Below are 201,958 nucleotides of genomic sequence, written 5' to 3' on the forward strand. Positions count from 1 at the left end.
AGCCTAACCCTAACCCACCCTGACCCAGACCCAGAGCCTAACCCTAACACACCCTGACCCAGACCCAGAGCCTAACCCTAACCCACCCTGACCCAGACCCAGAGCCTAACCCTAACACACCCTGACCCTGACCCAGAGCCTAACCCTAACACACCCTGACCCAGACCCAGAGCCTAACCCTAACCCACCCTGACCCAGACCCAGAGCCTAACCCTAACACACCCTGACCCAGACCCAGAGCCTAACCCTAACCCACCCTGACCCAGACCCAGAGCCTAACCCTAACACACCCTGACCCTGACCCAGAGCCTAACCCTAACACACCCTGACCCAGACCCAGAGCCTAACCCTAACCCACCCTGACCCAGACCCAGAGCCTAACCCTAACACACCCTGACCCTGACCCAGAGCCTAACCCTAACCCACCCTGACCCAGACCCAGAGCCTAACCCTAACCCACCCTGACCCAGACCCAGAGCCTAACCCTAACACACCCTGACCCAGACCCAGAGCCTAACCCAAACACACCCTGACCCAGACCCAGAGCCTAACCCTAACACACCCTGACCCAGACCCAGAGCCTAACCCTAACACACCCTGACCCTGACCCAGAGCCTAACCCTAACCCACCCTGACCCAGCCCCAGAGCCTAACCCTAACACACCCTGACCCAGACCCAGAGCCTAACCCTAACCCACCCTGACCCAGACCCAGAGCCTAACCCTAACCCACCCTGACCCAGACCCAGAGCCTAACCCTAACACACCCTGACCCAGACCCAGAGCCTAACCCTAACCCACCCTGACCCAGACCCAGAGCCTAACCCTAACCCACCCTGACCCAGACCCAGAGCCTAACCCTAACACACCCTGACCCAGACCCAGAGCCTAACCCTAACACACCCTGACCCAGACCCAGAGCCTAACCCTAACCCACCCTGACCCAGACCCAGAGCCTAACCCTAACACACCCTGACCCAGACCCAGAGCCTAACCCTAACCCACCCTGACCCAGACCCAGAGCCTAACCCTAACACACCCTGACCCTGACCCAGAGCCTAACCCTAACACACCCTGACCCAGACCCAGAGCCTAACCCTAACCCACCCTGACCCAGACCCAGAGCCTAACCCTAACACACCCTGACCCAGACCCAGAGCCTAACCCTAACCCACCCTGACCCAGACCCAGAGCCTAACCCTAACACACCCTGACCCAGACCCAGAGCCTAACCCTAACACACCCTGACCCAGACCCAGAGCCTAACCCTAACCCACCCTGACCCAGACCCAGAGCCTAACCCTAACACACCCTGACCCAGACCCAGAGCCTAACCCTAACACACCCTGACCCTGACCCAGAGCCTAACCCTAACCCACCCTGACCCAGACCCAGAGCCTAACCCTAACACACCCTGACCCAGACCCAGAGCCTAACCCTAACCCACCCTGACCCAGACCCAGAGCCTAACCCTAACACACCCTGACCCTGACCCAGAGCCTAACCCTAACCCACCCTGACCCAGACCCAGAGCCTAACCCTAACACACCCTGACCCAGACCCAGAGCCTAACCCTAACCCACCCTGACCCAGACCCAGAGCCTAACCCTAACACACCCTGACCCAGACCCAGAGCCTAACCCTAACCCACCCTGACCCAGACCCAGAGCCTAACCCTAACACACCCTGACCCAGACCCAGAGCCTAACCCTAACACACCCTGACCCAGACCCAGAGCCTAACCCTAACCCACCCTGACCCAGACCCAGAGCCTAACCCTAACACACCCTGACCCTGACCCAGAGCCTAACCCTAACACACCCTGACCCTGACGCAGAGCCTAACGCTAACCCACCCTGACCCAGACCCAGAGCCTAACCCTAACACACCCTGACCCAGACCCAGAGCCTAACCCTAACCCACCCTGACCCAGACCCAGAGCCTAACCCTAACACACCCTGACCCAGACCCAGAGCCTAACCCTAACACACCCTGACCCAGACCCAGAGCCTAACCCTAACACACCCTGACCCAGACCCAGAGCCTAACCCTAACACACCCTGACCCAGACCCAGAGCCTAACCCTAACCCACCCTGACCCAGACCCAGAGCCTAACCCTAACACACCCTGACCCAGACCCAGAGCCTAACCCTAACCCACCCTGACCCAGACCCAGAGCCTAACCCTAACACACCCTGACCCGACCCAGAGCCTAACCCTAACCACCCTGACCCAGACCCAGAGCCTAACCCTAACCCACCCTGACCCAGACCCAGAGCCTAACCCTAACACACCCTGACCCAGACCCAGAGCCTAACCCTAACCCACCCTGACCCAGACCCAGAGCCTAACCCTAACCCACCCTGACCCAGACCCAGAGCCTAACCCTAACACACCCTGACCCAGACCCAGAGCCTAACCCTAACACACCCTGACCCAGACCCAGAGCCTAACCCTAACCACCCTGACCCAGACCCAGAGCCTAACCCTAACCACCCTGACCCAGACCCAGAGCCTAACCCTAACACACCCTGACCCAGACCCAGAGCCTAACCCTAACCCACCCTGACCCAGACCCAGAGCCTAACCCTAACACACCCTGACCCAGACCCAGAGCCTAACCCTAACCCACCCTGACCCAGACCCAGAGCCTAACCCTAACACACCCTGACCCTGACCCAGAGCCTAACCCTAACACACCCTGACCCTGACCCAGAGCCTAACCCTAACCCACCCTGACCCAGACCCAGAGCCTAACCCTAACACACCCTGACCCAGACCCAGAGCCTAACCCTAACCCACCCTGACCCAGACCCAGAGCCTAACCCTAACACACCCTGACCCAGACCCAGAGCCTAACCCTAACACACCCTGACCCAGACCCAGAGCCTAACCCTAACACACCCTGACCCAGACCCAGAGCCTAACCCTAACACACCCTGACCCAGACCCAGAGCCTAACCCTAACCACCCTGACCCAGACCCAGAGCCTAACCCTAACACACCCTGACCCAGACCCAGAGCCTAACCCTAACCCACCCTGACCCAGACCCAGAGCCTAACCCTAACACACCCTGACCCAGACCCAGAGCCTAACCCTAACCCACCCTGACCCAGACCCAGAGCCAACCCTAACACACCCTGACCCGACCCAGAGCCTAACCCAACACACCCTGACCCAGACCCAGAGCCTAACCCTAACACACCCTGACCCAGACCCAGAGCCTAACCCTAACACACCCTGACCCAGACCCAGAGCCTAACCCTAACCCACCCTGACCCAGACCCAGAGCCTAACCCTAACACACCCTGACCCAGACCCAGAGCCTAACCCTAACCCACCCTGACCCAGACCCAGAGCCTAACCCTAACACACCCTGACCCTGACCCAGAGCCTAACCCTAACACACCCTGACCCTGACCCAGAGCCTAACCCTAACCCACCCTGACCCAGACCCAGAGCCTAACCCTAACACACCCTGACCCAGACCCAGAGCCTAACCCTAACCCACCCTGACCCAGACCCAGAGCCTAACCCTAACACACCCTGACCCAGACCCAGAGCCTAACCCTAACACACCCTGACCCAGACCCAGAGCCTAACCCTAACCCACCCTGACCCAGACCCAGAGCCTAACCCTAACACACCCTGACCCAGACCCAGAGCCTAACCCTAACCCACCCTGACCCAGACCCAGAGCCTAACCCTAACACACCCTGACCCAGACCCAGAGCCTAACCCTAACACACCCTGACCCAGACCCAGAGCCTAACCCTAACCCACCCTGACCCAGACCCAGAGCCTAACCCTAACACACCCTGACCCAGACCCAGAGCCTAACCCTAACACACCCTGACCCTGACCCAGAGCCTAACCCTAACACACCCTGACCCAGACCCAGAGCCTAACCCTAACACACCCTGACCCAGACCCAGAGCCTAACCCTAACACACCCTGACCCAGACCCAGAGCCTAACCCTAACCCACCCTGACCCAGACCCAGAGCCTAACCCTAACACACCCTGACCCAGACCCAGAGCCTAACCCTAACCCACCCTGACCCAGACCCAGAGCCTAACCCTAACACACCCTGACCCGACCCAGAGCCTAACCCTAACACACCCTGACCCAGACCCAGAGCCTAACCCTAACCCACCCTGACCCAGACCCAGAGCCTAACCCTAACACACCCTGACCCAGACCCAGAGCCTAACCCTAACCCACCCTGACCCAGACCCAGAGCCTAACCCTAACACACCCTGACCCAGACCCAGAGCCTAACCCTAACCCACCCTGACCCTGACCCAGAGCCTAACCCTAACACACCCTGACCCTGACCCAGAGCCTAACCCTAACACACCCTGACCCAGACCCAGAGCCTAACCCTAACCCACCCTGACCCAGACCCAGAGCCTAACCCTAACACACCCTGACCCAGACCCAGAGCCTAACCCTAACACACCCTGACCCGACCCAGAGCCTAACCTAACCCAGACCCAGACCCAGAGCCTAACCCTAACACACCCTGACCCAGACCCAGAGCCTAACCCTAACACACCCTGACCCAGACCCAGAGCCTAACCCTAACACACCCTGACCCAGACCCAGACCCAGAGCCTAACCCTAACCCACCCTGACCCAGACCCAGAGCCTAACCCTAACACACCCTGACCCAGACCCAGAGCCTAACCCTAACACACCCTGACCCAGACCCAGAGCCTAACCCTAACCACCCACCCTGACCCACCCTGACCCGACCCAGAGCCTAACCCTAACCCACCCTGACCCAGACCCAGAGCCTAACCCTAACACACCCTGACCCAGACCCAGAGCCTAACCCTAACCCACCCTGACCCAGACCCAGAGCCTAACCCTAACCACACCCTGACCCAGACCCAGAGCCTAACCCTAACACACCCTGACCCAGACCCAGAGCCTAACCCTAACCCACCCTGACCCAGACCCAGAGACCCTAACACACCCTGACCCAGACCCAGAGCCTAACCCTAACCCACCCTGACCCAGACCCAGAGCCTAACCCTAACACACCCTGACCCAGACCCAGAGCCTAACCCTAACACACCCTGACCCAGACCCAGAGCCTAACCCTAACCCACCCTGACCCAGACCCAGAGCCTAACCCTAACACACCCTGACCCTGACCCAGAGCCTAACCCTAACACACCCTGACCCTGACCCAGAGCCTAACCTAACCACCCTGACCCAGACCCAGAGCCTAACCCTAACACACCCTGACCCAGACCCAGAGCCTAACCCTAACCCACCCTGACCCAGACCCAGAGCCTAACCCTAACCACCCTGACCCAGACCCAGAGCCTAACCCTAACCCACCCTGACCCAGACCCAGAGCCTAACCCTAACCCACCCTGACCCAGACCCAGAGCCTAACCCTAACACACCCTGACCCAGACCCAGAGCCTAACCCTAACACACCCTGACCCAGACCCAGAGCCTAACCCTAACACACCCTGACCCAGACCCAGAGCCTAACCCTAACCCACCCTGACCCAGACCCAGAGCCTAACCCTAACACACCCTGACCCAGACCCAGAGCCTAACCCTAACCCACCCTGACCCAGACCCAGAGCCTAACCCTAACACACCCTGACCCTGACCCAGAGACCCTGACCCAGAGCCTAACCCTAACACACCCTGACCCAGACCCAGAGCCTAACCCTAACCCACCCTGACCCAGACCCAGAGCCTAACCCTAACACACCCTGACCCAGACCCAGAGCCTAACCCTAACCCACCCTGACCCAGACCCAGAGCCTAACCCTAACACACCCTGACCCAGACCCAGAGCCTAACCCTAACACACCCTGACCCAGACCCAGAGCCTAACCCCCACCCTGACCCAGACCCAGAGCCTAACCCTAACACACCCTGACCCAGACCCAGAGCCTAACCCTAACACACCCTGACCCAGACCCAGAGCCTAACCCTAACCCACCCTGACCCAGACCCAGAGCCTAACCCTAACCACCCTGACCCAGACCCAGAGCCTAACCCTAACACACCCTGACCCAGACCCAGGCCTAACCCTAACCCACCCTGACCCAGACCCAGAGCCTAACCCTAACACACCCTGACCCAGACCCAGAGCCTAACCCTAACACACCCTGACCCAGACCCAGAGCCTAACCCTAACCCACCCTGACCCAGACCCAGAGCCTAACCCTAACACACCCTGACCCAGACCCAGAGCCTAACCCTAACACACCCTGACCCAGACCCAGAGCCTAACCCTAACACACCCTGACCCAGACCCAGAGCCTAACCCTAACCCACCCTGACCCAGACCCAGAGCCTAACCCTAACACACCCTGACCCAGACCCAGAGCCTAACCCTAACACACCCTGACCCAGACCCAGAGCCTAACCCTAACACACCCTGACCCAGACCCAGAGCCTAACCCTAACACACCCTGACCCAGACCCAGAGCCTAACCCTAACACACCCTGACCCAGACCCAGAGCCTAACCCTAACACACCCTGACCCAGACCCAGAGCCTAACCCTAACCCACCCTGACCCAGACCCAGAGCCTAACCCTAACACACCCTGACCCAGACCCAGAGCCTAACCCTAACACACCCTGACCCAGACCCAGAGCCTAACCCTAACACACCCTGACCCAGACCCAGAGCCTAACCCTAACACACCCTGACCCAGACCCAGAGCCTAACCCTAACCCACCCTGACCCAGACCCAGAGCCTAACCCTAACACACCCTGACCCAGACCCAGAGCCTAACCCTAACACACCCTGACCCAGACCCAGAGCCTAACCCTAACCCACCCTGACCCAGACCCAGAGCCTAACCCTAACACACCCTGACCCAGACCCAGAGCCTAACCCTAACCCACCCTGACCCAGACCCAGAGCCTAACCCTAACACACCCTGACCCAGACCCAGAGCCTAACCCTAACCCACCCTGACCCAGACCCAGAGCCTAACCCTAACACACCCTGACCCAGACCCAGAGCCTAACCCTAACACACCCTGACCCAGACCCAGAGCCTAACCCTAACCCACCCTGACCCAGACCCAGAGCCTAACCCTAACACACCCTGACCCAGACCCAGAGCCTAACCCTAACCACCCTACCCAGACCCAGAGCCTAACCCTAACCACCCTGACCCAGACCCAGAGCCTAACCCTAACACACCCTGACCCAGACCCAGAGCCTAACCCTAACACACCCTGACCCAGACCCAGAGCCTAACCCTAACCCACCCTGACCCAGACCCAGAGCCTAACCCTAACCCACCCTGACCCAGACCCAGAGCCTAACCCTAACACACCCTGACCCTGACCCAGAGCCTAACCCTAACACACCCTGACCCAGACCCAGAGCCTAACCCTAACACACCCTGACCCAGACCCAGAGCCTAACCCTAACCCACCCTGACCCAGACCCAGAGCCTAACCCTAACACACCCTGACCCAGACCCAGAGCCTAACCCTAACACACCCTGACCCAGACCCAGAGCCTAACCCTAACCCACCCTGACCCAGACCCAGAGCCTAACCCTAACACACCCTGACCCAGACCCAGAGCCTAACCCTAACACACCCTGACCCAGACCCAGAGCCTAACCCTAACACACCCTGACCCAGACCCAGAGCCTAACCCTAACCCACCCTGACCCAGACCCAGAGCCTAACCCTAACACACCCTGACCCAGACCCAGAGCCTAACCCTAACCACCCTGACCCAGACCCAGAGCCTAACCCTAACACACCCTGACCCAGACCCAGAGCCTAACCCTAACCCACCCTGACCCAGACCCAGAGCCTAACCCTAACACACCCTGACCCAGACCCAGAGCCTAACCCTAACCCACCCTGACCCAGACCCAGAGCCTAACCCTAACACACCCTGACCCAGACCCAGAGCCTAACCCTAACCCACCCTGACCCAGACCCAGAGCCTAACCCTAACACACCCTGACCCAGACCCAGAGCCTAACCCTAACCCACCCTGACCCAGACCCAGAGCCTAACCCTAACACACCCTGACCCGACCCAGAGCCTAACCCTAACACACCCTGACCCAGACCCAGAGCCTAACCCTAACCCACCCTGACCCAGACCCAGAGCCTAACCCTAACACACCCTGACCCAGACCCAGAGCCTAACCCTAACACACCCTGACCCAGACCCAGAGCCTAACCCTAACCCACCCTGACCCAGACCCAGAGCCTAACCCTAACACACCCTGACCCAGACCCAGAGCCTAACCCTAACCCACCCTGACCCAGACCCAGAGCCTAACCCTAACACACCCTGACCCTGACCCAGAGCCTAACCCTAACACACCCTGACCCAGACCCAGAGCCTAACCCTAACCACCCTGACCCAGACCCAGAGCCTAACCCTAACACACCCTGACCCAGACCCAGAGCCTAACCCTAACCCACCCTGACCCAGACCCAGAGCCTAACCCTAACACACCCTGACCCAGACCCAGAGCCTAACCCTAACCCACCCTGACCCAGACCCAGAGCCTAACCCCAGAGCCAACCCCCTAACCCTAACCCACCCTGACCCAGACCCAGAGCCTAACCCTAACACACCCTGACCCAGACCCAGAGCCTAACCCTAACACACCCTGACCCAGACCCAGAGCCTAACCCTAACACACCCTGACCCAGACCCAGAGCCTAACCCTAACACACCCTGACCCAGACCCAGAGCCTAACCCTAACACACCCTGACCCAGACCCAGAGCCTAACCCTAACCCACCCTGACCCAGACCCAGAGCCTAACCCTAACCCACCCTGACCCAGACCCAGAGCCTAACCCTAACACACCCTGACCCAGACCCAGAGCCTAACCCTAACCCACCCTGACCCAGACCCAGAGCCTAACCCTAACACACCCTGACCCAGACCCAGAGCCTAACCCTAACACACCCTGACCCAGACCCAGAGCCTAACCCTAACACACCCTGACCCAGACCCAGAGCCTAACCCTAACCCACCCTGACCCAGACCCAGAGCCTAACCCTAACACACCCTGACCCAGACCCAGAGCCTAACCCTAACACACCCTGACCCAGACCCAGAGCCTAACCCTAACACACCCTGACCCAGACCCAGAGCCTAACCCTAACACACCCTGACCCAGACCCAGAGCCTAACCCTAACCCACCCTGACCCAGACCCAGAGCCTAACCCTAACACACCCTGACCCAGACCCAGAGCCTAACCCCCTAACCCTAACCCACCCTGACCCAGACCCAGAGCCTAACCCCTAACCCTAACACACCCTGACCCTGACCCAGAGCCTAACCCTAACACACCCTGACCCTGACCCAGAGCCTAACCCACCCTGACCCAGACCCAGAGCCTAACCCTAACCCACCCTGACCCAGACCCAGAGCCTAACCCTAACACACCCTGACCCAGACCCAGAGCCTAACCCTAACACACCCTGACCCAGACCCAGAGCCTAACCCTAACACACCCTGACCCAGACCCAGAGCCTAACCCTAACACACCCTGACCCAGACCCAGAGCCTAACCCTAACACACCCTGACCCAGACCCAGAGCCTAACCCTAACACACCCTGACCCAGACCCAGAGCCTAACCCTAACACACCCTGACCCAGACCCAGAGCCTAACCCTAACCACCCTGACCCAGACCCAGAGCCTAACCCTAACACACCCTGACCCAGACCCAGAGCCTAACCCTAACCCACCCTGACCCAGACCCAGAGCCTAACCCTAACACACCCTGACCCGACCCAGAGCCTAGACACCCTGACCCAGACCCAGAGCCTAACCCTAACACACCCTGACCCAGACCCAGAGCCTAACCCTAACCCCTCCACCCAAGCCTAACCCTAACCACCCTGACCCAGACCCAGAGCCTAACCCTACACCCTGACCCAGACCCAGAGCCTAACCCTAACACACCCTGACCCAGACCCAGAGCCTAACCCTAACACACCCTGACCCAGACCCAGAGCCTAACCCTAACACACCCTGACCCAGACCCAGAGCCTAACCCTAACACACCCTGACCCAGACCCAGAGCCTAACCCTAACCCACCCTGACCCAGACCCAGAGCCTAACCCTAACACACCCTGACCCAGACCCAGAGCCTAACCCTAACCACCCTGACCCAGACCCAGAGCCTAACCCTAACCACCCTGACCCAGACCCAGAGCCTAACCCTAACCCACCCTGACCCAGACCCAGAGCCTAACCCTAACACACCCTGACCCAGACCCAGAGCCTAACCCTAACCCACCCTGACCCAGACCCAGAGCCTAACCCTAACCCACCCTGACCCAGACCCAGAGCCTAACCCTAACCCACCCTGACCCAGACCCAGAGCCTAACCCTAACACACCCTGACCCAGACCCAGAGCCTAACCCTAACCCACCCTGACCCAGACCCAGAGCCTAACCCTAACACACCCTGACCCAGACCCAGAGCCTAACCCTAACCCACCCTGACCCAGACCCAGAGCCTAACCCTAACACACCCTGACCCGACCCAGAGCCTAACCCTAACACACCCTGACCCAGACCCAGAGCCTAACCCTAACCCACCCTGACCCAGACCCAGAGCCTAACCCTAACACACCCTGACCCTGACCCAGAGCCTAACCCTAACACACCCTGACCCAGACCCAGAGCCTAACCCTAACCCACCCTGACCCAGACCCAGAGCCTAACCCTAACACACCCTGACCCAGACCCAGAGCCTAACCCTAACCCACCCTGACCCAGACCCAGAGCCTAACCCTAACACACCCTGACCCAGACCCAGAGCCTAACCCTAACACACCCTGACCCAGACCCAGAGCCTAACCCTAACACACCCTGACCCAGACCCAGAGCCTAACCCTAACACACCCTGACCCAGACCCAGAGCCTAACCCTAACCCACCCTGACCCAGACCCAGAGCCTAACCCTAACCCACCCTGACCCAGACCCAGAGCCTAACCCTAACACACCCTGACCCTGACCCAGAGCCTAACCCTAACCACACCCTGACCCAGACCCAGAGCCTAACCCTAACACACCCTGACCCAGACCCAGAGCCTAACCCTAACCCACCCTGACCCAGACCCAGAGCCTAACCCTAACCCACCCTGACCCAGACCCAGAGCCTAACCCTAACACACCCTGACCCTGACCCAGAGCCTAACCCTAACACACCCTGACCCAGACCCAGAGCCTAACCCTAACCCACCCTGACCCAGACCCAGAGCCTAACCCTAACACACCCTGACCCAGACCCAGAGCCTAACCCTAACACACCCTGACCCAGACCCAGAGCCTAACCCTAACCCACCCTGACCCAGACCCAGAGCCTAACCCTAACACACCCTGACCCAGACCCAGAGCCTAACCCTAACCCACCCTGACCCAGACCCAGAGCCTAACCCTAACACACCCTGACCCTGACCCAGAGCCTAACCCTAACACACCCTGACCCAGACCCAGAGCCTAACCCTAACACACCCTGACCCTGACCCAGAGCCTAACCCTAACACACCCTGACCCAGACCCAGAGCCTAACCCTAACCCACCCTGACCCAGACCCAGAGCCTAACCCTAACACACCCTGACCCAGACCCAGAGCCTAACCCTAACCCACCCTGACCCAGACCCAGAGCCTAACCCTAACACACCCTGACCCAGACCCAGAGCCTAACCCTAACACACCCTGACCCAGACCCAGAGCCTAACCCTAACCCACCCTGACCCAGACCCAGAGCCTAACCCTAACACACCCTGACCCAGACCCAGAGCCTAACCCTAACACACCCTGACCCAGACCCAGAGCCTAACCCTAACACACCCTGACCCAGACCCAGAGCCTAACCCTAACCCACCCTGACCCAGACCCAGAGCCTAACCCTAACACACCCTGACCCTGACCCAGAGCCTAACCCTAACACACCCTGACCCAGACCCAGAGCCTAACCCTAACCCACCCTGACCCAGACCCAGAGCCTAACCCTAACACACCCTGACCCTGACCCAGAGCCTAACCCTAACCCACCCTGACCCAGACCCAGAGCCTAACCCTAACCACCCTGACCCAGACCCAGAGCCTAACCCTAACCCACCCTGACCCAGACCCAGAGCCTAACCCTAACACACCCTGACCCAGACCCAGAGCCTAACCCTAACCCACCCTGACCCAGACCCAGAGCCTAACCCTAACACACCCTGACCCAGACCCAGAGCCTAACCCTAACACACCCTGACCCAGACCCAGAGCCTAACCCTAACCCACCCTGACCCAGACCCAGAGCCTAACCCTAACACACCCTGACCCAGACCCAGAGCCTAACCCTAACCACCCTGACCCAGACCCAGAGCCTAACCCTAACACACCCTGACCCAGACCCAGAGCCTAACCCTAACACACCCTGACCCAGACCCAGAGCCTAACCCTAACCCACCCTGACCCAGACCCAGAGCCTAACCCTAACACACCCTGACCCAGACCCAGAGCCTAACCCTAACACACCCTGACCCAGACCCAGAGCCTAACCCTAACCCACCCTGACCCAGACCCAGAGCCTAACCCTAACACACCCTGACCCAGACCCAGAGCCTAACCCTAACCCACCCTGACCCAGACCCAGAGCCTAACCCTAACACACCCTGACCCTGACCCAGAGCCTAACCCTAAACACCCTGACCCTGACCCAGACCCAGAGCCTAACCCTAACCCACCCTGACCCAGACCCAGAGCCTAACCCTAACACACCCTGACCCAGACCCAGAGCCTAACCCTAACCCACCCTGACCCAGACCCAGAGCCTAACCCTAACCACACCCTGACCCAGACCCAGAGCCTAACCCTAACACACCCTGACCCAGACCCAGAGCCTAACCCTAACACACCCTGACCCAGACCCAGAGCCTAACCCTAACCACCCTGACCCGACCCAGAGCCTAACCCTAACACACCCTGACCCTGACCCAGAGCCTAACCCTAACACACCCTGACCCAGACCCAGAGCCTAACCCTAACACACCCTGACCCAGACCCAGAGCCTAACCCTAACCACCCTGACCCAGACCCAGAGCCTAACCCTAACACACCCTGACCCAGACCCAGAGCCTAACCCTAACCACACCCTGACCCAGACCCAGAGCCTAACCCTACACCCACCCTGACCCAGACCCAGAGCCTAACCCTAACACACCCTGACCCAGACCCAGAGCCTAACAACCACCCTGACCCAGACCCAGAGCCTAACCCTAACCACCCTGACCCAGACCCAGAGCCTAACCCTAACACACCCTGACCCAGACCCAGAGCCTAACCCTAACCCACCCTGACCCAGACCCAGAGCCTAACCCTAACCACCCTGACCCAGACCCAGAGCCTAACCCTAACACACCCTGACCCAGACCCAGAGCCTAACCCTAACCCACCCTGACCCAGACCCAGAGCCTAACCCTAACCCACCCTGACCCAGACCCAGAGCCTAACCCTAACACACCCTGACCCAGACCCAGAGCCTAACCCTAACCCACCCTGACCCAGACCCAGAGCCTAACCCTAACACACCCTGACCCTGACCCAGAGCCTAACCCTAACACACCCTGACCCAGACCCAGAGCCTAACCCTAACACACCCTGACCCAGACCCAGAGCCTAACCCTAACACACCCTGACCCAGACCCAGAGCCTAACCCTAACACACCCTGACCCAGACCCAGAGCCTAACCCTAACCCACCCTGACCCAGACCCAGAGCCTAACCCTAACACACCCTGACCCAGACCCAGAGCCTAACCCTAACCCACCCTGACCCAGACCCAGAGCCTAACCCTAACACACCCTGACCCTGACCCAGAGCCTAACCCTAACACACCCTGACCCAGACCAGACCCTAACCCTACACCCACCCTGACCCAGACCCAGAGCCTAACCCTAACCCCCACCCTGACCCAGACCCAGAGCCTAACCCTAACACACCCTGACCCAGACCCAGAGCCTAACCCTAACACACCCTGACCCAGACCCAGAGCCTAACCCTAACCCACCCTGACCCAGACCCAGAGCCTAACCCTAACACACCCTGACCCAGACCCAGAGCCTAACCCTAACACACCCTGACCCGACCCAGAGCCTAACCCTAACCACCCTGACCCGACCCAGAGCCTAACCCTAACACACCCTGACCCAGACCCAGAGCCTAACCCTAACCCACCCTGACCCAGACCCAGAGCCTAACCCTAACACACCCTGACCCAGACCCAGAGCCTAACCCTAACCCACCCTGACCCAGACCCAGAGCCTAACCCTAACACACCCTGACCCAGACCCAGAGCCTAACCCTAACCCACCCTGACCCAGACCCAGAGCCTAACCCTAACCCACCCTGACCCAGACCCAGAGCCTAACCCTAACCCACCCTGACCCAGACCCAGAGCCTAACCCTAACACACCCTGACCCGACCCAGAGCCTAACCCTAACACACCCTGACCCAGACCCAGAGCCTAACCCTAACCACCCTGACCCAGACCCAGAGCCTAACCCTAACACACCCTGACCCAGACCCAGAGCCTAACCCTAACACACCCTGACCCAGACCCAGAGCCTAACCCTAACCCACCCTGACCCAGACCCAGAGCCTAACCCTAACACACCCTGACCCTGACCCAGAGCCTAACCCTAACACACCCTGACCCAGACCCAGAGCCTAACCCTAACCCACCCTGACCCAGACCCAGAGCCTAACCCTAACACACCCTGACCCAGACCCAGAGCCTAACCCTAACCACCCTGACCCAGACCCAGAGCCTAACCCTAACCCACCCTGACCCAGACCCAGAGCCTAACCCTAACCCACCCTGACCCAGACCCAGAGCCTAACCCTAACCCCACCCTGACCCAGACCCAGAGCCTAACCCTAACCACCCTACCCGACCCAGAGCCTAACCCTAGACCCTAACACCCACCCTGACCCAGACCCAGAGCCTAACCCTAACCCACCCTGACCCAGACCCAGAGCCTAACCCTAACACACCCTGACCCTGACCCAGAGCCTAACCCTAACACACCCTGACCCAGACCCAGAGCCTAACCCTAACCCACCCTGACCCAGACCCAGAGCCTAACCCTAACACACCCTGACCCAGACCCAGAGCCTAACCCTAACCCACCCTGACCCAGACCCAGAGCCTAACCCTAACACACCCTGACCCAGACCCAGAGCCTAACCCTAACACACCCTGACCCAGACCCAGAGCCTAACCCTAACCCACCCTGAGACCCAGAGCCTAACCCTAACCACCCTGACCCAGACCCAGAGCCTAACCCTAACCACCCTGACCCAGACCCAGAGCCTAACCCTAACCCACCCTGACCCAGACCCAGAGCCTAACCCTAACACACCCTGACCCAGACCCAGAGCCTAACCCTAACCCACCCTGACCCAGACCCAGAGCCTAACCCTAACACACCCTGACCCAGACCCAGAGCCTAACCCTAACCCACCCTGACCCAGACCCAGAGCCTAACCCTAACACACCCTGACCCTGACCCAGAGCCTAACCCTAACCCACCCTGACCCAGACCCAGAGCCTAACCCTAACACACCCTGACCCAGACCCAGAGCCTAACCCTAACCCACCCTGACCCAGACCCAGAGCCTAACCCTAACACACCCTGACCCTGACCCAGAGCCTAACCCTAACACACCCTGACCCAGACCCAGAGCCTAACCCTAACCCACCCTGACCCAGACCCAGAGCCTAACCCTAACACACCCTGACCCAGACCCAGAGCCTAACCCTAACACACCCTGACCCAGACCCAGAGCCTAACCCTAACACACCCTGACCCAGACCCAGAGCCTAACCCTAACCCACCCTGACCCAGACCCAGAGCCTAACCCTAACACACCCTGACCCAGACCCAGAGCCTAACCCTAACCCACCCTGACCCAGACCCAGAGCCTAACCCTAACACACCCTGACCCTGACCCAGAGCCTAACCCTAACCCACCCTGACCCAGACCCAGAGCCTAACCCTAACACACCCTGACCCAGACCCAGAGCCTAACCCTAACCCACCCTGACCCAGACCCAGAGCCTAACCCTAACACACCCTGACCCTGACCCAGAGCCTAACCCTAACACACCCTGACCCAGACCCAGAGCCTAACCCTAACACACCCTGACCCAGACCCAGAGCCTAACCCTAACACACCCTGACCCAGACCCAGAGCCTAACCCTAACACACCCTGACCCGACCCAGAGCCTAACCCTAACCCACCCTGACCCAGACCCAGAGCCTAACCCTAACACACCCTGACCCAGACCCAGAGCCTAACCCTAACCACCCTGACCCAGACCCAGAGCCTAACCCTAACACACCCTGACCCGACCCAGAGCCTAACCCTAACACACCCTGACCCAGACCCAGAGCCTAACCCTAACCCACCCTGACCCAGACCCAGAGCCTAACCCTAACACACCCTGACCCAGACCCAGAGCCTAACCCTAACCCACCCTGACCCAGACCCAGAGCCTAACCCTAACACACCCTGACCCAGACCCAGAGCCTAACCCTAACCCACCCTGACCCAGACCCAGAGCCTAACCCTAACACACCCTGACCCAGACCCAGAGCCTAACCCTAACCCACCCTGACCCAGACCCAGAGCCTAACCCTAACACACCCTGACCCTGACCCAGAGCCTAACCCTAACACACCCTGACCCAGACCCAGAGCCTAACCCTAACACACCCTGACCCAGACCCAGAGCCTAACCCTAACACACCCTGACCCAGACCCAGAGCCTAACCCTAACCCACCCTGACCCAGACCCAGAGCCTAACCCTAACACACCCTGACCCAGACCCAGAGCCTAACCCTAACCACACCCTGACCCAGACCCAGAGCCTAACCCTAACCCACCCTGACCCAGACCCAGAGCCTAACCCTAACACACCCTGACCCAGACCCAGAGCCTAACCCTAACCCACCCTGACCCAGACCCAGAGCCTAACCCTAACACACCCTGACCCAGACCCAGAGCCTAACCCTAACCCACCCTGACCCAGACCCAGAGCCTAACCCTAACACACCCTGACCCGACCCAGAGCCTAACCCTAACACACCCTGACCCAGACCCAGAGCCTAACCCTAACCCACCCTGACCCAGACCCAGAGCCTAACCCTAACACACCCTGACCCAGACCCAGAGCCTAACCCTAACCCTAACAGAGCCACCCTGACCCAGACCCAGAGCCAACCCTAACACACCCTGACCCAGACCCAGAGCCTAACCCTAACCACCCTGACCCAGACCCAGAGCCTAACCCTAACCACCCTACCCGACCCAGAGCCTAACCCTAACCACCCTGACCCAGACCCAGAGCCTAACCCTACCACCCTGACCCAGACCCAGAGCCTAACCCTAACACACCCTGACCCAGACCCAGAGCCTAACCCTAACCCACCCTGACCCAGACCCAGAGCCTAACCCTAACACACCCTGACCCGACCCAGAGCCTAACCCTAACACACCCTGACCCAGACCCAGAGCCTAACCCTAACCCACCCTGACCCAGACCCAGAGCCTAACCCTAACACACCCTGACCCAGACCCAGAGCCTAACCCCCACCCTGACCCAGACCCAGAGCCTAACCCTAACCACCCTGACCCAGACCCAGAGCCTAACCCTAACCACCCTGACCCAGACCCAGAGCCTAACCCCACACCCTGACCCAGACCCAGAGCCTAACCCTAACCCACCCTGACCCAGACCCAGAGCCTAACCCTAACACACCCTGACCCAGACCCAGAGCCTAACCCTAACACACCCTGACCCAGACCCAGAGCCTAACCTAACCCACCCTGACCCAGACCCAGAGCCTAACCCTAACACACCCTGACCCAGACCCAGAGCCTAACCCTAACCCACCCTGACCCAGACCCAGAGCCTAACCCTAACCCACCCTGACCCAGACCCAGAGCCTAACCCTAACACACCCTGACCCTGACCCAGAGCCTAACCCTAACACACCCTGACCCAGACCCAGAGCCTAACCCTAACCCACCCTGACCCAGACCCAGAGCCTAACCCTAACACACCCTGACCCAGACCCAGAGCCTAACCCTAACCCACCCTGACCCAGACCCAGAGCCTAACCCTAACACACCCTGACCCTGACCCAGAGCCTAACCCTAACACACCCTGACCCAGACCCAGAGCCTAACCCTAACCCACCCTGACCCAGACCCAGAGCCTAACCCTAACACACCCTGACCCTGACCCAGAGCCTAACCCTAACACACCCTGACCCTGACGCAGAGCCTAACGCTAACCCACCCTGACCCAGACCCAGAGCCTAACCCTAACACACCCTGACCCAGACCCAGAGCCTAACCCTAACCCACCCTGACCCAGACCCAGAGCCTAACCCTAACACACCCTGACCCTGACCCAGAGCCTAACCCTAACACACCCTGACCCAGACCCAGAGCCTAACCCTAACACACCCTGACCCAGACCCAGAGCCTAACCCTAACACACCCTGACCCAGACCCAGAGCCTAACCCTAACCCACCCTGACCCAGACCCAGAGCCTAACCCTAACACACCCTGACCCAGACCCAGAGCCTAACCCTAACCCACCCTGACCCAGACCCAGAGCCTAACCCTAACACACCCTGACCCTGACCCAGAGCCTAACCCTAACACACCCTGACCCAGACCCAGAGCCTAACCCTAACCCACCCTGACCCAGACCCAGAGCCTAACCCTAACACACCCTGACCCAGACCCAGAGCCTAACCCTAACACACCCTGACCCAGACCCAGAGCCTAACCCTAACACACCCTGACCCAGACCCAGAGCCTAACCCTAACCCACCCTGACCCAGACCCAGAGCCTAACCCTAACACACCCTGACCCTGACCCAGAGCCTAACCCTAACACACCCTGACCCTGACCCAGAGCCTAACCCTAACACACCCTGACCCAGACCCAGAGCCTAACCCTAACACACCCTGACCCTGACCCAGAGCCTAACCCTAACCCACCCTGACCCAGACCCAGAGCCTAACCCTAACACACCCTGACCCAGACCCAGAGCCTAACCCTAACCCACCCTGACCCAGACCCAGAGCCTAACCCTAACCCACCCTGACCCAGACCCAGAGCCTAACCCTAACACACCCTGACCCAGACCCAGAGCCTAACCCTAACCCACCCTGACCCAGACCCAGAGCCTAACCCTAACACACCCTGACCCAGACCCAGAGCCTAACCCTAACACACCCTGACCCAGACCCAGAGCCTAACCCTAACCCACCCTGACCCAGACCCAGAGCCTAACCCTAACACACCCTGACCCTGACCCAGAGCCTAACCCTAACACACCCTGACCCTGACCCAGAGCCTAACCCTAACACACCCTGACCCTGACCCAGAGCCTAACCCTAACACACCCTGACCCTGACCCAGAGCCTAACCCTAACCCACCCTGACCCAGACCCAGAGCCTAACCCTAACACACCCTGACCCAGACCCAGAGCCTAACCCTAACCCACCCTGACCCAGACCCAGAGCCTAACCCTAACCCACCCTGACCCAGACCCAGAGCCTAACCCTAACACACCCTGACCCAGACCCAGAGCCTAACCCTAACCCACCCTGACCCAGACCCAGAGCCTAACCCTAACACACCCTGACCCTGACCCAGAGCCTAACCCTAACACACCCTGACCCTGACCCAGAGCCTAACCCTAACCCACCCTGACCCAGACCCAGAGCCTAACCCTAACACACCCTGACCCTGACCCAGAGCCTAACCCTAACCCACCCTGACCCAGACCCAGAGCCTAACCCTAACACACCCTGACCCAGACCCAGAGCCTAACCCTAACCCACCCTGACCCAGACCCAGAGCCTAACCCTAACACACCCTGACCCTGACCCAGAGCCTAACCCTAACACACCCTGACCCAGACCCAGAGCCTAACCCTAACCCACCCTGACCCAGACCCAGAGCCTAACCCTAACACACCCTGACCCAGACCCAGAGCCTAACCCTAACACACCCTGACCCAGACCCAGAGCCTAACGCTAACCCACCCTGACCCAGACCCAGAGCCTAACCCTAACACACCCTGACCCAGACCCAGAGCCTAACCCTAACCCACCCTGACCCAGACCCAGAGCCTAACCCTAACCCACCCTGACCCAGACCCAGAGCCTAACCCTAACACACCCTGACCCTGACCCAGAGCCTAACCCTAACCACCCTGACCCAGACCCAGAGCCTAACCCTAACCCACCCTGACCCAGACCCAGAGCCTAACCCTAACACACCCTGACCCTGACCCAGAGCCTAACCCTAACCCACCCTGACCCAGACCCAGAGCCTAACCCTAACACACCCTGACCCAGACCCAGAGCCTAACCCTAACCCACCCTGACCCAGACCCAGAGCCTAACCCTAACACACCCTGACCCTGACCCAGAGCCTAACCCTAACACACCCTGACCCAGACCCAGAGCCTAACCCTAACCCACCCTGACCCAGACCCAGAGCCTAACCCTAACACACCCTGACCCAGACCCAGAGCCTAACCCTAACACACCCTGACCCAGACCCAGAGCCTAACCCTAACCCACCCTGACCCAGACCCAGAGCCTAACCCTAACACACCCTGACCCAGACCCAGAGCCTAACCCTAACCCACCCTGACCCAGACCCAGAGCCTAACCCTAACACACCCTGACCCAGACCCAGAGCCTAACCCTAACCCACCCTGACCCAGACCCAGAGCCTAACCCTAACCCACCCTGACCCAGACCCAGAGCCTAACCCTAACCCACCCTGACCCAGACCCAGAGCCTAACCCTAACACACCCTGACCCAGACCCAGAGCCTAACCCTAACCCACCCTGACCCAGACCCAGAGCCTAACCCTAACACACCCTGACCCAGACCCAGAGCCTAACCCTAACACACCCTGACCCAGACCCAGAGCCTAACCCTAACCCACCCTGACCCAGACCCAGAGCCTAACCCTAACACACCCTGACCCAGACCCAGAGCCTAACCCTAACACACCCTGACCCTGACCCAGAGCCTAACCCTAACCCACCCTGACCCAGACCCAGAGCCTAACCCTAACACACCCTGACCCAGACCCAGAGCCTAACCCTAACCCACCCTGACCCAGACCCAGAGCCTAACCCTAACACACCCTGACCCTGACCCAGAGCCTAACCCTAACACACCCTGACCCAGACCCAGAGCCTAACCCTAACACACCCTGACCCAGACCCAGAGCCTAACCCTAACCCACCCTGACCCAGACCCAGAGCCTAACCCTAACCCACCCTGACCCAGACCCAGAGCCTAACCCTAACCCACCCTGACCCAGACCCAGAGCCTAACCCTAACACACCCTGACCCTGACCCAGAGCCTAACCCTAACACACCCTGACCCAGACCCAGAGCCTAACCCTAACCCACCCTGACCCAGACCCAGAGCCTAACCCTAACACACCCTGACCCAGACCCAGAGCCTAACCCTAACCCACCCTGACCCAGACCCAGAGCCTAACCCTAACACACCCTGACCCTGACCCAGAGCCTAACCCTAACACACCCTGACCCAGACCCAGAGCCTAACCCTAACCCACCCTGACCCAGACCCAGAGCCTAACCCTAACACACCCTGACCCTGACCCAGAGCCTAACCCTAACACACCCTGACCCTGACCCAGAGCCTAACCCTAACCCACCCTGACCCAGACCCAGAGCCTAACCCTAACACACCCTGACCCAGACCCAGAGCCTAACCCTAACCCACCCTGACCCAGACCCAGAGCCTAACCCTAACACACCCTGACCCTGACCCAGAGCCTAACCCTAACACACCCTGACCCTGACCCAGAGCCTAACCCTAACACACCCTGACCCAGACCCAGAGCCTAACCCTAACCCACCCTGACCCAGACCCAGAGCCTAACCCTAACACACCCTGACCCAGACCCAGAGCCTAACCCTAACCCACCCTGACCCAGACCCAGAGCCTAACCCTAACACACCCTGACCCAGACCCAGAGCCTAACCCTAACCCACCCTGACCCAGACCCAGAGCCTAACCCTAACACACCCTGACCCGACCCAGAGCCTAACCCTAACACACCCTGACCCAGACCCAGAGCCTAACCCTAACCCACCCTGACCCAGACCCAGAGCCTAACCCTAACACACCCTGACCCAGACCCAGAGCCTAACCCTAACCCACCCTGACCCAGACCCAGAGCCTAACCCTAACACACCCTGACCCAGACCCAGAGCCTAACCCTAACCCACCCTGACCCAGACCCAGAGCCTAACCCTAACACACCCTGACCCTGACCCAGAGCCTAACCCTAAACACACCCTGACCCAGACCCAGAGCCTAACCCTAACCCACCCTGACCCAGACCCAGAGCCTAACCCTAACACACCCTGACCCAGACCCAGAGCCTAACCCTAACACACCCTGACCCAGACCCAGAGCCTAACCCTAACCCACCCTGACCCAGACCCAGAGCCTAACCCTAACACACCCTGACCCAGACCCAGAGCCTAACCCTAACCCACCCTGACCCAGACCCAGAGCCTAACCCTAACACACCCTGACCCTGACCCAGAGCCTAACCCTAACACACCCTGACCCAGACCCAGAGCCTAACCCTAACCCACCCTGACCCAGACCCAGAGCCTAACCCTAACCCACCCTGACCCAGACCCAGAGCCTAACCCTAACACACCCTGACCCTGACCCAGAGCCTAACCCTAACACACCCTGACCCAGACCCAGAGCCTAACCCTAACCCACCCTGACCCAGACCCAGAGCCTAACCCTAACACACCCTGACCCAGACCCAGAGCCTAACCCTAACCCACCCTGACCCAGACCCAGAGCCTAACCCTAACACACCCTGACCCAGACCCAGAGCCTAACCCTAACACACCCTGACCCAGACCCAGAGCCTAACCCTAACCCACCCTGACCCAGACCCAGAGCCTAACCCTAACACACCCTGACCCTGACCCAGAGCCTAACCCTAACACACCCTGACCCTGACCCAGAGCCTAACGCTAACCCACCCTGACCCAGACCCAGAGCCTAACCCTAACACACCCTGACCCAGACCCAGAGCCTAACCCTAACCCACCCTGACCCAGACCCAGAGCCTAACCCTAACACACCCTGACCCTGACCCAGAGCCTAACCCTAACACACCCTGACCCAGACCCAGAGCCTAACCCTAACACACCCTGACCCAGACCCAGAGCCTAACCCTAACACACCCTGACCCAGACCCAGAGCCTAACCCTAACCCACCCTGACCCAGACCCAGAGCCTAACCCTAACACACCCTGACCCAGACCCAGAGCCTAACCCTAACCCACCCTGACCCAGACCCAGAGCCTAACCCTAACACACCCTGACCCTGACCCAGAGCCTAACCCTAACACACCCTGACCCAGACCCAGAGCCTAACCCTAACCCACCCTGACCCAGACCCAGAGCCTAACCCTAACACACCCTGACCCAGACCCAGAGCCTAACCCTAACACACCCTGACCCAGACCCAGAGCCTAACCCTAACCCACCCTGACCCAGACCCAGAGCCTAACCCTAACACACCCTGACCCTGACCCAGAGCCTAACCCTAACACACCCTGACCCTGACCCAGAGCCTAACCCTAACACACCCTGACCCTGACCCAGAGCCTAACGCTAACCCACCCTGACCCAGACCCAGAGCCTAACCCTAACACACCCTGACCCAGACCCAGAGCCTAACCCTAACCCACCCTGACCCAGACCCAGAGCCTAACCCTAACCCACCCTGACCCAGACCCAGAGCCTAACCCTAACACACCCTGACCCAGACCCAGAGCCTAACCCTAACCCACCCTGACCCAGACCCAGAGCCTAACCCTAACACACCCTGACCCTGACCCAGAGCCTAACCCTGACCCTGACCCAGAGCCTAACCCTAACCCACCCTGACCCAGACCCAGAGCCTAACCCTAACACACCCTGACCCAGACCCAGAGCCTAACCCTAACCCACCCTGACCCAGACCCAGAGCCTAACCCTAACACACCCTGACCCAGACCCAGAGCCTAACCCTAACACACCCTGACCCAGACCCAGAGCCTAACCCTAACCCACCCTGACCCTGACCCAGAGCCTAACCCTAACACACCCTGACCCAGACCCAGAGCCTAACCCTAACCCACCCTGACCCAGACCCAGAGCCTAACCCTAACACACCCTGACCCAGACCCAGAGCCTAACCCTAACACACCCTGACCCAGACCCAGAGCCTAACGCTAACCCACCCTGACCCAGACCCAGAGCCTAACCCTAACACACCCTGACCCAGACCCAGAGCCTAACCCTAACCCACCCTGACCCAGACCCAGAGCCTAACCCTAACCCACCCTGACCCAGACCCAGAGCCTAACCCTAACACACCCTGACCCTGACCCAGAGCCTAACCCTAACACACCCTGACCCTGACCCAGAGCCTAACCCTAACCCACCCTGACCCAGACCCAGAGCCTAACCCTAACACACCCTGACCCAGACCCAGAGCCTAACCCTAACCCACCCTGACCCAGACCCAGAGCCTAACCCTAACACACCCTGACCCAGACCCAGAGCCTAACCCTAACCCACCCTGACCCAGACCCAGAGCCTAACCCTAACACACCCTGACCCTGACCCAGAGCCTAACCCTAACACACCCTGACCCAGACCCAGAGCCTAACCCTAACCCACCCTGACCCAGACCCAGAGCCTAACCCTAACCCACCCTGACCCAGACCCAGAGCCTAACCCTAACACACCCTGACCCAGACCCAGAGCCTAACCCTAACACACCCTGACCCAGACCCAGAGCCTAACCCTAACCCACCCTGACCCAGACCCAGAGCCTAACCCTAACACACCCTGACCCAGACCCAGAGCCTAACCCTAACCCACCCTGACCCAGACCCAGAGCCTAACCCTAACCCACCCTGACCCAGACCCAGAGCCTAACCCTAACCCACCCTGACCCAGACCCAGAGCCTAACCCTAACCCACCCTGACCCAGAGCCCACACTTGGTTGGTAGTCCAGGGTCTCTAGACAATACAGTTATGATTGTTTTTATTTTGTCAACCCCTCCCTCACTCTCTCCATCTCCCGTTATTCCCTCATCCCCCTCTCTCTCTCCGTCCCCTTCTCCCTCTCCCCAGGACACGCTACTACCATCTGGTGCCTCACTTGGCCGGCGTCCCGATGCCGGAGTCGGGCAGCGTCAGTGGGCGGCAGCCCAGGGCCACAGGTCAGACAGGCCTCGGGAACTCGGGCAACAGTTGCTATCTGAACTGCGCCCTGCAGTGCCTGAAGCACAGCGAGCCGCTGGCTGAGTACTTCCTCAGCGGGGCCTACAGTCGCCATCTGAACCGGTGCGAGAGGGGGAGGGAGAATGGGGTAAGGGGAGGCCGGGGGGGTCGTGATGAGGTGAGGGGTGCAGCACTTTCTCAGCGGGGCCTACAGTCGCCATCTGAACCAGAGAGTGAGGAGGGGAGGGGAGGGGAGGGCGAGGTTGTGGATTACGTGGTAGAGTTTGTACAGGGGTTGGAGAAAGGGGAAGGGAAGGAGAGAGGTAGTGCGAAGGGAACAGGTGAGGGGAGCGGGATGGGGGTGTGAGAATGGGTGGTGGTGAGGGGATCGGGATGGGGGGGTGAGAATGGGTGGTGGTGAGGGGATCGGGATGGGGGGTTGAGAATGGGTGGTGGTGAGGGGAGCGGGATGGGTGGGGGTGAGAATGGGTGGTGGTGAGGGGATCGGGATGGGGGGGTGAGAATGGGTGGTGGTGAGGGGATCGGGATGGGGGGTTGAGAATGGGTGGTGGTGAGGGGAGCGGGATGGGTGGGGGTGAGAATGGGTAGGGTTGAGAATGGGTGGTGGTGAAGGGTGGGGTTGAGAATGGCTGGGGTTGAGATGGGTGGTGGTGAAGGGTGGGGTTGAGAATGGGTGGGGTTGAGGGGAGCGGGATGGGGGGGTGAGAATGGGTGGGGGTGAGGGGAGCGGGATGGGGCGGTGAGAATGGGTGGTGGTGAGGGGAGCGGGATGGGTGGGGGTGAGAATGGGTGGTGGTGAGGGGAGCGGGATGGGTGGGGGTGAGAATGGGTAGGGTTGAGAATGGGTGGTGGTGAAGGGTGGGGTTGAGAATGGGTGGGGTTGAGGGGAGCGGGATGGGTGGGGGTGAGAATGGGTGGTGGTGAGGGGAGCAGGATGGGTGGGGTTGAGAATGGGTGGTGGTGAAGGGTGGGGTTGAGAATGGGTGGGGTTGAAGGGAGTGGGATGGATGGGTGTGAGAATGGGTGGTGGTGAGGGGAGCGGGATGGGTGGAGGTGAGCATAGGTGGGGTTGAGGGGAGTGGGATGGGTGGAGGTGAGAATGGGTGGGGGTGAGGGGAGCGGGATGGGTGGGGGTGAGAATGGGTGGGGGTGAGGGGAGCGGGATGGGGGGTGAGTGGGTGGTGGTGAGGGGATCGGGATGGGGGGTTGAGAATGGGTGGTGGTGAGGGGAGCAGGATGGGGAGGTGAGAATGGGTGGTGTTGAGGGGAGCGGGATGGGTGGGGGGTGAGAATGGGTAGGGTTGAGAATGGGTGGTGGTGAAGGGTGGGGTTGAGAATGGCTGGGGTTGAGATGGGTGGTGGTGAAGGGTGGGGTTGAGAATGGGTGGGGTTGAGGGGAGCGGGATGGGGGGGTGAGAATGGGTGGTGGTGAGGGGAGCGGGATGGGTGGGGGTGAGAATGGGTGGTGGTGAGGGGAGTGGGATGGGTGGAGGTGAGAATGGGTGGGGGTGAGGGGAGCGGGATGGGGCGGTGAGAATGGGTGGTGGTGAGGGGAGCGGGATGGGTGGGGGTGAGAATGGGTGGTGATGAGGGGAGCGGGATGGGTGGGGGTGAGAATGGGTAGGGTTGAGAATGGGTGGTGGTGAAGGGTGGGGTTGAGAATGGGTGGGGTTGAGGGGAGCGGGATGGGTGGGGGTGAGAATGGGTGGTGGTGAGGGGAGCAGGATGGGTGGGGTTGAGAATGGGTGGTGGTGAAGGGTGGGGTTGAGAATGGGTGGGGTTGAGGGGAGTGGGATGGGTGGGTGTGAGAATGGGTGGTGGTGAAGGGTGGGGTTGAGAATGGGTGGGGTTGAGGGGAGTGGGATGGGTGGGTGTGAGAATGGGTGGTGGTGAAGGGTGGGGTTGAGAATGGGTGGAGTTGAGGGGAGCAGGATGGGTGGGGTTGAGAATGGGTGGTGGTGAAGGGTGGGGTTGAGAATGGGTGGGGTTGAGGGGAGTGGGATGGGTGGAGGTGAGAATGGGTGGTGGTGAGGGGAGCGGGATGGGGGGTGAGTGGGTGGTGGTGAGGGGAGCGGGATGGGTGGGGGTGAGAATGGGTGGTGGTGAGGGGAGCGGGATGGGTGGGGGTGAGAATGGGTGGGGGTGAGGGGAGCGGGATGGGGGGTGAGTGGGTGGTGGTGAGGGGAGCGGGATGGGGGGTGAGTGGGTGGTGGTGAGGGGAGCGGGATGGGTGGGGGTGAGAATGGGTGGGGTTGAGGGGAGCGGGATGGGTGGAGTTGAGAATAGGTGGGGGTGAGGGGAGCGGGATGGGTGGGGTTGAGAATGGGTGGTGGTGAAGGGTGGGGTTGAGAATGGGTGGGGTTGAGGGGAGTGGGATGGGTGGAGGTGAGAATGGGTGGGGGTGAGGGGAGCGGGATGGGGGTGAGAATGGGTGGTGGTGAGGGGAGCGGGATGGGTGGTGGTGAGGGGAGCGGGATGGGTGGAGGTGAGCATAGGTGGGGTTGAGGGGAGTGGGATGGGTGGAGGTGAGAATGGGTGGGGGTGAGGGGAGCGGGATGGGTGGGGGTGAGAATGGGTGGTGGTGAGGGGAGCAGGATGGGTGGGATTGAGAATGGGTGCTGGTGAAGGGTGGGTGTGAGAATGGGTGGTGGTGAGGGGAGCGGGATGGGGGGTGAGTGGGTGGTGGTGAGGGGAGCGGGATGGGTGGGGGTGAGAATGGGTGGTGGTGAGGGGAGCGGGATGGGTGGGGTGAGAATGGGTGGGGTTGAGGGGAGCGGGATGGGTGGAGGTGAGAATGGGTGGGGATGAGGGGAGCGGGATGGGTGGGGTTGAGAATCGGTGGTGGTGAAGGGTGGGGTTGAGAATGGGTGGGGTTGAGGGGAGCAGGATGGGTGGAGGTGAGAATGGGTGGGGTTGAGGGGAGTGGGATGGGTGGAGGTGAGAATGGGTGGTGGTGAGGGGAGCAGGATGGGTGGGATTGAGAATGGGTGCTGGTGAAGGGTGGGGGTGAGAATGGGTGGTGGTGAGGGGAGCGGGATGGGTGGGGGTGAGAATGGGTGGTGGTGAGGGGAGCGGGATGGGTGGGGTGAGAATGGGTGGTGGTGAGGGGAGCGGGATGGGTGGAGGTGAGAATGGGTGGGGGTGAGGGGAGCGGTATGGGTGGGGTTGAGAATGGGTGGTGGTGAAGGGTGGGGTTGAGAATGGGTGGGGTTGAGGGGAGTGGGATGGGTGGAGGTGAGAATGGGTGGTGGTGAGGGGAGCGGGATGGGTGGTGGTGAGGGGAGCGGGATGGGTGGAGGTGAGCATAGGTGGGGTTGAGGGGAGTGGGATGGGTGGAGGTGAGAATGGGTGGGGGTGAGGGGAGCGGGATGGGTGGGGGTGAGAATGGGTGGGTGTGAGGGGAGCGGGATGGGGGGTGAGTGGGTGGTGGTGAGGGGAGCGGGATGGGTGGGGGTGAGAATGGGTGGTGGTGAGGGGAGCGGGATGGGTGGGGTGAGAATGGGTGGTGGTGAGGGGAGCGGGATGGGTGGAGGTGAGAATGGGTGGTGGTGAAGGGTGGGGTTGAGAATGGGTGGGGTTGAGGGGAGTGGGATGGGTGGAGGTGAGAATGGGTGGGGTTGAGGGGAGTGGGATGGGTGGGGGTGAGAATGGGTGGTGGTGAGGGGAGTGGGATGGGTGGGTGTGAGAATGGGTGGTGGTGAAGGGTGGGGTTGAGAATGGGTGGGGTTGAGGGGAGTGGGATGGGTGGAGGTGAGAATGGGTGGTGGTGAGGGGAGCGGGATGGGTGGAGGTGAGCATAGGTGGGGTTGAGGGGAGTGGGATGGGTGGAGGTGAGAATGGGTGGGGGTGAGGGGAGCGGGATGGGTGGGGGTGAGAATGGGTGGTGGTGAGGGGAGCGGGATGGGTGGGATTGAGAATGGGTGCTGGTGAAGGGTGGGGGTGAGAATGGGTGCTGGTGAAGGGTGGGGTTGGGAATGGGTGGGGTTGAGGGGAGTGGAATGGGTGGAGGTGAGAATGGGTGGGGGTGAGGGGAGCGGGATGGGGGTGAGAATGGGTGGTGGTGAGGGGAGCGGGATGGGTGGGTGTGAGAATGGGTGGTGGTGAGGGGAGCGGGATGGGTGGGGTTGAGAATGGGTGGTGGTGAAGGGTGGGGTTGAGAATGGGTGGAGTTGAGGGGAGCGGGATGGGTGGAGGTGAGAATGGGTGGTGGTGAGGGGAGCGGGATGGGTGGGGGTGAGAATGGGTGGTGGTGAGGGGAGCAGGATGGGTGGGGGTGAGAATGGGTGGGGTTGAGGGGAGTGGGATGGGTGGAGGTGAGAATGGGTGGGGGTGAGGGGAGCGGGATGGGTGGGGGTGAGAATGGGTGGTGGTGAGGGGAGCGGGATGGGTGGGATTGAGAATGGGTGCTGGTGAAGGGTGGGGGTGAGAATGGGTGCTGGTGAAGGGTGGGGTTGGGAATGGGTGGGGTTGAGGGGAGTGGGATGGGTGGAGGTGAGAATGGGTGGGGGTGAGGGGAGCGGGATGGGGGTGAGAATGGGTGGTGGTGAGGGGAGCGGGATGGGTGGGTGTGAGAATGGGTGGTGGTGAGGGGAGCGGGATGGGTGGGGTTGAGAATGGGTGGTGGTGAAGGGTGGGGTTGAGAATGGGTGGAGTTGAGGGGAGCGGGATGGGTGGAGGTGAGAATGGTTGGTGGTGAGGGGAGCGGGATGGGTGGGGGTGAGAATGGGTGGGGTTGAGGGGAGTGGGATGGGTGGGGGTGAGAATGGGTGGGGTTGAGGGGAGTGGGATGGGTGGGTGTGAGAATGGGTGGTGGTGAAGGGTGGGGTTGAGAATGGGTGGGGTTGAGGGGAGTGGGATGGGTGGAGGTGAGAATGGGTGGTGGTGAGGGGAGCGGGATGGGTGGGGTGATGGGAGAAGCTGGGCTGTGGACGAAGGGTGAACCAGCTCTGGGTTATCAGATTTGGGTTAGACTCAGCTCTGACCGACGTTCCCTGTGTAGAGGCCGAGGGGAGATCTCCAATGCCTTCTCGGCTTTGTTGATGGACATGTGGCTGGGGGACTACATGTATGTCTTCCCGGACGAGGTGAAGAGAGTTCTTGGGAAAGCGCACCCGTCATTCTCCGATGGGAGCCAGCAGGACGCACAGGAACTTCTGCTGTTTTTCCTCAATGTTCTGCATGCTGATCTGAAGAAGGTGAGTGACTATGGCAAACACTTTTCCTGCAGGGTTGGGGGGCATTTTACTGTGAAGAACTGTCAGCGCTGTACTTCCCTGTCAACCAGACTCTGACACTAATGCCAACCCTGCCTGTTCGTGGCCTTTTCCTCAGGAAATTTATTTCATTCATAACACTTACAACTGGGCAACTCACGTTATTCATTGTACCAGGCCACCACTCTACTTGCTTACAATGTTCATGTTATCCGCCCGTGGCTGTGATCGTTCTTCCACACAGGGATGGGGTTTACAACACCTGGGCTGCACGGGGAGAATGCATGAACAGCGCTGGTGGTTGAGATCGAACCTGGGTTGCTGGCAGTGCCCTGCCTCACCATTGATCTCTGACCAAATGCTGTGTGGGTCTGCAGCCTGTACACCTGACCTTTACAGAACGACAGTGAAATGAAAGATGTTCTGTGCTTAGTCCACAGGCGTGAGGAATGTGGAAACATCAATTGTTACGAGACTTTTCCAGGGGCAACTGAGCTACATCAAGCTCTGCCTGAATTGTTACCACAACTCCAGTCAAACAGAGAGCTTCCTGAGCCTCTCTCTGCCGATGCCTCCAGACAGAATATGTTCCATTCAGGTAAACACTCACCATTACATGATGCATTTTTGATGAACTAACACCAAATCAGATCCCTTCAGGACAGTGAAGAAGAAATTGCTAGACTGGAACCTTCTGTTTTCAAGAGGTTGCAGGGAAGAGGGAGAAAATTCCGAAGTTGCTGCAAGAGGGCATGGAGATTCCGTGAAATGGTCGGAAAGAGACTGGGAGTTGGGTAGTTCTCCGAGGGAAAGCGTTGGGGATGAGGGAATCTGAACCCAACTTGCACCAGGCTGGTTAGAACCACAATCTCTGCTCCAACTAGCAGAAGCAGGAGATATGAAACTCACCATCCATATCTGTGGAATCTATCAGCGGCAGTGTTGTGAAATGGTATCTGCTTGCTGGTACTCAGTGTGGGTTTCACCAGGAGCACTCCTGCCCGTGGCTGCAACACAGACTGAAGAACAGATTACTGGGATAGTAGACAACCAGGCCATTTCTGCAGAAACCACAGTGGTGGAGGCATTAGGGTTAGTTAGAGAACAGCATCATGGATCGGTTAAAGAAAACTTGAATTAACTAACTACACAGGGTTTCTGATGAAGCAATTAGGGAAAAGTGACTGGTGAGCTATATATGGACTTCTAAATGATACGGTCAGAACATCGTGAGGGAGCTGCCTGGTCAGTTCCTGATTGATAGTTAGAACACTGGAGCCAGCTGGAAGCAGGAACCGGGTTGTGTTTCAGACTAGATGAGATTGCAGAAATGCTCGATGTACACCACCTGTTAACAAATCTGTGATTGCTGGAAATGGCCAAAAGGGAGCTGGATGGTTTAATCACAAGCGAGTCTGCAGACGCTGGAAATCCAGAGCAACACACACGAAATACTGGAGGAACTCAGCAGGTCAGGCAGCATCCATGGAAATGAATATAAACAGTCCAGTGGATGGTTTGATAATGTGAAGCATTTTGTTTGAGGAATGGCAAAAGGCAATGTAAACCGGAGATGAGAACAGAGAGCTGTGGTGAAGGAAGCAGCCCAGAATGTTGGTCCAACCTGGCAGTAATACAGCCTCCACGGTACAGTAAGAACTGATTAGGAACCCATGTGGGCTCCACCTCTGGGAAGTCATGTCTTTTCAAATCTGGTTCTTTAGAAAAGGTGACAGCAGTAGGAAGTTAGCAGTCACAGTCAGAGGTCAGTGGAGTGTGAGCAACAGATTGGATGAGCCCAGCGCTGTACGCAACGACTGAAAGAGAGGCGAGTGAGTGAGTGTGTAAGTGAGTGTGAGAGTGTGTGTGAGTGAGAGTGAGAGACAGAGAGAGAGAGATTGTCTGTCTGTCTGTCTGATCAGGGCCCTGCTAACAACGGCTGTTAATTCCAGGATTGCTTCAGGCTGTTTTTTAAAGAAGAGGTTCTGAGCTCGAGAGACCGGCCTTACTGCTCCTTCTGCAGCCAGAAGCAGGACCAGATGGAGAGCATCCAGCTGCTGAAAGCTCCAGACATCATCATCATTCACCTGAAGCGGTGAGTGCTTCCCTCGGCCCCCGGCTGGGTGGGTCTTCCCTCGGCCCCCGGCTGGGTGGGTCTTCCCTCGGCCCCCGGCTGGGTGGGTGTCCCCTCGGCCCCCAGCTGGGTGGGTGTCCCCTCGGCCCCCAGCTGGGTGGGTGTCCCCTCACCCCCGGCTGGGTGAGTGCTCCCCTCGGCCCCCGGCTGGGTGGGTCTCCCCTCGGCCCCCGGCTGGGTGGGTCTCCCCTCGGCCCCCGGCTGGGTGAGTGCTCCCCTCGGCCCCCGGCTGGGTGGGTGTCCCCTCGGCCCCCGGCTGGGTGGGTGTTCCCTCGGCCCCCGGCTGGGTGGGTGTTCCCTCGGCCCCCGGCTGGATGGGTCTCCCCTCGGCCCCCGGCTGGATGGGTCTCCCCTCGGCCCCCAGCTGGGTGGGTGCTCCCCACGGCCCCCGGCTGGGTGGGTGCTCCCCTCGGCCCCGGGCTGGGTGGGTGTCCCCTCGGCCCCCGGCTGGGTGGGTGTCCCCTCGGCCATCGGCTGGGTGGGTCTTCCCTCGGCCCCCGGCTGGGTGGGTGCTCCCCTCGGCCCCCGGCTGGGTGGGTGTCCCCTCGGCCCCCGGCTGGGTGGGTGCTCCCCTAGGCCTCGGCCCCCGGCTGGGTGGGTGCTCCCCTTGGCCTCGGCCCCCGGCTGGGTGGGTGCTCCCCTTGGCCTCGGCCCCCGGCTGGGTGGGTGCTCCCCTCGGCCCCCGGCTGGGTGGGTGCTCCCCTCACCCCCGGTTGGGTGGGTGCTCCCTTCGGCCCCCGGCTGAGTGGGTGCTCCCCTCACCCCCGGTTGGGTGGGTGCTCCCCTCGGCCCCCGGCTGGGTGGGTGTCCCCTCTGCCCCCGGCTGGATGGGTCTCCCCTCGGGCCCGGCTCGGTGGGTGTCCCCTCGGCCCCCGGCTCGGTGGGTGCTCCCCACGGCCCCCGGCTGGGTGGGTGCTCCCCTCGGCCCCGGGCTGGGTGGGTGTCCTCTTGGCCCCCGGCTGGGTGAGTGCTCCCCTCGGCCCCCGGCTGGGTGGGTGTCCCCTCGGCCCCCGGCTGGGTGGGTGTCCCCTCGGCCCCCAGCTGGATGGGTCTCCCCTCGGCCCCCGGCTCGGTGGGTGCTCCCCACGGCCCACGGCTGGGTGGGTGCTCCCCTCGGCCCCCGGCTGGGTGGGTGTCCCCTCGGCCCCCGGCTGGATGGGTCTCCCCTCGGCCTCGGCCCCCGGCTGGATGGGTCTCCCCTCGGCCCCCGGCTCGGTGGGTGCTCCCCACGGCCCACGGCTGGGTGGGTGCTACCCTCGGCCCCCGGCTGGGTGGGTGTCCCCTCGGCCCCCGGCTGGATGGGTCTCCCCTCGGCCTCGGCCCCCGGCTGGATGGGTCTCCCCTCGGCCTCGGCCCCCGGCTGGATGGGTCTCCCCTCGGCCTCGGCCCCCGGCTGGATGGGTCTCCCCTCGGCCTCGGCCCCCGGCTGGGTGGGTGTCCCCCTCGGCCCCCGGCTGGGTGGGTGTCCCCCTCGGCCCCCGGCTGGGTGGGTGCTCCCCTCACCCCCGGTTGGGTGGGTGTCCCCCTCGGCCCCCGGCTGGGTGGGTGCTCCCCTCACCCCCGGTTGGGTGGGTGCTCCCCTCGGCCCCCGGCTGGGTGGATGTCCCCTCGGCCCCCGGCTGGGTGGATGTCCCCTCGGCCCCCGGCTGGGTGGGTGCTCCCCTCACCCCCGGTTGGGTGGGTGCTCCCCTCACCCCCGGTTGGGTGGGTGCTCCCTCGGCCCCCGGCTCGGTGGGTGTCCCCTCGGCCCCCGGCTCGGTGGTTGCTCCCCACGGCCCCCGGCTGGGTGGGTGCTCCCCTCGGCCCCGGGCTGGGTGGGTGCTCCCCTCGGCCCCCGGCTGGGTGGGTGCTCCCCTCGGCCCCCGGCTGGGTGGGTCTCCCCTAGGCCCCCGGCTGGATGGGTGTTCCCTCGGCCCCCGGCTGGATGGATCTCCCCTCGGGCCCGGCTCGGTGGGTGTCCTCTCGGCCCCCGGCTCGGTGGGTGTACCCTCGGCCCCCGGCTCGGTGGGTGCTCCCCACGGCCCCCGGCTGGGTGGGTGCTCCCCTCGGGCCCGGGCTGGGTGGGTGCTCCCCTCGGCCCCGGGCTGGGTGGGTGTCCTCTGGCCCCCGGCTGGGTGGGTGCTCCCCTCGGCCCCCGGCTGGGTGGGTGCTCCCCTCGGCCCCCGGCTGGGTGGGTGTCCCCTCACCCCCGGCTGGGTGAGTGCTCCCCTTGGCCCCCGGCTGGGTGGGTGTCCCCTCGGCCCCCGGCTGGATGGGTGTCCCCTCGGCCCCCGGCTCGGTGGGTGTCCCCTCGGCCCCCGGCTCGGTGGGTGCTCCCCACGGCCCCCGGCTGGGTGGGTGCTCCCCTCGGCCCCCGGCTGGGTGGGTGCTCCCCTCGGCCCCCGGCTGGGTGGGTGTCCCCTCGGCCCCCGGCTGGGTGGGTGTCCCCTCGGCCCCCGGCTGGATGGGTCTCCCCTCGGCCCCCGGCTTGGTGGGTGCTCCCCACGGCCCCCGGCTGGGTGGGTGCTCCCCTCGGCCCCCGGCTGGGTGGGTGTCCCCTCGGCCCCCGGCTCGGTGGGTGCTCCCCACGGCCCCCGGCTGGGTGGGTGCTCCCCTCGGCCCCGGGCTGGGTGGGTGCTCCCCTCGGCCCCCGGCTGGGTGGGTGTCCCCTCGGCCCCCGGCTGGATGGGTGTCCCCTCGGCCCCCGGCTGGGTGGGTGATCCCCACGCCCCCCGGCTGGGTGGGTGCTCCCCTCGGCCCCGGGCTGGGTGGGTGCTCCCCTCGGCCTCGGCCCCCGGCTGGGTGGGTTCTCCCCTCGGCCCCCGGCTGGGTGGGTGTCCCCCTCGGCCCCCGGCTGGGTGGGTGTCCCCCTCGGCCCCCGGCTGGGTGGGTGTCCCCCTCGGCCCCCGGCTGGGTGGGTGCTGGGTGTTCCCCTCGGCCCCCGGCTGGGTGGCCCCGGTTGGGTGGGTGCTCCCCTCTGGGAGTGCTCCCTGCCTCGGCCCCCGGCTGGGTGGATGTCCCCTCGGCCCCGCTGAGTGCTCCCCTCGGCCCCCGGCTGGGTGGGTGCTCCCTCAGCCCCCGGCTGGATGGGTGTCCCCTCGGCCCCCGGCTCGGTGGGTGTCCCCTCGGCCCCCGGCTCGGTGGGTGCTCCCCACGGCCCCCGGCTGGGTGGGTGCTCCCCTCGGCCCCCGGCTGGGTGGGTGTCCCCTCGGCCCCCGGCTGGGTGGGTGTCCCCTCGGCCCCCGGCTGGATGGGTCTCCCCTCGGCCCCCGGCTTGGTGGGTGCTCCCCACGGCCCCCGGCTGGGTGGGTGCTCCCCTCGGCCCCCGGCTGGGTGGGTGTCCCCTCGGCCCCCGGCTCGGTGGGTGCTCCCCACGGCCCCCGGCTGGGTGGGTGCTCCCCTCGGCCCCGGGCTGGGTGGGTGTCCCCTCGGCCCCCGGCTGGGTGGGTGTCCCCTCGGCCCCCGGCTGGATGGGTGTCCCCTCGGCCCCCAGCTCGGTGGGTGCTCCCCACGGCCCCCGGCTGGGTGGGTGCTCCCCTCGGCCCCGGGCTGGGTGGGTGCTCCCCTCGGCCTCGGCCCCCGGCTGGGTGGGTGCTCCCCTCGGCCCCCGGCTGGGTGGGTGTCCCCCTCGGCCCCCGGCTGGGTGGGTGTCCCCCTCGGCCCCCGGCTGGGTGGGTGTCCCCCTCGGCCCCCGGCTGGGTGGGTGCTCCCCTCGGCCCCCGGTTGGGTGGGTGCTCCCCTCGGCCCCCGGCTGGGTGAATGTCCCCTCGGCCCCCGGCTGGGTGGGTGCTCCCCTCACCCCCGGTTGGGTGGGTGCTCCCCTCGGCCCCCGGCTGGGTGAGTGCTTCCCTCGGCCTCGGCCCCCGGCTGGGTGGATGTCCCCTCGGCCCCCGGCTGGGTGAGTGCTCCCCTCGGCCCCCGGCTGGGTGGGTGCTCCCCTCAGCCCCCGGCTGGATGGGTGTCCCCTCGGCCCCCGGCTCGGTGGGTGTCCCCTCGGCCCCCGGCTCGGTGGGTGCTCCCCACGGCCCCCGGCTGGGTGGGTGCTCCCCTCGGCCCCCGGCTGGGTGGGTGTCCCCTCGGCCCCCGGCTGGGTGGGTGTCCCCTCGGCCCCCGGCTGGATGGGTCTCCCCTCGGCCCCCGGCTTGGTGGGTGCTCCCCACGGCCCCCGGCTGGGTGGGTGCTCCCCTCGGCCCCCGGCTGGGTGGGTGTCCCCTCGGCCCCCGGCTCGGTGGGTGCTCCCCACGGCCCCCGGCTGGGTGGGTGCTCCCCTCGGCCCCGGGCTGGGTGGGTGTCCCCTCCCCCCGGCTGGGTGGGTGCGCCCCTCGGCCCCCGGCTGGATGGGTGTCCCCTCGGTGGGTGCTCCCCACGGCCCCCGGCTGGGTGGGTGCTCCCCTCGGCCCCCGGCTGGGTGGGTGCTCCCCTCGGCCCCCGGCTGGGTGGGTGCTCCCCTCACCCCCAGTTGGGTGGGTGCTCCCCTCGGCCCCCGGCTGGGTGGGTCTCCCCTCACCCCCGGCTGGGTGGGTGCTCCCCACGGCCCCCGGCTGGGTGGGTGCTCCCCTCGGCCCCCGGCTGGGTGGGTGTCCCCCTCGGCCCCCGGCTGGGTGGGTGTCCCCCTCGGCCCCCGGCTGGGTGGGTGTCCCCCTCGGCCCCCGGCTGGGTGGGTGCTCCCCTCGGCCCCCGGTTGGGTGGGTGCTCCCCTCGGCCCCCGGCTGGGTGAATGTCCCCTCGGCCCCCGGCTGGGTGGGTGCTCCCCTCACCCCCGGTTGGGTGGGTGCTCCCCTCGGCCCCCGGCTGGGTGAGTGCTTCCCTCGGCCTCGGCCCCCGGCTGGGTGGATGTCCCCTCGGCCCCCGGCTGGGTGAGTGCTCCCCTCGGCCCCCGGCTGGGTGGGTGCTCCCCTCAGCCCCCGGCTGGGTGGGTCTCCCCTCGGCCCCCGGCTGGGTGGGTGCTCCCCTCGGCCCCCGGCTGGGTGGGTGTCCCCCACGGCCCCCGGCTGGGTGGGTGCTCCCCTCGGCCCCCGGCTGAGTGGGTGCTCCCCTCACCCCCGGTTGGGTGGGTGCTCCCCTCGGCCCCTGGCTGGGTGGGCCTCCCCTCATCCCCGGCTGGGTGGGTCTCCCCTCGGCCCCCGGCTGGGTGGGTGCTCCCCTCGGCCCCCGGCTGGGTGGGTGCTCCCCTCGGCCCCCGGCTGGGTGGGCCTCCCCTCATCCCCGGCTGGGTGGGTCTCCCCTCGGCCCCCGGCTGGGTGGGTGCTCCCCCTCGGCCCCCGGCTGGGTGGGTCTCCCCTCGGCCCCCAGCTGGGTGGGTGCTCCCCTCGGCCCCCGGCTGGGTGGGTGCTCCCCTCGGCCCCCGGCTGGGCGGGTCTCCCCTCGGCCCCCGGTTGGGCGGGTCTCCCCTCGGCCCCCGGCTGGGTGGGTCTCCCCTCGGCCCCTGGCTGGGTGTGTGCTCCCCTCACCCCCGGTTGGGTGGGTGCTCCCCTCGGCCCCTGGCTGGGTGGGTCTCCCCTCACCCCCCGGCTGGGTGGGTCTCCCCTCGGCCCCCGGCTGGGTGGGTCTCCCCTCGGCCCCCGGCTGGGTGGGTGCTCCCCTCGGCCCCCGGCTGGGTGAGTGCTTCCCTCGGCCTCGGCCCCCGGCTGGGTGGATGTCCCCTCGGCCCCCGGCTGGGTGGGTGCTCCCCTCACCCCCGGTTGGGTGGGTGCTCCCCTTGGCCCCCGGCTGGGTGGGTGCTCCCCTCGGCCTCGGCCCCCGGCTGGGTGGGTGCTCCCCTCAGCCCCCGGCTGGGTGGGTCTCCCCTCGTCCCCCGGCTGGGTGGGTGCTCCCCTCGGCCCCCGGCTGGGTGGATGTCCCCCACGGCCCCCGGCTGGGTGGGTGCTCCCCTCGGCCCCCGGCTGAGTGGGTGCTCCCCTCACCCCCGGTTGGGTGGGTGCTCCCCTCGGCCCCTGGCTGGGTGGGTCTCCCCTCACCCCCGGCTGGGTGGGTCTCCCCTCGGCCCCCGGCTGGGTGGGTCTCCCCTTGGCCCCCGGCTGGGTGGGTGCTCCCCTCGGCCCCCGGCTGAGTGGGTGCTCCCCTCACCCCCAGTTGGGTGGGTGCTCCCCTCGGCCCCTGGCTGGGTTGTCTCCCCTCACCCCCGGCTGGGTGGGTGCTCCCCTTGGCCCCCGGCTGGGCGGGTGTCCCCTTGGCCCCCGGCTGGGTGGGTCTCCCCTCACCCCCGGTTGGGTGGGTGCTCCCCTTGGCCCCCGGCTGGGTGAGTGCTCCCCTCGGCCCCTGGCTGGGTGGGTGCTCCCCTTGGCCCCCGGCTGGGTGGGTCTCCCCTCGGCCCCCGGCTGGGTGGGTGGAGGGAACACAGGCCCTGGTGCTGGGAGACAGCCACGGTCACCCCAGTGTAACCCCTGCAAGGAGCAGCTGGAGCTTTCCTTGATACAGCTGCCTTGTAGCTCAGAGCACTGAGTCGATGTTACCACAGTCTGATAGCTCTCTGGCTGAGATGCTGTGCTCCTGTGTGTAGAAGTCACCATCAGCAGAGGGGACGTTCTGCCCCTCTGCCCACACTGCTGTTTGTCAAGCTATCACCCCACAGTTGTTCACTGGCTCTACGATTTAACCAATTTACATAATAAATCCCATTCCTCTTCACCAGGTTTGAATCAGGTGACAATGGACACAGGAAACTGAGTAGCATGGTGACCTTTCCGCTGCAAGACCTCGACCTGACCCAGTATACAACCACTCCAGCAACTCAACACCCTAAGTACCAGCTGTACGCCGTGGTGGTGAGTCTGGTCCCTTGTCAAGGGGGCCATTCGAGGGGCAAGGCAGTGACGGCTGGTCCTGTGTGTGGGGATGGGCAGTACTAATCCCCTCTCTCTTCAGGGTATGTGTGGAACCCACAATACAGATGGAAGAGAAAGATCAGGCAGGTGAAACTTTAAAAATAGTTGTACTGGAACAACAGGCCAATCAGCCCATTCATAGGAGGATGGCTGATTATTGACCTTAAAAGTACATTTCCCTGGAATCTACATACCCCTGATAGCTATCCTGTGCATTAGAAATTATTCATTCTCCTCCACAAGTATCTACAGTCCCTGAATTTCTACATACCAATGTCACAGCCACTTTCACCATCTTGTGTGTGAAGACATTTCTCTTCTCTTCATACAAGACATTGATCAGGCTTCACTCGTGCTGTGTGCAGTTCACACTGCAGAGATGATGTGGTAGTGATGGAGAATGTGGAAGAGATGCACCAGGGTATTACCTGGAATGGACAATTGTAGGAGAGTTTGGACAGGTTGGGGTTATTCTCCCTGACATGAAGGTGGTTATGGGGTGATCTCAGAAAGATTTATAACATCCTGAGGGGGAGTAAAGAGGATAGATAGTTGGAAACTTTTTCCCCAGGGAAGGAATGTCTTGAACTAGAAGGCACAGATTTAAGGTGAGGTTGCAAAAAGGATGGGTTGTCCCTTAATCCTGGGGGGACCAATATCCTGGCGGGGAGGCTTGCAAAGGCTATTGGGGAGAGTTTAAACTAGAATTGCTGGGGGGCGGGAACCGAACTGGAGTGACTGGGGAAGAGGCAGTTGGCACACAAATAGAGAAAGCTTGTAGACAGTGTGAGAGGGAGGATAGGCAGGTGATAGAGAAGGGATGCGCTCAGACCAATGGTTTAAGATGTGTCTATTTTAATTCAAGGAATATTGTGAACAAAGCGGATGAGCTTAGAGCGTGGATCAGTACTTGGAGCTATGATGTTGTGGCCATTACAGAGACTGGGATGGCTCAGGGGCAGGAATGGTTACTTCAAGTACCAGGCTTTAGATGTTTCAGAAAGGACAGGGAGGGAGGCAAATGAGGTGGGGGCGTGTCACAGCTGCAGAAAAGGAGGAAGTCATGGAGGGATTGTCTATGGGGTCTCTGTGAGTGGAGGTTAGGAACAGGAAGGGGTCAATAACTCTACTGGGTGTTTTTTGAAAAAACATAGACCACCCAATAGTAATAGGGACATCAAAGAGCAGATGGGGAGACAGATTCTAGAAAGATGTAATAATAACAGGGTTGTCAGGGTAGGTATTTTAATTTCCCAAATATTGATTGGCATGTCCCTAGAGTGAGAGATTTAGATGGGGTGGAGTTTGTTAGGTGTGTTCAAGAGGGTTTCTTGACACAATATTTAGATAAGCCTACAAGAGGAGATGCTGTACTTGATCTGGTAATGGAAAATGTACCTGGTCAGGTGTCAGGTCTCTCAGTGGGAGAGCATTTTGAAGACAGTGATCACAACTCTATCTACTTTACCATGCCACTGGAGAGGGATAGGAACAGACCAGTTAGGAAAGTGCTTAATTGGAGTCAGGGGAAATATGAGGCTATTGGACAAGAACTTGGAAGGATAAATTGGAAACAGGTGTTGTCAGGGAAATGTACAGAAGAAATGTGGCAAATGTTCAGGGGACATTTGATTGGAGTTCTGCATAGGTACGTTCCAATGAGACAGGGCAGGGATAGTAGGGTACAGGGACCATGGTGTACAAAGGCTGTTGTAACTCTAGTCAAGAAGAAAAGAAGAGCTTACGTAAGGTTAAAAAAAAACTAGGTAATGATAGAGATCTAGAAGATTATAAGACTAACAAGAAAGAGCTTAAGAATGAAATTAAGAGAGCCAGAAGGGGCAATGAGAAGGCCTTGGTGGACAGGATTAAGGAAATCCCCCGGAGGATTGGAGGATTGCGGATGTTGTTCCCTTATTCAAGAAAGGGAGTAGAGATAACCCAGGAAATTATAGACCAGTGAGTCTTACTTCAGTGGTTGGTAAACTGATGGTGAAGATCCTGAGGGGCAGGATTTATGAACATTTGGAGAGGCATAATATGATTAGGAATAGTCAGCATGGCTTTGTCAAAGGCAGGTTATGCCTTATGAGCCTGATTGAATTTTTTGAGGATGTGACTAAACACATTAATGAAGATAGAGCTGTAGATGTAGTGTATATAGATTTCAGAAAGGCATTTGATAAGGTATCCCATGCAAGGCTTATTGAGAAAGTAAGGAGGCATGGGATCCAGAACTGATTTGCCCACAGAAGGCAAAGAGTTGTTTGTAGACAGGTCATATTCTGCATGGAGGTCGATGACCAGTGATATGCCTCAGGGATCTGTTCTGGGACCCCTACTCTTTGTGATTTTTATAAATGACCTGGATGAGGAAGTGGAGGGATGGGTTAGTAAGTCTGCTGATGACGCAAAGGTTGGGGGTGTTGTGGATAGTGTGGAGGGCTGTTAGAGGTTACAGTGGGACATTGATAGGATGCAAAACTGGGCTGAGAAGTGGCAGATGGAGTTCAACCCAGATAAGTTCTGAACTTAAAGGGGGGTAACTTTGAAGGTATGAGACGTGAATTAGCTAAGATAGACTGGCAAATGACACTTAAAGGATTGACGGTGGATATGCAATGGCAAGCATTTAAAGGTTGCATGGATGAACTACAACAATTGTTCATCCCAGTTTGGCAAAAGAATAAATCAAGGAAGGTAGTGCACCCGTGGCTGACAAGAGAAATTAGGGATAGTATCAATTCCAAAGAAGAAGCATACAAATTAGCCAGAGAAAGTGGCTCACCTGAGGACTGGGAGAAATTCAGAGTTCAGCAGAGGAGGACAAAAGGCTTAATTAGGAAGGGGAAAAAAGATTATGAGAGAAAACTGGCAGGGAACATAAAAACGGACTGTAAAAGCTTTTATAGATATGTAAAAAGGAAAAGACTGGTAAAGACAAATGTAGGTCCCCTGTAGACAGAAACAGGTGAATTGATTATGGGGAGCAAGGACATGGCAGACCAATTGAATAATTACTTTGGTTCTGTCTTCACTAAGAAGGACATAAATAATCTTCCAGAAATAGTAGGGGACAGAGGGTCCAGTGAGATGGAGGAACTGAGCGAAATACATGTTAGTAGGGAAGTGGTGTTAGGTAAATTGAAGGGATTGAAGGCAGATAAATCCCCAGGGCCAGATGGTCTGCATCCTAGAGTGCTTAAGGAAGTAGCCCAAGAAATAGTGGATGCATTAGTGATAATTTTTCAAAACTCGTTAGATTCTGGACTAGTTCCTGAGGATTGGAGGGTGGCTAATGTAACCCCACTTTTTAAAAAAGGAGGGAGAGAGAAACCGGGGAATTATAGACCGGTTAGCCTAACGTCGGTGGTGGGGAAACTGCTGGAGTCAGTTATCAAGGATGTGATAACAGCACATTTGGAAAGCGGTGAAATCATTGGACAAATTCAGCATGGATTTGTGAAAGGAAAATCATGTCTGTTGAATCTCATAGAATTTTTTGAGGATGTAACTAGTAGAGTGGATAGGGGAGAACCAGTGGATGTGGTATATTTGGATTTTCAAAAGGCTTTTGACAAGGTCCCACACAGGAGATTAGTGTGCAAACTTAAAGCACACGGTATTGGGGGTAAGGTATTGATGTGGGTGGAGAATTGGTTAGCAGACAGGAAGCAAAGAGTGGGAATAAACGGGACCTTTTCAGAATGGCAGACGGTGACTAGTGGGGTACCGCAAGGCTCAGTGCTGGGACCCCAGTTGTTTACAATATATATTAATGACTTGGATGAGGGAATTGAATGCAGCATCTCCAAGTTTGCGGATGACACGAAGCTGGGTGGCAGTGTTAGCAGTGAGGAGGATGCTAAGAGGATGCAGGGTGACTTGGATAGGTTGGGTGAGTGGGCAAACTCATGGCAGATGCAATTTAATGTGGATAAATGTGAAGTTATCCACTTTGGTGGCAAAAATAGGAAAACAGATTATTATCTGAATGGTGGCCGATTAGGAAAAGGGGAGGTGCAACGAGACCTGGGTGTCATTATACACCAGTCATTGAAAGTGGGCATGCAGGTACAGCAGGCGGTGAAAAAGGCGAATGGTATGCTGGCATTTATAGCAAGAGGATTCGAGTACAGGAGCAGGGAGGTACTACTGCAGTTGTACAAGGCTTTGGTGAGACCACACCTGGAGTATTGTAAACATAGAAACATAGAAACATAGAAAATAGGTGCAGGAGTAGGCCATTCGGCCCTTCGAGCCTGCACCGCCATTTATTATGATCATGGCTGATCATCCAACTCAGAACCCAGCCTTCCCTCCATACCCCCTGACCCCTGTAGCCACAAGGGCCATATCTAACTTCCTTTTAAACATAGCTAATGAACTGGCCTCAACAGTTTGCTGTGGCAGAGAATTCCACAGATTCACCACTCTCTGTGTGAAGAAGTTTTTCCTAACCTCGGTCCTAAAAGGCTTCCCCTCTATCCTCAAACTGTGACCCCTCGTTCTAGACCTCCCCAACATCGGGAACAATCTTCCCGCATCTAGCCTGTCCAATCCCTTTAGGATCTTATACGTTTCAATCAGATCCCCCCTCAATCTTCTAAATTCCAACGAGTACAAGCCCAGTTCATCCAGTCTTTCTTCATATGAAAGACCTGCCATCCCAGGAATCAATTGTGTGTAGTTTTGGTCCCCTAATATGAGGAAAGACATCCTTGCCATAGAGGGAGTACAAAGAAGGTTCACCAGATTGATTCCTGGGATGGCAGGACTTTCATATAAAGAAAGACTGGATGAACTGGGCTTGTACTCGTTGGAATTTAGAAGACTGAGGGGGGATCTGATTGAAACGTATAAAATCCTAAAGGGATTGGACAGGCTAGATGCAGGAAGATTGTTCCCGATGTTGGGGAAGTCCAGAACGAGGGGCCACAGTTTGAGGATAGAGGGGAAGCCTTTTAGGACCGAGAATAGGAAAAACTTCTTCACACAGAGAGTGGTGAATCTGTGGAATTCTCTGCCACAGGAAACAGTTGAGGCCAGTTCATTGGCTATATTTAAGAGGGAGTTAGATATGGCCCTTGTGGCTACGGGGGTCAGGGGGTATGGAGGGAAGGCTGGGGTGGGGTTCTGAGTTGGATGATCAGCCATGATCATAATAGATGGCGGTGCAGGCTTGAAGGGCCGAATGGCCTACTCCTGCACCTATTTTCTATGTTTCGATGTTAAGTGTGAGGTGGTTCATTTTGGTAGGTCAAATATGATGACAGAATACAGTATTAATGGTAAGACTCTTGGCAGTCTGGAGGATCAGAGGGATCTTGGGGTCTGAGTCCATAGGACACTCAAAGCAGCTGCACAGGCTGACTCTGTGGTTAAGAAGGCATACAGTACATTGGCCTTCATCAACCGTGGGATTGAGTTTAGGAGCCAAGAGGGAATGTTGCAACTATAAAGGACCCTGCTCAGACCCCACTTGGAAACTATAAATGATTGAATGTTGAAAGGAATGGACAGAGTGGATGTGGCAAAGTTGTTTCCCATGATGGGGGAGTCTAGTACGAGAGGGCATGACTTGGGGATTGAAGGGTGCCCATTCAGAACAGAGATGCGAAGAAATATTTTTAGCCAGAACGTGGTGAATCTATGGAATTTGTTGCCACGGGAGGCAGTGGAGGCCAAGTCATTGGGCATATTTAGGGCAGAGATTGATAGGTATCTGTGTAGCCAGGGCATCAAAGGTTATTGTGAGAAGGTGGGGGAGTGGGACTAAATGGGAGAATGGATCAGCTCATGATAAAATGGTGGAGCAGAATCGATGGGCTGAATGGCCGACTTCTGCTCCTTTGTCTTACAGTCTTATGGAGTACTGTGCTCAGTTCTGGATGCCTCACTACAGGAAGGATGTGGAAAACATAGAAAGAGTGCAGAGGAGATTTACATGGATGTTGCCCAGATTGGGGAGCTACAGAGCTACTGCCTCATGAGAATAGGTTGAGTGAACTCAGCCTTTTCTCCTTGGAGCGACAGAGGATGAGAGGTGACCTGATAGAGGTGTATAAGATGAATAGAGGCATTGATTGTGTGGATAGTCAGAGGCTTTTTCCCAGGGCCGAAATGGCTAGCATGAGAGAGCACAGTTTCAAGGTGCTTGTAAGTGGGTACAGAGGAGATGTCAGGGCTGTTTTTTTTTACACAGAGAGTGGTGAGTGTGTGGAATGGGCTGCCAGCGACAGTGGTGGAGGCGGATATGATAGGGTCTTTTAAGAGACTCCATGTACCTATCCAGGAGCTCAGAAAAATAGAGGGCTATGGGTAACCCTAGGTAATTTCTAAGGTAAGGACATGTTTGGCACAGCTTAGTGGGCCGAAGGGCCTGTATTATGCTGTAGGGTTTCTATGTGAGAGGGATGAGTTTTTCCACGTAGATAATAGTGAATATTAGGTATGAACTGCGAGAGGAAGTGGTAGGACAGACACAATGACAACATCTAAAAGGTGTTTAAACTGGCATTCAGATAGGAAAAGTGTAGATGGATATGGTTTTCAGTTGCTCAAATTCTCTCAGCAGAACCTCCTTCTGAATCCTGCCTTTGCTATTGGTACCTTAGTGCGATGCCCCGGGTCAGCAGCATGTACTTTGGGTCAGTCTTTACACTGGTACTCATCATAGACCAGAGAAATTAGGAATTTGTGCCAACTCATCTCTCACCACTACAAGTACTTAGTGAGCCATATCACAATGCAATACGTACCTCTCGATATACACAGAACCCTCAATAACATGGTGGCAGTCATATAGCAGCCAGTGTAGCAGTTCAATCCCCGATACTGTCCGCGTGGAGTTTGTATATTCTCCCCAGGACTACATCAGCTTCCTCTAATTCCAAAAACCTACAAATTTGTAACGCTCAATAAGTTGTGGGCCTGGCATGTTGGTGCTGGAGGCTGATGAGACTTGTGGGCTGCCCCCAGCACATCCTCGGACTGTGCTGGTCATTTCACTGGACGTAACAGATAAAGCTGATTTTCATCTTTACATAGGGACATTTTTACTCAGAACTTTAAAAGTTGATATTTGTGTGTTTTCTACAGAACCACACTGGTACCTTGGAGAGTGGTCACTATACTGCCTTCTGCAAGAATCCACTGACACAGAACTGGCATGAATTCAATGATGCAAAAGTGACCAGCATTTCTGAGCAGAAAATCCAGTCACCAGCAGCCTACATACTCTTCTATAATTGTGTGAATTTCCAGTGGTCACAGTAAGGGTGTCCCTCGTCACTGTCATAACCATAACTCAGCTTTCATCCTGTACTTGTCCTAGACGGAAGCAATCATAATAAATTATGAAATCTTGGCTAACATCTGCTGTTATTTTGTTGGTTATTGTCTTAAGTGGACAATGTTTCACAAATTAAAAGAAATCCCTCAACAGTTGGAATTGCAGTATGCAATCACTTTCATGCCTGGCATTAAACAGGTTTCACAACACTCTGGACCCAATCATTTACCTGAATTTTGAAATCTTGTTAAGAACATGGTTTGCTTGGCACAATCTACTTGCCCGAGAAGGTGCATCAGATGTTTTAGTACGTTTTTCCACATGCACAGTGGTGGCAGTGGGATGTTTTACTAGTGATCATGGGTGGTGGTGGGGGCCCTGACAGGAATAAGTCAGTCTTCACTTGCACCTAAGTTACACTGCTTTTCTTTTCCTGACACATCAACCCCATCGAAGATCTGTTCTTGCTTACAGGACAATTACTGTCCTTAAGGGGCAAGACAGCTGATTTGTTAACCTTAACAGAACAACTGCAAGTAGCTGAAAGTTTATAAATTTAAGGAAGCTAGTTGGTAAGTGCTTTCTAGCTAAACCCATTGCAATGTATTCACGATGTCTCCACTACCACCTTTTGCCTTCTACCAGCGAGCCAATTTTGCATCCAATTTGTTATCTCCTCCTGTAGACTAAGTACTGAACTTTCTGGACCAGCCAACCATGCAAGACTATCAAAGGCCACGTTAAAGACCATGTAGACAAAATCATCAATCCTTTTGGTCATCCCCTCAAAAAACTGAACAACAATTCTTCGTACCTATGGTGGAATAGCAAGGTGCTTAACAAAAAGTGACAAACGATAAACAAATCCAAAGTTGAGCAAATGATCTGTTGAATCAGTGTTTAATATCGAAGAAAAATACAGAAAAGTGCTAACAAAACATAACAGATCTCCTAATGTGAAGTATTAAAATAACACAAATTATATAGGTATGTAGTACAAGGGGTGCTGCAGAAATAAATGCATGAGATGGATTGTCTTATAAGCCAATTATAAACACACAAGGCCTATTCCTAGCCGTTCCCTCAGTGATCCACAGATGTTGCCATCACACTGGAAGACAATCTTTATAGTAATAGTTTAATCATTTCAAATAGAGTTGATATTACCAGATATTTTAGTAATTCAAATGGAATATTTAGTGTTGCTGCACCAGGACACAGATCAATTAAGGACAGCAAATTGTAAACCATCGATATAGACAGTCAGCTAATCTCTTTGATGTGATTTAAGACCTTCCATAATTATGTGTTGCCTTGGGCTGAACTCCAGCATGAGATATCACTGTAGAAACAGACAAATAAGCATTCAAATTAAGTTCCTTAAAGTGCTAATGTAAATCCTCGAGCAAAATCAATTTTTAGAACGTATTGGTAATTCTAGATAGTTATGCATCACCTTGTCTTTAGATTCTAACTTCTATTTGGTGCATGCGTATTGGGATTAAATGCTTTGGACTTGCAGTCTCTTCTGAGTGTGTTGCCATCTCCTGCCACTGACATACAACATTTACAATGTGCAGTGCAAGACTCCACTGAAACAAAAACTGGAGCAACAGCAAAAAAAATCACAGGTGAAGCCAAAGTAACCAGTGCACAACCATTGTGACATCAGGGATGTAAAGAAAGCCAAGGAAGGGAGAGGTGCTCCATAACAGAAAGTGATTACTGTATACTGTACTTCATACCTATTCCTGCAATAACATCCATGCTCAGTTACTTCACACACGATGGTTAATTGATTTACTTTTACATTTTCAAATAAAAGAAGCTACTCTTTGAAAAATACTAATTTTCAAGAGTACTGTGAAATTTGTACAACACTGGCAGGATATGGCTTTAATGTGACCCACTTTCTTGAGCCTCTCCCACAAGAGGAATTTGGTTTTTTAACTTTCTCCCTGATTCTTTGAGGCAGATTTGGTATCTCCTGCCAACTCTGTTCAGCTCTGCCCTCACAACCTTAAGTAATTGACAGGGAAGATTAGAGCTTGGAGGAGAAGACCAATTTGTTCTATATCCTTTGTACACATTAAACAATTGTTACGTTACTCCTTAACTTTCAAACTTCACGGGAATGCAAGGCTGGACGGTGCAAAGTCATTCAGCTCCAGTTTCATGGGGCCCCTCCCATACCGGTGCCTTGAGGGGTGAATCCAGCTCTACGGATGAGGTCTGAGTTATAACGTCACCCCTCCCTTCTAACCCTGGACCAACATTCTATCACACACTACTTTCCGTAGCCTTCCCAATTTCAACGATATCAGCCACCTTGTTGGAAAGTAGATAGCAGTAGAGGTTACGGGGGATTTCACATTTCTCCACTGCAGCTAACTTCGGCCACACTGGTACACCAGTCTGCACTAGTACCTCAGCAATTCTATAGGAACATGTCTGCACCGGTGTGGAAATGGTCTCCTAATAAAGAGAACGATCACTCATTAGCAAGTCAGACTGGTTGTTTGAATTAACAGATTAGTATATTTTATACACACAGCTTTTGCAAAAGTCTGAAAATAATCTGCAATACACTTTTGGATAAGTTCAGGTGCAGCACAGTTACATCTTCAGTTCAGCACTTGCTCTGGTTTTAGGTAGAAATATAGGCAACATTACTTCAAAAAAAAAGTATTACTTTTTTTAAAAGTATTTATAGCTTATATACACACACAGACATTTTGTGCAGTCTGCAGTTATTATGTACAGATACAGTCCCATCAGTTTATGTTTCTCCCAGTTATTTTACAGAGTACAGAAAGATTCACTATAACTGATCTAGAAAGGCCAGTACAACAGGAAGTTATTGGAGAGAATCAAACAAGTATTTCTGCCTTATGAAGCAATGAAATTCTGGCTTGTGGAACTATTGCAAAACTACAAACTCCGCTCGGGAACAGGATTTGACATTCTTGTAATCATTCTAATAGAGGTTTTAGATTCTGTTGCATAACTAAAGTTCACCTTTCTGGGATGCAAATACTGTGAGCACAATGGACAGTCAGCTAGTTATGCTGTCATTGTGGAAGTGTTTGCTTCTGCGTTGTCTCTCTAATTACATGCCCAACGCAGCCAGGTATAAGACTAACAGAGAAGTGTGAAGTGCTGAATGCTGCTATGTGGCTAAGTCAGCTACACAAAGCTCCAACGAGCTGTAGAAGAGGATGTAGGCAGCAGACGACCTCACTGAGGAAGCAGATATCTCCGAGACTTCGTGGTCATCAAATTTGAACCAGCGTTGCTTCACTGCATTCTTGCAGTAGGCTGTGTAGTGCCCTCCATCCAGTCCTCCATAATGGTTCTAATCCAAATTAAAAACATTAAACCACATCAGCAATATCTTCAGACTGTCTAATGATGTCACCATTATAGAGCAATTGATTTTCGGAATTTGATGCAGGTAATAATTGTTGACTGCAATGAGGTTTCATTTAGCCAGAAGAGGCCAAGTGTAAATTACACAGAGCTGTCGAGCTGGAAATGCCAGGGGTCTGAATCAGGCCCAAGAGTACTGCCCATTCCTTGTGTCAGAAGGGAGTGGGATGAGGGGTAGACCAACAGAGAAATAGTGTCAGTAGTCAGAATGGGAGGTGGGGAAGGGGCAAGGGGAGTTGGGAATCTCAATCAAACCTACCAAACATTGAAAGGCCTAGTTAGAGTTCATGTGGAGAGGATGTTTCCTATAGTGGAGAGTCTAGGACCAGAGGGCATAGCCACAGAATACAGCGATGTACATTTAGAACAGAGATGAGCAGAAATTTCTTTAGCCAGAGGGTGGTGAATCTGTGAAATTCATTGCCACAGGCAGCTGTAGAGGCCAAGTGTTTATGTATACTTAAAGAGAAGGTTGATAGGTTCTTGATTTGCAAGGGTACTGGGAGGAGGCAAGAGAATAGGGTTGAGAGGGATAATAAGTTTGCCATAATGGAATGGTGGAGCAGACTTGTTGGGCCAATTGGCCTAATTCTGCTCCTATGTCATGTCAGAAATATCTGGATCACTGTGCACAAGCCTCATCCACTTCTAACTTTGCTTCCACCCTGAACTCTCATTACACACTGTAATCAAACAGGAAATGCTCAAATCACTGAGGAGGTGGAGAAACAGTTCATGTTTCAGGTTGTAGACATCCTATTTGGACTAACTGGACCACTGGGTTTTCCTCTGGGGCAGTTATGGTCACTGATCCCAAGTAACCTTTTCTCTACCAAGTCCATCTATTCTCTGGACACGCTAAACCAATTCTGCTCCATCTATACCCTTAGCACTGTGGCAATCATAGTCAATATTATGGCAGTTAAAATTACCCATTACAATCCCATTATTTGGACACCTGTCTGCAATTCTCATACATATTTTATCCTGTAACTCCCACCGATTCTGGAGAGGAGAAAAACCTCTAGTATAATTCTATCAAAGTAATTGTAGGTTTATGAGAGGAGAAATATTTAAAAGGAGATCCTAGGGGCAGCTTTTTGCATATAGGGGATGGGGGGTGCAGTATATAGAAGAAGTGTCAGGGACAGGTACAATATTAATTCTTAAAAACAAAGAGCTAAGAGTCTTTCATATTAGCAAAAGATGACCATAAGACATATGAGCAAATTAGGCCATTTAGCCCATCAAGTCTGCTCAGCCATTCCATCATGGCTGATTTATTATCCGTCTCAACCCCATTCTCCTGCCTTCTCCCCATAACTTTTGACACCCTGATTAATGAAGATCCTATAACTTCTGCCTTAAATATACCCAATGGCCTGGCCTCCATAGCTTTCTGAGGCAATGAATTCCACAAACTTAGCATCCTCTGGCTAACAAAATTTTCTTCATCTCTGTTGAAAGTGGATAGATTATCCCTGCTGATGCATGACTGTGTTGCAGGATTCAGGTCAAACTGTTTACGGATGACACAGCAGTGGACGGCCTCATCAAGAGCGATGAGACTGAGTATGGAGAGGAAGTGGAGCAGCTGGTGGATTGGTGTGAGAAGCACAACCTAAGCCTGCAGTTAGAGGAGACCAAGGGAATCAATGTGGACTTCAGGAAGTTGCAGATGAAACATCTCCGTCTGTGAATACATGGCTCCTCAACAGACAGAGTTGAGCGCACCAAGTCCCTGGGAATTCACATCACAGATGACCTCACCTGGTCCCCTTATATCACCTCCCTGAACATGGCGGTACAGCAGCACCTTCATTTTCGAAGGCGGCGGCTCCCTCTCCCTCCACCCCCGCCCATCGTAACTGAACTTTACAGGAGCACCATTGAGAACGACCTGACAAGTTGCATCTTCATCTGGTATGGAAGCAGCCGAGCATCGGACTGGAAGTCCATACAAAGAACTGGCAGAACAGCTGTGAGGAACATAGGGATCTCCCTACCATCCATCAGGGACATTTATTAGGAGTGCTGTGTACGCAGGGCCCTTAGTATTATTAATCCCACCTATCCATCCAACATCCTGATTGTAGCCTTGAGGAGAGGGAAACCCGAAGTCCGTGAGCCAGTAATCATTGGAGGTGCAGAGGGTCAGTAACTTTAAATTCCTGGGTGTCACCATCTCAGAGGACCTGTCCTGGACCCATCATATAAATAATAGTGTGAAGAAAGCACAACAGCGCCTCTACTTCCTCAGGAGTCTGCGGAGGGTCGGCATGTCATCGAAAACCTTGGCAAACTTCTATAGATGTGTGGTGGAAAGTCTGCTGACTGGCCACATTATGGCCTGGTATGGGAACAACAATGCCTTGGAGTGGAAAATCCTACAAAAGGTAGTGGATTCAATCCAGTACACCACGGGCACAGTCTACCCAGCCATTGAGCACATCTACATGAGACGTTGCTGCAGAAAAGCAGCTTCCATCAACACAGATCCTCACCACTCAGGTTCTCACAGCTGCCATCAGGTAGATGGGACAGGAGCCTCAGGACTCGCACCACCAGGTTCAAGAACAGTTACTACCCCTCAACCATCAGGCTCTTGAACAAAAGGCGCCGGCTACACTCATTTGAGGGCTCTGTTATTTCACGCTTATTTATTGCCATTTATTTCTATCTGCATTTGTACAGCTTGATTACAGTGTAGTTACTGTTCTACAGATTTGCTAAGTATCTCAGGGTTGTATGTGGTGACATGTATGTACTCTGGTAACAATTTTACTTTGAACTTTGACTTTCTACCATCAGGCAGGAGACACTGCTGCATAAAAACAAGAACGGTTAGGAAGGGAGATGATCTCTTCCCTCAGGCCATTAGGCCTCTGAACTCTCTGCTGCATCGCATCCGATGTGTCACTAATTAATTGGTTCTGTACTTACCATATTTTATTTATGCAATTTACTTTGTTTATTTGTGCATTATTCAACTGGAGATTTTATCCTTACTTTCATAAATTATTGTGTGTTATATGTACAACTGCTTTACACCCTAGTTCGGAGAAACGTTTTCTCGTTTGATGGTATATAAGTATATAGTTAAATGACAAAAAACTTGACTTGACTCGACTCTATTCTAAGGCAGTACCCTCTGGTCCTAGACTGCCCCACTATAGGAAACATCCCCTTTCAAACTTCACCCTTGCTTTTATATTCTAATCCTCTTGAAATCAATGCTAACACTGCACTTGCCATCCTTACCATCGACTCTACCTGCAAGTTAACCTTTAAAGAATCCTGCACAAATTGGAAGAATGGACAAAATAAGTGACAGATGGAATAGTGTTGGGAAATGTATGCAATGCATTTTGGTAAAAGGAACAATAGTGTGGACTATTATCTAAATGGGGAGAAAATTCAAACATCAGAGGTGCAGAGGGACTTAGGAGTCCTTGTGCAAGACTCCCAGAAGGTTAATTTACAGGTTGAGTCTGTGCTAAAAGCGGCAAATGCAATGCTGGCATTTATTTCAAAGGGAAAAATATATAAAAGCAAGGAGATAATGCTGAGCCATTATAAGACACTAGTCAGGCTGCATTTGGAGTATTGTCAACAGTTTTGGGTCCCATATCTCAGAAAGGATGTGTTCTCATTGGAGAGGGCACAGAGGAGGTTCACAAGGATGATTCAGGGAATGAAGGGGTTAACATATGAGGAGCATTTGGCAGCTTTTGGCCTGTACTCACTAGAATTTAGAAGAATGCGGAGGGATCTGATTGAAACCTACGGAATATTGAAAGGACTAGAATAAGTGGACGTGGAAAGTATGTTTCCTATTGTGGGAGTGTCTAAACTAGAGGGCAAGAGGACATAGCCTCAAATTGAGGGGCGACCTTTTAGAACAGAGGTAGAGAGCAGTGAATCTGTGGAATGTTCTGCCACAGACTGAGGTGGAGGCCAAGTCTGTGGGTTTATTTAAAGCAGAAGTTGATCGTTTCCTGATTAGTCAGGGCAAAGGATATGGTGAGAAGGCAGGTGTATGGGGTTGAGTGGGATCCAGGATCAGCCATGATGGGCTGAATGGCCTAATTCTGCTCCTATGTCTTAAGGTCTACGGCACAGAGAAGATTCACAATGATATTGTCTGGACTGGATGGCTTCAGTTTGCTGGCTTGGATATGCTGTTAATGCTGAAACAAAGGATGCTGAGCAGTAACGTGATATAGAGTGATGATACAAAATTACCAGAGGCATTGATAAGGTAGACAGCCAAAACCTGTTTCCCTTGAAAAGATATCTGAAATGAGAGGGATTGCTTTACAGTCAGGAGTGATTTAAAGGGAATCTAACAGGTAAATTGTCCATACAAGGAGCTGCCAGAAGAGGTGGTGTGTCTATGCAGCCCCTCTTCCCTCAGTAAAACGACAGGCTCAGACACGCAGCAATAAATACCTACCGACACTGCATACAAATTGTATCTTTTCACGTTGTTCTTTGGACCAATCACGTAGTTTGACAACTCCAGATTCTCCAGCGGAAAGTCAACGTTGGTCTGGAGTTTCTGTTTCCATCTCCCCTCGTAAGAGAATCTGTGATTGAGAGCACAATGAGGTGAGAACCAAGCAGACTTGGAGGCAATCTCTCACCCTTTGCCCAGTTTAGAAGGAGAGTACTGGCTGAGGAAAGGAGCTGAAGGGAAAGGGAGAGATTCTGCAGAGAACAGGGATTGGTGAAGCATTACAATCCACCATTCTACAGTCGCATCGGCACGAACTCCAGCACAGTACAGTCCCACCCCATCAGCACAAACTCCTTCATGATGTCTCCGCCTCTCCACTCACCACCCACAAGTACATTTTTCAAAGTGGAAGGTAATCACGGGTACAGCTTTGACCAATTTATCCACACAGTACGACACTGAGATTCACTTTGCTTGTCCAAGGGGAGCTAATACAGAGATGCTCCTTCCAGGTGAGCCACAGCTGACAACCTATTGCAGAGCTCACCGTTTCAGATGCACCAGTAGGATAGGGGGCAGCTTCCAGATCTCCAGCTTCTTTGTGGAGTCCCGGTGTGCCTTACAGTTGCTACAATGGAACCGATTGTTGTCAGTCAGTTTCTCTTCTTTGGAAAATAATTTGAGACAATCCTTTAAAAGAAAATGGAAATTTTAATTAAATGTAAGCAACCAAATCCACAATTAGAAACACATTTTAGAATGTTGAAAATATCGTCCAATGGCCTGGAAGAATCAATATGGGTGTGACAACTTGAGGGAAGGGAACTGAATGCACACAGTCATAAATATTTATTAATTCCAGTGCTCAGGTAAAGCTCTTTGAGCCAGTATGTCCATCCATTCCAATCTCACTGACCAGCAATGCTTTGGCTATTTAAGTGGTCAAGTTAGTCCTTCATCCATGTTGTGAAAATATTTACCCCCACCACGCACTTGGGCAATACTCTTCAGATTCCAATACCTTCTGGGTGAAAAACATCTTGTCCCATCCTCTCTAAACATCTTTTAATGTACAGTGGCATGCAAACGTTTGGGCACCCCTGGTCAGAATTTCTGTTACTGTGAATAGTTAAGTGAGTAGAAGATGAACTGATCTCCAAAAGTCATAAAGTTAAAGATGAAACATTCTTTTCAACATTTTAAGCAAGATTAGTGTATTATTTTTGTTTTGTACAATTTTAGAGTGAAAAAAAGGAAAGGAGCACCATGCAAAAGTCTGGGCACCCCAAGAGATTTGAGCTCTCAGATAACGTTTACCAAGGTCTCAGACCTTAATTAGCTTGTTAGGGCTATGGCTTGTTCACAGTCATCATTAGGAAAGGCCAGGTGATGCAAATTTCAAAGCTTTATAAATACCCTGACTCCTCAAACCTTGTCCCAACAATCAGCAGCCATGGGCACCTCTAAGCAGCTGCCTAGCACTCTGAAAATTAAAATAAATGATGCCCTCAAAGCAGGAGAAGTCTATAAGAAGATAGCAAAGCGTTTTCAGGTAGCTGTTTCCTCGTTTCGTAATGTAATTAAGAAATGGCAGTTAACAGGAACGGTGGAGGTCAAGTTGAGGTCTGGAAGACCAAGAAAACTTTCCAAGATAACTGCTCGTAGGATTGCTAGAAAGGCAAATGAAAACCCTTATTTGACTGCAAAACACCTTCAGGAAGATTTAGCAGACTCTGGAGTGGTGGTGCACTGTTCTACTGTGCAGTGACACCTGCACAAATATGACCTTCATGAAAGAGTTATCAGAAGAAAACCTTTCCTGCGTCCTCACTACAAAATTCAGCGTCAGAAGTTTGCAAAGGAACATCTAAACAAGCCTGATGCATTTTGGAAACAAGTCCTGTGGACTGATGAAGTTAAAATAGAGCTTTTTGGCCGCAATGAGCAAAGGTATGTTTGAAGAAAAAAGGGTGCAGAATTTCAGGCAAAGAACGCCTCTCCAACTGTTAAGCACGGGGGTGGATCGATCATGCCTTGGGCTTGTGTTGCAGCCAGTGGCATGGGGAACATTTCACTGGTAGAGGGAAGAATGAATTCTGTTAAATACCAGCAAATTCTGGAAGCAAACATCACACCGTCTGTAAAAAAGCTGAAGATGAAAAGAGGATGGCTTCTACAACACACCTAAACACACCTCAAAATCCACAGTGGACTACCTCAAGAGGCACAAGCTGAAGGTTTTGCCGTGGCCCTCACAGTCTCCCGACCTAAACATCATCGAAAATCTGTGGATAGACCTCAAAAGAGCAGTGTATGCAAGACGGCCCAAGAATCTCACAGAACTAGAAGCCTTTTGCAAGGAAGAATGGGCAAAAATGCCCCAAACAAGAATTGAAAGACTCTTAGCTGGCTACAGAAAGTGTTTACAAGCTGTGATGCTGGCCAAAGGGAGTGTTAGTAAGTACTGACCTTTTCCTTTTTTGTTATTTTGAAACTGTAAAAGATGGAAATAAAAAAGTAACCTTGCTTAAAATATAAAGAAATGTGTCATCTTTAACCTTATGCCTTTTGGAAATCAGGTCATCTTTTACTCGCTTAGCTATTCACAGTGACAGAAATTTTGACTGGGGTGCCCGAACTTTTGCATGCCACAAATTTACAAATCCATGCCCACCAGCTCCAAACATCTTGGTTACTGGGCACAACTTCCTACTATCTACCGTATCTATGCCATTCATTTTCTAGTCCCCCAATATAGATAAGACCAGCCACACTTGGATTTCCTTGGAATTGAAACACTCCATCCTCAGCAATACCCTAGTGATTGCCCACTACAGTTTGCTTTTGCTATAGTGAGGTGGTTAGAACAATACACATGCTATGGTCCATCTTCACACAAAGTGCGGACCTTATCAATTCATTCAAATGAAATGATTGACAAAGCAACACACACAAAATGCTGGAGGAACTCAGCAGGTCAGGCAACATCTACAGAAAATTGTAAACAGTCAACATCTCAGGCCTTTGTCAGGACTCATCTGTGTGTGCGCTTTGGATTTCCAGCATTTGCAGACTTCCTTGTGTTTGAAATGGTTGACAAAATGCCTCTCCTCTACCTACATCTAAACAGTGATAACAGCAGACAATTCACCTCTAATGAACTTATCTATGGCTACTCTCCATCACAACCCCAGAGAGCAAATCAGGAGCACAATTTCTGACCAATTACAATTCCTCCCTCCAACCACAGTCCCCAAACAATCACCCTGAATAAAGCAAGTTTGGAACAGTTACAAACCATGAAGAAACATTTTCTGTAAAACTCAAGAAAGTCCATGACTACCTGCAGAGTACATTTGCTGGAAGATGGAAGAGGCAGAGATAGGTACATAAACGCCTCAAAAGTCCGGGACCGTTTGTGACAAGTCAGGCACTGAACCGTCGATTTAAACTGCCCCTGGAACAGGGCTACAATGATGGACTTGTTGAGCAGTTTGTGCTTCTTCCAGGCTACATCAGCTGCTCTTGAATCATCCAAGTTGTCATTATTTTCCTCTTTGTATCTCTTCCGTTCAGCCTAAAGAAAGCCAAAGTTAATTGTCAATATAATGAAAATAACTGGGCTGTCAGTGCAGTGGGATTTCCCTAATTAAACAAAGTCAGGCCTACATAACAATACCCTTTCATTTCAGATGCCCGGTATGCAGCTTGGAGAATCACTTGCATCAGAAATAGTAAGCTATTTAGCCTCCCAAGACTGTACAGCCATTCAGTTATAGCGTGACTGGTCCTTGGCCAGAAAAATCCACTGTTTTATACTTTAGGCCCAAAGGATATGATGCTATTCTGTAATCAGTTATACCCAATCTGTACCTCAGCTTTAGACTAATAGAATGTGATTCTGTAATGAGTTATACCCAAACTGTACCTCAGCTTTCTATGTAGAGCTCTGCTCTGTATTGAAACCTACAGATTTGCTAAATTACCTCACAAACGGTATAATTCACTAACAGACAAGGCATCTCTGCCTTGCACACACAGTGTGGTGTCACATCTTACTTCGTTTAGATCTTCATGAAGACCATCCATAAGGAAGAGGAGCAACTCCTGGGAATCCTGTTGCACGTATCCTGCAAACGTATCATTTATTTTTCCTATGCGACCCTTGAAGTCTCGCGGACTGATGCATTTGTATTGTCCTGACCACAAAGTCTTCATTATTATACCAAACTCTTCAGCCACTTCACCTTTATGGCCAAGAATGTTTGATCTACAAGAAGAAATATATATCACAATTATTTACTATACAGAGTGCCTATAAAAAAATATTCACCCCTTTGGAAGTTTTAATGTTTTATTGTTTTACAGCATTGAATCACAGTGGATTTAATTTGGCTTTTTTGACACTGATCAACAGAAGAGCTCCTTTCGTGTCAAAGTGAAAACAAATTACAATTTGGTCTAAATTTATTACAATTATTAAACACAAAATAATTGACTTGCATCATTACTCACCCCTTTCAAGTCAGTATTTGGTAGATACACCTTTGGCAGCAATTTCAGCCTTGGGTGTGTGGATAGGTCCTTATCAGCTTTGCAGATCTGGACTGCAATTTTCCCACATTCTTCCTTACAAAACTGCTCAAGCTCTTGTCAGATTGCATGAGGATCGTGCGTGAACAGCCCTTCTCAATTGGATTTGATGCTTGGACTCTGACTTGGCCACTCCAGGACATTAACTTCCAAACTAGAGAAAATCAGCAGATGCTGGACATCCATACAACACACACAAAATGCTGGAGCAGGCCAGGCAGCACCAATGTCAAAAAGTACAGTCGATGTCTTGAGTCAAGACCCTTCAGCAGGCCATTAACTTCGTTGTCTTTAAACCACTCCTGTGTAGCTTTGGCTTTATGCTTGGGGTCATTGTCTTCCTGGAAAACAAACCTTCTCCCAAGTTACAGTTCTTTTGCAGACTGCATCAGTTTTTCTTCCAGGATTTCCCTGTATTTTGCTGCATTCATTTTACCCTCTACCTTCACAAGACCTCCAGGGCCTGCTGCAGTGAAGCATCCCCACAGCACGATGCAGCCACCTCTATGCTTCTCGGTAGGGATGGCGTGTTTTTGATGATGTGTGGTGTTTGGCTTTCGCCAAACATAGCATTTAGTCTTGATGGCCTACAAACCCAATTTTAGTTTCATCTGACCATAGAAGATTCTTCCAGCTGACTTCAGTCTTCCACATGCCTTCTGGCAAACTCTAGCTGAGATTTCAAGTAAGTTTTTTCCCCCCCAATGGCTTTCTCTCTTTGCCATTCTCCTATAAATCTGCAACTGGTGAAGCACCCAGGCAACAGTTGTTGTATGCACAGTCTCTTCCATCTCAGTCACTAAAACTTGTAACGCCTCCAGAGTTGTCACAGGTCTCTTGGTGGCCTCTCTCACTAGTCCCCTTCTTACACGGTCACTCAGTTTTTGAGGACAATCTGCTCTAGACATATTTACAGCTTTCCATTTCTTGATAATTGACTTTAACTGTACTCCAAAGGATATTCAGTGACTAAGAAATTTTCTTGTATCTATCTTCTGACTTGTGCTTTTCAATAACCTTTTCGCGGAGTTGCTTGGAATGTTCTTTCGTCTTCATGGTGTAGTTTTTGCCAGATTTCTGACTGACCAGCAGATGGATCTTTCAGATACAGGTGTAATTTTACTATATTGAAACACCTTGACTGCACAAGGTGATCTCCATTTAACTAATTATGTGACTCCTAAAACCTTCTGGCTGCACCAGTGTTAATTTTGTTTGTTATATTAAAGTGAGTGAATACTTATGCAATCAATTATTTTGTGTTTTATATTTGTAATTAATTTAGATCGCTTTGTAGAGATCTGTTTTCACTTTGACACGAAGAGTCAAAAAAGCCAAATTAAATCCACTGTGATTCAATGTTATAAAACAATAAAACATGAAAACTTTCAAGGGAGGGTGAATACCTTTTATTGGCATAAAATTACCAGATTCTGGCAGGCCCTCACTTATGGAGAGGTCAAGGGGTGATTAAAATTTGGATTAGCAGGCAGATTTTCACTTCAGATAGGTGCTACGTCCTCAGTGAAATATAAAGCTGGGTTCCAAGCTGTGCACTCAAGGGAGACCACTCTGGTACTCAGGAAGCAACTGCGTCTTTGCTAGGTTCCTCACTGTGCATGAAACAGACATGGTAGACAATGCCATAGCTCCAACGGGATCCCACCACTCTTCCGCCACCTCCAACGGGATCCCACCACTAAGCACATCTTTCCCTCCCCCCCTCTCTCTGCATTCCGCAGGGATCACTCCCTACACAAGTCCCTTGTCCATTCGTCCCCCCCATCTCTCCCCACTGATCTCCCTCCCGGCACTTATCTGTGTAAGCGGAACAAGTGCTACACATGCCCTTACACTTCCTCCCTTACCACCATTCAGGGCCCCAAACAGTCCTTCCAGGTGAGGCAACACTTCACCTGTGAGTCGACTGGGGTGATATAATGCGTCCGGTGCTCCCGATGTGGCCTTTTATATTGGCGAGACCCGACACAGACTGGGAGACCGCTTTGCTGAACATCTACACTCTGTCCGCCAGAGAAAGCAGGATCTCCCAGTGGCCACACATTTTAATTCCACATCCCATTCCCATTCTGACATGTCTATCCACGGCCTCCTCTACTGTAAAGATGAAGCCACACTCAGGTTGGAGGAACAACACCTTATATTCCGTCTGGGTAGCCTCCAACCTGATGGCATGAACATTGACTTCTCTAACTTCCGCTAAGGCCCCACCTCCCCCTCGTACCCCATTTGTTACTCATTTTTATGCACACATTCTTTCTCTCACTCTCCTTTTTCTCCCTCTGTCCCTCTGAATATACCTCTTGCCCATCCTCTGGGTCCCCCCACCCCCTTGTCTTTCTTCCCGGACCTCCTGTCCCATGATCCTCTCGTATCCCCTTTTGCCTATCACCTGTCCAGCTCTTGGCTCCATCCCTCCCCCTCCTGTCTTCTCCTATCATTTTGGATCTCCCCTTCCCCCTCCAACTTTCAAATCCCTTACTCACTCTTCCTTCAGTTAGTCCTGACGAAGGGTCTCGGCCTGAAACGTCGACTGCACCTCTTCCTACAGATGCTGCTTGGTCTGCTGCGTTCACCAGCAACTTTGATGTGTGTTGCCATAGCTCCATCAACTTTGAAGAACAGATAGAAGTACTCCAGGTGTGTACTTCATTCAGCTCTACTTCATTCAAAGTTTGACGAAATTCGATTTTGTACACATTTTACAGATGTACAGTGAATGCATTTTGACTGGTTGCATCATGACCTACAGGAGGCTGCAGAGGACTGTAGACTCAAACAAAACCCTTCCTACCATCGAGGACATCTTCAAGAGGTAGCGTCCATCATTAAGGGCCTTCCTCATCCAGGACATGCCCTCTTCTTGTAACTATCACAGAGGTAGTAAAGGAGCTTGAAGACCGAAACTCAATGATTGAGGTTCAGCCCCTTTGTCTTCAGAACTCTGTACAGTCCATAAACACTTCCCACTCTTTTTTTCGCATTTTGTTTTGAAATTTATAATAATTTTATGTCTTTCTACTGTACACTGCCACAAAACAACAAATTTCATGTCATATGTCAGTGATAATTCGAAAGAGGTGACACAGGGTCAGAAGGTGTTGAATCATTGTAAATAGAGCTAAGGAACTGCAAGGGTAAAAAGACCCTGATAAGAGTTGTATACAGACCCCCAAATAGCAGTAAGAATGTGGCCTAAAAATTACAAAATGAAATAGAAAATGCATGCTAAAAGGGCGATGTTACAATAGTCATGGGGGATTTCAATTTGCAGTTAGATTGGGAAAATCAGGTTGGTGCTAGATTCCAGGAGGGGGAATTTCTGAAGTGTCTATGAGATGGCTTTTTGGAGCAGCTCATGGGTGAGCCCACCAGAAGCCATTCTGGATTGGGTGTTATGCAATGACCCAGAATTGATTATAGATCTTAAGGTAAAAGAACCATTAGGGGCAAGTGATCATAATATGATCAATTCACCCTGAAAATTGAGAAGGAAAAGCTAAAGTCAGACACATCAGTGTTACACTGGAGTAACGGAAATTACAGAGGCATGAGAGTGTTGGCCAGATTGATGAAAAGAACACTGGCAGGAAAGACGGCAGAGCAGCAATGGCTGGAATTTCTGGAAGCAATTCAGCATAGGATATACACATCTTAAAGAGGAAGAAGTATTCTAAAGACAAGATGACACAACTGTAGCGAACAAAAGAAATCAAAGCCAACATAAAAAGCCAAAAGAGGGCATCTAATTGAATAAAAATTATAGGCACTCTAGAGAATTGGGAAGCTTTTAAAAACTAACAGAAGGCAACTAAAAAAGTCATTAAGGTAAAGATGGAATATGAAAGCAAGCTAGCCAATAAGGAGGATAAAAAAAGTTTCTTCAGATACATAAAGCGTAAAAGAGAGGTGGGAGTTGATATCGGACCATTGGAAAACGATGCTGGAGAGATAGCAATGGGGGGGGGGCAATGAAATAGCGGATAAACCAAATAAGTATTTTGCAACACACATCAAAGTTGCTGGTGAACGCAGCAGGCCAGGCAGTATCTCTAGGAAGAGGTGCAGTTGACGTTTCAGGCCGAGACCCTTCGTCAGGACTAACTGAAGGAAGAGTGAGTAAGAGATTTGAAAGTTGGAGGGGGAGGGGGAGATCCAAAATGATAGGAGAAGACAGGAGGGGGAGGGATGGAGCCAAGAGCTGGACAGGTGATTGGCAAAAGGGATACGAGAGGATCATGGGACAGGAGGTCCGGGAAGAAAGACAAGCGAGGTGGGGGGGGACCCAGAGGATGGGCAAGGGATATATTCAGAGGGACAGAGGGAGAAAAAGGAGAGTGAGAGAAAGAATGTGTGTATAAAAATAAGTAACAGATGGGGTACGAGGGGAAGGTGGGGCATTAGCAGAAGTTAGAGAAGTCGATGTTCATGCCATCAGGTTGGAGGCTACTCAGACGGAATACAAGGTGTTGTTCCTCCAACCTGAGTGTGGCTTCATCTTTACAGTAGTTTTTTGCATTAGTTTTCACTGTTGGAAGACACTAGCAGTACGGAGGGAGTTCCAGGTGTCAGGGGGCATGAAGTGTGTGAAGTTACCACAACTAGAGAGAAGTTTCTTGGGAAACAAAGGTCTGAAGGTAGATAAGTCACTTGGACCAGATGGTGTACACCTGAGTTCTGAAAGAGGTGGCAGAACAGATCATGGAGGCATTTGTAATCTTTCAAGAATCACTAGATTGTGGAATGGTTCCAAAAGACTGGAAAATTGCAAATGTCACTCCACTCTTCAAGAAGGGAGATGCAGAAGAAAGGAAATTATAGGCCATTTAGTCTGAACTCAGTGGCTGGGAAGATGTTGGAGTCGATCATTAAGGATGAGGTGTCAGGGTACTTGGAGGCACATGATAAAACAGGCCATAGTCAGCATGGTTTCTTGAAGGGAAAATCTTGTGTGACAAATCTGTTAGAATTCTTTGAAGAAACATGCGGGATAGACAGCAGTGGCTGATTGGCAGGAGGCAAAGAGTGGGAATAAAGGGAGCCTTTTCTGGTTGGCTTCTGGTGACTAGTGGTGTTACACGGGGTCATTGTTGGTTCCGCTTCTTTTTACGTTATATGTTAATGATTTGGATGATGGAATTGATGGCTTTGTTGCAAAGTTCACAGATGATATGAAGATAGGTGGAGACAACTACTTGAGGAAGTAGAGAGACTACAGAAGGACTTAGATTAGGAGAACGAGCAAAAATTGGCAGATGGAATACAGTGTGGGGAAGTGTACAGTCCTGTACTTTGGTAGAAGAAATGAAAGGGTTGACTATTTTCTAAATGGAGAGAAAATACAAAAATAGGTGCAAAGGGACTTGGAAGTCCTTGTGCAAGATTCCAAGATTCCCTAAAGTCAATTTGCAGGTTGAGTCTGTGATGAGGAAAGCAAATACGATGCTAGCATTATGTTGAGACTTCATAAAGCACTCGTGAGAAGTCACTAAGTATTGTGAGCAGTTTTAGGCCCCTTATCTTAGAAAGGATGTGCTGAAACTGCAGAGGGTTCAAAGGAGATTCACAAAAATGATTCCAGGATTGAATGGCTTCTCATATGAACAGCGTTTGATGGCTCTGGGCCTGTATTCACTGGAAGTCAGAACAATGACAGGTGACAGTGACCTCATTGAAACCAATCGAATGGTAAAAGACTTTGAAAGGGTGCACATGGAGAGGATGTTTCCTGTGGTGCGAGAGTCTAAGACCAGAGGACACAGCCTCAGAATATAGGGGTGTTCTTTTGGAATGGAGATGAGGAGGAATTTCTTTAGGTAGCTGTGGAGTCCAAATCTTTATGTATAATTAAGGCAGAGGTTGATAAGTTCTTGATTGGTCAGAGCACGAAGGGATATGGAGAGAAGGCAAGAGATTGGAGCTGAAAGGAAAAGTGGATCAGCCACAGTGAAATGGCAAAGCAGATTCGATGGGCTAAAATGGCCTAGCTCTGCTCCTGTATCTTATGGTGATAATAAATCTGATTCTGTGTTAGTATTATCGCAGAGAAACAGGCCCTTCTGCCACCATACCCATATCCACCTTTTACCCATCGACACTAATCCCACTGACCCTCTCAGGCTTCTTATACTTTGCCATTCCAAATGCCTGCATAAACACAACCTTGGTACCTGACCTCACAACATCCTCTGGTGGCACATTCCACTCACAACCTCTTAAAAACTGACACCTCAAATCCCCTTTAAATCTATTTCCTCACACCTTACACCTTTTGCTTTTGTTGTCCCCACATGGGAAAAAGATTCCCACCATCTGCACCTTTTATAAATATTTACAACTACCAAGTGACTCCTCAGCCTGTCACTATCCAATCCCTCCCCATAACTAAGGCTTCCCAACTGCTGTACTCAACTTCCCACCCGATGATTACTTGGACAAAAATGTAGATGGGCTGATTAGTAAGTTTGCAAATGCAAACAACACTAAAATTGGTGAAGTTGTGGATAGCAAAGTACATCACAAGATACAGCAGAATGTAAATCAGCTGCAGAAACGGCAAGTGGAGTTTAATGCAAACGAATGTGAAATGTTGCACTTTGGAGGGCAAGAAGGTGACCTCCCAACAGTACAGCACAGTATGGGTCCTGGAGCCCACCATGTTGTACCATCATCCTGGCCCAGAAAGCATATATCCCATCCCATTTAAGTCCCAGTCACAAATCCTTCATCAGAATAACTACTTACATTAACACTCACAAATGCACCGAGTATATTTTCAGCATTTTCTGATTTTGTTTTAAATTTCAGCTGGAACCTTGATTGCTTCAGTCAAAATTAAGTCAAAGTTGAATTAATTATTCATGATATTACTGACAACAGCAGTATTGTTTTCTCCTAGCTAGCCTGAGGGTAGATGGATGACCAGCTGAACCACTGTGATTGGGGTTATGATACTCCCATAGTATTGTAATATAGGGAGACTGGGATTTCAGTGACGACAGATGAGTGATAAGCAAGGGTCTGTTAGGAAAACATTGGTCATAGTTTGGGAGGAGTACCAAAGGAGCCGTGATGATTTGTTAGAACACACTCTGCAGTACACATTGCTGGTGGAGAAATAAGGTCAATGTTTATGATAATGGCTAGGGTGTTAACCCTCTATGCACGCTAAATAAAGTCAATGTTTATGATAATGGCTAGGGTGTTAACCCTCTATGCACGCCACAAAGGACAGTGCACTACGTTGTCCTGTGTGGTTTTCAGTGCTAACCCTAGCAAAAGGTTTTGAATCAAGCCATTTCTATTCGGTTTGTTGCCAAAATCTCTTTCCAGTAATACATTAACTTTAATCACAACCAATGTGAACTGATAAAGAGTATTTATGATCCATTAATAGAAATCAAAAACCTACAGCACAATACAGGCCCTTCGACCGACAAAGCTGTACCGAACATGTCCCTACCTTAGAACTACCTAGTCTTTACCCATAGCCCTCTATTTTTCTAAGCTCCATGTAGCCATTCAGGAATCTCTGAAAAGACCCTATCATTTCCGCCTCCAGCAGCCCGTTCCACGCACTCACCACTCTCTGCGTAAAAAACTTACCCGATATCTCCTCTGTACCTACTTCCAAGCACCTTAAAACTATGCCCTCTTGTGCTAGCCATTTGACTATCCACATGATCAATGCCTCTCATTATCTTGTACACCTCTATCAGGTCACCTCTCATCTTCTGTCGCTCCAAGGAGAAAAGGCCGAGCTCACTCAACCTATTCTCATAAGGCATGCTCCCCAATCCAGGCAACATCCTTGTAAATTTCCTCTGCACCCTTTCTATGGTTTTCATGTCCTTCCTGTAGTGAGGCGACCAGAATTGAGCACAGTACTCCAAGTGCGGTTTGACCAGGGTCCTACATAGCTGCAACATTACCTCTCGGCTCTAAAACTCAATCCCACGATTAATGAAGGCCAATGCACCGTATGCCTTCTTAACCACAGAGTCAACCTGCGCAGCTGCTTTGATGTCCTATGGACTTGGACCCCAAGATTCCTCTGATCCTCCACACTGCCAAGAGTCTTACCGTTAATACTATATTCTGCCATCATATTTGACCTACTAATGTTTTGGAATTTTGCAACGCAGGGTTCCTGACCATTGAACTTGGTATGTGATCTTGTCAACAAGTGAGACATTTACCTGTTTATATCTCGCTGGTAACAATTTTTATTGAAGTACTCGGCTAACCGTGGGGTGTTGCACAAACACTGCAAGATGGAGTTCATATAGCAAGTGTTGCCCAGGTTGCGCAGCCCCGTCAGGGCTCGGCCCAGACCTCCATACACTGGGTTCAGGTTTCGAATTTGAGAAGCAGAAGGGCTTGAGATTTCTGTTTTGCTGCAAACAGAGGGTCTGAAAAGATGCAAACATCCCAGTTAATTTAGGACCAAGAATAGTACATCACCTACCTCTGTTATATCTGTGATTGGTCCAAAACACAAATTGTTGCAAACAAAAACAACAGGAATTCTGCAGATGCTGGAAATTCAAGCAACACACATCAAAGTTGCTGGTGAACGCAGCAGGCCAGGCAGCATCTATAGGAAGAGGCGCAGTCGACGTTTCAGGCCGAGACCCTTCGTCAGGACTAACTGAAGGAAGAGTGAGTAAGGGATTTGAAAGCTGGAGGGGGAGGGGGAGATGCAAAATGATAGGAGAAGACAGGAGGGGGAGGGATGGAGCCGAGAGCTGGACAGGTGATAGGCAGAAGGGGATACGAGAGGATCATGGGACAGGAGGTCCGGGAAGAAAGACGGAGGGGGGGGGGTGACCCAGAGGATGGGCAAGAGGTATATTTAGAGGGACAGAGGGAGAAAAAGGAGAGTGAGAGAAAGAATGTGTGCATAAAAAAGAGTAACAGATGGGGTACGAGGGGGAGGTGGGGCCTAGCGGAAGTTAGAGAAGTCAATGTTCATGCCATCAGGTTGGAGGCTACCCATATGGAATATAAGGTGTTGTTCCTCCAACCTGAGTGTGGCTAATCTCCCAGTGGCCACACATTTTAATTCCACATCCCATTCCCATTCTGACATGTCTATCCACGGCCTCCTCTACTGTAAAGATGAAGCCACACTCAGGTTGGAGGAACAACACCTTATATTCCGTATGGGTAGCCTCCAACCTGATGGCATGAACATTGACTTCTCTAACTTCCGCTAGGCCCCACCTCCCCCTCGTACCCCATCTGTTACTCTTTTTTATGCACACATTCTTTCTCTCACTCTCCTTTTTCTCCCTCTGTCCCTCTGAATATACCTCTTGCCCATCCTCTGGGTCACCCCCCCCTCCGTCTTTCTTCCCGGACCTCCTGTCCCATGATCCTCTCGTATCCCCTTCTGCCTATCACCTGTCCAGCTCTCGGCTCCATCCCTCCCCCTCCTGTCTTCTCCTATCATTTTGCATCTCCCCCTCCAGCTTTCAAATCCCTTACTCACTCTTCCTTCAGTTAGTCCTGACGAAGGGTCTCGGCCTGAAACGTCGACTGCGCCTCTTCCTATAGATGCTGCCTGGCCTGCTGCGTTCACCAGCAACTTTGATGTGTGTTGTTGCAAACAAAGCTTTTATTATTGATTATTGAAGAGAATCTCAACACTGCAACATGTATAATTATGACCGAACTGCAGGCGTAACATAATCAAGCATACAATGATCTTATCGATGCCTTAAGCCCAGGAGTTTGCCTAAGAAAATGCAGTGGGATAGAGGAATGGGAATATGTTTACATTGGATGTTAGATCCAGAAGGTCCATGACAAAGGTCTGGGAGCAAGTCAGAGATAAGGCACAATATAAAATGCACTAAATAAATATACTGACACACACAAAATAGTTTGGAAGATTAAAAAGTAACCTACTTTGTTTCCCGGTTGACTGTGGGCACTGGTTTGGTTGTTTTCATCTTGCTCTGCTCGTCATGAATTGCCTGAGCAATATCTGGTGAGGAGTAGGAACGTTTCAGTTTGGGAACATCAGCATCAGTTGCACTTGGTGGTTTGGCTTTGTGGGTCGGAGGAGTTGCAGGCGGTGTGATCGATGGTACCATTTCAGGTGGGTACATGTGAACAGAGTTGGTTGGTGAATGATAGTATCGATAGGTTCCAGTTACCACATCAAGAAACTGATAAAGAACACAGTCAACGTGAAAATTGTACAAAGAAGCTGAGATTTGCTCCTTATCAGAATAGCAAAGGAAAAGTTTGTAAATCTAATCTTCTAGAATATGCAGTAATATTAAATAAACTTAATAAAATGCCATGAACTGGTCACTTGTTTTATAAAGGAGTGATGTTTTACGTTATAGAAATAACTGGACTGGATAACTGAATTGGTTGCAGTTTAACATGTGTAACTCAGCTGGCCCAAACTTCCCAGTTCCAAGACTAATCTCTATACAATTAAACAATGCTACCCGTATTTCAGTTTCAAACAGGTTTAAAAGGCCCCTTGAAGATTTACACACTGAGCCCTATCTCTACTGTGTGTCACACTCCGGCTGGGTATAGACTAGCACATACCCATGTTATGCATGTACCTGAAGAAATTCAGACACACTGAGAAAATGGCAGTCAATAAGTATTGTGTAATTCACTTCTTTCTCTAAGTTATAGGGTTTTTCCACTTAATTAGGAAGAGAAGCAACTTAATGACAGGGAAGAATATCCAGCTAATTTTAAACTTCAGACAGGCCAAAAGTCGTCCACTGTACCTTCATCCATCCTTGTGGCAAACCCGGAATAGTCCGACCCATTTCTTCACTTCTTGCTCTGGTTAACACTTCCCTAGGTTCCTACATTAAAAAAATGTTATAAAGGAAAATAATCTCAACAAACTGTGCAAAGTGAACACGAAGACATCACAGAATACTGCCTTTGCTGACTGCTGTACCCATGGTTTTGAAGTGCTAGAGAAGGCCCTTGTTCCAGGGTGCAAAATGGGCGAACGGAATATAAAAACAAGCTTTGAACTGTAACTACAAATTATCAGAACTGGACGGACAATGCTCACATTGGAACTCTAATCAAAGGAATTATATTCACTGCTCAGAACCAAGAATGTGCATTCAGGGAACTGAGACCAACTAGAAACTTCAGTTTATGCATCTGCACTTACTCAACAGATGACGACAGAGTCTACAGAAGCGACACAAAGCAGCAGTGAGATCATGGACTGTATACAGGTTGCAGAGGGGAAGGTATTTTCTGTCTTGATGCAACTTTGGCTGGATAAATCCCCAGGACCTGTGAAGATGTTTCCTCAGACCTTGTGGGAAGCTAGTGCAGAAATTGCAGGGGCCCTGCAAAGATATTTAAAATATCCTTAGCCACGGGTGAGATGCCAGAGGATGAGGATAACCAATGTTTTTCCATTGCTTAAAAAAGGCTCTAAAAATAAGCTGGGAAGTTACAGGCTGGTGGGCCTGACCTCAGTAGTGGGTAAATTATTGTATGGGGCTTAATATCCAAGTACTTGGATAGATAGAGCCTGATTATGGATATCAACATGTCTTTATTTGTGGGAAGTCATGTCTAGCCAATCTTAAAAGTTTTTCCAGAAGGTCACCAGAAAAGCTAATGGAAGGAAAGGCAGTATATGTTGTCTACATGGACTTTAGCACAGCCTTTCATGGGAAACTCAGGATGTGCTAGTAAACTGGGTTCAACACTGGCTTCGTGAGAGAGTGGAATTAGACAGTTGTCTCCCTGACTGCAAAACTGAATGCTTCAAAACAAGGAAAATTATTTTCTCTCCCACAGAGTGTATGGAGAATTCTCTTTATAAACCAAGCAGAGGTCTCAGAATCATGAAACAATGCAGAGGATCTTCAGGCAGTCATGCTCATGCAGGTTCTGTCACACACTTCCACATTTACTTACAAACTTCTATTCATCAAAAACACTATGGTTAATCATCCACCAAGCAATGAGAGTTTTTCCACACATGCCTGTCTGTCTAGGTACCATATCCGATGCGGACTTTGGTGACCATGGTTTTCCATATAGGTCTATCCTTCGTTTTTTGGATGGCTTCCATTTCCTCGATATGTAGCCACCTGGCTGTGGTTTTGATGTACATAAGCCGAGGTCTTCCTCTAGGCTTTACTCCCCTCAATCTTTCCAGAGAGTATGAGTTTTTCTAGTTCATCTTTCCACATGATGTGTCCTCGGAATCTGAGTTATCTTTCTTTTATTGTTGGTATGAGTGATCGAACTGCTTGGGCTCTTCTGAGAACTTCTTCATTTGATGTGTGTGTGGTCCATGATATTTTTAACATTCTCCTGTAGAACCATAATTCAGCTGCTTCTAGTCTCTTTTCCATTGCTGGAGAAATGGTCCACATATGTGCTCTGAACAAAACTCCTCATTTTGAAAATATGTCTTTCTTTAATCTTCTCCCTCCAGAATGAACAGCCTAAACCTATTCAATTTACTCCATGTCAGAGGAAATAGATATTGTTAAGAACCAAATTCAGGAACATTTATTCCTAACATGCACTAGTCAGTGGGACACGGAAGGAACATTATGATTCCTATCAGACTAAATAGGGGTAGGTTTCACTATGAATTGCTTACATTTGTTCTATCATTCTCTTTCAACACTGTTGATTGCAGGCCCCCACTTTCCTGTCTCTTTTCACCAAGGTCTTGCTGATATGCCTGAATGCAGAAGTAGTTCAATATAAACCAATCTGTGTTGGTTACTTTCGTTAAAACATACATGTACACCGAATACTCCTTCCTGCAACCAACAAGCATGTACTACATCTCTCAGGTCTGCATCAACTTCTGAATCAGGTAGCATCAGGTTTCATCTAATTTCCCTGCACACCTTCTTCCACACTGGTTATACCTTCTGACTAAAACTGACAAATTTACCACCTTCTTCCTCACTGGTTATACCTTCTGTCCAGAACTGCCAAATTTATCACCTTCTTCCTCACTGGTTATACCTTCTGACTAAAACTGACAAATTTACCACCTTCTTCCTCACTGGTTATACCTTCTGACTAAAACTGACAAATTTACCACCTTCTTCCTCACTGGTTATACCTTCTGTCCAGAACTGCCAAATTTATCACCTTCTTCCTCACTGGTTATACCTTCTGACTAAAACTGACAAATTTACCACCTTCTTCCTCACTGGTTATACCTTCTGACTAAAACTGACAAATTTACCACCTTCTTCCTCACTGGTTATACCTTCTGTCCAGAACTGCCAAATTTATCACCTCCTTCCTCACTGGTTACACCTTCTGTCTAAAACTGACAAATTTATCACCTTCTTCCTCACTGGTTATACTTCTGTCTAAAACTGACAAATTTATCACCTTCTTCCTCACTGGTTACACCTTCTGTATAAAACTGACAAATTTATCACCTTCTTCCTCACTGGTTATACCTTCTGTCTAAAACTGACAAATTTATCACCTTTCCTTTCTAGGACATCAGAAAGCAATAGATTTCACAAAACATCACTAATTTCAATTTTTGAAATAAACGTAAGACCAATCACATGAAATTGAACAGCTCCCATCTCCTTCGCCAGGGCACAGCTCTGGATTAGGGAAATCTTTTAACTGTTTTTATAAAACTGAACTCATTTCTAACAACTCACCCACAGAAAGCAACACCACTGGCTGCAGAGGAATGGGACCAGGCCAGGAGTCCGCATAATCACGGGGCCAGTATCTGCTCCACATTGTTTTCTGTTGGTCTCTACTCTCATCTTCTTTATCAATGCCTTCAGTAAACTAACTAGCCTGGCTAGCGCTCTTTGGCTGATTGTGATCGCTGAAGATCCCTCCGAAATGCCTTATTTCATATCAACTCCATCAGATGCAATCCAATTTCTCCTCAGTATGAAACTTTGTTTCAAAAGTCCAGCAGCATCAAAACAGCTGATTATATCCACAAGTACAGTACTCCCTATTTTGAATGAGAGGTTGCTTAAAAATGGGAATTGACTGGAGGAACTTACGCAGTTCCTCTGGGTCAGCAGGAGTAGTGTGTGTGCAGAAACCAAAAATGTCAGTCACACTCTAAACAAAAGCAGGTCTTCCATGGTACAGAGTTTTCACAAGGATGTACAAAAACTGGTGCTATGACCCACTGAGTCCACACCAATCATCAATCACCATTTACACAATTAATACGCTCATCTCATTTAGAAAAAATTCACTTCACATTCCAACAGATTCCCCCAAATTCTACCATTCACCCTCACACAATGAATGGCACAGCCTCAGAATGCAGGGCTGTCCCTTTAGATCAGAGATGAGGAGAAACTTCTTTAGCCACAGTGTAATGAATCCGTGGAATTCATTGCCCAGGTAGCTGTGGAGGCCAGGTCATCAGATACAGTATACCTAAAGCATAGGTCAACAGGTTCTTGATTAGTGAGGTTGTCAATGGTTATAGGGAGAAGGCAGGAGAACAGAGTTGACAGGGATAACAAATCCGCCATGATGGGCTGAATGAGCTAGTTCTGCTCCTTTATTTTTATGGTCTTATGGAATAGGTAGTGGCCAATTAACCTACCAACTCAGATGCCTCTGGGAGGAGGGAGGAAAGCAGAGCTCTAGGAGGAATTCCAAATGGTGATAGGGAGAACACAGGCAGCACCTGAGATTAGGCACAATCCAATTCTCTGGAGCTGTGAAACAATGTCTTGATTAGCTGTGACACCATGCGGCCATTTTAATCTCTACAGTGTACTGGAGTCGGTAGATATGTTAGGCTAAGGGCAAGTGTCTTAACAGTCAAAAATTAGATGAATTAAATAAAACTGAGGAAATCACCCAGAAGACAAAATCAGTTTATAGCCAAATTCAGAAGGCCAAAGTGAAATAACAGTGCAGATGTGTAGGACAAAGGATAATTAACAAATTACAAAGGTGTAGATACAATGAAAAGGAATCCAGAATTTACAAACGTAGATGAGTTCAGCCAAACTATAAGAGCATGGCTGTAACAAATTTAAATTCTCTTTAAAAGTATAATACTGCCCCGAGCAGCACTAGTTCAGGTTTTCCCCTCATTACACGACATTTGAGTATGGATGTACCTGCTTTCCTCTGGAGCTGCTGGCTTCTGGCTCCAGTGCGGGTTGTTCTGGCACATCTTTCCTCACATTCCCTTGCTCTCTTATCTGACTTTCCGTTTTGCCTTTTTCTATTAGAGACTTCTTTACTTGCTCTGTTGATTGCTTCCTTTCTTCATCATCTTCCTGCCATTTGTCTTCCAGTTCCTGTTTCTGTTGTTCTTTGAATTCTTTGCTCTGTTTGTCTTGCTCAGCTTTTATGTTAAGCACCCTTGCTTCTTCCTCACGCTGTTCTTTTTCTTGATCCAATTGTTCCTTTTTTCGTTGCTCTTCCTGTCTTCGTTCACGCTGTTCCTTCTCTTTTTTGGCCTTTTCTCGAATCTGTGCTGCTTCAGCATGGATCTGACTTATTTCATCATCTGTTAACAGGTTTTGGGGCTCCACACATGGCTTTGTTGACCGATCGGGTACTACTGGTCCATTGTGAACAGGTAGACTTTCTGTACCAGAACTAGACCTCTCTGGCATTTTTAGTGTAGGTTTATTAGTTCGATCAACCTGTTCAAATGCAAAAAAAATAGAATTGCTGTTGTGAACCTTGCCAAAACATTTACTTAACACCACAGAAATGCTGAAAATCCAAACTACTCAACTCCTGCACTCCTAAAGAGCAAAGTATCAAACAATCAAAGTATTAATTCAAAGGTTGAGACAACACACCTGCAATTCTATACACATTTTTAACCTCAAACTGCAGAAGCACGCGAGCAGGAGTTTTATAATACCTAAATACACAGTCCTCTAACACACATACCTGAGGAATGTTTTTCACTGCAACAGTGTGTCCGCCAGTTGATGCTAGATCTTTCAAACCAGGTACACCATTAGGCACATTCATTGTTTCTATGCTGACTTCTTTTGTTGTTGCATCTGGCTCAGATAAAATTCCATTAAGTCTTCCCAATTCTTGGAAAGCCTTCCCTTCATCGAGGTCTCCAGAGGGTGGGCAAGATGGAGGGGGTTCCTCCAAGGACGGGTAACTAAAATTCACTGTGTGTAAAATGACAGACACAACACTCAGTAAAAATATAGTTATTTTGATCAATGAATCTTAGAAGGTTCAGTGATACAACCAGTTATCATTCCAAAGAAAGAACTTTGATTCTCACTGTGCTTATAGGCTGAAGTCAGCTACAACTTGCAGTTGCCCACGAAGCTTATTGCTTTGGGAAGGTAGGGGGGGAAACAAAATTGCCCACATATTTCTGATCAGTATTCACTAATTCCCCTACAGGGAAAGGCTCAAATACCTTCCACAGTACACAGAAGAGGTACCAGAGGGAAACCCATGGATCCACGTTAACACCTTTAAGCACTGATGAGGGGTGGGTGAGGAAGTGAGAACACATCTAAAACCGTCAGCCAATAGTGCATAACCACACTGTGATGAACTTTCTCTTGCTGCTTCCTTTCTGTTAGCCACAGCAGTTCCACCACACTACCTTTCCTCCTTCGGAGGAATTTATTAACTTGATGTATTTAATGCCTTATATTGTCTGAATTTTCCAATGCTTAATACCTCAGCCAGGGGCTCCCAATCTGACAGCCATGGACCCCTTGGTTAATGGTAGTGGTCTATAGCATTAAAAAAAGGTAGGGAACCCTGGCTTACAGTGTAGTGCAACTGAATGCCTGTCAGGAAATAGTCAGGTATCATCTCTTACTGTTTAACATAGCTGTTTGCCAACACATAGTGAACTGACAAAATCCCGAAAGAATTACCTTGTATTTGTAGGATAATGCCAAAGCTGAAACATTTTATACATCTCAGAAAATGTATTATCATTTGCAAGTTTTCCCACTCCACTTCAAATTGTACATATACAGTGGCATGCAAAAGTCTGGGCACCCCGGTCAAAATTTCTGTTACTGTGAATAGCTAAGCAAGTAAAAGATGACCCGATTTCCAAAAGGCATAAAGTTAAAGATGTCACATTTCTTTGATATTCAAAGCAAGATTACTTTTTTATTTCCATCTTTTACAGTTTCAAAATAACAAAAAAGGAAAAGGGCCTGAAGCAAAAGTTTGGGCACCCTGCTTGGTCAGTACTTAGTAACACCCCCTTTGGCAAGCATCACAGCTTGTAAACACTTTCTGCAGCCAGCTAATAGTCTTTCAATTCTTGTTTGGGGGATTCGCCCAATCTTCCTTGCAAAATGCTTCTAGTTCTGTGAGATTCGTGGGCCGTCTTGCATGCACTGCTCTTTTGAGGCCTATCCACAGATTTTTGATGATGTTTAGGTCGGGGGATTATGAGGGCCATGGCAAAACCTGATTTTGAGGTGTGTTTAGGATCATTACCCTGCTGTAGAATCCATCCTCTTTTCATCTTCAGCTTTTTTTTATAGATGGTGTGATGTTTGCTTCCAGAATTTGCTGGTATTTAATTGAATTCATTCTTCCCTTAACCAGTGAAATGTTCCCCGTGCCACCGGTTGCAACACAAGTCCAAAGCATGATCGATCCACCCCCATGCTTAACAGTTGGAGAGGTGTTCTTTTCATAAAATTCTGCACCCTTTTTTCTCCAAACATATCTTTGCTCATTGCAGCCAAAAAGTTCTATTTTAACTTCATCAGTCCACAGGACTTGTTTCCAAAATGCATCAGGCTTGTTTAGATGTTCCTTTGCAAACCTTTGACGCTGAATTTTGTAGTGAGGACGCGGGAAAGGTTTTCTTCTGATGACTCTTCAATGAAGGTCATATATATACAGGTGTCGCTGCACAGTAGAACAATGCACCACCACTCTAGAGTCTGCTAAATCTTCCTGAAGGTCTTTTGTAGTCAAGTGGGGGTTCTGATTTGCCTTTCTAGCAATCCTATGAGCAGTTCTCTTGGAAAGTTTTCTTGGTCTTCCAGACCTCAACTTGACCTCCACCGTTCCTGTTAACTGCCATTTCTTAATTATATTACAAACTGAGGAAATGGCTACCTGAAAAAGCTTTGGTATCTTCTTAAGCCTTCTTCTTGCTTTGTGGGCATCATTTATTTTAATTTTCAGAGTGCTAGGCAGCTGCTTAGAGGTGCCCATGGCTGCTGATTGTTGGGACAAGGTTTGAGGAGTGGGTATTTATAAAGCTTTGAAATTTGCATCACCTGGCCTTTCCTAATGATGACTGTGAACAAGCCATAGCCCTAACAAGCTAATTAAGGTCTGAGACCTGGGTAGAATTTATCTGAGAGTTCAAATCTCTTGGGGTGCCCAAACTTTTGCATGGTGCTCCTTTTTTTTTACTCTAAAATTGTACAAAACAAAAATAATACACTAATCTTGCTTAAAATGTTGAAAAGAATGTTTTATCTTTAACTTTATGACTTTGGAGATAAGTTCATCTTCTACTCACTTAACTATTCACAGTAACAGAAATTCTGACCAAGGGTGCATGCCACTGTACTTCCCATTGCAATACACACTGCAATGGACCGCTTACATCCTGCTTATTCTTTAGAACAAACTTACAAGAGGTTTTCAGCCATTGTCTGAAAGAATGCTATATAGTCGGGTTAATTGGGAAGCAGAAATACTTACAGGACACTTGAACAGTTGTAGAGGATTCTTCCTTTGGAGCAGTCACTTTGGAATTGGTGGTATACATTGGGTAGCAGAGAAGCCAGCTCTCATAGCCACCCTCCAATACCACTGGTTCATTCTGGACAATTACTTGACTATCCCACTGCACAAGAAAAAAGTAGAAAATTCAAACACTCCTGGGAAGTTAGGGCACCCAAATCTTCCATCAGAAAAAGTTCAGAGCTCAAAGGTTCACCATCAGTTATGGAGGCTCCACTGCACAGGATTGGAAAAAAGCTGCAGAGGGTTGTAAACTCTGCCAGCTCCATCATAGGCACTAGCCTCTCTACCATCAGGGAAATCTTCTAAAGGCGATGCCTCAAGAAGGCGGCAGCAATCATTAAGGACCCTCATGCACTTCAGACATTGCTACCCTCGAAGAGGTAGAAGAGCCTGAAGACACATGTTTTTGAAACAGCTTCTTCCCCTTTACCATCTTCTTGCACTATTTTTTATATTTCTCATTCCAATTTATAGCAGTATTTTTAAAGTATTGCACTATACTACTACCACAGAAAACATATTTTACAATATATATAATCAGTGATTTGGATATTCTGAGATATTCATAGCCTGTAACTTCCTATCTGTGTGTAGTTGTGCAGATATGAACCGCCACTGTTGACAGCACTAGAAACCAGGTGGAGAAGTGCCAGGGAGATAATTACACCGGATGGGCCATTCCATAACCTTACAGCAACAGTACTATAACTCAGTCACGAACGTGAACTACTTGAAAACGAGTGAAACATGAACAGCTAAAGAACTTTTCTTAGCCAGAGAATGGTGAATCTGTGGAATTCATTGCCATGTGGTTCATTTTAGTAGGTCAAATATGATGGCAAAATATAGTATTAACGGTAAGACCCTTGGCAGTGTGGAGGATCAGAGGGATCTTGGGGTCCAAGTCCATAGGACGCTCACAGCAGCTGCGCAGGTTGACTCCGTGGTTAAGAAGGCATACGGTGTATTGGCCTTCATTAATCGTGGAATAGAATTTAGTGGCCGAGAGGTAATGTTGCAGCTAAATAGGACTCTGGTCAGACCCCACTTGGAGTACTGTTCTCTGTTCTGGTCACCTCACTACAGGAAGGATGTGGAAGCCATAGAAAAGATGCAGAGGAGATTTACAAGGATGTTGCCTGGATTGGGGAGCATGCCTTATGAAAACAGGTTGAGTGAACTTGGCCTTTTCTCCTTGGAGCAACGGAGGATAAGAGGTGACCTGATAGAGGTGTATAAGATGATGAGAGGCACTGATCGTGTGGATAGTCAGAGGCTTTTTCCCAGGGCTGAAATGGCTAGCATGAGAGGGCACAGGTTTAAGGTGCTGGGGAGTAGGTACAGAGGAGATGTCAGGGGTAAGTTTTTTTACTCAGACAGTGGTGAGTGCACGGCATGGGCTGCCTGCAACAGTGGTGGAGGTGGATACGATAGGGTCTTTTAAGAGACTTTTGGATAGGTACATGGAGCTTAGAAAAATACAGGGCTATGGGTAAGCCTAGTAATTTCTAATGTAGGGACATGTTCAGCACAACTTTGTGGGCCAAAGGGCCTGTATTATGCTGTAGATTTTCTATGTTTCTATAAATGTCTGTGCAAGCCAAGTCATTGGGTATATTTAAAGTGGAGGTCCATAGGTTCTCGATTAGTAAGGTCATCAAAAGTTATGGGGAGAAGATAGGAGAATGGAATTGTGAGGGTTAATAAATCAGCCATTATTGAATGGCTGAGCATACTTGATGTGCCAAATAGCCGAATTCTGCTCATATGACATGATCTTATGGAGTTATGAACCAGTCCTACACCGCGCATATTGCAAGCAATTTCCAAACCTTGTAAAGTGCATCTTTGAGGCTTTGAAGAACGCTCCCCCTTTGCACCTGGTTGATGGAACTGAACCAATCCAACAAAACAATGTAATCAACAAACTGCCGTTTTCGCCACATCTCCTTTGATTCTTCTGGCAGTTTCAACTCTATCTGGTTAACAGTGATGCTGAGGGAAAGAATTTTTAGCAATATTAACTTGGAGAAGAGACACAGGAACAAAAAGAACTTTATGAAAGCAAGCAGTGTTCAACTGTGTTATCAAACTTTACAATAGCATTTGCTGCCTGTTCCAACTGGACTGAATTTCCTACCCTGGGTTGATAGCTTCCTCTGGCACATTTATACAGCACGACCTGGCCACATGAATGTGAGATTCCTGGTAATCCTTGGAGCTCCGAGCATCCATAATGATCACCTTAGTGTTTTCATCTTGCAACATTGCAAACAGCTTTTCTGCACTGATCGTTCCTCGAGACAAAACTGTTTCCCACACACAGAAATAAAACACAATAATTCAGTCAAATCAGTGACAACAGGAAAGCAGAAGTATGCACAAACACTGTTCTGGATGAAGGTCAAGACCAGTAACATTCAGATAGCTTGTTTTTTTGCATTTGTATCAGAAATTGTCAGATCACTTTGGAACTGTAGGTGAATCACCGATGTTTTCTACCCTGGATGGTTGTGAAGGCAGATCACTGGGGAATTTAAAGATGAATGATCAGGGAACTGAGGATAAAGGTGAACTTACATAGAAGAGGAGATGAAGCCTGTTACAGAATGTGGGACAGATTTGAGGCCTTCTATGTTCTTTATGCTCTAATTCCTTAGCCTATTCCACCAAGTTATTAGGAGCTGTTTCTCTTTCCTGAAAGATACGCTCATTAAAAAAAAATAGGGCATTTGTTTTCCCTAGACAGTTGAAGACTAGGTTGAGAATGGGATTCACTGAACTGACATGTTAACTGTCTCCTTCTTTACTGATGCTGCCTAACCCACTGAGTATTTAGCATTTTCCATTTATCATTCACATTCTCAGCATCCACAGCGTTTTGCTGCTTGGACAAATATCCCATCAGATGATTCTACCTGCTGACTGCAGAGACACCAAACCTAATCACAGAGCTCAGCATTTAATAAATAGGGTCAAGGGTCCCACTATCTGCTGTCCAGTGATTTGTGTAGGAAGCTCTTGGAGCACAAGGGTATGATTGAGCAAGAGACCTTTTTATTTTGACTTGTTTAGTATTAAGGGACATGTTAATGGAATGAAGGAGGGGTGATGGGCATTACACTGGCATAGACACTCTGGGCTGAGCAGTCTGGTGAACTCTTTTTAAGTTATGATAGAAATCTCACCGATGTGCTCTGTACTGGACTCGTTGACGTTGCTTAACACTGTGTCCCCCTAAAACAAATGAAAAGCAGCTTTACAAACTTCTGGTTAACATTCCAAATATTTATAATATGTTCCACTCCATTTTCCAATTAACAAAAAATATCCACAGTTAAGTATTCCAATATTCCTCTTCAGCAGCAGTAATATACTGCTTCCTAATGCCCAAACAATATTTTCCATTATTTCAAGACATTGAGAGCAAGGAAAGCACATGTCAATCATCCCGAACTGCATTAATGGCTTGCCTATTGATGACCAAACACACTTTCCACAGATCTGGAGTCACTTTGTCAAACTAGAGAAATATATTTCCTTCTCTTAAGGTCATTAGTGAACTAAATGGATTCTTACAGTTACTGATTTATTTAATTAACTATATTTACACTTGAGGTAATAATGTGACAGATAGGGAACGGGCTCACCAAGACACAAGTGAGAATAAATGGGTTATTTTCAGTAACTTCTGGGATCAATGCTGAGCCCTTAATGATTTAAAATCAATTTCACAACTTAGATGAAGGGACTGAGTACATGATAGCAACATTTCCTGCTGATAAGTGCATTAGCAAGTTCTGAGGAAGGCACAGAGTCCGTACAAAGGGTTAGAACTAACTATATAATGGATAGCAATCCAAGCTGACAGTGTTCCAACCCAGCACACATTAGATTCCGCCTACCTTTTACCCAAGATCCACAAATAGGACTGCACTGGTAGACCAATTGTCCACCCCACTCTTGCCCCACTAAACTACCTCCTCAACCTCAAATGTCTTGTCAACTCCAGTCCCATGTCTGGGACTCCTCATGTCCTCCGCCATTCTGACAACTTCCAATTCCTCGGTCTCTACTACTTTATCATTACCACAGACATGTTCTTACCCTGAACAACTTTTCTTTACTCGCTTCACTTCCTACAAATCAATGGTCTGGCCATGGACATTCACACAGACTGCAATAATGCCTATCTTTTGGTTGGCTGTATGGAGCAGTCCTTGATCCAAACTGTCTTTGTCACCACTTCCAAACCTTTCTCTATGACAACTGCACTGATGTTGCTTCCTGCACTGGTGTGGAACTCGCCAATTTTTATCACTTTTGCTACCAACTTCCACACTTCTCAAATTTATCTGCACCATTTCTGATAGTCTCATGTCCGCTTTCTGGATCTTTGTCTCCACCTTTACAGACAGACTACCTACTGACATTTACTATAAACCTATCAAGTCTTAGAGCTACTCAACTGCATCTTCTCCCACCACCTTCTGTAAGGGTGTCATCTCTTCCTCATTAATTTAATTCCACTGGATTTGTTCTTGAGATGAGGCTTTCTATTCTGGAACTCTGAGAGGTACTCCTTTTGGAAACCTTGCTTCTCCTCTGTGGTTGATGACACCCTGAATTCTGCAGTTTCCTTGCTTCCTCCTGACAAGATAGGGATAATACCTTTGGTCTCTTCCTTTCACCCTTACTCTGCACATTATTCTTTAACTATTTCTGCCAGCTACAATAGATCTCACCACCAGTGATGGATTCTTCTACTCCCACCATTTTCACAGCAACCACTCTTGATGACTCCGTTTGCTAATCCTTCCTCAAACTCTCGTACGTTTCCCTCAGACCACAGGAATAACACCCGTTCCATATCCCTCTTCCCTCACCTCCATTCAGGGATCTAAAAATCCCTTCCTGATGAGGCAGAGGCTCACATGCCTCCCTTTCAACTTTTACTGCATGCATTGCTCTCGATGTGGCTTCCTGTACATTGATGAGATCAAATGTAGATTATGTGACCGCTCTGATGAGCATCTGAATTCCCATATACATTTACTTTCCCACATCAATCTGTCTATCCTTGGCCTTCTCCATTGCCAGTGCCAGGTGGAATACAAGTTTTTCCTTCAAAGAACTGTATCTCATCTTCCACCTGGGTACCTACAACCCAACAGTATGAACACTGAATTTTCTAATTTCTGGTAACCTGCACCATCTGTGTGCATTTCACATCTCCCACGCAGGTTCTATCAAATCCAACAAAACTGCCCCACCCCCACTGACATCTCAGCCCAATAGCCAGTTTTCTCCACCCCACCCCTCATCACCCCCCCCTTATCAAGTTCCACTTTTCAACTCCAACCCTCTGGCTTTACCTCCACCCACCTTCCCTATACCAGGCTCCATCTAGTTCAACACACTGCCTGCCAGCTCCTGCTCTCAGCCTTCCCCAAGATAGTTAGAAAGAGATAGCTTCCCTCAACACTCTCAGCTTTAACACAAAATGTCCACTATACCCCATCTCCACAGATGCTGCCTGTCCCACTGGGTCCTATGTCCCATCTTCACAGATGCTAGATTCACACATTTAGCTGAGTCCTACCCACTGTCCTGGACATCTGCAGTCTCCCGTGTTTCCACAGAAAAGCTGAATGGGTAAGAAACTGAGATTAGTAACTTTGTAATGAGGTCAGATTACTGGGTTGGAGGGGAGCGGACTGGGTCAGTACTTATTGGAACTTAGAAGAAAAGCTAATTTTATTGAAAAATATAAAAAGATAGAAACATAGAAAACCTACAGCACAATACAGGCCCTTCGGCCCACAAAGCTGTGCCGAACATGCCCCTACCTTAGAACTACCTAGGCTTTACCCATAGCCCTCTATTTTTCTAAGCTCTGTGTAACCATCCAGGAGTCTCTTAAGAGACCCTATCGTTTCCGCCTCCACCACTGTCGTCGGCAGCCTATTCCATGCACTCACCACTCTCTGAGAGTGGGATTGTTAAGGTGGATGCAAAGAAAATGTTTTCCCCAAGAGGGCATATTCACAATAAAGGCTGTCCAATTTAAGACTGTGATGAGAAAGAATTTCTTCACTCATGAGGTGATGACTCCTTGGTAATTCTCTACTCCAACCAGCCACTGAAGTGGAGTTATTGAACATAATTAAGATGGAAAACTGCCTGGATTGGACAGAGCAGGCTGAAGGTTCGATAGGAATACACAGGAGTGCCTGGATTGGATGGAACAGGCTGAAGGGATGATAGGAGTGCCTGGATTAGACAGAGCTAGCTGAAGGTTCGACAGGAATACACAGGAATACCAATCCGGGATCAACGGGTTCGTTACAGATCTGTGATGTCGGAACTCTACAAGATGGATTTAAAACCAGCGCTGCTTTACCCTGCACGTCTAAGGATTCGTACGTTGGATGGAGCCCTCCGTTTTTTTGAATATCCATCGGATGCCCAGCGTTATCTGGATCAATTTTCACCTTCAACATCTTAATCGCAATTTTTAACTATCTCCGTTGATCGGAGGTTGTGAATTTGTCAGTCTTAATTTTTTTTGCCCTATATGGGCAGAAAAGTTTATTTTTGATTATTTAATATGGTTGCTAAACTTTCTTTTTAACTGTGTCATTTCTTTCTTTTTCCCAGGGGATTCTGGGTGGTTATTTCCTCACCGTCATTTTACGTATTTCCTTCGTGGCCTTAAATTTTGTAGTTTTTAAATCTATTTTGTTTTGTAGGTTTTCATAACTAGTTTATGTTAATAATCTCATTTTTTTTTTGTTTTGTTTACTCATGGGTCTGGGGTTTGTTGCTGTTTTTTTATATTTTCTGGCTTTTACTCTGTTATATTATGTGTTTGTTTTAATTGAGTTATCTTTTTTTTATTCTTTTACTGTTTTATAATTAGCTGATCTTTTTTATATTTACACTTTTTTTTAGGGAGCGTGTACCGGAAGTCATGGGGGTAGTTTTAGTGCTTGCTTCTTTCGGGCTGGTCTGCGTTAGATTTAGCCTTGGGGTCATGGGGTGGGAGGTGGTGGGAGGGGCTTCACGTTTTAGTTTCCTTCTTCTTGGGCTATGTACATTATTGAAGTATTGGTTGCGTTCTTCTTCCCGGTATCTCTTGTATGTTCTGTTCCCTTTCCGGGTTCGTGGGTCGAGCCTATCGTCAATCCTCCTTGTTGCGGGTTGACTTTAGGGTTTATGGAGTCTATTATTAATTTTGTCTCCTGGAATACTAATGTCTTAATCATCCTATTAAAAGGAAAAAAGTTTTTAAAGTGTTCCGGAGACTTAAAGCACAAATTTTATTTTTACAAGAGACCCATGTGCGGAGGGGGGACAGACTACGTTTTTTTAAATTCTGGAAGGGACAACAGTTTCATTCGAACTCCAATGCTAAGATTCGAGGCGTCTCTATTTTTATAGACTCCTCAGTTACTTTTATACAACATATTATTTCTGATCCGAATGGTAGATTTCTATTGGTTAGTGGTCTACTATTTAATAAAAAGATAGTTTTGGTTAATGTTTATGCTCCTAATATGGACTGTCCGGAATTTTATAAATCATTATTCAATCAGTTCCCGAATTTGAATGAGTTTTCATTGATCTGGGGCGGAGATCTTAATACCTGTTTGTCTCCAGCGTTGGACCGTTCGGCTCCTCTACGGACCTTACCTAATAAACCTGCAACTTTGATTAATTCATTCCTTTCTGAGTCTGGGTCGACGGACATTTGGCGTTTTTTGCATCCTCAGGAAAAAGATTTTTCTTTTTTTTCCACATGTTCACCATTCCTATTCAAGAATTGATTATTTCTTTATTGATTCTCGTCTTATTTCTTCAGTGATTAAATGTGATTATGACTCTATAACCATTTCGGATCATGCTCCACTTAAGCTTTCTATTAAAATTCTGGCCAATATACAAAATAATAGACAATGGCGTTTTAATTCACTGTTACTTCAGGACTCGGACTTTGTTAACTTTATGAATGAACAGATTGATCTTTTTTTTACAATTAACTATACAGAGGATATTTCTGTGAACATTCTTTGGGATACTTTTAAAGCTTATATTCGTGGTCAGATTATCTCGTATTCTGCTGCTTTGAGGAAGAAGCTGAAGCAGGAGGAGTTGGTAACTGTGGACAAGATTAAGGAAATTGATAAGAAATATGTTATAGCTCCTTCTGAGGAGTTATATAAACAAAGAACTGAACTTCAAATGGAACACAGTTTATTACTTTCGTCCTCGATTGTAAACCAATTAAAGAAAACAAGAAGTGAATTTTATGTACACAGTGACAAAATTGGCAAACTGTTGGCTAATCAACTGAAGTCTAATTATGCTAAATCTCAAATTAATCAGATTTATAACCAAAATGACCGACTGATACTTGATCATGTGGGGATTAATCAAACCTGCTGTGATTTTTATTCTTCCTTATATCAATCAGAGTCTCCTCGAGATTCTAAATATATGAATGATTTTTTAGATAATCTAGACTTCCCTGAAATTTCACAGGATATGTCTTCTATGTTAGATACTCCCATTACCACGGATGAGATTAAGAATGTTATTTTCTCTATGAATTTGGGGAAAGCTCCTGGCCCTGATGGGTTTACCGTAGAATTTTATAAATATTTCGCACCTTCATTAATCCCTTGGTTCTGTAGGGTTTTTGAGGCTTCATTAAAACTTGGTAAACTTCCCGAATCTTTCAATAGAGCGTCAATCTCTTTAATATTAAAGAAGGATAAAGATCCTGCTCAATGTGCATCTTATAGACCAATATCTTTATTAAATGTTGATTCTAAAGTTTTTTCTAAGTTATTAGCAAATAGATTAGAAAAAGTACTTCCTTCTATTATTTCGGAAGACCAAACGGGTTTTATTAAAGGGCGTTACTCTTTTTATAATATTTGCACACTGTTAAATATTGTTTATACTCCCTCACAAAATGTTTCTGAGTGTGTTATCTCTTTAGATGCTGAGAAAGCTTTTGATAGAGTAGAATGGTCTTATTTATTTAAAGTGCTTGAAACGTTTAATTTTAGCTCGAAATTTATATCCTGGATTAAACTGTTATATCATTCTCCTGTGGCCTCGGTCCGTACTAACTCTTTAAGTTCACCTTTTTTCCCTCTTTTTCGAGGTACTCGACAAGGTTGTCCTCTTAGTCCTTTATTATTTGATATTGCATTAGAACCTCTTGCAATTGCCATTCAAGAATCTCCAAATATTACTGGGTTAACTCGGGGCTTAAAGTCCCATAAAATATCACTCTATGCTGATGACTTACTTTTATATATTTCTAATCCCCAAAAATCCATCCCGACTGTTTTAGAGCTATTAGCACAATTTGGTCTTTTTTCAGGTTATAAATTAAATCTTAGTAAGAGTGAACTTTTCCCGATTAATAAACAACTTCCCTTATATCATAACTTTCCATTTAAATTGATTAATAATTATTTTTCATATCTTGGGATTAAAATTAGTTGTAAATATAAAGATTTATTTAAGATTAACTTTTTACCATTAATTGACCATATTATTCAACTTTCATCTAAATGGTTTCCTTTATATTTAACTTTGATTGGTCATATTAATGCAGTTAAGATTTTTTTTTGCCAAAATTTTTATATATATTTCAGGCATTACCAATCTTTGTTCCAAAATCTTTTTTTGATAAAGTTGACTCCAAAATTTCTTCATTTATTTGGCAAAATAAAAACCCGAGACTGGGTAAAATACATTTACAGAAAGCTAAGAGAGATGGAGGCTTAGCATTACCTAACTTTAGATTTTATTGTTGGGCAATTAATATTCGACATATGAAATTTTGGTTACTTGACCAGGATATACTATCCATTCCTAAATGGGTAGCATTGGAATTACAATCTGTTCAGGGTTATACACTTGGCTCTATTTTAGGTTCCTCTCTTCCTTTTGATTTGAAACGCCTTAAACAGGTGTCTAACCCGATAGTTAAATATACCTTACGTATTTGGTTTCAATTCAGAAAATTTTTTGATCTTAATCAATTTGGGTTAGCGATTCCTATTTTAGGTAACATATTTTTTCCTCCCTCTTTTACGGATCGCGCTTTTCAAATTTGGAAGACTAAGGGTATTTCACGGTTTTTGGATTTATTTTTAGATGGTTCCCTTATGTCTTTTGAACAATTATCTAATAAATATAATTTATCAAGAATACATTTTTTTAGATATCTACAAGTTAGAAATTTCCTAAGTACTATACTTTCTTCCTTTCCAATGCTTCCTCCTACATACATTTTAGATACTATAATTAACCTTAATCCATGTCAGGAAGGTGCATCGGCTATGATTTATAATATTATTATGAAACTTAGGAAAGCTCCATTTGATAAGATTAGGGTAGATTGGGAACAGGAATTGGGGTTTATCATTTCCGTGGATGACTGGGGGCAGATTTTACAATTAGTCAATACTTCCTCTATCTGTGCTAAACAGTCCCTAATTCAATTTAAAGTTGTTCATAGAGCACATATGTCCAAAGATAAATTAGCTCGCTTTTATTCTCATATTAATCCTTTTTGTGATAGATGTCCGGGGCAGATAGCCTCTTTAACTCATATGTTTTGGTCTTGCCCTACTCTGGAAACTTTTTGGAGAGACATTTTTAATATTATCTCCAAGGTATTGAATATAGATATCTCTCCTCACCCTATTACTGCTATCTTTGGACTACCTAAAATTTCCAGTAATCTTTCTCCTTCAGCCCGTAGAATGATTGCATTTCTTACTTTAATGGCAAAAAGATGTATCTTACAACATTGGAAAGAGCTTAATGCTCCAACTACCTTTTTTTGGTTTTCTCAGACGATATTATGCTTGAATTTGGAGAAAATTAGAAGCAATCTTTATGACTCCTCATTTAAATTTGAACAGACCTGGAGATCTTTCATTCAATATTTTCATTTAATGTAATATATACCCTTCTTGTTTTTTTTTACTGTTTTTAATGGAGGTCGGGATTGAGGACGTGATTTTAAGTTTTTTAACTCTGTTTGGTTTCAAGTTAGCCCATTGCTTTGCTTTGCTTTTAGTTAGTTGCACGGTGGGTTTTTTTTTTGGGCTTTTTTTTCCCTTTTCTCTATTGATATATATATAAAAATTAGTATACTATTATGTTACCTTGGTACGTTATCTTTAAATTACATTGTTTGTATCATTTTTTTTGTATTAATATCTTCTGTAATTTTATTATATTCTAACCGTGTACTAGTGCCTATATGGCTTACCTTTTTGTATACTTATTCAATAAAAAGATTTAAAAAGAAAAAGGAATACACAGGAATGCCTGGGTTGGATGGAGCCAGCTGAGGGTTCGACAGGAATACACAGGAATGCCTGGATTGGATGGAGCAGGCTGAAGGTTTGACAGGAATACACAGGAATGCCTGGATTGGATGGAGCAGGCTCAAGGTTTGACAGGAATACACAGGAATGCCTGGATTGGATGGAGCAGGCTCAAGGTTTGACAGGAATACACAGGACAGAGCCAGCTGAAGAGATGACAGGAACACACAGGAATGCCTGGATTGGATGGAGCAGGCTGAAGGTTCGACAGGAATAAATAGGAATGCCTGGATTGGACAGAGCCGGCTGAAGAGATGACAGGAATACTCCTATTTATCATTATCCTTTAAAGATCTTTGTAATAAGTTCATTTCTATTTGGGTTGTTTCAAACCTTTAGGTTTCCTTTCTTCATGCTAACCTGGCCTGAAGGACCCTTGTCTGCAGCTGTCCAGCTGTTATCCTGTCCCTTGCTTTTTGCTCCTTCTTGCTCTTTGCTTTTCTCTTCTTGCAATCTATCATTCTCTTCAAGCTTCTTACGTACTTCAGCTTCCTCGTATCTAACAGGTAAAATACATTGCGGAATTACTTTTAAAGACAATTAACCAAGCAACATACACCAAGTGGCCTCTTCATTACGTACATCTACTTGTTAATGCAAATATTTAATCAACTAATCATGTGGCAGACACTCAATGTAGAAAAGCATGCAGACACTGTCAAGAGGTTTAGTTGTTCAGAATGGGGAAGAAATGTGATTAAGTGACTTTGGCCATGGAATGATTGTTGGTGCCAGACAGGGTGGTTAGAGTATCTCAGAAACTGCTGATTTTCCTGGGATTTTCACACACAACAGTCCCTAGAGTTTACAAAGAATGATTCAAAACACCAAAAACATACAGTGAGCGACCCCTCTGTGGGTGAAGATACCTTGTTAATGAGGTCACATGAGAATGGCCAGACTGGATCAAGCTGACAGTAACTCAACTAAATACACATTACAACAACAGTTTGCAGAACGCATCTCTGAATGCATATCATGTTGAACCTTGAAGTGGATGGGTTACAGCAGTGTAAGACCACACCGGGTTTTACTGCTGTGCCTAGTAAAGTAGCCACAGAGCGTACACTCACTGCTGTTTCTCTACGCAGGGAGGTGTCGTATGTGATGCTATTGAGCCCTTGTCCAATGCAACACCTGATAGATGGAAACATTAGGACTGTGCAGCTTAATACTTGAGAACTCCAGGAACAAGCTGGCCTGCTGCGTAGGCCTCCGCAGGTCCAAGGTGGAAAATGACTATGGATGAGTAACAGTGAACAGTATATTCCAACTGAATTCCTGCTGGGAGATACAGTCATCATTTAGATTTTGGGAATAAAACACGCAGATATTAGTACTACAGCTTATGGCGATATGACAGAGGATATAAACTGACAAGTGTAATAAAGAAAAATAAAAAAGAAACAAAACCAAAGGTTAACAATGGAGAAAGAAATGCAAACTGAAATTTACACCAAAAGGGGGTTTGGAACAAGCAATGTAGTCAATGGCTGTGAAAAAATACAAACACCAATATAAACTGACTGGCAGTAGGTTAAAAGCTGCATTGCCAGGCTCATTGAGACAAATAAAGCACTCTTGTCATTTCCGACATCCTCATTATTGTATATGATTAAGCTGATCAAAGCCACAACAGACCTTAACTTCAGGCTTTCAGAAAGTCTTTCTGCCTCTTCTATGGCCTTCCTGAAGCTTGTAGGGCCAAGTAAAGAAGTATAGTAGTCCTGAAAGAACAACAAAATGCTGGTTTACTTTCTCTGTAGCTCAGCACTCTAACATCTTCAGCAAGAACGACCACACGCAGGCCAGGACAAAAAACTGAGACAATTAAATACCCACAAGCCTATCAGAATCTGCAGGTGAAAGGCTAATCACACTCCCAATGTGATCTTGCATTGGGACAAACCAGGTCAGATGGCAAAGACCTTTGATAAAGAGTTGTAAAAGTAGTTAATACCAAGAAACTACAGAAAGGTCTGCTACTCCGTAGTTTATCCTTTGTTGTGTAAAACACTTCTGTTACAGGTCTGATTAAACTTGTTCACGTTTAGTATTAACTTTCACTGAAAATGGTGTACACACCTGATGAAAATCCATGCACTGAACTAATTAGCTCTTCATCAGCAAGCAGTTCAAACTTAATGAGGATGTGAGCAACAAGACATTTGATTTCTGCTTCACTCCTTTGATGCTGGAAAACCGCAACTCCAGAAAGTTCTGCACACAACGTTATTTTGAGACAGCTCCCGACATTTGCCTCACGTTACACAAACACAATAGTTACTGCCATGATTCCCACCCTGTGAGGCTCAGACATGCGGTATTCTGGATAAAATTTGGAATATTTTAAACTAACTTATTCTTTTATTCTTTATTGTGCAATTAATAACCATGAAATGGCAGTGGGGGAACAGGTGAGAGAAGATATCACTTCACTTTGAGCCGGTGCTTGGGTGCTGGTGTGTACTCAGTTGCCTTTCAGATATTGGAAGGAGCCTGTCTATTCTCTTTATTTGCACAGCGTTTTGTCTATAGAAATCAACAGAAGGCAAGAAATAGAAACAAATGGAAATATTTCTAAAATCAAGAAACAGAAATATCAAAAAACAAGGATAAGAATTTCAAACTTGAAGAATAAATGCCTAAACTTATTGTGTTAAAACAAATCAGTTTTCCTTCTCCTTTCATCAAGTGTTGCATCAGGTCACCAAGTTACCTTTAGAACAAAAATCAGCAGTGGAACAAAAGGTCTCAGTATCGATTAAAATAAAAATACTCAAAGGAGCAGTCTCCAATAATCAGTGCAGATGAGTGCTAATGCTTGTGTTGAAAAATATGTAAACAGTTCAGTCTAGATCTATGAGTCTAGAATTAGGGGGCAGATTCAGAACAAGGGGTAGTCTGTTTAAAACTGAAGTGAGAAGAAATTCCTTCACTCAAATATTGAGGGATCTTTGGAATTCTTTACCCTAGAGGGGTGCTGAGGACTAGTCATTGACCATGTTCAAAATGGAGGCTAATTGCTTTTAGGATATTAAAGGATATGGGAGCACTGTTCTGGTACAGGGCGTCTGCTGAAGACATCAACTCCACAGATACTGCTTGACTGACTGAGTCCCACCAGTAACTCCTTGTGGCAAGTGATATGAGTATCACAGTAAAATCTTACTGAATTATGGTGCTAGCTTGAGGGGCATACACCCGCTTCTATTTCTTGCCTTCTGATGATCTCTATAAAGAAATCACAAAATCCTGTGCAGCTAAAGAGAATAGACAGGCTCCTTCCATTATATGAAAGACAACCCAGTATGCACTAGCACCAAGCACAGGCTGAATGTGAAGTGATATCTTTTCCTGATAAAGATTGGGAATGAAGCCAATTGATGAAGACATCTACCTCAGTTCAAGGAATTCAGTGAGTTAACTATAAGTAACCTTAAGTTAAGAATTAGGCCATTTGGTCCATCGAATCTGTTCTGCTATTCCATCGTGGCTGATTTACTGCCCTTTGAACTCTATTCTCCTCCTCTCTCTGAGAACCTTTTGACGCCCTGACTAATAAAAAACCTATCAACCTCTGCTTTAAATATACCTAATGACTTATCCTCCATAGCCGTCTGTGGCAATGAATTCCATAGATTCATCATTCTCTGACTAAAGAAATTCCTCATCTCTGTCCTAAAGGGATGTCCTTGCATTCTGAGGCTGTGCCAAGAATTCCCCACTATAGAGAGTATCCTTTCCACGTGAGGCTACAAATCTATAAAAGAAAATAAAATGGAATTTTTCATTTAAGAGAAGGAAAATGAAGGAAAAATGGAAACAAATGAAATCAAAGAAAAAAATGGATGTGAAAGGATTTAGGAGTGGATTAGGACAATTTGTTTTATGGGAAGGATGTAATAGAGAAATGGAGGTCATTCAAAGGTGAAATTTTGAGGGTACAGAATCTTTCTGTTCCTGTTAGGTGGGAAGGAAAGGTTAAGAGTTTGAGAGAGCCATGGTTTTCAACAGATATTGGAAACCTGGTTCAGAAAAAGAGAGAGATCTACAATAAATATAGGCAGCTTGGAGTAAATGAGGTGCTCGAGGAATATATAGAATGTAAAAAGAATCTTAAGGAGGAATTAGAAAAGCTAAAAGAAGATAATGAGGTTGCTTTGGCAAGTAAGGTGAAAATAAATCCAAAGGATTTCTACAGTTATATTAATAGCAAAAGGATAGTGAGGGATAAAATTGGTCCCTTAGAGAATCAGAGTGGACAGCTATGTGCGGAGCCAAAAGAGATGGGGGAGATTCTGAACAATTTCTGTTCTTCAGTATTCACTAAGGAGAAGGATATTGAATTGTGTAAGTTAAGGGAAACAAGTAGGGTAGTTATGGAAACTATGATGATTAAAGAAGAGGAAGTACTGGTGCTTATAAGGAGTATAAAAGTGGACAAGTCTCTGAGTCCTAGGACCTTGAGGGAAGTTAGTGTGGAAATAGCAGGGGTTCTGACAGAAATATTTCAAATGTCATTAGAAGTGAGGATGGAGCTGGAGGATTGGTGTATTGCTCATGTTGCTCCATTGTCTAAAAAGAGTTCTAAGAGTAAACCTGGCAATTATCAGCCTTGTGAGTTTGACGTCAGTGGTGGGTAAATTGATGGAAAGTATTCTTAGAGATGGTATATATAATTATCTAGATAGACAGGGTCTGATTAGGAACAGTCAACATGGATTTGTGCGTGGAAAGTCATGTTTGACAAATCTTATTGAATTTTTGAAGAGGTTACTAGGCAAGTTTGATGAGCCTCTGGCTAGGATCTTCATGATTGCTGAGCCTCTGGCTAGGATCTTTATGTCCTCATTGTCCACAGGAATGGTACCGGAGGATTGGAGGGAGGTGAATGTTGTCCCCTTGTTCAAAAAAGGTAGTAGGGATAGTCCGGGTAATTATAGACCAGTGAGTCTCAAGTCTGTGGTGGGAAAGCTGTTGGAAAAAAATTCTTAGAGATAGGATCTCTGGGCATTTAGTGAATCATGGTCTGATCAGGGACAGTCAGCATGGCTTTGTGAAGGGCAGATCATGTCTAACAAGCCTGATAGAGTTCTTTGAGGAGGTGACCAGGCATATCGATGAGGGTAGTGCAGTGGATGTGATCTATACGGATTTTAGTAAGGCATTTGACAAGGTTCCACACGGTAGGCTTATTCAGAAAGTCAGAAGGCATAGGATCCAGGAAAGTTTGGCCAGGTGGATTCAGAATTGGCTTGCCTGCAGAAGGCAGAGGGTGGTGGTGGAGGGAGTACATTCAGATTGGAGGATTGTGACTAGTGGTGTCCCACAAGGATCTGTTCTGGGACCTCTACTTTTCGTGATTTTTATTAACGATCTGGATGTGGGGGTAGAAGGGTGGTTTGGTAAGTTTGCAGACGACACAAAGGTTGGTGGTGTTGTAGATAGTGTAGAGGATTGTCAAAGGTTGCAGAGAGACATTGATAGGATGCAGAAGTGGGCTGAGAAGTGGCAGATGGAGTTCAACCCGGAGAGGTGTGAGGTGGTACACTTTGGAAGGACAAACTCCAAGACAGAGTACAAAGTAAATGGCAGGATACTTGGTAGTGTGGAGGAGCAGAGGGATCTGGGGGTACATGTCCACAGATCCCTGAAAGTTGCCTCACAGGTGGATAGGGTAGTTAAGAAAGCTTATGGGGTGTTGGCTTTCATAAGTCAAGGGATAGAGTTTAAGAGTCACGATGTAATGATGCAGCTCTATAAAACTCTGGTTAGGCCACACTTGGAGTACTGTGTCCAGTTCTGGTCGCCTCACTATAGGAAGGATGTGGAAGCATTGGAAAGGGTACAGAGGAGATTTACCAGGATGCTGTCTGGTTTAGAGAGTATGCATTATGATCAGAGATTAAGGGAGCTAGGGCTTTATTCTTTGGAGAGAAGGAGGATGAGAGGAGACATGATAGAGGTGTACAAGATAATAAGAGGAATAGATAGAGTGGATAGCCAGCGCCTCTTCCCCAGGGCACCACTGCTCAATACAAGAGGTCATGGCTTTAAGGTAAGGGGTGGGAAGTTCAAGGGGGATATTAGAGGAAGGTTTTTTACTCAGAGAGTGGTTGGTGCGTGGAATGCACTGCCTGAGTCAGTGGTGGAGGCAGATACACTAGTGAAGTTTAAGAGACTACTAGACAGGTATATGGAGGAATTTAAGGTGGGGGCTTATGTGGGAGGCAGGGTTTGAGGGTCGGCACAACATTGTGGGCCGAAGGGCCTGTACTGTGCTGTACTATTCTATGTTCTAAAGTTGACAAGGGAAAGCGGTGAATGTTGTCTATATGGACTTCAGTAAGGCCTTTGACAAGGTTCCACACGGAAGGTTAGTTAGGAAGGTTCAATTATTAGGTATTAATATTGAAGTAGTAAAATGGATTCAGCAGCAGCTGGATGGGAGACGCCAGAGAGTAGTGGTGGATAAGTGTTTGTCAGATTGGAGGCCGGTGACTAGTGGTGTGCCTCAAGGATCTGTACTGGGTCCAATGTTGTTTGTCATATATATTAATGATCTGGATGATGGGGTGGTAAATTGGATTAGTAAGTACGCAGATAGTAAGTACTAAGATAGGTGGAGTTGTGGATAATGAAGTAGGTTTTCAAAGCTTGCAGAGAGATTTATGCCAGTTAGAAGAGTGGGCTGAAAGATGGTAGATGGAGTTTAATGCTGATAAATGTGAGGTGCTACATTTTGGTAGGACTAATCAAAATAGGACATACATGGTAAATGGTAGGGCATTGAAGAATGCAGTAGAACAGAGTGATCTAAAATAATGGTGCATAGTTCCCTGAAGGTGGAATCTCATGTGGATAGGGTGGCGAAGAAAGCTTTTGGTATGCTGGCCTTTATAAATCAGAGCATTGAGTATAGGAGTTGGGATGTAATGCTGAAATTCTACAAGGCATTGGTAAGGCCAAAATTGAAGTATTGTGTACAGTTCTGGTCACCAAATTATAGGAAAGATGTCAACAAAATTGAGAGAGTACAGTGAAGATTTACTAGAATGTTGCCTGGGTTTCATCTCCTAAGTTACAGAGAAAGGTTGAACAAGTTGGGTCTTCATTCTTTGGAGCGTAGAAGGCTGAGGAGGGACTTGATAGAAGTATTTAAAATTATGAGGGGGATAGATAGAGTTGACGTGGATAGGCTTTTTCCACTTAGAGTGGGGGAGATTCAAACAAGAGGACATGAGTTGAGAGTTAAAAGGCAAAAGTTTAGGGGTAACATGAGGGGGAACTTCTTTACTCAGAGAGTGGTAGCTGTGTGGAATGAGCTTCTAGCAGAAGTGGTTGAGGCAGGTTCGATGTTGTCATTTAAAGTTAAATTGGATAGATATATGGACAGGAAAGGAATGGAGGGTTATGGGCTGAGTGCAGTTCGGAGGGACTAGGTGAGAGTAAGAGTTCGGCACGGACTAGAAGGGCCGAGATGGCCTGTTTCCGTGCTGTAATTGTTACATGGTTATATGAATTGTTAGCTTGGCTTAGCTCTAGTACTTTAATGCCAAAGGTGGTGCTTTCTGGATAACATGTTGATCTAGGGAATGCTGTGGAATCTCAGTACTCAAAAAGACCAGATTGCACAATGTTGAAGGCAGCTGAGGAAATCCCTCTAATGTCATGACTGATATTTATCCTCTAAACAACAGTTTATTTTTATAGAGGAGTGTTCTAAGCAGAAATTAACTGTCAGATTTTCCAAATGCTGAGTGCACTTCAATAAAACATTTTGAGACATCCCATGAGTGGCAAACATCCTCTGAATATTGCCAATATAGCTGAACAGTATTGCACAAACAGAACAGCCAGGTACCTGCTGATGTTTAAAATCATTCCTCTTCCGAATTAGATCATATACAGCTAGGTACTTCATGTAAAGAACATAGGCTCTTTCTTCGTCTCTGTCCAACCTGCTTTCTTCTGCAGCCTTGAAAATTTTACAGGCACTCACAACAATGCTGGAAAACAAAGGAATGGTGATTTAGAAAGGCAATATTTTTGCAGTCTGTAGGACGTGAATGAATAATCTAAACACTTCTTCCTTCTCTACTTGTTGTTGACGCAATATTTTTACTTGAATAACGGAAACTGTCTAATACACTATAGTGTACTGAAAAGATTCAGCCCAATACTGTTTATAAATAAAGATTTTGCTTTGATTTTGAACTTGATTTTCTCAGCCATCCATGACAGGAACATAGATGATTTGCAGCTAGACAGTAACAGTTTTGATTCTGATGTTGGGTAACTGACTATACACAGCTTGCACAATCTCTCTGTAAAAATCAAACAAGTGATTTTTACAAACTGAATGCCAACAGCTACCAGCAGGAATAATGGGGTAAATGAGCTCCATTAACTTGAAACTTGATAGGGAGAAAGTAAAGTCTGATGTAGCAGTACCTCGAATTACAGTGATATGGGCCGCCGGCAATGGTGGTAGAGGCGGATACGATAGGGTCTTTTAAGAGACTTTTGGACAGGTACATGGAGCTTAGAAAAATAGAGAGCTATGGGTAACCCTAGTAATTTCTAAGGTAGGGACATGTTCAGCACAACTTTGTGGGCCAAAGGGCCTGTATTGTGCTGTAGGTTTTCTATGTTTCTATGAGAGAGGAGTCTGTCAAAGTAAATTGGAAGATGCTGGCAGGTATGACAGCAAAGCAGGAAGATAGAGGATTGGGAAGCTTTTAAAAACCTACAGAGAGCAACTAAAAGAGTCATTAGGCAGGAAAAGATGAAATATAAAAGCAAGCTAGCAAAACAATATTGAAGGGGATAGTACAAGGTTTTCTGAGTATGTAAAAAAATAAGAGAGATGAGAGTGGATACAGAACCGCTAGAAAATGAGGCCAGAGAAATAATAATGGGGGACAAGGAGATGGCAGATTAACTAAATATTTTGCATCTGTCTTCACTATGGAAGACACGAGCAGTGTGCCAGATGTTGAGGTGTGTGAGGGAAGAGAAGTGAGTGCAGTTACTATTACAGGGGAGGTGGTGCTCAAATAGCTGTGTGACGCAAGGGGACACAAGTCACCCAGACCAGATGAACTGCACCCTAGGGTTCTGAAAGAGGTAGTGGTAGAAATTGTGGAAACATTAGTAATGATCTTTCAAAAACTATTGGACTCTGGCAATGTACCAGAGGACAGGAAAATTGCAAATGTCACTTCACTCTTTAAGAAGGGAGGGTGGAAAAAGAGGAGAGCGGTAGTGATAGGGGATTCGATAGTTAAAGGTGCAGATAGGAGGTTCTGTGGTCGTGACAGAGAATCCAGGATGGTTTGTTGCCTCCCGGGTGCCAGGGTCAAGGATGTCTCTGATCGATTGCATGACATTCTAAAGTGGGAGGGTGACCAGCCAAATGTTGTGGTGCACATCGGTACCAATGACATAGCAAGGAAGAGTGAGGAGGTCCTGGAGAGTGAGTATAGAGAGCTTGGTAGGAAATTGAAAAGCAGGACCTCAAAGGTGGTAATCTCAGGATTGCTACCTGTGCTAGGTGCCAGTGAGGGTAGGAATAGGATGCTCTGGAGGATGAACAAGTGGCTGTAGGGGGCAGGGTTTCAGATTTCAGGATCATTGGGACCTCTTCTAGGGCAGGTGGGACCTGTACAAGAGAGACGGGTTACACTTGAACTACAGGGGGACCAATATCCTTTCAGGGAGGTTTGTTAGTGCTATTGGGGAGGCTTTAAACTAGATTTGCAGGGGGATGGGAACCAGAGTGCCACAGCTGACAGTGTGGCTGGGGTGAAAATAAATGATGTTAAAAGTTCAAGCAAATCAGCTGATAGAAAGGTTATAAGTGGTGGTAAAAATCTTCTCAGGTGTATATATTTCAATGCTAGGAGTATTGCGGGGAAGGCGGATGAGTTGAGGGTGTGGATTGACATGTGGAAATATGACGTTATAGCAATTAGTGAAACTTGGCTACAGGAGGGACAGGACTGGCAGCTTAATATTCCAGGGTTCCGATGTTTCAGGTGTGATCAAGGCAGAGGAATGAAAGGTGGGGGAGTAGCATTGCTTGTTAGGGAAAATATTACAGCAGTGCTCAGGCAGGACAGATTAGAGGGCTTGTCTACTGAGTCCTTATGGGTGGAGCTGAGAAACAGGAAAGGTATGGCCACATTAGTGGGATTGTATTACAGACCACCCAATAGTCAATGAGACTTGGAAGAGCAAATCTGCAGAGAGATAGCAGGCAACTGCAGGAAACATAAAGTTGTGGTGGTAGGGGATTTTAATTTTCCATACATTGATTGGGACTCCCATACTGTTAGGGGTCCAGATGGTTTAGAGTTTGTAAAATGTGTTCAGGAAAGTTTTCTCAATCAATATATAGAGCTATCAACTAGAGGGGATGCAATATTGGATCTCCTGTTAGGAAACGAGTTAGGACAAGTGATAGAAGTCTGTGTAGGGCAGCACTTTGGTTCCAGTGATCATAACGTCATTAGTTTCAATTTGATCATGGACAAGGATAGATCTGGTCCTAGGGTTGAGGTTCTGAACTGGAAGAAGGCCAAATTTGAAGAAATGAGAAAGGATCTAAAAAGCGTGGATTGGGACAGGTTGCTCTCTGGCAAAGATGTGATTGGTAGGTGGGAGCCTTCAAAGGGGAAATTTTGAGAGTGCAGAGTTTGTATGTTCATGGCAGGATTAAAGGCAAATTGAATAGGAATAAGGAACCTTGGTTCTCAAGGGATATTGCAACTCTGATAAAGAAGAAGAGGGAGTTGTATGAAATGTATTGGAAACAGGGAGTAAATCAGGTGCTTGAGGAGTATAAGAAGTGCAAGGAAATACTTAAGAAAGTAATCAGGAGGGCTAAAAGACATGAGGTTGCTTTGGCAGTCAAAGTGAAGGATAATCCAAAGAGCTTTTACAGGTATATTAAGAGCAAAAGGATTGTAAGAGATAAAATTGGTCCTCTTGAAGATCAGAGTGGTCGGCTATGTGCGGAACCAAAGGAAATGGGGGAGACCTTAAATAGGTTTTTTGCGTCTGTATTTACTAAGGAAACTGGCATGAAATCTATGGAATTGAGGGAATCAAGTAGTGAGATCATGGAAACTGTACAGATTGAAAAGGAGGAGGTGCTTGCTGTCTTGAGGAAAATTAAAGTGGATAAATCCCCGGGACCTGACAGAGTGTTCCCTCGGACCTTGAAGGAGACTAGTGTTGAAATTGCAGGGGCCCTGGCTGAAATATTTAAAATGTCGCTGTCTACGGGTGAGGTGCCGGAGGATTGGAGAGTGGCTCATGTTGTTCCGTTGTTTAAAAAAGGATCGAAAAGTAATCCGGGAAATTATAGGCCGGTGAGTTTAACGTCGGTAGTAGGTAAGTTATTGGAGGGAGTACTAAGAGACAGAATCTACAAGCATTTGGATAGACAGGGACTTATTAGGGAGAGTCAACATGGCTTTTTGCGTGGTAGGTCATGTTTGACCAATCTATTGGAGTTTTTCGAGGAGGTTACCAGGAAAGTGGATGAAGGGAAGGCAGTGGATATTGTCTACATGGATTTCAGTAAGGCCTTTGACAAGGTCCCGCATGGGAGGTTAGTTAGGAAAATTCAGTCGCTAGGTATACATGGAGAGGTGGTAAATGGATTAGACATTGGCTCAATGGAAGAAGCCAAAGAGTGGTGGTAGAGAATTGTTTCTCTGAGTGGAGGCCTGTGACTAATGGTATGCCACAGGGATCAGTGCTGGGTCCATTGTTATTTGTCATCTATATCAATGATCTGGATGATAATGTGGTAAATTGGATCAGCAAATTTGCTGATGATACAAAGATTGGAGGTGTAGTAGACAGTGAGGAAGGTTTTCAGAGCCTGCAGAGGGACTTGGACCAGCTGGAAAAATGGGCTGAAAAGTGGCAGATGGAGTTTAATACAGACAAGTGTGAGGTATTGCACGTTGGAAGGACAAACCAAGGTAGAACATACAGGGTTAATGGTAAGGCACTGAGGAGCGCAGTAGAACAGAGGGATATGGGAATACAGATACAAAATTCCCTAAAAGTGGCGTCACAGGTGGATAGGGTCGTAAAGCGAGCTTTTGGTACATCGGCCTTTATTAATCAAAGTATTGAGTATAAGAGCGGGAATGTTATGATGAGGTTGTATAAGGCATTGGTGAGGCCGAATCTGGAGTATTGTGTTCAGTTTTGGTCACCAAATTACAGGAAGGATATAAATAAGGTTGAAAGAGTGCAGAGAAGGTTTACAAGGATGTTGCCAGGACTTGAGAAACTCAGTTACAGAGAAAGGTTGAATAGGTTAGGACTTTATTCCCTGGAGCGTAGAAGAATGAGGGGAGATTTGATAGAGGTATATAAAATTATGATGGGTATAGATAGAGTGAATGCAAGCAGGCTTTTCCCACTGAGGCAAGGGGAGAAAAAAACCAGAGGACATGGGTTTAGGGTGAGGGGGGACAAGTTTAAAGGGAACATTAGGGGGGGCTTCTTCACACAGAGAGTGGTGGGAGTATGGAATGAGCTGCCAGATGAGGTGGTAAATGCAGGTTCTTTTTTAACATTTAAGAATAAATTGGACAGATACATGGATGGGAGGTGTATGGAGGGATATGGTCCGTGTGCAGGTCAGTGGGACTAGGCAGAAAATGGTTCGGCACAGCCAAGAAGGGCCAAAAGGCCTGTTTCTGTGCTGTAGTTTCTATGGTTATGGAAGGGAGAAAAAGATCAGCCATGATTGAATGGTGGAGTAGACTCGATGAGCCAAATGGCCTAATTCTGTTCCTATGTCTTAAGGTCTTAACTTGAACAATACTTCCATATATCTCCTGTGATTGACTTTGGTTAGCTGACTTTGGTCACTGCCAGTCTTAGTCTTATTAAATTCCTTCCAAAAGCTTGTATTCCTTGTTTCAACAAGAACAGTGCATTTGGGACACACTTTAAAAAAGTGCACTCTTTGACTCCTGGTAAGGGTACTTGAGATGAAGTGTTGAATAACAGAAGAGATGATAACATTTGCGTTTACACTTACACTCTTATAATAACCCATGCAAGATGGACATACAACACAAAGTTAAATCAGGCCATGATCTGACAACACCAGCTTGCATACTTCATTCTTTCAGGGAAGGCATCACAAAACCAATGCATCATAGAAGGCCATTCTATCATCCTTACTTATCATACTACAAGCCCAACAATAGGACTGACCATTGCATATCCTCTAAAATAACAAGTAAACCTCTCTGCTTAAAGAACAATTAGGATTGTCCAGCTCAGAGTAACACACACACAATTCTGGAGGAACTCAATGCTGGAAATAATAAGTACTTTACTGATCCCGAGTGGGAAATACTTTCATTACATCAGTGATATTTAAAAACACACTTAGCAGTGTGCAGACTTAACTAATTATAAAGTACTGAATAGTAATATACACAATAATTTACCAACGTGCAATAATAATGTACAAAGTAATAAAAACAGCGACTATTGTACTATGATGTGTGTTCTCCTGTCACACAGAGATGAACTGTTGTACATGCTTTTTGCATTTTGTAGGAAAGATTTTCTGTAATGATCCTTGTGACAGTGGGGCTGAATGAGTCTGTTGGAAATGGTGCTCAGCTGCTTATTCAGTAGGTCGTGGACAGGATGTATCAGATGGTCCATAATGGATAACTGTTTGTTTTGTTTAGTGACCTCCTCTCCACCACTAACTCAAGAGTTCAGGGGCGGATCCAGCCTTTTTGATCAGTTTATTTGGTCTTTTTGCATCACCAGCACCGATGCTGCTCCCCCAACATAAAGCTGCAAAGACGACTGCACTCACTACAACAGACTGGTAAAAAATCTCCAGCATCCTGCTGCACACATTCAAGGACCTTAGCTTCCTTAGAAAATAGAGTCTGCTCATCCCTTTCTTGTAAACAGTCTTGGTGTTGGTTTTCCAGTCGTCTGTTATCGAGGTGAACACCCAAGTATTTGTACTCCTCCACCTCTGCAACTTCTTCTGCCAGAATGTCTACAAGACTCATCATAGTCCTCTTCCTCCTGAACCACTCCACAAACCCGTCCACCAGTCCTCTGTACTCTGACTCCTGCCCATCTCTGATACACCCAACCACCGCAGTCATTAGAGAACTTCTGCAAGTGACAAGCTCAGATCAGGACAGGACAGTCCCTTGTGGAGCCGCAGTGCTACTCACTACCATCACAGACAGAGAACTAACCTGCCGTACAGACTGTCAGGTAGTCAGTAATCCAGGAGATAGTGGATTTGTCTATGCCTATCCTCTGCAGCTTCTCGCTCAGGAACAGTGGCTGGAGAAATCAAAAAATGTGATTTTCACAATGCCACCAGCATCATCCAGGAGCGAGTGAGCTCTTTGCAACAGGTAGATGATGCCATTATCCACTCCCACAGGCAAACTGTAGAGGGTCCAAAGAAGATCTCACCTGCAGTCCAAGGCGAGTCAGGACCAGCCTCTCCAGCACTTTCATCACATGAGATGCGAGGGCAACTGGTCTGTAGTCATTAAGTTCAGATGTTCTTGGATACAGGAGCCAAGTAGGAAGTCTTACATAGCACTGGTATCTTTTCCTGACTCAGACTCAGATTGTAAAGGTGCTGCAAAATACTAGACAGCTGCCTCACACAGGCCTTCAGTACCGTGGGGCTGATCTGGTATTTATCCGGTCCAACAGCCTTGCCTTGATGTAGTCTCTCCAGCTGTCTCTTAACCTGACCTGCAGTCAGTCAGGCGGGGGAGGGTGGTCATCCCCATGGAGGCAGGAGACTCCAAAGTTGGGGGGAATTTGGAACACAAGCATTTAGAGGGGAGGGAGGGGTGAAGGGAAAAAGGCTTCAGGATCAGGGAGGGTGTGGGGTTTGGGCAAGTAAGGAGGGGGACAGCAAGAGGTGAACCTGTCGAAAAACAAGTTCAATTCATTAGCCCTATAGATAGATATACTTTATTGATCCTGAGGGAAATTGGGTTTCGTTACAGCCGCACCAACCGAGAATAGAGCATAAATATAGCAATACAAAAACCACAAACAATCAAACAACAAAATGCAATCTATGCCAGATGGAAAATAAGTCCAAGACCAGTCTATTGGCTCAGGGCGTCTGACCCTCCACGGGAGGAGCTGCACGTTCGATGGCCACAGGCAGGAGCGACCTCCCGTGCCGCCCAGTGTTGCATCTCGGTGGAATGTGGCCGAAGTCCAACAGTAAAAAGTTCAATATCTGGTCTACAAACACGTTCCTCGATCGTAGTATGACCCAGATTGCACCATCTGTTGTTAATCAGAACAGTAAGCACCCAACTCCTTTACGCTTACCGCTCTCAGTGCACTTCCGATCAGCCAGAACGGTCTGGAAGCCGTCCATGTGTTCCAGTGAAACACATAACACTGCACTCCAGTATCCAGGCCACCCTGATCTTCTTTTCCATAAACCTGAAGCCAGTGATCTGTTTCATGGCCAGCCATACATCCCTTATGCTACTCTGCCGGAGCCTGTACTCCAGCTTCCTCTTGTAGGATTCTTTGCACTCCTTCAGCTTTACCCACAGTTCACTCTGTACTCGCCTCAGAACTTGTCTATCTCCAGACCTGATTTTTCATATTCAATAGTCACTGGTGATCCAGGGCTTGTTGCTGGGGAAGCAGCATACAGTCCTGGTTGGTAAGATGGTGTTCTCACAGAGTTTGATACAATCTGGGATACAATCAGTCATTTTGTTAATGTCCTCCCTGTGTGGCTCATATTAACACATCCCAGTCCGTCTAACCTCTCAAAGCATTCTTGCAGAGCCTTATTAACATCCTGAGTACACCTCCTTACAATGAATAAACAGTCGGCGTTTCAGACTGAGACAATTCTTCAGTAAAATACTGCCCAATTCATTACAAAAAATCAGTAAAATTATTCACATAAAATTTGAGGTTCAATTAAAATATAGCCTGTGGGACAATTACTGAAGCAACCCATTCATTCAGCCCCCACCACATTTTGAAAGCAGTAGGAACCCGATCCTAATGCTCCCAGTTATGTACATAGCCATCTAACAAATCAAGTTGATGTCGAAGCTTCAGTTAGTTTTCCTCTACCTCACAGCAGCAATGCTAAAGCGCGCTTACTTTTTGGTGCTTTTCTTTTCCAGTTTCACTTCTGCTTTCTTATTGAGATCAGCCAAACACGTAGACAGATACAGTTTCTTCACATCACTTGAAACTGCAGGCATTTTGAAAAGCCTCTGATTCTCAGCTGTTTGGAGCAGAAATGATCCTTTCGATATTTACTTTCAAAAGCAGCTGGATTATGTACATTCTTTGTCTGCAGAAAATCAGAAAGAAAATATTTTAGAAGTTTAAGAGCTAATGCCTTTGACAATTTAAACAGGCAATCAACGTCAAATAATTTTTTTTAATGCATGTTAAAATATTTAAATATCTCACACAATGAGCAAAAGCCACATTTCCAGGACTGCGTTAAACCACAAGTAAAATTTGGCCAAAAGGCAGATGTGTGCAACGTCATTCAGATTGGAACAAACCAGCATAACAATTCCAGTTTCATTCTTACTTGTAAAGTATTTCCCCTGTTGGGCACTGAAAACTTTAATATCTCCCACAAAGAATCAATCTTTTCATCTATTATTTGAAAGGTGCAGTGTCCTGGGTTAAGAGAGGACAATTATCCTGATATTACAACCCTGCCATGGTTATTGAAAATACACTCCTTCCCTCAGATTTCACAGGATATGTCTTCTTTATTAGATACTTCCATTACAATGGATGAGATTAAGAATGTTATTTTTTCTATGAATCTGGGGAAAGCTCCTGGCCCTGATGGGTTTACCGTTGAATTTTATAAATGTTTTGCTTCTTTATTGATTCCTTGGCTCTATAAGGTTTTTGAGGCTTCTTTGAAACTTGGTAAACTTCCGGAATCTTTTAATAGAGCATCAATTTCTTTAATACTAAAGAAGGATAAAGACCCTGCTCAATGTGCATCTTATAGACCAATATCTTTATTAAATGTTGATTCTAAAGTTTTTTCTAAGTTATTAGCAAATAGACTAGAAAAAGTACTTCCTTCTATTATTTCGGAAGACCAAACGGGTTTTATTAAAGGTCGTTACTCTTTTTATAATATTCGTACATTGTTAAATATCGTTTATACTCCCTCACAAAATGTTCCTGAGTGTGTTATTTCTTTAGATGCCGAGAAAGCTTTTGATAGAGTAGAATGGCCTTATTTATTTAAGGTGCTTGAAATGTTTAATTTTAGCTTGAAATTTATATCCTGGATTAAACTGTTATATCACTCCCCTGTAGCCTCGGTTCGTACTAACTCCTTAAACTCACCTTTTTTTCCTCTCTTTCGTGGTACTCGACAAGGCTGTCCTCTTAGTCCCCTATTATTTGATATTGCATTAGAACCTCTTGCAATTGCTATTCGAGAATCTTCAAATATTACTGGGATAACTCGGGGATTAAAGTCCCATAAATTATCACTCTATGCTGATGATTTACTTTTATATATTTCTAATCCTGAGAGATCCATTCCTGCTGTTTTAGAGTTATTAGCACAATTTGGTCTTTTCTCAGGTTATAAATTAAATCTTAGTAAGAGTGAACTTTTTCCGATTAATAAACATCTTCCCTTATATTATAAATTTCCATTTAAATTGATTAATAATTACTTTTCATATCTTGGGATTAAAATTACTTGTAAACATAAAGATTTATTTAAGACTAACTTTTTACCATTAATAGACCATATTACTCAACTTTCATCTAAATGGTTTCCCTTATATTTAACTTTGATTGGTCGTATTAATGCAGTTAAGATGTTTTTTTTGCCAAAATTTTTATATGTGTTTCAGGCATTACCAATTTTCGTTCCTAAATCTTTTTTTGATAAAGTTGACTCTAAAATTTCTTCATTTATTTGGCAGAATAAGAATCCGAGACTGGGTAAAATACATTTACAGAAAGCTAAGAGAGATGGAGGTTTAGCATTACCTAACTTTAGATTTTATTATTGGGCTATTAATATTCGACATATGAAATTTTGGTTACTTGACCGGGACATACTATCTATTCCTAAATGGGTAGCATTGGAATTACAATCTGTTCAGGGTTATACACTTGGTTCTATTTTAGGTTCCTCTCTTCCTTTTGATTCGAAACGCCTTAAGCAGGTCTCTAACCCGATAGTTAAATATGCTTTGCGCATTTGGTTTCAATTCAGAAAATTTTTTGATCTTAATCAATTCGGGTTAGCGATTCCTATTTTAGGTAACATATTTTTTCCTCCCTCTTTTACGGATCGCGCTTTTCAAACTTGGAAGACTAAGGGTATTTTACGGTTTTTGGATTTATTTTTAGATGGTTCCCTTATGTCTTTTGAACAATTATCTAATAAATATAACTTATCAAGAATACATTTTTTTAGATATTTACAAGTTAGAAATTTCCTAAGTACTATACTTTCTTCCTTTCCAATGCTTCCTCCTATATATATTTTAGATTCGATAATTAACCTTAATCCATGTCAGAAAGGTGCATCGGCTATGATTTATAATATTATTATGAAACTTAGGAAAGCTCCATTTGATAAGATTAGGGTAGATTGGGAACAGGAATTGGGGCTTACCATTTCTGTGGATGATTGGGGGCAGATTTTACAATTAGTTAATACTTCCTCTATTTGTGCTAAACATTCCCTAATTCAATTTAAAGTGGTTCATAGAGCACATATGTCCAAAGATAAGTTAGCGCGTTTTTACTCGCATATTAATCCTTTCTGTGATAGATGTTCGGGGCAGATAGCCTCTTTAACTCATATGTTTTGGTCTTGCCCTACTTTGGAAACTTTTTGGAGAGATATTTTCAATATTATTTCTAAGGTATTAAATATAGATATCTCTCCTCACCCTATTACTGCTATCTTTGGACTACCTAAAATTTCTAGTAATCTTTCCCCTTCAGCCCGTAGAATGATTGCATTTCTTACTTTAATGGCGAAAAGATGTATTTTACAACATTGGAAAGAGCTTAATGCTCCAACTACCTTTTTTTGGTTTTCTCAGACGATTTTATGTTTGAATCTGGAGAAAATTAGAAGTAACCTTTATGATTCTTCATTTAAATTTGAACAGATTTGGGGACCTTTTATTCGATATTTTCATTTAATGTAATATTTACCCTTCTTGTTTTTTCTTCACTGTTTTAATGGAGGTCGGGATTGAGGACGTGATTTTAAGTTTAACTCTGTTTGGTTTCAAGTTAGCCCATTGCTTTGCTTTGCTTTTAGTTAGTTGCACGGTGGGTTTTTTTTTGGGGTTTTTTTTTTCTTTTTTTTCCATTGATATATATAAAATCTAGTATACTATTATGTTATCTTGGTTTCTTATGCTTAAATTACATTGTTTGTAGTATTTTCTTTTTGGTATTGTTATCTTTTGGAATTTTATTATACTTTAACATTGTATTAATGTTTATATGGCTTACCTTTTTTGTATACTTACTCAATAAAAAGATTTAAAAAGAAAAAAGAAAGAAAATACACTCATCAATGTGTAGGTAGGACAGGGGTTCCCAACCTGGAGTCCGCAGCCCCTTCGATTATGGGTAGGGGGTCTATGGCATAGAAAAGCTTGGGAATCCCTGATGTGGGGGGAAAAGAGCATAACCGAGAAGCAGGGTAGCATGCCTCAAATGATTTGATAGTACTTGCAGTCATTTAAAGGAGAGCAAACAGTAAACAATTAACTGATCATGACTTTTTCCACAAACTTGTCCAATATCAGACAGCCTGTTTTTGTAGGAAACACGGAACCCATGACTTCGGTTTAAGCATTCCCTCAATTTAATCCTTTCAATCCCATGTTCCTTACTTACTTATTCCAGGTACAGAACAGATTGTACAGTCTCATACACTGGCATCAAACTTATTATAGTAACAGGAGGAAACCAGAACTTTTATTTAAACCTATCTGACATATCCAACCTTGTGAAAGCTCCGCCGGGGCAGACTCGGCACTTCTGCTGCCAATGAGCAGTAAGGCAGGCCTTGGGCCTGTGTTCAGCAGCTGCCCGACGCCAGATTTCCGAGGGGAGTTAGGCATCAAAATCTGGGGGATGGGGAGGGCAGGTCGAGGGGGAAGAAGTCGCAGAATCAGGGTACGGGGAGCAGAGACGGCCCGGACACAAGGCCCCGCGCCCGGAATCCAGGTACGAACCTCTCGGAACCCAAGCCCAGTGGACAGGCACAGTACCGAGGCTGAGGGCCGGCCGCTGTCGCTGCCACTGCCCACAGACACTCAGGTACCGACACGGTGGGGCTGCACTGTCCGGCCCCCGCACTCTGGCGCTTCCGCTCCGCTCTGGTTCCGCGGCCGCAGAATTCCCCCAGTGCGCCTGCGCGGCCCCCCCTTCCGGCAGGAACATCCGGTCAGTCGCCAGTCAACAATATGGCTATTACCATTCTCAGGAGACATTGCACCGGGTGGGCTTCTTATCACTGCGACGTAGGAGTCTGAGCAATAATATAAACATTCTGGCGTCTCCCCCCTTTTCCATTCCTTAGGAAAGTTTTCGGTACGAAACGTCTTCGACTGTTGATTTATTTGCATGGACGCTACCTAACCAGCTGAGTTTCTTCAGCATTGTACGTGTGCTGCTTTGGATTTCCAGCATCTGCAGAATTTATTGAACAAATAATATAAATCTTTTTCCAACGGGGAGGGTTCAAAGATAAGAACCTTTGAACATAGGTTTAAAGTGAGAAGTAGGAGTGCTTGAGGTATTGCACGATACTGTCTCCAAATAATAACAGTCCATCACCACACTTTTCAAATCAGAGCTGGGGACTTCATCCAGGCTTATTTGAAGAAATTCCTACCCAATGACCATCAGCACATAACCTGCAGCACCAGAGACCCCAATATATTTGATAAGAAATGCGTACCATTCCATGTCCAGACTGCATTTCAGTAAATCTGATCACTTGGTTGTCCTTCCCATACCTGCATACAGGCAGTGGCTAAAGAGTAAGGCTGAAGAGACTATGACAACAAAGAGGTGGTTGTGGGAGGCAGAGGAGTGGCTACCAGATTCCTTCCAGTCAGTGGACTGGGCTGTGTTCAAGCTCTCATCTGTGGATCTGAATGAATACATAATTGTCAGACTTTATAAGTAGATGAGTATATCCTCACAAAGTCATTCAGTCTTCCCCAACCAGAAGCCCTGGTTGAACCATGAGATCTTCAATCTGCTGAGGGTCAGATCAGAGTCATTTAAGTCAGGTGACCAAGGAAGTTATAAGAGATCAAGGTATAACCTCCAGAAAGCCATCTCACATGCAAAGTGGCAAATCCAGACTAAACTTGAATCAACAAAGATGCTCAACAGCTGTGGCTGGGTTTGAATGCTATCATCTCTTATAAAGTAAAATCATGCAACATTGATGACAACAGGGCTTTGCTTCCAGATGTGCTCAATACCTCCTATGCTCACTTAGACTGTAAAAACATGGAAGAACAATCACAAACTCCCATGATGATCCTGTGATTTCAGTCTGAAGCCGACGTGTGAGCAGCCTTCATACAGGTAAATCCATGAAAAGCAACTGGACCAGGTGGGGTACTTGGCCAAGTACTGAAGACCTGTGCTGATCAATTGACAGGAATGTTTACTGAGATCTTTAACCTCTCACTTTGGCAGTCTGAGGTACCCAGCTGTTTCAACCAGGCTTTAATTATACTGATTTCCAAGAAGAACATGGTAACCCACCGCAATGACTACGTCCATTAGCACTTATATCCACAGTGATGAAGTGTTTGAGAGGTTGATGATGAAACATATCAACTCCTCCCAAGAAGTGACTAGGATATGTTCCAATTTGCCTGTCAGTGCAACAGGCCTAAAGCAGTTGCAATTTCATTGGTTCTTCACTCAACCTTAGTGCATCTGGACAGCAAAGATGCATACATCAAGATGTACTTTATCGACTGCAACTCAGCATTCAATGCCATCATCCCCTCAAAACTCTAATCAATAGGCTTCAAGACCTCGGCCTCACAACCTCCTTGTGTAATTGGATCCTCAATTTCCTCACTTGCAGACCCCAGTCAGTTCAGATTGGCAACAACATCTCCCACACAATCTTCATCAACACAGGCTCACCACAAGGCTGTGTGCTTAGCCCCCTGCTCTATTCGTTTTACACTTATGACTGTGTGACCAAGCACAGTTCCAATGCCATTTTCAAGTTTGTTGATGACGCCGTTGTTGTAGGCTGAATTATAGGTGGTGATGAATCATCATATGGGAGGGAGATTGAAAAAGTAGAGCAGGAATTCTTTGAGGAAATAACAGGCAGAATAGATAAACATGAGTCAGTGGATGTTGTTTATTTGGATTTTCAGAAGGCCTCTGACAAGGTGCCACAAATGAGACTGCCTAACAAAATATAGTATTATGGGAAAGGTACTAGAATGGATAGAAGATTGGCTAACTGGTGGAAAGCAAAGAGTTGGAATAAAGAGGGCCTTATCTGGTTGGCTGCTGGTGACTGGTGGGGTACTGCAGGGGTGCTTGGGACTGCTTTTTTCCCCCCATGTTTTATGTCAATGATTTGGATAAAAGGATTGATCGCTTTGTGGCCAAGTATGCAGACGATAGGTGGAAAGACAGATCGTGTTGAGGAAGTAGGGTGACTGCAAGAGCACTTAAGACAGACAAGGTGAATGGGTGAAGAAGTGGCAGATGATATATAATGTACGGAAGTGTGTGGTCATGCACTTTGGCAGAAGGAATAAAGATGTGGGAGAAAGAATAACGGGTGGGGTATGAAGGGGAGGTGGGGCATTAACAAAAGTTACAGAAGTCAATGTCCCACCTCCCCTTCATACCCCATCCGTTATATATATATATTTTTTCTCTCTCCTTTTTCTCCCTCTGTCCCTCTCACTATACTCCTTGCCCATCCTCTGGGCTTCCCCCTCCCCCTTTCGTTCTCCCTAGGCCTCCCGTCCCATGATCCTCTCATATCCCTTTTGCCAATCAACTTTCCAGCTCTTAGCTCCATCCCTCCCCTTCCTGTCTTCTCCTATCATTTTGGATCTCCCCCTCCCCCTCTCATTTCTCTTACTATCTCTTCTTTCAGTTAGTCCTGACGAAGGGTCTAGGCCCGAAACGTCGACTGTACCTATTCCTACAGATACTGCCTGGCCTGCTGCTTTCTGAAAGTCCAGGTACACTACATCCACTGGCCCTCCCTTGTCCATTTTCATAGTTACATCCTCAAAAAATTGCAGAAGATTAGTCAAGCATAATTTCCCCTTTGTAAATCAACATTGACTCGTTCCGATCCTGTTACTGCTATCCAAATGTGCCGCTATTTCATCCTTTATAATTGACTCCAGCATCTTCCCCACCACTAATGTCAGGCTAACTGGTCTATAATTCCCTGTTTTCTCTCTCCCTCCTTTCTTAAAAAGTGGGATAACATCAGCTATCCTCCAATCCACTGGAACTGATCCTGAATCTACAGAACATTGGAAAATAATTACCAATGCGTCCATGATTTCTAGAGCCACCTACTTAATTACCCTGGGGTGCAGACCATCAGGCCCTGGGGATTTATCAGCCTTCAGTCCCATCAGTCTATCCAACACCATTTTCTGCCTAATGTGAATCTCCTTCAGTTCCTCCATTACCCTAGGTCCTCTGGCCACTATTACATCTGGGAGATTGTTTGTGTTTTCCCTAGTGAAGACAGATCCAAAGTACCTGTTCAACTCGTCTGCCATTTCCTTGTTCCCCATAATAAATTCACCCGTTTCTGTCTTCAAGGGCCCAACTTTGGTCTTAACTAATTTTTTCCTCTTCACATACCTAAAGAAGCTTTTACTATCCTCCTTTATATTCTTGGCTAGCTTATCTTTGTACCTCATCTTTTCTCCCCGTATTGCCTTTTTAGTTATCTTCTGTTGCTCTTTAAAAGTTTCCCAATCCTCTGGTTTCCCACTCATCTTTGCTATGTTATACTTCTCTTTTATTTTTATACTGTCCTTGACTTCCCTTGTCAGCCACGGTCGCCCCTTACTCCCCTTAGAATCTTTCTTCCTCTTTGGAATGAACTGATCCTGCACCTTCTGTATTATTCCCAGAAATACCTGCCATTGTTGTTCCACTGTCATCCCTGCTAGGGTATCTTTCCAGTCAACTTTGGACAGCTCCTCCCTCATGGGTCCATAGTCCCCTTTGTTCAACTGTAATACTGACATTTCCGATTTTCTCTTCTCCCTCTCAAATTGTAGATTAAAACTAGTCATATTATGGCCACTACCTCCTAAAGGCTCCTTTATCTCGAGTTCCCTTATCAAATCCGGTTCATTACAGAACACTAAATCCAGAATTGCCTTCTCCCTGGTAGGCTTTAGTACAAGCTGCTCTAAGAATCCATCTCGGAGGCACGCCACAAACTCCCTTTCTTGGGGTCCAGTACCAACCTGGTTTTCCCAGTCTACCTGCATATTGAAATCCCCCATAACAACTGTAGCATTACCTTTGCGACATGCCAATTTTAACTCTTGATTCAACTTGCACCCTATATCCAGGCTACTGTTTGGGGGCCTGTAGATAACTGCCATTAGAGTCTTTTTGCCCTTACAATTTCTCAGTTCTATCCATACTGACTCTACATCTCCTGATTCTATGTCACTCCTCACAAGGGACTGAATTTCATTCCTTACCAACAGAGCCACTCCACCCCCTCTGCCCACCTGTCTGTCCTTTCGATAGGACGTATACCTTGAATATTCATTTCCCAACCCTATCGTTTCCACCTCCACCACCACCGCCGCCGGCAGCCCATTCCACATGCTCACCACTCTCTGCGTAAAAAACTTACCCCTGACATATGTGAACCCAACAGCAGAAAAAGCTCAAAAGGGAAAACATTAATTAAATGGTTTAATGGTTATAAACTTCAGTCTATAACCATTAGGGTCTACTGTCCTTGTACAACAAAGCCACTGAAAGCAAGCGTGCAGTTGCAGCAACCAGTTTAGAGGGCTATTAGCTTGATGGTCTTCATTGCAAGAGGATTTAACTCCAGGGGCAATTATATAGTCATAGTGAATCTATACGCAGTTTTGATCTCTGTAACAAAACAAAAAGGGGTGGCCGACTCCTACTCCTATATTCTAGTATGACAGCTCCCTCGGCTGGTGGAATTGTGTGAAAGGAGATTGGACAATCTCAACCTAGACTTCAAAAGGGCAGCAACCATGTGGAGTCAAGAAGAGCAGGGTGAGTGGCCTCAGTGGCCATTGCCCGGAAGCACTCTTAAGTCCTTCGAGAGGTTGGTTATGAATACAGTTAACTCCTGCCCCAGCAAGGACGTGAGCTTCCTGTCACAACAGGTCTACAGCAGACACAATCTCACTGGCTCTCCGCTCTCATTTGCTACACCAAGTGATCCGCAAGACATACTTCAGGCTGTTTATTGATTACAACTTGACATTCAATGCCATTATTCACTCAGTATTAATAACCAAGCTTCAAAACCTGGGCCTCTGTACTTCTCTCTGTAACTGGACCCTCGACTTCCTTATCTGGCCACAGTCAGTGCAGATCAGTAATAACATCTCCTATGCACTGATCAACACAGACACCTCGAGAATGTGTGCTTAGCCCCCTGTTTACACCCTCTACACTCATGACTATTTGGCAAAGCAAACTCAAATATCTATAAATTCACAGATGACAGCACTGCCGTTTGCAGAAACTCAGATATTGACAAGGAGGCTTCTAGGAGTGAGATAGATCAGCTGGCTGAGTGGCTTTGCAATAACAACCCCGCACGCAGCATCAGCAAGATGAAGGAACTGATAATGCACTGATGCGAGGCATCCATTGTGAAGGACCCTCACCATCTGTGGATGCCCTCTTCTCATTACCATCGGGGAAGTGGTTATAAAAAGCCTGAAGACCCACACTCAATGATTCAGAAACAACTTCTTCCCCCTGGCCAGATGGACCATGAACACTATCTCATTATTCCTTTACTGCACTTATTTCTGTAATTTACAGATTTTTATGTCCTTCCATTGTACTGCTGCTGCAAAACATCACATTTCATGTCATATGTTAGTGATAACAAATCTGAGTCTGTTCCTCTCTAAAATTTAAAACATAAGATACAACTGAAATGGTCAGTATTTATTTATTTAGAGATACAGCACAGTAACCCACCCTGTAATCAATTAACCTACTAACCCATAAATCTTTGGAATGTGGGAAGAATAGTCATAGTCATACTTTATTGATCCCAGGGGGAAATTTGGTTAAAACCGAATGTAACTAATTCCAGCGCTTAAAAAAAGGTAAAACTCTCTCCACCAGCATGTTACAGAGGGTGCAGCTTCAACGTGTTACCGTGTGAAAAAAAATACAACAAATAACTAAGTTAAAAAGTTTAAAAGTAAGAAATTACGGAGCGGAGAATGTGGAGTACTGTACCTGGAGGAAACCCACGTGGTCAGGGGAGCACATACAAATATCTTACAGTGGCAGGATTCAACCTATGATGTAAAATGTCGAGATAACTGCAAACCTAGGAGGAAGGGAGGGAGGGGAGCTGGTGGGGGGGGGGACTTTGGGGTTCCCATGTCATTCTTTGGGGGACTTTTCTGTTTTCATGGATGTTATGTGAAGAAAAAGCATTTCAGGATGTATATTGTATACATTTCTCTGACATTAAATTGGACCTTTGAACCCTTGAAGAATGTTACCCAGGATGGGAGGCAGTCTAAAACCGAAGTTCAATTTCTTAAGATTAGCATTTAGATTTGGCATATGGAAAATTTTGTTCTCTCACACTTTGGTGACCCAGTGAAGTATTTGACCACAAAAGGATGTAAGTACCATGATGCTGAATGTGCGGTGGGAGGTTGGTATTTGAGATACAAACTCATAGAATTGAAAGGTAGTGTGCTTGAACCATCAAATGATATATTACTTCCCCTAATTTCCTGTTGCCCAGAGTGTCCTCAAACCCACCCTAAACCAATGGCCAAAGGGGGACTCAAACCCCAACTCACAGGCTCACTCTTCCCCAACACCAAACTCCGTGCCCCGGCTCATTAGCCGTACAGTCCCTCTCCCCAAGTTTGCAGCATTCTCCCCATACTCAGCCTCTCAACCCCCGCTCCCCTCCTTACTCACTGCGGGGCTTCAATCGGCGACAAGCTGGAACCTGCGGCCTACTTGTCCTCGGGTTCAGCTCAGGTATTTAATAAATTCCGAGCCGTCGGTCGCCGACAAATACGCTGTGGCTCTCCCTTCCCTGTAGTTCACCTCACTCCCCGCCCTCCCCGAAACTCCTCAGCCGGTTAATGCCGCACCATTAACTCCTATACCAAGATGGCGGCGCCAGCTGGGGTGCGCGGCCCGGGTCACGTGCGCCCCCTTCGCCCTCCGCGGTCCGCCTTGCGCTCGGTGGCAGCGCGGGGCCTGCGGCACGCGGCGCCCGCCAGCCCGTCTGTCTCGCTCCGTCCCCCGTCCCGCCTCCCGGTCCCCGCCGCAGCGATCTACAGCTCAAACCCCAGCCGGCGGCCGAGGTAGGTGTGAGTGGTGGCGGGGGTTAGGCGCGAACTCCCGCTCCCCGCGCGGGCGGCCTGAAGCTTTTCCAGGTCACGCCGAGGCGATGGCCGACCGGATGTGGAAGTTGATCCCTTTCTCTGCGCCTTAAACAATAATCGACTTCCCCCGGAAAGGCGCTGGGCCCCGGGCCGTCGCCCGCTTCCTGTCGTCCCGACCCGAGTGCCACGGCAACCGACCGCACACGGCCCGGCCCGCTGGGCCCCCTGTCCGGGCCTGAGGCCCGGGCTGTCGGTGGATTCTCCGTCCCGGAGCGAGGGCCGTGTCTAGACTCATGAAGCGGACCTGCGGGGGCGGGAAGGGAGTGGGGTCCGGGGCGGGGGGGGGTGCTGGGCCTGGGGGATCGGAGGGTTGAGAGGGTGCGGCGGAGGGAGAGGGACCGCGCGGAAGCCGTGGGGCTGATAGCCCCTTCTCCAGGCACGGTCGGGGGGTGGTGCTTTTGCTTGGTCAGTTCAATAGCAGGAGGATTCCAGAAGATCCATCCCTACACCCGCAGAGTTACTATATAGCCTAAAGACTGACAGAGCCAAACGCTGTGAGTGTGATAGAATCGGCATCATGCGCAGGGAATGGCGTTGCATATGTACCATATGGATAGAGTGAAGCTTTGGATATAAAACGTTGTGCTAGCCAGGTCCCAAAACCGGAATCTGAGTGGCTAATTGAATGTAAAATCAATCCGGTAGTAGGAAACAAAGGACGGCCGACTGTATTAGCCAGGGCAGGACACAGTACGTACGGGCTCTGCTGTTTCTGGCGATGAACGTTATTATCGATGGTGTTCTAAATGGTGAGAAATTGGCGGAGAAAGAAAGTTCTGCATCGTTTGGAATTCGGAGATATGTAAGATAACAAGATAGGGGAGAACATTAATGGGAGAATACTGAATAATTTAGAGGAACAAACAAACGTTGGACTCCACGCAGATATCTTTGGGGTACATTGATGCATTACAGTGTTCATGTTTGATTACGGCTGTTCTGTCCAAACTCTTGCAGGTTATGCCAGGAATGTTGTATGACCCCTGCCCTCCATTGATGGTCACCCGGTAAAGAATTGCCACTAGTTTGGTGTGAGGTGGCCACCTCTGAGGGCTGGTGTTGGGCAGGCTGGGGTGAGGCATATGGCATCCTTGTCTTTCATCAGTCGTGGCACTGGGTATAAAGATTCAGGAAGTCATGTTGCAGCTGTATAATACTTTAGTTAGGCTGCGTTATGTATAATTCTGGTCGCCACACTACAGGAAGATGTGGAAGCTTTAAAGAGGATGCTGCCTGGTTTAGAGGGTATCAGCTATCTGGAGAAATTGGACAAACTTCGATTATTTTCTCTGAAGTGTTGGATGCTGTAGGGAAATGTGTTTATAAAATTATGAGAGGGGTAGATAAAGTTTTTTATCCCCAGTGGAATTGTCAAGTGCTAGAGGTCATAGCTTTGAGGTGAGGGGGGAAATGTGAGGGGTAAGTTGTTTTTACAGTGTGATAGGTACCAGGAATGACAGAAGTGGAGATGGAAGCAGACAGGATCGAGGCATGTTGACGGGCACATGAACATCAAAATCAGGTTTAATAACACTGGCATATGTCATAAAATTTGTTTTGTGGCAGCAGTACTTTGCAATACATAATTTAAAACTATGATTTAGATTTTTAATTATCTGCTGTCTGTAAGGAGTTTGTACATTCTCTGCATGACCATGTGGGTTTCCTCTGGGTGCTTCGGTTTCCTCCCACAGTCCAAAGCGGTACCAGTTGGTAGGTTAGTTGGGGATTGCTGGGTGACACAACTTGAAGGGCCAGAAGTTTCTATCCTCCACCGTATCTCAGTAAAATAAACAATAAGGAATATATGTATATATACACGTGTGTGTGTGTGTGTGCGTGCGTGTGTGTGTGTGTGTGTGTGTATATATATATATATAAAAAGAAAATTAAATAAGTAGTGCAAAAAGGCAGGAAAATACTGAGGTTTTTTTTGTGGTGTTCGTGGATTCATTGTCCGTTCAGAAATCTGACAGCAGAGAGGAAGAAGTTGTCCCTGAAACGTTGAGTGTGTCTCTTCAGGCTCTTGTACCTCCTCCCTGATGGTAGAAATGAGAAAAGGGCATGTCCTGGATACTGGTGGTCCTTCATGATGGATGGTATGTTTGTGAGGCATTGCATTTTGATGATATTCTCGATGCTGGGGAATCTAGCATCAATGCTGAGGCTGGCTAAGTTCACAATTTTCTGCAGCTTTTTCCGATCCTGTGTAGTGGCCCCTCCCGCTCCATACCAACCAGCTTTCCATGGTACATCTAGAAATTTGTGAGTGTCTTTGGGGATGTACCACACTCCTCAAATTCCAAATGAAGTATAGCTGCTGTCATGCCACCTCTGTAATTGTATCAGTATGTTGGGTTCAGGATAGATCTTCATCGGAGATGTTGACACCCAGGAACTTGAAACTGCTCATTCTTTCCACTTCTGATCCCTCAGTGAGAACTGATGTGTTTTTCTTTCACTTCCTCTTCCTGAAGTCCACAATCAATTCCTTGGTCTCACTGACATTGAGTGCAAAGTTGTTGTTGACACCACTCAATCCGCTGAAATATATCACTGGAACATTGGAACCATGGAACGCGTGCAGGTGGATAGGAATGCTCTGCCCCAGAAAGCTGTGGAAGCCAAGTCTCTGGATGCTCTCAAAAAAGAGGTGGATAGAGCTCTTAAAGATAGCGGAATCAAAGGTTATGGGGATAAGGCAGGAACTGGATACTGATTCTGGATGATCAGCCATGATCACAGTGAATGGCGGTGCTGGCTCGAAGGGCCGAATGGCCTACTCCTGCACCTATTGTCTGTTTTCTATTGATAGGATTAGTTTCATTTGGCGTTATGTTTGACACAGACATCATGGGCTGGAGGGCCTCATCCTGCCTAGTACTGTTCTGTGTTTCAGCCCCTGGGACAACCTGTACCCTGCTCAATACTGCTGGAAGTGGGGGTGGACGATGAGGAACTGGACTACATCCCAGAGTTCTGAAAGGGGTTGCTGAAGAGATAGCAGATGCATTGGTTATAATCTTTCAAGATTCACTTGATTCTGACAAGGTTCAGGACTGGAAGATTGCAAATGTCACTCCGCTCTTTAAGAAGGGAGAAAGGCAAAAGAAAGGAAATTATCATCCAGTTAGCCTAAACTCAGTGGTTGGGAAAGTTTTGGAGTCCATTGTTAAGGATGAGGATTCATGGTACTTGTAGACTAATGATAATATAAGTCAAAGTCAGTATGTTTTTTATGAAAGGAAATCTTGCCTGACAAATCTTTTGGAGTTCTTTGAGGAAGTAATGAGCAGGGTGGACAAAGGAGAGACAGTAGATGTTGTATGCTTGGATTTTCAGAAGGCATTTGATAAGGTGCCACACATGAAACTGCTGAACAAGATAAAATCCTATGGCATTACAGGAACGGGGAGAAGGCGAGGGAGTGGGGACTATGGTGTTCCTCAGGGGTCAGTATTGGGACTGCTACTTTTCACATTGTTTGTCACTGATTTAGATAATGGAATTGATGGCTTTGTGCCAAAGTCTGTGGATGATACAGAGAGGGGTGGAGGGGTAGGTAGTGCAGAGGAGGCTGTGCGATTGCAGGAGGACTTGGAAAATAGGAAGAATGGCCAAAAAAGTGGCAGATGGAATACGTTGTATGACAATGCATTTTGGTAAAAGCAACAGAAGTGCAGCTTATCTGAACGGGGAAAAAATTCAAATATCAGAGGTGCAAAGGGACTTAGGAGTCCTCATGCAAGAGTCCCAGAAGGTTAATTTACAGGTCGAGTCTGTGGTAAAGAAGGCAAATGCAATGTTGGCATTTATTTCAAGGGGACTAGAATATAAAAGCAAGGGGATAAATCTGAGGCTTTATAATTCATTAGTCTGGCCACACTTGGAGTATTGTCAAAAGTTTTGGGCCCCATATATCAGAAAGGATGTGTTGTCATTGGAGAGAGTCCAGAGGAGGTTCATGAGAATGATTCCAGGAATGAAGGAGTTAACACGAGGAGCGATTGGCAGTTTTGGGCCTGTACTCACTGAAATTTAGAAGAATATGGGGGGGGAGAATGTTATTGAAACCTACAGAATGTTGAAAGGACGAGATAAGGTGGACGTGGGAAGGATGTTTCCTGTTGTGGGGATGTCCAGAACTAGAGGGCACGGCCTCAAAGTTGAGGGGTGACTCTTTAGAACAGCGGTAAGGATGAATTTTTTTAGCCAGAGAGTACTGAATCTTTGGAATGTTCTGCCACAGACAGCTGTGGGGGGCCAAGTCCGTGGGTATACTTAAGGCTGAAGTTGATAGTTTTCTGATCAGAGGATCAAAGGATATGGCAAGAAGGCAAGGTGTATGGGGTTGAGTGGGATCTGGGATCAGCCATGATGGAATGGTGCAACACACATAAAAATTGCTGGTGAACGCAGCAGGCCAGGCAGCATCTATGGGAAGAGGTACAGTCAACGTTTCAGGCCGAGACCCTTTGTCAGGACTAACTGAAAGAAGAGATAGCAGACTTGTTGGACTGAATGGCCTAATTCTGCTCTTATGCCTTATGATCTTATGGCATGCTGGCTTTATCAATCAGGATACTGGGTACTGGAGTTGGGAAGTTATAGTGAGGCCACAACTTTATTGTGTACAGCTTTGGTCACCATTATAACAACGATGTTATGAAACTGAAGAGGGTGCAGAAACGTTTTACCAGGATGTTGTCTGGACCTGGGTCAGAGTTACAAGGAGAGATTGTGTAGAGGAGAATTTTCTTCCCATGAACTTCAGGATTGAGGAATGACTTGATAAAACACCACAAGTCATAGGAGCAGAATTAGGCCATTTGGCCCATTGAGTATGCTCCGCCATTTGAAACATAGAAACCTACAGCACAATATAGGCCTTTCAGCCCACAAACTTGTGCTGAACATGTCCCTACCTTAGAAATGACTAGGGTTACCCATAGCCCTCTATTTTTCTAAGCTCCATGTACGTATCCAAAAGTCTCTTAAAAGCCCCTATCGTATCTGCCTCCACCACCGTTGCCGGCAGCCCATTCCACGCACTCACCACTCTCTGCGTAAAACAAACTTGCCCTTAAAAAACTTAAACTGTGTGTAAAAAAAGAAATTGATCATGGCTGATCCTTTTTTCCTTTCTCAGTCCCACTCCCAGGCCTTCTCCCCCTAGCCTTTGATGCCGTGGCCAATCAAGAGCCTATCAATCTCCGCCTTAAATCTCCACAGCTATGTGTGGTGACAAATTCCACAAATTCACCACCCTCTGGCTAAAGGAATTTCTCCGCATCTCTTTTAAATGGATGCCCTTCTATTCTGAGGCTGTGCCTTCTTGTCCTAGAGTCCCTCACCGTGGGAAACATCCTTTCCACATCTACACTGTCTTAAGCCTTTAAATATTCGAAAGGTTTCAATGAAATTCCCCGTCATTCTTCTAAATTCTGGCGAGTACGGGCCCAGAGCCATCAAGCATTCCTCAAGAGATAACACCCTGGAATCATCCTTGTGAACCTCCTTTGGACCCTCTCCAATGCCAGCACATCTTTTCAAAGATGAAGAGCCCAAAATTGTTCACAATACCCAAGGTGAAGCCTCACCAGTACCTTATAAAGCCTCAGCATCACATCCCTGCTCTTGTATTCTAGACCTCTTGAAATGAATGCTAACATTGCATTTGCCTTCCTCACCTCTGACTCAGCCTGCAAGTTAATCTTTAGGATGTTCTGTACAAGAACTCCCAAGTTCTTTTGCACCTCAGATTTATAGATTTTCTCCCCATTTAGAAAATAGTCTGCACATTTATCTAGAAACATAGAAGACCTACAGCACAATACAGGCCCTTCGGCCCACAAAGCTGTGCCGAACATGTCCCTACCTTAGAACTACCTAGGCTTACCCATAGCCCTCTATTTTTCTAAGCTCCATATATTCATCCAGGAGCCTCTTAAAAGACCCTTTTGTTTCCTCCTCCACCACCACCGCTGGCAGCCCATTCCACGCACTCACCACTCTCTGCGTAAAAAAAACTTAATCCTCTGTACCTACTTCTAAGCACCTTAAAACTATGCTCACTCGTGCTAGCCGTTTCAGCCCTGTGAAAAAGCCTCTGACTATCCACACGATCAATGCCTCTCATTATCTTGTACACCTCTATTGGGTCATCTCTCATCCTCTGTCGCTGCAAGGAAAAAAGACCGAGTTCACTCAACCTATTCTCATAAGGCATGCTTCCCAATTCAGGCAACATCCTTGTAAACCCTTCTGCACCCTTTCTATGGTTTCCATGTCCTTCCTGTAGTGAGATGACCAGAACTGAGCACAGTACTCCAAGTGGGGTCTGACCAGGGTCCTATATAGTCATAGTCATACTTTATTGATCCCGGGGGAAATTGGTTTTCGTTACAGTTGCACCACAAATAATAAATAGTAATAGAACCATAAATAGTTAAATGGTAATATGTAAATTATGCCAGTAAATTATGAAATAAGTCCAGGACCTGCAACATTACCTCTCGGTTCCTGGACTCAATCCCACGATTGATGAAGGCTAATGCACTGTATGTCTTCTTAACCACAGAGTCAACTTGTGTAGCAGCTTTCAGTGTCCTATGGACTCGGACCCCAAGATCTCTCTGATCCTCCACATTGCCAAGAGTCTTGCCATTAATGCTATATTCTGCCATCGTATTTGACCTACCAAAATGAACCACCTCACACTTGTCTGGGTTGAACTCCATCTGCCAAAGTGCATGACCATTTTCCAACATTGCATTTCATTTGCCACTTTCATGTCCATTCTCCTAATCTGTCTGTCCTGCAACCTACCTGTTTCTGCAACACTATCTGCCCATCTACCAATCTTTGTATCATCTGCAAACTTGGCAACAAAGCCATCTATTCCATCATCTAACTCATTGATATACAGCATAAAAAGAAGCAGTTCCAACACCGACCCCTGCGGAACACCACTAGTCACTGGCAGCCAACCAGAAAAGGATCCGTTTATTCCCACTCACTGTCTTCTACCAATCAGTCATTGCTCTAACCATGCTAGCAACTTTCCTGTAATACCATGGACTCTTAACTTGGTCAGCAGCCTCATGTGTGGCACCTTGTGAAAGGCCCTCTAAAAGTCTAAATATACATCCACAGCATTCCCTTTATCTATCCTAGTTGTAATCTATTCAAAGAATTCCAACATGTTTGTCAGGTAAGATTTTCCCTTAAGGAAACCATGCTGACTTTGTCCTATCTTGTCCTGTGTCACCAAGTCCATCACCTCATCCTTAACAATTGACTCCAATATGTTCCCAATCACTGAGATCAGGCTAACCAGTCTGTAATTTCCTTTCTGCTGATTCCCCCTTCCTTAAAGAGCAGAGTGACGTTTGCAATTTTCCAGTCCTCCAGAATCATGCCAGAGTCCAATGATTCTTGAAAGATCATTGCTAATGCTTCCACAATCTCTACCACTATCTCTTTCAGAACCCTAGGGTGCAGTTCATCTGCTCTGGGTAGGTCTTTCAACGTTTTGAGCACCTTCTCCCTTGTAATAGTACCTGTACTGACTTCTCTTCCCTTACATCCTTCAACACCTGCACACTGCTAGTGTTTTCCACAGTGAAGACTGATGAAAAATACTCACTTAGTTCATCTGCCCTCTCCTTTTCCCTGTTGTTATTTCTCCGGCCTCATTTTCTAGTGGTGCTATGTCCACTCTCATCTCTCTTTTATTTTTTATATATGTAAAGAAGCATTTTTTTATTCACCTTGATATTGTTTGCTAGTTTGTTTTTCACCTTTTACCGCCTAATGATTTTTTTTAGTTGCTTTCAGTCTGGTTTTAAAAGCTTAGCAATCCTCTACCCACTAATTTTTGCTTTGTTTAATGCCCTCCCTTTTGCTTTTATGTTAACTTTGACTTCCTTTGTTAGCCACAATTGTACTATTTTGCCATTTGAGTATTTCTTTGTTTTTGGAATACATCTATCCTATGCTTTCCAATTGCTGCTCTGCTGTCATCTCTGCCAGCATCTCCTTCCAGTTCACTTTGGCCAACTCCTCTCTCATACCACTATAATTTCCTTTACTCCACTGAAGTACTGCTACGCCAGCCTTCTTTACTTTCTCCCTATCAAGTTTCAAGTTGAACTCAATCATATTGTGATCACTGGCTCCTAAGGGTTCCTTTACCTTAAGCTCCCTAATCTCCTCCTGTTCCGTATATAACACCAATCCAGTGTAGCTGATCCCCTAGTAGGCTCAACGACAAACTGCTCTAAAAAGCTATCTCATAGGCATTCAACAAACTCGTCTCTTTAGATCCAATACCAACCTGATTTTCCCAATTGACCTTAAAGTTGAAATTGCCAATGACTATCATAACGTTGCCTTTTTGACATGCCTTATCTATTTCCCGTTGCATTCTGTAGTCCACATCCCAGCTACTGTTTGGAGGCCTGTATATAACTGCTATCAGGTTCCTTTTTCCCTTGCAGTTTCTTAACCCATAAGGATTTAACATCTTCCAATCCTATGTCACATCTTTCCAGTGATTTGATGCCACTCTTTACCAGCAGAGCCATGCCACTTCCTCTGCCTATCTTCCTATCTCTCTGATGCAACATGTAACCTTGGACATTCAGCTCCCAACTACAACCATCCTTCAGCCACGATTCAGTGATGGCCTCAACATCATACCTGTAATAGGTTATCCACCATATTATCTTATACTCTGTGCACTGAGATACAACAGTACTGTATTTGCTACGCTTTTTGATTCTGTATCCCTAATGCACTGATACTTGCCCTGCCAGCTGCAATTTTGTCCTTACATCAAAGTTGCTGGTGAACGCAGCAGGCCAGGCAGCATCTATAGGAAGAGGCGCAGTCGACGTTTCAGGCCGAGACCCTTCGTCAGGACTAACTGAAGGAAGAGTGAGTAAGGGATTTGAAAGCTGGAGGGGGAGGGGGAGATGCAAAATGATAGGAGAAGACAGGAGGGGGAGGGATGGAGCCGAGAGCTGGACAGGTGATAGGCAGAAGGGGATACGAGAGGATCATGGGACAGGAGGTCCGGGAAGAAAGACGGGGGGGGGTGACCCAGAGGATGGGCAAGAGCTATATTCAGAGGGACAGAGGGAGAGAAAGAATGTGTGCATTAAAAAGAGTAACAGATGGGGTACGAGGGGGAGGTGGGGCCTAGCGGAAGTTAGAGAAGTCAATGTTCATGCCATCAGGTTGGAGGCTACCCAGACGGAATATAAGGTGTTGTTCCTCCAACCTGAGTGTGGCTTCATCTTTACAGTAGAGGAGGCCGTGGATAGACATGTCAGAATGGGAATGGGATGTGGAATTAAAATGTGTGGCCACTGGGAGATCCTGCTTTCTCTGGCGGACAGAGCGTAGATGTTCAGCAAAGCGGTCTCCCAGTCTGCGTCGGGTCTCACCAATATATAAAAGGCCACATCGGGAGCACCAGACGCAGTATATCACCCCAGTCGACTCACAGGTGAAGTGATGCCTCACCTGGAAGGACTGTTTGGGGCCCTGAATGGTGGTAAGGGAGGAAGTGTAAGGGCATGTGTAGCACTTGTTCCGCTTACACGGATAAGTGCCAGGAGGGAGATCAGTGGGGAGGGATGGGGGGGACGAATGGACAAGGGAGTTGTGTAGGGAGCGATCCCTGCGGAATGCAGAGAGAGGGGGGGAGGGAAAGATGTGCTTAGTGGTGGGATCCCGTTGGAGGTGGCGGAAGTTACGGAGAATAATATGTTGGACCCGGAGGCTGGTGGAGTGGTAGGTGAGGACCAGGGGAACCCTATTCCTAGTGGGGTGGTGGGAGGATGGAGTGAGAGCAGATGTACGTGAAATGGGGGAGATGCGTTTAAGAGCAGAGTTGATAGTGGAGGAAGGGAAGCCCCTTTCTTTAAAAAATGAAGACATCTCCCTCATCCTAGAATGAAAAGCCTTATCCTGAGAGCAGATGCGGCGGAGACGGAGGAATTGCGAGAAGGGGATGGCGTTTTTGCAAGAGACAGGGTGAGAAGAGTCTCTTGCAAAAACGCCATCCCCTTCTCGCAATTCCTCCGTCCCCGCCGCATCTGCTCTCAGGATGAGGCTTTTCATTCTAGGATGAGGGAGATGTCTTCATTTTTTAAAGAAAGGGGCTTCCCTTCCTCCACTATCAACTCTGCTCTTAAACGCATCTCCCCCATTTCACGTACATCTGCTCTCACTCCATCCTCCCACCACCCCACTAGGAATAGGGTTCCCCTGGTCCTCACCTACCACCCCACCAGCCTCCGGGTCCAACATATTATTCTCCGTAACTTCCGCCACCTCCAACGAGATCCCACCACTAAGCACATCTTTCCCTCCCCCCCCTCTGCATTCCGCAGGGATCGCTCCCTACACAACTCCCTTGTCCATTCGTCCCCCCCAACCCACCCCACTGATCTCCCTCCTGGCACTTATCCGTGTAAGCGGAACAAGTGCTACACATGCCCTTACACTTCCTCCCTTACCACCATTCAGGGCCCCAAACAGTCCTTCCAGGTGAGGCATCACTTCACCTGTGAGTCGACTGGGGTGATATACTGCGTCCGGTGCTCCCGATGTGGCCTTTTATATATTGGTGAGACCCGACGCAGACTGGGAGACCGCTTTGCTGAACATCTACGCTCTGTCCGCCAGAGAAAGCAGGATCTCCCAGTGGCCACACATTTTAATTCCACATCCCATTCCCATTCTGACATGTCTATCCACGGCCTCCTCTACTGTAAAGATGAAGCCACACTCAGGTTGGAGGAACAACACCTTATATTCCGTCTGGGTAGCCTCCAACCTGATGGCATGAACATTGACTTCTCTAACTTCCGCTAGGCCCCACCTCCCCCTCGTACCCCATCTGTTACTCATTTTTATGCACACATTCTTTTTCTCCCTCTGTCCCTCTGAATATACCTCTTGCCCATCCTCTGGGTCACCCCCCGCCCCCGTCTTTCTTCCCGGACCTCCTGTCCCATGATCCTCTCGTATCCCCTTTTGCCTATCACCTGTCCAGCTCTCGGCTCTATCCCTCCCCCTCATGTCTTCTCCTATCATTTTGCATCTCCCCCTCCCCCTCCAGCTTTCAAATCCCTTACTCACTCTTCCTTCAGTTAGTCCTGACGAAGGGTCTCGGCCTGAAACGTCGACTGCGCCTCTTCCTATGGATGCTGCTTGGCCTGCTGCGTTCACCAGCAACTTTGATGTGTGTTCCATAAGTGTGGGAACTGTCCCAGTGTTGGGGTGAGAGAATTTATCCCCTCTGGTTCAAGAGTCTGATGGTTGATGGGTATTAACTGTTCCTGAACCTGCTGGTATGGGCCCTGAGGTTCCTGTACCCCCTTCCCTATAGCAACAACAAGAAGAGAGCGTGGCCTGGATGGTGGGGGTCCTAGATGATGGATGCTGTTTTCCTGCGACACCATTCCTTGTAGATGTGCTCAAAGGTGAGGAGGGTTTACCTGTGATGGACTGGGCTATATCCACTACTCTATTGGTGTTTCCATACCAAGCCTTGATGCAACCAGTCAGTATACGCTCCATCGCCTATCTATAGAATATTGTAGAAGTTTCGTTAAAGAAAGTAGAGGCAATTCCATGCCTTCTGTGTGCTGGGCCCAAGAAAAATCCTCTGAAATGATAGTGCCAAGGAATTTAAAGCTGCTGATGCTCTCCATGTCTGATTCCCCATTGAGGAAGGACTGCCATATGGAACTCCGGTTTTTCCCCCCTGAAGTCAACAATCAGTTCCTTAGTCTTGTTGGCATCAAGTAAGAGATTATTGTGGCACTCAAGATTGTAGGAACGTTTCAGTAATGGGGCAACTGAAGTTATCCCCTCTGGTTCAAGAGCCTGATGGTTAAGGGGTAATAACTGTTCCTGAACCTGGTGGTGTGAATCCTGAGGCTCCTGTGCCATTTCCTGACGGCAACAGCGAGAAGAGAGCATGACCTGGGTGGTGGGGGTCCTTGATAATTGATGCTGCGTTCCTGCAACAACACTCCATGTAGATATGCTCAGCGGTGGGGAGTACTTTGCCAGTGATAAACTGGGCCTTGTAGCACACACAAAATGCTGTAGGAATGCAGTAGGCAGGCTGCATCTATGGAAAAGAGTACAGCCAACATTTTGGGCTGAGAACCCTTCAGCAGGACTTATCCACTACTTTTTGTAGGATTTTCTATTCAAGGACGTTGATGTTCCCATATCAGACCATGATGCAGCCAGTCAACATTCTCTCCACCACACATTTATAGAAGTTTGTCAAAGTTTTTGATGTCATGCACAATTTTCACGAACTCCTAAGGATGTAGAGGTGCTACAGTGCTTTCATCGTAATTACACTTAACTGCTGGATCTAGGACCGGTCCTCTGAAATGATGACACAGAGGAATTTGAAGTTGCTGTCCCTCTCCACCTCTGATCCCCTGATGAGGACTGCTCATGGACCTCTGGTTTCCTCCTCCTGAAGTTAATAATCGACTCTTTGGTCTTTGTGACATTGAGTAAGAGGTTGCTGTGGCACCACTCAGCCAGATTTTCAATCCCCCTCCTATGTGCTGATTGGTCATCACCATTGATTCAGCCAATGACAGTGGTGTCATCAGCAAACTTTATGGCATTGGAGCTGTGCTTAGCCACACAGTCATGAGATAAAGCGAGTAGAGCATGGGACTAAGCGCCAGCCTTGTGGTGCACCTGTGCCGACAGAAACTGGTGATGTTGCTGCCAATCCAAACTGACTGGGGTCTGCAAGTGAGGAAATCAAAGATCAAGTTGCTCAAGGAGATACTGAGGCCAATGTCTTGAAGCTTGTTGATTAGTTTTGAGGGGATGATGTATTGAATTAATTTTTGGGAAAAGTGAACACTGGTGAGAACTGGTTAATCATAATTTTAACTATTATAACCGGATTTATTCAAAAGTTAAGTTCTGTATAACTGATAGTTTTATTTAAACATTTTTAAAAAATAATTCTAGTTAAACCAAGATTCTTGTAATTTATGATTAAATTACAGCAACTTCTTTAAATTTAAAGGGTTTGCAGGTCTTTTTACACAGATATTTGGGGGATTTCATCAAAAGCTTGGTCAGAGGAAGGCTTTAAGGAAAGAGAGGTTTAGGAAAGGAATTCCAGAACTCAGAACTTTAGATTTAAAGCCTACACCACCAATGGATGTCCAAGATGCCAGAATTTGAAGTAATTTTGTAAGGTTGGAAATGATTACAGAGGGAGGGAGGGGAATGCAAGATGTTGCATTGTGGCTGGTGAGTGTTTTAAAACTGATGCATTTGCCAGACCAGGGTAGATTGGAGGTAAGGGAAAGTAGGGATAAACTGAACAGGACCTGTAGTGAGATAGGATTTCTGGAGTTTTGGATAAGTTTACATTTATCTAATGTGAATAATTTGTCAATGGTTGTATTGTCACCATTGAAACACCAGAAATAATGTTTTTGTCAACGTCATTTAGTAAAGGGCACTTTAAATGCAGATCACTCATGGAAACGAATGTCTTTCTGTCTGTCTAGGTACCATATCCGATGCGGACTTTGGTGACCATGGTTTTCCATATAGATCTATCCTTTGTTTTTCGGATGACTTCCATTTCCTCGATGTGTAGCCACCTGGCTGTGCTTTTGATGTACATAAGCCGAGGTCTTCCTCTAGGTTTACTCCCCTCAATCTTTCCAGAGAATGTAAAGTGTAATATTTGTGTTTTGGTGTTTGATGCTTCCAAAATAGGCAGCAACAAATCACTACTGCTGTATGGATTAATGAACAATTCAGTGAGTGTTTGTCTACATTCTGATTAGATGTCTCTTGTGGATTTGGGGAAGAAGCTTTTAGAAGCTGCCCGAGCTGGACAGGATGATGAGGTGCGAATATTGATGTCCAATGGTGCTCCTTTTACAACAGACTGGGTAAGTGAAACTATGTTACAGTTATCTCTCCTTATCAACATGGTTCCTGTTTTTCTCCTTTGACCTTAATGACCAAATACAACTAAATTAAGCCTTGGAACTGTGGGACTGCAAAAACATAGCGTGGAATATACAGAAATAAAGTAGTGACGTTGGACAGCAAAGATAAGGGGTTCATGTGCACCAAAATCATGTTGCTACTTTGAATTTAGTAAGGAAGATAGTTTATTTCACTGATTCACGTGATTCTCTGCAAGAACTTAACCAATGGCTGGAGGTAAGTGAAAATCAGGGCTTTCACCACACCCCATAAACACATTGAGCATAAAAGCATATGCAAGGGTGCAACTGATAGGACTATCGTTGTCTAAAGAATGAAAAGTAAAAAGCAAATTACAAAACAGTGGCTTATTTCCACCTGTAGGACATTTCTGTAATAATGAGGAACAAGCTGAGAAAATGGAAATATACAGATTTCTTTAGAGTAGCAGCAATTAAATGTATTAAGTTATGCAGCTCTATTCCAGATGTCAAAAAATGATATTGTACACAAGTGAGTTTTCCTGGCTTGTATTCCAAAAAGAGAATTTTTGCCAGATTTGACAACTGAAAGGAATTGTAAAATTAATTGAATTAATTGTTTATTTTTTTTTTACAAGAGTTAACATGGTCAAAAATAACTTTGTGATAGGTTATAGGACATCAAAACCATCTTGATCAGTTTTTGATAATAACTACAGCAGCAATGGAAACATTCACTCCAGGGGTAGCTTACTACTTTAGCAATGAAATTACCTCAAAATTAATTTACAAGTTAAGTTTTCTTTTGAAACAATCAAATCAAAAAAATGCTGGAAATACTCAGAATATCTGCTGAAGACACAGTTAACATTTCAGGTCATACCTTTCAATAGGAAAAGATCAATAACTCTTGAAGTATTAACTTACTTACAGCAAACCTGAGCATGTCCAGCATTTTCTCCTGTTACTTCAGATTTCCATTTTTGTCGGTATTTTTCATTTGTAATTTTTGAGGTATGCTGAAGAAAACAGCAGATTCTGGATCTAGCACTGGGCAGTAGAAGCAAGCTTCAGTATGTTAAAGGTCAAATCAGCTGGTACTGAGCAAGTCATACACAAGCTATGGCCTTTTTTTTGCTATTTAAAACTTGTAAAATACCAGATGTGCTCTGATATTTGAAATCATTGCAGGAGATAGAATATTTAAGGCAGCGCAATTCCAGTATAAAATAAAAATGGAGAATACTCAGTTTTCTGTAAGTAAGTGGAGAGAACAGAAAGGATTTGGTTCTGCTGGAGAGGAGATTCATCACAATGTTGTCTGGATTGGAGGGTTTTACTTATAGGAAGGGGTTGGATAGGTTGGGCTTGCTTTTCCTGAGCAAAGAAAGCTGAGTGGTGACTCGCTAGATGTATCTGAAATTATAAGAGCCATAGATAGGCTAGGTAGTCAGAATATTTTCCCATGTTGGATTATCAAAACCAAGAAGCTGTAAGTTTAGGGTGAGAGAAAAGAGTTTCAAAGCACATATGAGAGGAAAGAGTTTTCACACAGAGTGGTTGTGATTGTGATCTGGAGCTTGCTGGCAGAGGAAGTGATGGAATTAGATACAGTTATTATGATTAAGAGACATTTAGATTAGTTTAGCAAGACACAGGGGACACAAACAACGTGAGGAAACATGATTAGTGTAAATGGGCAAAATGTTGAGAATGGATACGTTGTCTTTGTGATGCATGATTGTAAAAAGTAAGTTAATGTTTCAGATCAAAGGAAGCCCCAATAGAGAAAGTCATTAATATGAAACATAAACTCTCCACAGAGTCTGCATACAGAATTTTTATTGATTTCAAGAATGTGCATTATTTTGCTTATAGATAATTGCCATTCTTCTGTTGATTACAGCTGGGAACATCTCCACTTCATTTAGCAGCTCAGTATGGTCACTATTCAACAGCAGAAGTGCTACTTCGGGCAGGAGTGAGTCGTGATGCAAGGACTAAAGTGGACAGGACCCCACTGCATATGGCAGCATCAGAAGGCCATGCAAACATTGTGGAGGTACTTGTGAAGGTATGGTTCGAAAAATTATAGCATACGGTGTCAGTCATTATGAGTAATTGCAGAGACTACAGCACTTAATCTTGGTTGACTATCTCGATGAAGTACTGAAGGAATACCATTATATATCTCAAATGTAATGTTGTTAATATACATTACCTGCCTCAATCATCTTCCTCTGGCAGCTCTTTCCAAATACAGACTAAACTCTGTGTGAAGAAGTCGCTTGTCAGGTTCCTGTTAAATCTCTCCCTTCTCACCCCTGATTCCCCAACGCTGGAAAAAATGACCTGTGTGTATTCACTCTATCTCTTCCCCTCATTATTTTATACACCTCTGGAATTCAATTCAATTCAAGTTTAATTGTCACTTAACCATAAATGAATACAGCCCAATGAGACAGCATTACTGGGGCTCAAGGTGCAAAGACACATTACCAACAGTGACACACAGTAAGCTCACACAAGATCACAATCACATAATAACAGTCCCAGGGCGCATCTCCCTCCCGTGATGCCGTGGGTCAACAAACCCACATAGAATATCAGTAAAAATATAATGACACAGAATATGCATAGAAACCCCCAGCCCGCCGACTATCAGCTGTTGAGTGGGCCCCGACACCTGCTAGACCAGCGGTCCCCAACCACTGGGCCGCGAGGAAATGATATGATTTGGCAATAGGAGTCAGCTGCACCTTTCCTCATTCCCTGTCACGCCCACTGTTGAACTTTAACATGCGAGGTTATCAGTGACCCAAGACGCAAATGACCCAAGACGTGCAAAGGAATGGATCCGTGACCCATTTGTGAATGTCCCCGGTGAATCACCCATGTCAGCGCGGGAAAAAGATCCAACTCCTCGAGCTTGCAAATGACGGTGGGCTGAAAAGTATGTTTGACGTAACATCTCTGCCGGCATTCTGGATCAAAGTCAAGGCTAAATATCCTGAGAGAACCATGAAAGCACTGAAAATGTTGCTTCCATCTCCAATGTATCTCTGCAATGAATGCAACGAAAACTAAATTGCGGAATAGACTGGACATAAGGAACCCCCTTCGAGTATCGCTGTCTCCCATCACCCCTCGATAGCACCGTCTTGTTGCAGGGAAACAAGTCCAGGGCTCCCACTGATTCAGCGATATTGGTGTGTTGCAATGATTTTATATGTTCATATGGGGAAAATATGTGCTGTGTGTTTAATGTCCAAACGTTACTTGAAATGTTATGATGCTATTGACTTATATAACCATATAACAATTACAGCATGGAAACAGGCTATCTCTGCCCTTCTAGTCTGTGCCAAACGCTACTCTCACCTAGTCCCACTGACCTGCGCTCAGCCCATAACCCTCCATTCCTTTCCTGTCCATATACCTATCCAATTTTTCTTTAAATGATAATATCAAACCTGCCTCTACCACTTCTACTGGAAGTTTGTTCAACACTCACTTCAAGCTCCCCTGTCCTCCCCTGATAATTGACTTATCACTATATTCATGCGAGGAAAATATGCGCTGTATGTTTAATATTAAATTCATTAGATAAACCCTTTTAGAAATGAAATTGAGTGTATTAGCCACTTATCACCTATATTCCGGTCGTGATTAACACCCCCCCCCGAACAGAATCGCCAAAAACGATTTGTAGAAAAAATATCAGCACGTACACGCATGCGCACACAGGTTCCAGCGCAAGGCTTCATGGTCATGGTAGTCTTTCTTGGGGTAAACACAACGCTTGTCCGTTGGCAACCCTACCCCCCGCCCCCACCCGGGTCGGCTAGTCTGCAAGAATATTGTCAATATTAAACTGGTCTGCAGTGCAAAAAAGGTTGGGGACCCCTGCGCTAGGCAACACTGTGGCTTTCAGGCCCAGTCCTCGCCCCGATGCCCAACTCCCGCAAGGCAAATCCGTGGCTTTGAGGACTAGTCCTTGCATATACAAGCACTTTTAGAATATTAGTAAAAACACAACCAGGTATATGTATATAGTATATATGCATAAGATCGCCCTCACTTACCTATGCCCCAGTGGATAAAGTCCTAGTAGTTTGCTCAGTTTCTTTCTAACTCAGTCCTTCGCATCCTGTCAAATATCTCATAACTCCTTCCAGCTTACAGCATCTTTCCGATGGCAGAGTAACCAAAACAGAATACAGTACACTAAATGTGGCCTCACCAACATCTGGTACAAATGCAACATAACATCTCACCTTAATGCCTTGACTAATGAAGCCTACCTCATTTCCTTCTCTACCTGTGACATAATTTTCAGGGAAACATGTACTTGTTCTCGTAGCTGCCTTTGTTAACTAATCAAAAACATTTTAGTTAGAACCATAGAACATTACAGCACAGAAGCAGGCCTATTGGTCCTTCTTGGCTGTGCCGAACCATTTTTCTGCCTAGTTCCACTGACCTGCAACTGGACCATATCCCTCCATACACCTCTCATCCATGTACCTGTCCAAGTTTTTCTTAAATGTTAAAAGTGAGCCCGCATTGACCACTTCATCTGGCAGCTCATTCCACACTCCCACCACTCTCTGTGTGAAGAATCCCCCCCCCAATGTTTTATATACCTCTATCAAGTCTCCCCTCATTTTTCTACACTCCAGGGAATAAAGTCCTAACCTATTCAACCTTTCTCTGTAACTCAGTTTCTCAAGTCCTGGCAACACCCTTGTAAACCTTCTCTTGCACTCTTTCAACAGGAATTCTGCAGATGCTGGAAATTCAAGCAACACACATAAAAGTTTGTCCTGACGAAGGGTCTCGGCCTGAAACGTCGACTGCCCCTCTTCCTAGAGATGCTGCCTGGCCTGCTGCGTTCACCAGCAACTTTTATGTGTGTTGCTGCACTCTTTCAACCTTATTAATATCCTTCCTGTAATTTGGTGACCAAAATTGTACACAATACTCCAAATTCGGCCTCACCAATGCATTCTACAACCTCACCATAACGTTCCAACTCTTATACTCAATACTTTGATTTATAAAGGCCAATGTACCAAAAGCTGTCTTTATGACCCTATCTACCTGTGATGCCACTTTTAGGGAATTTTGTATCTGTATTTCCAGATCCCTCTGATCTACTGCACTCCTCAGTGCCCTACCATTTACCTTGTATGTTCTACCTTGATTTGTCCTTCCAAAGTGCAATACCTCACACTTGTCTGTATTAAACTCCATCTGCCATTTTTCAGCCCATTTTTCCAGCTGGTCCAAGTCCCTCTGCAAGCTTTGAAAACCTTCCTCACTGTCCACTACACCTCCAATCTTTGTATCATCAACAAATTTGCTGATCCAATTTACCACATTATCATCCAGATCATTGATATAGATGACAAATAACAATGGACCCAGCACTGATCCCTGTGGCACACCACTAGTCACAGTTAATCAAAAAATGATCAGGGATAGGGAATAAATGGAGGTAGAGAGCATGGAGCATGACCAATAGCACACTGTCATGATGTACTCTTTCACCATTGGGTAATTGTGCAATCATAGAGACAAAGAATGTTTTTTCCTTCAGCGCTGATGTTCATCTTGAGGTATGCCACCTACACATTCTCTTTTCTCTTGACAGAATGGAGCCGACATAAATGCAAAGGATATGCTTAAAATGACAGCTCTTCACTGGGCCGTGGAACATGGTCACCAAGATGTGGTTGAACTCTTGATAAAATATGGAGCTGATGTTCACACGCCAAGTAAATTCTGCAAAACAGCCTTTGATATTGCAGTGGATAATGGTGATGAAGATTTAATTGTAATGCTGCAGGTAAATAATAAATGTGAGGCCACAGAATGTGAAGGGGGTAGATTATAAACACATGCTTACACTACAAAAACTACAGTAAGTTAGTGGATACATAGAGATATGGATTTGCAAAAGTTCTCCCCTGGAAGGAAATGCGGTAGTCCAACACAGTTAGTTAAACATTTCTATTAGTAGATTCCCCTTCTTCAGAAGGTGTATTCTTCTCTCTTACTTTCTGATGTAACGAATCACCTTACATGGAAATGCTTATCACACTGAATTTATGCAAAGTATTGACGGGCATAAATTTTCCCCATTGTGATTGAACATTTTGAGTAGGCTTCTTGGCTTCCCATCTGGCAATACAATGACACTATAGGATGAAAGCCTCTAAGCGATTTAAAAACTGTTTACAGGTGGATAAAGGGATGCTGATCTACTACAACAAAATGCTGATGACACCATTTTAATAGTTATTAGAACAAGATGCATCATTAACTGAATCAAATATCATTGTTTTTCTCGAGCCCATGTTGTATGTTTCCATTATGGAGTATGGTTATATAGTATACACAGTTTTAGTCCTGCTTTCACTTACTCTGGCAGCAGTAGAGTCAGAGAGTGGAGGATGTAAGTGTTCAGATACGGGGAATCTCCATGTGTTGCACTTAGTTCTGTGTGGCCATACAGAACAGCATAGATGATGGAATGTTGGTCCTTGTGAACTACCCCCACCATGATCTAACTCACATCCTGAAGAGTGTATGAAGTGGCAAGGTAGAAAACCAGAGGACAGGAAATCTTTCAGGAAGGGACTTAAAAAGTTAGTAAGCAAGGAGAAAATGGATTGAGATAAAATCAGCAAGTCATATGAAAAGAACAACAAGAACTCTAGATATACAGTAAAAGTATTCAGCCCCCCAACCCTTTGTTCACAGAAATGAGTAATGCAACCAGAAATTTAGGTCAATTTAACGGAGAATTTTTATGTGTGAATCCCATACTCCTTCTTCACAGTAGAGCCCAAAGCAAGCAGGGAAAATTGTAAAGCATGAAAAACTAAAAATTCAAAAGCTGAAATGTCAGCAGTTCAAAAGTATCCATCCCCCTTTGCTGAGTACTAAGTTGAATCATCTCTCACAGCTATTATAGCCAGTAATCTTTTTGGATAAGTCTCTGTTTGCTTTGTATAACATGATGGAGCAAGATTTGCCCATTCCTCCTTGCAAAACTGCTCAAGCTGTGCCAGGTTAGTTGGGAAGCACTGGTAGACAGCAATCTTGAAGTCTTGCCAGAGGAGTTCAATCAGGACTTTGACTGGGCCACTTAAGGACATAAATTTTCTTCATTTGAAGTCACTCCGTGGTTCCTCTGGCAGTGTGCTTTGGGTCGTCGTCCAGTTTTTCTGTCACTCCAGTTAATCCAAGAAAGGCCCGAATAGATAGTTTAGTAACAGTTTTATACACTGGTAGGTTGCTTAACTAAAGTACAAAGCTAACTTGAGAAATATCCATTTATTTGTATGTTACTGTGCAGAGGGCAATGGAGAATCAGATTAACACGAATTCGGATAGCTCTGATACCATCACAGTCCACAATGCCACGCCACAATTCATTATTGGTCCTGGAGGAGTGGTCAATTTAACTGGCTTAGTTTCAACTGGCACATCAAAGGCATCAGGTATGTTGGGTCTGTTACAAATGTTTACTTATTTCCTAGCTGCAAAATCACTCTTCTTCCTGTTTATTTTTGTTCTCTTGTGTCTGAAGGCAGATGACCTCCTGATAGAATAAGTGATAAAGAAAACTTTGGAGGAGTTTTACTGAGTAGTGGAGGTTGGGGAGAACTCTGGGTGCTGATTTCAAGCAGTGACTGTGGCATTAAATGCATTGTTCTACCCAGCTCTCTCAATGTGTCAGTGAGTTCAGCTGGGTAAACAATATGTCAACATTTACCTAATTTTCCTATGTAGTCTTTATTTATCATTGGCTTAAAATGATTTACTCCCATGAATAGAAATTGAATCTGTGATGCCAATAACATATCAGAGGGGTACAACCTAAGTTCAGGAAGTAGACATGGTTTGGTGGGGGGGAACTGTTAAATAATAAACCTGTGACAGTTATACAGACCTCCTAACAGTAATTACATAATAGAGCAGAGTACAAAGGGAAAAAAAGTTGGAAAATTGTTAAAAAGCTCTTGTATTCTATGACATGGCCAATAAATGCAAAAATCCCATATGCCTTCTTCATCACCTTATTTTCATTTTTAAACCTTTTTATTAATTATTATAGAAGATCAACAAAAAAATTAAAGTAATCAAGTCAACATGTCAATATGTACAATGATAAATTAAATTATCAAATAACTGATTAACAAAGCTAAACAATATATCAATAATAATAAGAAAAAATAAAATGTTAAAACTTTTTTTGGGAAAAAAGAAAGAAAGAAAAAAGAACCCCTACTAACTAAAACAAAAAAAAACCCTACTAACAAAAAAATGAGGGGGAAAAAAAACCCATTGGGAGCAGAACCCTGGAGCTATACACCATACAAGCTTCCATAAAAGGAAAAACATCAATCTGCCAACTCAAATCCATTTAAACAAGAATCAGAAGGGAACCATCTTAATTAACTCAAATCAAATGATAGTAGCACTTTATGCACTTCCAGCAGTCTGTGGAATTGGGTCCCAAAGTCCCTCTGTTATCAACACTCCTTAGGGTTCTACCATACACTGTGTATGTTCTACATTTGTTGCACTTGTAAGAATTCAATTCCTTTTACGATAGCTCAGCTGGTTGATCTATATCTTGCCATGGATCTAGACAACCTCCCTTGTGACCTACAATACCAATTTTCATATTATCTGGAAACTTGCTTATCATTCCTCCGTATGTTTACCTTCAAGTCATCAACGTACAGTATATCACACACAGATCCTTACGGTACATCACTGGTCATAGACTTCCAATAACAAAAGCAACCTACCACCACGACCTTCTGCCTCCCATAAAAGCCAATTTTAACATAGAACATAGAATAGTACAGCACAGTACAGGCCCTTTGGCCCACAATGTTGTGCCGACCCTCAAACCCTGCCTCCCATATAAGCCCCCAACTTAAATTCCTCCATATACCTGTCCAGTAGTCTCTTAAACTTCACTAGTGTATCTGCCTCCACCACTGACTCAGGCAATGCATTTCACGCACCAACCACTCTCAGAGTGAAAATCCTTCCTCTAATATCCCCCTTGAACTTCCCACCCCTTAGCCATGTCCTCTTGTATTGAGCAGTGGTGCCCTGGGGAAGATGCGCTGGCTATCCACTCTATCTATTCCTCTTATTATCTTGTACACCTCTATCATGTCTCCTCTCATCCTCCTTCTCTCTAAAGAGTAAAGCCCTAGCTCCCTTAATCTCTGATCATAATGCATACTCTCTAAACCAGGCAGCATCCTGGTAAATCTCCTTTGTACCCTTTCCAATGCTTCCACATCCTTCCTATAGTGAGGCGACCAGAACTGGACACAGTACTCCAAGTGTGGCCTAACCAGAGTTTTATAGAGCTGCATCATTACATCGCGACTCTTAAACTCTATCCCTCGACTTATGAAAGCTAACACCCCATAAGCTTTCTTAACTACCCTATCCACCTGTGAGATCCAAACTTAGATCCAAATTGCCAGCTTGCCCTTTATCCCATAGCCTCTAAAACATTCTGGCAATGTTTGCTAGAACAATTTGGAGAGTACAGCTTCTCTTTGGCATTTTTGTCTTGTGATTGATTAATTCAGATTTTTCCAACTGTATGAGATTCCAGATAATTTTTCCTTGCATGAATTCAACAGTGAAGTTTAAAGTCAATAGGACATCCATTCTGAGATATCTCCCACCCAGAATCCTATTTCTCGTAGGTGAGGACCAAATTGTACTTCAACTGGTCTGCTTTGATTAGCTGAATTGTCTGTCCTCCAGCACCATGAGCATATCTTCAGGTGCTAGTCAATGGTACATTGCATTTTTGGGCAATAGCTTCTGTTATGTATGTTAGTTCTGTTCCTGTATCCAGTGAGAATTAAACATGTTCATATCCTATTAGTAAATTAGCATATAAACCATCTGATTTTTGCTCTACCACTGCAGACAAGGGCTGCAGGACCCTGCCTCGTTATTTTTGCAGCTTTGACAGTGTCTCCATTACATCTGCAATTGTAGCTGTGTGATCAATGTTTTCCTTCCCTTGTGAGGTAGGGGGTTAAGCTTGCTTTTGAGGTGGTTGTTGACCTTGTGATGAAGTTGATTTCTTATGCCAACAAGATCTAGCCCATTGTCCTCTTCTACCACTGTAGGAAGCAGCGGTTTCACTCCAATTTGCATTTGTTAGCTTCACCATTTTGGCAACATCTGGTTTCAGACCATACATGAAAGTTGACATGAGAACCATATATTGTGTCTTTGATATATCTGTGTTTATTTCTGGGAATCCTGAATATCTGAGCCAAACTGTCCTATAGTTTCCTCATGTTCAGAAACATTCTCTGAAGGCTTTGTTTGCAATCAACCACTTTCTTCCAATCAATCTGATTTGGGCCTTGTCCCTCCAACCTGCCTTAATTGCTTTCCAACCAGTTGGTAAATCCTGTTTATCCTTCCCTATACTATCTTCAACTCACTGTATCAACTGCTTTATTTGCTGAGTTGTTAGTATGGCAGCTGAAATTTGAATGCTATCATATAGATGCAATCTATATATATTCTTAATTTGTTGAAGTTAAGTCCAAGTCTTCAAGCTTCCCTGGACCATTTGTCATTTTTTTCCAGATTACAAACCTCCTGTTTCCTTTTATAATCTCCATAATCAGCTATGGCTGCCAGATTAATTACCTCATTACTGTCATCATCATTTAAACCACTAGAGGTTTCTGTTGAGTCACTATCACTTTGTGGTTTCTTGGATTTTCCAGGGTGTCTGTATTTCTGGGGACTAGTCAGTGTTAGCTGCCTTTCAGCTCTTAGCTGAATGGCCTAATTCTGCTCCTATGCCTTATGGTCTTAAAGTGACATTAACACCACCCATTGGGTTGGTTGAATGGCCCATTGAAGGTCCCCCGATGCCACACAAATTCATCTTATTTTACTCTGCAACTCTGAACAGAACTCTTGACTATGGACAAACTTTGTATGTTGTCATTCTGTTCCAATAATGCAGATATCTTTTTTTTGTTGATTTTTTTTCTTTTTCATATTGCTCCTTTAGCATGTTACGTGTTTTTCCTTTTTCACCCGATTGATTTTGTAAATCAGCCTGCTTGTGTTTCAAAGCACCTATCTGTTCTTACAACTCGGTACACTTGCACCTTTGCAGCTCTGTTAAGGTTGCTAGCATCCAAGCCGTTTTTTTAGACCCTGACCCAATCTTTTCTATTAATCTTACAGCATATCGCTCCAACCTCATTTATGAACCAGTCCTCACTAGACTTGGTATCGATAGAACATGTTTCTTTACCAACAGTATCAAGTTTATGTGCATCGCTTAGATTTCACTTTACTTTTCCCTCTCAACTAGGGATTCGAGAGGCCCACAGTCTGTTTTCAAAGCTTTAGCCATTGTATTAGTTTTGATCTTAAGTACTCTTCACTTTTAGATATCAAAAATCTCACAAAACTCACAACCCATTGTCATAATAATATCGGGTTACAACCAAACAAACAGCTGTCCAATACCTTTAAATTTTTGTCGGTCTGTTGTGACTATAATTTCTTGATCTTCTGGGTTTCTGATCATTTATTCTGACCCCACACAGGTTGTACAACGACAAAAAATCCGTTATAAATAAAATACAGCCTTCACTCACTCTTAAACCCCTTTTGAACAATGTACTGAAGATACTTATGTTTATACAATTAAGGAATGGAGGAATGTCATACCTCCCAGCTGCATGCTTAAAACTTAGTCCGTTTTTTTTCTTCAAGTAATCATTCCGCGTTTGGGCGCCATTTTGCGTTGGATCTTTGTGTTCTGATCCTTGGTCCTGGAGTTAGGAATGACGAGCAGTCTTAATTCCAAGATTTCAGTTTATTTCAGAGTACGTGCAAACATGCAAATACCAAACTAACTAAGTAGCTGAGAAACAAAGCCAAGAGGCATATGGATGTGAAGTCAAAGCAATAAAGCTGGCACCTCTGCAAAATCTATCACTTTTATAGATAAGATGAGAGAAATTCCTTAGACAGAGAATGACATAGCTAACAGACTATATAATTAAAACAATTGTATCATGTGGTTAATATGCTAATACTTGGCCAATAAGAAAGGTGATACACTGTCAATTTGACTGCTATACCATTTTCTGCCAGTAAGTGGGGATGAACCACCACATACTGTGAAAAATGTGAGTTTGTTTAAAAAGTACAAATCTTTTAAAAAATATTATTTAAAATCTAGTAAGGGCAGTGAGGGTCAAGGATAATAAACATGGTGGGTCTTATGGGCTGAAGTCCAAGTTGCTGCCATCTTGGACAATGTCTCCCATCCACTACATAACGTACTGGGTGGGCACAGGAGTACATTCAGCCAGAGACTCAATCCACCGAGATGCAACACAGAGCATCATAGGAAGTCATTCCTGCCTGTGGCCATCAAACTTTACAACTCCTCCCTTGGAGGGTCAGACACCCTGAGCCAATAGGCGGGTCCTGGACTTATTTCCTGGCATAATTTACATATTACTATTATTTATGGTTTTATATTGCTATATTTATACTCTATTCTTGGTTGGGGCAACTGTAATGAAAATCAATTTCCCTCGGGATCAATAAAGTATGACTATGACTAAATGTGCTTAGTTCAATGGTTAAGGAGGGTGAACTTGGAATTACAATGTTGTTGCATTACAGAAGCCCAGTTGTATGAGGGACAATTCCTAGCTTGATTGGAATTAGAAACTCAGACAAGGCAGGATTTCTTTAGTGTATCCAAGAAGGGTTCTTAAACCGTATGTGGAGAGTCCATCTGGAGGAGAGACCTGGTTTTGGGAGGTGAGCCAAGCCGGATGACAGACCTGATGGAGAATGAACATTTAGAGTCATAGAAAAGTGCAGCACAGAAATGGGCCCTTTGGCCCATCCAATCCATGCCAAACCACCTATTCCCATCTACCTCCACTGGGACCGTAGCCCTCCGTACCCTATCCAAATTTCTCTTAAATGTTGAAATCATGCTTGCATGCACCACTTGCGCTGGCAGCTCATTCCACATTCTCATGAACCTCTGAGTGACAAGTTTCCCTTAAATTTTTTGCCATTCACCCTTAACCCTTGACCTCTGGATGTAGTCCAATCCAGGATGTCCAGTCCCTATATACTTCCATCCCCCATCAGGAAGGTCTCAAAGCTCTACGCTTCTTTTTGGATTCCAGACCTAATCAGTTCCCCTCTACCACCACTCTGCTCCGTCTAGCAGAATTAGTCCTTACTCTTAATAATTTCTCCTTTTGCTCCTCCCATTTCCTCCAAACTAAAGGTGTAGCTATGGGCACCCGTATGGGTCCTAGCTATGCCTGCCTTTTTGTTGGGTTTGTGGAACAATCTATGTTCCATGCCTATTCTGGTATCTGTCCCCCACTTTTCCTTCGCTACGTCGACGACTGCATTGGCGCTGCTTCCTGCACGCATGCAGAACTCGTTAACTTTATTAACTTTGCCTCCAACTTTCACCCTGCCCTCAAGTTTACCTGGTCCATTTCTGACACCTCCCTCCCCTTTCTAGATCTTTCTGTCTCTGTCTCTGGAGACAGCTTATCCACTGATGTCTACTATAAGCCTACTGACTCTCACAACTATCTGGACTATTCCTCTTCTCACCCTGTCTCTTGCAAAAACGCCATCCCCTTCTCGCAATTCCTCCGTCTCCGCCGCATCTGCTCTCAGGATGAGGCTTTTCATTTTAGGATGAGGGAGATGTCTTCATTTTTTAAAGAAAGGGGCTTCCCTTCCTCCACTATCAACTCTGCTCTTAAACGCATCTCCCCCATTTCACGTACATCTGCTCTCACTCCATCCTCCCACCACCCCACTAGGAATAGGGTTCCCCTGGTCCTCACCTACCACCCCACCAGCCTCCGGGTCCAACATATTATTCTCCGTAACTTCCGCCACCTCCAACGGGATCCCACCACTAAGCATATCTTTCCCTCCCCGCCTCTCTCTGCATTCTGCAGGGATCGCTCCCTACACAACTCCCTTGTCCATTCGTCCCCCCCATCCCTCCCCACTGATCTCCCTCCTGGCACTTATCCGTGTAAGCGGAACAAGTGCTACACATGCCCTTACACTTCCTCCCTTACCACCATTCAGGGCCCCAAACAGTCCTTCCAGGTGAGGCATCACTTCACCTGTGAGTCGACTGGGGTGATATACTGCGTCCGGTGCTCCCGATGTGGCCTTTTATATATTGGTGAGACCCGACGCAGACTGGGAGACCGCTTTGCTGAACATCTACGCTCTGTCCGCCAGAGAAAGCAGGATCTCCCAGTGGCCACACATTTTAATTCCACATCCCATTCCCATTCTGACATGTCTATCCACGGCCTCCTCTACTGTAAAGATGAAGCCACACTCAGGTTGGAGGAACAACACCTTATATTCCGTCTGGGTAGCCTCCAACCTGATGGCATGAACATTGACTTCTCTAACTTCCGCTAGGCCCCACCTCCCCCTCGTACCCCATCTGTTACTCTTTTTAATGCACACATTCTTTCTCTCACTCTCCTTTTTCTCCCTCTGTCCCTCTGAATATACCTCTTGCCCATCCTCTGGGTCACCCCCCCCCGTCTTTCTTCCCGGACCTCCTGTCCCATGATCCTCTCGTATCCCCTTCTGCCTATCACCTGTCCAGCTCTCGGCTCCATCCCTCCCCCTCCTGTCTTCTCCTATCATTTTGCATCTCCCCCTCCCCCTCCAGCTTTCAAATCCCTTACTCACTCTTCCTTCAGTTAGTCCTGACGAAGGGTCTCGGCCTGAAACGTCGACTGCGCCTCTTCCTATAGATGCTGCCTGGCCTGCTGCGTTCACCAGCAACTTTGATGTATGTTGCTCAGTGGAAAAAGCCTGCTTTCATTTAGCCTATCTATACTCCTCATAATTTTGTATACCTTTATCAAATCTGGCAATCTTCTATATTCTGAGGAAGAAAGTCCTCACCTATTCAATCTCTCCTTATAACTCTGGTCCTCCAGACCCAGGCAACATCCTTGTAAATTTTCTCTTTACTCTTTCTTACACAAACTCGAAGTTAAGCCTCATCAACGTCTTATATAACTTCAACATAACATCACATCTCCTGCACTCAATACTTTGATTTATGAAGGTCAATGTGCCAAAAGCTTTCTTTATGACCCTATCTACCTGTGACACTACCTTCAATGAATTATGGACATGTACTCCCTGACCTCTTTCTTCTGCTGTACTTCTCAGTGCCCTAGTTTTCACTGTGAAGGACCTATCCTGGTTGGTCCAACCAAAATGCAGCACATCGCACGAGTCTGCATTAAATGCCGTCTCACTTTTCAGCCCATTTTCCCACCTGGTCCAGATCCCTGTGCCAGCTGTGATAACCTTCCTCACTGTCCAATCTTGGTGTTATCTGCAAATTTGCTGATCCATTAACCACATTATCATCCAGATCATTGATATAGATGACAAACAACAACGGACCCAGCACTGATCTTTGCATATTCCAATGGTCACAGGCCTCCAGTCAGAGAGGCAATGATCTACTACCACTCTTTGGCTTCTCCCATGAAGACAATGTCTAATCAAATTTACTACCCCAATTTGAATGCCTTCTTGACCAACTTCCCATGCAGGACCTTGTCAAAAGCCTTGCTAAGGTCCATGTAGATGACATCCACTGCCTTGCCTTCATTGACTTTCCGGGTAACTTCCTCAAAAAACTATAAGATTGGTTAGACATGATCTACCACGTATGAACCCATGCTGACTATTCTTAACCAGTCCATGTCTTTCAATCACTTATATACATCTGGTCCCTTAAAATACCTTTCAATAACGTTCCCACCACTGCTGTCAGACTCACTGGCCTATAGTTTCCTGGTTTATATTTAAAGCCTTTCTTAAACAGCGGAACAACCTTGGCTATCCTCCAATCCTCTTGAACCTCTCTTGTCACTAAGGATAATTTTGAGAATAGTAACCACAACACAACAGAACAAGGATGGTAAGGCATGGGAACCTTGAATGAATCAAGAGGCCTGAATTTAGTCAGGAAGGAAATGGAAGCAATGGATTAAGAAGACCAAATGTGACCATGAAATATCCTTGTAAGCAGGATCAAGGAGAATTACAGGGTATTTTATACACAAAAAAAGAGGATAACTAAGGACAGGTTAGGTCCACCTAAGGATAAAGGAAGGAATTTGTCCTGGGAGTCAGAGCAAATGGCTCAGGTACTAAATGAGTACTTTGTGTCAGTATTTACTGAGGAGAAGGATTGGGAGAGAGTGAACGCAGAGTGGGACATGCTCATGTGCTGGGACATTTGGAGATTAAGGAAAAGGTAGTGCTGGCTCCTCTCAGAGCATCAAGGTAGGTAAGTCCCCAGGGCCTGATGATATATATCCCAGAATATTGAAAGAAGCAAGTGAAGAGATTGCTGGGGCTTTGACAAAGATCTTGGTGTCTTCACTAACAATAGGTGAGGTCCCAGAGGACTGGAGAGTAGAGAAGCTGTGAAGAGGATACTGAAAGATAGGATTTAAGTATATTTGGAAAGGGCATGTTTTGTGCAAGGTCGGTCATGTCTTAGAATCGATTAGTTTTTTGGGAATGGAAATGGCCAAGATGGCGCTAGTGAATCAGAATCAGGTTTATTATAGAAACATAGAAAATAGGTGCAGGAGTAGGCCATTCGGCCCTTGGAGCCTGCACCGCCATGTATTATGATCATGGCTGATCATCCAACTCAGAACCCCGCCCCAGCCTTCCCTCCATACCCCTGATCCCCGTAGCCACAAGGGCCATATCTAACTCCCTCTTAAATATAGCCAATGAACTGGCCTCAACTGTTTCCTGTGGCAGAGAATTCCACAGATTCACCACTCTCTGTGTGAAGAAGTTTTTCCTAATCTCGGTCCTAAAAGGCATCCCCTTTATCCTCAAACTGTGACCCCTTGTTCTGGACTTCCCCAACATCGGGAACAATCTTCCTGCATCTAGCCTGTCCAATCCCTTTAGGATTTTATACGTTTCAATCAGATCCCCCCTCAATCTTCTAAATTCCAACGAGTACAAGCCCAGTTCATCCAGTCTTTCTTCATATGAAAGTCCTGCCATCCCAGGAATCAATCTGGTGAACCTTCTTTGTACTCCCTCTATGGCAAAGATGTCTTTCCTCAGATTAGGGGACCAAAACTGCACACAATACTCCAGGTGTGGTCTCACCAAGGCCTTGTACAACTGCAGTAGTACCTCCCTGCTCCTGTACTCGAATCCTCTCGCTATAAATGCCAGCATACCATTCGCCTTTTTCACCGCCTGCTGTACCTGCATGCCCACTTTCAATGACTGGTGTATAATGACACCCAGGTCTCGTTGCACCTCCCCTTCTATCACTGGCATGTGACGTGAAATTTGTTAACTTAGCAGCAGTTCAATGCAATACATAATATAAAAGAAGAAAAAAAACAAAGTAACAATAATAATAAATAAGCAAGTAAATCAATTACAGTATATATATATATATATATATATATATAGAATAGATTAAAAATCATGCAAAAAACAGGAATAATATGTATTAAAAAGTGAGGTAGTGTCCAAGAGTTCAATATCCATTCAGGAATTGGATGGCAGAGGGGAAGAAGCTGTTCCTGAATCACTGTGTGTGCCTTCAGGCTTCTGTATCTCCTACCTGATGGTAACAGTGAGAAAAGGGCATGCCCTGGATGCTGGAGGTCCTTAATAATGGACGCTGCCTTTCTGAGACACCGCTCCTTGACAATGTTCTGGGTACTTTGTAGGTTAGCACCCAAGATGAAACCGACTAAATTTACAACCCTCTGCAGCTTCTTTCAGTCCTGTGCAGTAGACCCCCCCCTCCCCAATACCAGACAGTGATGCAGCCTGTCAGAACACTCTCCACGGTACATCTATAGAAGTTTTTGAGTGTGTTTGTTGACATCCAAATATGTTGGGACCAGGTTAGATCCTCAGAGATCTTTCACACCCAGGAACTTGAAACTGCTCACTCTCTCTGCTTCTGATCCCTCCTATGAGGATTGGTATGTGTTCCTTCATCTTACCCTTCTGGAAGTCTGGAAGTCACCTCTTTCATCTTACTGATGTTGAGTGCCAGGTTGTTGCTGCGACACTACTCCACTAGTTGGCATATCTTGCCCTCTCGTCACCACTTGAGATTTTATCAACAATGGTTGTATCATCAGCAAATTTATAGATGGTATTTGAGCTATGCCTAGCCACACAGTCATGTGTATATAGGGAGTAGAGCAGTGGGCTAAGTACACACCCCTGAGGTGCACCAGTGTTGATCGTCAGCGAGGAGGAAGTGTTATCACCAATCCGCACAGATTGTGGTCTTTCGGTTAGGATGTTAAGAATCCAGTTACAGAGGCCCAGGTTCTGCAACTTCTCAGTCAGGATTGTGGGAATGGTGGTATTAAATGCTGACCTATAGTCGATGAACAGCATCCTGATACAGGTGTCTGTGTTGTTCAGGTGGTCTAAGGCCATGTGACGAGCCATTGAGATTGCATCTGCCATTGACCTATTGTGGTGATAGGCAAATTGCAATGGGTCCAGATCCTTGCTGAGGCAGGAGTTCATTCTAGTCAAGACCAGCCTCTCAAAGCATTTCGTCACTGTCGATGTGAACGCTACCGGGTGATAGTCATTTAGGCAGCTCACATTATTCTTCTTAGGCACTGGTATAACTGTTGCCTTTTTGAAGCAAGTGGGAACTTCTGCCCATAGCAGTGAGAGGTTAACAATGTCCTTGAATACTCCTGACAGATGGTTGGCACAGACTTTCAGAGCCTTACCAGGTACTCCATCGGGACCTTCCGCCTTGCGAGGCTTCACTCCCTTTAAAGACAGCCTAACATCGGCCTCTGAGACGAAGGTCACAGGGTCATCAGGTGCAGCAGGGATCTTCACAACTGTAGTTATATTCTCACTTTCAAAACAGGCATAGAAGGCGTTGAGTTCACTTGGTAGTGAAGGATCGCTGCCATTCATGCTATTAGGTTTTGTTTTGTAGGAAGTAATGTCTTGCAAACCCTGCCAGTTGTTGTACATTCAATGTCTCCTCCAACCTCATTTAAAATTGTCTCTTTGCCCTTGAAGTAGCCGTCCGCAAATCATACCTGGTTTTCTGATACAGGCCTGGGTCGCCTGACTTGAATACCACAGATCTAGCCTTCAGTAGACGACATACCTCCTGGTTCATCCACGGCTTTTGGTTTGGGAATATACAGTAAGTCTTTGTAGGCACTCACTCATCCACACAGGTTTTAATGAAGTCGGTAACAACTGCAGCATACTTATCCAGGTTTGAAGATGAATCCCTGAATACAGTCCGGTCCACCAATTGAAAGCAGTCCTGTAGGTGCGCATGTGCTTCCCTTGTCCATACCTTCTTGGTCCTCACTGCTGGTGCTGCAGTCTTCAGTCTCTGCCGATACTCAGGGAGTAGAAGTACAGCCAGATGATCAGACTTCCGGAAGTGAGGGCGTGGAATAGCACAGTAGGCATTCGTGATGGTGGTGTAACAGTGGTCCAGTGTGTTGTTTCCTCTAGTATTGCAAGTGATCTGTTGATGGTAATTACTTGGTGATTTTTTTCAGACTGGCCTGGTTAAAATCTCCCAAAATGATGGTGAAGGTGTTAGGGTGCGCTGTTTTGTGCATGTTGATCCCATTGCTCAGATCATCTAAAGCCTGATTGACATTGCCCTGAGGTGGAATGTATACTGCTACCAAAACGGCCCCGGAGAACTCATAGTGATATTCTGTGGATTACATACAATATTTATAAATGTATCTCTTTTGAATAACTACCACTACAATCTGCAGCATGTAATTACCCTTTAAGCAATGTACTTTTAAATTAACTTAATGAACAACCATAAGGCACAGGAGCAGAATTAGGCCATTCAGCTCATCAAGTTTGCTCCGCCATTCCATCATGGCTGATTCCAGATCACACTCAACCCCATGCACCTGCCTTCTCACCATATCCTTTGATGCCCTGACCAATCAGGAAACAGTCAACTTTCACCTTACATATACCGACGAACTTGGCCTGCACTGCACCTCTCTCTGGCTTAAAAAAATACCTCCTTACCTCTGTTCCAAAAGGTCACCCCTCAATTTTTGAGGCTGTGCCCTCTAGTTCTGGATATCCCCACCATAGGAAACATCCTCTCCACATCCACCCTATCGGTAGGCTTCAATGAGATACCACCTCTTCTCCCTCACCCCCCCCCAACCATTCTTCCAATTTCCAGTGAATACAGGCCCAAAGCTGCCAAACGCTCCACATATGTTAACCCCTTTATTTCTGGAATCATCCTTGTGAACCTCCTCTGACTCTTTCCAATGACAATATATCCTTTATGAGATATAGGATCCAAAACTGTTGACGGTACTCCAAGTGTGGCATGACTAGTGTCTTATATAGCCTCTGCATTATCTCCTTGATTTTATGTTGTATTCCCTTCAAAATAAATGCTAACATTGCTAAATTATAGGCCAGTAAGTTTAACATCGGTAGTAGGTAAGTTATTGGAGGGAGTACTAAGAGACAGAATCTACAAGCATTTGGATAGACAGGGACTTATTAGGGAGAGTCAACATGGCTTTGTGCGTGGTAGGTCATGTTTGACCAATCTATTGGAGTTTTTCGAGGAGGTTACCAGGAAAGTGGATGAAGGGAAGGCAGTGGATATTGTTTACATGGACTTCAGTAAGGCCTTTGACAAGGTCCCGCATGGGAGGTTAGTTAGGAAAATTCAGTCTCTAAGTATACATGGAGAGGTGGTAAATTGGATTAGACATTGGTTTGATGGAAGAAGCCAAAGAGTGGTGGTAGAGAATTGCTTCTCTGAGTGGAGGCCTGTGACTAGTGGTGTGCCACAGGGATCAGTGCTGAGTCCATTGTTATTTGTCATCTATATCAATGATCTGGATGATAATGTGGTAAATTGGATCAGCAAGTTTGCTGATGATACAAAGATTGGAGGTGTAGTAGACAGTGAAGAAGGTTTTCAGAGCCTGCAGAGGGACTTGGACCAGCTGGAAAAATGGGCTGAAAAATGGCAGATGGAGTTTAATACTGACAAGTGTGAGGTATTGCACATTGGAAGGACAAACCAAGGTAGAACATACAGGGATAATGGTAAGGCACTGAGGAGTGCAGTGGAACAGAGGGATCTGGGAATACAGATACAAAATTTCCTAAAAGTGGCGTCACAGGTAGATAGGGTCGTAAAGAGAGCTTTTGGTACATTGGCCTTTATTAATCAAAAGTATTGAGTATAAGAGCGGGAATGTTATGATGAGGTTGTATAAGGCATTGGTGAGGCCGAATCTGGAGTATTGTGGAACAGAGGGATCTGGGAATACAGATACAAAATTTCCTAAAAGTGGCGTCACAGGTAGATAGGGTCGTAAAGAGAGCTTTTGGTACATTGGCCTTTATTAATCAAAAGTATTGAGTATAAGAGCGGGAATGTTATGATGAGGTTGTATAAGGCATTGGTGAGGCCGAATCTGGAGTATTGTGTTCAGTTTTGGTCACCAAATTACAGGAAGGATATAAATCAGGTTGAAAGAGTGCAGAGAAGGTTTACAAGGATGTTGCCGGGACTTGAGAAACTCAGTTACAGAGAAAGGTTGAATAGGTTAGGACTTTATTCCCTGGAGCATAGAAGAATGAGGGGAGATTTGATAGAGGTATATAAAATTATGATGGGTATAGACAGAGTGAATGCAAGCAGACTTTTTCCACTGAGGCAAGGGGAGAAAAAAACCAGAGGACATGGGTTAAGGGTGAGGGGAGAAAAGTTTAAAGGGAACATTGGGGGGGCTTCTTCACATAGAGAGTGGTGGGAGTATGGAATGAGTTGCCAGACGAGGTGGTAAATGCGGGTTCTTTTTTAACATTTAAGAATAAATTGGACAGATACATGGATGGGAGGTGTATGGAGGGATATGGTCCGTGTGCAGGTCAGTGGGACTAGGCTGAAAATGGTTCGGCACAGCCAAGAAGGGCCAAAAGGCTTGTTTCTGTGCTGTGGTTTCTATTGCGTTTGCCTTTTTTACCATAGACGCATCAGGAGTGATTGATAAGTTTGTGGCCTAAGGTAGAAGGGGATGAGTTATTAATTTCAAACTTTCTGCATAATCATTCAAAGAGTTGAACTGCATGTGTATGTGATGAGAGCTGAATAACTCATCTCCTTTTACCTTAGGCCATGAACTTATCAATCACCCCTGCTGTGGACACTTTCTGGAGGTCTAAGATCCATATACTCCACGACCGCTGGACTAAGTGTGTAAATGTAGGAGGGGACTATGTTGAAATATAAATGTGCTAGGTTTTCTAAAATTAACTCCTTCTACCTTAGGCCATGAACTTATCAATCACCCCTCGTATATAACTTCGCTTTTGACTGGAGTTCAGACAGTCTAATACAAAAGGTTAGATCCAGCACCCACTCATTCTGACTCAGATCATAAAAACAAACCAGTATACTAAACCCTATACCTGTAACCATCGCCCCAACACTTAAGCACTAGTCCTGACCAGTTCAGAGTTGTAACTTGTTAAAATAACCCTAATCCCCAACTCCAAATACAGTTCCAGACTCATAGCTGACCTGTGATGCTAACTTGTCCCTAACAATAAATCCTGACTGGTACTTCAGTTTGTAATACTAACCCTCATTGCTAATCCAAGCCCTGTCCCTAAATCTGTGCTCAATTCCTGAGAGCAGCTTGTGCTTGAGTCTACTCAGGGAAACGGTATCTTAGATTGGGTGTTGTGTAATAACCCAGATCTTATTAGACCTTAATGTAAAGGAACCCTTAGGAGACAGCAATCAGATAATGATTGAATCCATACTGCAATTTGAGAGGGAGAAATATAAGTCGTATGTATCAGTATTGCAATGGAATAAAGGGAATTACAGAGGCATGAGAGAGGAGCTTGCCCAGGTGGATTGGAGGAGGATACTAGCAGGGGTGATGGCAGAGCAGAGATGGCTGAAGTTTCTGGCAATTGAACTTCTTTAAATTTTACATCCGTTCCACAACGTGAGGGAGTAAAAATCTTTGTGTTATGACTCCGTCGTAATGTACAGATATGTGAATTTATAAATTTAAAGATGTAGAAAGAAGCTGTCCTGTAGCCTCTTGGGCCTGGCTTTAATGCTGCGGTACCCTTTACCAGACGGAAGCAGCTGATACAGTGTAACATTAGGGTGACTGGTGTCCCTGATGATCTTCCAGGTCTTCTTTACATACCTGCTGCTCTAAACGTCCTCAGTGGAGGGAAGTTCACATCTACAGGTGTGCTGGGCTATCTGTACCAGGCGGTCATACGGCCAGTCATGATGCTCTCAATGCTGCCCTTGTTGAAGGTCTTGAGGATTTGGGAGCTCATTGTCAAACTCTTCAGTTACCTGAGGTGGAAGAGACGCTGTTGTGCATTTTTGCCACACAGCCAATGTGTACAGTCCAGGTGATATCTTCGGTAATGTGTATACAGAAAAACTTGAAACTGTCTTGGTACATGTTGCTACCAATGATATAGGTAGAAAAAGGGAGGAGGTCCTGAAGAGAGAATTCAGGGAGTTAGATAGGAAGCTGAAAGGCAGGACCTCTAGGGTATTAATCTCAGGATTGCTGCCCGGGCCACATGCTAGCAAGTGCAAGAATAGCATGATCAGGCGTATTAAGGTGTGGCTGAGAGATTGGCGTAGGGGCGCAGGGATTCAGATTCCTGGATCACTGGGGCCTCTTCTGGGGGAGGTATGACCTGTACAAAATGGACGGATTACATCTGAAGCCAAAGGGGTCCAATATCGTAGCGGGCACATTTAATAGAGCTGTTAGGAAGGGTTTAAACTAATTTGGCAGGGGCATAGTCACCGGAGTGATAGGGCGGAGGAAGGGGAAAACAGAAATAAATCAAAGATAGTGTGCAACAGAGATTATAGAAAAAACAGGCAGGAGATGAGGCTTAATCAAAGTTACAGGGCAAAAGAGGTGTGGTGCAGTTAAAACAGAAAGCAACAAATACTTGTCTGAGTGTGTTGTATTTGAATGCACGCAGCATAAGGAATAAAATGGACGATCTTGAAATTCAGCTACAGATTGGCAAATATGACATTGTGGCCATCTCTGAAACTTGGCTAAAGGATGGCTGCCATTGGGAGCTGAATGTCCAAGGATAATACGGTATACCGGAAAGATAGGTTAGTTGGCAGAGGGGGTGGTGTGGCTCTGTGTATAAGAAATAATATTAAGTCATTGGAAAGAGATGACATAGAATTGGAAGGTGTAGAGTCTCTATGGGTTGAGTTAAGAAATGCCAAGAGTAAAAAGACCCTACTGGCAGTTGTATACAGGCCTCCAAACAGCAGCTGGGATGTGGAGTACAAATTACAGCAGGAGATATAAAAGGTTTGTCAGAAAGGCAATGTCATGATAATCGTTGGGGATTTTAACATGAAAGTGGATTGGGAAAACCAGGTCAGTACTGGACTTCGAGAGAGAATTTGTAGAATGTCTAAGGGATGGCTTTTTAGAACAGCTTGTTGTTGAGCCCACTAGGGGATCGGCTGTGCTGGATTGGGTGTTGTGCGATGATCTGGAGGTGATAAGAGAGCTTAAGGTGAAGCACCCAGGGCATGCCCTTTTCGCACTGTTACCATCAGGTAGGAGATACAGAAGCCTGAAGGCACGCACTCTGATTCAGGAACAGCTTCTTCCCCTCTGACATCGGATTCCTGAATGGACTTTGAAGCTTTGGACACTACCGCACTTTTTTAATATACAGTATTTCTGTTTTTGCACATTTTTTAATAATCTAATCAATATACATAATTGATTTGCTTGTTCATTTATGTTTTATTTTATTTATTACTATTATTTTTTGTCTCTGCTAGATTATGTATTGCATTGAACTGCTGCTGCTAAGTTAACAAATTTCATGTCACGTGCCGGTGATAATAAACCTGATTCTGATTCTGAACCCTTAGGGAACATTGATCACAATATGATTGAGTCCACATTGAAATTTGAGAGGGAAAAAATAAAATCCAATATGTCAGTATTTTGGTGGAATAAAGGAAATTACAATTGCATGAGAGGAACTGGCCAAAGTTGGCTGGAAAGAGACACTAGCAAGAAAGACGGCAGAGCAGCAATGGCTGGAGTTTCTGTGAAAAATAAGGGAAGTACAAGACATATATACCAAGTAAGAAGAAATTTTCAAAGGGAAGAAGGACACTACCGTGGCTGACAAGTGAAGTCAGAGCCAAAGTAAAAGCAAAAGAGAGGACATACAAGGGCAGCAGAGCTGGTGGGAAGATAGAGGATTGGGGAGCTTTTAATAACTTGCAGAAGGAAACTAAGAAGGTCATTTGACTGAGAAGGTGCTCAGGAAGCTTAATGGCTTGAGAGTGGATAAATGTCCTGGACCTGATGGAATGCACCCTCTGGTTCTGAAGGAAGTAGCTGGAGAGATTGCGGAGGCATTAATGATGATCTTTCAAAAATTGATAGATTCTGGCATTGTACCGGTTGACTGGAAAATTGCGAATGTTACTCTGCTATTTAAGAAGGGTGAGAGGCAGCAGAAAGGAAACTATAGACCTGTTAGCCTGACATCAGTGGTTGGGCAGTTGTTGGAATCCATTGTTAGGGATGAGGTTACGGAGTACCTGGAGGTACATAACAAGATGGGCCAAAGCCAGCATGGTTTCCTGAAAGGAAAATCCTGCCTGACAAACCTAATTCAATTCTTTGAGGAAATTACAAGCAGAGTAAGCAAACGAGATGCAGTAACCGTGGTGTACTTGGATTTTCAGAAAGCCTTTGACAAGGTACTGCACATGAGGCTGGCTGAGCAAGATCAGAGCCTGTAGAATTACAGGGAAGTTACTAGTGTGGGTGGACCATTGGCTGGTCGTCAGAAAACAGAGAGTGGGAATAAAGGGATCCTATTCTAGTTGGCTGCTGGTTACCAGTGAAGTTCCACAGGGGTTGGTGTTGGGACCGCTGCTTTTAACAATGTATATCCATGATTTGGACTACAGTATTAATGGATTTGTGGCTAAATTTGTCGATGATACAAAGATAGGTGGAGGAGCGGGTAGTGTTGAGGAAACGGAGAGACTTAGATAGTTTATGGGAATGGGCAAAGAAGTGGCAAATGAAATACAATGTTGGAAAGTGTATGGTCACGTACTTTGGTGGAAGAAATAAACAGGCAGACTATTATTTAGATGGGGAGAGAATTCAAAATGCAGATATGCAAAGGTACTTGCGAGTCCTTGTGCAAGATACCCTAATGGTTAACCTCCAGGTTGAGTTGGTTGTGAAGAAGGCGAATGCAATGTTGACATTCATTTCTGGGGGTATAGAATATAAGAGCAGGGATGTGATCTTGAGGCTCTATAAGGCACTCGTGAGACCACAATTGGAGTATTGTGTGCAGTTTTGGGCTCCTCATTTAGAAAGGATATACTGACATTGGAGAGGGTTCAGAGAAGATTCACGAGAATAATTCCAGGAATGAAAGGGTTATCATATGAAGAACGTCTGGCAGTTATTGGGCTGTGTTCCCTCGAGTTCAGGAGAATGAGGGGGGATCTCATAGAAACATTGCAAATATTAAGAGGCCTGAACAGATTAGCTATGGCAAAGTTATTTCCCATGGTAGGGGATTCTAGGACAAGTGGACACAGCTTCAGGATTGAAGGATGTCCTTTTAGAACTGAGATGCAGAGAAATTACTTTAATTAGAGGAAGATAAATCTATGGAATTTGTTGCCACGAGTGGCTGTGGAGACCAAGTCATTGGGTGTATTTAAGGCAGAGATAGCTAGGTTATGGGGTGAAAGCAGAGTGGGGATGACTGGAAGAATTGGATCAGCCCATGATTGAATGGTGGAGCAGACTCGATGGGCCAAATGGCCTGCTCCTCCTCCTATATCTTATGGTCTTACGGTCTTACTAGTTCAGGATGGATGCAGGATGGATATATCCCATGGAAGAAGTGGTTCTCAAATGGGTAGGCAACTGTGGCTGACAAGGGAAGTTAAGGATTACATAAAAGCCAAGGAAAGGGCGTACAAGGTAGCAAAAGTTGAGTGGGAAGTTGGATGATTGAGAAGCTTTTAAAATCCAAGAAAAGGCAACTGAAAAAAAGCTATAAGAAGGGAAAAGATAAAATATGAGGGGAAACTAGCCAATAATATAAAGCAGGATACTGAAAGTTTTTTCAGTTATATAAAAAGTAAAAGGGAGGTGAGAGTTGATATTGGATTACTGGAAAATGATGCTGGTGAGGTAGTAATGGCAGACAAAGAAATGGCATTTGAACGTAATGGGTACTTTGCATCTGTCTTCGCTGTGGAAGACACAAGCAGTATGCCAGAGGTCCGTGAGTGTCAGGGAGTAGGAGTGAGTGCCATTGCTATCCAAAGGAAAAAAGTGCTAGGCAAACCGAAAGGTCTTAAGGTGGATAAATCACCCGGACCAGATGGATTACATCCCAGAGTCCTGTGTGACATTACTGAAGAGACAACAGATGCATTGGTCATGATCTTTCAAGAAAAATGTGATTCTGGCATGGTCACAGAGGACTGGAAGATTGTAAATGTCATTCCACTCTTTAAAAAGGGAGGAAGATAATTATAGGCCAGTTAGCCTAACCTCAGTAGTTGGGGAAGTGTTGGAGTCTGTTATTAAGATGAGGTTTCAGGGTACTTTGAGAGTAAGTGATAAAATAAGTCAAAGTCAGCATGGTTTCTGTAAAGGGAATCCTTGCCTGACAAATTTGTTACAGTTCTTTAAGGAAGTAACAAGCAGGGTGGACAAAGGAGAGGTAGTGGATGTTGTTTACTTGGATTTTCAGATGGCATTTGATATGGTGCCACACATGAGGCTGCTTAACAAGATAAGATCCTGTGGCAATATTGGAAAGATACTGGCATGGATAGAGGAATGGCTGACAGGCAGGAGGCAATGATTGGGAATAAAGGGGCCTTTTCTGGTTGGCTGCCAGTGACTAGTGGTGTTCCTCAGGTGTCAATATTGGGACTGCTACTTTTCATATTGTTTGTCAGTGATTTGGATAATGGAATTGATGGCTTTGTGGAAAAGTATGCAGATGACACGAAGATAGGACGGAGGTTGGTAGTGCTGAGGAAGCAATGTGATTGCAGAAGGACTGAGAGAAATTGGAAGAATGGGCAAAAAAGTGGCAGATGGAATACAGTGTTAGAAAATGTACGATAATATATTTCGGTAAAAGGAACAATAGTGCAGACTATTAGCTAAATGGGAGAAGCTTGAAACTTCAGAAGTGCAGAGGGACTTGGGAGCCCTCATACAAGACTCCCAGAAGGTTAATTTGCAGGTCGAATCTGTGGTAAAGAAGGCAAATGTAATGTTGGCATTTATTTCAAGGGGAATAGAATATTAAAGCAAGGAGATTATTCTGAGGCTTTATAAGACACTAGTCAGGCTAAACTTGGAGTGTTGTCAGCAGTTTGGGGCCCCAATCTAAGAAAAGATGTGTTGTCATTGAAGAGAGTCCAGGGGTGTTCACGAGGATGATCTTGGGAATGAAGGGATTAACATATGAGGAGCGTTTGACAGCTTTGAGCCTGTACTCACTGGAATTTAGAAGAATGGTGGGGCTGTGGGTGGGATATCTCATTGAAAACTGCTGAATGTTGAAACGACTAGATAAGGTAGATGCGGAAGTCGAGTCCAAATTAACTCACTTGGAGACCGTATAAGTATAAACCCTTTATTCAAAGCCCTCGGCACTTCAGTTAGTCGCTCAAACAGGAACAGTCTGTGACTGTTTCTGCTCAGTCCACCAACTGACCGGCAAATCCTCTTACAGAATAGATATAGTCATTCAGATACCCCCACACAAGACAGGCTGGAGCCAGACTTATCTATGTATGTGACAGTACCAAGAGACGAATTGCAGAATAGGTATAATGGCTCACATATACAGAACAGGCTGGAGCGGTCTTATCTGTGTGCATGACTGCACAAAGAAACAAGGACCTTGAAACACTGTCCAACTCCAAGAAGGAAAAATATGGCTCAGCATAGCTCGGCAGTTTCTTACAGAAGAACAGGTTGCTATTGTTTAACTGACTGTGTTAAACCTTTACATACTTTATCATTCCCTCCTTTTGATCATTACATGATCAACAAAGCAGTAAGCGGCTGAGTACAGCATTGAGTTATCAGTGGGTAACAACAGTAATTATTGATGATAGGTACAGCTATTAGGCCATAATCCAATATCATGCCCCACATGTTACCGAACAGGCCTTCGAATGACCACCATTTAGACCCCTTGGTAAACCTGTGTAAATCCTGTCCTAGTTTCTTGATGTTTTCGATCTCCTTGGCAATGTGCTTGGAGAGGGACGTAACGTTAGTAGACTCATCAGGGATATAGGTGCAGCATTCTGTGCCAATAATAGCACAGGTTCCCCCTTTCTTAGCTAGGATAAAATCTAAAGCCATATGATTTTGTAGGACTGTTTGTCGGATGGCTAACATTTCCGTGGTCACCTCAGCCACCTGAGTCTGGGAGCATAATAGAGCGCCGGCAGTTTCATTTGCCATTTCCTCCAGGTCAGCTGCCAGCTTAATGATTTCTCGGGAGTTCCTAGGTGTGCCATAAGAAGGCAATCATCCAGAACCTCTCTGATTCTGTGATTCCTCATTTCTGCCTCTGCCAGTGGGGGTGATCCCGCAGCTCGGGCACTACCCTCAGGTTGGAACTAGGTAAGCTCCATTTCTTCTGGGGCAGCTGCGGGTCCCACCTGTTGGTCGCTTCCCCAGGTAGCCACAAGTAGGCTTTATCCCCACAAACCCAATAGGTGCTATTCAAAGGACCGAGGGAGAAGCCCACCATTAAGATTATAATTATGGATGCTGCAAGTGCTGTTCCCCAGGAAAAGTTTCCCCTGGCAATTACAGTAACAAGTTGTATTTGCCACCCAGGCGCAGGGCGTATGTAGGTGTGGCCAAGAGGCTTCAGGGGAGGAGGTCATAGTTAACGAGGACCTGAGGTACCACCCTTCAAAACACAGACATTTGCAGTCACTGGTGGTCCTCTTGCAATTCTGGACTTCACTACCCCAGGTGTTATTAGAGAATTCGCAGGCAGAGAGTTCCCGTATCAATTATAAATAGAAGTTGAATTCCAGCTACCTGAAGGATTTATGTTGCGTTCCTCTTGTGGGTCTCTACTTACCACGGGCAACATTGTCGAGGGTCATTTAGCAAAAGGATTGTTCATGGAGAATGGGGTGACTGCCTGGTTTGAAACTGAGCGTCTCTGCTGTCCCCAGGGGCACCTTGCCTTCCAGTGTCCTGGTTGACCACAGCTAAGACACACTCCAGGCTGAGCTTCCCCAGGCATGGGCGCTCGCTGGGGTGGCCCATTTCTTCGCTCGGGGGATAAGGTCATTGGGGTGGTCCCCTTATTGCCATCACCTGGCAGGGTCCTGGGGCATATGGGTCATCATGCAGGGGGTAGACCAATCAGGGAATTGATCCCAATCCTGGTTCTGGTGTATGGTTACGATGCCGGCCATTATCTGACCCCCGTCGGTGTCCCTCACCCCGTTGGACAAATTCATGCTCAACTGCTACTCCCTTTGAGGTGGTTCTGGACTCTGTGCACCGATTATGGTCATTATCTGGCCAGTCCATATTGTTGGTCTTAATCATTGTGGCTAACTTAAAACGGAGACATTGGAGCAGCAGCGCATTGAATTGAGGGGAAGTATTCCCAGTATTGAAGGTCTGGTACCCCACGTAAGTCCTATAACATGACACAAAGTGCTCCCAGTAGTCCGACCCTGATTCCCCAGGTTTTAACTTGCATTTTAGTACTTTAGTGATGTTAACGGGCTGTTGGAGTGCTTTTTCCAAGCCCTGGATTATCTGATTGGTCTGCTGTTCCGCGTTTAGTACCCCTTCCCTCAACTCTTGGTAAGTTCGGTATCCCAGTTCTGCCTTCCATTTCCATCCCTCGTCTGCAGATAATATCATACAACAAAGTCTGAAAAGATCCTGAGGGGTAGCATTGTACATCTGAATTGTGCTCTGCACATATTGTGCGAAAAGTGCCGGTTTCTCCTTTCTGTCAGGGGCCTGATTCATTGTCATGATCATCTCTTGTGTCTTCCATGGGGCATAGACAGGGATAACTGCCGGCTGATCTCGCTCCCTCGCCCTGGGATTTGGCATCAATCGGGTAGGTAACTGTCTCTGGGGTTCGGGCGGGGGCCTTTTCTCGGGGACTGAGCTTATCTGTTCTTCAGTATCACCTCGTGGGATGGTTGGATATAGGGGCTCCACCCACCCCCTTCCCCTCTGTTTCACCCTTCCTCCCACGGTGTCAGAGAACCCCAGAGAAATTTCAGGTCCCGAGGTCTTATTAGTAGCCAGTCTTCATCACGATTACTTTCATTAAACAGGGTCAGTAAGCCAGACATACTCCTGGGATCCCGTATCTCATTTCCTATTTGTCTCTGCATTTGTTGCTTTCGGCCCTCGGTTTTATTCCTTGATCAAGGCTTTCCATTTGTTACTACAATTCTTTTCTCGGACTATTTTTACGGCTTGGTCACAGCTTGTCATACCTCATGTCCGTCCCAGTGGCTACACTTCGTCCCGCAATTTCTTACGTAAAATACCACTTAAGACATGTACGTCTCTCTTTATCATGAAACAACTCATACTTTTTGCCTAGTGAAGTTCCTGTATTATTTTTATCACACAATAGGTCTTGTCCCATGTCTTTGTCTTTTTACCAGACATGGTGTCTACTGCTCAATTCTTCTAGTTTTTCTTTACTTGATTTTAACTCTTATCCGATTTTAACTTTTACCCGACAGCTGTAACCTGTCCAATTTCCAAATAATTGTTCTACCTTACACGAGTCTCTTGGCAGATTCGATCCAGGTCCCGTCAAGGTCCTGTACTGAGGTCTGGGTGAGGGGCAGAGACTCACACCGGTATGGTAGGGAGCAACAAAGACAATTTGTCTTTGTGGACCTAATTGGTCCCCATAGATAAGATGTTCAGTCTGTCGCTTATTCAGCCCGCCTCCATGTCACAGTCCCTATGTTGGTACCCTGCTGGCAGCGCCAAATGTGGAAGTCGAATCCGGATAAACTCACTCAGAGACCGTATAAGTATAAACCCTTTATTCAAAGCCTCCGGGGCACTTCAGTTAGTCGCTCAAACAGGAACAGTCTGTGACTGTTTCTGCTCGGTCCACCAACTGACAGGCAAGTCCTCTTACAGAATAGATATAGTCGTTCAGATACCCCCACACAAGACAAGCTGGAGACAGACTTATCTATGTACATGACAGTACCAAGAGACAAATTATAGAATAGGTATAATGGCTCACATACACAGAACAGGCTGGAGCTGATCTTATCTATGTGCATGACTGCACAAAGAAACAAGGACCTTGAAACACTGTCTAACTCCAAGAAGAAATATGGTTCAGGATAGCTGAGCACATCTGTTGATCATCAGCAGTTTCTTACAGAAAAACAGGCTGCTATTGTTTAACTGACTGTGTTAACCCTTTACACACTTTATCATGGAGAGGATATAACCTGTGGCGGGGGTATCCAGAACAGGGCACAGACTCAAAATTGAGGGGTGATCTTTTAGAACAGAGATAAGGGGGAAGTTGTTTTAGCCAGGGAGTAGTGAATCTGTGGAATGGTCTGCCACAGACTGCAGTGGAGGCCAAGTCCATGGGTATATTTAAGGTGGAAGTGGATGCTTTTCTGATTGGACAGGGCATCAAAGGATATGGTAAGAAGGTAGGTGTATGGGGTTGAGTGGGATCTGGGATTAGCCATGATGGAATGACGAGCAGACTTGATGGGCTGAATGGCCTATTTCTGCTCCCATATCTTAGGGTCTTCTGGACTCTCACCCAGTCTTGACTCTCACTAGATTTACTTGGATTTTCATTGACAAGGTGTTGTAAATGAGGTTGCTAATCAAGGTAAGAGCCCATGGTATTACAGAAAACATACTAGCATGGATAGAAGATCTGGCTTTTTTGGCAAGAGGCAGCAACTGGGGATAAAGGGGATGTTTTCTGCTTGGCTGTCAGTGACTAGTGGTGTTTCACTGGGGTTGGTGTTGGAACCACTCCTTTTCATGTTATATGTCAATGATTTGGATGACAGACGAAGATAGGTGGAGCAGCAGGTAGTGTTGAGAGAGCAGGGACTTTTCAGAAGGACTTAGACAGATTAGGAGAAAGCACGAAGTGGCTGATGAAATATAGTGTCAGGGAGGACTCCCAATAGGTTAACTTGCAGGTCGAGTTGACAGTAAGGAAGGCAAATGCAATGTTAGCATTCATATGGAGTGGACTGCAATATAAAAGCAAGGATATAATGCAAAGGCTTTATAAGGCATTGTTCTGTGAGCAGGTTTAGGCTCCTTATCTAAAAAGAGTTGTGCTTGCATTGGAGAGGGTCCAGAGGAGGTTCATGAGAATTATTCTGGGGATGAAATGGTTAACATCTGAGGAGCGTTTGATGATGGCTCTAGGCCCGTACTCACTGAGATACCCCTCACTGTTCTAAATTTCATTGAAACCTATCGAACATTGAAAGGCCTGGATGGAGTGGATGTAGAGAGGATGTTTCCTTTGGGGAGTCTGGCACCAGAGGGCACAACCTCAGAATAGCAGAGTGTCCATTTAGAGCAGAGATGAGGAATTTCTTTAGCCAGAGGGTGGTGAATCTGTGAAATTTATTGCCACAGATGGCTGTGGAGGCCAAGCCATTGGTTTAGGGTTAGGTTTAAAGTGTAGGTTGATAGGTTCTTGATTAGTAAGGGCATCAAAGGTTATAGGGAGAAGGCAGCAGGATGGGGTTGAGAGGGATAGTAAATTAGCCAGGATGCAATGGCAGAGCAGACCCGATGGGCTAAATGGCCCAATTCTGCTCCTGTGTCTTATTTTCTTATGGAAGTCTCCATGTCCTACTGGGGGAGAGAATTTCAAAAGTTTACTGTTTTACAGAGTCAAGAAATTTCTCCTCATTAGAAAGCAAGTATTGCACCTGCAGGGGAGCACTGCCACTTGCAGCTTCCCTACCAAGTCCCATACCGTGCTCATATCACCGACTCCAAACCCTGGAACATTGTCCAGTAGTATTCCTTCACAAGACAATTGTAGTGGTTCCGAAAGGGTACTCTACCCAGCCTTTTGATGGGCAGTACAAATACTGGTCTTACCAGTGCTGCCTGTCCCTTTGAGCACTGGTAATTATAGAGGCAAAGTGCTGGTTTGATGATGCGCTGAGTACCTGCAGTCATTTTGGGTGCTTCTCGTGGTTATTGCTCCTGTTCTGCTGATATAGTCAGAACTCCTGATAGACTGCAGCCTCTTGATTTCTTCTTTCCCCTCATTGTCATCCTTTGCACTACATGGTATACTTTCATATTCCCAACTTGTAGTACGTTGAGAGTGAAGAGAGAGCCAGATGCCCAGTACCTCGTTCAGGAATGTCCAATGCTATCGCCATACACCTAACTGCATCATATTCCTGTGAGGTCACCATACCCTAATTTTTCATTTTTGCAAATGTGGTCCTTGTCACATTGTTCCTCTGCACGTTCATCAAAGTTCAAAGTAAATTTATTATCAAAGTACATATATGTCGCCTATACTACCCTGAGATTCATTGTCTTGTGGGTATTCACACAGAAGATCATTAGTGAAACGTGATACATAGACTGACAAATAATCAATGTTTCAGTGCAAACAAAATAAAATAAACAAATTCTAATGATGACTGCTAAACATGAACTTCACTCACAGTTGAGGATTATTTTACTGATAAGACTACTTAGTCTAGAATTTATAATGGAAATAGCAAATGCAGAAAATAATGAGCGTATCAGGTCAAAGACCATCCTGATGGAGGGGTCAACCTAAAGCATTAGCTCTTATCCATTAGAATTGTCTAATCTGTTGGTGTTTTGAGCATTTTCTGTTTTACTGCAGATTTCCAGTATTTTTATTTTCATCAATAAGGATAAAACTTAAATATAGAGTTGTAGAATTATAGAGCTCAGAGACCAGCCCTTCTGTTCATACTCACCTCCCTGCCCATCTGTACAAATCCCGTTTACTGTATCATTCTACTTAAGTGCCTGCCCCTTAACCATTGCATATGATTCCTCCACCTCTCCCAACTACGAAGTCAACCACCCTTTGTGTTAAATTACTTAGAGTCATAGAAAAGAAATTGTTTGGCGACAATAAAGTATAAGTACAGCGCAGAAATAGGCCCCTCAGCCCATCTAGCCCATGCTGAACCATTTAATCTGCCTTGTCCCATTGACCTGCACCTGGGCCATAGCCCTCCATACCCCTGCCTTCCATGTACCTGTTGAAACTCGTAAATGTTGAAATTGAGCTCACATGCACAACTTGCACTGGCAGCTCAGTCCACACTCTCATGACCCTCTGAGTGAAGAATTTTCCCCTCGTACTCCCCTTAAACATTTCACTTTTCACCCTTAACCTGTGGCCTCCAGTCCCAGCCAACCTCTGGAAAAAATACAACTTGCATTTACCCTATCTATACCCGTCATTATTTATTTAGAAGAAGAAAGCATTTTTAAAGTGCTTTCTGTTCCAGACTGAAAGAAACTCTTGCTACTTGTTACCTGGGAAGAACCGTGTAAAATTTGTTCTTTAAATTTTAGAGTCGGGCATTTCTGCAGTGCAGTTTGGGAATTCCTCTACGTCGGTGTTGGCTACATTAGCTGCCTTGGCAGAAGCATCGGCACCGTTGACCCAAGCACCTGAAGCACCAGGTTAGAAGTTGCTTCTTCTTCAGGATGTGTGACCTGCTTGGGAAATGTGAGATTGTAACCTGAGTGGGAGAGAGTGTTACCCGCAAAGCTGCAAGCAAACCATTTCAGCAGCAATAGCAATTCTTCCACAGTCTCAATTTTAGTTGCATTTTATTTTTAATACAAGAAGTGCAAAGTGATAGTTTTTACTTCAGCAACACAACAAAGGTATTACATGGGGACAATATTTCTGCTGTAATTCCCATATATTTTCTTCGTTCATCTTTAAGAAGTTCTGGATGCCATTGCTTCCATAACAAGGCTAGAAGAACATGTATTCGTTAGGTAGGGTCATCAGCTCTCAGCAGCAAAATCTGTGTGACACACACAAAGTACTGGACAAACTCAGCAGGTCAGGTAGCATCTGTAGAAATGAATAAACTGTTGATGTATTAGACGGAGACCCTTTCTTCAGGAATGGAAGGGAAGGGGATGACGCCAGAATAAAAAGGCATAGGGGAGGGGGAGGTGATAGGTGAAGCAAGGAGGGCAGGAGAAGTAGAAGAGCTGGAGTGGAAGAGATCTGATGGAGGCGAGTGGACCCTGGGAGAAAGAGAAGAAGGAAGGCACCAGGAGCAGGTGATAGGCAGGTGAGGAGAAGAATTGAGAGGCCAGAGTGGGGAGGGGAAAAGAAAAAAAATTATTACCAGAAAGCAAAATTCATGTTCATGCCATCGGTTGGAGGCTACCTAATCTTGTGTGTTTACCTTATCTCTGTAGGTATTCTATAATTCATCATTTCTGTCTTTTGTTTTAGTTTTTTTCTCAGCTAATGGAGGCTTTCATAACTACAATAGTTGAAAGAGATGAACTGTGGAAATATGTAGTACGGAAATGGACCCTTATGGCCAACCTCATCCACGCCACCTTTAATACTCTTAATCCTATTTGCCTGGATTTTCTTCCTTCTGTTCCTGCCGAAATACCTTTTAAATGTTATCATAGACCTGCCTGTACTGGTTCTGCCTGCTCACTTCAGATATTCACCTCACACTGTAGAAAGTGTTACCTCTCAGATCTCCTGGACCTCTCTTTTATTTTTGCTTATCAAATTTTGAGGAGTATAGATAGGGTAAATGCAAACATGCTTTTTCTACTGAGGTTGAGTGAGACTAGAACGAGAGATAAGTGGAACCTAAGGGGAATCTTCTTCACTCAGAGGGTGGTGAGAGCGTGGCATGAGCTACCAGTAGAAGTAGTGGATATGAGTTCGATTTCAACCTTTAAGAGATAAGTACATGGAAGGGAAGATGGGAAAGCTATGGTCTAGGTGCAGCTGGATAGGACTAGGTAGAATATAGTTGACTAGATGGGCTGAAGGGCCTGTTTCTGTGCTGTAATGCTCTGGCTTACTGTAAATTTGTACTCTCCAATAATAGACTCTGCTGAAATGAGAATCTGTCCTACCTATGCCTCACAATTTTGTAAGCCTCTGTAGGGTTACCCCTCATCATTCTACATTGCCAGGAGAATAAACATAATGATTCTAATCTCTTCTTATAACAACAGAATTCCATTCCAGGCAATGTCCTGGTAAATCTTTTCTGCATTATCCCTATTACTATCTTCATCCCTGCAGTGTGGTGACCAGACTGTACCAAGTAGTCCACCTGAATTCTAACCAATGGTTATACAACTGCTAGATGACATCCTAACTTTTCTACCCAAACTCTTCGCCTATGAAGGCACACATACCAAATTCTTTTCTCAATATTCTCACCTGGGTCACATTTGCACCCAAAAATCTCACAGTTCAACAACACTACTAAGGATCTCTGCCACTTGTATTAATTTTAATTTCTACTCTGTCCAACTTTCCAGTTGCTGGAAGGTAACTAGCTACAAATGGCTTCCATGTTATGGAGTACTTGTGTTCCTAGAAAATCTCCATATTGTAATTTTTCTGCAATATGAACCCCTACTTGCTGTTGAGTACCATTTTGTGAGTGGAGATCTGTTCCTGTGGGATGTTTTTCTCTGGAGCAATGATGAGTAGCACAGCTGCTAGCTCATGATGGGGGATCCAAATAAGAGATTTGCTTTGGAAAGTAACTAGGCAATCTCTGAGGTGCCCAGCAGCTGTCTGTACAGACACAAATCATCTTCCAGCCCTCTGTTTAAATGGAGACATGCACTTTGAACGCTTATTAAATGTAGGCAAGATTGGTTAATGATATAATTCACAAGAAATAACAATAGTCTTTAAGATTTACAACCTGCACCTAAATCTGCTGACCCTGTTTCAGACATCCTAAGGATTCAAGATTGTTTAATGTCATTTCCAGTGCACAATTGTAAAGGGGAATGAAATAATTGTTACTCTAGATCCAATGCAGCCCAAAAAAACAATAAGATAAAGAAAATGATCAGTAAAAAATAAATATAATACATGAGATAGCTTATATAAATTGATTGTTTATCTGTTCATAAAGTGACGCTAGGCACAGGAGTGTCTGTACATTAGATGACTGACAGGAAATAAAGTAGGGATGGGGTGATTGAAAGGGTTACTGCTTGGGGAAAGTAACTTCTTCTCAGTCTGGTGGTCCTGCTGTGGTTACTACATAGCCGTCTTCCTGATGAGAATGGAATGAACAGTCCATGAGCCCGGTATGTGGAATCTTTCATGACGTTACTAGTCCTCTTCCAGCACTTTTGCTGGAAAACTCTAGGGTGTGGGGTAAAGAACTATTAGAGAGAAAAATGAAACTGCTAAGCCTAAGGCCTACCACATTATCTGTGTGTGTGTGTGTGTGTGTGTGTGTGTGTGTGTAGAAATGTGAGTTGAAGAGAGCAAAAATAAACAAAATGTGTTGATAATTTTGCATGTTGTATTTTTTTATTTGATGTCCCACATATAAATTCTGTAAGTGTGAATTTTAACACAGATTGTCTCTAATGCGTAAGGTGGTTTTGAGAAAATTCCCTGTGTGTTGCACATGATATGAGGTAAAGATCATTGGGAAAACTACGATAGAATAATTGCGTCTGAATCTTTGTCTTAAAATTTACATCAAGTGGTCTTGGGATGATTTGTTCCTATAATGAACTAAATTCCTACAACTTGAAAACTCTGCATGTCTGGTGCATGGAGTGTTACCAAGGCAGGAAAAAGGTCGCTGTCTTTGTGACAGAGACTACTGCTGCTAAATTAACAAATTTCACATCACATGCTAGTGATAATAAACCTGATTCTGAATTAAACTTCAGAATTCTTTTCAGATCTAATTAAAATGCATGTTTACATTTTGCATATTAGAATATTCAAGAAATTAAAATTGGGTAAAAAGCGTGACTGATGTATCTGCAGAGTAGCATTAATTTCCTGCTGCTGAACACTCTCCCCTTGGCTGCAAAGGTGTTGATGTCATCTAACGTCAATGTAGAGGAGCACAGGCACATTAAATACCTCATGGTCTATCCTGATAACAGATACACTTGAATAAATTCTATGAATAATTGAGTCATTTTCCATTTAATGTTGCCTGATTAACTTCTGTTCATTTTCAAGGGAACAGCAATTGACAGCTGCATCTGTGTGGAAAGCAAACAATTTTTCTAAGAAGGTTATTCACTTTCTCTACTTGTTGGTGTATATTGAGGCAAAATTATCATTGTGATAAATAACAAGGACACGGCTCTGTAATACCCAGTATTGTGGGGACACATGGGAACTGTAACAAATGGTATATGTGGAAGAGAGAATATTCAAAATCAAATAAAAACCTGCAGGTGCTGGAAACCTGAAGTTAAATAGTAAATCAATCACAAACAAGGATTTAAAAATGCAAACACAAGGAAATCTGCAGATGCTGGAAATTCAAGCAACACCAGGGTCCTGGCCTGAAACGTTGATTGCATCTCTTCCTATAGATGCTGTTTGGCCTGCGTTCACCAGCATTTTTTGTGTGTGTTGCACAAACAAGGATTTGTTTGCCGAAGGGTTTCGGCCCAAAACATCGACTGTACTGCTTTCCTAGATGTTGCCTAGCCTGCTGTGTTCCTCCAACATTTTGTGTGTGCTGCTTAAATAGGAAATGCTAAAAAAAAACTCAGCAGGTCAGGCAGCATCTGTGGAAAGTGGAGAAGCTATTGTTTCAGGTCTGAGATCCTTCATCAGAAGAGGGGAGATTTCTTAGCTACTCATTATTATTCGAGTCACAGAGCAACACAGTACCGATACAGGCCCTTCAGCCTGTCCAGTCCATGCTGACACCGGTGCCCACCCGACATTATTGTTTTGATGTTTTATCATTTCCTTTCATTGTGGATATGTATTCATACTGTCACTGAGGATGGAATATTTTGAAAGGTCCTTCATTAACTTCTTGCCTTATTTGTTGCTTTCTTCAGTGGTCTGTAAGATTAGCGGATCAAGCCTGTGTTTGATGTTCCATAGTATTGTGTGAGATGTATTATTTATCGCTGTTAATTGAAAATATCCTTCCATCTCCAGGCACAACGTGTAACATCTAATGTGATGTAAAATCTTATTTCCATTAATTCTGTTGATGAATTCTCAAAGGAATTTTGAAAATCATGATGTCTTTCATGCTGTAAGCATTCTGCACTATATCTGATTGGCTTGGAGAGTAAAACAGAGAAACCAAGTACAATGCAGCAAACTTTAACCACAGATTTTCTGTAACTGCAACACTGTCCTTCAGCGTAGTTCTTGTTTCTTGACTATAGATTTGTAGTTGCCCCTGTAGTAAATTGTTAATCATTTAGCGGAAAGACTGTGTGTAATGGTCACAGTGCGATAAATCAGTTGAGACAGCGGTTAACTTACAAAGGCTTCTTGGCTTTGGTCAAAATGATGACAGCTTGCTGCACCTGACCACTGGCAATGGGCGAGATTGTTGGGTAGCATGGAAATGGTGTGATGGGGAAGGAACAGCTTCCCTGGGCAAGCACATACATCTGTGCATGTAAGGCTTGGTGATGCATCACTACAAATTTATTTCAACTCTCTCAAAGGAAGTTAACATCTTCAGAAGTCCAGTTAATCTGTAACTCTCTTCCTGCTACCTAGTGGATGGTTCTGATTGAGAACAATCTTTCCACTTAATCAAAATAAATATTGAGTTTTGTTTGGTACATAATGAAGCAAAAGTTGAAGATTAAATGAGAAATGTTGCTTCTTGTTTCAGCAGTTGCTACGGAAGAAGTGGTAACAGCTGACTCTGTGGACAGTGCCATACAACAAGTTGTCAGCAGTGGAGGTCAGCAAGTGATTACCATAGTTACTGATGATATTCAGCTGAGCAACTTGCAGGCAGCCAGTGACAGCATGAATCATCCGATCATTGTCACAATGCAGGATGGACAGCAAGGTAAAGTGTAATTAAATGATCAAATACAATGTGAGTGATATTTCCTCCAACTATTGATACAGGATACGTACTGCAAACTTGAATGTGCCAGGGTAATTGAACAGATTTAACACATAAACTTTTACTCAACAGATTAACATACTAACTGCGGTAGTAAAAATAACGTTTTTTTCCAATATTTTGTAGGGGCAGTCACCTTGTAAATTAAATGCTTATAATAAAATACAACGGCTGATCTACAACTCATAATCATTAAAAATATAGTGCAACCATTAATAGAAATCTGTTTCTGAAGTTGTGTTGAAACTATTTCCATCTCCTAGTTTTGACTGTTCCAGCGACTGATATCGCTGAGGAGACAGTAATCACTGAAGAACCGTTGATGAAGAGGCGTTGTGTGGAGATAATTGAAAATCACATTGATAGCACAGAGATTGAGGTAAGTGTCCAGAGTCATTTGTTTGTGGCAGAGGGATACTCTCAACTGAGGTAGAACTTGGTTAGAACTTGACCTGTGTTGTAGTTATTTTCATTATTTGTTTCTGTAAGAATTCCAGTCACAGAACTTTTCCACCAGTTTTTGATGGTGCCACATTGGTTAAAATATGATCAAATACTAGTAAGTTTCTCTCAAAGACCTATCCCAAGTATTATTTTGTCACTTTTTCCAACTGTGCACTGCACCAATGTCTTCCTTTCAGTCATTTGATTACAAATCTCAGCTCACATGTCCAACAACAATGAATATGAAATTGTGTCAGGTTTTATAAACAAACAACAATATTTATTAACCTCTACTCAAAAACATAGAAAAGTAAACAAACTAGCTTAACCGGAAGTTAACCATTATGCGGCTATCCCGAACAAACAGTCGAACTTATAAATACTTCTTGAAGTGGTAAATTTGAACACAGTCTTAAAGTAGTAAATTGAAAAGTCCTAGTGATTTTTACAGTCTTTAAGGAGAGACTTTACTGCAGCAACAATTCCTCCAAAGACAATGACGGATCTGCCCATCACAGTCGAGCGGTGCCGTGTTGAAGCAATCACGAAAAAGTAAAGGAACTGACCTTTTCTCTTGGGAGGGTGGACACTGCACAAACTGTCCTGACCTTGCAGGGGTGTAACTCATACGTGCATGCCACAATTTCCCGCACGATTCCGATTCCAAACGGTCGATCACTTCCAAAACACTGAACGTCGTTAACTTTACCCAATCCTTTGGGTTCTCGTACATGAGTAAGGTCTTCACTCTCCAATACTAGACTGTAAAAGTAAAACAAATGTGCAACAAACAAAAACTGGCAGCGATTGGCGAAACTGCCGGCAACAACGTGTTTGCACTTTAAAGTAGAAAGTAAAAAACTCTGCATCACACTTTGGCGGGCTTCCTTAAATACCGTAGGGAACATGCCATTCACGTGACATAACATCACCCCACAGTCATGAGACCATTACATCATCCCACTGTCCCATGATCAAACTGTGGGCATGAACACAGCAAATATGATGATCTTTACAGACCATTGTATTTATATTCACTCCTTGTAGGAGATGTGCCATATATACTCTTACACCAAAGTGATACTGGACACTTCGATATATAATTTGGTACAGCAGTTGGAAGAGCTAAGCACTTGGCTGCCATATTGAAGTAATTCCATACATTTCTAAGTTCCAGTCCCCTGCCTTTCTCTGAATCACTGACTTAAAACAATACAGGTCATTTGGTCGATTGGATTCTTGCTCTGCAGTTCCATTAATCCACCTTCTTTCCCTCAGCTCTGCAACACATTCTCACAAGCCTTTTTCTCCCCTTTCCCCTTTCCCCATTCCTCCATCTCCTTTCCCTCAGCTCTGCAACACATTCATACATGCCTTTAGATTTCCCCTTTGACTCTTTGTTGTTCACCTACAGTAAATTTACTTTTTCTTGCCAGCTGTGGGAAGAAACCCATGCAATCAGAGAAAGAACCTGCAGACTACTCACGGGCAGCATCAGAGGCCAGGATTGAACCTGGGTTCTGAGCTGTGGAAAGTTTTGCTCAACTCCCTTCTAATCCAGATACTAATTATTTCAGTTCTAGACCTTTAATTCTTCACACCTCTGCAAGGGAAATAGGCTTTTCTTCTTTTAAAGTTGCTGGTGAACGCAGCAAGCCAGACAGCATCTCTAGGAAGAGATACAGTCGACGTTTCGGGCCGAGACCCTTTGTCAGGAGTCCTGACGAAGGGTCTCGGCCTGAAACGTCGACTGTACCTCTTCCTAGAGATGCTGCCTGGCCTGCTGCGTTCACCAGCAACTTTGATGTGTGTTGCTTGAATTTCCAACATCTGCAGAGTTCCTCGTGTTTGCGTCTTCTTATTTTAGTTTGTCTCCTCTCAGCCACCACTTCTCAAAATAAATTAAATTTTCTTTGAAAATTTCCAGGCATACTAACTTCCTGGTAACTAATCTCAGCTCTCCCACGAATGCTGTCTTATCATTCCTATAAAGTGGTGGTCAGAGCTCACACTGTAGCCTAACTAGTGTTGTGTACAAATATCCCTGTTCTAAAACTTAATGCCTTGGCTACTTAAAAGCATGGTTATGATTTTTTTAAGCCACCTTGTTGACCTGGCCTGCTATCTTTAAGGATTTGTTGCCGTACCATCCAAAGTTCCTTTGTTCCAACATAGTATTTAGCATCTTCCCATTTATTGTGTACAGTACTCCCTTGTCTTGTACTGTTATTCCAGCATTCCCCACAAATGCATTACCTTTCATTTAAATGAATTAAATATATTTATGTTATTTCTGCCTACCTGACTAGACCACCTATAACTTCCTGCAGTATAAAGCTTTCATCCTCCCTTTCAGCCACTTGTTCATCTGTAAACATCTTCATCATGCTCTCTACATTTCAGTCCATCTCAATGATTGTATTTTAAAAAGCAAAGAACTAAGTATGAAGCCCTACTGGTCACAGCCTATAGTCAGAAAATACCTGTTAGCTAATACCTTTGTGTCCTATCACTGGGATAATTTTGGACTCTTTGGATACTGTTATTATATTTTCTTTAACGGGGTTCCATGTGCAACCTTGTTAGAAGTCCTGCTAAAATCCATATAGACCACATCAAGTGCACCATTTTTATGGACCTCGTCCTAACCTCATAAAAAAAATTCATTTGTTAGTCAGACACCTTCTCTTAACAAATACATGACTTAATTAACCTGTAGCTTTCTGAATGAAAATTTTTATTCTCATTTGGAATTGGTTCCATTAATTTGAAGTTATTGAAGTTAAATTAAGTGACCTGTAATTAATTTATGCCTCTTGACATTTTAAACAGTAATTCAATGTTCAGTTCTCTGGGCTTCTGGCATCCTTCCAATTGCCAAGCAAACTCTGTACAGTATTTTTGATGAGTTTCCATGTTATATCTGGTACAGTTGTATTGATTGATCTCTTGATTCTACCCATTAACCATAGGTTGGGTAGTCAATGTTGAGACCAAGCATATTGCTCAACATGTTTCTTCACTTGATCTGATGGATTTAATACGGTGGCACAGCTATGTGGAAAAACTTGGCTCAGGACCCCCTCATCTACACTGGAATCCCAAGCTGTTGACCGTTTCCCTCCAAAGATGCTGCCTGACCCACAGAGCTTCTTGTTCGTTGCTCAAGGTTTTGCCATTGGTGGGTGAAGGTCTTGAACACATGGGAAGTTAACAGTCCTGGAGTGAGTAAGGGAGTGCTCAGGGTTGAGTAATAGTTTTGTATTGTAGCTCCCTGATATCTCCGATTCACTTGCACCATGGTTGTCTGAGGGGTTGACTGCTATCAGTTAATTAACTGTGTCACTTACTCTCTCATGCAAGTGTTGGTATAAAGCTAAACAAACTACATTCTATTCAAATATGTTGTTTGTTCTTTTGAGGAATCCTTGATACTGCTTTTCCTGATGCCCATTTACAATATGGTAGTCCCAGACAATATATGGAAAGTTAAAATCACCTACTACCGCAATCTTATGTTTCCTGTAACAGTCTGCAATGTCTCTACAAATTTGCTCCTCTAAATCTCACTAACTACAGGTTTCCCCCGCCATCCGAAGGTAGAGTGTTCCTATGAAAAGGTTCGTAAGCCGGAAGATCGTAAAGTGAAGAAGCAATTACCATCTATTTATATGGGAAAAATTTGTGAGCGTTCGCAGACCCAAAAAATAACTTACCAAATCATGCCAAATAACAAATAAAACCTAAAATAACAGTAACATATAGTAAAAGCAGAAATGATATGATAAGTACACAGCCTACATAAAGTAGAAATACTTTTCTACAATCATTGCCGCACTGTTCTCCATGGCGAAAATCATACACAAGCGCTCTCAGCAGAAACACTCTCTCCAGTAACCCTTAAGCTATGAAGCTGCCAAATCATACCAAATAACACGTAAAAATACACAGACTATATAAAGTAGAAATAATGTATGTACACTGTAGTATCACTTACCGGAATTGGGCAGCGCTGAGCACACTGATGATGTTGTGTTAGACTGAGTCGTCGGAGGTTGGAGTGGTGCAGTGGTCCCCAACCTCTGGGCAGCGAACCGAAACCGATCCACGGAGAATGCAGTGGTAGCCGGGACGCACCCCGCACATCTTTAAGAAAAAAGCTGAAATAAACAAGCTAATTAATTAGGTGCTGCTCGGCACGTAAATGTCAGCCCAGATCAGAGGCAACGCAATTGGCAATTGCCTCTGATCTGGGCCAACATTTACGTGCCGGGAGGCACCTAATTAATTAGCATGTTTATTTTGGCTTTTTTCTTACAGATGTGCTGGGTGTGTCCTGGCTACCGCTGCATTCTCCGTGGAAATGTATCGGTCCGCGGCCCGGGGGTTGGGGTGGTGCGACACTGGGGTGTCATCTCATCATCGTCTGTTTCCATCAGGGCAGGCAGGTCATCTTCTTCTATGTCTGCCTGCCTTGATATCGAAGGTCGAGGTTCATTGTCTGCTGTGGCTGATGTTGAAGGCTTGAAAAACGACAGTATGCTTGACTGCTTAGCCTCGCGCATTTTTCTATCATACAATTCTTTGTAAGCACTCAAACCATCCTGCAAATATGCCCTAAACCTACGTACCCTTTCAAAATTAAAGTCGTACTTTTCTGCAATAATTGCAGCGAAAATCTCACGCAATTACTTTACGTTCATTTCTTGGACGACTTCACTTTTGGTCCGTTTGCTACTGCATTTGGTTTCGATTGTTATCCTTTCCTCTTCCAATTGCATCAGCTCTTCATTTATCAGTTCTTGGTCATGGGATGCCAAAACCTCTTCAACATCATCTTCGTCAACTTCCACAAGCCAATCTCACTTTGTCCTTACTTCGTTCACCACAATCGAAACGCTTAATTATGTCTAGTTTTATGCTAATGTAACACCCTTACGAGCTCTTTTAGGCTTTTCTGATACCTTAGAACTCATCTTGCTAACGGCTGCTCACAGGCACGTGTTTAAGCAGTGCCGACTGGAATGCAGTTCCGAATCCAGGGGAGGAGCGGCTGCTCGGGGCGCACGCTTGCCTTTTTTTGCGTGCTGCCTTTTTTCGTAACAGTGAACACACCTTCTGTTAGCGAAAACAGGTAACTAATGTAGGTCTTTCATAACAGCGAGGTTTCGTAAAGCAAATGTTCGAAAAGTGGGGGACACCTGTATTGGGAGCTCTAATATAATCCCATTAATGTGGTCATCCCTTTCTTTTTCCTCATTGCACCCATCTAGCCTCAGTAGATGAACTCTCCGCTCTGTCCGGTCTGAGCACTGCTGTGATACTTTCCCTGACTAATAATGCCACCCGACCCCCTTTAATCTATGTCACTCAATCATGTCTAAAATAATGGAATATTGAGCTGCCTGTCCTGCAACCAAGTTGCACTAATGGCTACAATGTCGTAATTCAACTTGCTGATCCATGCCCTAACCTTGTCCACCTTTCCTACAATACTCCTTGCATGGAAGTGTACACAACTTAGAACATTAGCCCACCATGCTCAGTTGTTCAATTCCTGACTTTGTACATTTTTCCCCACAACAATGCCATTATCTGTTCTGGCACTCTGATTCCCATTCTCATGCAACTCTAACCCCCCGCCTCTGTGCAGCACTAGCAAACCTTGCCACAAGGATATTTGTCTCCCCCTCCAGTGCAGGTGCAAAACCATCCCTTCTGTACAAGTCTCACCTTCCTTGGAAGAGAGCCCAGTGATCCAGAAATCTGATACCTCCCTCCTGCACCATCTCCTTAGCCACATGTTAAATTGTATAATCTTCCTTTTTCTGGCACATGGCACAGATTGTGGTTCTGAGATCACAACCCTGGAGGTCCTGAGCTTTAACTCCCTGAGCTCTGCAGGACCTCATCACTCTTCCTAGCCATTTCACTTTTATCATCGTGGACCATGACCTCTGACTCCTCTCCCTTCCGCTTACGAATGCTCTGGATCCAATCCAAGTTATCTGTGACTCTGCACCTAGAGGCAACATCATCCAGCAATCCCGTTCTCATCCACAGAACTTTCTTATCTGTTCCCTTAACCAATGAATCCCTGATCACTTACAGTTTGCCGCCTCTTCCTCCCTTCCCTTCTGAGCCACAGAACCAGGGTCAGAGACCTCTGCCACCCCCGCCCCCAACAGTATCCAAGGTGGTACAGCTGGTGTTGAGGGGAATGGCCACAGGGGTATACTGCATTGGCTGCCTACCCCCTTTCCCCTTTCTGATTGTCACCCTGTTACTGTGTACCGCACCTTAGGCATAGCTACCTCCCGATAAGTCCTGTCTATCAACCCCTCAGCCTCCCAAGTGATCCAGAATTCATCCAGCTCGAACTGTAACTCCTTTACACCTACCATTCACTACTTATAGGTGTAGCCATTAGGGACACTGGAGGTCTTCCTGCCTTCCCACATCCTGCAAGAGGAGCATTCCACTATCCTGCCTAGCATCCCCACTGCTTCAACAGTATAATAAGAAAGAAGAAAAGAAAAATTAGATGAAAAGAAATTACCTAGAGCCTCTGCCTCTCCTTGCTGAATCAAAGCCTGAACTCCCCACTAACAATGGTCCACTCCTACAATGGCCACTCCGCTTAAACCTAATTCCTTTTCTTTTTACTCGACCTTGCCAAGTGTCTAATTATGCACACTCCAGCGCCTCCTCAGGAACTGTGGAGCACAGAATGTCCTGATTTCCCCTGCTCGATTCTTTTGAAATCTCTTTCCCACTACTCAATTCAACGTCTCCTTGGGAACTGTGCAGCACAGAATACAAAATTCATACTAATAAATGAAAGGTGTAGTGGGTACGTTCACCATGACCAATCTTGCCCTGCAACACTTTTGGAGAAACCTAATTTGTGATTCTGTTGTTGTTTTAGGTTCACAGTGAGATGTTAAATACACAAACACTGCTGGTTAATCTAATGGAAAAGGAGCATGAATTAGCGCAAACACAGTGATGTACTTAGAAGAATGGATGAAATTAAATGCCAAGATATACCAAAAGACACCAGGAAAGCCAATAAAATATTTTTTTAGTAACACTTAGACATTTTCAAATTGCTTTTGTATTTGGAGTAAGTGTAAAAAAGAATTCTTCCTTATTTGAGAAACTTAAAATGTGTAAACCCAGTTTCTCATATGTCCCTCCAATTCAATCCTTTATATAACCAAAAATGATCAATTATGTTCATATGTGAAGAGTCCTCAATGCGAAGATGATCTATAATGCTATTGTGAGTGAAAAAAAATCTATATTTTTATTTCTCTGGATATGGACAGGGTAAAAAAATTATTTTAATAAACAAAAAAATTACATCAGAATTCACATTCTTGTGGATATTGTTTACTTATAGAGATTAGTAACTTAGAGAACTGAACAAAAGACTTTTTTTAAATAAATGCTCAAATAATTCTGGAAGCTGCACACATTACTGTGGGAGAGGAGGAAGAAAATAGCCTTCATCAAAGCGAAGCAAATGAAAAAGAAGCCTACATGTTTTGTTTCAATTAAATACTGTAAGCTTATGTCAAAATTCAAATCATGGACTTAAAGGTTCTTTTGATAGGATGCTTTCTTCCAAATATCTTGTTGCTGACCATCGTTTAGTATCAGTAACTACTAAAATACTTTGCATGTATAAGGAGGAGAGGGCAAAATCAGGAGCTTTGAGAAGTGACAGTGTATTCCTCTGTCCTGAGAGGATGCCCTTGAAATTTTTTTTAGATTATGAAGACCCGTAGTCCTCTCTTATTGTCATTTAGTAATGCATGCATTAAGAAATGATACATTATTTCCTCCGGTGTGATATCACAAAACACAGGGCAAACCAAGACTAAAAAAACTGACAAGACCACATAATTATAACATATAGTTACAACAGTGCACAATACCATAACTTGATGAAGAAGTCCATGAGCACAGTAAAGTTCAAAGTTTCTCAAATGTCCCACATCTCACGCAGATGGGAGAAGGAAGGAAAACTCTCCCTGCCGTGCTGACCACAATCCGACTCTGAGTCATCCGAAAACTTCGAGCTCTGATCAGCTGTCCGACACCGAGTACTGAGCGCCATCTCTGTCTGAGCGATTCGACCTCTTTCTCGGTTGCCAAAAGCAGGCAAGGCCGGGGATTTTGAGGCCTACCCTCCAAAAGATTCCCGACCGCGCAGTGAAAATGACAGCAGCGAACGAGCGTTTCAGAAATTTTTCCAGATGTTCCTCTGTGCTTTCACACCCATTCTTCATCAAATCAGAATTGTCCACGGCCCCTATTTAACAGATACGACATCATTTGAAATAGGTACCACAGTCTGTTTCACACAGGGCCTGTTCTGCATATCTACTGAACTATTAAAATCTCATCCACGTGGTGTAGTATGTTTTCCAGCTTGTAATTCTTTACGAAGAGGAACACAGTTGAAAACAGTTGATGTGTTTCTGTTGGGAACATAGTGTAATAAAGATTTTTTTGCTTTCTTATTTTTTGTCATATTTTAAAATGAAGGCTAAACTCTTTGCTCTCTGGTTGTGTCTGCAATAGTCAGAAATTTGACATAGAATAATAGAACATAATAACCGTGCCTTCGGCCCATCCAATAATCTTGTCATCTAGGTTTTCTCTTTTAAAAACCTTTTGCAAATAAAACCTGCACTTCAGTCAACCACGCAAATTTTCTGATGGTTTTGCATTAGGAGCTGTAGAGTTCTGTACATTGTCAACATCGAATTCCACAGATTCTCATATCTCTCTATTTCATATTTCCTATGCAACGATCATTTATAGATAGTCACAATTAAACTACATACATATATAACTTAAATAATGTATATAGAAATGCAATGACATTTCTTCAAACCAGGGTGTAAAACACAGTAGTATGCATAATACACAATAACTTATGAAGGTAAGGAGAAAATCTATAGATGAATCACACATAAATAACAAACTAAAGGGCATTAATATTAAATATTGTCAGGTACGGAACAGTTTAATCAGTAACATTTCAAATACGATGCGGCTGGGAGATCAGAAGCCTAATGTCCTGGGGAAAGAAACTGTTTTTCATCCTCACCAATCTTGCTTTTGTGCATTGGAGTCTCCTACCTGATGGTAGAAAGTCCAAGAGGATGCTGAATGGATGGGTGGGATCCTTGATAATACTAAGGGCCCTGCGTTTGCAACGCTTCTGATAAATGTCTCTGATGGATGGTATGGAGACCCCAAAAGTCCTCTCGGCTGCTCAGTTCTTTGTAGAGACTTCAGGTCCAATGCTCGACTGCTTCCATACCAGATGGCGATGTAACTTGTCAGGATGCTCTCAATGCTGCTCCTGTAAAACACAGTTAAGATGTGGGGTGGGAGCCTTGCTTGCGTTAGTCGTCTTAAGGTGCTGCTGTGCCTTCTTGTTCAGGGAAGTGATATTAAGGGACCATCTGTGATGTGAACTCCCAGGAACTTGGTGCACGTAGCTCTCTGTATGGAGGAGCCATGTATTCGCAGAGGGGGACGGGATGGTTTGGCTGCTCCTTCCTGAAGTGCACAATGATTTCCTGTGTCTTCTCTATGTTCGCGCTTGAGTTATTCTTACACCAAGCCGCCAGCCACTCCACTTCCTCTCTGTACTCCATCTCATCATCGTTCTTGACAAGATCAATGCCTGTCCATATGTTCTTGGATCTTCATGCTGGGGCCTTTGTTACAACTTAATTCTCATGAAATTTTGCTTAAGAATTGATACATAAATGTATCCGAAGTTCCTGTTTATATAAATCAGTAACGGGTACTTCACCAAATATCAGCAGTGCACATAATTGCAAATACTTTGCTATCTGGAAGGGAAATTGCATTGTTTTAAACCTTCATCTTTCAGTAATTTCCCTTGGATTTGTTTTGTGTTGTTGCTTTGAAAGACATCGGCCACAGAAATTTTCTACTCATTCTGCTTGACTTTGCTTGGAACTCTGTGGTCTCAGTCAGAGAAACCTTAATTTTTGTAAAATTCGCTTCTCATTTCTAATTGATCCCTGAACCTTGAACCATTACTGACCTGGTGAAGGTGCTCCACAGTTTTATTAGAAAGGGAGCTTCTGTATTTAATTTAATTTATTTAATTTACAGATACAGAGAGAACAGGCCCTTCTGGCCCAATGAGCCTTACTGCCCAGCTACCCCTGATATAACCCTGCCTAATCACAGGATAATTTACAATGACCAGTCAACTTACTCACTGGTACGTCCTTGGACTGTGAGAGGAAACCCACATGATCACAGGGAGGGCGCATAAGCTCCTTACAGATGCTGTGGAGATTGAATTCCGAACTCCAACGCCCCAAGCTGTTCCAGCATTGCACTAACCGCTGTGCTACTGTAGCACCCCCAGTGGAAGACACAGTGATGATGAAGGAAGGTGATAAATTTCCAAGTCAGGGTAGTAAGAGACTTCAGGAGTCTGGCTGATGGTGTCTCTGTGGCCCTTGTTCAAGGTGAAAGAAGTCACAGATTTGGGAGCTGCTGTGGATGTAGCTGACAGAGTAAGTACAATCCATTTTGTAGATGGTACGCATTGTGTGCCATTGTGGAGGGAACAGTTAGGTGGTTGATGTAATGTCAGTCAAATGAATGCTTAGTCCAGCTTTTATGTCTCTTGAGTCATTGGGGCTGCACTAAGTGGATAGGTGACACACGCTATTACAGCACCAGTGACCCGTGTTCACTGTCTGTAAGGAGTCTGTACATTCTCCCTGTGACCACATGGGTTTCCTCCCACGTTCCAAAGATGGATGGGTTAGGGTGAGTAAGTTATGTTGGTGCCAGTAGCGTGTCAACACTTGAGCTTCCCAGCACATCCTTGGGCTGTGTTGGTCATTGATGCAAATGACACATTTATCTCCATGTTTCAATGTACATATGACAAATAAAGTTAATCTTTAGTATTCTATCATATTCCTGAGCTGTATCTTGTCGACTCTGGGAAGGCTTTGTGTCAGGAAGTTAGTCAGTTTCTGCAGCGTCCCCAGCCTCTGAAATGCATTTGTGGTGTTTGTGTGTCTGGTCCATTTGGGTTGTAGTCATGAGTGACCTCCAGCATATTTCGATAAACAGGGCAGTATGGGAAGGATCAGGTTTTTTGATCTTTTTCTAGTGCATTCCATACCATACAATGCTCATTGCTGGGGGAAAAGCTCCATTCAATGCAGGTTACCATTTCCATTGTATCCTGGATAACGGACTACCTGACTGGCAGACCAGTTTGTGCAGCTTCAGAGCTGTGTTGTCAGACATGACTCTAAGCAGCACTGGGGTCCCACAGGGGACTGTATTGGCTCCTTTTCTGTTTACCCGTATACCTCAGTCTTTAGATACATCACTGAGTCATGTCACCTGCAGAAATTCTCTGATGACTCAGCAGTAGTTGGGTGTATAGACAGAAGGGTGAATACAGGGCCCTGGTGGATCACTTTGTCAAATGTTGCAAAGCTGAATCATCTGCAGCTCAACATCAGTAAGACAAGGGAGATGGTGATGGACTTTAGGAAGACCAAGCCTGCATTGCTCCCTGTTATTGATAGCAAGGACCTACAAGTACCTGGGGGGTGCTCCTGGATAACAGACTTGAGTGAAGCACTAACACAGAGGTGATGTACAAGAAAAGCCAGGGCCACCTCTACTTCCTGAGGTGACCAAGGTCTTTCGGAGTATGCAGCCCTCTCCTTCACATGTTCTCCTAGTCTGTTGTCACCAGTACAATCTTCTATGTGGTGGTGTGCTGGGGCAATGGCATCAACATGGGTGATGCCAACAGGCTCAATAAACTGATTAGAAAGGCTGGCTTAATCATACGAGTCAAACTGGACACACTGGAGGTTGTGATAGAACAAAGGACCCTGCAGAAAGTCCTGCCAATTCTGGGCAATGTTGCTCACCCCTTGCATGCCACCTTGACTGAGCAGAGGAGCACTTTTAGTAACAGACTAAGACAACTGCGCTGCTCCAAAGTGCGCTATATGAGGTCATTCTTATCCCCGGCCATCAGGCTCTATAATGAGTCAAACTATAGCTGGGTAAGTGGTCTTGTAATCTTTGGTTTGTAAGTCTTGCACATCTTATTTTCAAGCTAACATTTTTATTCTTTCTTACTTCTCTTCAAATATTTGTATATCTGTGCACTAGTAATGCTACTGTGACATTGTAATTTCCTTTGGGATCGATAAAGTATCTATTTATGGGTGGGAACTTGATTATGATGGTCTTAATGTCAAGAGTAGGTGATTTGACTCTCTCTTAGACTTAGTCATCGCCACTTATCAAACAATGCTTGAATGTTTGGGTCTTGCTGCACTCGGACATGGAGACTGTTTGCTGAAGTGTTGTATACAGGGAGAGAATGTTGTACAGTCATCAGCAAATTTCACAGAAGGAAGGTCTCTGGTAAAGCACCGACGATGGTTGTGCCTAGGACACTGTCCTATGGAACTGCTGTGGTGATGTCCTGAGGCAGGAGGTTGAACCTAGGCAACCATAGGCTTTTTATTTTCTAAACATAGAACATTACAGTACAAAACAGGCCTTTCAGCTCACATTTTTGTGCCAATCTTTTAATCTATTCTGAAGATTAATCCAACCTTTCCCTTCTACATAGCGTTCCATTTTTCTGTCATCCATGTACCTATCTAATGCCCCTAATGTGTCTTCCTCTATCACCACTCCTAGCAGCGCATTGCCCACACCCACCACTCTCTGGGTAAAGAAAAGTTATGTGGCAATTTTGAGGGATCTATGGATGTGGACCCCAAGATTCCTCTGTTCCTCCACACCGCCAATAACCCTGTCATTAACCCTGTACTCTGTCCTCAGATTTGACCTTGCAAAAATAATTACTTCACACTTTCCCAGTTTGAACTCCATCTGTCACTTCTCATCCAAAATGCTGGAGGAACTCGGCTGGTCAGGCAGCATCTATGGAAAGGAATAAACAATTGATGTTTCAGGCCGTGACCCTTCATTAGGTCTCCTGACCTGCTGAGTTCCTCCAGCATTTTGTTGTATTTACAGTATCTACAAAATTTTGTGTGTTTATAATGTGCCAGTTCTCAGCTCAGCTCTGCATCCTGTCAATGTCCCATTGTAACTTACAACAACCTTCTACACTGTTTACAGCTCCTCCAATCTTCTTGTCATCTGCAAACTTGCTAACCCACCCTTTCACTTCCTCATCCAAGTCATTTCTGAACATCACAAAGAGCAGGGGTTCCAGAATAGATCCCTGCAGAAAACCATTGGGCTCCAACCTCCAGGGAGAACACACTCCATCTACAACCACACCTTGCATTCTGTGGGCAAGCCAGTCCCAAATCTACATGGCCAAGCCAATCCCCAATCCTCACGGCCAAGCCAATCCCCAATCCTCACGGCCAAGCCAATTCCAAATCTACATGGCTAAACTAATCCCGAATCTACATGACCAGGCCAAGCCAATCCCGAATCCACAAACCTCACGGCCAAGCCAATGTCAAATCCACAGGGCCAAACCAATCCAATCCCAAATCCTCATGGCCAACTTTCTTTGGATCCGTGACTCCTGACTTTCTGAATGAGCCTACCATGAGGAACCTTATCAAGCCCCCTACTTATATATACACAAGAGACTTTTCCTTTTGCTGATTGACTTCAGTTTAAAGGCTCTGTGATGCCATGCATAGTCAGATGCTGTTTTGATGTTTCCCCTGAGCCCATCTTTCCTCTCACATTCCCATTAGCTCCTGCTCACCTTCTGTTCTCCTGCCACTTACACTAGTGGAGTTTACAATGTCCAGTTAACCTTCCAATCCACACCACCATTGGCAAGTAGGAGGAAGCAAGGTCGGGATTGAACCAAGGTTTGTTGGGCTGTAAGGCTGAATCAGTGTTCCACCATTCACTGATGCATTGAAGAGACCATAAGACATAGGAGCAGAATTAGGCCAATTGGCCAATTGATGAGAGCTTTATAAAACTGATGGGCACGCAGCTATCTGTAGGAAGTCACCAGTAACAGTGTGATCATGTGACATATCAAGAAATAGTAATTTATTATTATTTTACACTATTAGCTTTCAGTGTTGCAGGCTATTGGTATTCAGTCTATTCCCGTATTAAAACCACTTCACTAATTCTTCTAATCAGGCATTTTCAGACAAAGATATACAGCACTATTTGTTTCTCTTTCTTTCGAAGCTTAATGGGAACAATAGCTTCCCAAACTCTCGTCCAGATGATCCTCAAAATCACAATACTGTCAGCCTGTGAAGAGCATTGCCTAGACCTCACCCCACATCCACCTTGGGACAATAGGGGCAAAATCAGAATCACAATCAGGTTTAATATCACCGGCATATGTCGTGAAATTTGTTATGTGGCAACAATACATTAAAAAATTACAAATAAAAAATGTATATACTCTATATTAAATTAAATATGTAGTGCAAAAAGAGAGCAAAAAATACGTGAGTTCATATTACCATTCATTACTTTGATGCAGAGGGGAAGAAGCTGTTCCTAAAAGGTTGAGAGTGTGTCTTCAGGCTCCTGTACCTTGTCCCTGATGGTGTCAGTGAGAAGAGGGCATGGCTTTGTTCACTTTTGTGTTTCTGGTGTAGAAGTGGGATTTATCTGCTCTCCCCTGGAGAAATTAGCTTGAGTTTACCAGAAGGGCTAGGTCACAAAGGAAGCAATCAGGGAACACATCCAAGCCCTTGGGTCAGAAACAGAGTAATCTGTGTTTATGTATTTTTAAATTGGCTAACCAAAAGGTGATCTTATAGAAACAAGGAAGTCAGCTGTAACTACACCATTAGTACTTGGGTCTGCAGGGGAACACTGAGAAAAACATGCAGAATAGAGAATCAGTAGCTGAGAACTATGTAATAACTGATGGTGGCTAGGCTGCATACATTTGCCATCTGCATAAGTCTGCGAAACTTCAACAAACTCTCCAGTCCTGATGAAGGCTCTCAGCCCGAAACATCAGCTAGGTTTCCCCTCCATATATGCTGCCTGACCCACTGAGTTCCTCCAGCATACTCTGGATTCCAACATCTGCAGAGTCTGTGTTAATAGATCTTCCAGAAGTTCTGGTTGTAGCTTAATGTAATTGCCCCACAGACACAGAGTCGTTTGAAACTTGAAGTTAAAAAAAAATCTGGTTCAGTCATGTCACGTGTTTTTGGTCATCATTCCTGGGGCCAGATTAAAGGTTCATTCAATGCAACACATCAACATTGAACAAAAACCCTTTAAGCTTAAAGACTACACAGCTGACTGTTTTGGAGGACTGAGCTACCTTTATCCTGTCTGGAATAACATTTCGGGATGTGGTTCCTGGAGCATTCCATCCCTTCACAGATTTATGAACCTGGTGAAGTGTGGTCAGTCCTGGACTACACTGACAACTCAGGACAGAAGCAGAACCCTTGTCTATTCTGTCACCAATTAATGTGCTTTAAGGTTGTGCCAAGTGCTTTCCTGAGGATGTGGTATTGATATTTGAGCCTCCTGCTCATCAGGAGATGACAGCTGGCAAGGGTAACAGAAACATAGAATAATTTTACTCTTGCTTCTATTTTTAGTTTTAACTGAAGGTTGTGACGTGGACTGTTATTGATCATAGCTACTGAGCCTACTTGGAAGTCAGATGCTGCTTTAGACTGTCCACTCTCTATATTAGGGCATTGCATTGTCTGGTTTTATTGGGCATTCAGTACGCTCCACAGAATCTGTGTCCTGAAGTGGACAATGAGTGCCAGGCTCTCACTTGGTGGCCGGGGAAGTGTGGTCGCAGCCAGTGCCGTGTGGCTTAATGGTTAGGAAGACTTGGTTAACCTACCCTTTCCTTTGAACTTACCTGGCTTTGCCACAGTACAGGACTTCTGCTCCAAGTAGCAAGCATGGGAGGTTTATCCCAAAACCACCAAATATTCTATGTTTGAGCGAGACTTGCTTTTCTTCTAACAGCAGATATGGCAATCAAAATGGAAGGGTTCTCGACTTTCCATATGGACTAATTGCTGATTCAGAAAAACCAAAAGGTAGAAGTGTGTGTTTCATGATAAACTCGTGCTGGTGCTCCAATGTGGCGGTTTTATCGAACTCGCATTCCCCTTACCTTGAACACCTAATGGTCAAATGCCATTCATTCTATTTACCAGGGGAGTTCTCCTCCATAATCCTGAACACAGTTTATATACCACCAGTGGCCGACTGTAATCAAGCACTTGAAATGCTGCATGATGCTGTCTCCAAACAAGGAACAGTATATCCTGATGCATTTCAGATCATAGTCAGGGACTTCAATCAGGCTTGTTTGAAGAAAACTCTGCCCAATTACTGCATATACCTGTAGCACCAGAGGTCCTGACACACTAGACCTCTGTTATACTAAGAAAAGGAATGTCTACCATTCCTTGCCCAGACTGCATTTTGGTAAATTGCATCACTTGGCTGTCCTTCTACCTGCAAGCAGGCAGAGGCTAAAGAGCAAAGTTCCAGAGATCTGAACAACAAAGAGGTGACCACGGGAGGTTTGCAGATGAGCTCAGCGCTGCCTTAGCTCACTTTTACAGTCAAATATGGAGGAACCATCACAAGCTCCCACAGCCCCTGGCGATCCTATGATTTCAGTCTCTGAGATCAATGTGCAAGTAGCTTTCAGGAGAGTGAACCCACGAAAAGCATCCGGCCCAGACGGGGTACCTGGCCAATGCCAAACACCTGTGCTGTAGTGTTCACTGAGAGAGATCTTTAACCTCTCGTTTCAAACAGGCTTCAATTATACAGGTGCCCAAGAAGAACGTGGTGACCTGCCTCAGTGATTATTGTTCAATAGCACAAACATCCACAATGATGAAACGTGTCATCTCCTCCACAATCTCCTTCATAGGTGCACCACAAGACTGTGTGCTTAGCTCCCTGCTCTACTTGCTTTTCACTTGTGACTATGTGGCTAAGCATAGTTCCAGTGCCATTTTCAAGTTTGCTGATGACACTACTGTAATAGGCTGATTCAAATCTGGTGATGAATGTGCATATAGGAAGGAGATTGAAAATCTGGCTGAGTCGTGCCATAAGAACAACCTCTTATTCAGTGTCAGCAAGACCAAGGAGCTGATTATTGACTTCAGGAGGAGGAAGACAATAAGATATAGGAGCAGAATTAGGTCATTTTGCCCATCAAGTCTGGTCCACCATTCAACCATGGCTGATCCTTGTTCCCCTCCTCAGACTCACTCCCCAGCCTTCTCCCCATAACTTTTGATGCCCTGTCCAATCTTGAACCTATCAAGCTCTGCCTTAAATAACAGCCCAACGACCCGGCCTCCACAGCTGCCTGTGGTAATAAACTCCACAAATTCACCAGTGATCTAACCATGTTAGTAACTTTCCTGTAATACCATGGGCTCTTAACTTGGTAAGCAGCCTCATGTGTGGCACCTTGTCAAAGGCCTTCTGAAAGTCCAAATATACAACATCCGCTGCATTCCCTTTATCTATCCTAGTTGTAATCTCCTCAAAGAATTCCAACAGGTTTGTCAGGCAAGATTTTCCCTTTGGAAACCGTGGTGACTTTGTCCTATGTCATTAAGTATTCCATAACCTCATCCTTAACAATTGACTCCAACAACTTCCCAGCCACTGAGGTCAGTCTAACCAGTCTATAATTTCCTTTCTGCTGCCTTCCTCCTTTCTTAAAGAACAGGGTGACATTTGCAATTTTTCACTCTTCTGGCACCATGTCAGAGTTCAATGATCTTTGAAAGAACGTTATGAGTGCCTTCACAGTTTCTACCGCTACCTCTTTCAGAACCCTAGGGTGCAGATCATCTGGCCCGGGTGACTTATGTACCCTTAGACCTTTCAGCTTTTTGAGCATCTTCCCCCTTGTACAAACGAACTGCACTCACTTCCCTTCCCTCACACCCTTCAACACCTGGCACACTGCTCACGTCTTCCACAGTGAAGACTGATGCAAAATACTCATTTAGTACACCTGCCATCTTGTTGTCCCCCATTAGGAACAGCCTAGCTGGGGGAAGTGACAGTGGCCGTGCCTCTAGCACAGAGTCCGGTCCTGTGGCTCAGAGGGTAAGGAAAGGAAGAGAAAGGCAGTAGTGATAGAGGACTCCAGAGTTAGGGGGTCAGATGGGCAATTCTGTGGACGCAGAAAAGAAACTCGGATGGTAGTTTGCCTCCCGGGTGCCAGGGTCCGGGATGTTTCAGTTCGCATCCATGATATCCTGCAGTGGGAGGGAGAACAGCCAGAGGTCCTGAAAACAGACTACAGGGAGTTAGGAAGGAAGTTGAGAAGCAGGACCACAAAGGTAGTAATCTCGGGATTACTGCCTGTGCCACGTGATATTGAGTATAGGAATAGAATGAGGTGGAGGATAAATATTTCTGGATCATTAGGACCTCTTTTGGGGCAGGTGTGACCTGTACAAAAAGGACAGGTTGCACTTGAATTCCAGGGGGACCAATATCCTGGCGGGGAGGTTTGCTAAGGCTACTGGGGAGAGTTTAAACTAGAATTGTTGTGGTGTGGGAACCAAACTGAAGAGACTGGGGAAGAGGCTGTTGGCTCACAAATAGAGAAAGCTTGGACAGTGTGTGAGAGAAGATAGGCCAGTGATAGAGAAGGGACGTGCTCAGACCGATGGTTTGAGATATGTCTATTTTAACGCAAGGAATATTGTGAACAAAGCGGATGAGCTTACAGCGTGGATCAGTACTTGGAGATATGATGTGGTGGCCATTACAGAGACTTGGATGGCTCAGGGACAGGAATGGTTACTTCTAGTGCCAGGCTTTAGATGTTTCAGAAAGGACAGGGAGGGAGGCAAAAGAGGTGGGGGCGTGGCACTGTTGATCAGAGATAGTGTCATGGCTGCAGAAAAGGAGGAAGACATGGAGGGATTGTCTACAGAGTCTCTGTGTGTGGAGGTTGGGAACAGGAAGGGGTCAATAACTCTACTGGGTGTTTTTTATAGGCTGCCCAATAGTAACAGGGATATCGAGGAGCAGATAGGGAAACAGATCCTGGAAAGGTGTAATAATAACAGAGTTGTCGTGGTGGGAGATTTTAATTTCCCAAATATCGATTGGCATCTCCCAAGAGCAAGGGGTTCAGATGGGGTGGAGTTTGTTAGATGTGTTCAGAAAGGTTTCTTGACACAATATGTAGATAAGCCTACAAGAGGAGAGACTGTACTTGAAATGGTATTGCAAAATGAACCTGGTCGGGTGTCAGATCTCTCAGTGGGAGGGCATTTTGGAGATGGTGATCATAATTCTATAATAGCATCGGAGAGAGATAGGAACAGACAAGTTGGAAAAGCGGTTAATTGGAGGAAGAGGAATTATGAGGCTATTGGACAGGAACTTGAAGCTTAAATTGGGAACAGATGTTCTCAGGGAAAGGTACAGAAGAAATGCGGCAAATGTTCAGGGGATATTTGTGTGGAGTTCTACATAGGTATGATCCAATGAGACAGGAAGGTTATTGTAGGGTACAGGAACCATGATGTACAAAGGCTGTAGTAAATCTAGTCAAGAAAAGCTTACGAAAGGTTCAGAGAGGTAGGTAATGTTAGAGATCTAGAAGATTATAAGGCTAACAGGAAAGAGCTTAAGAAGGAAATTAGGAGAGCCAGAAGGGGCCATGAGAAGGCCTTGGCGGGCAGGATTAAGGAAAACCCCAAGGCATCCTACAAGTATGTGAAGAGCAAGAGGATAAGACGTGAAAGAATAGGACCAATCAAGTGTGACAGTGGAAAAGTGTGTATGGAACCAGAGGAAATAGCAGAGGTACTCAATGGAAAAGGATCTTAGTGATTGTAGTGATGACTTTCAGCAGACTGAAAAGCTTGAGCATGTAGATATTAAGGAATAGGATGTGCTGGGGCTTTTGGAAAGCATCAAGTTGGATAAGTCACCGGGACTGGATGAGATGTACCCCAGGCTGCAGTGGGAGGCGAGGGAGGAGATTGTTGAGCCTCTGGCAATGATCTTTGCATCATCAAGGGGACGGGAGAGGTTCCGGAGGATTGGAGGGTTGCGGATGTTGTTCCCTTATTCAAGAAAGGAAGTAGAGGTAGCCCAGGAAATTATAGACCAATGAGTCTTACTTCAGTGGTTGGTAAGTTGATGGAGAAGATCCTGAGAGGCAGGATTTATGAACATTTGGAGAGGTATAATATGATTAGGAATAGTCAGCGTGGCTTTGTCAAAGGCAGGTCATGCCTTACGAGCCTGATTGAATTTTTTGAGGATATGACTAAACACATTGATGAAGGAAGAGCAGTAGCTGTAGTGTATGTGGATTTCAGCAAGGCATTTGACAAGGTACCCATGCAAGGCTTATTGGGAAAGTAAGGAGGCATGGGATCCAAGGGGACCTTGCTTTGTGGATCCAGAACTGGCTTGCCCACAGAAGGCAAAGAGTGGTTGTAAACGGGTCATATTCTGCATGGAGGTCGGTGACCAGTGTTGTGCCTCAGGGATCTGTTCTGGGACCCTTACTCTTCGTGATTTTTCTGAATGACCTGGATGAGGAAGTGGAGGGGTGGGTTAGTAAGTTTGCTGATGACACAAAGGTTGGGGGTGTTGTGGATAGTGTGGAGGGCTGTCAGAGGTTACAGCGGGACATTGATAGGATGCAAAACTGGGCTGAGAAGTGGCAGATGGAGCTCAACCCAGAAGAGTGTGAGATGGCTCCTTTTGGTAGGTCAAATGTGATGGCAGAATATAGTGTTAATGGTAAGATTCTTGGCAGTGTGGAGGATCAGAGGGATCTTGGGGTCTGAGTCCATAGGACACTCAAAGCAGCTGTGCAGGTTGACTCTGTGGTTAAGAAGGCATACGGTGCATTGGCTTTCATCAATCGTGGAATTGAATTTAGGAGCCAAGAGGTAATGTTGCTGCTGTATAGGACCCTGGTCAGACCCCACTTGGAGTACTGTGTTCAGTTCTGGTCGCCTCACTACAGGAAGGATGTGGAAACCATAGAAAGGGTGCAGATTTACAAGGATGTTGCCTGGATTGGGGAGCATGCCTTATGAAAGCAGGTTGAGTGAACTCGACCTTTTCTCCTTGGAGCGACAAAGGATGAGAGGTGACCTGATAAGGGTGTATAAGATGAGAGAGGCATTGATCGTGTGGATAGTCAGAGGCTTTTTCCCAGGGCTGAAATAGCTTCCACAAGAGGGCACAGGTTTAAGGTGCTTGGAAGTAGGTACAGAGGAGATGTCAGGGGTCAGTTTTTTACGTAGAGAGTGGTGAGTGCGTGGAATGGGCTGCTGGCAACGGTGGTGGAGGCAGATACGATAGGGTCTTTTAAGAGACTCTTGGATAGGTACATGGAGCTTAGAAAAATAGAGGGCTATGGGTAACCCTAGTAATTTCTAAGGTAGGGACATGTTTGGCACAACTTTGTGGGTCGAAGGGCCTGTATTGTGCTGTAGGTTTTCTAAGTTTCTACTATTATTTCTCTGTCCTCATTTTCTAGTGGTCCTCTATCCACTCTCACCTCTCTTTTATTTTTTTACATACTTGAAAAAGCTTTTACTATCCACTTTGATATTGTTTGCTAGCTTGTTCTCATATTTCATCTTTTCCTAATTATTCTTTTAGTTAGTCTCTGTAGCTTTTTAAAAGCTTCTCAACCCTCTATCTTCCCGCTAATTTTTGTTTTGTTGTATGCCCTCTCTTTTGCTTTAATGTTAGCTTTGACTTCCTTTATTAACCACAGTTGGACATATTGCCATTTGAGTTATTCTTTGTTTTGGGAATACATCTATCCTGCACCTTCCTCACTTTTCCCAGAAACACACACCACCGCTGCTCTGCTGACATCCCTGCCAATGCTCCTTCCAATTTACTTTGGCCAACTCCTCTCTCATACCACTGTAATTTTCCTTACTCCCTTTTTTGACATGCCTTTTCTATTTCCCGTTGTAACCTGTGGTCCACATCCCAGCTACAGTTGGGAGGTCTGTGTATAACTGCCATCAGGGTTCTTTTACCCTTGCAGTTTCTTAACTCAACCCACAAGGTTTCAACATCTTCTGATCCTATGTCATATCTTTCTGCAGATTTAGTGATTCTTTACCAGCAGAGCCACACCACCCCCACTGTCTACCTTCCTAGCCCTCTGATACAACGTGTAACCTTGGACATTCAGCTCCCAACTACAATCATCCTTCAGCCATGATTCATCATCATAGCTTGTCACACCAGACAGCCAGCCACTCTAGTGTTGGTTGGTTGATGTTGAGCAGGTCAGTGTCAGCTAAATCAGGTGAGAGTGGGCAGTTGCACAGGACATGTTCAATGTTCTGCACCCTTTTGCCACACTCACAGGATTTGCTGGTCTTTAAACCCCACTTCACCATATTGTCTCCTGTCCTACAAACTCCCGCTCTCGCTCTGTTGAGAGTGCACCACTTCCGTCTGTCAAGCAGTGCCCCGTCTGGCAACATTTCTGTGGGGTCTTGCACTGTATTGTGTAGTGAGGTTCTGGCTTCTGTTTGTTACCAGAGGTCAATCCTGTATGTTTGGGGGGGATGTTCCGTGCGGTAGTTCCTCCACTGTATCAAAGCTTTTCCTCGATTTTAGGCGGTTGGAGACTGGCACATGATGATGTATTGGGTGCCGTGGATCTGAGGTCTGTTCATCTTTTTCAATTTTTGTTGTAGTGTGTCTTTGGATCTCTGGGGAAGCAATGCCTGCAAGTCTGTAAATGATGTTAGAGGGTGTGGGGCGCAGTGTGCCTGTGATTATTCAGCAGGCTTCGTTAAGCAACCGTTGGCTGTGATTCAGTGATGGCCACGTCAAACTGACAATCTGTAATTGTGCAACATTTCACTGTATGTTGCAGAGGATCCAGAGTAACAATTATTTCATTCTCCATTACACTTTTGTACTGGAATTGACATTAAACGATCTTAAATCTTGAAAAGTTGAGAGGGTAGACTTACCTGGAATTGAAAGTAGATAGACATCCAGCACCCTTCCTTACACTGGAAGCAACAGATAGTTCACAGGAGTGGGAATGTTTGTAAGGAAACGGAATCCAGCCACACTCCCACTGGAATCCAGATTCCAGTCAGCTACCAACATCTCTGTACAATCTTCCTTAACAAAATAGTTGGAGATCTGAGGGTAATAACTCAATACAGACATGGAAAACACACAAGGGATTTGGAATTAATAGACACGGGTAGGTTTCCCAGTAACTGGAGATAATGACAACTGACTGTAAAAATAAAGTATCCGCACAAAGGAATTAAACTTACTGTTTTTCTTTATAATGCGGTAGTGTTTTTCTGTAAATAATACATGCAACAAATATTTATAATATTTTGGTTTTGTTTTCCTGCCTTTCAGATACAAGAAAGTTCTGTTCCAGAAACTTGTACCCTGGACTCTGTGGAATTCTCAGAGGTAACACAAATATTTTTCACCATTTGTACAGGTTAAATTCCTTGGGAAGGTATATTCGTGCCACTGTGTCCTCTCTTCTGTACATCGCTTGCTTTCAGTAGCTGGGAGCACGCAGCAAGTGTTACCACTGCCAGGGTTGGCAATGCGAAACCCACGGTGTATGGCGAATCAGTTCACACCTCAGAAGCAGAGATCTAACAGGTCAAAGGATATGATGCCCCAGGCAAGGGACGGGGGAGTGTGGTTGGGGAGAAAAACCTGGGTGCCTGGGGTGGAACAGCTGGGAGTATTGAACATTGCTGCAGGAAGATGGTATTTGCCCGCTACTGGTGCAGGTTGTCAGCAGCAATCTGTAACTCCAGTTCAAATTCAGTTAGTAAATATTTTTAATGACAAGTATTTCACCACTTTGTGGAATGAGAGAATGCACACCTGACCAATTCTTTCTTCCTGATTTTGGGATTTGATTCACATTCGAATTTGGATTTATTTGTCACACATGCATCAAAACATGGACTGGCTCCCTGGTTTGTATTAACAAACGACACACCGGGATGTGCTGGGGGCAGCCCGCAAGTGCCACCTCCCTTCCTGGTGCCAACATAGTATGCCCATAATGTTCCACAGAACACAACACAACAAATTATTTTTGAACGGAAGCATCCACCCTCATCCAGCTGCCTGCCTGGTTGGCACTGAAGGAGGATTCACAGAGTCTGGGGGAATGGGGGAGGGAGGAGAACATCCTGCCAGCAGTTTGTTGGTACTGGAAGACTATAGCACACTCACACTTGACTGCTGAAACCTCGTCATGGAATCGGCAGCAGGAATCTGGCACGTTCTCTGCCCCGCATCCCTCATGGCTGTAATGCAGAACTGGAACAGCTCCCTCAACACATGCACCAGTCCAGGACTAAAGGCCTCGTCTCATACCAGACTGTGTGATTGGCCTCAGCTTTTATCCAGTGCAAAATTTTTAAAAAACCAAACTGGTTGGGGAGCTCAGCAGGTGAGGCAGCATTTGTGAAGGCAGACAGATAGTAATCCAGAAACATAGTCTCCCTCGACTATCCCTCAGCCTCCATGGATGCTGCCTGACTCACTGAGCTCCCCCAGTGCTTTGACTTCTTTGTTTTGGATCCCAGAATCTGCAGGCCTTTGTGCCACTTAGCTGAAGATATTGGCAGAGCAACACACTACCCTGCCCTGCAGGCTAATGTGGGGCTACAGTTGTACTGATCTGCTGTGCTTTGGTTCTAGGAGAAAGAAGTGTTACAGAAACAGCTGGAAGAAGCCAACCGCGAGGCGCAGAAGTATAGGCAGCAGCTCTTTGAGAAGGAGCAGGAGGCCGAGGCCTATCGACAGAAGCTGGAAGCCTTTGGGCATCTGCCCTCAAACAAGCAGATACTTTAAAAAGTCAGGTGGACATGGAGGCAAACACAGCACTCAAACAGCCAGTGGTTCCAGATCCTATGGGAAGGACAGCCTTCTCTATCACTGTGACACAAAAGGGCGCGGCAGCAACCCAAGTATAACAGTCCTGCGGTCAGAGCATGGCTCAGACAGTTGTGCTTTATGGTCGCTGAAATCCTGGTGATTGAACAGCAATCTGTGGACGCAAGGATGGAGGTTGAGGACAAAGAGATGAGACACAAAGGAATCTGCCCGTACCCAGAATATTCCACAAAAACTGAGTCCTTCTGAAAAGCACAGTCACATTCACACCTTTCCTCAATGCCCAAGAGAAATCTCCTGTTAAATTAGAAGGCTCTGGCTCTTGGCTTTATCTGTTGACTACTGCATTGCCTCTGTGAGATGCTGCAAATGTGAAATATTATCTAGACAAAAGCAGAAAGGAGTCATGCTGGTGATTAGTGAAATGTAGTGGAGGTGTCTTTGCACAATGTGGGTAGAAATTGCCACTCACAGAGGTAACTGAGGCTTTCTTATTTCATTGTAACTGAAGGATGCTCCATGGGTTTGCAGTGTCTCTTTCCCTTCCTAAGATCATTTAAAAAGTTGAGTCATAGAACTTTAATAACGTCTGTTTTTTTTTTAAGAAATTTGAAAGGAACTCTCAACAGCAGGAATACATTTAAGCTATAAAAACAATTTGAAATCTAAATTAAATAACCAACTTTTGTTGTAATTAACAAAAATAATTGCAAAAATGAGAATCTTGTTGATAATTGTTGTCACTGATTTTCCTAATGGGTTCAATTCAAATGCCATCAAGATGTGTCAGTGAATTGAGACACTTTTAAAAATCCAGTGTGAGAACACAACACTGGAAAGATTCCTGGGGTGAATTATTCACTGTGTGAAAGGTGGAACGCTGCCCAATTGACAGTGTATTGAGTGAGTGTATTGTTCAGGAAATGGTAGGTGATGATATTTTGTACATCGTTGTTCATCCTGATGCTGCTCTGACCATGAACGGTCTTGTCTTCATAACAAGACGTTAATTCAACCCACTGAGCTGAGCTAAACAATTATACTCCATTTTAATTACTATTAATTTATGCCGTGCGAGTTTGAGAAGGCTCATTCCTTCAGTAGTGGCCAGTGTTTGACAAGATTGCACAGGGTTAGGTAGCTGGGGACTACTGTCTGCTGTCCGATGTGTTGAAAAGGATGACACTGTAGCTTGTTTATGTTCTGTGTTCAGCATCTGTTCCTGGAGAGCCAGCTCGTGTCCTGCCACCCCATCTGTGCCCAGTGCCCTTTACCTGCCTGGCCAATGATTTTGTTTAGTATTTAGTTGGGACATTTTCCACTGAGGGTTCTCAAGTGACCACTCTTAAATTGGTAACGCTGGCATCTCACTAAGCAGCAGGACTTGTTCAAGTATGAAAGAGACTGTGCTCCAGACGTCAGCTCCTGGCTTCATGTAAATTGAGATCCAGTTTATTAAAAACTGCAGTGAATTCAGAGCATTTCCTCAGATTTCTCTCTCAGCCTACCCTTGTAATTGTATAAACAAAGATGATTACAAATCTTCCACTGTATAATTTTGTATCAAATAAAAACTTTCTTAAATAATGATTTTCTTTAAATTAATTTCTTATCAATAGTGGCTGTGATCAAAGAATGCAGAAACCCCCATTCAAAGTACATTTATTATCAAAGTGTGTATACTATGTACAACCTTAGATTTTGTCGTCTTGCAGGCAAACATAAAACAAAGAAATACAATAAAACCCCACTCAACAAAGACAGTCAAACACCCAATGTGTGGGGAAAAAACTAATTGTGCAAACAATAAAAAATGTGTTCAAAAAGCACACAGAACATGAACCAAACTGTAGAGTCCCCGAGAGTGAGTACACAGCCATGGGCCGAGTTCAGCTTTGTAGTCGGTCCAGGAGCCTGATGACTGCAGGCCACAGCTACGGAGCCAGTTCAGTGCTGAGGAGAGTGAAGCCGGTCCAGGAGCCCAGCCACAGAGCCAGTTCGGTGCTGAGGGGAGTGAAGGTGGTCCAAGAGCCCGATGACTGCAGGCCACAGCCACAGAGCCAGTTCAGTGCTGAGGAGAGTGAAGCCGAGGCCTCAACTGCAGAGTCAGTCCTGCACTGAGGTGAGTAAATCCTCACTGAGCAGTGAGCAGAACACTGAACCATAGAAACCATAGAACCATAGAAACTACAGCACAGAAACAGGCCCTTTGGCCCTTCTTGGCTGTGCCGAACCATTTTCTGCCTAGTCCCACTGACCTGCACACGGACCATATCCCTCCATACAACTCCCATCCATGTATCTGTCCAATTTATTCTTAAATGTTAAAAAAGAACCTGCATTTACCACCTCGTCTGGCAGCTCATTCCATACTCCCACCACTCTCTGTGTGAAGAAGCCCCCCCTAACGTTCCCTTTAAACTTTTCCCCCCTCACCCTTAACCCATGTCCTCTGGTTTTTTTCTCCCCTTGCCTCAGTGGAAAAAGCCTGCTTGCATTCACTCTATCTATACCCATCATAATTTTATATACCTCTATCAAATCTCCCCTCGTTGTTCTACGCTCCAGGGAATAAAATCCTAACCTATTCAACCTTTCTCTGTAACTGAGTTTCTCAAGTCCCGGCAACATCCTTGTAAACCTTCTCTGCACTCTTTCAACCTTATTTGTATCCTTCCTGTAATTTGGTGACCAAAACTGAACACAATACTCTAGATTCGGCCTCACCAATGCCTTATACAACCTCATCATAACATTCCAGCTCTTATACTCAATACTTTGATTAATAAAGGCCAATGTACCAAAAGCTCTCTTTACGACCCTATCTACCTGTGACGACACTTTTAGGGAATTTTGTATCTGTATTCCCAGATCCCTCTGTTCCACTGCACTCCTCAGTGCCTTACCATTAACCCTGTATGTTCTACCTTGGTTTGTCCTTCCAACGTGCAATACCTCACACATGTCAGTATTAAACTCCATCTGCCATTTTTCAGCCCATTTTCCAGCTGGTCCAAGTCCCTCTGCAGGCTCTGAAAACCTTCCTCACTGTCTACTACACCTCCAATCTTTGTATCATCAGCAAACTTGCTGATCCAATTTACCACATTATCATCCAGATCATTGATATAGATGACAAATAACAATGGACCCAGCACTGATCCCTGTGGCACACCACTAGTCACAGGCCTCCACTCAGAGAAGCAATTCTCTACCACCACTCTTTGGCTTCTTCCATTGAGCCAATGTCTAATCCATTTACCACCTCTCCATGTATACCTAGCGACTGAATTTTCCTAACTAACCTCCCATGCGGGACCTTGTCAAAGGCCTTACTGAAATCCATGTAGACAATATCCACTGCCTTCCCTTCATCCACTTTCCTGGTAACCTCCTCGAAAAACTCCAGTAGATTGGTCAAACATGACCTACCACGCAAAAAGCCATGTTGACTCTCCCTAATAAGTCCCTGTCTATCCAAATGCTTGTAGATTCTGTCTCTTAGTACTCCCTCCAATAACTTACCTACTACCAACGTTAAACTCACCGGCCTATAATTTCCCGGATTACTTTTCGATCCTTTTTTAAACAACGGAACAACATGAGCCACTCTCCAATCCTCCGGCACCTCACCCGTAGACAGCGACATTTTAAATATTTCAGCCAGGGCCCCTGCAATTTCAACACTAGTCTCCTTCAAGGTCCGAGGGAACACTCTGTCAGGTCCCGGGGATTTATCCACTTTAATTTTCCTCAAGACAGGAAGCACCTCCTCCTTTTCAATCT

The 201,958-nt window shown here is 46.6% G+C and overlaps 3 protein-coding genes across 17 annotated transcripts; 2 read left to right on the plus strand and 1 right to left on the minus strand.

The window, feature by feature from the left end:
• The first annotated feature begins 25,335 nt into the window (after positions 1-25,335).
• Positions 25,336-46,933, plus strand: LOC134355827 (putative ubiquitin carboxyl-terminal hydrolase 50). Of its 2 annotated transcripts, XM_063066310.1 has the most exons (6): positions 25,336-25,520; positions 30,418-30,613; positions 31,065-31,229; positions 32,584-32,726; positions 39,376-39,508; positions 46,670-46,933. In XM_063066310.1, the coding sequence occupies exons 1-6, from the start codon at positions 25,351-25,353 to the stop codon at positions 46,844-46,846; spliced, it is 984 nt and encodes a 327-aa protein (XP_062922380.1). In that variant the 5' UTR covers positions 25,336-25,350; the 3' UTR covers positions 46,847-46,933. The 2 variants fall into 2 exon arrangements, with proteins under 2 accessions (XP_062922380.1, XP_062922381.1); XM_063066311.1 differs by lacking the exon at positions 31,065-31,229.
• A 2,444-nt stretch (positions 46,934-49,377) lies between these two features.
• usp8 (ubiquitin specific peptidase 8) lies at positions 49,378-117,143 on the minus strand. 6 transcript variants are annotated; one of them, XM_063066298.1, is made up of 19 exons: positions 117,014-117,143; positions 105,714-105,909; positions 97,387-97,531; positions 91,161-91,246; positions 89,880-90,018; positions 81,285-81,333; positions 80,237-80,405; positions 79,929-80,091; positions 78,052-78,196; positions 75,274-75,509; positions 74,484-75,017; positions 70,128-70,208; positions 69,277-69,539; positions 67,563-67,775; positions 58,810-59,020; positions 58,094-58,327; positions 55,298-55,440; positions 54,748-54,880; positions 49,378-50,217 (listed from the first exon to the last, which is right to left on the minus strand). In XM_063066298.1, exons 2-19 carry the CDS (start codon positions 105,815-105,817, stop codon positions 50,032-50,034), a joined length of 3,234 nt encoding a protein of 1,077 aa, XP_062922368.1. In that variant the 5' UTR covers positions 105,818-105,909; positions 117,014-117,143; the 3' UTR covers positions 49,378-50,031. The 6 variants fall into 6 exon arrangements, with proteins under 6 accessions (XP_062922368.1, XP_062922367.1, XP_062922366.1 ...); XM_063066297.1 differs by having other exon boundaries at positions 116,999-117,124; XM_063066296.1 differs by lacking the exon at positions 117,014-117,143 and adding an exon at positions 116,820-116,966.
• gabpb1 (GA binding protein transcription factor subunit beta 1) lies at positions 117,083-199,751 on the plus strand. Of its 9 annotated transcripts, XM_063066302.1 has the most exons (11): positions 117,802-118,817; positions 128,700-128,793; positions 131,164-131,271; positions 133,199-133,366; positions 136,949-137,143; positions 138,659-138,803; positions 167,205-167,315; positions 172,511-172,690; positions 173,014-173,129; positions 196,661-196,717; positions 197,978-199,751. In XM_063066302.1, exons 2-11 carry the CDS (start codon positions 128,782-128,784, stop codon positions 198,128-198,130), a joined length of 1,245 nt encoding a protein of 414 aa, XP_062922372.1. In that variant the 5' UTR covers positions 117,802-118,817; positions 128,700-128,781; the 3' UTR covers positions 198,131-199,751. The 9 variants fall into 9 exon arrangements, with proteins under 9 accessions (XP_062922374.1, XP_062922376.1, XP_062922372.1 ...); XM_063066304.1 differs by lacking the exons at positions 117,802-118,817; positions 128,700-128,793 and adding an exon at positions 117,083-117,214 and having other exon boundaries at positions 172,508-172,690; XM_063066306.1 differs by lacking the exons at positions 117,802-118,817; positions 128,700-128,793 and adding an exon at positions 117,613-117,789 and having other exon boundaries at positions 172,508-172,690.
• The last annotated feature ends 2,207 nt before the right edge of the window (positions 199,752-201,958 follow it).

Source organism: Mobula hypostoma, chromosome 13 (assembly GCF_963921235.1).
Source record: "Mobula hypostoma chromosome 13, sMobHyp1.1, whole genome shotgun sequence".
Taxonomy (NCBI): Eukaryota; Metazoa; Chordata; class Chondrichthyes; order Myliobatiformes; family Myliobatidae; genus Mobula; species Mobula hypostoma.

Excerpts from the sequence above, each read along its gene's own strand:
- LOC134355827 (XM_063066310.1), top strand. The coding sequence starts at position 25,351 with ATGCCGGAGTCGGGCAGCGTCAGTGGGCGGCAGCCCAGGGCCACAGGT. Across the intron at positions 31,230-32,583 it reads ACAGAATATGTTCCATTCAG|GATTGCTTCAGGCTGTTTTT; the intron begins GTAAACACTCAC and ends TGTTAATTCCAG. Across the intron at positions 32,727-39,375 it reads ATCATCATTCACCTGAAGCG|GTTTGAATCAGGTGACAATG; the intron begins GTGAGTGCTTCC and ends CCTCTTCACCAG.
- usp8 (XM_063066298.1), bottom strand. The coding sequence starts at position 105,817 with ATGCCTGCAGTTTCAAGTGATGTGAAGAAACTGTATCTGTCTACGTGT. Across the intron at positions 78,197-79,928 it reads TCAAAGATGCACTTTACAAG|TGGGATAGTCAAGTAATTGT; the intron begins GTTTGGAAATTG and ends TTTCTTGTGCAG. Across the intron at positions 50,218-54,747 it reads ACAATTTGTATGCAGTGTCG|AACCATTATGGAGGACTGGA; the intron begins GTAGGTATTTAT and ends AATTTGGATTAG.
- gabpb1 (XM_063066301.1), top strand. Across the intron at positions 133,367-136,948 it reads TTGTGGAGGTACTTGTGAAG|AATGGAGCCGACATAAATGC; the intron begins GTATGGTTCGAA and ends TTCTCTTGACAG. Across the intron at positions 138,804-167,204 it reads TGGCACATCAAAGGCATCAG|AGTCGGGCATTTCTGCAGTG; the intron begins GTATGTTGGGTC and ends TTTAAATTTTAG.